Below are 286,858 nucleotides of genomic sequence, written 5' to 3'. Positions count from 1 at the left end.
GAACAAACTGATAGTGGGGGGGGTTGTTAGGATGGGTGAAATAGGTAAAGGGGATTAAGAGTACACTTATCTCAATGAGCACTGAGTAATGTATAGAATTGTTGAACCACTACATTGTACACCTGAAACTAATATAACACTGTATGTTAACTATACTAGAATTAAAATTTTTTAATAAAATAATTTTTAAAAGACGATAAATAAATAAATAAATAAATAAATAAATAAATACTTTGTATAAAACTTAACCTTACAGTAGGCCATAAAACAAGTCAAAACAAATATCAAAACCCCTCTGCTGATAAAGTTCTCTCACCAAAAGATAGTTATTCTACACAGCCATAACCAAATGTTCTACAGACCTAACAACCAAGTGGTTGTTAGAAAATCCTCATGAGTTTGAATACACAGTAATGACAATGAACAGACTACTTCCACGTACAACACGACAAGCAAATCTGGTAAGCATAATGCTGATCAAGAGAAGCAAGATATATAAGAATCGAGATAGGTAAAACAAAACCGTATTTTTTAGGAATATAATCACAGGTAGCTCTTTAATATCTCACTTGTGTGTGGAATCTTAAAAACAAAAACAAACACAAAAACTGAGCTCATAGAGAGAGAACAGATTGGCGTTTCAGGAGTGGGAGTTGGGGGGAAGAAGGGAGTGGGATTCCTAGGGAAATGGGTGAAGGGAGTCAAAAGGTAGAAACTTAGTTATAAAATGAATAAGTCCTAGGGATGTAATGTACATCATGGTGACTATAGTTAATCATACTGTATTGCATATTTGAAAGTTGCTAAGAGAGATCATAAAAGTTTTCATCACAAGAAAAAAATTGTGTAATTATATATGGTGATGGATGTTAACCAGACTTATTGTGGTGATTATTTCACAATATATACAAATATCAAATATGTTGTACACCTAAAACTAGTATAATGTTATATGTCAATTATCTCTCTCTCTCTCTTTTTTTTTTTTTTTTAGAGAGAGAAAGAGAGAAAGAGGGAGGGGGAGGAACAGAGAGAGAGAGAGAGAGAGAGAGAGTGAGAGAATCTCAAGCAGGCTCCACACTCAGTACAGAGCCAACTCCGGGCTCATGACCTGGGATCATGACCTGAGCTGAAATTAAGAGTCAGGTGCTCAACTGACTGAGCCACCTTGGTCCCCCAATTATATCTTAACTTTTAAAAAGGAAAGAAAATTGTAAGTAGTTAAACTAAAAAGAAAACCATGGAAATTATTATAACAAAAGTCTGGATAGTGTTTACCTCTAGATGGTCAAAAGAGGATAGTATACATTGGGGTGGCAAGGTTTCATATGTTGACCAGAGTGAGAGTTGCAAGGGTATTCACTTTATGGTTACTTATTAATATATATACATACATATATATATGTGTGTGTGTGTGTGTGTGTGTGTGTGTACATATATATGCATTTCTTTGTATGTACATTATATTTCACAGTAAAAAAAATTTAAATTAAAGGAAATAAAGAAATAAATACTTTGAATGGGCATGGGGTTTCCTTTTAGGGTGATGAAAATGTTCTGAAATACTAAGCACCACTAAATTGTACATTTTAAATGAGTGAATTTTACAGTATATGAATTGTATCTCAATAAAATGATTAAAAAAACACTTCAGCATGGCGGGACACCCTTCTTGTCTTTACTGCCTGTCATTAATTAGATTTTAGAAATATGAGAGACTTTGAATCTTGTAAATCTACCTGTGCCTTATATTTGTAGCTTTTTGTAAATGAGTCTTCTAAATCTTTATTGCATTTTCTTCAAAATCAGTTAGAAATGTGGATTCAATATTCAACAAATGAAACACCATTGCTGAAACTTTTAGCAAATTGCAATTATTAAAAACAATGTAAATAGCAAGATATTTAAATTCATCTCCTGCAAAAGCAACAGAGGAATAGAACAAGTTAATAATGAGAACTCAACTGTGTATGTCTGATTTTGAAATTCTGTATTCCATAATTACATTTTGGACTATATGGGTTTATGACAAGAACTTAATGGAACTTCTATTTTTAATGGGTAAACTTATATTCTATATTGGAATGGAGTAAAATTGAGAAGCTCTCTGACTTTGCATATCTAGATTTAGTGAAACCGTGGAAGCAAGTTTTTTTTGTCAAAAATTTATTTTTTGAATGTAGATACATATGCTTTTCAATACAAAAGAAAAAGAAAATAGGCTCCATTTTGTAGAATTTCCTCTGAAGTTACTAGGTACTCAGCACTTGTAGCAAAAGTATTTTCTCATTTAAAAATATTATGGATGGGGTACCTGGATGGCTCAGTCGGTTGATAGCTGACTTTGGCTCAGGTCATGAACTCACAGGTCATAATTCAAGCCCCGAATGGGGCTCTCTCAGCTGTCAGTGCAGAGCCCACTTCCGATCCTCTGTCCCACTCTCTCTCTGCCCCTCCCCCGTTCATTCTCTCTCTCTCTCTCTCTCTCTCTCTCTCTCTGTCTCAAAACTATATAAACATTAAAAATATATATATTATGGACTACAGGTGCGCCTGGTTGGCTCAGTCAGAAGAGGGTGCAATGCTTGATCTCAAGGTCGTGAGTTCAAGCCCCACGTTGGGTGTAAAGGTTACTAAAATAAATAAATAAACAAACTTTTTAAAGTAAATAAATAAATTATGGAGTACAGAAAAGAGTAAGTTGATGTTTGTCAATAATTTCAAACGTATTAATCAATTTATGTAATTTTGGGGTGCCTGGGTGGCTCAGTCGGTTGAGCATCTGATCGGCTCAGGTCTTGATTATGGTTCTTGATTTCGAGCCTCATGTTGGGCTCTGTGCTGACACCTCAGAGCCTGGAGACTGCTTTTGATTCTGTGTCTCCCTCTTTCTCTTCCCCTCCCCTGCTCATACTCTGTCTCTCTCTCAAAAATAAATAAACATAAAAAATTATATGTAATTTTATGAAAAGGTAAAAATAAGACCACATTGAAAAAAATACATTGTTCAAAAAAAAGAAATCCTAGTAACTCGGTAGAGTCAGATACAGCTAGTATACTGATTAAAAGACATAAATAAGTACCAACAATAAGAATTATGGTTAGGCTAGTTAGATGTTTGAATAATCAATATAAAGAAGATTTTATGTTTTAATATTCACAGATCTATGTTACAATTTTTAGAATTTTATTTTTGAAAATAGATTTGAGTAGATCTATTTATGATATGTATTCTAATAAATTAAAAACTAATTTATCTTTTAATTAGCAATAATCGCGCCTCGGATAAACCTCATTGGCTATGATACTGCCACTGCGCAAAGCTTAATTTATCTTTTAATAAATATTTCAAAATGTTAGGGAGCATCATTGAAAAGATGTGACCACCAGTTGACCTGAGAGCTGGCCCTGGGTGATCAGAGGATCCTTACCCCCTGCCCTGTGTTTGGTATGTGGGTTCCACTTGCCTTTCCCACTCCCAGATCCTGCTCCAAGGACATAGCCTTGAGATAGTGATGTGGTGCTGAGAACACCTGAACGGTATATGTGACTAAACCCAATTAGGCCATCTTTATAAACTCTTAAGGTGCACTGGGTGGGTGCAGGGATCCATTCACCTTGCTGCCTCCCTAGTGTATAAGTTCCCTTTGCTTATTAAAACTGCCACCTCCCAACCTGGAGTGGCTGCCTCTTTCTTCCTCTCTCCCTGCCCTCTGAGTATGGAGCCTTTTTTCAGATTTCACACGGGAAGCTCCTGAGAGGGTTTCAAACCAACGAAAAATATATATAATTTTAAGTATTTCAGCACCAACTTTCATTCCCCGGAACGTCCCAGTTTCAACAATAAATTATTTGGTCACCCTATATTTGGAATCATATACATTTTGCATGTGTTTTCTTTTTCCAACTGACATTTTATGTTTAACATTTTCCCATGTTACAAATCTTCAAAACATCCCATGGAGTTTTCCATTTAAGATGGGCCTGTCCATCACTCTGCACTTGTCCCTGTCCTTCCTTAACAAGACTTTAAATAAACAACTCATCTTGAAAGTCAAAGACAAAGATCTAATATGCTTTACCATGTTAACATTTGTTCTTTTCCATTGATGTATTGGCGCTAGAAAATTGTTTCTATCCACCCCTTCCATGAATATTTTTTAAATGTTTATTTCTTTGGGGGAGAGGGGCAGAAAGAGAGAGGGACAGAGGATCTGAAGCGGGCTCTGTGCTGACAGCAGACAGCCCAATGTGGGGCTTGAACCGCAAGATCATGACCTGAGCTGAAGTCAGTCGCTTAACCGACTGAGCCACCCAGGTGCTCCCTTTACTTGATAATATATTTTAGACAGTTTACTATGTAGATAAAAATTTGGTGATTTAGAGATTTTGCTTAAGCAATCCATTAACAGGAAGAGCAATGTTTTGTTTATCCTATCCAGCACATCTATATGAATGTTTAGAGCCTTCCAGTTGTACAAAATAGTGTAGTCCATGGGGAAAATTCTTAAACACACAGAGAGAGCTCTCACTCTTCTGAGTGTGAGTCAGCAATTTAAATTGATTTTTTTTCCCCAAAGTTGCTAACTTCTCAGGAAAATCTTTCCCTCAAAGTTTCAGAAAAACAGGCTTTGCACTTCACATAATTTTATATATCCTGTATTTGCTTCATTCAACAAATATTTATTTAATGACTACTAGATGCAGGGTCCTAGAGATTAAAATCTTACTGACACATTTATTGTTTGATTTCCTCCTCGAGGACTAAGTTATTTTGTAATGCTGGTACCTGCTAAACATTCTACATTTCACTAAATCAGATGACAGGATAAATAGGACTTCCAGTTAATGATCTATTTGAACACATTTTTTAAAACACATTTTAAAACACATTTTATTGGTCGCCATAAAATTTCCAATAATATCTACTAAAATGAGAACATAGAAAAGTAGACGCCAATTATTACTCCCTATTGGAAAAATGTGGTTTGTTTTTTACACTCAACAAATGCTTTTTGACTGTTTACTATATACGAGGTATAGTAATAGGTGTTTAAAGATGTAGTTCTTTTAGGTTAAGATTATACAGATTATGACTTTTTAAATTTTTATTTTTTGTTATGAAATATTTGTGTCCTACAAGACAGAATGAAGAACATTAATTAACACCTACACTTACATATCTAACACCTAGCTTTAAAAATATAACATCACTTGAATTGACATCTCCAATATACCTTTCCTCAATCCCCAAAGGTAACTACCATCAGCAATTTGGTGTTTATCATTCTCACAAACATGTTAGTATTTCTACTATACACATTTATATCCATAAATAATATATATCCCTTTCTGCAAGTTTTAACACTTTATTTTTTTTAATATAATGTATTGTCAAGTTGGCTAACATACAGTGTATACAGTGTGCTCTTGGCTTCAGGAGTAGATTCCCATGATTCATCTCTTACATACAACACACAGTGCTCATCCCAGCAAGTGCCCCCCTCAATGCCCATCACCCACTTTCCCCTCCCCTACACTCCCCCCATCAACCCTCAGTTTGTTTTCTGTATTCAAGAGTCTCTTATGGTTTGCCTCCATCTCTGTTTGAAACTATTTTTCCCCTTCCCTTCCCCTATGGTCTTCTGTTAAGTTTCTCAAATTCCACATATGAGTGAAAACATATGGTATCTGTCTTTCTCTGACTGACTTATTTCACTTAGCATAATACCCTCCAGTTCCATCCATGTTGTTGCAAATGACAAGATTTCATTCTTTCTCATTGCCCTCTAGTATTCCATTGAACATATAAACCACATCTTGTTTATCCAATCATCAGTTGATGAACATTTGGGCTCTTACCATAATTTGGCTATTGTTGATAGCACTGCTATAAACATTGGGGTACATCTGCTTCTATGAATCAGCAATCCTGTATCCTTTGCATAAATTCCTAGTAATGCTATTGCTGGGTCGTAGGATAATTCTATTTTTAATTTTTTGAGGAACCTTCACACTGTTTTCCAGAGTGGCTGCACTAGTTTGCATTCCCACTAATAGTGCAAGAGGGTTCCCATTTCTCCACATCCTTGCCAACATCTGTTGTTTCCCAAGTTACTAATTTTAGCCACTCTGACCAGTGTGAGGTGGTATCTCAGTGTGTTTTTGATTTGTATTTCCCTGATGATGAGCAATGTTGAGCATCTTTTCATGTGTCTGTTAGCCATCTGGATGTCTTCTTTGGGAAGGTGTCTATTCATGTCTTCTGCCAATTTCTTCACTAGATTGTTTGTTTTTTTGGGTGTCGAGTTTGGTAAGTTCTTTGTAGATTTTGTATACTAACCCTTTATCTGATATGTCGTTTGCAAATGTCTTCTCCCATTCCATCGGTTGCCTTTTAGTTTTTTTGATTGTTTCCTTTGAACACTTTTTTTTTAGTGTTTATTTATTCTGAGAGAGAGAGAGAGAGAGAGAGAGCAGGGAAGGGGCCAAGAGAGAGGGAGAGATAGAATCCCAAGCAGGTTCCATGCTATCAGCACAGAGTCCCATGCAGGGCTCGATCTCACAAACTGAGATCATGACTTAAGCTGAAATCAGGAGTCAGTTGTGAAAGAAAGAAAGAAAGAAAGAAAGAAAGAAAGAAGAAAGAAAGAAAGAAAAATGGACAGAGGAAATTAAAATCTGAATGGCTAATAACTATACAAAATATACTCATTTTCACCAGTAATCAGAAAAATGCAAAGTAAAACCACAGAGAGGTACAATTCCACATCCGTAATACTGCCAAAGAGCAACTGACTGAGCCACCCAGGCGCCCCAAGTTTTAACACTTTAAACAAAAGATATCATACTGCTGCTCATATCTTCTGCAATGTATTTTTCTCACTCATTATGTTCTTAAATTGTACTCACATTGATATATATTGATATATATAACTTAATCCTCATGAGGATCCATGTTAACCATCAGGTGGATGGATGGGTAGATAGATGATAGAGAGATTAAATCAACCATTATATGAACATACTACAATTTGTCCATTATCCTCTGAATTGACAGATAACTTGTTTCCAATTTATCATGATTCAAACACTAGAATAATGAAGATTCTTGTAGAGGTCTTCTTGTGTACATGTATGATATTTATGATCTGTATCTGGGAGTGAAATTGTTGAGTTACAGGGCAAATGCACTTCAAGTTTATCAGATATTTCCCAAATTGCTCACCAAAATGGCTCTACAAATTTAATCTTGCACAGAAGTGTAGGGTCTGCTACTGATCTACTGATTCCCTCTTGGTATTGGCTGACTTTTAATTTTTGGCAGTATTGTGGATGAGGAATTGTACCCTCTCTGTGGCCTTACATTTCACTGATTACTAGTGAAAATTAGCACATATTGTATTTTTATTAGCCATTCAGATTTTCATTTCCTCTGTCCATTTTTATTTTCTTTTTTTTTAGAGAGAGAATTAACAATTATATTGAGTATATATACTATAAACACAGTGTATCTCTCTATTTATATTTAGGCCTTCTTTATTTTTTTTAATTCCAGTATAATTAACAGTGATATATTAGTTTCAGGCATGTAAGATACTGATTCAACAATTCTATATATTACTCAGTGCTTATCAAGATAAATGTACTCTTAATCCCCTTCACCTATTTCACCCATCCACCAACCCACCTCCCCTCTGGTAACCAACCACCTGTTTGTTCTCTACAGTTAAGAGTCTGTTTTTTGGTTTTTCTCTCTTTTTTTCCTTTATCCTCTGTCCATTTTTTTTTTCAGATTTATTTATTTTTGAGAGAGAGAGAACACAAGTGGGGAAAGGGCAGAGAGAGAGGGAGACAGAAGATCCAAAGTGGACTCTGTGCTGACAGCAGCAAGCCTGATGCAGGGCTCGAACTAACAAACCGTGAGATCATGACCTGAGCTGAAGTTGGTCACTCAACTGACTGAGCCATCCCTGTTCCCCATGTCCATTTTTCTATCATTGCTTCCTTTCTTTTTTTCTTTTTTTAAAGTAATCTCTACACCCAATGTGGGGTTCAAGCTCATGACCCTGAGATCAGGAGTTGAATGCTCTACTGACTGAGCCAGCCAGACGCCCCTGTCATTGTTTCTTTTGCTTATAAATTTTGAGTTCTATTTAACAATAAAACTTTGTGATATTTATGGAACCACAGAAGACCCCAAATAGCCAAAGAAACCTTGAGGAAAAGAAGGGAGGCATCACGTTTCCTGATTTTGAGCTATACTATAAAACTATAGTGACTAAAATAGTATGGTACTGACATAAAACTAGTCAACTAGACCAATGGCAAAGAATTGAGAGCCCAGAGACAAACCTAAGCATATACAGTCAACTTATATTTGACAAGGGAGCCAAGAATAAATCAACGGAGAAAAGACAGTCTCTTCAATAAATGGTGCTAGGAAAATAGGATATTCATACATAAAAGAATGAAGCTTTACCTTTATCTAACACCACCCACAAAAACTAACTTGAAATGGATTAGACTTAAATGTAAGACCTGAAACTATGAAACTCCTAGAACAAAATACAGGAAAAAGCTCCTTGAAATGGGTCTTAGAAATTATTTTTGTGGGGGTGCCTGGGTGGCTCATTCGGTGAAATGTCTGATTCTTGATTTTGGCTCAGTTCATGATCTCACAGTTCGTGGGTTTGAGTTCCACATCAGGCTCTTCACTGACAGCATGGAGCCAGCTTGGCTCCTCTCCCTCGTGCAAGCACACAAGCACATGTGCTCTCTTTCTCTCTCAAAAATAAACAGTTTTTTAAAAAAGAAATAATTTTTTTTGGAAATCACACCTATAGCACAAGCAACAGAATAAAAAATAAATAAGTGGGATTACATCAAACTAAAAAGCTTCTGCACAGAAAAAAAAAATCAACTAAGTGAAAAGACAACCTATGAATGGGGAAAAAAAACCCACATTGGCAAACTATGTATCTGATAAGGGGTTAATATCCAAAATCTATAAAGAACTCATTCAATTCAATAGCAAATAAATAAATAAATAAATAAACCAAATAATCCAATTTTAAATATGGGCAAAGGACCTGAACAGCCATTTTTCCAAAGAAGATACATGAAGGGCCAACAGGTACATGAAAAGATACTCAACATCACTAGTCACTAGGGAAATGCAAATTAAAACCACAATGAGATATCACCTCACACCTATTAGAATGTTCATCATCAAAAAGACAAGACATAAATGCTAGCGTGGATATGTTCAATATCACTAGTCATTAGGGAAATGCAAATTAAAACCACACTGAGATATCACCTCACACCTATTAGAATGGCCATCATCAAAAAGACAAGAGATAAATGCTAGCGTGGATGTAGAGAAAAGAGAATCCTTGTGACCTCTTGGTAAGAATGTAAGTTGGTACAGACACCATGAAAAACAGCATGAAACAACCAAGACATGGAAACAACCTAAGTGTCCATCAGTGGATGAATAGATACAGTTGTAGTACATAGATACAATGGAATATTACCCAGCAATTATGAAAACAAAACAAAGCAAGGAAATCCTCGTTTTGACAAAATGGATGAATCTTGAAGGCAATATTCTAAATGAAATAAGTCAGAGAAAGAAAGGCAAATACTGTATGATCTTACTTATATGTGGAACTGGGAAAAAAGAATCCACGAAACTCATAGAAAACTGATCAGATTTATGGTTATCAGAGGCAGGGATGGAGGGTGGGGGAATTGGAGGAAGGTTGTCAAAAGGTACAAACTTCCATCACCCCTATGTTTATTGCAGCATTATTTACAACAACCAAATTTTGGAAACAGCCCAAGTATCCACTGATAGATGAATGGATAAAGAAGGTGTGGCCTATATACAATGGAATATTATTCACTCATAAAAAAGAACAAAATCCTGCCATTTGCAGCAACATGGATGGAGCTAGAGAGTATAACAATAAGTGAAATAAGTCAGATAACGACAAGTACTATATGATTTCACTCATGTGGAATTTAAGGAAAAAATGAACAAAGGGAAAAAAACAGACAAACCAAAAAATGGACTTTCAGCTATAGAGAACAAACTGAAGGTTATCAGAGGAGAGGTAGGTGGGGTATGGGTGAAATAGGTGAAGGGGATTAAGAGTATATTTATCCTGATGAGCACTAAGTAATATATAGAATTGTTGAATCATTATATTGTACACCTAAAACTAATTTAATGCTGAATGTTAACTATAATGGAATTAAAATAATTAAAATTTTAAAAATCTCTCTTGGATGAAAAAAAGGTACAAACTTTCAGTTATAAGATAACTAAGTACTAGGAATATAATGTACAACATGATTGCTATATATTATACATTGCTAACATTGCTAACATAGCTGTGTATTATACGGTAGTTATTAAGAGAGAAGATCCTAAGAGATTTAACCACAAGGAAACTTTTTTTGTTCTTTTTATTTTACCTACATGAGACGATGTAACTAAACCTATTGTGGTTAATTATTTCACACTACATGTAAATTAAACCTTCATGCTATATACCTTAAACTTATCCAGTCACATTTGTGAACTATTTCTCAAAAAAACTGGAAAAAAAATAATTTTAAATAACTTGTGGTTATCTATGATGCAAATATACCTCCCAATTGATAGCTCATCTTCTGGCTTATGTAAGGTGTATCTGATATAGAGAAGCCCTCCTTAATTTTATTGTAGTCAGACTTAATACTCTTCCTGTATGATTGTGTTTTTGTGTTTCTTGTTTAAAGTCTTCCCTATCCTAAAGACATAAATACGCTCTCAATGTTTTATTTTGGTAGATTGAAAGTTGTGCTTTTTACATTTAGGTATTTATTCCTCTGGAACTTATTTTTGTGTGTGGTATGGGATAAGTATATAATTTTATTATCTTTCCATAGATAATAATATTAATTCTCCAAGAAAAAACTGTTGTCCTATGTCTGCTATTGGATTGTTTCCCCACTACCTTGTTATGATACTGTCATGTCAAGTTTCCACATCTCAACTCTCACTCTGCTCTTTAAATCTATTTGTCTATCTTTGATTTGCCTCTAACTGCTCATGTTATTAATATTATAGTAAGTAATGCTCAGGGGAGGCAAGTTTCATTCACTTTGTACTTCAAAATTCTCTGGGTTGTACTGCTCCCTTGCTCTTACAATTAAATTTGAAAAACAGCTCCTCAGTTTGAATAAAATGCTATTGGGATTTTAATTGGATCAAAATCACATTGAATTTATAAATTATTTGAGGGAAATTGATATGTCTTTTTCTGATATTAAGAATCCCTATTGGGGCGCCTGGGTGGCGCAGTTAAGCGTCCGACTTCAGCCAGGTCACGATCTCGCGGTCCGGGAGTTCGAGCCCCGCGTCAGGCTCTGGGCTGATGGCTCAGAGCCTGGAGCCTGTTTCTGATTCTGTGTCTCCCTCTCTCTCTGCCCCTCCCCCGTTCATGCTCTGTCTCTCTCTGTCCCAAAAATAAATAAACGTTGAAAAAAAAATTAAAAAAAAAAAGAATCCCTATTAATAATAAATATTGTATGCTTTTACATTTACTTAGGCTTTCTTTAATGTCTTGCAATAAAATTTTACAATTTCCTATATGAAGGTATTGCACATCTTTTGTTAAGATTACTAGGTACCAGGAGAGGGGCCAAGATGGCAGAGCAGCATGGAAGCTTTTTTGCTTCTCTTATCCCTGAAATGCATCTAGATCAACACCAAACCATCTTGCACACCTAGAAAATCGATCTTAGGATTAACACAACAATCTGCACAACTTAAACCACAGAACTCAACAGGTATGCAGTGCAGAAAGGTGAACTGGGGGAGAGAGAAGCTGCAGAGGATAGGGAGCCATTTTTGCTTGCAGAGAGAGGACAGAGACAGGGGGGAGAGTACAGGAAAAGCACTCCCCCCCTAAAAGCAGGTGGAGAGAAAGAGAAAGAGTGGAAACACCCATAAGGGACTTAACAAGAAAGAAAGGAAAGAGATGGTCTAAATACCGTTAAGACTCTATAAACGGGAGTGCAGAGTCTGAAACTCCACAGCTCAATACCTGGTGGTGCTCCGGTGGGAAGGGTGGGTCCTCAGGAACAGACAGCGAGATCCAAGAGGCCCTTGGGCCACCCGGGGAGAGGCAATTCCCCTGCAGAGAGGACATTTGGTAGCGGCTGTGTGGCCTCCCCACAGGCAAAGGTCCCAGTGGACTCCAGAGAACAGCCACATTTGTTGGTGTTGGAAAAAAGGATGTTAAGGGGAGGTGAAGCCTAGCACCAGATGTGTGTTGTAATTTACCATAATCCCTGAAACGCTGCTGCTACACGATCACATGAACTTTTTCTGGGGCAGGCTGGCATCAGCTGTAGTCTCTGGGCATTGGCAGCAGTGCTGTCCCACAAATGTTCCTGAGGGTGGGCTGGCACCCAGTCATTGCTCGGGCAAGACCCTCCCCCAGAGGGTCTGAGCAGGTCAAAGCCACAGGGCCCTCAGAAGTAAGGAGTTTGGAAACACAACCAATTCTGAGATAAAACTTGGGAGGGAGATGCCACCTGGCAGGTTGACAGCTTGATTGCCAACAGTGTAGAAGGGGGAAGTGGATGGTAGCTGGAGACAAAGGAGAGGTGCTTGACTGCCAGTTGGCAAAAGCAGAGTTCTGATACCAGAGACTGAGTAGCTAGGTGACATCATATTCACCTCTCCCGCACATGCACATATACACATACACGTGCCACAGTGATCCACCCCAGTAAGCTAAGCAGCACCATCTAGTGGAGAACAGAGCCATTACACTCAGCCCCACCCAACTGCACCAACCAAGCGCTAGAGGAACACAAGTCTCTCTGTCTGCTTAGTTTATGGATTGTAAAGTGCTTCATAATTTGACTTCTAGAGGAAACTTGATATAATTTCAATCATTTTTCATTCTGCTCTCTGGTCCATCTACTCAATTCTTTTTCTTCTTCTTTTCTTATTCTTGAATATAGAAAGAGAAAGTTTTATTTTTATTTTCCATTTTAATAAAAAATATTTTTCCTTAAATTTTTCTACTATGTTTTACATTTTTGTAATTTTCTTCCATTCTATTTTACTTTCATCATTTCATTTTATTCTGTTTTATTGTATTCATTTTTTAAATTTTTAAATGTTTTCCTTTTTTTTCTATTCTCTTCTTTCCCTTTTCTCTCTATGCTATCTAGATTCTTTCAACAACCAAACAAAAACACACCTAAGATATAGCATTCTTTATTTTATTTGTGTTGTTTTTAATTTTTTAATTTTTATTTTATTAATTCTTTTTCTTCCTCCAAAATGATAAAACAAAGGAATTCACCCCAAAAGAAAGAACAGGAAGAAATGACAGCCAGGGACTTAATCAACACAGTTACAGTCAAGATGTCTGAACCAAAATTTAGAATCATGATAATACTAGCTGGGGTTGAAAAAAGCATAGAATCCCTTTCTGCGAAGATAAAATAAGTAAAATCTAGTCAGGATGAAATTAAAAATGTTGTAACTTAGATGCAATCCAAATGGATGCCACGGTGGCAAGGATCGATGAAGTAGAGCAGCGAATCAGTGATACAGAGGACAAACTTATGGAGAATAAGGAAGCAGAAAAAAAAAGAGGGAGACTAGGTAAAAGAGCACAATATAAGAATTAGAGAACTCAGTGACTCATTAAAAAGGAATAACATCAGAATCATAGGGGTCCCAGAAAATGAAGAGAGAGGAAAAGGGGCAGAAGGCTTATGTGAGCAAATCATAGCAGAAAACTTTCCTAACCTGGGGGAAGACACAGACATCAAAATTCAGGAAGCACAGAGAACTCCCAGTAGATTTAACAAAAATCGAACATCAATAAGGAATACCATAGTCAAATTCACAAAATACACAGAAAAGAAAAGAATCATGAAACAAGCAAGGGAAAAAAAGTCCTTAACCTACAAGGGAAGACAGATCAGGTTCACAGCAGACCTATCCACAGAAACTTGGCAGGCCAGAAACGAGTGGCAGGATATATTCAATGTGCTGAAATTAGAAAAATATGCAACCAAGAATTCTTTATCCAGCAAGGCTGTCATTCAAACTAGAAGGAGGGATAAAAAAGTTTCCCAGACAAACAAAAACTAAAGGAGTTCATGACCACTAAACCAGCCCTGCAAGAAATTTTAAGGGGGACTCTCTGAGGGGAGAAAAGACAAAATAAAACAAAAAAGACCAAAAGCAACAAAGACTAGAAAGGACCAGAGAACACTACCAGAAACTCCAACTCTGCAGGCAACACAATGGCAATAAATTCATAACTTTCAGTACTCACTCTAAATGTCAATAGACTAAACACTCCAATCAAAAGACATAAGGTAGGGGCGCCTGGGTGGCGCAGTCGGTTGAGCGTCCGACTTCAGCCAGGTCACGATCTCGCGGTCCGTGAGTTCGAGCCCCGCGTCAGGCTCTGGGCTGAGGGCTCGGAGCCTGGAGCCTGTTTCTGATTCTGTGTCTCCCTCTCTCTCTGCCCCTCCCCCGTTCATGCTGTGTCTCTCTCTGTCCCAAAAATAAATAAACGTTGAAAAAAAAAAAATTAAAAAAAAAAAAAAAAAGACATAAGGTAACAGAATGGATAAGAAAACAAGATCCATCTATATGTTGTTTACAAGAGACCCATTTTAGACCTAAAGACACCTTCAGATTGAAAGTAAAGGGATGGAAAAGCATCTATCATGCTAATGGTCACCAAAAGAAAGCCAGAGTAGCCATACTTATACCAGACAATCTAGATTTTAAAATAAAGACTGTAACAAGAGATGAAGAAGGGCATTATATCATAATTAAGGGGTCTATCCACCAAGAAGGTCTAACAATTGTAAACATATATGCCCCAAACATGTGAGCAACCAAATATTTAATCAATTAATCACAAACATACAGAAACTCATTGATAAAGTACCATAATAGTAGGGCACTTCAACATCCCACTTACAACAATGGACAGATGATCTAAACAGAAAATCAACAAGGAAACAATGACTTTGAGTGACACACTGGACGGGATGGACTTAACAGATATATTCAGAATATTTCATCCTAAAGCAGCAGAATACACATTCTTCTCAAGTGCACACGGAACATTCTCCAGAACAGATCACATACTGGGACACAAATCAGCCCTCAATAAGTACAAAAAGATCGAGATCATACCATGCATATTTTCAGACCACAATGCTATGAAACTCAAAATCAACCACAAGAAAGAATTTGGAAAGTCAACAAATACCTGGAAACTAAAGAACATCCTACTAAAGAATGAATGGGCTAAACAAGAAGTTAAAGAGGAAATTTAAAAGTACAAGGAGCCAATGAAAATGATAACACCACAGCCCAAAACCTCTGGGATGCAAAGGCGATCATAAAAGGGAAGTATATAGCAATCCAGGCTTTCCTAAAGAAGGAATAAAGGTCTCCTTTCACCTTACACCTTAAAGAGCTGGAAAAAGAACAGCAAATAAAACTCAAAACCAGCAGAAGATGGGATATAATAAAGATTAGAGCAGAATTCAATGCTATCTAAAAAAACAAAACAAAACAATAGAACATATCAATGAAAACAAAAGCTGGTTCTTTGAAAGAATTAAGAAAATTGATAAACTCCTAGCCAGTTTGACCAAAAAGAAAAAGGAAGGGACCCAAATAAATAAAATCAAGAATGAAAGAGGAAAGATCACAACCAACACGGCAGAAAAACAAACAATAAGAGAATATTATGAACAATTATATGCCAATAAATTGGGCAATCTGGAAGAAATGGACAAATTCCTAGAAACAGATGAACTACCAAAACTTAAATAAGAAATAGAAAATTTAAACAGACTCATAAACAGTAAAGAAATTGAATTAGTAATCAAAATTCTTCCAAAATACCAAGAGTCCAGGGCCAGATGGCTTTCCAGGGGAATTCTACCAACCATTTAAAGAAGAGTTAACACATATCCTTTTGAAGCTGTTCCAAAAAATAGAAATGGAAAGAAAACGTCCAAACTCATTCTATGAAGCCAGCCTTACCTTGATTCCCAAACCAAAGATCCCACTAAAAAGGAGAACTACAGACCAATTTCCCTGATGAACATGGATGCAAAAATCTTCAACAAGATACTAGCCAACCAGATCCAACAATACATTAAAAGAATTATTCACCACGACCAAGTGGTATTTATACCTGGGATGCAGGGCTGATTCAATATCTGTGAATCAACAAATGTGATACATCATATCAATAAAAGAAAGGAAAAGAACCACATGATCCTCTCAATAGATGCAAAGAAAGCACTTGACAAAATACAGCATCCTTTCTTGATAAAAGCCCTCAAGAAAGTAGGGATAGAAGGATCACACCTCAAGAACATAAAAACCATATATGAAAGACCCACCGCTAATATCATCCTCAATGGGGAAAAACTCAAGCTTTCCCTCTAAGGTCAGGAACACAACAATGTCCACTCTCACCACTGTTATTCAACATAGGATTGGAAGTCCTAACCTCAGCAATCAGACAACACAAATGAATAAAAGGCATCTAACTTGACAAGGAGGAAGTCAAACTTTCACTATTCATAGACCAAATGATACTCTATGGAAAACCCAAAAGATTCCACGAAAAAACTGCTAGAACTGATCCATAAATTCAGCAAAGTCACAGGATATAAAATCAATGCACAAAAACCAGTTGCATTTCTATACACCAATAATGAAGAAGCAGAAAGAGAAATCAAGTAATCAATCCCATTTATGATTGCACCAAAACCCATAAAATACCTAGGAATAAACCTAACCAAAGAGGTGAAAAATATATACACTGAAAACCACAGAAAACTTATGAAAGAAATTGAAGAAGACACAAAAAAATGGAAAAATATTCCATGCTCATTTGGAAGAATAAATATTGTCAAAATGTCCCCTGCTAGTGCGTGCTCTCTCTCTCTCTTTCAAAAATAAACATTAAAAAAAAAAACTTACCTGAAATAAATAAATAAATAAATAAATAAATAAATAAATAAAGCATTCCTAGGTATTTTATATTTTTGTTGTTGCTATTGCAACACAAATGATAACATTTTTAAAAATTACAGTTCCTATATAATGTCTGAGATTTACCTCACTATAAGGTTTGACTTCAGAATCATGTTAATGTTTTATGTACTCAAAAAATAAAATCAGGGGCGCCTGGGTGGCGCAGTCGGTTAAGCGTCCGACTTCAGCCAGGTCACGATCTCGCGGTCCGTGAGTTCGAGCCCCGCGTCGGGCTCTGGGCTGATGGCTCAGAGCCTGGAGCCTGTTTCCGATTCTGTGTCTCCCTCTCTCTCTGCCCCTCCCCCGTTCATGCTCTTTCTCTGTCCCAAAAATAAAATAAAAAAACGTTGAAAAAAAAATAAAATAAAATCAATGAGCAAGCAAGGGGAGAAAAGATAAATACTAACAAGAAAAAAATACACCAAACTATATTTCAAGTGAATAATAAACACTGAATGGGGGAAAATTAATGTTTGGAAGAAGTACTTTGACTACATATGAAACTACAAAGTATATAGTTTAAAGACAAAACAACACAAGTAAATAATCAAACTCCCAACTGGTAGATATTTGTTATCATTGGATGGGTATAGGAATTCTAAAAATATGAAACAATGACAGAAATGGTTTATAACTAACTGAATAAAATAAGAATCCATGAATCCATTTTTATAATAAAAAATAAAGGAGATGGAAATTTCAACTTGTAAATGCAGATGTAATGAGGGAATTTAAAGTCACCATTCATAATCATCAAAGTAATAACTGATTTTTAAAAGAAACATTAATAATTCTAAAATTAGCAGGTAAAAATTTGATGAGGTATAGGACATTTATATAATCTCAAAACACCCTCACATATTATTTATTAATTACAAAAAAAATTAACTTTATAGTGGAGAAACTTGGCGGGCTCTATTTTAACCAAGGGTTCAAACTTAACTACAGCACCAATGAGATAAACTGACATCTTTGCCCACTGATATGATGCGTTGAGAGGGACACAATATTACTTCTGTGTCATCTTTGCCAAAATGTATAAAATGGATTTGATCATGAGGACAGAATATACAATGCAAATGGGGGGATGCTTTAGAAAATACCTAGTACTCTTCAAAAAGGTCAGTATCATAAAAGATTTAATTAAGAAATTATTATAGATTAAATGAGACTACAAAGACATGATGACTAAATCAAAGGGTGATCCTGTATTGAATCAGTTGAAATGGAATGAATAATTCTATAGTTTAACTATCTAAAAACACTACTGATAGAATTCTGACAACTGAGAGAACCAAAAAATTAAAATAAATTAAAAACCATGTAAGTAAAAAAGCAGGCAATAATTAACTCTAAGAAAAACAAAAAAAAATGGTACTATAAAGGAAAAATACTTGAATAAACAACAAGCAATATTCACTTAACAATGCAAACACTATTAATTTGACTGAAAATGAGATAAAATTATATTTAAAATATGGGGATAGGGGAAATGGCCAAGAAAGTGGCCTTTATATAATCTAATAGGAAAATCAACAGGATTTTCCTCAATAGAAAATCAATTGAGAATGTCTAAAATTAATAAATCAAGAAATAACAGTATAGAAAAACAAAACTGAAGGCATCATGACTCCAGATTTCAAGCTATATTACAAAGTTGTAGTCATCAAGACAGTATGGTACTGGCACAAAAACAGACATATAGATCAATGGAACAGAAAAGAAAACCCAGAAATGGACCCACAACTATATGGTCAACCAATCTTCAACAAAAGCAGGAAAGAATATCCAATGGAAAAAAAGATAGTCTCTTCAACAAATAGTGCTGGGAAAACTGGTCAGCAACATGCAGAAGAATGAAAGTGGGCCACTTTCTTACACCATACACAAAAATGAATTCAAAATGGGTGAAAGACCTAAATGTGAGACAGGAAACCATCAAAATCCTAGAGAACACAGACAGCAACCTCTTTGACCCTGGCCACAGCAACTTCTTACTAGACATATCACCAAAGGCAAGAGAAACAAAAGGAAACATGAACTATTGGGACCTCATCAAGATAAAAAGCTTCTGCACAGCAAAGGAAACAATCAAACTAAAAGGAAGCCTACAGAATGGGACAAGATATTTGCAAATAACATATCTGATAAAGCATCAGTATCCAAAATGTATAAAGAATTTATCAAACTCAACACCCAAAAAACAAACAACCCAGTTAAGAAATGGACAGAAGACATGAATACTTTTCCAAGACATCTGTTCCAAATGACATCCAGATGGCTAACAGACACATGAAAAGATGTTCAACATTACTCCTCATCAGGGAAATACAAATCAAAACCACAACGGTTTTTGACCCAAGCCAAAGATGCTTAACTGACTGAGCCACCTAGGTGCCCCTGATTTTTAACTTTTTAAATCAAAATAATATACACATTCAGTTAATACTCAAAAGCTTAAAAATAAAAAACATCAGTTCTTTACCTGTCACACCTCACACCTGTCAGAATGGCTAAAATTAACAAGAAACAACAGGTGTTGGCGAGGATGTGGAGATAGGGGAACCCTCTTACTGTTGGTGGGAATGCAAACTGGTGCAGCCACTCTAGAGAACTGTATGGAGATTCCTCAAAAAACTAAAAGTAGAACTACCCTATGATCCAGCAGTTGCACTATTAGGTATTTACCCAAAGGATATAAAAATACAGGTTTGAAGGGGTACGTGCACCCCAATGTTTATAGTAACATTATCAATAATAGCCAAACTATGGAGAGAGACAAAATGTCCATCAACCAATGAATGGACAAAGAAGATGTGATTGATATACACACACACACACACACACACACACACACACACACACACACACACTGGAATATTACTCAGCCATCAAGAAGAATGAAATCTTGCCATTTGCAACAACATGGATGGAGCTAGAATGTATTATGACAAGTGAAATAATCAGAGAAAGACAAATACCATATGGTTTCACTCATATGTGGAATTTAAGAAACAAAACAGATGAACATATGGGAAGGGTGGGGGGAAAAGAGAGGGAAACAAACTGCAAGAAACTCTTAATGACAGAATACAAACTAAGGGTTGATGGAGGGAGGTAGGTGGGAGATGGGCTCGATGGGTGATGTGTACTAGGGAGAGCACTTGTGATGAGCACTGGGTGTTGTATGTAAGTGATAAGACATTGAATTCTACTCCTGAAACCAATATTGCACTGTATATTAACTAACTAAAATTTAAATTTAAAAAACGGACACTATATTATTTACAAATATAGAGGTTATAGCAGAAGAAATAGCCAAAAGTTGAAAGCATTTACCTCTGAGGAGCAGCAATGAAGGGTGGGGAACTGATATTTTTTATTTTTAAGCTTTTGAGTATTAACTGAACATTTAAGTATGTATGTGTATATTATTTTGATTTAAAAAATTGAAAATCAGGGGCACCTAGGTGGCTCAGTCAGTTAAACATCTGACTTTGGCTTGGGTCATGATCTCATGGTTTGTGAGTTTGAGCCATGTCAGGCTCTCTGCTGTCAGCACAAAGCTTGCTTCAAATCTTCTGTCTCCCTCTCTCTGTCCCTCCCATCCCTTGCTCTTTTCAAAATAAATAAATAAACTTAAAAAAAAAAAAAAGTACCATAGTACAAATCAATTTCAAGTAAGGATAAACAGGCCCATGTATTTCTCAATAGTCCTTGAGCAATAGTGTACCATGGCATAGAACAAGTATTCATTTACATAAAGAAATAACATCAAGACAAGTTGAATTGTTTTCAGTCTACTCTGTTTAATAAGGTAAAGAAGAATGATGCATTTTGGAAATATCCTCATCAAAAAATGCTTAAAGTAATAAAAATTCATCACCTAAAGGAATAAGCTTTGGATATCTAGACTATAAACATGTTAGTTCCTAATAAGGATTACTGAGACACTAATGATCAATTTCAGACTGTCTTCTTCATTTCAAGAGCCATCAAACCAGTTTTCTTTAGACTGCCTGGGCTGGTTTGGGCCAAGATCTAGTCAATATGTAGTCTGCCAGTGACGTAGGTAAATAAGACAGAGGAATGAAGAAAAACTGAGAATCCCAGCCAGCTGAATATCGAGTACGGGGATGCACAGATATCAGAGCGTGTTCCATGCAGTCAGTGACCAGGTTCAGGTTTGTGCTACATCTCAACAGCCCTTGTTTGACGCCATTGTGATCTGTATCCAAAAAGAGAAATGGTGGTCAACAATCTTATTCTTTGGATTTTAATGTTAAGCTCATTTTATACAGTCACAGAAGTCTAACTACATTTAATTTCTACAAGGATTAGGCTAATCAGACCCACGCTTCCCAGTGGCAGCCAATAGCCAAATGCAGCTGCTGAGCACTTAAAATATAGCTAGTATGACTAAAAACTGAATTTTTAAATTTTCATTTTCATTTTAAACCTCAATTCCATCATTGGAAAACATTTTAGCATTTTTGGAACAACATAGGTATGTGAATCTACTTTTGCAACTGGAAACATTTTAACAACTTATTGAGTTATAATTCATAAACCATAAAATTCAGCCATTTAAAGTGTACAAGTTGGGGTGTGTGGGTGGCTCAGTTGGGTAAGCGTCAGACTCTTGATTTTGGCTCACAGTTCGTGAGTTCGATCCCCACGTCGGATTCTGCGCTGTCAGCTTGAGATTCTCTGTCTCCCTCTCTCTCTGCCCCTCCCCTGCTCTCTCTCGCTCTTAAAATAAATAAGTAAACATTAAATAAATAAAGTGTACAAGCCAATGACTTTTAGTATATTCAGAATTGTGCAACCACCCACCCAATCTAAGTTTAGAACATTCTCATCATCCCTAAAAGAAAACTTGTACCTATTAGCAGTCACTACCATTTTCTGCCAACCCAACCAGTCCTAGGCAACCACCAATCTACCTGTTGTCTCTGGGGATTGCTTTTTCTGGACATTTCATATAAATAGAATTATACATTGTAATCTTTTGGGACTGGCTTCTTTTCACTAAGCAAAATGTTTTCAAACTTCATCCATGCTGTAGCATGGATGAGTATTTCACTCCTTTTTATTGCCAAATAATATTCATTATATATATATATATATAATGAATATTATTTGGCTATATATATATATATATATATGACTATATTCATTATATGACTTTATATTCATTATATGACCTTTTGTTTACCCATTCATTAGTTGGTAGACATTTAAGTTGTTTCCACTTTGGGGATATTATGAATAACGCTGCTGGCAACTATAAATTTTATTAATCTACAGATGAAGTGTTTCCTAGGAAAATTTAGCATCCAAATTGAGATATGCTATAAGTATAAAATACATATTGGGGCACCTGGGTGGCTCAGTTGGTTAAGTGTCCGACTCTTGGTTTTCGCTCAGGTCATGATCTCATGGTTTATGAGTTCAAGCCCCAAGTCAGGCTCTGGGCAGGCAGTGCCAAGCCTGTTTTGGATTCTGTCTCCCTCTCTCTCTGCCCTGCCCCGTCTCTCTCTCTCTCTCTGTCTCTCTCTCTGTCTCTCTAAGTAAATAAACTTAAAAAAAAAATACATACCAAGTTTCAAAGACTAATATGAAAAAGAATATAAAATACTTTATTAACAACCTTTCATTGATGATAAATAAATGAATGCCAAAATCATAGTATCTTGGATAGGCAGGATTAAATAAACTGTGCTACTAAAATTAATTTCACCAGTTTCCTTTTTTTTTTTAATGTGGGAACCAGAAAATTTAAGATTACACTTAAGATTACACAGAAGATTACACTTAAGATTACACAGAATCTGAACCAGGCTCCAGGCTCTGAGCTGTCAGCACAAAGCCCAACGTGGGGCTCGAACTCAAGAACCATGAGACTGTGACCTAAGCCAAAGTCGGACGCTCAACCGACTAAACTACCCGGGCACCTCTCAACTCCTTTTAAATCATGAAATACATATATCCTTTTATATCCATATATACTTTACATAATGTCACTACAATAAATTCTGTTTTCCTCTTCATTTCTATTGTCAAACTATTATATATCTACAAGAGAAAAAAATTCCCTAATACACAGTTGAAAACCTTAGGTGGGGAAAGGTTTACAACAGTAGCTGGCCCTCTGGCATGTTAGGAACTGTGGTGCCCTGGCCTGCTATGAGTTCTGAGAGCCTCAAGCGCTGTTTTGTGCAGCTTTTTCTTGACCCAATTCTCTCCTGTGTTAATGGTCACCCTCTTAGGCCAGAAGACAGTGCTGTGTTAATGGTCACCCTCTTAGGCCAGAAGACAGTGCTGTAGGTTGGGAGTCTTCTGTCTGCCTTCTTTTCTCTGGACTACAATATCACTCAAAGCCAGTGACAGGGCTGCTGCTACCCACCCATCGCAGGATCCTTTCATGAAATGGAAAGGAGAGCTGCTGCTTTGGGCCTTGGCAAGCTGCTGACTTCTTTGAAGAAAAAGCATCGCTTTCCCCAGAAGGTGAAACCCCATATTGATGTGCATGACTTACTTCTACTAAGAAGACTGCCTTGCCTTTACCCCCAAACTGCCTCCTCTTCCAGGTCCTAAGGATGACATTCTTACAAGAAATTGAACCATCTCACTCCCATGATGCTGCTAAGGCCTGCACATGACTTCTAGTCTCTGGACACAGTCAATAGGGCCCTGCAAAGCTGGCTCTCACCCACTGCCCTCTACTCACACACATACACACCCTCCTCCCACAGTAAGAATGGAGTTGTAGCTGAGCCCTTTGTTACCAAAAAGACTGTATTTCAGTTGTGCAGACCTCCCACGCCAGCCTTGCCAAACTACAGAGGGGCACCCCTTTCTCGAGACCCAGAAGTTCCATGTCTCTAACCATGTAATACCTCCCTAGTGCTCAGGTGGCCAGGCCTGTAGGTGACAAGGCAGCACAAGGCAGCTTGCCCCTAAGCTGTCAATATAACCTCTTCCTCATCACCAAGCCAACCATGAGAGCCCTGGGACCTTCTCAAATCCCTCTGGTCCCAGGAAGGCTTTGTTTCCTTAAACAGTTCTTAGTTCTCAGTTCTCAGAGCCTGCCAATCATTCCCCACCAACCCTCTTTCCCCTTTCTCATGCAAGGTTATCAATTATCCTATGAAAAGAAAAGCTCACGGGCATCAAAAAACTTCTGTCCATAGGCCTCCTTAATATGCGCGGGGACTTCTTCCCAGGCTTGCTTTATTTTCCCTAAGGACCACAGCAGATCTGTCATTCCAGTTCTGAAGTAGCCAGGTTCAACGATGCTGATTTTCACCCTAAAATGTTGAAGCTCACGCCTGAAAATAAAAACCCTCAAGTTAACTCTTGATTGAGAGACAGCACATTTCAATGCTCTCAGGGAGGAAACAACACAACACAAAACAAAACAAAATGGGTTATAAAAACATCTCTACTGAATATTTTAAAGGATAAAGAAATGGAAAGGAAAAAACCAAAATTTTAAATATCCCTAGGTCCAAAAATTGGGACATGATTATATAAACTGCCATAACCATTCAATTCTACAGTCCCTCTTTTCACAGAGCTATTAAGTACCTACCACATGTTAGACAGTCAAGCCATGCAGAATACAAGGAATAATAAAGAAAATTAGCATTTTTAGAGCAGCTACTGTGCTAAGTATTTTACATGACAGTCTCAGAAAATTAAGGCTCAGTTGCTTGCCTCAAAAAGCTCACAGTAAGGGAGCCCAACAAGTAAGCAAATAATTATAACACAACTCAAAAGAATTATAAAGCAGAGGTATTCCAGGGGCTACATGAGCAGAGAGCAGGAGGTACACAGATTTTCTGATGGAGTCAGGGAAGGCTTCAATGAGGAAGAATGTTTCAGGTGAGCCTTGAAGGATAAAGAGGAGACTTCCAAGTAAAGAAAGGGGAAGAGAGGAGTAGCAGGTAATAGGAATTGTACTCACAAAAGCATGGGCCTCTGAAAAATGACCATATGTTCTAAGACTCCAAGAGAACATTAACAGAATATGATATGGGCATTAAAATTGCAAGTCATTGGTCATTCCAGAATATTCATGTTAGTTAGTTCAACAAACAGTTGCAAAATATTGATCAGGGGCTGACTATGTAGCAGGCACTGTGCTAAGCACTGCCTTCACCAGAAGTAGGATGGCATTGTGCACCACAGGAGAGGTATACTCTAGGTGTTCAGCAGACAGTGATAAGGGGTGTTCCCTAATCTAGAGGTTCAAGTAGCCTCGCTGGAGCAGATGAAGCTATGTCAAGGAGAAATCTTTGAAATAATGGTCCATAAGAATATAGAACACAAAGCATCATGACCCTCTAAAGCAGAGAGTGGTTCTCAAATTGTGCACCCCAGATAAATGGCAACATCAGCGTCTTGGGAGCCTGTTAGAAACGCAAATTACTGGGCTCCAGTCCAGATTTATTAGGTCAGAAAATCTGGGGGCGAATGTGTTTGAATAAGCCTGCCGGGTGGCTCTGAGGCATCCTAAAGGTTAAAAACCACTATTCTAATGGAAGAGCCTACCTTATCAAAGCAAAATCTAAAACCTTCCATGTGAGAAAGATTCTCCAGGTACCTGTGTGTGCTGGGAAAGAGGGAGGGCTATGCAAGCCACCCTAAAATTTCACTTCCCCTTGTAGCTTCCTCACTGTGATTCCCATCACACCACAACATCTACATTCCCTTTAAAACTCCAACTCATATGTGGGACAAAACTTCCTTTCCCTGTTCAGCCTTAGCACAATTAAGGCATGCTGGAATTTTCTAAAGGAATTCATGATTTGAATATTGGATGGACAGGTCTTTGTTCTTGGTCTGGGAATGAGTCAAGGGGTTTGAGAAACCAGTTGTGAGTGGCGGTATATCAGCAGGCAGCAGCCCCATGGAGATAAACAAAATGTCAGCTAAACTGGAAGCCAGGCAAAGTGCTCATCACATGGTAACAACTCATGTAACTTCCTCAGTTATTTCCCTATTCCCTTCCTAGGCAGATAATACAATATGTATATTATAAGAGATATCTACCAGTCATGGCATGTGGTAGGCTACATAACAGCCCCCAAAAGTATCAGGTCCTAATCCCTGGAATCTATAAATGTTACCCTGTATGGCAAAGACTTTGTGGTTGAGATTAAGTTAAGGATCTTGAGATAGGAGACTATGCTGGATAATCTGGGTGTGCACTAAGTGCAATCACAATTATCCTTATAAGACAGGCAGAGGCAGATTTGAAGGCCAACAGAGAAAGAGAAGGTAACATGACCATGGAGGCAGAGATTGGAGTGATGCAGTCACAAGCCAAGGAATGCAGAGAGCCAGCAGAAGTGCAAGAAGCAAGGAACAGATTCTCCCCTAGAGCCTTCAGAAGGAGGCTGGCCCTGTCAACAACTTGATTTTGGTCCAGTAATACTGATTTCAGATTTTGGCCTCCAGAACTGTGAGGGAATATATATGTGTTGTTTTCAGACACTGTAAATTACAGCAGTCACGGGGTATCTGGCTGCTTCAGTCAATAGAGTGTGAGACTCTTGATCTTGGTGTTGTGAGTTTGAGCCCTAAGTGGGGTGTGGAGAATACTTAAAAAAATAGAATTCTGGGGTGACTGGGTGGCTCAGTCGGTTAAGTGTCTGACTTCGGCTTGAGTCATGATCTTGTGGTCCGTGAGTTCGAGCCCCACATCAGACTCCATGCTGATGGCTCAGAGCCTGGAGCCTGCCTCGGATTCCATGTCTCCCTCTCTCTCTGCCCCTCCCATGCTTGTGCTGTCTCTCTCTGTCTCAAAAATAAACATTAAAAAAAAACAGAATTCTAAACAAAATTCACAGCAGCCATAGAAATCTAATACATGGTGCCTAAAATATTCACAGCTGGGGTGCCTGGGTGGCTCAGTCGGTTGAGCATCTGACTTTGGCCTAGGTCATGATCTTACTGGTCCCAAGTTCAAAGCCTGGAGACTGCTTCAGATTCTGTGTCTCCCTCTCTCTCTTTCTGTTCCTCCCCCACTCACACTCTTTTTCTTTTAAAAATAAATAAACATTAAAAAAAAAAAAATAGGGGCGCCTGGGTGGCTTAGTTAGTTAAGTGTCTGACTTCGGCTCAGGTCATGATCTCGCAGTTAGTGAGTTCCAGTCCTGAGTTGGGCTCTGTGCTGATGGCTCAGAGCCTAGAGCCTGCTTCGGATTCTGTGTCTCCCTCTCTCTCACATGTGCTCATTTCCACGTGTGAAACTGTTCTAAAGTTAGCCCCGACAAAGGGGAATCTGAGCAGCAATATTTTTTTTAATTAATTTATTTTGAAAGATAGAGAGCAGGGGAAGGGCAGAGAGAGAGGGAGAGAGAGAATCCCAAGTCAGGCTCTGCATTGTCAGTGCAGAGACCTATGTGGGGCTCAATCCCATGAGCTGTGAGATCATGACCCGAGCCAAGATCAAAAGCAGGATGCTTAACTGACCAAGCCACCCAGGCGCCCTGTGCAGCAATATTTTGTGCCACATGATTACACCATCATGTCCACAGCTGACTGGACCAGGGAGGGTACTTGATGAGAGGAAAGCCCACTTAGGACTGGAGAGTGGCTCTGCCTATTACTACCTATGTTATGACCACGGGAAATTATTAACCTCTGTGCCTCAGCTTCCTCATACATACAATAAGGATAAAAATAATACCTTCCTTGGGGCACCTGGGTGGCTCAGTTGGTTGAGCGTCCGACTTTGGCTCAGGTCATGATCTCACAGTTTGTGAGTTCGAGCCCCGCATCGGGCTCTCTGCTGACAGCTCAGAGCCTGGAGCCTGCTTCAGATTCTGTGTCTCCCTCTCTCTCTGCCCCTTCCCTGCTCATACTCTGTCTCTCTCTGTCTCTCAAAAATGAATAAACGTTAAAAAAAATTTTTAATAATAATAATAATAATAATAATACCTTCCTCATTGGATTTCAAAGAAGATAAATGACTTATTAGATGTAAAGTACTTACAACAGTGCCTGACACATAATAAGTGCACGAAAATGTCATGTAATAGGTCACCTGGCACACACAGAAAATGAACACAGCTAATAGAGTCCTCTCTCTTAGGAACTAAAATGTACAGGGAATATAAAAAGGAACCAGCTGATAGAGAGGGACTAAGGCTGAAACAATGCATGAAAAAGAGACAGGAGGTAGAGGCAGGGCCATTAGGGGTCGTGGCAAACTGAAGTTCTAAGAGAAGAAGTTCTTAGATAAAGGAAAGATATACAGAGTAAAGCAGATGAGCATCCGGAGAAAAAGAGAGTCACTGTGGAGAAACAATGACAGTTTCACTTTGGGGGGGAAAGAAGACAGTTATCTTCTCTTCAGAAATGAAATTTTATTGAGGTGCCTGGGTGGCTCAGTCGGTTAAGCGTCCAACTTCAGCTCAGGTCATGATCTCACGGTTTGTGGGTTCAGGCCCCACATCGGGCTCTGTGCTGACAGCTTGGAGCCTGGAGCCTGCTTCAGATTCTGTGTCTCCCTCTCTCTCTGCCCCTCCCTGGATCACACTCTGTCTCTCTCTCTCTCAAAAATAAATAAACACAAAATTTTTTTTTTTTTAAGAAATGAAATTTTATTAAAGAAAAATCTCGAGAATTAAACTATGATGTGGTGGCAGGACACAAAGACCTAGGGTCAAAACACAGTTCTGCCAAGTGCTGGTTGCGGCAGGTGAACTTTAGGAAAGAGACTTGAATCTGAGCCTCAGTTTCCTATATAAGCCAGATTAGTAATAGTATCTACAAATCAAGATTTTGGGAGTAATGAAATAAGATAATGTAGGTAAAAGCAATTATCACAATGCCTAAGACATATTTAAGGTGCTCAACAGTTGCTTTTGTTTTAACTTAAGAACATTACCTCAGGAAAAAAAGAAAAAAGAAAGAAAGAAAAAGAGAACATTACCTCAGAACATCCGAAAAGGCTTCTACACCATACTTGGAGCTACAGTAAACTCCTCCAAAGAAAGCAACTCGCCCCAGAATGCTGGAGACATTAACAATCCTCCCCTGTGCTTTCCTCACCAAGGGAAGCATGCTCAAGGTCACCTCCATCAAACCAATGAGGTTCACTTTGAGGACATCCACGTAGGTCTCTATCTTCAGCCACTCAGTGCAGCAAAGTGGGTGAAAAATGCCTGCGTTGTTGACCAGGCCCCAGAGTCCTAAAACGAAGTCAAAGCAGGAATTCAGTTTCAGACAAAATTGACAGAACTATTTACCTTGATCAATCTTCCTGCTGACAACAACAAAAAACGTTAAATAAAATATATTTTTTAATGTTCTGAAATACATCAGTTAACAAGAAAGTAAAATGGGTCAGGCCAAAAGCTAAGAAAAGGCAGGAATCCAGAAAGAGTAAATAGAATATCGATGCCCACTTTTGATTCGAGGGTATTTGCCAACCAGTGTAAATGTGAATTTCAGTATGGTCTCAAAAAACATACACAATAAGATATGAGGTCCAGGACCCACCTAAGGTAGGAATCCTAATAAAAAACACTTTCTTCGTTAAACTGGGACTTTTAATGGTTATGCTATCAGTATCAGAGTGAGACAGAAAGTCCTTCCAGGGACTGAAAGTAAAACTGTCTTGGGGCACCTGGGTGGCTTAGTTGGTTGAGCACCCGACTCTTGGTTTTAGCTCAGGTCATGATCTCATGGTTTGGAAGTTCAAACCCCACATCAAGCTCCATGCTGAAAGTGCAGAGCCTGCCTGGGATTCTCTCTCTCTCTCTCTCTCTCTCTCTCTCTCTCTCTCCCCCGCTCGCTCTCTATCAAAATAAATAAATAAACTTTAAATTAAAAAACCTGTCTGTCTTGAACTTTGGTGTTGTGGAGAGGGGGGCAAGAATCAACACTGAAGAATCGTAACCACAAGCCACCCCTCATGAGAGTTTGCAGCCAAATGCCCACTACCTGGGTAGTCCAAAACATCAAGCCAAGATTCAATTCAAGATGGTCATGGCTTCTGAGCATGCCTGACACCGGATAGAAGGAAACATGGATCCTCTCTGGAGGAATCTTCATGTCAGACTACAGGGAATCACCAGAGAGCTACTAAGAAAAATTGCGGTTCACCGTCACAAATCAAAATACACAAAGAAACAAAGCATTATATGCAAGAGCCAGCAAAATGAATAGACAGCAGAAAAAGACTCACAAAGACATTAGATACCAGAATTATAAGACATATAATACAAAATGTGTATGCTAAATATAAGGGGCACCTGGGGTGCTCAGTCAGTTAAGTGTGTGACTCTTGGTTTCAGCTCAGGTCATGATCTCATGGTTTATGAGACTGAGCCCCATGGTGGGCTCCTCACTCACAGCGTGGAGCTTGCCTGGGATTCTCTCTCCCTCTCTCTGCCCCTCCCCTGCTTGTACTCTCTCTCTCTCTCTCTCTCTCAAAATAAATAAATAAACTTTTAAAATAAATAAATATGTATATTAAATATAATTTTAAAATAAAAGAAAGATTAAAACGATTAATAAAGGTATTATAAAACTGATCAAGCAGATCTGGAAAAGAACCAAAAAGAACTTCCAGAAATAAAAATCTAATAAACTGTAATTTGGTAGACAGATTTAATAGCAGATAGACATGGCAGAAAACAGGAAGTATAAGCTGGAATGTAGAAAAAGGAAACTATGCAGAATGCAGCACAAAGCAAAAAAAAAGAGATGGAAAATGTGAAAGAAAAGAGACATAACAACACAGTAAGAACTTCTTTTTTTTTTTTTTTTTCCAGAGAGAAAACAAGCCAGGAGAGGAGCCCCATGTGGGGCTGGATCCTATGTCTCTGGGATTATGACCCAAGCAGAAATCAAGAGGCTCAACTGAGCCACCCAGGTGCCTCAAAGTAAGAAACTTCTAACACGTATCTATCAGAAAAGAAAAAAGAGGGGAAATGGAACAAGGGCAATATCTGAAGTAATAGTGGCTGAGAATTTTCCAAAATTGTTGAAAGACACTAATCCATAGATTCAAGAAGCCAAACAAGTCCCAAGCAGTATAAATAAAGAAATTCACATCTATATAGCCAAAATAAAGCTTTAGTAAGATCAAAGAAAGAGGGATGCCTGACAGGCTCTGTCAGAAGAGCATGCAACTCTTTTTTTTTTTTTTTAATGTTTATTTATTTTTGAGAGAGAGAGAGAACACAAGTGGGAGACAAAGAGGGAGACACAGAATTCAAAGAAGGCTCCAGGCTCTGAGCTGTTGGCACAGAGCCTGATGAGGGACTTGAACCCACAAACTGTGAGATCATGACCTGAGCCAAAGTTGATGCTTAACTGACTGAGCCACCCACGTGCCCCCAGAGCATGCAATTCCTGATATCAGAGTCTTGAGTTTGAGCCCCAGGTTGGGTGTAGAGATTACTAAAAAAATAACCTTAAAAAAAATTAAAATAAAATGTTTCCAATGTTTAAAAAAAAAATCAAAGAAATAGAATATCCTTAAATCGTCAGAAATAAAAGACAAGATTATTTACAAAAGGTAACAATTAGGCTGACAACTGACAACAGCAACAACAGAAGCCAGAAGACAATGAAACGATATCTTCAATATGCTGTGAGAAAATAACTGTGAACTTAGAAATGCTTATCTAGCAAAAATATCTTTCCAGAATAAGGGCAAAATAAAGACACTTTAAAAAATGTGAAAAAAGAAGGGTGCATGGTTGGCTCAGTCTGTAGAGCATGCAACTCTTGATCTCAGAGTTGTGAGTTCAAGTCCTGCCTTGGGTATAGAGATTACCTAAAATAAATAAATAAATAAATAGATAAATAAATAAATAAATAAATAAATAATATAGAAATGTAAAAAAAGGAAGAAAATAAAAACAGGGACACCTGGCTAGCTCAGTGGGTTAAGCATCCAACTTTGGCTCAGATCATAATCTCACAATTCGTAAGAATGAGCCCCAAGTGTGCTGACAGTGTACAGCCTGCTTGGGATTCTCTCTCCCTCTCTCTCTGCCCCTCCCAACTCATGCTTTCTCTCTCTCTCTCTCTCAAAAAAAATAAATAAACTTAAAAAAAAAAACAGATTTTATCCACAACACTTTCTAAATTCTAAAGAATATATTCAGTCTGGAGGGAAGTAGTTTTATTTTATTTTTTTTAAGATTATATTTTTAAGTAATATCTCTATCCAGTGTGGGGCTTGAACTCAAAACCCCCAGATCAAGAGTCACTCACTCCACTGACTGAGCCAGCCAGGGGCCCCTGGAGGAAAGTAATTTTATATGGAAGATTCTAAAAAGAATGATAAGCAAACAAAATGGTAAACAGGAAATAAATCTAAACAAACATTATATATTGTAGGGCCAAAAAAAAAAATAGAAATAAAATATATAACAGCAATGCCATCATGTGGGGGAGCGGGGCAGGGGATGGAGTTCAAGTGTTCTGAGAGCCTTGGATTGATCAGAAGAAGGCAAAGATGTTAATTTTACACTTGAATGATTAAATATGCAGTTAAAATTCCTAGAGAAACCACTAACGAAACAGAATATATTACTTTTGGGGCACCTGGGTGGCTCAGTCAGTTAAGCGTCCGACTTCGGCTCAGGTCATGATCTCGCGGTTCATGGGTTCGAGCCCCAAGTCGGCTCTGTGCTGACAGTTCGGAGTCTGGAGCCTGCTTTGGATTCTGTGTCCCCCTCTCTCTCCACCCCACCCCTGCTTGTGCTCTCTCTTTCAAAAATGAATAAACATTAAAAAAAATTTAAGAAACAGAATATATTACTTTCAACTTAGTAATGGAAAAGGTGGAATAAAAAGTCAATCAATTCAAAAGTGGGAAAAGAAGCAAGAAAAAAATGGGACAAATAAAAAGCATAAAAAGAATGTCATAGAAATAAATCCAAACATATGAACAATTAAGTAAGTGTAGATGAGTGAAATGTCCTAGGTAAAAAAAAAAAAAAAAACTGCATTATTTTTTTACATGTAGCTATATGCTATTTACAAGAGATTCATTTAGAACATGGGGATATTAAAATGTTTTAAGTATAAGGAAGGAAAAAGGCTCTGAGGGAACAAGTGTGTGTAACTGCAGGAATAGTGACATAGTGCACAGAGAGAAAGACTGAAACAAACAAAACAACAACAACAACAACAACAACCAGATTTGGTGAGGAAAAGATAAGGTAAAGAGTCTTCCTTTAGGTTTGGTGAGTTTGAGGCACCAGCAGAAATTCCAGATGAGCAGTCCAGCAAGTAGTTTGAAATTCAGGTGTAAGGAACAAGTGATGATTTTAATATCAAGGGCACCAAAGCAACAAATAAAACTATGAGTAAATGAGATCTATTCAACATTTGTTGAGTCCTTAACAGGTACCTGGGAATATGTCAGAAACTGGAAATACAATAATGGGTAAGAGGGGCCCTCAAGGAGCTCACACTCTAGCAAAGTGTGAAACAATACCAATAACCATACAACAGAAATAAAGTGCTGTGCAAAGCGCAGAGGCTGTAACTATGTATAATTCCTAGCTCTGCCTGGAGTATACCCTCAAACAGGAAATAATATACTGAAATCAATTTCCAAGTCAATTTTCACATGTAAGGCTGACTGAAGGAATGATTATATTTTAAAGGTAGCCAAGGGGAGAAGACTCAAGTTCTTAAGAATACCTTGAAAATTCTTCAAACACAAAGAATTGTGGTTTTAAATATTCCATTGGCAAGGTGAGATAACAGCTTCAAATCTACTGGGCTCATTTTTCAAGGTAAACGTTGTTAAGGAAATGAAACACCACATAAGATCACGACTGTCCTTCAAATGGAAAAGTCAGCCTTTTAAACCCTGCTTTTGAGATCTTATACAGAGAGAGAAAACTTTTAACATCTTGATGCCTAAGTAAATGAAAGAAGAAAATACTTCTCTATACCTCTGTCTCCCACACGCTCCTTCACCCACTCGGTGGCCGCAGAGATGCTCTCTGTCTTGGTGACATCCAGGATCACTGTCTCTAGCCTGTCTGATGTCTGGTCTCTCAGCTGCTCTGCCCCCTTCTCCGTCAGACACGCGGCCAGCACCCTCAAGCCTCGCAGGTCCAGCTGCCTGGCCAGCAGGTTCCCGAAGCCCGAGTCACAGCCCGTGATGAAGACGTACTTGTCTCGGAGGTCGCTCACCACCTGCCTCTCCCGGTACCAGCGCAGGAGGTAGTACAGGCCCACGAGGGCCGCCAGGTACAGCCACATGGTGAGGGGATCTCCTTCCCCTTCAAAAGAAAGAGAAGAGCTTTTATTTTATTCTGTCCTTTTTCCTTTAACCAGTTATCTATTGAGTATATGCTTTGTGCTAGGCATTGCCCCAGGTGCTGGGGACTCACCTTCAGTAACACTCAAGGAACCACAGTCTAGAGAGGGAACTGGAGGGAACCAAACAAGTGCAATGCATTGTGGGGGGTGCCATACCAATATACACATAGTCTAATGAGGCTGCAAACCACTGCCCACAAAGTTAGAAATGGCTTCAGAGATGCAGTGATGTTGTAACTACTGCCTATAAGATAGCTAAGCATTCAAAAAGTAGACCCAGATGAAAGAACATTCTAGGCAGCAACAGTGTGTACATAAATGAAGTGGTGAGCAGCATAACTTCCTAATACCTATAGCAGTTCAGCACCATGCAGTACAGAACATACAGAGGTAGTGAAGGCTCAGACTATGGGGTTCCTTGTGGGTCACACTAAGGAATCTGGACGTTGTCTTATAGGTATCCAGAGTGTGCTATTATTGGAAGGTATTAAATAGAGGAGTAAGATTAGCAGATTTAGTTTTAAAGAGATCTGTCTCACAATGGGAGTGGAAGGTATATTTAAATGGACTGTGATGAAGTTAAAGAGATCAGTTAAGAGACCCAACTGTGCAGCCAAAGCAGCTTGTAAATAAAGACCAATCAGATGCATTGTTGAAATGATTATGCCTACATTTCTTCATGTAGTTCTAGAAAAACAGCCACCATTTTGGAACAATTTAGTGTTGGGTGAACTAACACATGTTTCATAAAGACATAAAACACCATCAAAGATGGGTGAGTCCATTAGGACATCATAAGGCCTGCACCCCAATGCCTGCATAAGGTTGGGTCGACGTAATTCAGACTCCTTGGCTTGGCATTCAGGCCTTCCCGGTGCTCTGGCCCTTGACCTACTCCTTAGCCTCCTTTTTTACCACATCTCTCTTATACCTTACTCTTTACTCATAACAAGCAGCTTTCAGTACCCCCACACAGTACAGGCCTTTCACACCACAGTACACAATTCTCTCAACAATTGCTTCTTTCCCAGACATCATCCACTTGGCAAATAACACTCATCTGTTAGTACTCAGCTGAATTAACATTTTCATTCAGCAGACATCAAGTTAACATCTCCTATGAGTCAGACACAATGTTAGGCACTGATACACAACAATAGACACAACAAGGTTCTATTATTCATTGAATTCACTGTCCAAGTGTGAAGGCCAACAAGAAAACAAAGCAACGGAATAGAAGTAAGGACAGGATGCTGTTGGAGCACTCTGGGGAGATCTGAGAAGGTTTCTAGAGAGAGTAAAATAGAAGTTGAGATCTAAAGGATAATACAATAATAATAGCTAACAACAATAATAGCATAACACTTGCTGTGTAACAGGTCCTGTTCTAGGCATTTCACATACATTGACTCTGTTCTCCCAACAGCACTGTAAGGCAGGCCCTGTCATATCCCTGTGTTAGGTTCAAATGCCAAAACAGAATTAGACATGCAAGTGATTCCCTGGGGAAAATACCATTACAGGATAAAGGGGAAAGCGTAGGAGTAGGTGATAATGCAGGTCTGATGCCTCCAAAAGAAGAGAGAAGGAAGGAGGAGTTGAGAGTAAGCTCCTTAAACTGCAGGATAGCAGCCAAGCCAATTGGGGATCTTTGAGTAAATACTGACCAGGAGAATCCCACACTGGCCAGTACTGGCTGGGCTCTAGTACTGCCACCATACTCAGTCAACTGGTTGGCAGTGCCCAGAAGTGTGCCTCAGTATACACACCATATCAGATCTAAAGGCAACAGCTGGAGGCTGTGAGCAACGGCACTCCTCAAAGCAGATTCTCTTGAAAAGACATTTGAGGAACACACCTCCATGACTGCCACATTATTTTATAGATGAGCACTGAGAGATTAGGTATAGCTCTGGGCAAGTGGGGGAAGAGTGGTCCAGGCGGAAGACTTTCCTGATCCCTCTTAACCTGACCACTGGCCTAACAAATTAGACCACGCCCTCCCTGGCATCCCACGGCAGCCTGCACTCGAGTGTGTATCCTAATGTCCGCTAACTTGTTAACACTGCTTCTCCCCAGTTGTAAACTATAAAGCCTTTGAGAGCCCGGTCTGTGTATTCATCCGCATCCGGCACAGTGAATGGTACATAACTAGTGCTATGTTGTTAGATAAATGCTGTTAGATAAATAAATTAAATGAAAATATGCGGGGCGGGGGAAACAAAGGAGAAGAAAATAACCGGAATAATGAGTCAGAGAAGTAGGAGAAAGAAAGCCAAAGGAAGCCAAGGGAATAGGGGCTTAATGCAGATCAACTCTGCCACGTGGAGGTCCACTGAATATAGCAGGTTACCGGTGATCTAAATAAGGCTCTTAGGGAGTTAACAGTAAAGAAGTCAGACTGCAGTGGGCTGATGGATGGACTGGAGGGCAGGAAGCGGAGCCAAAGAGAGATTCTTTTCAAAAGAGTCTGAGGAAAGAAGGCAGTAGCTACCAGGGGATTGAAGGGTTGTGATACTGTGATTTATAATAAGAAATATATGTATGGGTGCTAAGCATCCGACTTCAGCTCAGGTCGTAATCTCGCCGTTCATGAGTTTGAGCCCGTGTTGGGCTCTGCGCTGACAGGTCAGAGCCTGGAGCCTGCTTCCGACTCTGTGTCTCCCTCGCTTTCTGCCCCTCCCCGCCTTGTGGTCTTTCTGTCTCTCGCTCAAAATAAGTAAGCATTAAAGGGGCGCCTGGGTGGCTCAGTCGGTTGAGCGTCCGCCTTCAGCTCATGATCTCACAGTTTGTGGGTTTGAGCCCCGCGTCGGGATCTGTGCTGACAGCCTGGAGCCTGTTTCAGATTCTGTGTCTCCCTCGCTCTCTGCTCCTCCCCTGCTTGTGCTCTGTCTCTCTCTCTCAAAAATAAATAAACATTAAAAAAATAAATAAGCATTAAAAAAAAAATTTAATGGGATAGGTATTGAGGAGAGCACCTGTTAGAATGAGCACTGGGTGTTATATGGAAACCAATTTGACAATAAATTTCATATTTAAAAAAAAAATTTTTTTTAAATGCCCATACCAAAAAAAAAAATTTTTTTTTTAAATGGGAATGCAAGCTGGTGCAGCCACTCTGGAAAACAGTATGCAGGTTCCTCAAAAAGCTAAAAATAGAACTACCCCAGACCCAGCAATTGCACTACTAGGCATTTATCCGCGAGATACAGGTGTGCTGTTTTGAAAGGGCACATGCACCCCAATGTTTATAGTAGCACAATCAACAATAGCCAAAGTACGGAAAGAGCCCAAATGTCCATCGATGGATGAATGGATAAGGAAGATGTGGTATATACATACAATGGAGTATTACTCGGCAATCAAAAAGAATGAAATCTTGCCATTTGCAATTACGTGGATGGAACTGGAGGGTATTATGCTAAGTGAAATTAGCCAGTCAGAGAAAGACAAAAATCATATGACTTCACTCATATGAGGACTCTAAGAGACAAAAGAGACGAACATAAGGGAAGGGAAACAAAAATAATATAAAAACAGGGAGGGGGACAAAACATAAGAGACTCATAAATATGGAGAACAAACAGAGGGTTACTGGAGGGTTTGTGGGAGGGGGGATGGGCTAAATGGGCAAGGGGCATTAAGGAATCTACTCCTGAAATCACTGTTGCACTATATGCTAACTAATTTGGATGTAAATTTTAAAAAAATAAAATTAAGTTAAAAAGAATTAAATAAATAAATAAATAAATAAATAAAATTCTATAATTGTAAAAAAATTTTTTTTAAAGGAAATATATATATACAGTCTTTGTCCATTTCTGGCACAGTGTTCCTAAAACACTTGGAATTTCCTAAGTGATGTCTTGTTATGTTAATGAGGTTACTTTGGGATCACACCTAAGGATGAGGGAACCAACAATGTGGAGGGTTAGAACGAGTTCCACCCACGCCTCCGCCTCTGGGAAGGGGAGAAGGGCTGGAGATTGAGTTCAACCACCAATGGTCGATGATTTAAATCAGTCATGCCTATGTAATGAAGCTTCTATTAAAAAACAGAATAAGGTTCAGAAAACTTCTCATGGACGTTAGGGGAGAGTCACATGCTGGGAGAGGGCATGAAAACTGCATCCTTTCCCTATTACTTGCCCTATGCATCTCTTCCGTCTAGCTGTTCCCGAGTAATATCCTTTTATAATAAACCAGTAACCTAGTACGTAAGATATTGTTGTGAGTTTTTTTTTAATTCCAGTAAACATACAACGTTATATTCATTTCAGGTGTACAATATAGTGATTTGACAATTCTCTACGTTGCTCAGTGCTCATCACTGTAAGTGTGATTTTTAAAAATTTTTTTAGGGGCGCCTGGGTGGCGCAGTCGGTTAAGCGTCCGACTTCAGCCAGGTCACGATCTTGCGGTCTGTGAGTTCGAGCCCCGCGTCAGGCTCCGGGCTGATGGCTCAGAGCCTGGAGCCTGTTTCCGATTCTGTGTGTGTCTCTCTCTCTCTCTGCCCCTCCCCCGTTCATGCTCTGTCTCTCTCTGTCCCAAAAAATAAATAAACGTTGAAAAAAAAAATAATAAAAATTTTTTTAATGTTTGTTTATTTTTGAAGGAGACAGAGTGAGAGTGGGGGAGGGGCAAAGAGAGAGGGAGACACAGAACCCGAAGCAGGCTCCAGGCTCTGAGCTGTCAGTGTAGAGCCCAGTGGTGGGGCTTGCATTCACGGACTTCAAGATAATGACCACTGACTGAGCCACTGAGGCACCCCAGTGTGCTCTTAATCCCCTTCACCTACTTCACTCATCCCCCCCACCCATCTCCCCTCTGGTAATCAGCAGTTTGTTCTTACAGTTAAGTGTTTCTGTGAGTTCTATGAGGTGCTCTAGCAAATTAATACAACCCAGAAAGGGGGCCATTGGAACTTCGAATGTGTAGCCAGTCAGTTGGAAGCACTGGTGATAATCTGGGCTGGCAACTGGCACCTGAAGTGGGGGTTGGGTAGCAGTCTTGCAGGACTGAATTTTTTTTTTTTTTTTAAGATTATTTTTCGGGGCACCTGGGTGGCTCAGTCGGTTGAGCATCCGACTTTGGCTCAGGTCATGATCTCACAGTTTGTGAGTTCGAGCTCCGCGTCGGGCTCTGTGCTGACAGCTCAGAGCCTGGAGCCTGCTTCAGATGCTGTGTCTCCCTCTCTCTGCCCCATCCCTGCTCATGCTTTTTCTCTATCTCTCAAAAATGAATAAACGTTAAAAAAAATTTTTTTTAAAGGTTAGTTTTCTATTTTTTTTTTTAATGCTTATTTTTGAGAGAGAGAGAGAACAAGGGAGGGGCAGAGAGAAAGGGACAGAGGATCTGAAGCGGGCTGTGCGCTGACAACAGAGAGACCACAATGCAGGGCTCCAACCCACGAACCATGAAATCATGACCTGAGCTGAAGTTAGACGCTTAACCACTTAACCGACTGAGCCACACAGGCGTCCCCAGGACTGAACTTTTAACCTGTGGAATCTGTGGAATCTGATGCTATCTCCTGGTAGAGAGTGTCAGAACGGAGTTGATTTGGAGGACATCCAGCTGGTGTCACAGAGAATTGCTTGTGGGTAGGGAGAAACCTTCCCCCACTCCCCCACCAACACATTTGTAATTGGGTCCAGAACCACCAAGGGTATAAGGGAGTAAACCTGAAGGAGCTAGTGAGGGAGAGAAAATAGTTGACAGAGATATTTAATGCTCCCTCTCTTCCCACGTCTTTTCCCCCTCTCCCGCCACCTCCCCATTCTCTCTCCCACCCCAAGCTTTCAGTCTTTCTCCAATCGGAGAGCCTTGTGTTCTGTAGTCAACTGCTTCTGTTCTGCCCAACCGGCATTCTCTGGTGCACTGTAGTAACAGGGCTTCCTCCTGCCTGTTAGTTGACTAAAAGAGTAATTTTCTGATGCTAATCAAAGATGAAAACCCATTTCCCCAATTAGAGGGAAGTTTAGGCCGCACAGCCTCCCTGGGTATTACTATTCAACCATGGCATACTTAGCAGCAAGAAGACTGCACTGGGAGAAGAGATTGGCCAGACCAGACAGAATCTCTAAACATGGGCCAAACCAGAACACCAATCAAATATCTAAAATATCTAAAGATGCCTTGACTACTTCAAATATGGAACCCAAAGTAGCCTGCTTGTTTCTACAACCATTCATCTACAAAAGCTGTGCAATCATTTATGTTTCCGCCTTTGACCCAGGAGATGTATATGTTTTTACTGCTCTTTCTTGATTTATCAATGCTAGACGTTTTCAAGTGACTTCCTGTTACGGTAATAAGAACTTAGCTTTCTGACAATATTGTCAGTCTCTTTCCTTCTCATCCACGTGCTGCTGCCTGGTTAATTTTCTTTAAGGAGTTTTGAAGTTGAACTCAGAAATACCTTTATAATCACAATGCATAAATTAATATCTACTATTTACTTCATGCCTGACCACCTCCCCCACCCCCCCCCCCCACCAACTTCATCTTCATTGTTTGAAGATGCTCCCCCACGAAGATCCTGAAAGTTGAAAGAGCTCTGACTACAGCCCCCTCATCTTTAGGGCTTTTCCCCTCCTTCCCTCACTCCTCCCTGTCTCTTTCCTCCCACTGTGCCCTCTCTTTCTTCAGTCTATTATTACAGTCCTCTTATGGCTTCATTTACCACCTTACACAATCTAGGTCCCATGGCCAGCCACTTGAGGGGTGTTTTCCTGGCACCCGCAAAGCCTTTACCATCCACATTCCCTAGTGCCAAGCAGAACTAGAGAAAGGCCAGAAAACAAACTGGTTATTTCTACAACAAATCAATGATACCCCATCTTGGTTGGACTTTCATTTATACAAGATAAAATCCTCTATCTGCCTCTATCTGACCCCTGTCCTATGTTTTCCCAATAACACCTGTTCCAAGTCTTTCCCAACCTTCTCAATTTCCCAACCTCATGATCATCGGGCTCTCCTTCCACAGATGAGCTCACATCTTGCCTCCCTGCCAAAATCCAGATCAGCTCACCTTCATCCTCCTCACTTCCAAACCAATGGCCTGCACAATCTAATTCATACCCACATTTTGCCTCACATTTCAGGGTATGCAACGTCCACTGCGGACATCTCTGTTCTAAATGTCTCTATACTGTCTGTCTTCTGGGCTGCTTCTTTGGTCCTTCCTCCTCCATGCTACCCTCCCACCTCCTAAATAACCATCCTCTTACCCCATATGGTCAAAATATTCAAAGAGTGTAAGTATGGGGTCTCTATTGTCTCACGGCCCATGCATTCCCCAAACCCTTGTATTCCATCATCCATTCCCATCACTCCCTGGAAACTCAGAGCTCACCAAGGACCTAGCAGCCAATTCCCAAGGCCTTTTATCTTTCTTCCTTCTCAGATATCACTGCAATAGTTAGCACTTTCTTTTTTCTAGTGATTTTATCTGATTCTCAGATTCCAACTGGGTCTTGGGTGAAGGAAGTGATTGCTTTCAGATCATGCCATGCGTTTGTTGGGGCCTGTCCATGACCCCCATCACCCACAGAGAAAGTCAAAACTCCTCAGCTTGGCACATAGTAATAACAGTGAACAGTCATTTAGAACTTAACTTGTGCCAGGCACTGTTCAAAGCAACACACACACATACAGATCCTCACATAAAAACCTCATGAGGTCTGTGCAATCATTGTGCCCATTTTTCAGATGTGGAAACTGAGGCACGGATTTAGGCAAAAATTAAGTCAATTGTCCGAAGCCAAACAGACGATGAGTAGTAGAGACAGGATCAAATCACTACACCCTACTATCTCTCCCCTGAACACTTTCCATGGTCTGGCTCTGGCCTTCTTTTCACACCTAAGCTCCCTCCTCTCACAGTCAGAAGCCATCACCTGCTCCATCTTGACTACCCAATTCTGGGAACACGTTCCATCCTCGACTTCCAAGATACTCCGCTTGCCTGGTTCTCCTGCTTCCATCACGGCATCCCTTTCCTTCCTCCCCCTCGGCTCCTCCTCTCCTTCCTTACACCCTAAATGCAAAGATTCCCCAATGTTCTGTCCCAGAATCCTTCCCTGCCTGCTCCTCACTCCCTCCTTGGCAATCTCATTCCCTCTTAAGGCTTCAACTCTCCCCTCCACACAGCTATCCAGATCTATAAGCCCGACCTGACCATTTTCTGAGGCTCTGTCCTGCATTTCTAATTTCCTTAAATACCCTCCAGCCAGACGTTTAGCCAGATACTCAATATATCCAAGGCAGAACTCATCATCTTCTCTCCTAAAAATGCTTCTCCTCTAGAATTCCCAATTTCTATCTGTATTACATTTTAGTCTCAAGGCTCTGACAGTTCCTCTTCCTTGCCAAATGCATCCCTTGAGGAGATGAGGCTGTCAAGGAGCATCTGTCCCCTCCTCTTCATTCCTATGGCCACATCCATTGTTCAAGCCTTCAACACTCAGTGCCTCTTGCTTGGCCTATCATAGAAGCCTTCTCACTACCCCCACTGCGTCAGTCCCTTCCCCTCTCATCCACACAGTGCTCTCTGGTTAAGTTTCCCAAAGCACAGCTCTGCTGATCTTACTGCCTGAAAAGCACTGAACCTACTAAAAATCATCTAAATCTACGTAAAACCTTTTTTGGGTGTACAAGGCCCACTCACACTGCCTATGTTCCATCCAAACCAAAAAGCTTGTTGTTCTCCATTTTTTTGTGCTCTGCTCGTCCCACTCCTTTTCCATAAATGCCCTTGTTGCTCACCTCTGCTTGTCAAATAGTATCTTGTCCTGGAAGATTCAGCAGTTCACACTTCCTCCATACAAAGCTTTCTCAACCAGCAGATAGATCTCGTCAACCAGCAGATAGATCTGCTCTCCCATAACAATCTATTCATACCTCTCCCATGTAACTCAGCTTTCCACCTGGACTGGTATGCCTGGCGCGGTTCTGTGAATGATTCATCTTTATAACGGACACAGCACCTACACCAAGGCTTCAGTCCAGGATGTAACTGAACTGAATAAACAATTATCCACTTCTGGAAGTGGAAGACCCTGTTTGTTTTTTTGTTTTGTTTTGTTTTTTTTAATTTTTTTTTCAACGTTTATTTATTTTTGGGACAGAGAGAGACAGAGCATGAACGGGGGAGGAGCAGAGAGAGAGGGAGACACAGAATCGGAAACAGGCTCCAGGCTCTGAGCCATCAGCCCAGAGCCCGACGCGGGGCTCGAACTCACGGACCGCGAGATCGTGACCTGGCTGAAGTCGGATGCTTAACCGACTGCGCCACCCAGGCGCCCCGACCCTGTTTGTTTTTAACAAAACCAAAAAGCAATGCCACTGCACCCAACTGATTGACTACGATTATATGTCACTGTTGTATTCCCTGCATAATTTGTCTTTTTCTTGAAAGTAGTAATTATAATACAATACACAGTACGTGTCCCTGCAGGCCTTTTCCTTCTCCGTAGATACTTTTTTTAATTTTAAAATGTTTTTTCTATTTATCTTTGAGAAAGAGAGAGTGGGGGAGGGGCTGAGAGAGAGAGGGAGACACAGAATCTGAATGAAGCAGGCTCCATGCTCTGAGCGGTCAGCACAGAGCCCAACGTGGGGCTGGAACTCATGAACCTCAAGATCATGACCTGAGCGGAAGTCAGATGCTTAACCAACTGAGCCACCCAGATGCCCCGCTCTGTAGATATTTAGAAAGTATCTAATTCCACAAACACACATAGAAGCAAGTGTAAGCCAAGACAGCACTACTCAACCTGACCTGCCTAGCACCTGGCTGCAAAGCCTTGCCCAGTCTTTGGCTCCTCCATCTTCCTCACGTTTCACATTCAGTCACTTTCCAAACCCTACAGATTTCTCTTTTTTTTGGCAATTTTATACCTTTATTTGACCATCAGTGACCAGTTCTCATACACATTAACTATAGATTTTTGAAAGTGGTGACAGGTACACAGGTAACCAACATATAGAGCTTGTTTGGTGAATCTTCATCCTCATTATGTTTTCTGGACAACCACGCATAGATATGGTATGGAACATTCTGTAAGGGTTAAATTGTGGTGTAGAGCTAACCTGTAGCCTTGGGAAATAACAGCTTTGTTTTGACACTGTAGGTTAAGAGATAACAGCCTTGTCCTATCAATCAAGGGAACAAAAGTTCAAGGGAAATCAACTGGATTGGTGTTTGATTGGATCGGGGCAAGGGCATGTTGAGAACTTTGAGAAGGTGGGCCAGAGGCAGGGTCAAGGAGGTCAACTGGCTGCGGCTTAACCGCAGAAGGTCTGAACTGTTTCCACCCCCATCTGGGGACTATTTCTTTGTTCTGTTCCCAGGTGATGATAAGATGATGTGGTCGGCTATAAAAACTCTGTACCCTGGCTGTTCGAGGCCGCACTCTGGTCAAGAGTGTTGGTCCCGATCGGGTTGGCCTTGCCTCTCATTGCAATAAACTTTGTTGTGACTGTCACTGGTGCCCGAAGCATTCTGTTTCAGGAGTCGTGTGGATGCAACAATTCCTTATTCCTTTAGCCCACATTCCTTAGTCCTTTAGCCCAGAGAGCTTTGTTAAGCCTGGTTGTCAACATGCACATCTGGAGCTCCTATCTCCTCATGGCAAATTTCCAGATCTCTTTGAGCGCCTGAGGGGCACACTTCGTGCAATCCATTCCGTGGATGCACTTGTGAACGTGAATGGTGTGTTCTCTGGTCACTACCTCCTTGATGACAGAACAACCCTCCTTCTTCTCACCACCCTTCTTTGTGGGAACTATTCTGCTGGACCTTGGTTGGAAAGGAAACCAAACCTTACAGATTCTTTAATACTATTTCTCACTCCTCTGCCCTTTCTTACACTCTACCTGGGATTTTACTTTCACTCTTCTCATCTGGCCTAAAGCCTCCTCTTAAATTTTTTTTTAATCTTTATTTTTGAGAGAGACAGAGCATGAGTGGGGGAGGGGCAGAGAGAGAGGGAGACACAGAATCCAAAGCAGGCTCCAGGCTCCAAGCTGTCAGCACAGAGCCTGACGCGGGGCTCGAACTCACGAACTGTGAGATCATGACCTGAGCTGAAGTCGGACACTTAACCGACTGAGCCACCCAGGCACCCCTAAACCCTCCTCTTAATTTGTCTCCTACTTTCCAGTTCATTCTACACACCACTGCTGGGTTAACTTTTCTCAGGCCCAGTCTTAGCCATGTCATTCCCCTTCAGCATTCCCCAGGGGCCCACCAGAGAAAGTATAATCCCTTCACCAGATGATTTTAGGCCCTGCATCTATAATCCAACTCACAAAGGCCAGTTTGCAGTTGTTAAATAGAAAATCACAAGCCCAAAATGGAGTCACTTACATTAATGCCCCAAATCTGTAAACCAAGACTTAATACATCACCTGCAGTTTGAACTCCCCCCACTCCTGCCGGAATGTAATCTTTAACCAGCCAAACTGGATTTCTTGGAAGTAATCCTCAGATAGACGCATTCCTCCTCAGAAGGGCAACCTTGCCTAGACAATACTTTCCTTTTTATAATACATTTCTCTTCACGCAATGCCCTCTCTCTGCCTTGTAAAACCTTTCCTTTACTGAAGCTCAGTGAAGCTCCCCTCTGCTTGCTAGATGGGATGCTGGTTATTTAAGGGCAGAAAACTTAGGACAAAATCTGAATGTAAAAGAAAAGAAAACGTCCTAGAACTTTTTTTTTTTTAATTGTGTAAAAAAGGAAGTGAGAAGGAAAGCTGGTAAAAGCAAGATAAAAGGGGCCAGCCAGATGTCCAAGGCCGGATATGCCCCTTACTTGTTTTTGGCTTCTGTAATCTTGCTTTCTTCCTGCATCCACCAACTGCCCTCACAGCACAACTGGTAAATGGCTCCTCCCTTTTTTCTTTTTTTTTTTTCCTCTTGAGCCCCTGCAATCCCACCCACAAAGAGGCTGACACCAAGGCTCAGGGCTCAGCCTTTGGAGGCGACTCTGCTAGGCTGGCACCTGTGTGAAATAATCAGTCTTCCCTGATTCCCCAAGTGCATGTCGCTTGTCTCTTCCTGGGCATCGAGTATTTGCTACAACAGAAGTTGTAAAAGGTTTGTGGAAAAGGAATCATTGACAAGGAAGTTTAATGTGTGGTCAAGCTAGCTAAGATTAAAAGAATTTGTTTAAGGGGCACCTGGGTGGCGCAGTCGGTTAAGCATCCGACTTCAGCCAGGTCACGATCTTGCGGTCTGGGAGTTCGAGCCCCGCGGCGGGCTCTGGGCTGATGGCTCAGAGCCTGGAGCCTGTTTCCGATTCTGTGTCTCCCTCTCTCTCTGCCCCTCCCCCGTTCATGCTCTGTCTCTCTCTGTCCCAAAAATAAATAAACATTGAAAAAAAAAAATTTAAAAAAAAATAAAAAATAAAAAAAAAAAGAATTTGTTTAAGACTGAGTTTTAATGTCAAGAGTATACTGGTGCAAAATTCGGATTTTGGTTTTCCTCTGTTAAAAGGATGGTTTTCTTAGATTATTGGTCTGTCCTTAATAAAACACTGTAAAAAAGGTTTATCTTTACCTTTAATGTAATTTGCCTAGAGAAACAAAGGTTCTATGTTTTATCTTTACCAGATCTTTCATTACTCAGAAGAAAAAAAACTGAGTTTTTTTAATGTTAAAAGAGTCAAGGCTTTTTACAACTATTTAACTTTCTGCATTTGTCCACAAAGTCCTAATGTCACTTTGGTTAAATGGATAACTGAGTATTGTTTCACAATGACCTATGATCCTATTTGACCAAGCGTTTTAAAGTCTCTCTGATATCTTTTGACAAACTTTCCAAAATCAAATTCTAAAGAAGTCTTTTGACCGCAAACATTTAAGTTTTCCTAAAGGTCCCTAGAACATTTTAAAAGATTTGTTCTCCTCATAAAAGAGAAATATGAAACCAATTAGGTTTATTTGGTATGTTAGACTTCACGGGAAGTGTTGTAAAATAAGTGATGCTAAACCTTCCTTGATTATATTTATGTAGATACATGTTATGTAAATAAGTGTTCTACAAATTGTATGAAACCTAGAAATTTGATATGTCCTAGAATATGCTATCACTTGTAATTCTAGTTATTATCTTGAAGTGTTGTGTAACAGAAATAACCAAATTTCATTGTCAGTCACATTGTAATGAACTCTAATCAGACCTTTAACCATGACCTTTTTAAGACATTTACACATAGTTACTGTTTTACTCAGTTGTTTTTACAAACGCTTCCTGCAAATGTGTTTTACCTTCAGAGAAGTTCATGAAAAGGAATCTAACAAGTACTCCAGAATATAGATTTCTGATAACTTTTAGATCATACAACTGAACTGGGTAAGAATTTCCAAAACTAGCGGAAAAACTGTATTCAAACAGAATAGGAATTAATAACACAGGACTAAATGAACTGAGAAAGAGGATTATAATTTTTATGACTCTTGTTTAAAACGGGGGCACCTGGGTGGCCAGTCAGATGAGCATCCTACTTTGGCTCAGGTCATGATCTTATAGTTCACCAGTTCGAGCCCTGCATCTGGCTCTGTGCTGACAGCTCAGAACCTGAAGCCTGTTTTAGATTCTGTGTCTCCCTCTCTCTCTGCCCCTTTCCTGCTCTCATTTTCTCTCTCTCTCAAAAATAAATAAAATAAAATAAAGTGAAATGAAATGAAAATACAATACAATACAATAAATAAAACATCACTGGTTCTCTAAAATTTTGCTTTTTAAGGGGCGCCTGGTCACCTGGATGGCTCTGTCAGTTAAGCATCCGACTTCAGCTCAAGTCATGATCTCACGATTCATGGGTTTGAGCCCTGCATCGGGCTCTGTGCTGACAGCTCAGAGCCTGGAGCCTGCTTCGGATTCTGTGTCTCCTTCTCTCTCTGCGTGCCCTCCCCCCCGCCCCCACTCTCTCTCTCTCTCTCAAAAATAAATAAACATTAAAAAAAATTTTTTTTTAAGGGGCACCTGGGTGGCTTAGTCAGTTGAGTGTCCAACTCTTGATTTCAGCTCGGGTCATGACCTCAAGCTGTGACTTCGAGCCCTCCATCAGACTCTGCACTGGCAACATGGAGCTAGCTTGGGATTCTCTCTCTCTCTCTCTCTCTCTCTGCCCCTCCCCTGCTCGTGCTCCTCTCTCTCTCTCTCTCAAAATAAATAAATAAACATTTAAAAATTTGTTTAAAATTTTTCTTTTTCATATTTCATTTTTAAACTATCAACAATTTGGTAATATATAACTTTGTGAACAAAGATTAAACATTTACTTTCTCTCCCTACCCAATCCCTCCAAAAACTCTTGAGTATTCTTTTCATGACAAAATAACTAGCTATTTACATAAATTCAGTGAGAATCTGTTCTCCTTTTAACAGGACATAGTTAGAAACATTGGTTATATTACCAAAGCTTTAACTGGAATGTCATATTTTTTTAACATTTTTTTAATTTTATTTTTTAAGAGACAGAGTGCAAGTAGGGAAAGGGCAGAGAGAGAGGAAGACGCAGAATCCAAAGCAGGCTCCAGGCTCTGAGCTGTCAGCACAGAGCCCCATATAGGGCTCAAAACCACGAATGCGAGATCAGGACCTGAGCCGAAGTCAGACGCTCAACAGACTGAGCCACTCAGGTGCTCCTGGAATGTCGTATTTTAAAGAGATGGGCATGGACTCCAAAATGACTAGACAGTTTGAAGGAACAAAGGGTAACTTTACAGAGTCAATAAAGACCCTTAAACAAAATCAACGTGGCACCTTGCTTACAAGTTTCCAGCAAAGCAATTTTACAAAGAGCCTATATAGTCACTCACTATTCATTCTTGCTGCACTTACATAAATAATCAGGCAAAGTTTAATGCAAACAAATTAATTTTACTATTTAAAAAATGAGGGTAGTTTTGGAGAGAGGAAATTATGCTTACATCTTTGTAACCAGATTCTAATCTGGTTGTCTTTGAGGTTCTGTTATATACCTGTAAATTGGACCGGATCCTAAATTCTTCTAGTCTCCTCAAAAATCTGGCTACAACTCTCCAAATTAATGTTTCCAATTTTCTCCCACCCTTCTGGTTTGGAACAGGTAAGAGAAAAGAGAAAAACAGGTAAAAGAAAAAGAAAAGAGAAAAGTTCAAACTGCCTTTGAACCTCCTTAGAAGTGACTACATCACGTCCTCTTCGCTACCCAGATGGCAGCCAAACTTCAGGGAATTAAACGTTGGACATGTATCTCATAGCTGAATAAGGTCCCACCTGACATCTGGTCCTACCCAGGCACTGGAGACTTCCAAATCAAAGTGACTAGGAAGAGAAGTAGCTGACATTGAGGTAGACTGCTTCCTCCCAAGATGCCAGATCAAGACTTCATACTTTAAATACAAAACCCTTTCTTCTTCCCTTTCTTTCCTTTACTCTGGCACTCACCTGGAAAGACAACACTATCATCCACATCTCCTGGGCCATGGCTAGGAGTGAAAACCTTTGCCTTTCAGACTACTGGATTTGTCATCAAAATCTCCTACCTGTCCATTTACAGTGCCACCTTAGTGGAATTGGTTTGTGCCTTGTCAGGGTTTGCCTTTGTCCGTGGTAGTTATCATTATCCATGGGGCTACAATGCCTAGATAGCTGGCACACAGCTGGGCAATGCCTCTTAGGTTATCTGTGTCCCTAAATTTTCACAAGTGAAACAAGACATCTCATTGGTCAGTTTCCTTGGACTGTCATTACCAAATTAGAAAAAACCTACCCGGAGGCATTCATGTCTTAGGACTCACTTTTTTTGGAGGGCCTTACTTTCCTGTTTAGGAGTAAATATAAATGAGAATATGATCAGAAACTTCTCCCTAACTCTTGAAGATATTGCAGAATTTTGCTAAAACAATAGCTGCCCAACAAGGATCCTTAGACTCTCTAGTCAAAGTTGTTCTTCATAATAGGATAGCCCTTGATATCTGTTAGCTGAACAAGGTGTCTCTGCTGTGGCCAACACCACGTGCTATACCTGGATTAACACTTCTGGGAAGGTTAAAACTCAGTTACATAAGATCACTGAATAAGCCACTTGGCTCAAAAAGGTGACTCCTTCCATTGGGTCTTTGTTTGATTTATTTGATTTTGATTGGTTTGGATCTTGGGGACCATGGCTTCAAAGTACACTTCAAACACTGGGAATTATAATAATCCTAATAATCTCCCTGGTGTGTTGTATTCCCTCAAAAGTTTTAAATGCGGGGCACCTGGGTGGCTCAGTCAGTTAAGCACCGACTTCTGCTCAGGTCATGATCTCACAGTTTGTGAGTTTGAGCCCCACGTTGGGCTCTGTGCTGACAGCTCAGAGCCTGGAGCCTGCTTCGAATTCTGTGTCTCCCTCTCTCTCCGCTCTTCCCCTGCTCATGCTCTGCCTTGCTCTCCTTCAAAAATAAACAAACATTAAAAAAAAAAAAGTTTTAAATGTATGTTCACAGCCACTGACCACCAACCAAATAATCTCCTTAAGACTAGAACATCAGAAAAAGAACAAAGAGGATAACTGACCCAAAAATTGTGAACCTGAAGTTGTAACTTGTGGATATCTCAGATTAGGCAAAAACATGTCATGACCTTTGAATAACAAAAGATCAACAAAAGCTGTTTTAAAAAGAAAACGGGGGCACCTGGGTGGCTCAGTTGGTTAGGTGTCCAGCTCTTGATTTCAGCTTAGGTCATGATCTCATGGTTCGTGAGTTTGAGCCCATAGGGCTACGCGAGGACAGCTTGGAACTTGCTTGGGAATCTCTCCTCTTTCTCTCTGCCCCTCCCCTACTCATGCATGTGCACACGGCTCTCTTTCTCTCTCAAAACAAAATAAACATTAACAAAAAAAAAAAAAAAGAAAGAAGAAGAAAAAGAAAAGACAAAACCACAAGGACACCTGGGGTGGCTCAGGGGGGCAACCGACTCTTTTTTTTTTTTTTTTTAATGTTTATTTATTTTTGAGGCAGAGAGAGACAGAGCATGAATGGGGGAGGGGCAGAGAGAGAGGGAGACACAGAATCGGAAGCAGGCTCCAGGCTCTGAGCCATCAGCCCAGAGCCTGATGCGGGGCTCAAACTCACGAACCGTGAGATCGTGACCTGAGCTGAAGTCAGACGCCCAACTGACTGAGCCACCCAGGCGCCCCGGGGGCAACCGACTCTTGATCTCAGCTCAGGTCTTGATCACAGGGTCATGAGTTCAAGCTCCACTTTGTTCCTGAGTTCAAGTACCATGCCCAGCATGGAGCCTAATAAATAGACAGACAGACAGACAGACAGAGAAAGAAAGAAAGAAAGAAAGAAAGAAAGAAAGAAAGAAAGAAAGAAAACCACAGGCCCAAAATGGTGTCACGTAGGTCAAGTCCCCAAACCAGGGCTTAATACTTAATTTAATTGTAATTTCATCCTCCCCGAGAAATATAGGCTCAACCAGTGAGTCAGGAATTTTGCAATCAGCACCTATGAGCCTGCCACTTGGGCCTTTTCCATCCCCCAAAGGAAAATGGGGTAATTTGCATGGTAAGATCCCTTATTCTTCCCCCTAAGGGAAAGCAACCTTGCCTAGAACAATCCTTTTCTTTTACTAATAACTTTCTTGCTTCACTCTCCTTCCTATAAGAACCTCCCATTTTGTATAACTCCTCAGAGCTCCCCTCTACTTGCTAAATGGGATGATGCCTGATTCATGAATCATTTAATAAAGTCAATTAGATCTTCAAATTTACTGGGTTGAATTTTGTTTTTTAATAGCTATGAAAACTACAGAATGGTAGCTGAGAGTGGTGCTAATGCTTTAAATTTTTATCATATCTCAAAAAAAATTTTTTTTTATCATGTCTCACTTAAACTAAGAGTCTGATCAAGAGGGGGTAATTTTAAAAAGAAAACCACAGGCCCCAAATGGAGTCACTTATGTTAAGGCCCCATGTCTGTATACCAAGATTTAATACCTAAGCTAACTACAGTTTCAACCTCCCCGGGAATGTAACTTTAACCAGCCAAAATTGAATTTCCTGGTCAACATTAGGAGATAATCCCCCATAGACCCTTTCCCCTTAGGAGGGCAATCCTGCCTAAATAATACATTCCTTACTAATATTTTTTTTTTTTTAAATGCACTCTCACTGCCTTTAGAAATCTTTCTTTTTCCAAGGAAACAGCTCAGTACAGCTCCCCTCTACTTGCTAAATGGGACACTACCCAATTCATGAATCATTTAATAAAATCAATTAAATCCTCAAATTTACTCAGTTGAATTTTGTTTAACAAATCAAGTTAGAAAACTTATTGTTTCTCAAACTTACCAGTGTATTTCTGCCTCTGGGGTATTGCTCTTGCTATTTCCTCTACTTGTTCATTGAAACAGACATTTATTAAATGTGTGCCATGCCCTGGGTAAGCACTGAGGATACACAGATGAGTAGAAGAGTGCCAGAGTGCCAATCCTTAAGAAGCTCACAGAACTAGTAGGGGATGTAGAAATAGAAACAAATTATTATTTTTTAAATAAACATGAGGTTGTCTTCAAGATGACATGCTTTTTTTTTAATGTTTATTCATTTTTGTGAGAGAGAGCGTGCACACACAACAAAAGAGAGAGCATGAGTGGGGGAGGGGCAGAGACAGGGGAACAGAGAATCAGAAGCAGGCTCTGCTTTGACAGCAGCAAGCACAATGTAGGGCTCGAATTCACTAACCATGAGATCATGACCTGAGCGAAAGTCAAATGCTCAACCAACTGAGCCACCCAGGTACCCCAAAATAGAAACAAATTATTAAGAAAATGTGGAGAAGACAACAAGAGAAAGCACCTATTTTTGCCAAAGGATTAAGGGAAGACATATTGTTAGAGGTGAACAGAAGCTCAGCACACAAAGCAGAAGGACAAGAAGGATACCCCAGGCAGCAGGAACAGGATGTAAGAAGGCAAAGAGGTTTATAAGGCTAGAGGCCATGGAATAGCAACAGACAATGCTGGAAAAAAATAGGTAGAGACCTGATCAGGAAAGCTGTTGGATGGCATGCTAAAAAATGTAGATTGTGTCCTACATTTTCTTATCCATACATCCAATAAACATTTATTGAGCACCCACTATGTGCCAGGCACTGCATTAAGTGCTCACTCCTCATTCACTGCTGGTGAAAACATAAAATGGTGCAGTTGCTTTGGAACCTTGAAAACATTATGCTCAGTGAAAGAAATCAGCTGCAAAAGACCACATATTGTACAATATGATTCAATTTACATGAAATTTCCAGAAGAGGCAAATCTATAGAGACAAAGAGTAGGTGAGTAGCTGCCTAGGGATGGGTTGAAGAAATTTGGAGGAAATGGAGGGTGAATGCTAGAGTAAGGGAATTCTTTTTAGGATGATAAAAATATTCTAAAATTGATTTTGGTGATGATCACACAACCCTGTGAATATATTAAGAGCAACTGAATTGTATACTTTAAATGTATGAACTATATATGTGAATTATATCTCAATAAAGCTTTTAAATAAGTAAAACAGGGGAGCCTCAGTGGCTCAGCTGGTTAAGTGTCTGACTGTTGATTTTAGCTCAGGTCATGATCTCACGGTGGTGAGATGGGGCCCCATGTTGGGCTCCAGGCTAAGCATGGAGCCAGCTTGGATTCTCTCTCTCCCTCTGCCCCTCCCCTGCTCGTGTGTGTGCACTCACTGTAAGTAAGTAAGTGAGTAAGTAAATAAATAAATAAAATAAACTATAGACATAATAAACATGTTAGAAGAGTGTATGCACTTTGGAAAAAATAGGAAGAGCAGAATAAAGGGCATCAAGAGTACTGGAGGAAGGATAGTTTGTAGCATTAAATACAGTGGTCAGAGTAGGCCTCATTGAGAAAGCAACATCTGAACGAAGACATGCAGATGAAAGAGTTGGCCATGCAGTGGGTTTGAGGAGGAAGGGAGGACTTAGAATATACAAGAGGCAGATGTCCTAGGACCTAGTGATTAGATGGGGGAGTCCTAGGATGACTTCCAGTTTCAAATCCCTGGAATGCAAGGACGGTTCAACATATACAGCAGATCCTAGACTCCACCAAAAAACTGTTGGAATAAACAAATTCAGTAAAATTGCAGGATAAAAAAAATCAACATATAAAAATCAGTTGCATTTCTATGCACTAATAATGAACTACCTGAAAAAGAAATAAAGAAAACAAACTCACTTTACAATATCATCAAAAAACAATAAAATACTTAGGAATAAATTTAAGCAAAGAGGTAAAAGATCTGTACAATGAAAACCATAAGACTTTGATGAAAGAAATAGAATACACAAATAAATGGACAGACATCCCATGTTCACAGATCAGAAGAATTAATATTGTTGGGGCACCTGGCACCTGTCTTAGTGACAGGGCTCAGTCAGAAGAGCATGTAACTCTTGGTCTGGGGGTCATGAGTCTGAGCTCCACATTGGGTGTGGAGATTGCTTAAAGCAATAAATTTAAAAAAAAAAGAATATTGTTGGAATGCCCATACTACCCAAAGCCATCTACAGATTAAAGGCAATCCCTATCAAAAACAAAAACAAAAAAATAAAAAATAAATAAACAAATGCAATCCCTATCAAAATTCTAATGGCATTTTCACAGAAGTAGAAAAAGAATCCTAAAATTCTTAGGGAAGCACAAGAGACCCCTAAATAGCCAATGTAATTCTGAGAAAGAAGAACAAAGTTGGAGGCATCACACGTCCTGATTTCAAACTATCCTACAAAGCTATGGTAATCAAAGATGTATGTTACTGGCATAAAAACAGACATAATAGATCAATGGAACAGAATCAATGCCCCAGAAACAAAGCCACATACATACAGTCTATATATATATATATATATATAGGAGCCAAAAAGACAAGAAATAACAAGCGTTGACAAGGATGGGGAACAATCCGAATGAGGCTGAGAGGAGTAAAGGCAAAGTCTTCTCTGGGAGAAGTCTCAAGGAGATGAGCAATACTGAGGGCTGGGTTCTGCTAAGTAAGTGTTTTCACTGAGCTACCTCCTTGGGCTGGAGATGACTGAGTCCAAACATGACTCTATAGGTGTTTCCCGAGCCTTTTCTTTACCAACGGTGCAGTCATTGACCCATTCTATCCTGGACACTTGGTCCTGAGACTATCTACATGAACTATATAGAGGTCAGAGGTCACTCTGGCCACTTCCCAGCCTGAGATTTCCTTCCTCCTCTCCCCATTTAGAGTGAGCTCTTCTCCAAGGGAAGTTATTTATATTTGTGAATGGGGCAATGTAAGTATGAGGAAAAAGGAGAAGCTAGGGGAAGGGGAAACAAAGGTGTAAGGAGGGTGTGGGGAAGTAGGCCATGTCCAGGGGCTCCAGGAAAGCAGAGATGGTTTAATCTCTGCCTAAGCACCCACTAGGGTGTCCCTCCTTTGTTCCTCCCTCCCAATTATCAGTCTCCAGATTCCATTCCCCAGCCCAGGTCTTAGTGACAGGGCCCCAAGGAGAAAGCAGGAGGGTTTGGAGCCCAAGAATTGACCTTTCTGGTTGCCTGGGGATCTGGGTAAATACAGGGTCCCTAACCACTGGCATGGATACTAGAAATGTAAATATCAACTACTGCCCCTGATTGGTTTCTCTGCAACCCAGAAACCCAAAAGCAACCAGCCATGATACTCTGTCATCTATCCCTCAGTAGAGCAACAATAAAAACCTGATACAGGTGTGAAAAGGAGGGAAGATTAGCAATCCTCAGTGTTAGGCTGTCTGCTAAACTGGGCTTCCCTAACCAGCCATTGTGCTTGTTGTGTGCCAAAGACTCTCACATATAAATCTGGAGATGTTTCAGACTTCCGTGATTTTCCTCTTTAGCAACAGTGCAGAATGTATTTCATTTGTCAGAACACTAGTTGATATCAATGAGACTACCTGGCTAATTCCCTGCCTACTTTTCCTTTTCTTCCTTTCCAAGAATCTCTCTGCATGAGCTCCTCTGCCCCCAACCCTAATTTTGTGGACACCATAAAATCATGAGCATGGATTCTGAGGCCAGATTACCTCGGTTCAAATCCAGACTTTATTATTTACTTGTTGTGTGGCTTGGGGCAAGTGGATTAACCTCTCTGTACCTGGCTGCACATCTTCAAAATGGGAACAGGACAGCTCAGTGATTTGTTGAAAGAGTTAAATGAGTTAACACAAAAAAACACTGTATTATTGTTAGATATTATTAGTATTATTTTGGTTGCTGCTGCTTTATCAGTGCCATTCTAGGCCTTTCTCTATAAGCCCTACCTCTTCCTCCAGAATTCAAAAGAAGATTTCACCATGAGAACTCAAACTGTCTGGTGCATTCAGCCACCACTTTTTCATAGTATGTGAAACTCCATGTATTGCAACGTCCTTAATCATTTCTATCAGCTCTTTATCACCATACTGGACCATGCTAGTTCACCCTGACTTTCTTCAATCTCAAGCAGAGGATCTATCTCTCTGTAATATAGTGCACGGCAAAATAAGAGGCAGCCTTTATTCCCTCCTTTCAAATCTTCAGACCTGGGTTTGTCTATAAACTCCAATCAGTCTAGTCATTGATCCTAAGAGCAAGTCTATAATCAGTACATGGATTCATGGACTGATCCACCACAACATTCTTTCTTCCCCTATTGGGCATACAGACTAGATGTCAGTCAAGCCAATAACTGTTTATCATTATAGATGCCACTATGCACCCACCATAATGTTTTAATTGAAAAAAAGTTGACAATGTCAAGTGTTGGCAAGAATATAGACAAGCAAGCATTCCCAGTGAAAGAGTAAATTGATTCAATCAATTTGAAAAAAAATGGTTTGCCCTTATCTACCCAAGAAAAAGATCCACCTTCTTATACTAAAAGATTCCCCTTTTAGGTACATAATAACGATGGCAACAAAATATGTGCATATGTGCATCATAAGATGTGTTCATAGCAGCATTATGCGTAATAGCCAAAAGCTGAAAACAACCCAAATATGCACCAACAATAGAATGGATAAATAAGTTGAAATATGTTCACACAACAGAATGCTATACAGTGACAAAAATGAACAAACTACAGTTATACACAATTAGATGAATGAATCTCACAAATATAATATTGTGACACAAAAGAACTTCGTGTAGATTCCACCTACCCAAAGTTATAAATAGGCAAAAGTAATCTATGTTGCTACCAATCAGATTCATGGTTACCCTTGGGGAAGAGAGTGGGGTCAGAGATTGAGGGAGGTATTAGGGGGTTGTCTGCAGTGCTGGTTAATGTTCTATTGCTTGACCTGTATAGCTGTAACTTAAGTATTAATTTTGTGAAAATTCACTGAACCATCCACTTTTGATCTGCATGTTGACTCAAATTAGAAAAATAAAAATACTTCTAAAAAAAAAGAACAAAGAAAAAGAAAAATACTTCTTTAATCAAAAGAAAAGAAAAGAAAAGAAAAAGATGGGCGCCTGGGTGGCTCAGTCTGTTGAACACCTGACTTCATCTCAGGTCATAATCTCACAGTTCGTGAGTTCAAGCTCCACATAGGTCTCTCTGCTGTCAGGGAGGAGCCTGCTTGGGATTCTCTGTCTCCCTCTCCCTGCTTGTGCTCTCTCTCTCTCTGTCAAAAATAAATAAACATTAAAAAAAGAAAGAAAGAGGGGCGCCTGGGTGGCGCAGTCGGTTAAGCGTCCGACTTCAGCCAGGTCACGATCTCGTGGTCCGTGAGTTCGAGCCCTGAGTCGGGCTCTGGGCTGATGGCTCGGAGCCTGGAGCCTGTTTCCGATTCTGTGTCTCCCTCTCTCTCTGCCCCTCCCCCGTTCATGCTCTGTCTCTCTCTGTCCCAAAAAAAATAAACAAACGTTGAAAAAAAAAAAAAAAAGAAAGAAAGAAAGAAAAAAGTCTGAGGCAAATCACTTCTGCATTTGCTTGCAAAATTCTTAACAAGAGCAACGTGCATCTGTACAGTGTGCAAGACCCCACATAATAAATCCTGTCATGCATTTAGTACTAGGAGAGACTTTGTCTTTTCTAAGTAAATAGTATGCTACTGATTATTTTTAAATTACCTAGTTCTTGATATTATCTTAGAAGTTCAAAGCCAAGTTTAATGTTCATAGTTAATTCTCTTAGTCTTTTTTAAATTCATTTTTAATTAATTAATTTTTTAGAGACAGACAAAGAGTGCAAGCAGGGGCGGGGAAGCAGGAGGGGGAAGGTTAGGGAGGGAGGGAGAGAGAGAGAGAGAGAGAGAGAGAGAGAGAGAGAGAATTCCAAACAGGCTCCACACCCAGCACGGAGCCCAACAGGGGGCTCAATCCCACCACCTTGGGATCATGACCTGAGCCAAAATCAAGAGTCAGATGCTCAACCGACTGAGCTGATCAGAAGCCCCTCTCTTAGCCTCTGTAGACAGCATTTTTTCTTCTCTCTTCTATCACTTTGATTTTCTATTTCTTTTTGTACTCCTATTTGCATTTTTTTTTTTAAATACGGAACCCTTCACAAATTTGCGTTTCATCCTTGTGCAGGGGCCATGCTAATCCTCTCCGTATCATTCCAATTTTAGTATACGTGCTGCCAAGCGAGCACTCAATTTCCATTTTAATATCCTTAGTGTATATGTGTCTTTTACTTTAGGTTACCTCTAACTCTTTTTGAAGATGTTCCATATGTCCAAGAATAAATTTTAACATTCTCCAATCTCAGCCTCATTCCAAAAAGTGACTTAAGTTCTGCCAAATGGGAAAAAATTAGCAAATACTCCAGCAAAAGGCATTTTTTTTTAATATCACACTTCATTTCATATCATTATATAAGATCCCACAAAGAGAAGGAAAAATGTTACCTGAGGAATTCTTGTTTGGGACTATATGTCAGATTTCAAACACTTCTTGTTTAACAGCCTTTGGAATTTTCCTTCTTCTCTGTTCTCCACAGAACAAGTGGGAAGTAATAATGTAACTATTAAACCCTGTTTACTGGCCAAGCGAGGGAGGGAGGGAGGGAGAGAGAGAGAGAGTGAGAAAGAGAGAGACAGAGGGAGAAAGAGAGAAAGAGAGAAAGAGAGAAAGAGAGAAAGAAAGAAAGAAAGAAAGAAAGAAAAAGAAAGAAAGGGAAAATTTCACCACTCCCCACTGCTAAGAGCTTGCTTGCAATGGGAAATGGGGTTGTTGGGGGTGGGGTTAGGGCAGGACCCAAACTAGACTCCCAAACTTTAGCAACACAATTCTCACGATTTAATTAGAGAAGGCCCCTTTGCTTACCCAGTTTCACAAACTTACCCCACAGCTACCACGTTAACTATGAAAGAGTTGATTTTCACCAGTGTCAAGAAACCCAGTTTAGGAGCATACCCAGAGGTTCCTATTTGCAAGTATAAAACCATCCTCAACTTTTAAACAATATTTTTCCAAACAACAAAGAAATGAAGATTTAAAAGCAGAAACAAAAAGATGAAATTTTCTTCAGGAATCAAAGCTGAAAGATCTTTTAAGAAAATGAGGGGCGCCTGGGTGGCGCAGTCGGTTAAGCGTCCGACTTCAGCCAGGTCACGATCTCGTGGTCCGTGAGTTCGAGCCCTGAGTCGGGCTCTGGGCTGATGGCTCGGAGCCTGGAGCCTGTTTCCGATTCTGTGTCTCCCTCTCTCTCTGCCCCTCCCCCGTTCATGCTCTGTCTCTCTCTGTCCCAAAAAAAATAAACAAACGTTGAAAAAAAAAAAAAAAAGAAAGAAAGAAAGAAAAAAGTCTGAGGCAAATCACTTCTGCATTTGCTTGCAAAATTCTTAACAAGAGCAACGTGCATCTGTACAGTGTGCAAGACCCCACATAATAAATCCTGTCATGCATTTAGTACTAGGAGAGACTTTGTCTTTTCTAAGTAAATAGTATGCTACTGATTATTTTTAAATTACCTAGTTCTTGATATTATCTTAGAAGTTCAAAGCCAAGTTTAATGTTCATAGTTAATTCTCTTAGTCTTTTTTAAATTCATTTTTAATTAATTAATTTTTTAGAGACAGACAAAGAGTGCAAGCAGGGGCGGGGAAGCAGGAGGGGGAAGGTTAGGGAGGGAGGGAGAGAGAGAGAGAGAGAGAGAGAGAGAGAATTCCAAACAGGCTCCACACCCAGCACGGAGCCCAACAGGGGGCTCAATCCCACCACCTTGGGATCATGACCTGAGCCAAAATCAAGAGTCAGATGCTCAACCGACTGAGCTGATCAGAAGCCCCTCTCTTAGCCTCTGTAGACAGCATTTTTTCTTCTCTCTTCTATCACTTTGATTTTCTATTTCTTTTTGTACTCCTATTTGCATTTTTTTTTTTAAATACGGAACCCTTCACAAATTTGCGTTTCATCCTTGTGCAGGGGCCATGCTAATCCTCTCCGTATCATTCCAATTTTAGTATACGTGCTGCCAAGCGAGCACTCAATTTCCATTTTAATATCCTTAGTGTATATGTGTCTTTTACTTTAGGTTACCTCTAACTCTTTTTGAAGATGTTCCATATGTCCAAGAATAAATTTTAACATTCTCCAATCTCAGCCTCATTCCAAAAAGTGACTTAAGTTCTGCCAAATGGGAAAAAATTAGCAAATACTCCAGCAAAAGGCATTTTTTTTTAATATCACACTTCATTTCATATCATTATATAAGATCCCACAAAGAGAAGGAAAAATGTTACCTGAGGAATTCTTGTTTGGGACTATATGTCAGATTTCAAACACTTCTTGTTTAACAGCCTTTGGAATTTTCCTTCTTCTCTGTTCTCCACAGAACAAGTGGGAAGTAATAATGTAACTATTAAACCCTGTTTACTGGCCAAGCGAGGGAGGGAGGGAGGGAGAGAGAGAGAGAGTGAGAAAGAGAGAGACAGAGGGAGAAAGAGAGAAAGAGAGAAAGAGAGAAAGAAAGAAAGAAAGGGAAAATTTCACCACTCCCCACTGCTAAGAGCTTGCTTGCAATGGGAAATGGGGTTGTTGGGGGTGGGGTTAGGGCAGGACCCAAACTAGACTCCCAAACTTTAGCAACACAATTCTCACGATTTAATTAGAGAAGGCCCCTTTGCTTACCCACAGTTTCACAAACTTACCCCACAGCTACCACGTTAACTATGAAAGAGTTGATTTTCACCAGTGTCAAGAAACCCAGTTTAGGAGCATACCCAGAGGTTCCTATTGCAAGTATAAAACCATCCTCAACTTTTAAACAATATTTTTCCAAACAACAAAGAAATGAAGATTTAAAAGCAGAAACAAAAAGATGAAATTTTCTTCAGGAATCAAAGCTGAAAGATCTTTTAAGAAAATGAGGGGCGCCTGGGTGGCGCAGTCGGTTAAGCGTCCGACTTCAGCCAGGTCACGATCTCGCGGTCCGGGAGTTCGAGCCCCGCGTCAGGCTCTGGGCTGATGGCTCAGAGCCTGGAGCCTGCTTCCGATTCTGTGTCTCCCTCTCTCTCTGCCCCTCCCCCGTTCATGCTCTGTCTCTCCCTGTCCCAAAAATAAATAAACGTTGAAAAAAAAATTAAAAAAAGAAAATGAAAAATTGTGGGGCACTTGGGTGGCTCAGGCAGTTAAGCATCCTACTTCTTGATTTGGGTTCGGGTCATGATGTCATGGTTTGTAAAATCTAGCCCCAGGTCAGAATTCTCTTTCTTCCTCTCTCTGTGCTCCTCCCCAGCTCTCATTTTCTCCCTCTCTCAAAAATAAATAAATAAACTTTTTTTTTTTTTTTAAATAAAAGGAGGGGTGCCTGGGTGGCTCAGTCAGTTAGGCGTCCAACTACGACTCAAGTCATGTCCTGCAGTTCATGAGGTCAAGCCCCATATGGGGCTCTGTGCTGACAGCTCAGAATCTGAAGCCCGCTTTGGATTCTATGTCTCCCTCTCTCTCTGCCCCTCCCTCCTTGCACTCTGTCTCTCTCTCTCTCTCTCTCTCAAAAATAAATAAACATCAAAAAAAAATTAAAATAAATAAATAAAAGGATGTAGCAGGATTCTCGCACAGAGTTGTGACACCGAGGCTTTTCTTTCCAGGAAGCAACTTTATTCCTGCCGGCACCACTCAGTCGGGTTCATACCTGAAGAACTGGGCCCCAAAAGTCCTGTGGCATAGTTTTTTTACACATTTTCTGTTTCTTTGTCTCCCATATATGGTAACACACACAAACATGCAGTCTGATTAAGTAGTCTCAGTTTACAAGGTCATGAGGGATGTTGTCACATAGGTGCATAGCCCATGTTACCTTCAAGGTTTTTTTGGGGGGAGGTTCCCCCTCTTTTCTCTTTTGTTTTCTCTCCTTAGGGAGGGAACCCTACCACAAGGAAAGAAAAAATTGGGACACCTGGCTGGCTCTGATGGTAGAGTGCATGACTCTTAATCTTGGGGTTGTGAGTTCCAGCCCCACATTGGGTATAGGGATTACTTAAAATTTTTTAAAAATCTTTAAAAGAAAATTTTCAAAAAATCATTACCAAGACCTCTCCCCACACAGACCCCCTCCCCAACCCAACACACACACATCACTGACTCGGGAGTCTAGTACTGGAGACCTGAAAGGACTTCATGAATCCCACTGGGCAGTGGCCCCTTCCACTCCCCCATGCTGCCCATCCTCCACTTTCTGCCCTGCTTTCAAAACATCTCCCTCTTGTGGTAAGAGCCCAGGGCCACTCTACTCCCTTGGGCCAAGCTGGCAGTTCTCACCAGTGTCATCCTTGCTCAGCTGGAGAATCAGATCTGTTATAACCAAAATGAAAAGCAGAAAGAAAAGAGTTGCCCTGGCCAGCCAGAGAGTTTCCTGATCCCTTCAGCCCCCACCCTCTGATCTAAGTTGGAATACTAAGATGTAAAAGTCTGCTGGAGGGGCGCCTGGGTGGCTCAGTCGGTTAAGCGTCCGAATTCGGCTCAGGTCGTGATCTCGCACTCCGTGAGTTCGAGCCCCGCGTCGGGCTCTGTGCTGACAGATCAGAGCCTGAAGCCTGTTTCAGATTCTGTGTCTCCTTCTCTCTGACCCTCCCCCATTCATGCTCTGTCTCCCTCTGTCTCAAAAATAAATAAAGGTTAAAAAAATTAAAAAAAAAAAAAAAGTCTGCTGGAGTAAGGAAGAGGGGAACCTGACTAATTTAGGCAGAGCCCACTCAGATTGCCCATCTGAGATCAGCTGCTTGAAACCTGGGGTCTCGGCCTTCATACAGTCACACACCCTGCCAAAGAGCTGCAACTGCTTAGTCTTGGGGCCTGCAGCCAGGGTGTGTGTCTGTGTGTGTTAATAACCCCCCCCTTTTTTTTTTTTAATGATTTCTTTTTTCCTTTTTTTTAGAGACAGAGTATGTGTGCAAGTGAGGGCGGCAGAGAGGGAGGGGAAGAGAGAGAGAGAGAGAGAGAGAGAGAGAATCCCAAGCAAGCTCCACGCTCGGCACAGAGCCAGATGCAGGCCTCGACCCCATGACCCTGGGATCATGACCTGATCTGAAATCAAGAATGGGACGCTCAACCGACTGAACCACCCAGATGCCCCTGTTAATAACAGCTTTATTGAGATAAAATTCACATACCATACAATTCACCCTTTCAAAGTGTATGGCTCAGTGAGTTTTGGTATATTCACAGGGTATCTAGCTTCAGAACACTCTTCACCCTAAAAAGAAGCCCTGTACTGTTTAGTAGTCACTCACCATTCTTCCCCTCCCTAGCCCCAGGCAACCATTAATCTAATCTCCAGATCTATAGATTTGCCTATTCTGGATATTTCACATAAATGGAATCACACACTATGTGGCCTTTTGTAACTGGCTCCTTTCATTGAACATAATGTTTTCAAGGTTCATCCATATTGTAACATATATCAGTATGCAATACTGTGATTTATAAGAAATATTTTTCACAGATGTTTGGTCTTCATCATGTTTCTGGCACACAGCTCCCAAAGCCCTTGAGATTTCCTGAGGGATAAAGAGCAATGGGTACATCTTTCCTTATAATGTTTGACCTTTTGTCCTCAGTCTCTGAAATCACTTCAGAGCCCTGAAAGTAAAAGGGGTGACTTATTATTCCTAACAAGCCCCTTTCCACCACAACTGGGTTTATGTTAATGAGATGACTTGGAAAGCACTTCCTTGGTTGCCTCGGAAATCAACCAGGAATAGAAGGTTGGAATTTTTAGGGGCGCCTGGGTGGCTGTACTGACAGCTCAGAACCTAGAGCTTGCTTTGGATTCTGTGTCTCCCTCTCTCTCTGCCCCTCCCTCAATTTCTCTCTCTCTCTCTCTCTCTCTCTCTCTCAAAATAACTAAACATTAAAAAAAAAAAAAAAAGGTTGGGATTTTTAGTCCCACCTTCAGACCTCCAGGGAGGAGCAAGGGGTTAGAGATAGAGTATAATCACCAACAGCCAATGATTTAATCAACTATGCCTACATAATGAAGCCACCATAAAACCCAAAGGGGCAGGGTTCAGAGAGCTTCCAGGTTGGTGAACACGTGTAAACTAGATTCAGGAAGATCTGGAGATGGCATGGAAGTTCCATGCCCCTTCCCACATACCTTGCCCTGTGTATCTCTTCTTCTGGTTGTTGATTCATATCCTTTGCAATAAATTGGTAATCTAGTGAGTAAATGGGTTTCCTGGGGTCTGTGAGCAGCTATAGAAAATTAATCAAACCCAAGGAGGGGTTTGGGGGACCCTCTGATTTATAGCCAGTTGGGCAGAAGCACAGGTGATTACCTGGGCTTACGGTTGGCATCTGAAGTGGGGCAGTCTTATGGGATTGAACCCTTAACCCATGGAATCTGATGCTATCTCCAGGTCAATAGCGTCAGAATCGAGCTGAATTGTAGGACATCCAGCTGGTGTCTGAAGAATTGGTTTGGATATGTGGGAACACCCCCCACCCCCATTGGAATTGGTATTAGCACCCTGTCATAACTCTTCCCTCTTGGTTCTTAAGAAATCATGCTCTCCCAGCTCTCCTACTCATTCACATTGTCTTTTACTGGCTTCTCTTCCTCTACCCACTTTTTTTTTTTTTTTAAGATTTTATTTTGAAATAATCTGTACACCCAACCTGGGGCTTAAATTCACAACCCCCGGATCAAGAGCCACATGCTCTACTGACTGAACCAGCCAAGCACCCCCTCCTCTACCCAGTTTTTAAAGTCAATGTCTTTAAGAGTTCTATCCTGGCCTTTCTTCTCTTCTCACTATACACATCCTCAGTCATCACCAGCTTCAACCCTGATCTGAGTGCTAATGACTTGCAAATCTCTGCCTTCAGTCCAGATCACTCCTGAGATCTAGCTCCTCATATCCAAGTGCCTGCTGAACATCTTCCACCTGGGTTTACCCATTCATTTCATAAACAGAATCCCTACTATGTGCTAGGTCCTACCAAATTACCGGAGATAGTAGAGGTGAGTAAAATAGACTTGATATTTGAAGTTTTAGGGCTTACAGTCTTAGTAGGAAAAATAGACATTAAATATCTATTCCCACAAATAAATATATATAATTACATACTAGTGGGGACTATGAAAGAAAAGTATAAGGTGCTTAGGGGGTATCACAGCGGTAACTCAAATTCAACTTTTCAAAACTGAAATAATGACGCCTCACCGCAATCTGATCCTCCTCGTTTTCATGTTATTTCCTATCCTAAATGTATTCAACAAGCACTCAAAGAATGTAGTAAGTGCCCACTAGGCACCAGACAATCCCCTTCTCTCCAGTTGCCCAAGCCTGAAACCTGAGAAATCAACCTAGACCACTTCCTCATTCCCCACATCCGTTCAATATTAATTCTACCTCCCTAAATCGGTTATGTCCACCCAAATTCCTCCATCTCCACTTTACTGCCTTAGTTCAGGCCATAGGTATTCATCACCTAGATTCTAGCAACAGTTTCTGGGGATTGCTCTGCCTGCGGTTGCTCTCTTCCCTCTGATCTGCCCTCCACAAAAACACAACTTTGATTATGCTTCTCCCTGGCTTAAAAGCCTTCCATGGCTCCCCACTGTCTTCTGACCAATCCAAATTCCTATGGGGGAACAAGGCTTGATGTGTTTTCATTTGAATATGCTATTCTTTACTTTCAGCAGTCTGCAAGGAGAAAGCTAGACCCAAAGAATATGTAGTTTTATGACTAATAAGAAAACCCATATAATACATATATGGGCAGGTTACTTATCAAAAAACTGATGGGTTCACTTACAGTTTAGGTGGAAAAAGTTTAATTTTATCTATGATACCAAATATATAGATTAAAAAACAATTGCAATGTCCCATAACATGTTTTATCAGCTTTGCGGCCATCATTTGCTTTGTGGTTCAAAGAATCACCTCTATAAGATTAAACTAAAACTTTGCCATTAAACAAATATAGTGGTGCTCTTTATTACTTTTCAGTAGTTTATGATAACAAGAGATTGAACCTATCATAATTCAACTTAAATATGACCTTGGCCCCAACTAGATAGTCTCTCTTTACTATGCTCTTGCATCATCAGAACATATTCTCTAATATTCTCTTTCTTACCTTATTAAAGAGGAAGATAACTAGCACAGGAGTGCTTCAAATGTTCAACTTACTTATTTCAACAGGATTATTTACTCCCAAGACTTCTCATCAAATACTGATATGATCAATATTTTATTTTAATTTTAAACAAAGCTGAACGAAAATGGAAGATAAATAATTTTTATTTCCACACTCCCTCACTTGGCATGCAATGCTTTGGCCATGGCTTGCCTCTCAGCCCCATCTCTCACCAGGCCTTCCCTTCAAGTCTGAGCTCTGTCCATATGGAACTACCGGCAGTTTCCTAAAAGTGCCATTCCATTTACAATTTTGTGCCTGTGCTCCCCATACCAATCTTACCCAAGTCTTAAGGAAAATGCTGATGCCAATAGACAGCTGGTTTACAAATGCATCTATAACACTTGATTACACTTTTTGATTTGTGTCTCTGGCCCCTACTAGGCTGTAACTTTCTCAGAAACAGAAACCATGCCATTAATTTTCCCCCCAGAACTAGCTAAGTGCCCAGTACAAATGTTCATTAACTGTGCATCTATCTACCAAATAAATCATCTTTTTTTTACATGCTAAAAACACCCAGAATAACAATAGGAGTTGAACTGGAAGGAAAATCCAGGAGGTAAGTGTCAAAGTCTGCAAATAACTTGGGGAGACCTGGGACTGATGGGTTACCCAAAGAGGAGGACAGTAGATGTAAGTAGTAAAAGTAAACAGGATGGTACCTAGTGTTAAGACTTGAAGGACAAAGGGGTTTTGCACCTCTGTGGATGAAAGCACAAGGGGAAACCAACTGAATGGCAATACTGCCTCCCAGTGGCAACTAGGATAAAAACCTCCATACCAGAGCACTTGCACCGAATAGCTTTCTCACACTGAGTGGTTCTGGCCTATGAAGTGTGCCAGGGACCTCTCACTTTATTTCATTTCATTCTCACGGCAACCCCTTGTAGAGACACAGCATGTAGCTTAGGGGTTAAAAGCACAGACTGTGGGTCCAGGCTATCTGGCTTTCCCACTTACGAGCTAGTGTGAACTTGGACGAAGTATTTAAATTCTCTGGGTATTTCTCAATCTATAAAATAGGGATAATATTAGTATCTACCATATAGGGTTCTTAACGAGGGATAACATTTTTTAAATTTTTTTAATGTTTATTTTTGAGAGAGAGAGAGCACAAGCAGGGGGCGGCGGGCAGAGAGAGACAGGGAGACACAATCCAAAGCAGGTTCCAGGTTTTAAGCTGTCAGCACAGAGCCTGACACGGGGCTCAAACCCACAAACTGTGAGATCATGACCTAAGCCGAAGTTGGATGCTTAACCAACCGAGCCACCCAGGCGCCCCACAAAGGATAAAAGTTTTTGAACAATTCTATACATTACTCAGTGTTTACCACGATAAGTGTAGTTACCATCTGTCACCAACAGTGTTATTACAATCTTATGGACTATATCCCCTATGCTGTGACTATTTCTGTGACTATTTATTTTATAACTGAGAGTTAATACTTCTTAATCCCCTTTATCTATTCCACCCATCCCCTACCCACCTCCTCTCTAGCAACCACCAGTTTGTTCTCTGTGTCTAAGAGTCTGTTTCTTTGTTTGTCTTTTTGTTTCTTAGACTCCACATGAGTGAAATTATAAGGTATTTGTCTGTCTCACTTATTTCACTTAGCGTTATATTCTCTAGGTCCATTCGTGTTGTTGCAAATGGCAAGATCTCATTCTCTTTTATGGCTGATTACTATTCCATTGCATGTGTCTATAAATATATCACATCTTTACCCATTCATCTATCGGTGGATACTTGGGTTGCCTCCATAACTTTGCTACTGTAAATAATGCTGCAATAAATATAGTGGTGCATATATCTTTTCTAATTAGTGCTTTCATTTTCTTTGGGTAGATACCAAGTAGTGGAATTAACGGATCATGGTATTTCTATTTTTAATTTTTTGAGGAAGTTCCATACTGTTTTCCATAGTAGCTGCATCAATTTACATTTCCACCAGCAATTCACAAGGGTTCTTTTTTCTCTACATCCTTGCCAACACCTATTTTTTCTTCTCTTCTTTATTTTAGCCATTCTTTTTTTTTAATACTTTTTTTTTAATATTTATCCATTTTTGAGAGAGAGAGAGAGAGAGAGAGAGCAGGGGAGGGGCAGAGAGAGAGGGAGACAGAATCCCAAGCAGGCTCCGTGCCATCAGCACAGAGCCCAATGCGGGGCCCGGACCTATGACCCATGAGATCATGACCTGAGCCGAAACCAAGAGTCAGATGCCCAACCGACTGAGCCACCCAGGTGCCCCTATTTTAGCCATTCTGACAGGTGTAAAGTAGAGGGGAAATTCTCAAAAGGGTACTTCACAGCACAGCAAATGTTATATAAATATTAGTTAAATAAATTGAGCATACAGTAGGAACTCAATAAATATAACTTCCTTTGCTTTTTTTCCCCTTATATCTTGGCCCCTTCAGGTGTTGCATGCCTTAGTGGTCCTGAAATTCAAATAGGGGACCCTCAAATATCCCAAAGAAGTCAATTCCTAAAAGTTAAGTGTTTAAGTGTTGGACTCCATTTCGGCTCAGGTCATGATCTTACAGTGGTGAGATCGAGCCCCATATCAGGCTCCATGCTGAGCATTGAGCCTGCTTGAGATTCTCTCTCTTCCTCTGCCCCTCTCCCCACCTGCACTGTCTCTCAAAATAAATACACACTAAAAAAAAAAAAAAAAAAAAAAAAAAGTCCAGAGACAAGTGGTTCTGGAAAAGAGCACTTTTCACTCTGGAAAAGAGTGAAGACTTTCCCAATAACAAAATTCACCCAAAACAAAATGCATAGGGATTGTAAAAATCAACTAAGATTTGTGCAGGAAACCAGATTTTAAGGAATATTCAAATAAGTATAGTCTGCCCAGAGCCTGCTTTTGACCACTTTGTCCACAGGAGCTGAGAGACCAGTGATCATTTTCAAGATTAGGCTAATAATAACTTACTAGAGATTCTATTTTCTCCTTTCTCTTCTATCGGTATTGGAAACATAAAATTCATGAAAATAATGGCTTTCAAATGACATATTTTTGTGATTATAGACTGCCCACCCCAGTCCACATTTGCAATGAGGTGTATCTTTACTAGGTACAACTGATTGGCAGATTTGCACATTAGCAGCAAACAGGCTCCTTTCCTACTCGGAAAGCTCTCCATGATATTGCAAGATCCCTGGGGTGTTCTATTTGAGAGACTGAATATACAAAGAGTAGCCAGATAATATATAAAAACAACAGAATTCTGAGGGTACCCGGCTGGCTCAGTCAGTAGAGCATGCAACTCAGGGTCATGAGTTCTAGCCCAATTTTGGGCACAGAGTTTACTTAAAAACCAAAAAACAGAACTCTGACCCACAACCTGAATAAGCCTACCCAGGAAACCAATCCCCTTATCTATAATAAACAGCTCAGGAAGCCAGCCTGCTATAAGTCAGACTTACAGAAGTCAGACTGCTAACTCTAGTGATAGTTTAGGAAGCCAAACCAAAAGCCCTGTAGCAACTGGCCCAAAATGGCCAGGACTTGATTAATAAATGACAGCCTCCCTAGATTTTGTGGCCACTTCCAATTTAGGACCAACCAGAGGAAGCCAAATATGAGCCCCGAATCAATCACATAGAATGCCCCTGCTCCTAGTTAGTCCAACTACAGCTTTTCCATGCAAACAAGCCTGAAACCTTCTCCCCTCCCCCTCCACTATAAAGTGTTTCCACTCTTCTGCCTGCCTTTGACTCTTCCAAAACTCAAGTGTCTGCAGCTGACCTCCTTGCTATATAGCAAGCTCCGAATAGTCTTTGATTTTCTCATTAGGTTGGTCTTCGTTTATTTCCACATATCGTACCTAATAATTCTATGAAGAATTAATTTTCAAACCCTCTTAAAAAAGATATTGGCTTACATTGTTCAAATGCGTTATTTCTAAGACATTCATACAGTTAGCGGAGAACATCATTTTCTCCTTCATCTTAAGAACCTAGGCTCAAGCGCTCACCTTTCTGCACAGCTTCCGGGAAAGGAGGCAGCTTCCTTCTACCCACAGGGGCGGTGGACCTAGTGTCGGTGCTGATAGGCAGAGACTGCGCCACGCCCAGGCCAACCCCAAGAGAGAGAACTACAATTCCCAGCAGCCGGCGCAGACGTCCGGCCAAGGCCACAGCGCGCCTGCGTAGTGACAGAAGCTCCGGCTGTGTGATTCCCGCCAATTCTTGTTGTAGTCCTGCAGAGAGTGAGCCCCGCGCTCCATGGAGACGTTTGACCCCGCCGAGCTGCCGGAGCTTCTTAAACTTTATTACCGGAGGCTTTTTCCCTACGCCCAATACTATCGCTGGCTCAACTATGGTGGAGGTGATGGAAGCCGGGAGCGGAGTGGGTAGTGGCTCGGAAGGGACGGTGAGGACGTTCTGGGAGGGTACCTTAGAATGACAATACGAAGTGCCTCCTATGCACTAGGCTTTGTGCCAGGCGCCTTCGCGCATTATCTCGAGACCTCGCCATCACCTCTGAGGTGTAAATGGGCCAAGAGAGGTTAGGGTAACCAGCTTCCGGCCACAGAGAAAGGCCGAGCCGCTGCTCCTTCCTCTAACTGGTCAGACTGACGTTCGGTGCCCCGTTTACCGGCCGCGGCGCCTGAACCAGGGAGATTACCGGGTCATAGCTTTAACTACAGAGGCCTGTTCTGTATCAGGGACAAGCGGAGCATCTCCCGGGAGAGGAGAGGTACTGACCTCTTCGCAGCTGAATTTATTAGTGCCCACCGAAGAGAGACAGATGGCATTACATATTTAAAACACTTAATGCATCTTTTTCTTCATTTTTACTTTTTCCTATCAGATGCAGGATAGTAAGCCCCTTCAAATTAGGAAGTCTTTTTTTTTAGCATGTAGCACAGTGTTGAGCACACAGGCTTATTCAAAATATCTTCTCATTGGTTGATGTTATAATGCCCTGTGCTAAATAAAATACCAAATTAACTTTAAAATTGTATATTTATTTTGCAGTGACAAAGAATTACTTTCAACACCGTGAATTTTCATTCACATTGAAAGATGATATTTACATTCGCTACCAATCCTTCAACAACCAGAGTGATCTGGAAAAGGAGATGCAGAAAATGAATCCATACAAGATTGATATAGGCGCAGTATACTCCCACAGAGTAAGAAATCAATTTTTTATGTATTATGTTTCATTTTTTAAACCAAGAATGGGTTGGAGCCCCCCATTGTTTTGAGGTTACATTTTTAGAGTTAATTCTAGTTGAAGAGCCACACTTTCTTTATCTTCTTGCAAGTAGATTGTAGTATTTTTGTTGTTGTTGTTCTTGATACTCTACATTACTGGTTGGAAATCATTTGGAAATGAATTGGTTGTATTCTCACTAGGACAAAAAAATTGAGTATCGGGCGAAAAAACTAAATGAGGGGCGCCTGGGTGGCTCAGTAGGTTAAGCATCCGACTTCGGTTCAGGTCATAATCTCATGGTTAGTGGGTTCGAGCCGGCGTCAGCTGCTGTCCTGACAGCTCAGAGCCTGGAGCCTGCTTCGGATTCTATGTCTCCTTCTCTCTCTGCCCCTTTCCTGCTTGTGCTCTGTCTCTGTCTCTCAAAAATAAGTAAATGTTAAAAAAAATAATAATAAAAATTTTTTAACAATTTTTTTTAATGTTTATTATTTTTGAAAGAGAGAGCACAACCAGGGGCCGGGCAGAGACAGAGAGGGAGACACAGTTTGAAACAGACTCCAGGGTCTAAGCCGTCAGCACAGAGCCTGACACGGGGCTCCAACTCGGGAATGGTGAGATCATGACCTGAGCTGAAGTCAAACAGTTAACTGACTGAGCCACCCAGGCGCCTCCCCTGAACTTTATTTTTTAAGAAGACTAAATGAGGATGTCAGCGTGGTTTAAATGAGGGAATTTTAAAAGAATTACATTCTCTTCCAGCTTTGGAGTTTTTTGTTTTTTGTTTTTTGTTTTTTTTTTTTAATTTTTTTCAACGTTTTTTATTTATTTTTGGGACAGAGAGAGACAGAGCATGAACGGGGGAGGGGCAGAGACAGAGGGAGACACAGAATCGGAAACAGGCTCCAGGCTCCGAGCCATCAGCCCAGAGCCTGACGCGGGGCTCGAACTCACGGACTGCGAGATCGTGACCTGGCTGAAGTCGGACGCTTAACCGACTGCGCCACCCAGGCGCCCCTGTTTTTTGTTTTTTTTTTAAATAATGTCTATATTCAACATGACACTGAGATCTGGAGTCACATGCTGTACCCAATGAGCCAGCCAAGCATCCCATGAAGTTATTCTTGATTCCTCTCTTTCTCTCATACTCCTATATCTGTTTCCATTAGGAAATCTCTTTAGGTCTACCAAAATAATATCTGAAATCCAACGACTGGTACCAGTGCCACTACCACTGTCATCATCTCTCATCTGAATTACTGTAAAAACTTCCTAACAATTTGCTCCTACAGACTCTAGAGTCTATTCTCAACACAGCAGCCAATGATCCTTTTAAAACAAGTCAGATTCTGGGGCACCTGGGTAGCTCAGTCGGTTAGGCGTCTGACTTTGGCTCAGGTCATGATCTCGCGGTCTGTGGGTTCAAGCCCCGCGTCGGGCTCTGTGCTGAAAGTCAGAGCCTGGAGCCTGTTTCAGATTCCGTGTCTCCCTCTTTCTCTGACCCTCCCCTGTTTATGCTCTCTCTCTGTCCCAAAAATAAATAAATGTTAAAAAAAAAAAAAACATTAAAAAAAAAACAAGTCAGATTCTGTGATTCCTCTGCTCAAAACCATTCTCTTACGGCTTCTCATTTCACTCAGAGTAAAAGCCCCTCTCTCTGCCTTACTCACTCCACCTCTGCCACACTGGCCTTTGCTCAAGCAGTTTCCACCGCCCGGAACCCATTTACCAGATACCTTCTCGGTTCCTTCCTTCAACTCCTCACATCTTCATTAAGTGAGGCCTACTGCAACTTGCCCCACTCCTCCTACCCATTGTCACTGATACAGTCTAAATGCCTAGAATAGTGGCTGGCAGAGAGAGTACACTGTAAATACTTGTTGAATGAATGAACATACCAAAATTGCCCTTCTTTCTCTCCTTAAAAATACACACATGGGGGTGGGGGGCACTTGGATGGCTCAGTCGATTGAGCTCCCGACTTCGGCTCAGGTCATGGTCTCACGGTTGGTGGGTTCAGGCCCTGCGTCGGGCTCTGCTAACAGCTCAGAGCCTGGAGCATGCTTTAGATTATGTGTGTCTCTCTCTCTGCCTCTTCCCTGCTCATGCTCTCTCTCTCTCTCTCTCTCAAAGAATAAATAAACATTTTTTAAAAATAAATAAAAATAAAAGTACACACATGGGGGGAAGCGCCTGGGTGGCTCAGTTGATTAAGCATCTGACTTCAGCCCAAGTCGTGATTTCACAGTTTGTGAGTTCGAGCCCTGCATCTGGCTGTCTGCTGTCAGCAAAGAGCCTGTTTCAAATCCTCTGTTCCCCTCTTTCTCTCTGCACTCCACTACTTGTGCTCTCTCTCAAAAGTAAATGAAACATTTAAAGAAAAAAAAATACACACATGGGGGGAGAAATACATTCATGTGATAGTAGCTTTTGTATGGAGCTTTTCCATGTCTCGTATAACTTATTTTTCATATCAATCCTCATTATATTTTTACAAGGAGAAACAGGCTGAGAGAACTTAAATAATTTGTCCCAGGAGACACAGTTTCCAAATTGTAGACCTGAGACCTGAACCCAGGTTTTCTGATTTAAATCCCAAGGGAAGGGGAGAAGACATTTAAAAAGGCAGGCAAGAAAAATGTTTTGGAGCAGTTTACTTCTCTTTATTTTTTTTTTAAGCTAGTTTATTTTTTACTTATTTTTTTATTTAGATTTTTTTTTTCTAATTTTAGAGAGAGATAAAGTGCAAGCAGGGGAGGGGGCAGAGAGAGAGAGAGAGAGAGAGAGAAAGAATCTCAAGCAGGCTCCATGCTCAGTGCGGAGGCCTGATGCTGGACTCCATGCCACGACCCTGGGATCATGACCTGAGTCAAAATCAAGAGTTGGACACTCAACCAACTGAGCCATCCAGGCACCCCAATTTTTTTTTTCTTTTTTTTTTTTTTTTTTTTAGTAATCTCTGTGCCCAATATGGGGCTTGAACTCATGAGTCACATGCTCTACCACTAAGCCAGCCAGGCATCCCTACTTCTCTTTAGGGATAGAGATTAAAACGGAAATCTCTAGGGGTCCCTGAGTGGCTCAGTCGGTTGAGCGTCCAACTTGGGCTCAGGTCATGATCTCACGGTTCGTGTGTTTGAGCCCCACGTGGGGCTCTGTGCTGACAGCTTGCTCAGAGCCTGGAGCCTGCTTCGGATTCTGTTTCCTCTCTCTACCCCTGCCCAACTCGTGCACCGTCTCACTCTGTCTCTCAAAAATAAATAAATGTAAAAAAAGAATTTTTTTTTTGAAACAAAAAACTGAAATCTCTATAGAAGGGCCAAAGTGTCGCTCTATTCCTTCTCTTTAAGGAGAATAAATGAAGGAGAATAAATCTCATTTTTTTAAATTTTATTTAAATCCAAGTTAGTTAACATAGTGTAATAATGATTTCAGGAATAGAATTTAGTGATTCATCACTTAAATATAACACTCACTGCTCATCCTAATAAGTGCCCTCCTTAATGCCCATCATCCATTTAGCCCATCTGCCCAACCAGCACCCCTCCAGCAGCCCTCAGTTCTCTGTATTTAAGAGTCTCATGGTTTGCCTCCCTCTCTGTTTTTATTTTTCCTTCCCTTCCCTTATGTTCATCTGTTTTGTCTCTTAAATTCCACATATGAGTCAAATCATATGATATTTGTCATTCTCTGACTTACTTCGCTTAACATAATACATTCTAGTTCCATTCACGCTGTGAATGGCAAGATTTCATTCTTTTTGATCCCCAAGTAATATTCCATTATGTATATATACCACATCTTCATCCATTCATTAGTCGATGGACATTTGGGCTCTTTCCATAATTTGGCTATTATTAATATATTGTGCTATCAACATTGGGGTGCATGTGCCCCTTCAAATCAGCATTTTTGTATCCTTTGGATAAATACCTAGTAGTGCAATTACTGGGTTGTAGGGTAGCTTTATTTTTAATTTTTTGAGGAACCTCCATACTGTTCTCCAGAGTGGCTGCACCAGTTTGCATTCCCACCAGCAGTGCAAGAGGGTTCCCCTTTCTCCACATCCTTACCAACATCTGTTGTTTCCTGAGTTGTTAATTTTAGCCATTCTGACAGCTGGGAGGTGGTATCTCATTGTGATTTTGAAATGTATTTCCCTGATGATGGGTGATGTTGAGCATCTTTTCATGTGTCTGTTAGCCATCTGGATGTCTTCTTTGGAAAAGTCTGTTCATGTGTTCTGCCCATTTCTTAACTGGTTGTTTTTTGGGTGTTGAGTTTGATGCCTTTTATCAGATATGTCATTTGCAAATATTTACCTTTTAGTTTGGTTGATTGTTTCCTTGCTGTGCAGAAGCTTTTTATCTTGATGAGGTCCCAATAGTTCATTTTTGCTTTTGTTTCCCTTGCTTCCGGAAACATGTCTAGTAAGAAGCTGCTGCGGCAAAGGTCAAAGAGGTTGTTGCCTATTTTCTCCTCTAGTATTTTGATGGTTTCCTGTCTTACATTTAGGTCTTTCATCCATTTTGGGTTTATTTTTGTGTATGGTGTAAAAAAGTGGTCCTGGTTCATTCTTCTGCATGTTGCTCTCCAGTCTTCCCAACACCATTTGCTAAAGAGGCTGCCTTTTTTCCATTGGACATTCTTTCTTGCTTTGTCAAAGATTAGTTGGCCATACATTTCTGGGTTCTTTATTCTGTTCCATTGATCCATGTGTCTGCTTTTGTGCCAGTATCATACTGTCTTGATGATTATAGCTTTGTAATACAGCTTGAAGTCTGGAATTGTGATGCCTCCAGCTTTGGTTCTCTTTTTCAACATTACTTTGGCTATTTAGGGTCTTTTCTGGTTCCATACAAATTTTAGAATTGTTTGTTCTAGCTCTGGGAAGAATGCTGGTGTTATTTTGATAGGGATTACATTGAATGTATAGATTGCTTTGGGTAGTATAGACATTTTAATAATATTTCTTCTTCCAATCCATGAGCATGGGTTAATTAGGCCTTTTTTTTTTTTTCAACGTTTATTGATTTTTGGGACAGAGAGAGACAGAGCATGAACGGGGGAGGGGCAGAGAGAGAGGGAGACACAGAATCGGAAACAGGCTCCAGGCTCTGAGCCATCAGCCCAGAGCCCGACGCGGGGCTCGAACTCACGGACCGCGAGATCGTGACCTGGCTGAAGTCGGACGCTTAACCGACTGCGCCACCCAGGCGCCCCAGGCCTTTTTTTTTTTAAGGGTCTCTTTCTCTTTCCATTATTTTCTGCTCCCCAGAGGCAACCATTTTCTTTTAGCTGATTCTTAAGGTATTTGCCGCCTTGTCTGTAAGTAACATTTTTATATTTCTCCCATTTTTCTATTTTAAGCATTATCTACTGACTTTCCAATCTGGCAGATGAGAGTTTAGCTTTCTTTTACCTCACTGCCTACCCTCACCTCACCTTCCCATTTCCACATGCTTCTAATATATTTGTTAGATTAAAAATCATGGGGCGCCTGGGTGGCGCAGTCGGTTAAGCGTCCGACTTCAGCCAGGTCACGATCTCGCAGTCTGTGAGTTCGAGCCCCGCGTCGGGCTCTGGGCTGACAGCTCAGAGCCTGGAGCCTGTTTCCGATTCTGTGTCTCCCTCTGTCTCTGCCCCTCCCCCGTTCATGCTCTGTCTCTCTCTGTCCCAAAAATAAATAAACGTTGAAAAAAAAAAAAAAATCAGGGTCGATCACTAAGTCAACCCCAAACTCCTTGCCAATTGTCTGAATATCCCAATGTGTTCAGACCTAACAGGTAGTTTGTCAATTTCACCCTGAAAAAATTTCCCTGGCAGACTTCTGACCCCCAAGCTGGACTGATTGCCCTCTAAGCCTGTTGGATAAATATGATCTTGTAATCACCCCAATGTCCTTCCACCTCTCTCCTATTTTGGATCCTGTGTTACCCAAATCCTTTGTTCTCTTTTTGGTTTACTTCCTTGTTCTGGTAGAGCACATCCTCCCTGAGCTTCCTGAGAAAAGATGCATGGAAGACAAAACATTTGATACCTTCTGTATCTGGAAAATACCTTCATTCTACATTTACGCTTAACTAATGGTTCAGTTTCTAAATCATTTTCCCTTAGAATTTTGCATTACCTGCTTGTTTCCAGTGTTGCTATTAAGACCCCCATTCTGATTCTTGTCCCACTGTGTTGGATCTGAAAGCTCTTAGGATTTTCTGCTCCCCTCTGTCCCTAATGTTCTAAAATTTCGCTTGACATGCATCTTTTTATACCTATTGTGCTAAATACTTGATGGGCTCATGATCATGAATTCATGTCCTTCAATTCTAGGAAATTTCCCTTTTACTTTTTTTTTTTTTTAGATTTTATTTTTGAGTTAAAAAAAAGATTTTATTTTATTTTTTTATGTTTGTTTATTTTTGAGAGCAAGAGAGACCGACTGTGAGCCAGGGAGGGACAGAGAGAGAGGGAGACACAGAATCCGAAGTAGGCTCCAGGCTCTGAGCTGTCAACAGAAAGCCTGATGCAGGGCTTGCAAACTGTGAGATCTTAACCTGAGCTGAAATCAGATGCTCAACCAACTGAGCCACCCAGGCTCCTCCATGATTTTATTTTTAAGTAATCTCTACACCCAACATGGAGCTCAAACTTACAACCCAGAGGTCAAGAGTCTGATCTTGATCTGAGCCAGCCAGGCGCCCCTACCTTTTTTTTTTTTTTTTAAATACAATTTGTCCTATCTATAATTTTTCTCTGGTCTCTCCAGAAATCCTAAAGTCAGATATTATGTGTCTTAAACTGATTCACTAATTTTTTTTTCCTCCTGTTTTCTATTTTTTTGTCCTTTGGCCCTACTTTCTGGGGAATTTCCTCAGAGGTTTTTACTTCTGCTATTATATTTTAATTTCCAAGAACTTTTTTTTTATTGATATGTCTTATCTGAGGATATCAATGATAGTTGTTTTTTTTTTAATTTTCTTCTGTTGTACAGTCTTGTTTTCTCAAGGTTGCTTTTTTTCCTGTTTTTTCCCCTCTTTCATGTTAGAGGCTTGCCTCATAAGTCTGATAATTTCTTGCATGTTGCTTATATTTAAAAATAGAGTACTCTTATGTGGATCCTGAGAAACTTAACAGAAACCCATGGGGGAGGGGAAGAAAAAAAAAAAAAAGAGGTTAGAGTGGGAGAGAGCCAAAGCATAAGAGACTCTTAAAAACTGAGAACAAACTGAGGGTTGATGGGGGGTGGGAGGGAGGGGAGGGTGGGTGATGGGTATTGAGGAGGGCACCTTTTGGGATGGGCACTGGGTGTTGTATGGAAACCAATTTGACAATAAATTTCATATGTTGAAAAAAATAAAAATAGAGTACTAAAAAAGCTGATTGGAAGTTCTGTATACATGACCAAGATTTCTTTATTACAAGGTGATCTGGCTTGGTCATCTTTTTGGGAAGAAGCTCTGTTGTCAGTTTCTCTAGCTCTTTGCTTGAATGAAAACTCCACTAGCACAGAGATCTGTTTTGATCACTGATCTATATTCCTAGAGCCTTTAACAGTGCCTGACACTCCTGATCAGATTCTTCAGACAGGAATCTTCTGGTCTCCTCCCCGGGTGGCAGCGATAGGGTATAGATGTAGGGGAAGAGGGCAGGGTCTCAACTTTCCACATGTAAATGTCCACTTAATCCCCTGTATATCAGTACAACACATCTTTCTTCAGCTGTACCTGTTGTTCCTGCCCCTCATCCCAGTCCAAAGACCCACTGTTTGAGGTTCTCCAGATAATAATTCAGGTGTCTTTGCACAGTCACCTAGCTCTGCAGAGTAAATGGAAGAATCTGGGGAACTGCTTCATAAAAAGATTTTTAACCAATACTCTTATTTTTAGTCTTAGCTTTACCAACGCCACACACACGCACTCACGCACGCACGTGCGCATTCTTACTCCAGAGATACCAATTGTGACCAGAGTTTTTTAGGGATGCTGAGGTGTAAATTGGGTTGCTTCTTATCTTTCCTTACTGAGAGCTTAAGATTCAGCTCTTATGGGTATCTTATAAAAATCATGGTGGTATCTTCTCCTCTTTGGTTCTTTCTTAAAAGACATGCTTTTTTTTTTTTTTTTTTTTTAATGTTTATTTTTGAGAGAGCGCACAAGTGGGAGAGGAGCAGGGGCCGGGGGATAGAGGATCCAAAGTGGGCTCCGTGCTGACAGCAGCAAGCCCAATGTGGGGCTCAAACTCACAAACTGTGGGATCATGACCTGAGCCAAAGTTGAACATTCAACTAACTAAGCCACCCAGGCTCAGGAATGCCCCAAGACATGCCTTTCTTAAGAAAATCTTTACTATCATTTTTGTGCAAGTTTAGAAGAGCAAGATAAGTATCTGTATTCAGTCTGCCTTCTATGCCTGGTGATCCATAACCTCAAAGGAGGCTACTTACAGCTTAAGCCAAAGGCTCAGTTTGAACTAATTGAGATATTTTGGATTATTGAAATATTTTATTTATTTTTTAAAGATTTTATTTTTAAGTAATCTCTACACCCAGTGAGGGACTTGAACTCACAACCCTGAGATAGAGTCGCATGCTCTACTGACTGAACCAGCCAGGCACCCCTATTGAAAAATTTTAAATACATTTTTGTTACTTATATGTCTAGTAACAGTTAAAGGTCCTTAAAACAGCTTACAATAGGGCATTAATTATTTGTATGTACTTTCTTCCTTATCAGAAACCTAAAAATAACAAATATTTATTACTCAATGTTACATGCCAATTATATCTCAGTAGAACTGAAAAAAATATTTATGGCAATATAGATTTATCAAAACCTGTTTTAAGTAAATGTATACTGTCATCAATTCTGGATGCACAGAATCCAAATTAATGAACTTTAACTGAAATAGAATTGGCATTGTATTATGGTTTCTTCATTTCTCTTTGGCCACTTTTTTTGTGTGGGTGGAAAACAGCATAATTGGCAGCATGACAGCTCTTATAGAAACTGATTGAGGGGCACCTGGGTGGCTCAGTCGGTTAGGCATCCAACTTCGGCTCAGGTCATGATCTCACGGTCCGTGAGTTTGAGCCCTGCGTCGGGCTCTGTGCTGACAGCTCAGAGCCTGGAGCCTGTTTCAGATTCTGTGTCTCCCTCTCTCTCTCTGACCCTCCCCCATTCATGCTCTGTCTCTCTCTGTCTCAAAAATAAATGAACGTTAAAAAATTTTTAAAAATAAATTAAAAAAAAAGAAACTGAATTTTTTGTTTGGGTTTTTTGTTTGTTTTGGGTTATATATATGTGTGTGTGTGTATATATATATATATATATATATATTTAAAATATTTAAATATTTTCCCCCTATCTGTAGCCCAATCAACACAATACAGTGAAGCTGGGAGCTTTCCAGGCTCAGGAAAAAGAATTGGTGTTTGACATTGACATGACAGACTATGACGATGTGAGGAGATGTTGTAGGTAAGTGCTGCATGCCTTGCTGGTAGGGTGGGTGATGTCACTAACAGTGAGTAATGATGCCTCTGCTCCAGTTCTGCAGACATATGTTCTAAGTGCTGGACCCTCATGACGATGGCCATACGCATAATCGACCGAGCACTGAAGGGCAAGTATTGGTAGTGTCTGAGGGGGGTCAAATGCAAGAATCTATTTTCCTCTGAATATTTGTCTGTCTGTACCATTTAAAAATTTTTTTAATGTTTATTTATTTTGGAGACAGAGAGAGAGAGACAGAGTGTGAGTGGGGGAGGGGCAGAGAGAGAAGGAGACAGAATCCAAAGCAGGCTCCAGGCTCTGAGCTATCAGCTCAGAGACCAACATGGGGCTCGAACTCACGAACTGTGAGATCATGACCTGAGCCAAAGTTGGACGCTCAACCGACTGAGCCACCCAGGCACCCCTATCTATACCATTTTATAGTCAACTCTCATAAATTTTGAACATGTTTCCTAGAAACATATGGCCAGAAAATAAAAGATTAGAATAAAGTTGTAGTTCAAATTCTAATAAAGCTGTTGATCAAACCAGTGAGTTTTTTCCCAATTCAGTCATCTGTCGAGCAGCTCTTTGTGCTACATACTGTCCTAGGTGAGGGAAAGAAATATGAAAGATAATGATTACCTCAAGTATGTTAAGCAGTCTAAGAAGACGAATAAAATTGAAGATTATACTTATGTTGAGTAATATGCCCAGCATTCCCTTGAGATCTAGAACAGCAGGAGTGCATACAGGAATGGGAAAAGACTGGATTAGAAAAGGCTTTCTGGAAAAGATAATGATAAAGATGATAATGATATTAAAAATAGCTAACTCTTGTGATCACTTCAGCAGCACATGTACTAAAAATAGCTAACTCTTATCTAGGGTGCTTATTATGTGCCAAGCACTGTTCTAAACACTTTAAATTTATTAACTTTTTTTAATATCCCTAGACTGGGTCTTTAATGATAAATGGCAATTGGTCAGGGAGAGAAATGGAAATACCGGGGCATGAAGAAATTCTTGGCAGAGAGACCAGAATAGGTATTGACATAAAGGCAAAAGCATGGAGGACACAGAAAACTAAAAATAATTCAGTAGAGTTAACATGAGTACATGTGGATAAGAGGTAAAAACGAAGCTAAGGAAATAAGCAAGAACCAGGAGTTTATAAATTTATTTCTAGATTTTAAAACCTATTATTTCTCCCCTCCTCAGAGGACTTTGGATTTAAGCATCGTCTCTGGGTATATTCTGGAAGGAGAGGTGTTCATTGTTGGGTCTGTGATGAATCAGTTAGAAAATTGTCCTCTGCAGTACGTTCTGGGATAGTTGAGTACTTGAGTCTTGTAAAGGTAAGATCTTAATGATAATTTACATTTCTTTGTTTGCTAGATGTTACCAAGCCTGAAATGTTTAGTGACAAAATTAAACTTTTAGAGCATCCACATTCCAGAGTAGATGATCTTACCAGCAGATCAAATAATCATAGTAGCTACATTTTTTAAGATCTTTGTTTGTGACAAAAGGAAAATTACTTTTCTGGTTCAATTATGTGAAGTAAAGGTAACCCAGAAAGTTACAAGTATTGAGACTATAAAATAGCATCTAAACTTCTATATGTTGACAGTTTTCTTTTAATCAGTATCTTTAGAACACATTAAAGAAATTTTTAAGTTATTTCATTTATTTCATATACATGAAGTTCTTTTTCGATGGTTTATTTTTCAGGGTGGTCAAGACGTTAAAAAGAAAGTCCACCTAAGCGAAAAAATTCACCCTTTTGTCAGGTCTGTTGGAAAAGACTCTATGCAGTTTAAGTTGTGTCTGATTTACCTTTAGAATTGCCTTGTTATCAGTTTTCCCTACTGGGATAGCACTTTACAATGATAATAACGAGAGTTCATTGAATGATTACTTCATGCTGCAGTATTCATGACAGATGTTTTACAAGTGTTCTTATTGGTTTTAACAATAACTTCATAACGGTCATGATGGTATCTCCATTTACAGATGAAGAAAGTGAGATTTGAAAAGATTGTATAAGTTTTGTGGCACCACACAAGTAATTGTTAAATTCAGCATTCATGTCCTGGTCTGCCTAATTTCAAAACCCATACTCTTCCCACTGAACTCACTACTTCTCTGGGTGAAAAGAGCTTTGCATTAAGAGTTAGAATCTCTAGGGGCGCCTGGGTGGCGCAGTCGGTTAAGCGTCCGACTTCAGCCAGGTCACGATCTCGCGGTCCGTGAGTTCGAGCCCCGCGTCGGGCTCTGGGCTGATGGCTCAGAGCCTGGAGCCTGTTTCCCATTCTGTGTCTCCCTCTCTCTCTGGCCCTCCCCCGTTCATGCTCTGTCTCTCTCTCTGTCCCAAAAATAAATAAAAAAACGTTGAAAAAAAAAATTTTTTTTTTAAAAAAAGAGTTAGAATCTCTAAGGGCGCCCGGGTGGCTCAGTCGGTTAAGCATCTGACTTTGGCTCAAGTTATGATCTCGCAGTTCGTGGGTTTGAGTCCCACATCAGGCTCTGTGCTGACAGCTCAGAGCCTGGAGCCTGCTTCAACTTCTATGTCCCCCTCTCTCTCTGCCCCTACCCCGTTTGCTCTCTCTCTCTCTCTCTCTCTCTCTCTCTCTCTCTCTGAAAAATAAGTAAACATAAAGAGTTAGAATCTCTATTCTGCAACTTATTAAGACTTTAATAAAATATTAGAGCCTCTATTTCCTTAACTATATGACGGGAAAAACATCTCCTTCTATCTGAGAGTTGTGGCAAAGATTAAATGAAACAGTAGATGTGAAGTCTGCAAAATGCTAAGCACTATATAATTGTCGAGATGTAAAGTAAGTAATTCATAGTAGAAACTATAGACTCTATCCCACATTCTACTACTGATGTATTATTATGTTGTCCTGGCTTGGTTGCTTTCTTGTTACATATTTATGATGCTATTAACCTTCTAAGTTGTAGAGCTTAAGAAGTAAACATTTCTTGGGGCACTTGGGTGGCTCAGTCGGTTAAGCATCCGATTCTTGATCTCAGTTCAGATATTGATCTCAGGGTCGTAAATTTAAGCCTGTGGAGCCTACTTTAAAAAAAACAAAAAAAGTAAACATTTCTTGAATATCTGTTCTAAGCCAGGTACTAGCTACAGTAGGTTCTTCCCCCTTAGAATGTCTTAGTTAACTCTCATAACCCTGCAAAGGGGTATTATTCCCATTTTACATAGCTAAACTCTATTTGTATTTTTCTTATTAGACTAATACATGCTCATTAAGAAAAATTCAGTAGAAGTAAACACTAGCCACCCAAATAGCAACAAAAGTTATGCAGTGTATATATTACAAATAGTATTAGGACTTTGTTATTGTTATTCCTACAGAAAATCTATAAACATAATAAAAAAATACTTTGAAGACTATGCCTTAGTTGATCAAGATATTCTTGAAAATAAAGAAAGCTGGGATAAGATCTTAGCCCTTGTTCCTGAAAATATCCTTTCCCAAGACCATTTCTATGTGAGCTACATGTATTTATCTATGATATTATAAATGTGTTCTGCCTGCATATTCTCATATACATACTCTTACAAATTTAGTCTTTTTACACAAAACATCTTTTTCTGCATTTTAGTATCTCTAGTTTGGAATATAGTAAGAAATGAAGCCTTTTCAGAAAGAAATTTCCTCATTTTGGAGTTTGATCCTCATAGAATTAATGGATACTTAAAGAATACTGAATCATATAGTCAAAATTTGTACAGACCAGGGAAAGCTTTACATTAAACCAAATATTTATTTTGGCATTTTTTCTGTCATATCAGTATCATATTTTTACAGGAGATTTTTTTAAGGATATGTGTTCAATTAATATTTGTATTTTAGAGGAGCACCTGGGTGGCTCAGTCATTTAAGCGTCCGACTATCAATTTTGGCTCAGGTCATGATCTCATGGTTTTGTGCATTCAAGCCCCACATCAGGCTCTGTGCTCACAGTGCAGAGCCTGCTTGGGATTCTCTCTTTCTACCTCTCCCCTGCTCATGCTGTCTCTGTCTCTCTCAAGGTAAATAAACTTAAAAATATACATATTTGCATTTTAGAAAACAATAATTTCTAGTAAACTTTCAGTTATCCTTGTTGTAACACATACTGGAAATAAGTTGTTCATTAATGTGTCATAAATGAGTGTGTTCCTTAATGACTCGTCACCAATTCATGAGAAACTTCAACAAAACTTCCAAAAGCATCACAATTCACTTCAGCGTTGGGAGTATTTGAAGAAAACCATCAGCTCTCAGGTATATCCCATCAAAATCTCTATTATAAATATAATAATGTAATTCTTAATTAAATTCTGATTGTTTTGCTTATTAGTAAGTTAAAGATTATTGAAAATCATTTTTAACCACTTTTAAAGAAATCCTCAAAAGTTCCTACTGATCCTCATGCTAGACTTGCATCTGTTTTTAGGATAATACCAAAAACGACAAATGTGGACCCTGGCTTGAATGGGAGATCATGCTCCAGTATTGTTTTCCACGGCTGGATATCAATGTTAGCAAAGGAATCAATCATTTACTGAAGAGCCCTTTTAGTGTTCATCCTAAAACAGGTACAATGTAAAGAAAGTAAAGAAAACTAGAAGGAAAATGAAAGTTTTAGTTGTTGATTAGTAGCTACCAGATGAGTTTCCACTACATAAATAATTTTCATCTGGGTTTTTGAGGTTCAGTGTTAGAATTGTAGAGGTACTTAGAACTCACACGATGGTAGTTCTCACTGTACAAATGAGAAAACAGTGGTCCAAGAGGTTAATGGGACTTGTCTACAGTCATAAAACAAATTGCAACAGAGCTAGAAACAGAATTCAGTTCTTAAACCACAGAGTTCTGTGCTGTTCCCACTATGCTTCCTCCCTCAGTTCTTTTTCCATACTTTTAGCTTTCCTCCTTCACATTTTTCTTAGGTGTTTTGAAGGAATGAAACTGACTTTAAAATAGATATAAAGGTGGCTATATTGACCTAAACTTTGCTTCATCCAACCGGGAGACATATGCAGTTGTATATAGTTGTCCTTTTTAGGACAACTAATATCCAATAAGTAGTCAATAATCCAACTCTGCCACTTGCTGTGGGATGTTAGGCAAACTACTCTCTGTACCTTGGTTTTCTCATCTGTGAAATGGAGATAATAATAGTACTTACTTCAGTGGGTTATTGTGAAAATCTAAAATGTAAAGTGCCTAGAAAAGTGTCACACATTCAATCCTCCCAAATTGCCTAGTTTCCTTTAATAATCTATAATGATTCTCTAGTCCATATATTTGGATAGCTCCTTTTCAAACCTGTCAACTGTGTGTTTTCAGCTTCTTTTGGTAATAATCTTAATATTTCTTAATATTTTTTTAACTTAATTCTAAAACTTTAGTGGGTATCCCCTTATTCTAAAATTCAGTTTCAGTAAATAATTATATTCATAGGTGTATACATTTTGATTATATCTTTTCCCCATTAAGTAGCTGCAGTTTTTACTGTCTTCAATCAGCAACTCCCAATTCTCTTGATTATCTTGTTATTTACCTGGCATTCTTGAGACTCATTATCTCATTTTTGAGATGTGATGAATTTTATGTGGTATCCCAGGTGTAGATATTGTAAAAAGGTAGTATAATGCTATTTTATTCCCAAAATGCTTTCTAAAGATTTCCAACATACAGGTGTCTGTTCTGATCTCAGCAAATCAAGATAATGAAATGAACTATTTTTATCTATGTTGTTTCATTTTCAGAACTCACTAAATTTGATATCATTCTGTACTTCTGTATAAAAGCATATTAGGAAGAAGGAGATAGAAATAAAAGTAGAGATAAGAGCACTATGTAATAGCTTAACAGTCTTTCATACTTATTTTTTGTTTGTTTTTTTTTTTTAAGAGAAATAAAAGATGCAGCTAGTGTGGAAGTAATTTCCAACTACTGATTTTAACAGATAAGTCTAACCCTTTTTCTAAGCCTTAGATTAAAATTTAGCCAAAATAACACATACGAGACAGCCCATAATGATCTGTATTTCACAGTCATCAGTTTATAACTTTTGGTCCTTACAGGTCGCATTTCTGTGCCTATTGATGTGCAGAAAGTGGACCAGTTTGATCCATTTACTGTTCCAACCATAAGGTATGTTCCAGATCATTGATCATTCCTTTTTTGTTTGTGATTGGTTCCTGAATTTGAAGTAGATTGGACTAGATCCCTTCCAGAGAAGCAGCTGCTCTGAGGCTATATGATGATGCCCTAGTAGAGCAACATTTCCTAGTGAGTTATGCAGAACACAAGTTGCTGTTCTCTAATAAAAAGATTATAAGTTCTGGGGCACCTGGGTGGCTCAGTTGGTTAGGCATCAAACTCTTGGTTTCAGTTCAGGTCATGATTTCGTGGTTCATGAGTTCAAGCCCTGTGTTGGGCTCTGCTCTGGCAGTGCAGAATCTGCTTGGAATACTCTCTCTCCCTCCCTCTTTCTCTCTGCCTCTCCCCTGCTCACACACTCTCTCTCAAAATAAACATTTAAAAAAAAAAAGATTATAAGTTCAAATAAGTTTGGGAAATAACCACTTTTAAATAAAAAGTTCTCCACTGTAAGATTTCCCAGTTTTTATTATGCTAACATACATGGAAAACTCCATGCATATTAGAAAATTTTCTATCCATATTAGAGATTGTGATTTTTAGAATATTCCAAATTTAGTTGGTCACACAATTTTTTCACCAAAAATCTTGTAGGATTCACGTGCTGTCATACACTAGGTAATGTTGACCAAGAAACAACTTTAAAATTCTCTTATTCTAGGGCAACTGCCTGACTCAGTCAGTAGAGCATATGACTCTTGATCTTGGGCTTATGAGTTCAAGCCTGATATTGAGCATAGAGTTAAATAAAAAGGAGGAAAATTCTTTTATTCTGTTATTTGTAGCTCCATCTGCCGTGAACTGGATACCATTTCCACTAATGAGGGAAAGGAAAGAAATGAAGCTGAATCTGATATCAAACATAGAACCAGAGGTATGTCAATATACTAAAATCTCACTTTAACATAAGTTTTTTATATAGACATCCTTCTGTCAGTCCAGTAATTCATTCTCCTTGGATTCAGCCTAGAATGGATTGTTTATCCTGAAACCAGCTCAGTAACAAATAATGTCATAACAATGTTTTTGTCCTTTTTTAATCAGTTGCTCAAATGGTGATGTTGAATCCAATTTGAGTCCATAGATATTTCTAAGCGTCATCTAAATGCCAGGATCTATACTTACAAGATTAAATTGTCAATTGGTGTGGATCATTGTTTGTCACAGTCTTAGTTTCAACAGCTATTTATTTAACAACCACTATGTATACAGTACTTTTGCTCTTTATTTTTGATGTATCCAGATGAGTGTTATGGTAAATATAGATCTAAACTGTGGTTGAACTGTATATTCAAGAATATGAAGGAACTAGAGAATTTATAAATCCTCCTTCTCATAGAGGTCAAATCTTTATATACCAACACCCAAGAGACATCCTACAGCAACAGAGCCAATAGAACTTTCTGTGATAATAGAAATGTACTGCACTTCCCAGTGTGGTACTCATTATCCACATGTGGCATAATCCACTTGAATTATCAGAAACTGGATTTTCAGTTTCTTTGTTTGCTTGTTTGTTTTTTAAGTAAGCGTCACACCCAGTGGAGAGTTTGAACTCAACAACCATGAGATCAAGACCTGAGCTGAGATCAAAAGCTGAATGCTTAGGGCGCCTGAATGGCTCAGTTGGTTGAGTGTCCGACTTAAGCTCGGTTCATGATCTCACAGTTTGTGAGTTCAAGCCCCACATCAGGCTCTCTGCTGTCAGCACAGAGCCAGCTTCAGATCCTCTGTCCCCCCTCTTTCTCTGCCCTTGCCCCGCTTGCGTGCTCTCTCTCTCTCTCAAAAATAAATATTAAAAAAAAAAAAAAAAAGAGTTGGATGCTTACTGACTGAGCCACCCAGATGCCCCTTAAATTCATTTATTAGCCATTTTTCATTTATATAGCCATATGTGTCTAGTAACTATTATAATGGACAGGGCAGATCTGTGATCTCTGATTGGCCTTTCTTGGTCAAATGTTGCTACACTACTTTCAAAACCCAAGCTCAAGGGGCGCCTGGGTGGCTCAGTCGGTTAAGTTTCTGACTTCGGCTCAGGTCATGATCTAGTGGTTCGTGAGTTCGAGCCCTATGTTGGGCTCTGTGCTGACAGCTCAGAGCCTGGAGCCTGCTTCGGATTCTGTGTCTCCCTCTCTCTGCCCCTCCCCCACTCACACTGTGTCTCTTTCTCTCTCTCAAAAATGAATAAACATTAAAAAAATGCAAAAAAAAAACCCACAAGCTCAAATATCAATTCATTAAAAAAAAAAAAAACTTCATCTATTCCAGCTCTAACATAATACCTAACATTGTACATTCCACTATTAATGTTTGTAGAATGATTACAGACATTTGATTTAAAGTATTTGAGGGGCACCTGGGTGGCTCAGTCGGTTGAGCATCTCACTCTTGATTTCAGCCCAGTGCATGATCTCAGTTCGTGGATTCAAGTCCCACATTGGGCTCCACACTGGCAGTGTAGAGCCTAATTGGGATTCTCTCTTTCTGTCCCTCCGTGCACTCTCACTCAAAAATAAATAAATTTTTTAAAAAATAATAAAAATAAATCAAGTATTTAAAAAACGTCTCCGGGGCGCCTGGGTGGCTCAGTCAGTTAAGTGTCTGACTTCGTCTCAGATCATGATCTCACGGTTTGTGAGTTCGAGCCCCACGTCAGGCTCTGTGCTAACAGCTCAGAGCCTGGAGTCTGCTTCGGATTCTGTGTCTCCCTCTCTCTCTGCTCCTCCCCTGTTCATGCTGTCTCTCTCTCTCCTTCAAAAATAAATAAAAACATTAAAATAATAATAATAATAATAATAAATTAAATTAATAAAAAATAAAACACATCTCCAACATGAAAAATCAGAATAAACCGGAAAAAGGAACTCAGAGAAAACAGACAACGCAAAGAACAAAGAAAACCTACCTTTCTTTCTTTCTTTCTTTCTTTCTTTCTTTCTTTCTTTCCTTCTTTCTTTCTTTCTTTCTTTTTTAAAGTAATCTCTGCACCCAACATGGGGCTCAAACTCACAACCCAGAGATCAAGAATCGCATGCTCTACTAATTGAGCCATCCAGGTGCCCTGAAAACTTTTTTTTAAAAAACTAATATCCTCAGAGAATAAGAAAATAGTGGAACCATGAAGCAAGATTAGATTGCTATGAAAAGAGACACTTAGAGAACAAGAAAGAGGACTTAGAAATCGAAAACATAATCATTAGAATAAAAAATTTAGTGGAAGGGCTGGTAAAAAAAAGTTAAGATTTTCCAGAAAGTACTACAAAAAAGACAAGTTTTTGTTATTGTTGTTTTAAGGAGGAAAAAGATAAGAATGGTTCAGGAAGTCTAATACCTGACTATGGGAGTTTCAGAAAAAGAACAACCAGGGAGGGAAAAAATATCAAAACTGTATAGGAAACCATCCCAGAAATGAGCCCTTTATTGAAAAGGCTCAGAATAATAAGACAGACCTACACCAAGGCACATTATTTTGAAATTTCAGAACACTGAGAATTAAAAGATCTTAAGAGCTTTCTCACCCCTTCCTATTCCTCTCTCCCAAAAAGCCACAGACCTAGGAAGAATAGCCTTGGATTTCTTTTTTCTTTAAATTTTTTTTTTTTTTTTCAACGTTTATTTATTTTTGGGACAGAGAGAGACAGAGCATGAACGGGGGAGGGGCAGAGAGAGAGGGAGACACAGAATCGGAAACAGGCTCCAGGCTCTGAGCCATCAGCCCAGAGCCCGACGCGGGGCTCGAACTCACGGACCGCGAGATCGTGACCTGGCTGAAGTCGGACGCTTAACCGACTGCGCCACCCAGGCGCCCCGAGCCTTGGATTTCTAAACAATGGAAGTGTTCATTTGTTAGAAATAAGTTCTAGAAAAGAAAAGTGGTTGCCATTCAAGAGGATTGAGAGGTCAGAATAAAGGTAGAGAGCTGCTATTTTTTCTAACATGTTAGTAGTATTTTACTCCTTTTAACAACATGTATATATTACTTTAGCACAATTTTTTAAACTTAATATTGTCTCTTGATGACATCTTTTTCTTTTGTTCAGAGATTTTAAAGAGAAATTTTCTAATAACTATAACTTCAAAATTTATACAATATTTACTTTCAAAAGTAAACTAAACTGCCTATCATTTCAAGTATTCATAAATAGCCTAATAGCCATCAGTCAGGGGTGCTTCAGAGATGGTGGGAGGTTGGAACAGGTGAAATGTAAGTTCCTTATTATTTCTTTATTTTCTGCAACTTTAAGCCTTAGTCCTTTTTCACACTAGTACTATTTATTCCTGCCCTTCTTCCCAAATCCTGGAATGATCTCTACTGTCCTCTCTATCTAATTATGTCTTTTTTCTAAGACCCACTTCATAGCCACCTCAGTCAATCTTGATTGATGAATTCTTTGGACTTATACAATTATCCATATGCCTGTTTGGCCTTTAAGTATGTATTGTTTTCTATTACTACATATAGGACCTGTTTTTCCTATTCATTTAAAAACTTCTTGAAACCAAAGAGTTTGGCTTATACTATTTTAGAATTTAGCATAGTACTTGATATATAATGGGCAGTAAATATTTAAGTAATTATTGAGTGCCTGTTATATATTCTACTATGGTGAGATAAGCATATAGACCTATATCCAAGGAGCTTAGAATCCTGAATTAAAGGTTCAAAGTACTATGTGGTTGGGGCGCCTAGGTGGCTCAGTTGGTTAAGCATCTGACTTCAGCTCAGGTCATGATCTCACGGTTCGTGGGTTCAAGCCCTGGGTTGGGCTGTGTGCTGACAGCTTGGAGCCTAGAGCCTGGAGCCTGCTTCTGATTCTGTGTCTCCCTCTCTCTGTGCCCCTCCCCTGCTCATACTCTGTCTCTCTCTCTCTCTCTCTCTCTCTCTCTCTCTCTCTCTCTCTCAAAAATAAATAAGTGTAAAAAAATTTTTTTTCAAAGTGCTATGTGGTTGATCCCAAACTAAACTGTTTCTTTGGTTTACATTTATTGCTATAAGAAAATTCATATATAAACATGTAGGACAAAATATATTTTCATAATTGCCACAGTTTAGATATTCATCCTTAATACCCTCGTCAAGATTTCCTTGTCTAGTTCCAAGTACATCAGACAGGTTTACTAAAAAACTTTTTAAGTATAGTTTCTTTTTTTTACTCTTTTCAGTGAACTATTATGAGGACTATTCCATGCAGACATGGCATGCTACCAAAATCCAAATCTCATCTTGTGCTCAATCAGATTTTCTCCCCTATTGGGTATTATAGATTATATAATTAAATAGATTAAGATTCTATATTCAAAACTTTATTGTGTAAATTCTTTTTAATTTTTATAAATCAAAAAATAAATAAAATTTTAAAATTGTTTTTTATTGTTTATTTTTTTTTTAATTTTTTTTTTCAACGTTTATTTATTTTTGGGACAGAGAGAGACAGAGCATGAACAGGGGAGGGGCAGAGAGAGAGGGAGACACAGAATCGGAAACAGGCTCCAGGCTCTGAGCGATCAGCCCAGAGCCTGACGCGGGGCTCGAACTCACAGACCGCGAGATCGTGACCTGGCTGAAGTCGGACGCTTAACTGACTGCGCCACCCAGGCGCCCCTGTTTATTTATTTTTGAGAGAGAGAGAGACAGAGCATGAGCAGGGGAGGGGCAGAGAGAGAGGGACACACAGAATCTGAAGCAGACTCCAGGCTCTGAGCTGTCAGCACAGAGCCCAACATGGGGCTCGAACCCGCGAACCATGAGATCATGACCTGAGCCAAAGTCTGGTGCTTAACCGACTGAGCCACCCAGGTGTCCCATAAAAAATAAGGTTTTTATAAGTCAAAAAATACTGTACTTAAGGCATATGACTATAAACTTCTGATTGTCTCCAGGTAGAATGACCCTGACTTCACCTTCTTAATGTTTGCTCTGTTAGTAAAACTATTTATTACTGAAGCCACAATTTCTTTTTTTTTTTTTTTTTTTTTTTTAAATATTTGAGAGAGAGAGAGAGTAAGCAGGGGAGGATAGAGAGAGGGGGACAGAAGATCCAAAGTGGGCTCTGTGCTGATAGCAGAGAGGCGGATGCAGGGCTTGAACTCATGAACCATGAGATCATGACCTGAGCCAAAGTCAGAGGCTTAACTGACTGAGCCACCCAGGCGCCCCAGTGAAGCCGTAATTTCTAAAGAAAGGAATGTTGTATGGGACTTAACACAGACTCACTAGATTATGTTGGTCTAATATTAGAAAGCCTGACTACAAAAGTGGATGTGTATGGGTGGTTTGGATATTTTAGAGCAGCACTGTCTTAATACAGTAGCCACGTACGGCTATTAAGCACTTGAAATGTGGCTAGTATAGGGGTGCCTGGGTGGCTCAGCTAGACTTGATATTGACTCCTATCATGATCTCACAGTTCATGAGGCTAGCCCCTCGTCAGTCTACATGCTGACATCTCAGAGTCTGCTTGAGATTCTATCTCTCCACCTCTCTGCCCCCACTTGTGTTCTGTCTCTTAAAATAAATAAATAAATTTAAAGGGATGCCTGGGTGGCTCAGTTGATTAAGTATCCAACTTTGTCTCAGGTCATGATCTCGCTGTTTAAGAGTTGGAGCCCCACATTGGGCTCTGCTGACAGCTCAGAGCCTGGAGCCTGCTTCAGATTCTGTGTCTACCTCTCTCTCTGCCCCTTCCCTGCTCACACCCTGCCTCTCTATCTCTCAAAAATAAATAAACATTAAATTTTTTTAATTTAAAAACAAATAAACTTAAAAAAAGAAATGTGACTAGTATAAACAAGGAACTGATTTTTTAAATTTAACTTTAATTAATTTAAATTTCAAAACTGATAGGGATGCCTGGCTGGCTCAGTTAGTGGAACATGTGACTCTTGATCTCAGGGTTGTGAGTTTGAGCATCACATTGGATGTAGAAATTACTTAAAAATAAAATCTTAAAAAAAAAGTGTTTTAAATAAGTTTTAAAACTGATATTTGATTCAATTATTGGAAAACTTTTAAGTATGTTTGGGAAATTTGGGTATATGAGCCTACTTTTCAACTGTATATTTTATAATTTAAATGTAAATATAGATCAAGTATTTCTCATGATAATACATCATCTACATTGAGATGCATTTTAAATACAAAACACTAGATTTCAAAGACTTAGTATGAAAGAATGTAAAATATTTCAATTTTTATTACGTTAAAATAATATTTTAGATATACTGGATTAAATATTAAAATTATTTTACCTTTTTAATGTGACTACTAGAGTATGTAAACTACACATTTCTTATTATATTGGACAACACTATTTTAAAGAACTCTTGAAAAAAAAACTTAAAGTTATACTTTTGTGTAATTCTCACTTCCAAAATGCTAATTATAATACATGGCCTTCATAATTTAGATTATAAGAAGACCAGTCTAGCTCCTTACATAAAAGTTTTTGAACAGTTTCTTGAAAACCTGGATAAATCCCGAAAAGGAGAACTTCTCAAGAAAAGTGGTAAGACTATACTTTTCCCTTTTAGCTATTTAGATCTTAGTACAGGAAGTTTAAAGTATCCAGCAAGTGATTAATTTTAGAGCTCTAGCCTTTGCCCTCCTAAAACAAGTTATAGATTTAGCTTACTATCCTTAGTGTTTTAAAAATTGGTCACTTAATTCAATAGATATTCTATCAGGTACGATGTATCAGGTATCATGAGGGAAACAAAAATTAGTTATACAAAGATGAATTCCACACCATGCCTCCTGCCCTTAGGAAGTACTAACTGATACAAAACAAAGAAGTATAAAATGCCAAGAGATCTCATCTGATTCTGAGAACCTGAGATTTCATATGAAAAGAGTGATATTTGAACTCTTCAGTGAGTTGCTATACAGATTCTAATCCCCAATGCCTATATACCATGCCTTAAGGTATAAGTATGATTTCCACAAGCAGAGATATGATGGGATAAGGGTACAGGAGTGGAAAAAGGTGACAGGTTGTTCATGCTTAAAGGAACAGCAAGGGCAAAAACATTAGAGATAAAAGCATCAGGTCACTCTGGAGGCCATCTAGTACAGCTAATCTTAAAAAAGATGTGTCAGGAAGTGATTGGATAGAAAACTGGAGAAGCAGACTGAAGCCAGGGTATAGATGGCCTTGAATTCCAGTCTTGAGAGTTTGGACTTAATTCAGTAGAGACAAGGAATCGATTAAAGGTTTTTGAGGAAGGTTTTGCCATGATTTATAGTTTAATCTAGCCAGATAAAACTAGCAACAAAAATCTGGGGGGATATAGGGGATATAATAGAGCCCAAGAGGCCAACTGGGCTATTACCATTTAGGAGAATAGCACTGGAGATCTCTAAAAGGTACAAATACTAGAGCCATCCTTGAGAGGTGGTAATGATTTGGAAGCAGAGAGATGAAAGAGGAAAGTTAAGTGTTACAGAAGCAGCCAGGGGAAAGTTTCAAGGAAATTATAAAGTGTCAAATGCAGTAGACAAGTGATAAAATCCTGTTGGATATTGGAACCCAAAGGAGATACCAAGAGGACAGCAGTGTCAAAGGAAAAGTTATTTGAATAGGAGAGACCCAAGCATATGTGTAAGCCAAAATGAAAAAAATCAGCAGTGAATATTATTCAGGAGATTGATGGATACCATAGAAAACTGTGGCCATGTTACAGAAATACAAACTCCCTTTCCACTTCATTTCTTAATAAAATTCATGATGGTTAAAAAGTAGTGCCCAAGATAATGCTGAACTCATAGTAGCCACTCAAATATGTGCTTGTTGAATGAACAATGATGACACTGAACTTGGAAAGCCTCAGTGAACCTGCCATTCCAACTGGCCATATTAAGTCCTTTGTACTCTTGTTCTGTACTAGCTCAGCCTGTAATGTGGGCTTCAGCAAGTGTGAAAGCAAATCTTTATGCATGATGTGAATTTAATGGAAGCATTAACCAAATCAGAGTGTGAAAATAAATGGGATTTGTTTTGTTTTACTTTACTGTCCTTTGATAAGAATCTATTCTATTTCAGATTTACAGAAAGACTTCTGAAGATAACAACTCTCCTCAAACCATTGTAGATATCGTCTACCTTCAACCAATAACCAAATACTTCAACAGCATTTAATTAATATGGTGGAACCATATATGTGTTTTAGCGCTCAAAGCAAAATGTCCTTTTCTTGAAAAATAATTATGTTGAAAAGATTCCTGAAACCACCAAAGGAGAGTGTCCAGGTTTCTCGAAGAAGCAGTAATGAGAGGAGCAAGTGGATTGCAAATATTTGTAAAAGTTAGTATCATACAAAGATAATTCTAAGATTTTTGATATGCCTTTTACCAGTTGCCATATGTATTTTGATCTACTTCTACCAGCTGCCGTATATAGAGGCAAGTGAGCAGTAATATGCCGAAGACTTTAATCTCAGCTCAGATACAGCCTCCGTATTTCTGGACTGAATATTCTAGGTACATGAGAGCTTTGTCCTTAAGTCGTAGACCTTAAGTTAAATTAATTATACTTAGAGTATGTATTAGGTCACTTCTAATTTTGCTTACTGGTATTTTTATTACCCAGGCCACACCCCACTGCTCATCTTTTAAAAATCATTTTAAATTGGGCATCTAAACATATGAGTTACTAGATTACAATATTAGGGCATAGTAGAGTGTTTGTTTGTTTGTTTTTTTACAACTGTTGCATTTGTAGCTCCTAACTTCTTTCCTCAGAAAATAACTGGATTAGTCAACACCATAGAGCAGCAGCTTAGAATAACCAATTTCACCAACATAAAGCTTATTTTACTTGTCGAGACACTTCCCTTTCTACATATCCAAATACTTAATTTTAAAGGTTTTGTTTCTTCCATATTTGAATTTTTGCAATAGATTCTGAAAGTCAGATTTCTTTTGCCCAGTTTTACAACCAAGCTAAACAAAACAGTCATTCTGGTTTACAGTCCATCTTCTGAGAAACACTGAGAAGTCAAGCTATCAGGCTGGTGCTTTCTATGATTTATGAAAAATTTCCTTTCTTTATATTTCCTTTAACGTTGTTTTCTCTGTAGCCACACATTCTTTTTTTTATCTTTTGGTGTATATGTATAAAACAGACTTTGCAGTCAGTACACCGAAATGCCTTGCATTTCCTTCTCTTTTCTAATCTTTTAAGAAAAAACATTAAATACCACTGTGCAAAATTCCTTGTTATTTGAGCTATTTACTATGTATTGTTCAGTTTTTAGGTTTGGAAACCAGTGGGTCGGTTAATAATTCCTGAATACAAAATTACTAAAGACTCATCAGTCCATCTTAACTCAGGATGGGAGTGTAAAGGCTGGTGTTATGCTTTCAACAAGAGATATTTCAAGCTTCCAGTATGTCTACCATTATTTTAGTGCTTTAATATTAAAGCCCTTGGATAAAGCTGCTGTACTAGCCCATAAAAGTAGTTTCAGAACATATTGTACTCATTAAAAAGAATAAATGTTTTTACACTGTATGTTAATTAACTGGAATTTATTTTTTAATTTTTTTAAACATTTATTCATTTTTGAGAGACAGAGCGTGAGTGGGAGAGGGGCAGAGAGAGAGGGAGACACAGAATCCGAAGCAGGCTCCCGGCTCTGAGCTGTCAGCACAGAGCCTGACATGGGGCTCGAAGTCACAGATCGCGAGATCATGACCTGAGCCGAAGTCAGACACTTAACCAACTGAGCCACCCAGCCGCCCCTAACTAACTGGAATTTAAATGAAAACTTAAAAAACAAATTTTTTTTTAAATAATAAAGTCCTTTTTTTTTTTCAAAATAAATAAATAAATGTTTGGTTCATTAAAGATAGCAGAAACATGCTCAAAGACTATTGACTTCTCTATTCTCTGATTTTGCCAACTCATCCATATATAAGAATTGCAGAAACAAAGGGCACAGAACTGGTTTCCATCTCCATACTTGCCCAATTCATAAAGAAACCCAAAGAAAGAAAATACATCTTTCCTTAGCTAGTCATTAACAACAGAGAGAAAAGTCAGTGAGCTGGATGGGAAAGAAAGGGGAGTGGTCAAAATAGCTTTACTTATCATCTAAGGAGATGATTGGCTATTACCCTTTCTTCTGAAGGTAAATGGACTGCTAACAAATCTTCCAGGTCACATATTTATTTAGAAAAAGTAACAGCACTTTTTAAGTAATGTACATATCTTCCTAATAATTCTGTGAAGTAGCTATTTTCCCCATTTTATAGGTGAGGAAACTGAGGCACAAGCAGACTAATTAAATCACCCAAGGTTACTACAAGGTGTCCAAGCTGTGATTCAGACAGAGTATGGCTACAGAGTCCATGTTCTTTATATAAGTAATCTCTACACCCAACATGGGGCTTGAACTCATGAACCTGAGAATAAGAGTCCCATGCTCTTCCAACTGATCTATCCAGGCACCCCTACAGAGTTCATGTTCTTAATTAATCACTCCACAATATTGCTTCCCCTATCTGAAAAGAATCTCAGAATTTCTCAATTCTGGTAAACCCCACTATCTCATTTAATCCTAATTTATTAATGCTCACTTCACAAGTAGTTTTCAGAGCATAATGTCACTGCTTCCCTTAAAAGACAGCCACAATTGTCTTAAAGCCATTAGCTCAAATAGTGTTAGCTGGTTTTAAAGTAATATATTTGTAGGGCTGAGAGAGATGGTATGAAGGGTCAGGGCCCATGGCCTTTTTGTGATCAAAACGCTGAATTACATTCTTTTTTCAGGAGTCATTTTGTTTTCATTTTTTTAATGTTTATTTTTGAAAAAGGGCGGGGGGGGGGGGACATAATCCAAAGCAGACTCCAGGCTCTAAGCTGTGAGCTCTGAGGGGAGGGGCTTGAACTCAGGAACAGTGCGATCATGACATGAGCTGAAACCCACTGAGCCACCCAGGTGCCCCATCGACTTTCCAGAAATCTTACCATATAAAGCATGAGTTCTTAACGTGGGGTCTTGGGACTACTAGAATGGATGAGTTTCAGGATATCTATTTGCCCAAAATACAGGAAAAAGAATCGCCTATGTGCCTACGTTTTTTCTGAGGAGGGTAATTATATATAATAGTTTCAACATCTGTCAAAATTGTGTATTCCAAAAATAAAATAGGGTTAACCTACGTCACTGCTACCTTACAATGATGTGAATACAATCCGTGGCATTCAGTATTATTTAGTATCTCCTATGTCCCCTCATTAGTTGAAAAGGGGAAATTAAAAAGTCACTGCAATACCGCTGTGGCTAAGTTACTGACCAGAGGGCAGAGGGTGCCTGTTTCATGACAATTTCCCTTTGGGTATCAAAATGCCTCGACTTAGGGGATGGGAAGAGGTCGGCTATCTAAGGACTGCCCAGCTATCTAAGGACTGCACAGAGCTGAAGTTCCTGCCAGGCCAGGGCGTTCTGTTCTGAATTCTTACCCTTATTTAGACCTCGTCACCACCCCCGTCAGGGAACAACCGGAGGGGTCACTTGTTAAAGGAAGTGACTGGCGGCCGCTCCTGACCCGGAATCGGATCCTGGTCCCGCCCCCTCCACCAGGCTTCCTTCTGCAACAGGCGTGGGTCACGCTCTCGCTCGCTCTCTTTCTGCCGCCATCTTGGTTCCGCGTTCCCCGCACAGTAAGTCCTGTCTTCGTCGCTAATCTGTATCCGCAGCCATCCGCCTTTTTGCGGACTGAGCCGCCCTGGGGACTGAGAGCTAAGGAGAGTTGGAGGCTTTGTGGGACCACCGGGTTCCTCCTCGCCTCTGGGAAGTGTGGCCTTGGGGCCTCCGGACAAAATGGGGTCTGTGGTTGATATCCTAGCAAAAGCAGGGCAGAAGGGCCGCGGGCCGGGCATGGAGGCCAGTGCTGGGGAGATGAGAGCCGTTGCGGTGTTGGGGGCCGAAGCGGAGTGCGTCTGCTGTTAGGAAAGGTTTCATAAGAACCCGGAGGAGGTTAAGGGGGTCACAGCCTTGGAAACCCCCCCGCCCCCCGACACACACACAGGCCGTTCTTAATTGTGACAAGCGAGTGTTGGGACTTAAGGCGCTTTCTTTCCCCCTCCTGGTTCCCGAAAGTCGACAAACGGGAGTCCTGGAGGTCCCAGCCCAGGCAGAGTGAGTGTAGGAGGGGAGGTTGTGCAGCGTAGCGTCTGAAGTCTCCCGTGGTCGGGAGCCAGACCAGGATGCTCTCCCTCGGGTCGAGAACGCAGTGATGATTGTTGCCCTTGTGGGCTTCGGCGTGTGGAGTAAAAAGAACCCGTGGGCACTAGAAGTCCGTTCTCTGCGGAGTAAAGAGAGGTAGAAGGTGATTTGCTTGATCAGAGATCGGAGGGTCACGTCTTATTTCTTACCTATTCCCAGCAGCTTTGGGGAGGGTTGTCCCGACACCTTCATGATTTTTTGCTTAACAGCCCTTCGCAGAGTTTTTAAGAATATTTGACTCTGGGTTGGGCAGCAGAACGGATCCCAGTCAATTCAGGCCTCCTTTTTATTCCCTTCAGAGATGCCTGGTGAAGCCACAGAAACCGTCCCTGCTACAGAGCAGGAGTTGCCACAGCCCCAGGCTGAGACAGGTAGGTTCCCCTAGCCCCTTGCTGTTCATTCAAACTGTAAGAATGACCCTAAGACCATTTGGTGGGTAAAATGACAAAGGGAATACACTTCTGTTTTTCAGAATTAAGTCATTAAAGATGGGCTGTAGCTTTACCAGGGAGGAGAGTCGCTGATACTAACTGCTGTCCTGGAGGGACTTCATTAGGGAATGGAATGTAAACAGTATGTTTAAGTATTAAAATCTCCCTGGCCCACTTTGTGGGTTATGGTAACTGCCTCAAAGGGCATTCTGTGGAACCCTCACCTCACATAGAACTGAGCTGGGAAGGGGCTCGGTGATCCTTACCTATTGGAACTGGATGACACACTTGCAGGCCAAGGAGACCTGAGCTTTTGTGAAGTTCTAGCCAGCAAGTTGCACCAAGGTTTTAGGTGGCAGAGCTTGGCATTGTGCCTTCATCACATGTCTGGATGAGATGTGTCCTACTGGTAGATGTGTCCTACTGGGCCCCAGGGCACTCATATGTGGGTTAACTTATTTTATGAGTTGGTGTTGAGATTTCTGGTGTGCTGAAATAATGCCTGCATCAGTAGCTTGCCAGAACCCAGTATTGAAATAAACGTTTCTTTGACTACTTCTTCATCTTTGAAATTAATGGATGTAAAGGCAAGTTTTGAATAGTGGTTAAAATGTATCTCTAGAAAACTTAAGGGATAGTGAAAAAATATTTAATGATATTCTTGCTGCGTCAGTTGTGCTGAAATAAAGAAAGGGAATCTTCGGGCTGCAACTTACATTCTCACTGTCTTTTATTGTAATTATTATTATTTTTTTTTTTTAACTTCACCTGTCACTTAAGGGCAGTTTCTTTCTCTTTCTGGAATTAAAATAGAGTTGTTTATAGTTAAAAGCATTGAGGTTCTCTCCCCCCACCTGTCTGATTTTAGCAGCTGAAGGGATTAATACAGCTGCTAGAAAAGAAAAAGGAGGGGGCCTCTGAGCTAGTGAACAAGCTGTATGAAATCCTTGAAGTACAAGGAATTTAATGGAGGGAGAAAATAAAGGACTGGTCTCAAACAATCCTGTAATTCAATGCTAACCAAAACCTTATTCAACAATTTGATTTTACAAATGTAGAGACTGAAATTTAGATGAATTTCGAATAATCTGTTTCAAGCCTCAAAACTAATGCCATTTGCTTCTGAAGCAATCCTTAATGCTGGTAAGCTTATTTCTGAATGGTTTGAGCTTGTACAGTTGGTTTAATAATAAGAGAGTGCCAGTGATAAAACACTCTGAATTTTTTTCTGTAACTATAATTAAGTGATTACTATAATGAAAAAACTAGCCCAAAGAATTGGTTATAGTGTCTAAAGCAGGTAACTTGGGCCTTACCCCATCTTGAAATCCAGTCAGAGGAAAACATTCTAAGTTTCAAATTCTGAGTAATGTGTTAGGAAGCATTTACACTGTAATCATAAGACTTTGAATTACCAACTCTCCAGGAAAAACTGGTTGAGCCGCCTGTCTTTTCTGTAGTTGGATACTGGTTGAATAAATTGTGAGTTTGGATGCTGTGGGTTGTTTTGTTTTCATTTTTTAATTTCCTTCTAGGTACTGAGCATTTGTTGGTCTAATCCTATGCTCCAAATAGTAAGCATGGTAGTTTTTCATCATTCAGAAAATCTTTTGCTGAGCTTTACTCTAGTAAAGCTAGAACATTGGTCTATTTTGGCAGAATGACATACTTATCCAAATTAAGGGGTAGAAAACCAGTGTATTCCCCACTCCAATTCCCTTCTTCCAAAATAGAACCACAGTCTGGTTTAACAAGTTGGTCTACAGTTTCATAATACAATCCCTACCCTTGTGACTAAGCTCTCTCCCTGGCAGTCTGGTTCATCTTAGATTGATGTCTGAAGGGCTAACATTACCTAGGAAGGTCTGTAGAAACTATGAAGTACAACCCATTTGTGGTTGGTTTTTTGTTTGTTTTGGGTGAGTGGGTAAACGGAGGCATAGAGAGGCAGAGTGACTTAGTTCTTAATACTTCATATTGAATTGTGTGCCAGATACCACCTTCCTAAAACTTTATTCTAAGAGTCAGATTTTTTTCTTACCTTAGTGGAAGCCTGAGCATATAAAGACTTGTTTTTTTTCTCATTTAGCTCCGACTCCTGGTCGTTATCACCACTCACTGCCTTCCTTGTTCTGATTCTCAGTGTCTGTTTCACTGAAACAGACTGATCCTTGGGGGACAGAGTAGAACAGCTATTCTTCTAGTGGTATTCTATGGCCTATAAGAAAAACTTAGGGTTTGTTTGAGGAAGGAAGGGAGGAGGGCACATCTGGGAAAGGATGGAAAGCATGCTATTCCCAACCCCACTCTTAGGCCTGTGCTCCCCATTTAGAGACTAATAGGCTGCTTAGACTGTTCTTTTCACCTTAAAATTGTTTTTTGTAGGTTTTGTTGGTTTGGTTTGGTTTGATTTTGGTAGGACATGGGAGATGATGGGGAGAGGGATGTGTTCTTACTGGACCACTGAAATATGTTTGGGGAAGGTTGCTGTTGCCTGTCACCTTTGTCTAATCCTGTGTGGTGACTTTCATTCTCAGATTAAAAAATTCTGTGTTTCCTGTGAGGCATGTTGTACCAAGTTGGGCTGCATAACTCACCTTTGTTTTTTTCCTTCCCTCTCCTTCTTTATTCCCCTTTTTTGCTTTTCTCCTCCAGCTATGCTTCCTGTGTCTTCAGCCTTGAATGTCACTGCTGCCTTAGGGCAGCCTGAATCTACCCTTCCCCCTTCTTGTTCCCTGGCTCCCCAACAATGCCCTCTGGCAACCCCTAACCAGCCTTCCCCATTTCTTTCTCCCTCTAGTGTTGCTTCAACCCCTTTTGAAGCTCCTTTTCCCCAGTCATCCTCTGGGACAGCCCTGCCTTTGGGAGTTGTCCCTTCCCCCACTGACACCCCAGCTTTCCTGCCAAACCTACTAGGGCCTCCCATCTCCCCAGCTGCCTTAGCTCTGGCCTCTCCCATGATAACTCCAACTCTGAAAGGCGCCCATTCTTCTTCAGCTCCCTTGGCTCTGGTGGCCTTGGCTCCCCACTCAGTTCAGAAGAACTCTGCTCATCCACTTAACCCTCTTAGTTCACCTCCTTCGATTGCTGTGACTAAGTCAGGGTCAGTGACCTCCCTGTCATCTCCCATTGCTTCCTCAGAACCAAAGTCCTCTCCTATTCAAGACTCCTTACAAGTAGACCCTCGAAAAATTACCCCCGTCCCTCCAAGTATAGTCAGTGCTGTTCCTGCCCATGTTGGAACTCCCTTGGCCTCTGTTCAGTCTGGAGTAGCCTCATGTCCTCAGATGCCACCCACCACTCCCCTAGCCATCACTCCCCCTCAGTTCAGAGACATCCCTGTTTCCTCAGCTCTGACTTCTCAACAAAACAAGGAAAGCCTCAGCCTAAAGGGACCCCATAGTTCACCTGCTGCCTTATCTGTTTCAACCCAGTCTATTTCTGTGTCTCCCAACATCTCTCCAGTTTTTCTCCCTTCTCTAGGCTCTCACCCTGCACCTTTACATCAGAGTTCTCTTGGTTCTCCTATTCAGCCCTTAGGTCAAACAGGCCATAATGTTCTGTCAGATGCTATACTGGATGCCACTTCTGCAGATCATTCTTCCACAGGGACCTCTTACCCTTCTCAGAGATCTGTAATTCCTCCCCCTCCTTCCAAAAATGAGGTGACTTCTGCTGCTGTGGCTGCTTTTCCAGCAGGGACTCGAGATTCCCCTTTGACTCTTTCTGTTGACAAAGATCCCTCTGCTGTCACTGGCATAGCCTCCTACAACCCCTCTGGTTCATTAAATGTAGCTACCTCTTCTCCATTATCTCCTACAGCCTCTCTCATTCTCAAAGGTTCTCCTGATGCCACTCATCATCAGCCTTTGGTGGCCCAAATTCCTGCTTCTCCAGAGAGTCCAAGCTTGAAAGAAGCTCCTGTTTGTTCTGTTGGAACCACCCCATTTGTTATGACTAACCCCTCTACAGTTTCTGCAGCACCTACTACCTTTGAGATAGCTACTTGTGTCTCTCCTCCAGTTTCATCAGGTCCCATAAGTAGTAAGGACTCCACTTCCCATACTGCCCTTGTTATGACTCCTGTGGCTCCCAAAGAGCTTCCTGCTCCTCAAGTAACAACCCCTCTGGGAATACCAGTCTCTCCTCCTCTGCCAGCCCCTGAGAACTCCAAAAGTCTCCCTGCATCAGTATTGGTAAAGTTACCAACACAGAAAGATCTCCAGACTTCACCTGCCTCTGTTGCTGGAGCCCCTGTTTCACCAGTCCAGGCAGGACTCCCTATCAAGAAAGACCCTACTCTAATACCATTGGCCCTGGCAGCCCCTGAAAATCCCCCCTCTTCCCAGAGTACATCATCATCATTGGAGATCCCTCTTTCCCCTGAAACCACCTTAGCAAAGAAAAGCCTTGTAGAGCCTCTCCCTCTAGTTATGCCAGTCAATACTACTCCCTCTCCTCTGGGTGTTAACTCTCCAACCTCTGTAATCAAGACAGATCCTTATGCAAGCCCAGACCCCACGAGTCTGCTTCCCAGAAGTTCTCTCCCTACCCCAACCATGGCTACATTTTCTGCTGCCACTGCTGGGGTGGCTCCTACCACTATAGCCAGCCCTTTCCTAGGAGCTGTCTCTTTGGCTCATAAAAGCCACCCAGATAAGGAGGTTAGTTCCACTCTTACTATTTTACCTTTGGTTCCACCAGCCTCCGAAAGTTGCCCTGTGGCTCCAACTGTGACTTTACCCCCCCAGAATGTTTCTGCTTTTCCAGCTGCCATGGCACTGGCCCCCGAAATTCCCAAGTCTGAGCCCTTTCCCTCTCTTCCTCCTCAAGGTGCAAAGAAAGTTCATGGTATTTCTCATACCTCGGCATTGGAACCTGTGGCTTCCTCTCCTGAAGGGCACCCAACCAAGGACTCTGGTTCTTCTGTTAATACATCTTCTCAAGGAACTTCCCTAGCTGACTCCACATCTCGTTTAGGGACTAGTGTGTCTCCCCAAACTAAAAGACGTCCAACCAAGAAGGGTTCAACTACTTCTACCTTAACTCTTTCTAAAAGTGTACCTGCTATCCCTGATACTCCTCCTGGAAATCACTCATCCCCTATTTCTCCAGTTGAAGCTTCCTTTCTTCCAGAGGCCAATCTTTCTTTTCAAGTCCCTAAAGGGTCACTGGCCAAGAAGCATTCCCCTACTCCATCCCCCAAAGAGGCCCCAGATACCCCATCTCCCAAAGAGGCCTCCACTCCCCCAGCTGTGGCTCCTCTCTCCCCCAAAAAGTCCCAAGCAGCTCCATCCCCCAAGAGAGCCCCAGCTACTCCATCTCCCAAAGGAACCCCCACTGCCCCAGCTGTGGCTCCCCCTGCCCCCAAAGGGGGCCCAACAACTCTATCCCCTAAAGAGACATCCACTCCAGCAGTGAATCCTTCCTGCCCCAAAGGGGCTCCCACCCCCCAGGCCATAGCTCCTCCCTCCCCCAAAGGGGACCCAGCAACCCCATCCCCTAAAGAGCCTTCCACTCCTCCATCTATGACTCCTTCCTCCCCCAAACAGTCCCCAGCTACCCAACTTCCCAGAGGGGCCCCTACCCCAGAAGCTGTGGCTCCTGCCTCTCCCAGAGAGTCCCAAGCAACTCCAGCCCCCAAAAGAGCCCCAGCTGTGGCTCCTCCAGCCCCCAAAAAGTCCCAAGCAACTCCAGCCCCCAAAAGAACCCCAGCTACTCCATCTCCCAAAGGGGCCTCCACTGCCCCAGCTGTGGCTCCCGCCTCCCCGAAAGGGGGCCCAGCAATTCCATCCCCTAAAGAAACCTCCACTCCCCCAGCTATGACTCCTTCCTCCCCCAGAGAATCCCCAGCTACCCAACCTCCCAACGGAGCTCCCACTACCCCAGCTGTGGCTCCTGCCTCTCCCCAAGAGTCCCAAGCAACTCCAGCCCCCAAAGGGGGCCCAGCAACCCCATCCTCTAAAGAGACCTCCACTCCACCACCTAGGACTCCTCCCTCCCCCAAAGGGGGCCCAGCAACCCCATCCTCTAAAGAGACCTCCACTCCACCAGCTAGGACTCCTTCCTCCCCCAAAGCTGCGCAACCTCCCAGAGAGGCCCCCACCCCTCAAGCTGTGGCTCCTGTCTCTTCCAAAGAGTCCCAAGCAACTCCAGCCCCCAAAAGAGCCCCAGCTTCCCCACTTCCTAAAGGGACCCCCTTTGTCCCAGCTGTGGCTCCTCCCTCCCCCAAAAAGTCCCAAGCAACTCCAGCCCCCAAAAAAGCCCCAGCAACTTCGTCTCCCAAAGGGTCCCCTAATGCCCCAGCTGTAGCTCTTCCCTCCCCCAAAGAGTCCTCAGCTACCCAACCTCCCAAAGGAGCCCCCACTCCCCCAACTGTGGCTCCTCCCTCCCCGAAAGGAGGACCAGCAATTGTATCCCCTAAAGAGACCCCCACTTCCCCAATAATGACTCCTCCCTCCCCCAAAGAGGCCTCAGCTGCCTCATCTCTCAAAGGGACCCTTACTCCCTCAGCTGTGACTCCTTCCTCCCACAAAGAGTCTCCAGAAACTCCAGCCCCCAAGGGGGCCCCAACAACCCCACCTCCCAAGCGGGCCTCCACTCCCCCAGCTGTGACTCCTTCCTCCCCCAAAGAGTCTCTAGCTACCCCATCCTCCAGAGGGACCTCAGCAACTCCATCTCCCAAAAGAGCCCCAGGGACTCCATCCTCCAAAGGAACCTCAGCAGCTTCATCCCCCAAAAGAGCACCAGCTACCCCATCCTCCACAGGTGCCCCCACTCCCTCATCTGAGATTTCTCCCTCACCCAAAGAGGCCCCTATATCTCCAGTTTCAGTTACTTGTCCCTTGGGGTCCACTGCCCCTCAGGCATCTAAAGGCCTACCAATAATGAAAGGTCCCACAGCTCTCAAACCAGTACTTGTTGCCCCAGCTCCAGAAAGTGCACCAGTTGTCACAGTTCCCTCTGAGAAAGATCCACTGGCCAAGAAGAGTTCTGCTACTCCTGTGTGCCCCGATCCCTCAGCCAAGAATGGTACTAAAGTACCCCTTTCTACAATGGCTCCAGCCTCTCTACTGACAGTCTCTGCTCAGAAAGCCTCTTCTCCAAAGACTCCCAAAACCCTTCCTGTTTCTCCGTTAAAAGGCAAAGATTCTTTTCATTCCCCAAAGAGCCCCTTGGCTCTTGCTCCTGAGTCTGTGACATCTACCCCTCTAGCAACAGCTTCCTCTGAGAAGGTCCTTCCTAATGCTGGATCAGCATCTGTCTCTCCAGCACCCACCCCACCAGTCTCTCTGCCTCTCCCTCCCTCCCCAGTTCCCCCTCTGCTTCCTAAACAGCAATTTCTGCCGTCCTCACCTGGGCTGGTGCTGGAATCACCCTGTAAGCCCTCAGCCCCTGCTGATGAGGATGAGCTGCCGCCTCTGATTCCCCCGGAACCAATCTCGGGGGGAGTGCCTTTCCAGTCGGTCCTCGTCAACATGCCCACCCCTAAACCTGCTGGGATCCCTGCCCCAACCCCCTCTGCCAAGCAGCCTGTTCTGAAGAACAACAAGGGTATTTGCCTTGGTTTGCTGTGTGCATGGTGTGTCGCCCACACCCCTCCTGGGGCTACCCACCGATACTAACCCTAGGATGCGCCGCTTTCTCCAGTATATCTGCTTGTGTTTGGACATAGAACATAGAATTATACCATTTTAAATGTAAAAGCTCTAGGAAATGAAACAATCTTGGTTTTCATCACCTCAGATAGTGTGTTTTGTATTATCTTGTGTAATGTGGTCCAGGCTAACCCTGGATCTGCCATTGTTCTTACCTGAATGATCTGACATTGAAAACCAAGACCTATTAGACCCTTTAATTTGCTCTAATCTCTGCCACATGACTAACTTTGTCCCTGGGCCTGGGATTTGCTAAAATGCTGGGAAATACGGAACTATTTGAGTTTCTTTTCACTTCTTAGATTTAGTAATGACCAGTGCCCAAGGGACTCCCTTTCCAAGACCTTTTCCTAGCCTGAGAATGGTGCAGGTGTATGCTTTTTTTCCTCTCAGTAGTCTTTATTGATGCTTGGCCTTTTGATTGAGGTAAATTTAAAATGCGTGAATTATATTTGGAAGATGGGAGAGAGAGGTCACAGGACAGAATCTAACAGAGGTGAGTGTTAGAACTACAGGTGGGCAATCATTGAGAATCTTCAAGCTAAGTTCATTAGACCAAATTGCTAGAGTAAGTGGTTTGAAAACAAGGCTAAATGTGTGTACACAACTGTTTCTGGCCTTCCCCAACCCAATATAAAGGATAAGGGGAAAATGTCCTCTCTGGCCTGCCTCCACAATGTGAACTTACTGCCTTTTCACCTAAATAAAACTGGAGATGCCTTGTCTGCCAGAACCTCTTTGGGATGGTTGAGCAATTGGGTAGAATTTGGAGTTAGGTAGGTCATTGGTATTTGCTGGTGCCAGTGAGTAAACACCTTGAGAGAAAGGAAGCAGTTACAGTTTATAAACTGCTTTGCCTGTAACTAGTAATTACCTCATTTCTGGGGCCGGGTCTTTAATGGATGTGTACACACTAGTTTGTGACTAAGTTGGAGGCTGTCAAGCTGGCTTCACACAAGTCAGTTGGTTTACACTTAACTTTGTGAGGTCTAGCATAAGCCAGTGACCTCTAGTCCAGGCAGGCTATGGTGAGGTGCCTCTTCCTCATAATGTACTTTAAAATAGTAAAAGTTATTTGTCATCTCAGGGTCTGGAACAGAATCGGACAGTGATGAATCAGTACCAGAGCTTGAGGAACAGGATTCCACACAGGCAACCACCCAACAAGCCCAGGTCGGTATTCTCTTATTCGCTGGTCAAAATACTTGTGCCAAGGAAGCATTGGAGAACGAGAATTGATCAGAGGAGCTGACTTAAGTATTTGGAGAAGTGTAGCTTCATAAAGGGAAAACCTCGGGATTTTGGTATCTGGGCTTTATTTACATTCCAGTTTACTCATAGCTGTTTTATCTTCTTAGCTGGCAGCAGCAGCTGAAATCGATGAAGAACCAGTCAGTAAAGCAAAACAGAGCCGGAGTGAAAAGAAGGCACGGAAGGTGAGATTTTAAGTCCTAAACCAAGAATTAAAGCTTCTGATGAAGCAGCTTTAGAGAGGGGAAACTGTAGTGTAGTATCATATTTATATATTTATTTTTTTGTTAGTATCATATTTAAAGTGACAGAAATTACTATGGTAGAAAACCCAGGAGCCCGGGAAGCCAATTCTGTATTATATAAACTTAGCCTAGGAAAAGGCTTTGTTGTGGTTGTAGTTACTACTGTGTTCTTTACTTCCTGAAGCTGCTTCTAAAGAAATTAAAAACCTGATGTTTTCTATTTCTTAGGCTATGTCCAAACTAGGTCTTCGACAGGTTACAGGGGTTACAAGAGTCACTATCCGGAAATCTAAGAATATTCTCTTTGTCATCACAAAACCAGATGTCTACAAGAGCCCAGCTTCAGATACCTACATAGTTTTTGGGGAAGCCAAGGTAAAGAAAGTTTTCCTGTGTGTTACAGATGTTTAGTAGCATCATACTCAGGTGTAGTAAAAAAATCTCCAGACATTTGACAGATGTTCCTGGGTCAAAATCCCCCCCCCAGTTGAGAACCACTGTTCTAGAGCTAAGCTACTACTCTTTCAACGGTGATGTATAATCTTAGTGAGGGCAAGCAATTTAAAGCTACCTAGTAAGTTAACCTGAAGTGGTTTTAGATTGAGAATTTGGAAAAGATATAAATGATTTATTTCATTTACTGCAGACTGATCTATTCACATAAGTCTGTATTTTCTGCCCTTTAGATCGAGGATTTATCTCAGCAGGCACAACTAGCAGCTGCTGAGAAATTCAAAGTTCAAGGTGAAGCTGTCTCAAACATTCAAGAAAACACACAGACTCCAACTGTACAAGAAGAGAGTGAAGAGGAAGAGGTACATAGGAAAATATTTTATACTTTTAATTCTCTCCGGTTTATATTGGTGGAAGGATTCTGTATTGCTTTAAGCTCTCGAACTGCATTGAGTTAAATAGTTTCTGAGTTATATTAAGAACTAGATTCGGTGCGGGGCTCCTGGGTGGCTCAGTCACTTAGCATCCGAATTTGGCTCAGGTTGTGATCTCCTGGTTTGTGAGTTTGAGCCCTGCGTCAGGCTCTGTACTGATAGCTCAGAGCCTAGAGCCTGCTTCGGATTCTATGTCTCCCTCTCTCTGCCCCTCCCCTGTTTGTGCACTCTCCATCTCTCTCAAAGAATAAATAAACGTTTAAAAAAAAAAAACAAGGGGCGCCTGGGTGGCGCAGTCGGTTAAGCGTCCGACTTCAGCCAGGTCACGATCTCGCGGTCCGTGAGTTCGAGCCCCGCGTCGGGCTCTGGGCTGATGGCTCAGAGCCTGGAGCCTGTTTCCGATGCTGTGTCTCCCTCTCTCTCTGCCCCTCCCCCGTTCATGCTCTGTATCTCTCTGTCCCAGAAATAAATAAACGTTGAAAAAAAAAATTTAAAAAAAAAAAAAAAACAGATTCGGCACACTTGGGTGGCTCAGTCAGTTAAGTGTCTGACTTTTGATTTTGGCTTAGGTCATTATCTCACGGTTCATGGGATGGAGCCCCATGTCAGGCTCTGTGCTGATAACCAATTCTCTCTCTCCCTCTCTTTCTGCCCCTCCATGTCTCATGTGTTCTCTCTGTCTCTCTCAAAATAAACATTAAAAAAAAATAAAAAATAGATTCAAGAGACCCCTCTAACTCGCAAAGAACTGCTAGAGTTGTTCTTGCCTTTAGTTTATTGTTTTTGTTTTCTCTCTCTGTCTCTCTCTCTCTCTCAGGTTGATGAAACAGGTGTAGAGGTTAAGGACATAGAACTGGTCATGTCGCAAGCAAATGTATCAAGAGCAAAGGCAGTTCGAGCCCTGAAGAACAACAGTAATGATATTGTAAATGCTATTATGGTAAGTGTCCAAGCCTTTATCCTTTATTCCTTAACTCTCTCTTCCCTGACCAATTATGGATGACTTTATTTTCTGTGGCTTAATATCAATCAGCCAGTTAGGAAGCTTCAGAACAAAATCTATTCTGTATTATCTCATATTTTAGTGGCCTGAATTCTTAATCTGCCTATAACTACTTCTAATGATTTTTTTCTTTTACAGGAATTAACAATGTAACCGTCTGAAAACAAGGACCCTTTTTTGGTGTTTCAAAAGAATAACTGCAGCTTGGTTTGAAATTTGTACTGTTTCTATCATTAATAAAGTTATGGCTTCTTGTTGGATGAACTCAGTAGGTGCTTAGTCTCTTCCCCCTCCCTTCCCCCCTGCCCCCAAAAATGAAGGCTCTAGAAATGAAAACACATTAATTACTCTTAAGACTTCAACTTCAGTTGAAAAGATTTAGTACAAGGTTGGAGAGGGTACATACATAATGGATGTGGATAAAAAGATTGCACTTTGTAGAAAATGAAGAAGTAACTCACGAAGGGAGTTTTTGACTTCTATACAGAGCACAAGCACTGCTCCTAAACAACACTACAGACATTTTAGTGTACAAAATAATGATTAGGGTAGACATGCTTATGCTAGGAAAATAAGTAAAAACTAGGCAAATTGATACATAATGATTAGCCAGTGCGTGATAAATATATATAACTCCAGGGGCACCTGGGTGGCTCAGTTGGTTAGATGTCCAGTTCTTGATTTTGACTCAGGTCATGACCTCATCACAGTCGTGAGTTTGAGCCCGTGTCAGATTCTGCAATGTGGAGCCTGCTTGGGATTCTGTCTCCCTGTCTCTGCCCTCTCCTGCGCGCTCTCACTCGCTCTCTCGCTCTCTCTCAAAAATAAATATTTAAAAAAATATATATACATACACGTAACTCCATATAAGTCCTATGAAGAGTAAAGTTTCTGAGTTTTGGTTGTTAGGAAATGGTTTGGGGGAAAAGCAGAGAACTAAAATTTGGAAATAGGAAGACTACAAGTTAATAGGCAAGAATCCTAAAACAAAGAAGTGATAATACACCTAGAAGGAATGTTACAATGGGAATATATCAGATGAACTTGGAGGGCTTTGGAGACTAAAGTTTAGACACTACTTTGTTTTCTTTCTTTTTCTTTTAATGTTTATTTTTGAGAGAGTGCAAGTAGCGGAGGAAGCAGAGAAAGAGGATGACAAAATCTCAGGCAGGCTTTGCACTGTCAGTGCAGAGTCCAATGCAGGGCTTAAACTCCCAAACCATTAGATCATGACCTGAGCCTAAGTCAGGAGTCGATGCTTAACTGACTAAGCCACCCAGATGCCCCTAGACATTTCTGTTATTGAATTCAGTTTCTCTTAGTAATCTCTATACCCAATGTGGGGCTTGAACCCACAACCCTGAGATCGAGTGTAATATGCTCCTCTCAACTGAGCTAGCCAGGTATCCCTTGAATTTGGTCTCCTTGATTCCTATGAGAGTAGGTATTATTTTAACACGTGAGTGGAAGCTGAGGACCAAAGAGATGAAATGACTTACCCAAGAACAGCTACGGAAGAGCAGGGCCTTTTCATTATGGTAGGCTCCATTGATAGAAAGTGGTAGACTCCTGGAGAAGCACAAATTACCATTGGGCTGAGAATGATGACTCGTTTCCATTTTACTGGGGTATAATCATTTGCTGAACAAAAGTCTCATGAAAATGATAGGTGCCTTGGCTGCCAAATCTGAGCCTAATTCTTTTTTTAATTTTTTTGATGTTTATTTTTGAGAGCGAGACCGCACAAGCAGGGGAGGGGCCGAGAGAGAGACGGAGACAGAATCTGAAGCAGGCTCCAGGCTCTGAGCTTTCAGCACAGAACCCTATGCGGGGCTCGAATTCACGAACCATGAGATCATGACCTGAGCTGAAGTCAGACACTTAACTGACTGAGCCATGCAGGGGCCCCATAAGCCCAGTAATTCTTATTTAGGGATGTTAACTACTACTAACCTTACCCTTCACTCCTGCAGAGTTAAACTGCCAATTCTTGGTTACTTTTTTTATTTTTTTATTTATTTTTTTTTTTTGTATTTATTTTTGAGAGTGAGGGAGACAGAATCCCAAGCAGGCTGCATGCCGTCAGCACAGAGCCTGATGCTGGACTCAGAACTTAGGAATGAACCCGTGAGGTCATGACCTGAGCCCAAATTGAGTTGATGTTTAACCAATTGAGACACCCAGACACCCTCTTGGTTACTTTTTTGGGGAGGTATCTTGTTCAAGGCTATTACTGCTACCAATGCCATAGTTCTAGTTCTTCCCACCTCAAGGACTCTTTTCTTCAGCCATTAATCCCCCAAAAGCATTTCTTTTCACCACACTTGAAATGTGCAACTAACTTTCTCTGTCACAGAATGATCTCAAATAATTTTGGCTCTCAAATTAAGGAATGTATATAATTGGAGCAAAAACAAAGATTTTGAAGAATTACTCTCCTGGTTCTTAAAATGATTAAGTCTCTATTCAAATACTCAATAGACCATTTAACAATGATATTTTAAGTAACCTCTGACTTCATCTTTTAAAAAACAAGAAGCACCTAGATGGCTCAGTCTGTTGAGCATCCAACTCTTGATTTAGGTGAGGTAATGATCCAGGGGTCTTAGAATTGAGCCCTACATACAAGCTCCATGCTCAGCGTGGAGTCTACATGAGATTCTCTGTCTGCCTCTACCCCCTCTCCCATGCTTTCCTTCTCTCTTTTTCTCTCTCCCTCTGCCTCAAATCAAACAAAAAACCAGGCGCCAGGATTGCTCAGTTAAGCATGTGACTTAAGGTCATGATCTTAAGGTTTGTGAGTTTGGCCCCACATCAGGCTCTTTGCTGTCAGTGCAGAGCCTACTTTGGATCCTCTTTCTCCCTCGCTCCCTGCCCCTGCCCCACTAGCTCTTGCTCACACACACACTCTCTCCTCTCTCAAAAATAAACATTAAAAATTTTAAATTGAAAAAAAACCCTGATACTCCAAAACATGTATAGGATTGAAGAATCTGTGAAATTCACAGGTTATTTACTGAATGACCCTTCTGATTTCTAAAGGAAAAAAAAAAAGGCCAGTTTAGTTAGCTATGCTCTCACCATGTTTCTCCATCAGATTTTCCTTTTATTTGGGAAATACTTCAAACATGCAGATAAAGGACTGTATGAACTTGTTACCCAGCTGTTTTGTTTTTTAGAAATTAAGTCCTACAGATACATATGGAGACCCTAGTATACCCTTCCTCATTCCTATTTTCCCTCCCTCAGAGATCCAGCTATCATGAATTAGTGTTTTAGAACTAATTCCTATAAGTGAGTTGGTACTCTCTCAATCCATATTTATGTACCCAAAGAAGTTAGTGATCTGCAGGTTTTATTTTTTCTTCTGCAAGTTTTGAAACTTTAAACAAAATTGTACATTACATATCTTGCAATTTTTTCTTTTTTTTAACATTTATTTATTTTCAAGAGAACACGAGGAAGAGAGGGAGACACAGAATCCGAAGCAGCCTCCAGCTCCGAGCTGTCAGCACAGAGCGCGACGCGGGGCTTGAACTCACAAATTGAGAGATCATGACCTGAGTGAGCCAAAGTCAGTCGCTTAACCGACTAAGCCACCTGGGTGCCCCACATATCTTGCAAATTTCTTTTCACTTCAACTTTGTTTCCATGATTTCTCTGTGGTAATTGATGTAGTTCTATTCATTCCCTTTCTAGTCCACTGTAGTCTGGCTTTTATCTGTACCTTTACCTGAATGGCTCTCAAGTTCATCTAGTTCCTAATTCCAATGGACACTCTTCATACATGGCTACATGTGTATTTTCCTCAAATTAGTCTCCTTGACATCTCAGTTTCTCTTAAATCTGTTTATCTTCAGTTTCAAGATACCCAAAATTTGTTACATTACCTATCTACCTTGTCAAAATATTGCTACATGTATTCCCAAAGAAACTTGGTTTTTGCAACAAGTGGTGGTGGGAAAATCAGATACCCACATGGAAAAGAAGGAAGTTGGATTCTTACACCATATACAAAAACTAACTACAAATGGATCAAAGACTGAAATGTTAAGACTCGAAACCATAAAACTAAGAAGAAAACATAGGAAAGGCTTCATGCCATTGATTTGGCAACGATTTATAGGATACCAAAAGCACAAGCAACAATAAGGAAAAAAGGTAGGGGCACCTGGCTGGCTCAGTCAGTAGAGCATATGACTCCATCTCAGGGTCGTGAGTTCAAGCCCCATGTTGGGCATAGAGATTACTTTTAAAAAAAAGTAAATTGGATTTCACCAAAATTTAAAATTTCTCTGCAACAAAGGACATAAATCAACAACAGAAAAGGCAAACCACAAGATCATGAGAAGATATTTGTAAATGACCTATCTAATAAGGGGTTACTATCCAGAATATATAAAGAACTACAAGATTAAGAAAATGGGCAAAGGGCTTGAACAGATATTTTCCCAAAGATGGTACAAATGGGCGATAAGTGCATGAACAGATACTCAATATCACTAATCATTAGGGAAATGCAAGTCAAAACTACAGTGAGACAGCACCTCACACACACGTTAGTGTTGACAAGGATGTGACAAAATCAACCCCTGTGCACTCTTAATGGGAAAGTAAAATGGTATAGCTGCTATGGAAGACAGTATGGTAGTTCTCAAAAGATTAAAGATAGAATTACCATTCCACTTCCAGGTATATACTCTATACTCCAATTGAAATCAGGGCCTTTGGAGATATTTGTGTATCTATACAGCATTCACAATAGCCAAAAGGTGGAAGCAACCTAAGTGACCCTCACAGATAAGCAAAATGCAGTACATACATACAATAGAACAGTATTCAGCCTTAAAAGGGAGGAAATTCTGGCACATGCTACAACATGCTACAACTTTGAAGGCGTTAACTCTGAAATGAGCCAGTCACAAAAAGGCAGACTTGTATGATTACATTTATATAAGGTAACTAGATTAGTCAAATCATAAAGACAGAAAATAGAAGGGTGTTTGCAAGGTGAGAGGAAGAATTATTTTGTTTACATTTTATTTTTGAGAGAGAGAAAGAGCACGAGCAGGGGAGGGGCAGAGAGAGAGGGAGACACAGAATCTGAAGCAGGCTCCAGGCTCTGAGCTTCAGCACAGAGCCCCATGCAGGGCTCAAACTCACAAACCGTGAGATCATGACCTGAGCTGAAGTCAGATGCTCAACCAACTGAGTCACCCAGGCGCCCCAAGAATTACTGTTTAATGGGTACAGAATTTCAGTTAGGGAAGATGAAAAAATCCTGGTGATGGGTGGTGAGGTTGTACAACAATGCAAATATACTTAATCCCACTGAACTATACACTTAAAAAAGTGGTTATGATGGTAACCATTTATGTGGTTTTTTTTTAAGATCTTTTATTCTTAAGTAATCTCTACACCCAACATGGGGCTAGAACTCACAACCCTGAGATCAAGAGTCACGTACTCTACTGACTGAGCCAGCCATGTTATGTAAGTGTATTTTTTTTAATTATTTTAAGGAGGGGTGCCTTGCTGGCACAGTCAGTTAAGCTTCCAACTTTTGATTTCAGCAAAGATCATGAACTCACAGTTCATGAGAAGTTCACAGTTCATGAGATGATCAGGCTCTGCACTAACAGCACAGAACCTGCTTGAGATTCTCTCCCTCTCACTGTACCTCCCCCACTTGATCTGTCTCTCACACTCTCTGTCAAAATAAACATTTTTAAAAATTATTTTAAGGAAAGAAAAGAAACCTCAGTGTCAACCTAATCCTGTCACAGACTTCTTCATAGCCATTCCCTACTATATTTACTTTCTAAATATTTTCTGTTTATCCCCCCATTGCTTCATTCCTAATGCCACTGCCTTAACTGAGAACCACCTGAACAGGCTATTGCTATCATTTCCTAATAGTTCTTCTACCCTCGGCTAAGAATCCCTCTACACTTGCCTCCATACGGTGGGTAGATTTCTAAAATCCTCTTCCACTTGGGGTGCCTGGGTGGCTCAGTCGGTTGAGGGATCAACTTCGGCTCAGGTCACGATCTCATGGTTTGTGAGTCTGAGCCCTGCATCGGGGTCCGCGCTGACAGCTCAGAGCCTGGAGCCTGCTTCAGATTCTATGTCTCCCTCCCTCTCTCGGCCCCTCCCCTACTCATGCTCTGTCTCTCTCTGCCTCAGAAATAAACATTAAAAAAAAAAAAATTAAATCCTCTTCCACTTAAAGCCCTGTTGAATAAAGCAGCAACTTTCAAACTTTAGTCATGAAATCCTTTGTTCAGAATAAGTCTCTTTTGGGGCACCTGGGTGGCTTAGTTGGCTAAGTGCCGACTTCAGCTCAGGTCATGATCTCACAGTTCGTGAGTTCAAGGCCCGCTGTGCTGACAGCTCAGAGCCTGAAGCCTGCTTCAGATCCTGCGTGTCCCCCTCTCTCTCTGCCCCTACCATGCTCATGCTCTGTCTCTCTTGCTCTCTCTCAAAAATAAAAAATAAACATAAAAAAAATTTTTTTAATAAGTCTCTTTTTTAAAAAGTTTATTTATTTACTTTGAGAGAAAGAAGGAGAGAGAGAGAATCCCAAGCAGGCTCCACACTGTCAGTGCAGAGCCCAATGTGGGACTCAAACTCATAAACCATGAGATCATGACCTGAGCCAAATCCAGAGTCGGACACTTAACCTAATGAGCCATCCGTGCATCCCTGTTCAATATAAGTCTTAATTAAAATTCTAACAGACTCTGACTGAAGAATCTAGGTCCAGAGACTTGCCCACTCAGCCTTACGTATCCCTCTTATTATAGAATAGAGTTCAAAGGGGTGCCTCAGTGGCTCAGTCACTTAAGCAGTCAACTTTTGATTTCAGTTCGGGTCATGATCTGGTTCATGAGTTCGAGCCCCACACTGAGCTCTGCACTGACAGTGTGGAGACTGCTTGGGATTCTCTCTCTCTCTCTCTCTCTCTCTCTCTCTCTCTCTGCCCTCCCCCACTCATGCTCTCTCTATCTCTACAAGTAAATGAATAAACTTAAAAAAAAAAAAAGAGTAGAGGGGCGCCTGGGTGGCGCAGTCAGTTAAGCCTCCGACTTCAGCCAGGTCACGATCTCGCGGTCCGTGGGTTCGAGCCCCGCGTCGGGCTCTGGGCTGATGGCTCAGAACCTGGAGCCTGTTTCCGATTCTGTGTCTCCCTCTCTCTCTGCCCCTCCCCCGTTCATGCTCTGTCTCTCTCTGTCCCAAAAAAATAAATAAACGTTGAAAAAAAAATTTAAAAAAAAAGAGTAGAGTTTGAAAACAATGGGAATCAGTATTCATTCAATAAATTCCTCAATTTCTACTATTTGCTAAGCAGTGAGAATCCAACAGAATAAGATAACAATATCTGCCCTTGTGGAAATTACAGGCTAATGGAAAAGGCAAATAAGACATTTTAAATTTCTTAGCTTAGTCTCCATATATGTCTCTACACAACTCTGAACCTATTCATTTAAGGAATATTTATTCAGCATTGGAATAGGCTGTAATTATTGTTTTATTATTGTTGGGGTAGTGAAAGAGACTAATAGCTTTTCACTCATTTTTTTCTCTCAAGGGGTAGGATATTTCAACATTTTTGTTGATTTCATTTTGGGATTTCATGGATAGGTGTGTTTTGAGAACTTTAGTTGAAATATAATGAATAATACTGTAATTATTGATATGGTTATAAATCAAATTTTTTTTCAACGTTTATTTATTTATTTTTGGGACAGAGAGAGACAGAGCATGAACGGGGGAGGGGCAGAGAGAGAGGGAGACACAGAATCGGAAACAGGCTCCAGGCTCTGAGCCATCAGCCCAGAGCCTGACGCGGGGCTCGAACTCCCGGACCGCGAGATCGTGACCTGGCTAAAGTCGGACGCTCAAACGACTGCACCACCCAGGTGCCCCGATATGGTAATAAATCAAGTTGCCGTATCTGGTGTAGCTTATCATTAAGGAGGGGTTTAGACTCTTAATCTTTAACTTAAAAGATTAATGCTTTATAGGTTCTCAATGATATTACATATGGATGGAGACCATTTTTCTTTTTTTTTTTTTTTTTTTTTTTTTTTTTAATTTTTTTTCAAGGTTTTTTATTTATTTTTGGGACAGAGAGAGACAGAGCATGAACGGGGGAGGGGCAGAGAGAGAGGGAGACACAGAATCGGAAACAGGCTCCAGGCTCTGAGCCGTCAGCCCAGAGCCCGACGCGGGGCTCGAACTCACGGACCGCGAGATCGTGACCTGGCTGAAGTCGGACGCTTAACCGACTGCGCCACCCAGGCGCCCCTGGAGACCATTTTTCAAAATATTTTAGTGAAACTAATTCAAAAACAATTGACAACAATGGTATAAAACTGATACGACACAGATTTCTGAGCATTGTCCATAGTATAGTCCTGGTCATGTAGATATCAGGGTTGTTTGATTTAATCATCCAAGAATGGCATCTGTTTTCAGACCTAGGGAAGGAATGGTTCATAAGTGTAAGATGTCTTCAGGTGAAGTTAGTATTCAGAATGCTATTTGTTTTTTGTTTGTTTGTTTCAATTTTGAGAGAGTGCAAGCAGGGGAGGGCCACAGAAAGGGAGAGAGAGAATCTCATATAAATAAAACTTGAACATTACCAACCAACTTAACCTAATTTACATTTATAGAACCCTCCACATAACTGCACCAGAGAATACACACTCTTTTTAGATACACACAGAACTTTTACCAAGATAGATCAATTCTGAACTATAATACAAGTCTTAGTAAATTCATAAAGATTCTAGTCATACAACTATGTCCTAGGGCCACAATGGAATTAAATTAGAAACCAATAGCAGAGGGGCACCTGGGTGGCTCAGTCAGTTAAGCATCTGACACTTGATTTCAGATCAGATCATGATCTCTTGGTTCCTGAGTTCAAGCCCTGTGTCAAGCTCTTCACTGACAGCATGGGCCTGCCTGGGATTCTCTGTCTCCCTCTCTCTCTACCCCTTCCCCACTCACTTGCTCTCTCAAAAGTAAATAAATAAACTTAAAAAAAAAAAAGAAAGAAACCAATAGCAGAAAGATATCTTAAAAATCCCCCAGTATTTTATTTAGAAAATTGTTTTAATGTTTATTTTTGAGAGAGAGACAGAGTGCAAGCAGGGGAGAGGCAGAGAGAGAGGGAGATACAGAATCTGAAGCAGGCTCCAGGCTCTGAGCTGTCAGAGCCTGACACTGGACTCAAACCCATGAAATAAAACAATTCTGAATAACCCACAAGTCAAAGAAGAAATTGAAGGGAAATTTAAAAATATTTGAACTCAATGAAAATATCATAATTTATGGAATTCAGTAAAGCAGTACTTTTGGGAATATTTGTTCTAAACCTACTAATTACGCAGCATTTAAAAGAAACAAGCTATTGATTTATACAGCAACACAAATGAATCTCAATTACTAGCAGTGAAAGGAGCCAGTAAAAAAAAAAAGTATATTTTGTGGGGCACCTGGGTGGCTCAGTTGGTTAAGCGTCCAACTTCCACTCAGGTCATGATCTCACGGTTCGTGGGTTTGAGCCCCGAACTCTCTTTTTTGAGAGAGCGTTGAGCTCTGTGCTGACAGCTCAGAGCCTGGAGCCTACTTTGATTCTGTGTGTTCCTCTCATTCTGCCAATCTCCTGCTCATGATCTGTTCACCTCTCAAAAAATAAATGTTAAAAAAATTTTTTTTAATTAAAAAAAAAGTATATCTTGTATCATTACAGTTCCAATTTTTATTTTTTTATTTTTTTTAACGTTTATTTATTTTTTTTTTAAATTTTTTTTTTCAACGTTTATTTATTTTTGGGACAGAGAGAGACAGAGCATGAACGGGGGAGGGGCAGAGAGAGAGGGAGACACAGAATCGGAAACAGGCTCCAGGCTCCGAGCCATCAGCCCAGAGCCCGACGCGGGGCTCGAACTCACGGACCGCGAGATCGTGACCTGGCTGAAGTCGGACGCTTAACCGACTGCGCCACCCAGGCGCCCCAACGTTTATTTATTTTTGAGAGAGAGACAGAGCATGAACGGGGGAGGGTCAGAGAGAGGGAGACACAGAATCTGAAACAGGCTCCAGGCTCTGAGCTGTCAGCACAGAGCCCGACGCGGGGCTCGAACTCACGGACCGCGAGATCATGACCTGAGCCGAAGTCGGCCGCTCAACCGACTGAGCCACCCAGGCGCCCCTACAGTTCCAATTTTTAAACATTCTGGAAAATGCAAACATATCTCTAGTGACAAAATGATCAGTGGTTATCTGTGCCAAAGTTTGGGGTGGGGAAAGAGGAGGGATTATAAAGGTGCATTAAGGAAGTTTTCTGGGGTGATTGATACATTTAATTTTATTTTGGTGATGGTGTATGGGTGTATAAATATGCAAAAACCTCAAATTGTCCACTTTAAATATGGGCCTTTTATTGTTAATCAATTATACCTCAATAAAGTATTTAAGAATTTTTTAATTTTAATTTTTATTTTTTGAGAGAGAGAGCGTTAGCAGGGGAGAGGAACAGAGGGAGAGAGAGAGACTCCCAAGCAGGCTCTGTGCAAAGCCCAAGGTGGGACTCAATCCCATGATGCTTAACCGACTGTGCCACCCAGGTGCCCCTGTTTTGTTGGGTTTTTTTAAACATTGCTCTCTTATGATGGAAAATTTTCCACTGGGAAATTAGTCACAGAAAGCAATAAACTTGGCCAAGCTTTTTTTTTTTTTTATCCTAGTCATGTTAAAATAGTTCTTTATGTTCTATATATATATGTAATTTTATGTACTTGGAAAAATATCATTATACAAGTCTTTGGTTGCTGCTTTCCAGTGCACACAGATTTCTTGAATAACAGCCTTGTAAAAATACTCTTAAACATTTTTCTGCATGTTTTATTATTCATAGAAATTCATGTTTTCTATTTCATAGAAATCTATTCAAAGCAACCAGTATAACTCTTTTTATTAGGTGCATAATAATTGTGGGAATGTCACATAATTTATTCATCTATTACTACTGGTGACATTCACATTGTTTCCAGGTTTTTGCCATCATGAACAATGCTATGATAAACGTATTTATTTGGTTTCTGTAATCTTTCTTGTTAACTTCTAAGTATTTTATGTGTTTGGTACTATTGGGAGTAGAATCTATTCGGTTTGCCACATGCCTATTGTTAAAATAGAGAAAAGGTATTGATTTCTATATGGTTCCCTTTATGAAGGGTTGACTCTGAGAAAGGAGAAATGGGGAGTAAGGGGGCTGGGCATGATTATTTTTTCATAACATGTATTATAGAATTAAGAGACCTTTTAAAACATGTGCATGTGTAATTTTTATAAAAATTAAATACAAAATAATAAATGGTAATGGGGCATCCCTATTAGTTTCTGATTTTATCTGAAATGCTGTAGTGTTTTACCAGTTAGGATAATACTGGCTATTTGTTTAGATATATAGCCTTGACTATTTAAGTTGTTTCCTGGAATTCTTACTTAAACGTATTGTTATTATTTATCATTTTATCATTTATATTATGATGTATAAATGCTGACTTATCAAAGGTTTTTCAGTACTTAATAACAATGTCACGATCCTAATATGATCACAATAAATTATAGTGATTTATTTTCTCAATATTAAGCCACCCCTGCATTCCAAAAATAGTCTTTACTAAGTTGTAGAATATTATTCTTTTGTACATTGATGAATTCTCTTTGCTAATATGTTATTTAGAAGAACTCCCTCTCCGAGGAGGAATTCTTTCTCTCTCTTTTTAGTGGTTAAATAATGAATAAGATTACCAACAGTGTTGATTACAAAGAAGAGAAAGGTGCTAGAGGTAGTGAATTTTTCTAAATGGGAAGCCAGAATCTGGGCCCAGGAGTTCAGCTGCTAGGGAGGGGCAGCTGTGTAGTAAGTAATGGAGTTGGGGGCAAGGGGTCAGGGCTGCTCCTCCTTCTTCTTGACAAAATTAGCTTCTTCCTTGCCACCAGCATCTCACAGAAGGGGGTCTGTGCTCCCAGCTGCCTGGATGGACTTGATCCACTTGTCCTTCTCTGCCTGCATGGGGGCCAAGACCAGGTATACCCCCCTGCCACCTGCCTCCGTTTTGCAGAATTCAGTGAGCTGCCCCATGTTGTTGGAGATGCAAAACTCAAAGCAGTTTGGTTTCTGAGGCTCGTATGCTTCTTGAATGTTCAGATTCTCCACAGGGATGATTCCTGCCAGCTCCTTGTCTGTCATATTCTCAAAATAGTAGAGGCAGTTGTGGTGACAAACCAGCACCAACTCTGCGTCTTCACCTGACTCCTCCCAGCTTAAGGAGCTGGCCCTTCTGGTCCAGGTTGAAGAAGGTATGGGTTAGACCATTCCCATCATCGTCAGGAATACTAAAGGGCTCATTTCAGATGCTGTCATAGAGGTTCCTGAGCAGCAACTCAGACAGGTCCCACTCTTGTCGATGCCTTGGTTCATGGCCCCAGAGTGCTCGAGGCCGGACTTCTTCTAGACATTGGGATTGTGGAGACTGGTGTTCAGCATGATGAGGTGAAGAACGGCACCTCACACATATCTGTAGATTAAAAAACACTGGGATTGCACAGGCAGATTCACTGGGCGAAGGCTTCTATCATCTGGTCAATCATCTGGGCCTAGCCCAGGAGGCAGAAAGCTCCATAGAAATTGCCTGAGGGCCTGCACCAGATCAAGGTCTGGGAACTCATACAGATCCACAAAGGCATGGAGCAGTGGCAAGTTCAGCCCTTCTGTCTGCCAGAGGTAGACCCCATGACTATCTCATTCAGGCCCTTGCCCTTGTACAGGATACCGGCATGTTCCGGAGAAGTTCCTTCTCCACCAAGAACTAGATCGCCTCCTGGAGTCCATGCTGAAGTTCCTCCTGACCACTGCTGTCTTTTGGTTCTGTTGCAAGGTTTTAGCTACCTTCTTTGGCCTCCAGACCCTCCACCTTTCCAGTGGCTTCACTGAGCTCCTATGGGCGCTGGATCTCTACCAACAGCTCGGGCCTCTGCCACTAGAAGTTCTCCAGCTGCATCCGCTCCTCCAGAGTTGGGTCTTGAGGGCTCACCAGCACCAGGCGCTGTCCTCCATAGTGACTAGGAGGGTCTGTGGGCCTGGCCAGGATCCACTTAGGCCGGCAGCCTCGGGTGAGCCCACTCAAACTCCCAGGAGCCAACGCCTCCTTCTGTGTACCAGTCTTCCACACTGAAATCTCTTCCTTAGCCTCTCAACCGCCCTGACTATGGGGAGTTTTGCACCTATAAGTAAGATCAGTCACTAGTTTTCTCTTAAGAAAAAAACAAAAACAAAAACAAAACAAACAAAAAACAAAAAACAAAAAAATGGGCACTTGGGTGTCTCAGTTGGTTAAGCATCCAACGTCAGCTCAGGTCATGATCTCACAGTTCATGAGTTTGAGCCCCGCATGGGACTCTGTGCTGACAGCTCAGAGCCTGGAGCCTGCTTCGGATTCTGTGTCTCCCTCTCTCTCTGTCCCTAACCCACTTGCATTCTGTCTCTGTCTCTCTCAAACATAAATAAACATTTAAAAAAAATTTTTTTAAATTATTGTCATTGTAAATTTCTACCTTCTTTTTTTTTTTTTAATGTTTATTTATTTTTGAGAGAGAGAGAGAGCAAGCAGGGAAGGTACAGAGAGGGGGACAGAGGATTCAAAGCAGGCGCTGCACTTACAGCAGAGTAGACTGTAGGTCATTGATTTTAACTGAAATGCTTTTGTGTTTTATCATTTTGTGTACAACTACCAAGTCATATAAGCATGAAAAGCATTTTAATTATTTTAGCTAATCCACAGTACTACTATTTTCACAATGAGAGCCCATCCCTAAGATCCATTATTCGAATTAATAATCCATTAATGTCTTCAATAGAAATTAATTCCTGTCATTCATTGGTTTAATAAGCAACATACCTAATGTTGATTAGAGTTAAGACAACTGAAGTGCTTCTAGCAATCCCTTTGGAGTATGATTTCCTAATTAGAATGCTAGCTGCACCTAGAGTATCATTTTAACCTAATATATCCATAATATTTTACTCTCTGTACTCAAATATTTTAAATTGTTTTAACATTTATTTTTGAGAGAGAGAGAGAGAGAGAGAAACAGAGTGCGAGTGGGGGAAGGGGCAGAGAGAGAGGGAGACACAGAATCTGAAGCAGACTCCAGGCTCTGGGCTGTCAGCACAGAGCCTGATGCAGGGCTCAAACTCACAAACCGTGAGATCATGACCTGAGCCGAAAGTGGATGCTTAACCGACTGAGCCACCCAAGCATCCCTGTACTCAAATATTTTAAACTAAATTATAGATATTGTAACACTGGATTCACATACCAATTCTGCCACTTAATAGCTATGTAATATTGCATATGAATATAATTTGATCCCTCGAGACTCAGTTTCCTAATTGAGGATAATACCCAGCAGAATGGTGAGAATTGTATAGTGGGTAGGAAAAAGCATTATAAACTCTAAAATAGTCTAGAAATTTTAGGCATTGTTATTGGATAATAATATCTCAAATAGAGGTTAGGTTCTTTTGAAGTCCTTTGAGGATTTATTCATGACAAGGAAGATTCGATGAGGTCTAATGTTCACCTATTATAAATATTACAGTTTTGATATTCTCTTTGTTTGTCTACAAAGACAGGGAAAAAAGCAAAATAAGTAATTATGAGGTCCCTTACCAGAAGATCAAAATAATTACCCTAGACTGGCCCTGGGGCCATAATCCTCACTAATACTATTACAGTGGAGGATTCTCATATGAGAGCAGACTTAATAGATCTAATAAGAATAACTAATATTTGGGGCGCTTGGGTGGCTCAGTAGGTTAAGCATCCTACTCTTGATTTTGGCTCAGGTCATGATCTCACAGTTAATGGGATCAAGCCCCACATCAGGCTCCACACTCAGATTCTCTCTCTCCCTCTGCCCCTCTCCCCCATTCACACACTCTCTCTATATAAAATTAAAAAAAAAAAACAACTAATATTTATCCAGTGTTTACTATCTTCTAGGCAATGTGCTAAATATATTATCTTATTTAATCCCCATAATAACCAATAAAGTGGTTATTGTTTTAAAATAAGGAGGGGTGGGTGCGCCTGGGTGGCTCAGTTGGTTAAGCACCTGACTTCGTCTCAGGTCATGATCTCACCGCTCATGAGTTCGAGCCCTGTGTTGGACTCTGTGCTGAAAGCTCAGAGCCTGAGCCTGCTTCCAGTTCTGTCTCCCTCTCTCTTTGCCCCTCTCCCACTCATGCTCTGTCTCTTTCTCTCAAAAATAAATAAACGTTAAAAAAATTTTTTTTAATAAAATAAGGAGGGGTGCCTGGGTGACTCAGTCAGTTAAGCATCCAACTCTTGGTTTTCAGCTCAGGTCATGATCTCAAGGTTTGTGAGTTCAGGCCCTACACTGGGCTCTGTGCTGATGGTGCAGGACCTACTAGTATGATCTCTATCTCTCTCTCTCTCTCTCTGCTCCCCCTGCTCCCTCACTCAAAAATAAACAAACTTCAAAATGAAGAAACTAAGTCTGGCTCAATCAGAAGAGCATGTGACTTCTTTTCTTCTTTCTTTCTTTCTTTCTTTCTCTTTTTCTTTCTCTCTTTCTTTTGGGGAGAGAGAGAGAGAGGAGAGAGAGAGAGAGAGAGAGAGAGAGAGAGAGAGAGAGAGAGAATCCCAAACAGGCTCCACACTATTAGCACGGAGCCCGATGAAGGGCTCAAACCCACGAACCATAAGATCATGACTTGAGCCAAAGTCAAGTCAGACACTTAACTGACTGAGCCACCCAGGTGTTTCTCTTTTCTTTTTTTTAAGTTTTTAAATTTATTTTGAGAGAGATAGAGACAGAGAGAGAGACAGAGAGAGAGTGCAAACAGGGCAGGGACAAAGGGAAAGAGAGAATCCTAAGCAGGCTCCATGTTCATCATGGAGCCAGACTCAGGGCCAGACTCAGGGCTCACCAACCCCGAGATCACGACCTGAACCAAAATCAAGAGTCAGATGCACTTAACCAACTGAGCCACCCAGTCACCCTAGAGCATGTGACTCTTGATTTCAGGGTCCTTGAGTTAGAGCCCCATGTTGGGTATAGAGATCAATTTAAAAAAAATAATAATAAAGAAAAAAAAATAAAGAAAATGAGGAAACTAATGGAGCATCTGGCTAGCTCAGTTGGTAGAGCATGTGACTCTTGGTCATAAGTTCAAGCTCCATGTTGGGTGTGGAGCATCCTTTAAAAAAAAAAACAAAGTTGGGGGGGGGGTGCCTGGGTGACTCAGCCAGTGAAGTGTCTCATTTAGGCTCAGGTCATGATCTCGAGGTTTGTGGGTTTGAGCCCACATCAAGCTATCAGCTCAGAGCCTGGAACCTGCCTCAGATCCCATATCTCCCTCTCTCTCTGTCCCTCTGCCACTCACACACTGTCTCTTTCTGTCTCTCAAAAATGAATAAGTGTTAATAAATAAATAAATAAATAAATAAATAAATAAATAAATATTTTTTCAAATGAAGAAACTAAGGCTTAGAGAAATTAGGCAACTGACCAAGTGGTGATTCAAGGATTTGAGCTCAGGCAGTTGTTGTTGTTGTTGTTGTTCTTTTTTTTAATGTTTATTTATTTTTGAGAGAGAGAGACAGAAAGAGTGCAAGCAGGGAAGGACAGAGAGAGAGGGAGACACAGAATCCGAAGCAGGCTCCAGGCTCTGAGCTGTCGGCACAGAGCCTGACATGGGGCTCAAACTCAGGAACCGAACTTAACAGACTGAGCCACCCAAGCAAGCAGTTGTTCTTAACCTATATTCTAAATACAACAGTTAATATGTAAATTTTATATCTATATTTAGATGTTTTGTATGACCATATATATAAATTTTCCCTGACATCCTGGACTTAAGAACAAGGAGGCAAACAAAATGCATGATGTTGCCTTCTTTTACTAAAAACAAACATATATTCATTCATTTATACATTCAGCTAGTTTTCCTGGGGAAATTCAAGAATATTAACTGTGCACTCTCTCTCTCTCTCTCTCTCAAAATAAATAAACTTTAAAAAATAACATTAGGGAATTCTGAACATAGATTTTGTATTCAATCATTACTGAATTATTAATTTTGTTAGGTGCAATAGTGGTAGTATAGTTTTGTAAAAGAAAACTTTTTTTTTAGAGATGCATGCTAATGAAGGTGGAAATGCCATTGATGAGATCTGGGGGTGATGGGGGGCTTCATGGGGTTCAGAGCTGGCGGCCAAGAAAGAATTCTTTTTTATTTTTTTTTTTAATTTTTTTTTTCAACGTTTATTTCTTTTGGGGACAGAGAGAGACAGAGCATGAACGGGGGAGGGGCAGAGAGAGGGAGACACAGAATCGGAAACAGGCTCCGGGCTCCGAGCCATCAGCCCAGAGCCTGACGCGGGGCTCGAACTCACGGACTGCGAGATCGTGACCTGGCTGAAGTCGGACGCTCAACCGACTGCGCCACCCAGGCGCCCCATATTTTTTTTAACGTTTATTCATTTTTGAGACAGAGAGAGACAGAGCATGAATGGGGGAAGGTCAGAGAGAGAGGGAGACACAGAATCTGAAACAGGCTCCAGGCTCTGAGCTGTCCGCACAGAGCCCGACGCAGGGCTCCAACTCACGGACCGTGAGATCATGACCTGAGCCGAAGTCGGACGCCCAACTGACTGAGCCACCCAGGCGCCCCAAGAAAGAGTTCTTGAAGATGTCTTTGGTGTAAAAAGGTGATTTTTAAAAGAAATTTTTCCTCTTCAATGTTTATTTTTGAGAGAGACAAATAGAGTGCAAGGAAGGCAGGCAGAAAGAGACAGAGACACAGAATCCGAAGCAGCCTCCAGGTTGGGAGTTATCAACACAGAGCCCGATTCGGGGATCAAACCCACAAACCATGAGATCATGACATGAACCGAAGTTGGACACTCAACTGACTGAGCCACCCAGGCACCCCTCTCCGAGGTTACTTTTATTCATTCCTTTAGGATTTTTGGTCCTGAATATCTCTCCAGGGACAACTATCGAAATTTTTGGTGATTTCAATACCTTCATTTTAAGTTCCTTGACCTCTTCTCCTCCAATGATATTGTTCTTCATCATATCTGAGCCACTCATTTCAAAGGCCATACTTTTGACCTTGTCATCACCAATAAATACAACTTGTCCATAATTTCATTTTATTGCAAACTTTTTTGGCCACATACTTTAAGATATGTAATTTTATTAATTTAGTAGTCTCCACATCCAACATGGGGCTCAAACTCCTGACCCTGCAATCAAGAGTCACATGCTCTAATATCTGAGCCAGGCAAATGCTCCAAAGATGTGTAACTTTAATATACATTAAATAATTTGGAGATGATTATTACTTACATCTGTCTTAAAGATTTTATTCTTTAAAAAAAGTTTTGTTTAATGTTTATGTATTCTTGAGAGAGAGAGAGACATGCAACAGAGCATGAACGCAGAATCCAAAGCAGGCTTCAGGCTCTGAGCTGTCAGCACGGAGCCTGACATGGGGCTCAAACTCACAAATGGTGAGATCATGACCCGAGCTGAAGTTGGACACCCGACCGACTAAGCCAGCCAGGCACTCTTCTTTTCTTTTCTTTTTAAAAATTTTTCTTTATTTTTGAGAGACAGAACACAAGAAGGGGAGGTGCAGAGAGAGAGAGGGAGACAGAATCCGAAGCAGGTTCCAGGCTCTGAGCTGTCAGCACAGAGTCCGACGCGGGGCTTGAACCCACAAACCATGAAATCATGACTTAAGCCGAAGTCGGACACTTAACTGACTGAGCCACCCAGGGGCCCCAAAAAGGTTATTTTATTGAAGCACTGGGACAGGACCTATGGGCAGAAAAAGTTGCACTGGGGTTTTGAGGGGCAACTGGTTATACACCATGGACTTGGGGGAGGTAAAGTCCAAAGGGAAGTTTCCAAGGAGACTTTCATATGCTAAAGACACAGACTACTGGAGGCCTAGCTATTTGTCAAGCTAAGGTTGTTTTTCCCTCTAGCAAAGCATTAACATTAAGACAGTAGGGAGTTCCTAGAGAAATATTTTACTCTGCCTGCCTCAAGTATCTGTCAATGGACTGCAGGTTATAAGAAAATTTAATTTTACCTGCCATTTCCTTCTTGCTTTTGTTCCCCATATCACTATGGAGGGGTGATGTTGGGGCCCCAGGAAACTGAGTCTACAGGTTTCCGGAGATTAGGTTATTGATAAGGTTGCCTTTTTCTTGTAATTTACTAAAATATTTGTAAACTGATGGAGACTCATGTCCTGTATGACTGTGATCTCTATTGGTTAACCATTTGTCTTCTTTTCTTTGCTTTGTTTTTGAGCAGCTAGAAGTGCCTGAGGAATATCACATACATCCCACTTTGGGTCGGGGGTGGTGGAGGTAGGGGGCAGCAGTATGTGCTAGCTTGTACTTTGTCCTCAGCCTTCGTTATGCTACCTTGTCAACATGACATCTGTAATTTTCATTAAAGTTGTTCAGCAAATAGGGACGCCTGGGTGGTGCAGTCGGTTAAGCGTCCGACTTCAGCCAGGTCACGATCTCGCGGTCCGCGAGTTCGAGCCCCGCGTCAGGCTCTGGGCTGATGGCTCAGAGCCTGGAGCTTGTTTCCGATTCTGTGTCTCCCTCTCTCTCTGCCCCTCCCCCGTTCATGCTCTGTCTCTCTCTGTCCCAAAAATAAATAAAAACGTTGAAAAAAAAATTAAAAAAAAAAAAAGTTGTTCAGCAAATAAACAAATATGGCCAAATATTAATTGTTGACTCTGGAAAGGAATATAGGTATTCATTGTACTAATATTTCTACCTTATGTGTGAAAATTTTCGTATTAAGGATAAATATATAACAATTCTTACACATGAAAAAATCAAGAAAGTAATCTCACACATTTTCCTATGCCTACTTTTTTTTTAAATTTTTTTTTAATGTTTATTTATTTTTGAGACAGAGAGAGACAGAGCATGAACGGGGGAGGGTCACAGAGAGAGACAGACACAGAATCTGAAACAGGCTCCAGGCTCTGAGCTGTCAGCACAGAGCCCGACGCGAGGCTCGAACCCACGGACCGCGAGATCATGACCTGAGCCGAAGTCGGACGCCTAACCGACCAAGCCACCCAGGTGCCCCTCCTATGCCTACTTTAACTCCCTCACAGAAGTGAGAATCCATTTCTCAAAAAGAACCTTTTAAATCTACCTACTTCAATCACCATTTCTCCCCTTCACCCTCTGTCTTTGGAAACAAAGTTGATGGCCCTCCTGTTTTGTTTTGTTTATTTATTTTGAGAAAGAGAGAGGGAGCATAAGGAGGGGAGAGGCAGAGAGAGAGGGAAAGAGAGAGAATCCCACGCTGACAGCGTGGAGCCTAATGCAGGGTTGGAACCCATGAACCATGAGATCATGACCTGAGCCAAAACTAAGAGTTGGTCAGACATTTAACCGACTGAGCCACCCTGGCACCCCTATTTTTTTAATTTAAAAAAATGGGGGGGTGGCACTCGGGTGTCTCATCGATTAAGTGTCCAACTTTGGCTCAGGTCATGATGTCACAGCTCCTGAGTTCAAGCCCCATATCAGGCTATCTACTGTCAGCACGGAGCCATGCTTTGGATCCTCTGTCTGCACCCCCCGCCCCCAGCCCCTCCCGTGCTCGCTTGCTCCCTCTAAAACAAAATAAAATAAATAAAAATTATTTTTCAAAAATTTTTTAATGTTTATGAGAGAGGGAGACAAAGAATCAGAAGCAGTCAAAAAAAAGCACTGTCAGCAGGAGCTCAACCTTTAACCATGAGATCATTACCTGAGTTGAAGTCCAATGCTCAACTGATTGAGCCACCCAAGCACCCTGATGTTTCTCCTTTGTATTTAAAGATCACCTTTAGGCTTTTCTTTCAGCCTCCTTTCCTCTATTTCATAAGAAGCAACTCTCAATTTCTCTTTCTCCCTGTAGTAATTGTGGGTAGGGAGGGGAGGAAGAGAGGGATTTTGTGCCTTGATTTTGTCAAGTTGGCACTGTCTACTCAATGCTTAAAATTTTTTTAAAGTTTATCTATTTATGTTGAGAGAGGGAGAGCAAGCAAGAGCAGGTGAGGGGCAGAGAGAAAGGGAGAGAAAATCCCAAGCAGGCTCCACACTCAGCACAGAGCCAGAGGACAGGCTTGATCTTATTGATGAGGGACCATAAGGCAGCCTGAGGGCAAAGTATGAGCTAACAACCTCCCCACTGCACCCCAGGTGGGATAAGTGTGATATTACTTGGAGACTTCTGGCTACCCAAAAACAGGAAAGGACAAAAAAAAAAAAGGTTAAACTGGTAAGAGTCTCCACCAGTTTACAAGAAAAAAGCAATCCCATCAATGGTCTAAAGTCCAGGAACTTCCAACTGTCTTAATGTTAAGGCTTTGCTAGAGGGAAAAATAACCTTAGCTTGACAATAGCTAGGCTTCCAGTAATCTGTGAGCCTTTAGAATGTGAAAATCCCTTTAGGAACTCTTTGAAGTTATCTCCCCTTACTCCATAAAATGGTCACCCCCCCACACACACACACACACATACACTTATAATGCAGCTCTTTCTGCTCATGGGTCCTGTCCCTGTACTTTAATAAAATCACCTTTTTTGCACCAAAGGCGTCTTCAAGAATTCTTTCTTGGCCATCAGCTCTGAACCCCACAAACCCCTCCATCACCACAAAATCTCATCACCATGACCCTGGTATCATGACCTGAGCTGAAGTCGAGAGTCTGCTCATCACCCAGGCACACCTATGCTAGTTGTGGATGTAGAGTTGGATAATAAAAACCCAAATCAGACACATACATTACTTTACTGTTTCAAGCTCTTTTGTAGATATCACAAAAACAGTCATCTCTTTAACAGAAGACATCTCCCAAGGATGTGACTGGCCATTCTATCTAAATGTTTCTGGCCCATCATATTGCAGTTAAGTAGCCTTTGTTGCATAACAAAGCACCAGAAAGTAGCTTTAAACAACAATTTATTCTTACTATTTTGTGTGTTGGCTGGCCACAGCTGTGTGGTTTTTGTGCTTCATGTGATATCATCTGGGTTCACTCATGGGACAGTCATCTAGAGGTTCCACTAAGTCTGAGTGTCCCAAGGTAGCCTCACACATTGGTCAGTAGATGCCTGCTGTACAGTAGAATAGCTGGACTTCTCTACAAGGCTCCAAGAAAGTGAAAAGTAAAAGCTACCAAGTCTCTTGATCCTGATTCTCAAACTATCACAGCTTTATTTGCACCACATTCTCATGGTTAAAGCAAGTAGCAAGGCCAGTCCAGATTCAAGGGGTGGTGAAATAAATGCCACCTCTTGATAGAAAGACCAGCATGCATATACAGGAATGAAAGGAACTATATTGGTCATCATCTTTGCAGACCATCTATCACATACTAAAAACAGCTGAGGAGGGGCAGAAAGAGCAGGGGAGAATCTCAAGCAGGCTCTGTGCTGTAAGTGTGGAGCCCTACGCAGCACTCTGATCTCAGGAACCTTGAGATCATAACCTGAGCCAAAATCAAGAGTTGGGCGCTTAACTGACTGAACTACCCAGGAACCCCCTGCCATGTCATTTTTTAAAAGTTTATTTATTTATTTTGAGAAAGAGAGAGAGGGAGAGAGAGAATCCCAAGCAGGTTCTGCTCTGTCAGCACAGAAGCTAACGCAGGGCTCTTTTTCACGAACCTGAGATCATGACCTGAGTCGAGATCAAGAGTCTGACACTCATCCATATTTCAGGCATGATTTCAGGTGCCCCAAACATGAAAATTTTGATCCACAGGTTTTTGATTTCTGAATTGAGCACAATGATTCCTGACCTCTGTCCTGAGAGATGCCTGTGCAGTCCCACCAATTAATTGATCCAGTTCTTAGAAATCAACATGTCAGATTTTTTCCACTTTTCCATTTTGGTATAATTTTGGTTTAAAGAGGAAGCCACTGCCTAGATCCAGTTGGCAGCCTTGAGTGTGAAAGTGGAAGCTCCCAGGGGACACAAATTAAGGATGAACGTTGCTAGCTGCGCTTGGCCAACGGTATGATGGATAGTTGTGTCAGGGAACAAAGAAACTTCATCTTTTGTTATTTTAAATAAAGACAGGGACAATGGTTAGCAATTCACAATAGTTTGTGTCTCCAGCAATAACAGTCACTTGGGACCTAATAATAAAAACTCTTGACTTCCCCACTGAGCATTTCTGGTTATTTTTATATTGCTCAAGTAGTTCAGGAAAGCCTCCACCAAAATTGCAAGGAGAAACCACAATGCTGGGAAATGATCCATTAAAATGGGGATTTACTTTAATTGGGTACAACTCCTGTTTCTCTACCCAGGAGATACCCTAGCCAGACCGGGCAATCATTTTTACCCTTCATTAAAAAAAAAAAAAAAAAAAAATCTTTCTTTGATCCCACTCTCATCCCAAAGAGTGAGAAGAATATCGAATACTGAATACCTAGGCACACCCATGCTGTCACAGGTATCTGCAGGATAGGGGACCTTTAGAAAGCCATAAAAGGGGGCGCCTGGGTGGCGCAGTCGGTTAAGCGTCCGACTTCAGCCAGGTCACGATCTCGCGGTCCGTGAGTTCGAGCCCCGTGTCAGGCTCTGGGCTGATGGCTCGGAGCCTGGAGCCTGTTTCCGATTCTGTGTCTCCCTCTCTCTCTGCCCCTCCCCCGTTCATGCTCTGTCTCTCTCTGTCCCAAAAATAAATAAACATTGAAAAAAAAAATTAAAAAAAAAAAAAAAAGCCATAAAAGTAGGACCTAGAAATGAAGTAGCTGGGATTCATGCAAGCCTCTGCCCCTAATTATCTCCAAAGCTCTTCTTTCTGCTATGCCTTCTCTTCTCTCTTGAAAACAAAAATATAATCAAATATTGAAGTTATAAAGTAATTCTTCCAACCTCCACCTCTGGGAGGGGCCATGAATACCACCCAGGAATTACAATATAGTCTGTATTAAAGCTACCACAGAGGGGCGCCTGGGTGGCGCAGTCGGTTAAGCGTCCGACTTCAGCCAGGTCACGATCTCGCGGTCCGGGAGTTCGAGCCCCGTGTCAGGCTCTGGGCTGATGGCTCCGAGCCTGGAGCCTGTTTCCGATTCTGTGTCTCCCTCTCTCTCTGCCCCTCCCCCGTTCATGCTCTGTCTCTCTCTGTCCCAAAAAAATAAAAAAAATAAAAAAAAAATAAAAAAAACGTTGAAAAAAAATTAAAAAAAAAAAAAAAGCTACCACAGAAATGCAGGAAATTATTGATAGGATGTAATTTACAATGAATTTACATTCAACAGCTTAAAACAATACTTCCTGTCCTCTGCCGCTCCCATACACACCCATATTCTCTTACCTAGGCAAACAGAGATTAATTTTACCTTTAAGAAACTATGAGGAGGGGCACCTGGGTGGCTCAGTAAGTTGAGCATCAGACTCTTGATTTCCTCTCAGATCATGATCTCGTGGTTTGTGAGATTGAGCTCTGCATGGGGCTCTGTGCTGACAGCCCGGAGCCTGCTTGAGATTCTCTCTCCCTCCCTCTCTCTGCTCCTCACCCACTCACACACACTGTCTCTCAAAATAAGTAAAAACTTAAAAGACACTACGGGGAGATAAGATTGCTAGAGTAGGAAAAACACAGGAGCTTTGGATCTTCACGTTTCTTGGAGGCTTCTGGGCTACTACAGAGAACCTTGGATAGGGCCCAGAGAAGAGGGACTAGGGACCTGAGTCCTTAGGATTTTCTCTAGAATTTAAGAAATGAGGTAAAGGTAGTTGAAGTTTTCTATATAGTCAACCCAGTTCATTGGGGTAGGAAAGGAAATCAGGATTTATTCTTTCAAAAATATTGTGCATTTATTTGACTTGTAGGTCCCTGCTGTTACATCTTTTCAGGAACCTTTGGATTATATACAACAGGCATGGGTGAGAGCACCCTCAAAACCTCAATAGTGTGCTGCTGGCATAGAGATATAAAGACAAATTTGTATCCCTGCCTCAAAGAATTCAAGGGTTTGTTGTTGTTGTTGTTGGAGAAAGGCAGGTACATAAGACAAGTACATTAATAACAATAACTGGTAGTGTAAATTTTTAATTTGTAAATATACATATACATATATAGTTGATCCTTGTTATGCATAGATTCCACATCTGTGAATTTGTGATCATCCACAGACATGCAGCGAGCAGCAAAAAACCTGAGTTGCCTGATGTGCACATCCCGGTTGCTGAACATTTATCTTCTTGTTTCAACTCTCATGCTATAAACATGTTTTTGTGGTGTAGTGACACACTTTTTGCATTTTAAAAATATCACTGTATTTTTTATTTTTTTATTAAAAAAATTTTTTTTTTCAACGTTTATTTATTTTTGGGACAGAGAGAGACAGAGCATGAACGGGGGAGGGGCAGAGAGAGAGGGAGACACAGAATCGGAAACAGGCTCCAGTTTCTGAGCCATCAGCCCAGAGCCTGTCGCGGGACTCGAACTCACAGACCGCGAGATCGTGACCTGGCTGAAGTCGGACACTTAACCGACTGCGCCACCCAGGCGCCCCTATCACTGTATTTTTTAAATGTTTATTTATTAAGAGAGAGAAAGAGTCAACAGGGGAGGGGCAGAGAGGGAGGAGGAGAGAGAAAATCCCAAGCAGACTTCGTGCTGTCAGCCTAGAGCCCGAGGTGGGGCTCAATCTCACGAACCTGACGCTTAACCAGCTGAGTCACCCACGCGTCCCTGTTGTCTTGTTTTTTAAGATGGAAAGACCTAGGGGCACCTAGGTGGCTCAGTTCTTTCAGTGTCCGACTTCAGCTCGGGTCATGATCTCACACTTCATGGGTTCAGGCCCTGTGTGGGGCTCTGTGCTGACAGCTCAGAGCTTAGAGCCTGCTTCAGATTCTGTGTCTCCCTCTCTCTCTGCTCCTTCCCTACTCACGGTCTCTGTCTCTCTCAAAAATAAACATCAAAAAATAAAAAATAAAAATAGCATCAGAATTGCTAACCCACAGTCCCATGAAAAACATGTTTCCTAACTATATCATAGTATTTATGTACAGTTATTTTTGTCTTTAACCTTGCAGTATCCAGACAAGATGCTGCTTTCCAAAGTTACTTAGGGTAGTTCTTTTCATCTTCACTATTTCAGTGTGCTTAATATAGTTAGGTTCACGTGTTACTGTATGCATCCCATTTTCAGTTCCCTCCGCTTTCTTATTGGTTTGAATCTTTTGTGAATGTAAAGCATGTGGAGCACTACTATGGTTCTATATAAAAAGTTATTCTTGAAGTATTAACCCTACTGTCATCCTCACCAGCTATTCTCATTCTCTTTTTACCCCTTTTCCAACCATCCTTGCAACCAATTTGGTAAGTTTCTGAGAATTGCACTTTTCCCCCACCTTCTCAAAAATGGTATAATATGTGAACCTGTCTGAAGTAGAGACTGTTAGCCACCTATCTCAACATTTCTTCATCTTCCTAAGTCACTCCCATTCTCCAAATCTCCTTTGCAGATGGATATGGTCACATGAGTTGTCAATGAGGTGAAAGTAGAAATATTGTAACACTTTCGGCAGACTGATTTAAGAGTGCAAAAGCTAGGAAAATGTCTTGTTTTTTTCTCTTTTCCTTCAATCCTCCATCCTGCTGACTGGAACAGGAATGTGATGGCTGGAACTCCAACAGCTATCCTAGTGCATAAAGGAAGGGTCCTAGGGATAGAGGAGTGGGAAACTTTGGGGTGCCTGGGTGGCTCAGTTGGTTAAGTGTTCGACTTTGGCTCAGGTCATGATCTCATTGTTCATGAGTTCAAGCCCCCCATGGGTTCTGTGCTGACAGCTCAGAGCCTGGAGCCTGCTTCTGATTTTTTTTTTTTTAATGTTTATTTATTTTTGACAGAGAGAAAGACAGAGCATGAGTGGGGGAGGGGCAGAGAGAGAGAGAGAGAGAGGGAGACACAGAATCCAAAACAGGCTCCAGGCTCTGAGCTGTCAGCACAGAGCCTGATGCGGGGCTGGAACTCACAGACTGTGAAATCATGACCTGAGCGGAAGTCGGATGCTCAACCGACTGAGCCACCCAGGCGCCCCTGGGATTAATTTTTCTTAACAAGGCCCGTCCTAATACTTCCAGTAAATATCGACCTCTCCTCCTTCTATGCTCCCATTACTTTTTGTACTTCCATTATAGCACTCAATAATCTTGACTTGTGTATTTTGCTTTCCCCAACAGGCAGTAGACTTCTTAAGAATCACAGTACTTGAGAGCTGGGATTTAACAACCCTCTTAAACGAGGTTTGAGATTTGAGCAGTGTCCAATGTCTATAGTTCCCCAACCCTGCCATGCACAGCATAGACCACCAAGTCCTTAATGCTACGAAGCCAGTATTTTCCAAAATGTCTTGACACTTAAACTTCCTTTGTATTCCAACTAGCAGTGCACTGATGTATTTGTCCCTTACTCCACTGTTAAGTGGCCTTCTAGAATAGGCAGTAAGTACTGTTTTCATTCTCTTGGTTACTATCCCTCATTACAGCCCAACCACGTTCAAGGGACAAAGCGGCAGTTCAAGAGATAATGGTTGAAAACAGATGGGTAACCTTCTCCCCCTAATGATGTGCCTGAAGACAAGGAGTGTCCTCATCTCATCTCCCCATTCCCACAAACTTCGACTCTCCACTGACAAAACCCCCGTCTCACCTATAGGCCTAATTATCTCAAAACAAGGGCAAATGCCCTCCCCAAACGACAAACGTTTCTCCTCAACCAAGACCTCAGATTTCCGCTGCCCCTGGATAAGAGTCTCCAACCCCTGGGGAAGCAGAGAAAAACGGCCAGGTGCACCCAGCTCTCGATTCTGAAGTTAGCCTTTTCCCGCAAATATCACGAGCACAGGCTTTTCATATCTTTTTTGCGACAGAATGTTTCCTCAGTGGACTGGCTTACTCCCTCAAGAGTAACCAATCTGTTTCACTTTTCAAGTCTCCCGACTTGGCCTCCCTTCGCTTCGGCCTTCCTCCTGCTGTCAACACAGCCGTTTCTCCCGGAGATCGCCCAACGCGCACGGCCAGGCGGTTAGGGCGGCCAACGGTTTTCTAACGCGAGGGGGGAGCGCGGGAGGAGAGGCGGGAACCCGCCGGACCGAAGGGAACAGACGCAGGGCGGGGCCAGAGCTAGGAAGGATCGCGAAGGAGCTGGGAGGCCCCGCCCTTTCCGTAGATATCTCTAGAAAACCGCGCAGGAGCCCGAAAACAAAGAGTGCGCACGCGCGGCGGCAGGGCCCGGGCATTTTGCTGCGTCACCAGCCGCCGCCCGGCCTCACCACCCCTCGCTCGCACGCACGCACGTTCATTTTCCGTCCTCGCGCCCCTTTTCCTACACTTTCCTCTTCTCCCCGATCGGAGGAGCCGCTCTCTCCGCGCGGTGCATTCTGGGGACCCAGGTCGAGCCCGCCGCCACCGTCGCCTGAGGGAAGCGAGAAGAGGCCGCGACCGGGAAGAAAACGCCGGAGTCGCCACCGGAGTAGAGTCGATTGCCCAGCAGCTGCCGCCGGAGAGGCCCGCCCACCCGTTCGCCCGTCCCCCCTGCCCCGTTCACGATGTGAGTGCGACACCCCGCCGAAGGAAGGTCGCCCCGGAGGGAGGCCGAGGCCGCGCAGGGGGCTGCCGGGAAGCCCCCCCCTCCCCAACCCCCCGCTTTCGACCCCCTCGGCTTTCTCCCTTCTGTGGCGGCAGTCGTTCTTTCTTGTGGTGGGAGGTCCAGTATCCTTGTTCCGGTTACCGTTGGCGGGTGGAGGACATTTTTCCTCCAAATGTCCGCTTTTCCCACCTCGGAACGGTTCCTCGCCTTCCCCGCGCCGGAAATCCCACTTTTCCTCCTTTGCCAGTCCCGGTTACTCTAACTCCGTAACTTAGCCTTAGGCCTTACTCTTCTGTGAGTTTTCTGCCGTGCGGGCTTTCTGAAGGCGCGGGGCCTCTTGGATAGCCACTTCGCTTTTGGGGCAGTCTGGTTCTGCCCCTCGGTGATGTTGGGACCAGGCCCTGGGCCAAGTGCACCTGTGGTGGGTGCTACCAGAAGGCTGGCGATGCTCCCCGTAGAGCACCACGCGGCCTTCCGCCGTGAGCGACAGTACTGCTAGGCAACTGCGGGGAGGTCACACCGTCCCCACAACTTACTTTCCTTTCCGGGGTCGTGATTTCTTGGGTATGGACGTTTCCAGGCCTCCTAACTCCCAATCCCTTGAAAGGGGGGAAGCTTGCCAAAACTCACCCTTGTCCATGGCGCGAGGAGTTAGCATTGAGCAGGTCGTTCCGCACGTGTCGAGTGGAAAGATACTTGTGGACGTTTTCAGTGTTCTACATTAAACTTGAGGCGAGGTTGCATTATCCTATTTTAATTAAGATTGAAATAGGTATGTAGTTGCCTTTTTGTTGCCTTTAAGAGCTTACATTTATTTACGTTGAGGTGACAAGGATTTTTTTTTTTTTAAGAATTTTAGTTTGATGATGGTAAAGAAAAACCTTAGTGATTTTTTTTTTTAAAACCTAATAAAATTTTTGGCACTCCCATTTTCAGGGCTTACATTCTTTTCAGGAAAAACTCTGTCTCTCCAGATGTGAGAACTATCGGTTTTATAGGATTTTATTTTATTTTATTTTATTTTTGGTACTAACTGCTCCCTGAAAGATACGTACAGAGAGTGATTGAAAGGTAACAAGTTTAATTCCTGTGAAAAGTAACGCACTTTCAAAGGGTTACTTAATGATACTGATGATGATTCTATTGGGTTAAAGGATACACTGCTGTTGGTTAATGATGGAGAGCAAGCCTCTGGAACACAGTATTACTATGTAAAGGGGACATCTAGAATTTTGGAAGGGTTGCCCCTCCCCATTGATATTCAATATAATATCTTAATCTATGTAAAGTAGCTTTCACTTTTCTCTGGAAAGGCTTTATTCCAAAAAATGTAGCAGGATTGTTAGTCTTAAGGTGCCTTTTATATTTTGAAACTCCCTGAGGAAATAAATGCTTAGGTAAGCTGCCAACTGTTAATAGACTAATGTAGCCAAACAAAATACCTTTTCACTAAGAAATATGTTTAAAATTATTTGAAATATACTTTTGGGAGGTCACATGAAATAGTTAAATAGAGACGTTAAGTAAATAAATTGAAACCTCAGATGGAAAGTGTAACAGTCAGTATTCCAAAAAACAGTCTAAGTTACAAGAATGCTTTCAACCTGAGTGTTTTGAAGAGACCACATAAATCTCCTTTTTAAAATAAATGCCATCTTGCAAATTTAGGAGATCTTGTTGAACTAATTGTATTCAACAAACTTACTGTTTTCAAGAGGAGTATTATGAATCTGTTATTTGAGTTAGAAAAACCCTTCAATGGGTCTTCCAGTCCTGGGAAGAACCTGGCTAATTGATAAGGATCCATTTGTTGATGTTTGATATAAACATTTAAAAATTTTTTTTTAAGTTTATGTATTTGTTGAAGTAATTTCTACCCCCCAGCTTGGGGCCTGAACTCAACACCCTGAGATCAAGACTCATTCATTCGCATGTTCTGAACATGATATAAACATTATTTTAGATGTGGAGAGAGACTTTTACGTCTGGATATTTTAAGAGTTTTAAGGTCTGTTTTTTTTTTTTTTTTCCTCATTTGAATACTCTTTAGTAGTGATTGTCTAGGTACATTTTTTCGATCAGGTTTTTAAGGTTTAGTCTAATAGTTTACATAAAAACTCAACCTGATTTTCGAGAAGGCTGAGATTTTAAGACCTCTCTCCTTCAAACTAGGGTGGGGGAGAAGGGAGGTGTGCTAGTTAATTGTTACTGCTTTTTTTTTTTTTTAAGCTATTGCAGTTCTAATTCTAATTTGAACTCAGTAACCATAGATAGAAAGTAAAATGCTTTTTAAAGGAAAGGTTTTTGTTTCTATTTAAGTTTTTTGTTCTTCTTTTTTAGTAATCTCTAACACCCAACGTGGGGCTCGAACTCAGGACTCGGATATCAAAGAGTCCCATGCTCCTCCAACAGAGCCAGCCAGGAGTCCCTGTTTTATTCAGTTTTGATCTATTTGAAGTCGTTCTTTCAGTGGTCTTATACTTGAATTAATAAATTGTCCAGAAACATATTGTGACTGTCTCTAACATTGGTTGAAATCTTGAATACTTTGCCATCATTCAACTTTATAGAATTGAGTCCTAAAAACAAAATCATTAGTCTTTCTTTAGCTTCCAACATAAATGGTAATAGTGAGCATATGCTGTATGGTTAATTTCTGTAGTTAAGGAAGAGTAACTGATGATGGTTTTTGTTCAGTGTTGATTTCTTAACCACTGTAACCTAGCAACTGGATTTTCTTTTTCTTTTTCTTTTTATTTTTTTTTTTCTGTGCTTAGTTAGACTTTAACTAGAAAGCAGTAGAAACTGGAAGGGATAAATCAGTGCAGACCAGTATGTACTGTTAATTAAGATTCCCATGTTTAATTGTATTTTCTGTTTTAAAATCTTGAAGCTATTATCATTTTGAGGTCTTAGGTGGTAGTGATTGTCACTTTTCAGGAAAAAATACTTTTGTGATATGAACTATTCAGAATTAGTCTCTAGCCCTTAAATTTTTACAATACTTTATCAGAGTTCTTAAATTGAAGATTGTTGCACCTAGTGTATTTTATTACAGAAATGCAATGTGTGTTGTAGTAAACTTTGTATTATTTACTCTGTAGATTGGCACTGATAGATTTTAAATTGAGGTGACTTCTCTGCTTCACCAGGACACCTTTGAACTTCTGGTTTTTCAGGAAAATGCCAATTACTTTAATTTTTTTTTTTTAACATTTATTTATTTTTGAGACAGAGAGAGCATGAACGGGGGAGGGTCAGAGAGAGAGGGAGACACAGAATCTGAAACAGGCTCCAGGCTCTGAGTGGTCAGCACAGAGCCCGACGCGGGGATCGAACTCAACGGACCGCAAGATCATGACCTGAGCCCAAGTCGGACGCTTAACCGACTGAGCCACCCAGGCGCCCCACCAATTACTTTAAAGATTACCTTGAGCAGTAGTATGAACTCCTTCATATTGTAGTCCAAAGTCAAAATATGCTATTAGGGATTTTCTGTGCAGTAGTTAATCTTCACATGTTGTCATACTTTATTGCTATAAAGTGTTTTCTTTGGGCCCTTTCTAACTCAGCATTTTAATCATCTTTGTGTACTGAAAGGATCTAAGTCACAGACAGGTGTTCTTAAAATTTTTAATATGTATTAAGTTCCAGGATCTAGTTTTTCAAATACTAATTCACACAGTGCTAATTAGTATGAGGAACTGTCCCAAATAGGATTGGAACTCAGGATTTCTGACAGAAGCCTTATTTTTTCCACTTTACAAAAAGGGAGAATAATTTTCCAGGTGAAACTTTTAATTTCCAAAGAAATAACTATATCTCTGTAGTTTTGTTAATATCATCTAAATTGTTTGTTAAACCTGTGTCACTTCTTGACATATGGTTGTGGAGCCCCAAGGCTCTGAAATTTGTGACGGAGGCAGTGAGACATTGACCTTGTTTGAATTTTATTTGTATGAAGAAAAATTGTGTTTGCTTTGAGGATGTTTAAAGTGATGTGTGCACAGAAGTAGGAATGTACGAAGGTTGGAGTTGGATGGAAGAAAGGCACTAAGTTTATCAGGGGAAATCCTGTCTTTAAGAACAGCTTTCTTTCATTTTTTTGTTTTAATTTTTTAAGTTATATATTTATTTTTATTTAAAAAAATTTTTTTAATGTTCATTTTTTGAGAGAGGGAGACAGAGCATGAGCCTGGGAGGGGCAGAGAGAGAGAGAGAGAGGGAGGGAGGGAGACACAGAATCTGAAGCAGGCTCCAGAGAGAGAGAGAGAGAGAGAGAGAGAGAGAAAGAGAAAGAGAGAATATGAATCTGAAGCAGGCTCCAGGCTCTGAGCTGTCCACACAGAGCCCACGTGGGGCTCGAACTCAACCATGAGATCATGATCTGAGCCGAAGTCACTTAACTGACTGAGCCACCCAGGTACCCCAAGTTTATTTTTTATTTTGAGAGAGAGAATGCCCAGCGGGCTCCACACTGTTAGCACAGAGCACAACATGGGGTTCAAACTCCAGAACTGTGACATCATGATCTGAGCCAATGTCAATAGTTGGACTGAACCCACTGAGCCACCCCTCACTTTTTTGTTTTAGAGTAGGAATTACCAAATAAAGGAACTAGTATAGAGGTTTCACAAGTGTTCTTGGTTTGCCCCTTTTTTTGTCTTAGTAGGGTGTGTGTGTGTGTTTATGGTGTTGCTGGCCAAAAGGAATAACAGTTCTGTTTATTAGGTAGCTAGGTCCAAACAACTTAAGTAATTTGCCTAACAGCCTAGTTAGTAGTCTTTCAAAAACTAATCCACGAAAGTTGAAATAAGTAGCTTCTTTTATAATCACCATTTAGTAATGGAATATGTATGTGTTTTGGGCATGTGTACCTTTTTTCCCCCCCAATGTCTATTTTTGAGACAGCATGAGTGAGCAGGGCAGGGGCAGAAGGAGAGAGGGACAGAGGATTCAAAGCAGGCTTCATGCATTGACAGCAGCGAGCCTGATGTGGGGCTCGAACTTCCAGACCTTGAGATTATGCCTTGAGCTGAAGTCAGATGCTCAACTGATTGAGCCACTCATGTGCCCCGGCACTGCATAACTTATACCTTGAAGTGAGATTGGATACTTCCATTTCAATTTCAATTTCTGTTTCCCACTGCTTTTTTTTTTGTAGCCCCCCCCCCCTTTATTAAATTATAGCAACCACCAGAAATACAACTGTGCAAAGATGAAGGTTAATGGAGAGGGATGTAGTGCAGTCTACCTTGAAACTGAACCACTTGGTGTCTTGAATGAGATTGAGTATCACTAAATTTTTCTCAAACTTAAAAGATCTTTCAGCAGCCCTCTTAAGTTTCTCATGGTGCCCTGATGCACCTTGGCACATAATTTGGAAGCCACAGGAGTAGCATGTGTATTCAGATCACCTTTCCAGAAAGTTTTACGTGGTGGTACAACTGATGTACAGATGATCTGAAAGTATGAGAAGCAGATCTTGGGGTTTCTTTGAGGAAAGGATATGTGTGTAAGAGACTGGTTTTAGACATTTGTAGACAGGGCTTTTGAGGGAGGAAAAACTGCTCCGTCTATGAACCTGGAACTACTTTTTTCCCTTTGTATAACAGAATTTCATGTTTCCATATCATTCCTCACTTACTACAAAGTGAAAAAGATTTACCACTGTCTTGATTCCCTTTTGCAAATGATAGACTAGTTTAAGCTAAGTTTAAAACTTAAGTTTTAGAAAATCAGTAATTCTGAATTTTATAACATCTTTTTATTGCTGACTTTTTTCTTGATTTTAATGTTTTCATCTGTAATCTTTCTTGATATTTAAAGATACTTAGAGATGTATTAAAAAAATGAGTGAATCTAGTCTTTAAGAAACTTCTTATTTAATAGAAATATGTTTACTCCTAAACCTAGAAGATATTTACTTGATTATTAAGCTCTAGTAAAAAGCTAGTTATTTGATTTCTGTTGTTTTATCTTAGAATTCAAAGTGATCTTTTTTATTTTTTTATTTTTTTTATTTTTTTATTTTAAAAAAAAATTTTTTTTTTCAACGTTTATTTATTTTTGGGACAGAGAGAGACAGAGCATGAACGGGGGAGGGGCAGAGAGAGAGAGGGAGACACAGAACCGGAAACAGGCTCCAGGCTCCGAGCCATCAGCCCAGAGCCCGACGCGGGGCTCGAACTCACGGGCCGCGAGATCGTGACCTGGCTGAAGTCGGACGCTTAACCGACTGCGCCACCCAGGCGCCCCCAAAGTGATCTTTTAATTCAGACAAATAATCATGCTCCATTAACAAATTTATAAGGGGAAAAAAAGAATAAACTTGTAAGGAAACTGTCATTAATTAGTTAAGTACAGTTGATCCTTGAATAACACTGGTTTGAACTCTGTGGGTCCACTTAGGTAGATTTTTTTTTACAATAAGTACAGTACTGTAAATGTATTTTTTTTTTAAGTTTATTTAGTTTGAGAGAGCACATGCAAGGGAGGGGCAGAGAGAGAATCCTAAGCAGGCTCTATGCTGACAGTGCAGGGCTCAATCCCATGAACTGTGAGATCATGACCTGAGCTGAAATCAAGAGTCAGACACTTAACCCATTGAGCCACCCAGAAACCCCATAAATATAGATTTTATATATATATATATATATACACATATATATACACAGACACACACATATATGTATATATATATACACACACACATATATATTAATGTTTATTTTTGAGAGAGACAGAGTGTGAGCAGGGCAGGGGCAGAGAGAGAGAGGGAGACACAGAATCTGAAGCAGGCTCCAGGCTCTGAGCTGTCAGCACAGAGCCCGACGTGGGGCTCGAACTCACAGTCAATGAGATCATGACCTGAGCTGAAGTTGGCCACTTAACCAACTGAGCCACCCAGGCGCCCCGTTTTTTTAAAAAAGTTTTTTTAATGTTTATTATTTTTTTTTAATGTTTATTTTGAGAGAGAGAGAGAGAGAGAGAGACAAGAGCATGAGTGGGGGAGGGGCAGAAAGAGAGGGAGACAGAGAATCTGAAGCAAGCTTCAGGCTCTGAGCTGTCAGCACAGAGCCTGACAGGGCTCAAACCCACGACTGTGAGATCATGACCTGAGTCGAAGTTGGACACTTAACTGAGCCACCCAGGTGCCCCTAATGTTTATTATTTTTGAGAGACAGAGCAAGCAGGGGAGGAGCAGATAGAGATCTTGTGATTTTTCTTAACATTGTTTTTTCTCTAGCTTCTTTGTAAGAATACAGTGTATAATATATATAACATGCAAAGTAAATGTTACTTGTGAGGGTCTGATCAACAGTAGCTAAGTTTTAGGGGTCATAAGTTCTTGGATTTTCAACTGTGTAGAGGGTCCCTACTCCTGTGTTGTTTTTTAAAGCTCAGCTGTACTGATAAACAGAAAATGTTATCTTTTTTTGTTTGTTTGCTTGGTTTTTGAGAACCTTGTCTTAATGATATATTGCCTGTTTACACATTAATAAAGGCCACTAGTAACGGATCCGATCCCTTTACCCCCATATTTCTTAGGAGATTTTTGGACTAAATTTCATCTAACTCGAATGTAAGCTTTGTCTATTTTGCTCATTGCTCTGTCTCCAGAACAATTCCTAGCCCCATGATTAATACATATTTATTTATTGAATAACATTCAAACTCTAAATGTATTTTAGCTGTTAGACTTGTCTACATGAGGCCATTTTTTTAAGTTTCAAGGAAGCAGCTCATCTCCTGCACAAGTGGAGGAGGGGCAGAGGAGAGAATCCCAGGCAGCCTCTTTCTCTCAGACCCAGCCTTCACCATCAAACTCTTCATGTAGCACCCCTACAGGAGGTGCTTGATGGTGAGAGTTGAGCATAAAAGGGGTCTTTTACTAGTAGTCCTGTATTCTGCTCTGTCACATTTGAACCAAATTCAACTGTATCTGCTATAGATTAGAAAGTAGATCAGTGGTCAGTAGTTGAAAGATAAAGCTGATGAGAGCTACTTATAAATCAACTATCTGATTTTATATTCTGTTAATTGAGGCTTTGCTGTATTTGCTGTATTATGGGAAACCTGGAAAAGAAGTACTACTAAATCAGTATATATTCTCCAAGTACATTTGACTTGTGAGTCCTTTATTTTGGGAATATTTATTTTGGGAATCGTTTATTGGTTATGTTTTGGATACACTATCTTTCTTAATTGTGGGTAATTGCCATTAGGTTCCCCTTTAACTGATTCTGTCCTACCTCCTCTCCAACAGTTTTTTAAAATAAGTTTATTTATTTTGAGGGGCAGGGAGAGAATCCGAAGCAGGCTCTGGGCTGACAGGCACCCACTGTTTGATTGATTTCTTAATGAGACCATTAATTAAAGATAAAACAGATTAAAAATATTTTTGCCTATTGGGGCTCCTGGGTGGCTCAGTTGGTTAAAGGGTACAACTTTGGCTCCAGTCATGATCTCATAGTTCATAAGTTTGAGCCCCACATTGGACTCTCTGCTTTTAGCACAGAGCCAACTTCAGATCCTCTGTCCCCTTCTCTTTGTGTCTTTCCCCTGTGCACACGCCCGTGCGCGTTTTCTCCCAAAAAATAATATATATTTGCCTATTTTATCTTAAAGTTTATTGTTAATTAGCATCTTTGTATCACATTTTTCAGTTCCTTAAATACTTTTACAGAAGTAGAACTTTTTAAAAAAAATTGTCGTTATTGCTATTTTCTCCAGTACGTTTGTCTATATGTTTTAACCAATTTTTTTTTTAATGTTTATTTTTTAGAGAGTGCAAGTAGGGTAGGGGCAGAGAGGAAGAGGATTCCAAGTGGGTTCAACACTGACAGCAGAGAGCCAGATGTGGGGCTGAAACTGGAACCTTGAGGAATGTCCCATATGTTGGGGAGGGGGTTGGTTTTGTTTTGTTTTAAGTAGGGGATTATTTACATAGCATATGCAGAAGTGAAAAAAGTTTTTACATCCATAGGTATTTACTATTAAGGTGAACTGACAGACTTGGACAGTGGTTACAAGTTTTGTCAATGTTAGTATAAGGCTAGAGATAAACCCAATATAATTAGTTTATGAGCTAGTGTTCAAGCTAAACCTGCTCCTCTTTTGGTTACTAGAAAAAAAGGGATGTGAGTTTCACAGAAGACGAGCAGGATTTCAAAATCAAGCTCTCTTCCAGTTGAGTGAATATATGTGTTTTTTACTGGTTTTAGGTTACGTGTAGGGTCCCCTCTTGTATTTTTGATAGTTGAAATCAGGATTACCTAGTAAATGCTAAGCTTTGCAGACCACAAATATCTCTGTCCTACATGCTTGTTTTTATAACTCTTTAAAAATATAAAAACCATTTTTGGCTTCTGTGCCAACCCCTGGTTTAAATGATCATTTAATTTTGTTATTTGGAAAATGATTGTATTAGCTTGCTAGAGCTGCCATAACAAAGTACCAGAAATGGGATGACTGGGCCTCTTCTCCTGCGTCTTCACAAGCTCTTTATTCTGTGTCCTAATCTTTTGTAAGGACACCAGTCATGTTAAATTTATGGCCCACCTTAAGATTTCATTTTAGTGGCGCCTGGGTGGCGCAGTCGGTTAAGCGTCCGACTTCAGCCAGGTCACGATCTCGCGGTCCGTGAGTTCGAGCCCCGCGTCAGGCTCTGGGCTGATGGCTCAGAGCCTGGAGCCTGTTTCCGATTCTGTGTCTCCCTCTCTCTCTGCCCCTCCCCCGTTCATGCTCTGTCTCTCTCTGTCCCAAAAATAAAAAAATAAAAAAAAAAAAACGTTGAAAGAAAAAAAAAAGAAAAAAAAGATTTCATTTTAAAGATTCTCTTTCCAAACATATTACTCACATTCTGAATTCTTAATGTGAATTTGAGGAAAAGAAAAAGATCTCTGGTTCCAGTGTCTTCAGTATGAACAAATTAAAGAGTAGTGTACTACTTGGTTTTTTATACAGCCATTGTAATAACCATGTCACCATTAGTGTGCTTGTCTAGAGTTTATTGAAATACTATTTGTAAAATGTTTTGGGAAAAGAATCCTCCCGTTAACTAAGTATAACCCAATTTCAAAGTTAGACTGGGTTACACTTAAAAAGAAACTAGTCCCTGCTAGAATCATTTAATAACTTTTTTTTCTATGAAATTTATTGTCATTGGTTTCCATACAACACCCAGTGCTCATCCCAAAAGGTGCCCTCCTCAGTACCCATCACCCACCCTCCCCTCCCTCCCACCCTCCATCAACCCTCAGTTCTCAGTTTTTTGAGTCTTTTAGGCTTTGGCTCTCTCCCTCTCTAACCTCTTTTTTTTTTTCTTCCACTCCCCCATGGACTTCTGTTAAGTTTCTCAGGATCCACATATGAGTGAAAACATATGGTATCTGTCTTTCTCTGTATGACTTATTTCACTTCCAGTTCCATCCATGTTGCTACAAAAGGCCATATTTCATTCTTTCTCATTGCCACATAGTATTCCATTGTGTATGTAAACCACAGTTTCTTTATCCATTCATCAGTTGATGGACATTTAGGCTCTTTCCATAATTTGGCTATTGTTGAGAGTGCTGCTATAAACATTGGGGTACAAGTGCCCCTATGCATCAGTACTCCTGTATCCCTTGGGTAAATTCCTAGCAGTGCTACTGCTGGGTCATAGGGAAGGTCTAACTTTTTTTTTTTTTTTTAAGTATAATGAAGAGGGGTGTCTGGGTGGCTCAGTTGGTTAAGTGTCTGACTTTGGCTCAGGTCATGATCTCATGTTTCGTGAGTTCGAGCCCCACATTGGACTCTGTGCTGACAGCTCATAGCCTGGAGCCTGCTTCAGATTCTGTGGGTCCTTCTGTCTGCCTCTCCCCCAATCATGTTTTGTCTCTCTGTCTCAAAAAATTAATAAACCTTTAAAAAAAAAAAAGCATAATGAATATAATCCCCATCTACCTGTCATCCAGATTAAGTGCTTAGTAGGCCTTTGCCACATTGCTTTATTTATCCTCTTTTCCTTTTCCTGGAGTCTTTTTTTTTCTTCTTTTCAAGTTTATTTTTGAGACAGCACCAGAGACAGTGTGAGCAGGGGAGGGGCAAAAAGAGGAGGAGACTGAGAATCCCAGGCAGCCTCCACACTGCCAGTATGGAGCCAGACACAGATCCCATGACAGCGTGAGATCATTACCTGAGATCATGACACTTAATCGACTGAGCCATTGAGGCGTCCCTCCTGAAGTCTTTTAAAGCAAACCCCATATACTTAAGTTTTCATCTTGAATGGACTCTCCCCCCCAGCCCCCCGTAAAAACAATGCCTTTCATGCCTAAAAAAACTAACAATGATTTTCATATTCTCTAATATCTAATACCCTGTCTGTATTTAGGTGGTCACAGTTTCAGTAATCTCTTTTTATGTTTAGGTCGGGCCGGGGGTGGGGGGGTTGCAGACCAGGTGCATAAATTGGATATGTTTTGTTTAATGTTTGTTTATTTTTGAGAGAGTGAGTGCAACTTGGGGAGGGGCAGAGAGAGAATCCCAAGTAAGCCCCTCGCTGTCCGCGCAGAGCCCGATTTGGGGCTCCATCTCATGAACTGTGAGATCATGCATGACCTGAGCTGAAATCAAGAGTCATGCTTAACTGACTGAACAACTACTCAGGTGTCCCTCTACGTGTTTGATAACTCTTCGGTTTCTTTTAATCTAGAGCAGTCCCTTCTCTTCTTTATAGCATTGATTTAACAGTATTCTGGATTTCTCCCTTCCTCATTGTATCATTAAAAAAAAAATTTTTTTTTCTCTTCTTATAGATTGGAATTAAGTTTTCTATGGAGTATATCATGTTGCATCAGATTAGGAGGTTGTAGGTCTGGTTGTCCCACTTTTAGTGATGCTGAATTCTTTATTAACTATTAATTGTAAATTCTTTATTAACTATTAATCTAATCTTTAAAAAAATTTTTTAATGTTTTTACTTTTTGAGACAGAGCATGTGTGGGGGAGGGCAGAGAGAAGGAGACACAGAATCTAAAGCAGGCTCCAGGCTCTGAGCTGTCAGCACAGAGCCTGACGTGAGGCTTGAACTCAACGTGAGATCATGACCTGAACTGAAGTCAGACGCTCAACCATCTGAGCCACCCAAGTGCCCCTAATCTAATCATTTTAATGGTTTCATCCGTTGATCATTGCCAAATCAGTTTAAAGGTTGCAAAATGGTGACACATGCCCCCCCCCCCCCCCCGCAACTGTATTCCATTCCAAAGCTGAAATTTTATAAAGAAGTTTACTTCTATGAACAGATCTATCTATCCAGTTACCATGAATAAAGTTTCATAAACAGAAAGAAGGAAAAATGCCTAATTCTTTTTCTGTTAACAGCCAATTTGTAGAGAGTTGGATCTGTAGCATCTTCTGGTAACCTAGAATTCTCATTGGCCAATGCAGGGAGACCCTTATTATTGCCTCTGGTTCTGACCTCATAGTTTTGTTTTGCTCTCCCCCACCCCCCAAGAGCCCGCAAGCGAGTTGGGGAGGGGCAGAGAGAGAAACCTAAACACGCTCCGTGCTGTCAGCGTGGAGCCCAATTCAGGGCTCAATCCCATGAACTATGAGGTCATGACCTGAGCCAAAATCAAGAGTTGGATGCTCCGCTAACTGAACCACCCAGGTGCCCCATAACTGACCTCATAGTTTTTAATAGCTTCGTTTGCCCAAGATGTCCCAACCTCATCCCATCTTATGCCTGAGGTCAGTCATTTCTGTATAGGAAATCTGTTTCCTTTAGTTGGAAATAGTAGTTTGGCACTGTGGTGTTCATTGCTCTGGATGATTTTCATTAGTGCTTTTTAAACATACTGTATGGTCACTTCAGTTTGAAAATCTGAACTTAGGGATCCTTGGCTGGCTCAGTTGGTAGAGTGTGCGTGCAACTCTTGATCTTGGGTTGTAAGTTTGAGTCTCATGTTGGATGTAGAGATTATTTAATAAAATCTGTGAACCTAGTCATTTAAAATTTTATTAAGTTAGCAAATATTTTCAGTTAAAGACAGCATGTTGGGGCACCTGGGTGGCTCAGTTGGTTGAGTGTCTGACTTCAGCTCATGTCATGATCTCATGGTTCATGAGTTCGAGCCCCACATCGGGCTCTCTGCTGTCCTTGCAGAGCCTGTTTCAGAACTCTGTCCCTCTCTCTCTCTGCCCCTTTCCTGCTCACGCTCAAATGTGGTTAGCCCTATTGAGCATTGATTCATTTTTTAATTCCTTCATATTGTGAAATCAGTTATAGTTGTGTTTTAACTTGGAATGCAGTTGTTAAGAGTAAAGATGTAGGTGTTTTTTAAGTTTATTTATTTATTTTGAGAAAGAGCATGATCCCCTGTGAAAGTGGGAGAGGGGCAAGAGAGGGAGAAAGAATCCCCAGGCAGCTCCACACTGTCAGTGCAGAGCCTGATGTGGGACTCCGACTTAGGTACCGTGAGATCATGACCTGAACTGAAGTCAGATGTTTAATCTACTGAGCCACTCACTTGCCCCTAAGGATGTAGTTTCTGTTTGAAATTATAATAAGCTGTTTCCAAATAATCCATCTTCTAATGGGAAAGAGAAATGTTACTTATATACCAAAATTTTGGAGGTTATGTAAATACTCAGTTAATGAATTCCAGCTTAACTTTGTCTAATTTTATCTCTTTGTAGGCAGCCTGCTTCTGCAAAATGGTACGATCGAAGGGACTACGTCTTCATTGAATTTTGTGTTGAAGACAGTAAAGATGTTAATGTAAATTTTGAAAAATCCAAACTTACATTCAGGTAAATTACCATTTTACATCATTGGGTAAGAAGCTTATTTCAGACAACCAAGTAACTTTGGCTTGCTTGTTTTGTTTTCACTGAAGTTATTACTAATCTTTATCTCTTTGAAGAGGTTCATTTTTTTTTTTTTTTTTTTACACAGTTGTCTTGGAGGAAGCGATAATTTTAAACATTTAAATGAAATTGATCTTTTTCACTGTATTGATCCAAATGTAAGTAGTCTTAAGGCTTTAATTCCAGTTTAAATCATGAAGAAATGGACATACATCAAGTACTCTTTTTAGCAGTAACCAGTAATTGTTTTTCTTAACAGTTCAGAGGCTATCTAGAGATTTATATTTTCGCAATATTTCCCCTTTGAACTACTTTTCTGCAGCCCCCTTTTGTTCTTGCTGTCACTGTTCTTTAGGCTTGTCTTAGTCTAGTCTTTTAGAATTTTTAAACTATTCTGTGAATGTACCATATTTAGTCAAAAAAATTTTTTTACTTGATTTTTTTTAAGGCTTTATTTTATTCATTGTGTGCAGGGAGGGAAAATTTTTTTGCAATTTGGATAGCTAATGAAATGTTTAGTAAGCTAGGGGATGTTTCTTTGCCTTTAGAGAAAATGTAGAGAAAAAAATTAGAGTTGAGGAATGACAAGCTACTTTTCTATTCTGTAGCGATACTGGAGAGATAAGTGATGTGATAGTGCTTTTGTTTTTGTTTTTAGGATTCCAAGCATAAAAGAACGGACAGATCAATTTTATGTTGTTTACGAAAAGGCGAATCTGGCCAGTCATGGCCAAGGTTAACAAAAGAAAGGGCAAAGGTATGTTTCTTTTCTTGGGGGAGTTTAACATTTTTAAGTAATAAAAGACACACTTGTTTTCCATGAGGAATATTATGTTTTTATTTCATAGTTAAGTGTTATTAAAGTCTTGTATTCTTACAGGTTTTTTTCCTTGGTGTTTTTTAGTTTTAACTTAAAACCAAGTATGGTCAGAAGAAGGTCAGTCCCTAGATGCAGAACTTTTGCTGAATTCAAGAGGCAGATTTTGCCTAGAATCTAAAAGTTACATATCACAGAGGAGCATACTTGGTGCTACAAAAAAAAGTCCATTGTGCCTGAGAATAGTTCCTACCAATGAGTTTTGTTTTTGTTTCTAACGGTTAGGATTGTTTAACAATTGTGAAAGAAGCTTCGTGAAACTATCTTTGCTAGTACTGCATTTGACTTTTGATTTTGCTAGTCTGTTCTTTTGTGTGTGTGTGTGTTAGTTCCATGCCTCACTAATACGAACCCACAGTTCAAGCAATGAAGTCTTAAGGTACATACCAATAAGTGTAAGTTAAGCTAATCATAGGGTGATGTTTGTATTGATCTGTAGCTTAACTGGCTTAGTGTGGACTTCAATAATTGGAAAGACTGGGAGGATGATTCAGATGAAGACATGTCTAATTTTGATCGTTTCTCTGAGGTAAGTTCTTGTAAATGGCATTTTCCACCTCCCTCTCTGTACATTTCTGTGTGAATTTAATTTGGTTTTAAAGCCCCTAGTGGTATTTTAAGACCTGCATTATTTTACTTTCAAGGTCATTCTGCAGCAAAACCAAGTAAGATCTTAAAAATGGTCATTTAATCCTGAAGTTTAATATCGTATAATTTTTTAAAAAATTAGTGGTAAGTTCTAAAGTTGATGTATAAAGACAAAAAATAAACTGTACAATCCATGCAATATAGCTAGTTTCTATTCTAAACTGATTTTTTTTAGGAGCGTGGATTGGTTTGCATTTTGGAGCCATGTAATATGAATATAAACCTTTAAACACAAAAATGGTAGTGAGATGTGCATGATAAGTGGTGTGTAAAGATGTTTTAGTTAGCACAATCAAGGAAAGAATTTAAATACATATTGCCAAAGGCTAAAGGGGCAAAATCATTGATTTCCCTTTGGATAGAATAAACCTTGTGAAGTCAGGTTTTAATTGACTAGATTTTGTTATGTTTCTTTGAAAACTAAGAGCTAAAATAGGAGTAAATATCTAGTGTCATGTTTGCAACTACTTAACATCTTACATGGTTCTGGCACCTTGATTTCAAATTAAAGAGGAAAAAGAAGATGGGGCAATTCTTTTCAGCTGTGCTATTCCCATTTCTTACCTGTAGTAATTGGTGCCGCCATTTCGCCCAGCTGTGCATGTCACAGCTAACACTATTCTTTTACTGCCTGTTTCCAGTATAACATTAGTGGCCGTCTTTTTTTTTTTTTTTTTTTTAACCTCCTGAATAGCTCTTGAATGTATTTATTAGTTCGTCCTATTTCTGTTGCCATTGTATCTTCAACACCTAATACTGTATTTGGCACATTTTGAGCATTTTTCTTGCTCAAAGAAACTTAACCAAAGTGTTCAACAGTGCTATCAGACGTAGGGAGACTCTTTAATAGTTACTCATATTATTTAAGACTAGATTGCCCAGAACTTTTACACTGAGCAATTTGGTGATTAGGGATCTTTTAAAGGCACCTTTTAACTGTAAAGTGCAGGTAAGCATAGATTTTAGAAGCTTTAAATTTTGTGTATAAAGTTGTATATGGTTATTGAATTTTTTAATTTTAGGAGATTTATAGAAAAGTTGTAGCTTGGGAAGATAAGTCCCTCCCCATCTGTTAATAGTTTAGTTTTGGGTTATATGTACTTTTTTAAATAATACACTGCTTACTTTATGATCAGAAACAACTAAATATGAAATTAGTACTTCATGTAAGTATGTTGTTATTAGTCTCAATGTTTTGTATGTCTACAAGAGTACTTACATATGCAAGTGTATTTTCTCCATAGTATGTATCTTTTATTTCAAGAATCATGTTTCTTTTCTGTTTTTAACTTTTATTGCTGTTTAGTCTTTGGTTCAGTGTTCAGGTCTTTTATACAACCTAATCATCCTGAAGGACTTTATTTTAAATCATTTATTGGTTCTTCACAATATTTAAAACTGTAGTGAGAATACCATAATACACATGCCACTTAGCTTAAGATACAAAGCTTTAGAACTACAAATGAATCCCATTCTTTTCCTTAGGCACCAGAGGTAAGCACTATTTAGGATTTCGGTGTTTAATTTCTATATCATACATAAATAACTTTATGGATAAGTTTTAATAATTTCACTTTTCTTCAGTGAGAACTTAGTCTTAACTTCCCTACAAGTTGTCAGGATTTTATAATTTACTTTTTCCGGAAAGGAAGGTACTTAACATTTGTTTTGCTTTTTTTATTGGTGGAAATCTATGACAGACTTAAGGTTTATTCTGGAGCTTGCAACCTAATAATTAGGGCTTAATTTAACATCATTTTTAAAACTAATTTTTACACTTCAAATAGATGATGAACAACATGGGTGGTGATGAGGATGTAGATTTACCAGAAGTAGATGGAGCAGATGATGTAAGTCTATAAATTCTTTTCTCTGTTTACTTAAATAGTAAGAAACAATGTATTTATAGGTTGTTTTATATAGATTTAGGATTGCTTTTTTGCCACTTCTTGTTGGGTTGGTTTTTTTTTCCCCCCTCTCTCAGAAATACAGGGAAAAGCAGATTTTAAAATGTGCTAATTTTTGAAGGATAGGTACCTACCAGGAAACTGGTGTCCCATGGGCCATTCTTAAGGGACCAGATTTCAAGAGAATAATTGCATCGTATACCTTATTCGATTAAGAATTAATTTAGGGATTATTTTGACAGAGTTAAACAGGTTTTGCAGCAGAATTGGTCAGAAACTAGAGTAAATAGATGGACATTGTGAATCTGTAAGAAAGATAAACTGGATCACTCTTCTCAACATTCCGCTCTGGCATCCTGCTAACATCTTCAAGAAAGTTGTTGAGTATAGTTTGAAAAATGTTTAGACAATTCAGCAGCTAGGTTTGGAGTTCTTTGTCTTCTATCAGTCCAGTGGTCTTCGCAGTGAGCTATTTCCCTGTTACACTGAATGCCAAGAGAGAAGTGAAATCCATTTTATGCTAAAATTCAGTCTACCCGACAGGAAGGGATTTAAAGGGTGAGCACCAATTCCCACCAAAAGGCACACATCTTACAGGAAGATAGATCCTCAGCTGTACATCTGTTCATCTTCAGTGAACCTATTCTTAAGTCTAGTGATTAAATTCATAAGCTTGATATAACCACATATCTTTGCTACTTTAGTAAAAGTACAGTGCTTCAGCTTTTTAAGGCAAACTGTTCAGTTAGCAGAGGAATGTTTGATCAACTTGGTAACTTTCAAAATTCTTCTTCTGCAGGATTCACAAGACAGTGATGATGAAAGTAAGTATCTTTGTAAAAAGTATGTTTTATAGTGATATTTCACATCAAAGACAAAACTCTGAAAATAGAGACATTAACTTCTTTATAATTCTTGAGAGAAAAATTATTTTTTCATGGCCTATAATAGCCAAAGCAGAAATTTGAATGCTTTGAGATTTACATTTAGAAAAGGCAAAAAATAATAAAAAGACAATTCCCTAGGAAAGTATTAACTCTGTTGACTGCTTTTTTTTTTTTTTTAATAAGACTTTGAAGTTGATTGTTCCCTTGTACTTCATACTAATCTTTTTAAAATCTTTCAGAAATGCCAGATCTGGAGTAAGGAATGTTGTCATCACCGGATTTTGAGAAAGAAAAATAACTTCTCTGCAAGATTTCATAATTGAGAGAATTCCTGAGTTGATAGCTCTAAAGGCAGATGCTGTATTTGCCTCCTTTAACCCATTTTTCAACCTGTTTGTTTTTTTAAGGCTTCACTAAGGGTTGATATGTACCATTGTATGGGGCAGTTTTAAGTCAGCTAAGGCAATAACCTTATGCATGAACTTTTCCCAGACTTCCATGATGCTGTTGAGGTCCTAGACAATTGATACAGCAGTTGTGATAAATAAAAACATTTCACCTCAGTCTCTTTACTTCATAACATAGATACTGACATGATAGGAAACTCTTGGCTTAGAAGAAAGAACTAAATTTTAGATTTTAGAACATGGACTCAAAAGTGGCTGATGAAACAAATTGGTTGATATCTTAAACTGGTAACTTGTTGTTCTTCTGGTATATCCTCCAGGATTATTCCACTAAAGTTTTATTTTTCAAAAAATTTACTTCACATTATTGTAAGTGATCACTTGTCAGTGTTCCAGATGTATCTTAGCTAAAACTAGTGAATGCCCTAACTTAGATGGTTTTGAAGCCTGTACATTTGGTATTGTTTGACCCTTAAACTTTTACATCTCTTAGCATGGAGGACGAAGAAAGGCTGTACATTGTTGCTTGAGAGTCTGTACATTTAGACCAAATTGTATTTGCACTGTCAGTATGGCAAATGAGTGAAAAAAATGTTAATACACTATTGGATTTTTTATTTCTTTTTTTGATTCAGCTTGTCCCAGGCTGAAAACCTCAATTTATGTTCATGACAGTGGGGATTTTTTTTTTTAATGTCTACCTACATTCTTTCTAATAAACTGTTGGAAGACTTTTTGGCTGTCCTTTTAAGTGTCTGGTTTACTGTAATTTCATGTATTACCATTTACTGGAATGGAGTTTTTATTTGAGGAAGAATTGGGAATATTCCTCTGTTTGGAAAAAAAGAGGCTTGCTGTAATGTCGCAGGAAACCTTTTAAAAGTGGATCTGTAATAGCAAATTGTAGATGCACTTTGCAGCAGTTGGAAAAGAAAGTGTTGTGATTTGATTGAAATAAAACTAAATGTGTTGTCCTCCTGTAAATCTTTGAGCTTCTGCATTTGGCAGTTTTTATTCCCTCTAACTTCTGTGTATTTGTCATAGCATAGAAATGCTTCCTATATCAGTACTTTATGTCTTACATTAAGGACCTGTGTTACAGACAGTTTTAAGTGCTGGGGATACAAAGACAATCCTTCAGGTACTTGCTGTGCTCAGGGAGTCACAGGCTAGACAAGAGCACAAACAACAAAATCTTGATAAATGGGAAGTGTGCCATAATAGGTTTGCATGGGACATTATGGTGATTTAGAAGGGAAAACATTTTTTCCTTCCCCTGTTGAGTATATGACTTCAGAGTGATATTCACAACCATTTTCTTGAAATGGTACAGCTAGAAAAATCATCTACTTTCCAGGAGGTCTGGGCATAACACTTGAAATTCAACTCTATTTTATTATATTATAGAAGTATAACATGGGTTCTGGTCCTGTTAAGGGAATGCAGTTTTTATTATCTTTAAGTAGGCTCTATGCCCAGTGTGGAGCCCAACATGGGGCTTGAACTTGCAACCCTGAAGTTGAGTCAGATGCTTAACGGACTAAGCCAGGTAGGTACCTCTAGTCCTTTTAAATTATTGTTTTAAACTTGGTCGCATTTGTCTGGAGTATGCCAAAGGTATTAGTGTGATTGATAAGTAGAGTGTAGTTTTTAGCTTCAGGGGGAAATTTTTTTGAAGTTAAACCTTTCTATTTTTAGTGTAGTTCTCTTGCAAAACATTTTGTGTATCAGTTCTAGAAGTTAAAGATTCATTAAGGGTTCTGGTGGTTTTATTGCCAGCCATTGAGCTATAGAAATAAAGTATAGCTTGATGGGTTTCTGTGTCCTGTCTCGTAAGATTTTCTAAATTTAATTAAATTTATTTTGTGTTCAAACACTTGAACCTATTCAAGTGTTTCATTAATCCCTTTTGCTCAGTCAGGTACCAAGCCTTACGGATGGCATCTGATCCCTCTAACTCCAGTATTTCTGGCTGAAAGGTGAATGAGTAGGTCAAAACGTGAGAAATATTATCTCATCTGAATTGTAGTTAGTATTGCTTTAAAGAAAATTATTGGGGAGAGGATCACTTGAGTGAGTTTTTAAGTTTGGCATCTGTTCCCATAGTTTTTGTCCATTTTGACATGTGATAAAGGTGCTTATATTCAACTTTCTAAAAAAAAAAAAAAAAAGAATAATCCATTGATTTTTGAGAGAGCACAAGCAGGGGAGGGGTAGAGAGAGAGAGGGAGACTGAGAATCCAGAATCTGAAGCAGGCTCCAGGCTCTCAGCTGTCAGCACAGAGCCTGATGTGGGGCTCCAATTTGTGAACCGTGAGATCATGACCTGAGCCAAAACCGGATGCTTAACTGAGCCACCTCAACTTTATACTGTGAAGTTGCCTCCAAGGAAGGGAAGGAAGGCAATTAGTTGTTATAATTGCATCAAGGTTTTATCTACCAATTTAGTTTGGGCTAGTTTTAGTTTCTTCTGTTTGATGGGGATTTTTTTTTCTTTTCATTAAAAAATTTTATTTATTTTTGAGAGTGTGTGAGTGGGGGAGGAACAGAGAGAGGGAGACAAAGAATCTGAAAGCAGGCTCCAGGCTCCAAGCTGTCAACAGAGTCTGATGCGGGGCTCGAACCCAAGAACCGTGAGATCATGACCTGAGCCATCCAGGTGACCCCCCCCCACCTTTTAAATATTTTTAGAGAGCACAAGTTGGGGAGAGGGGTAGAGGGAGAGAGAGAATCTTAAGCAGGCTCCACACTCAGCTTGAAGCGCAATGCGGGGCTTGATCATACAGATAATGGGAGAGGCAGAGAAAGGGAGACAATCTGAACCAGCTTCCAGGCTCTTGGCTTCGAGCAATCGCAGAGCCCGACAGGGGGCTTGCATCCGTGAACGGTGTATGAGATCATAATCTGAGCGAAAGCTGAATACTCTACCAACTGAGCCACCACCCAAGCTCTCCTAGCAGTCTTCTAAAGTGGAAAATCATGTCACTTATAAGTTTTATTGTCCTGTCTGAATAATTTGTTAATGTGAAGAACCTATCCATAAGTGTAGCCCAAATATTTCAGCTTGAATCCAGTGACCTTCACTTCCATTGTCCGTCCAGCAACCTATTTCCATGGCTATATGTAGTAATGACCAAAGTTCAGGAGTGAGAGTACTATAAATATAAAGCTGCCTCCGCTACAAGTGTAACAGCTTTGTCCCTTAACCGCTGTTCTTTGTTCTCACAAGTAATAAGCCTCACAACTCTATATAGAGTTGGATCCTTCTATTTCTCTGTGGTCATCTCAAACCCAGTGGTTCTCAACATACCAAAATCATGGGGCTTTGTGATAATGTGGATTCCTAGGTCCCAATGCTAGATAGGCATGTAGGCATGTAGGTCCATGTGGGGGCCAGGAATTTGCACTTTAACTGATACTTGAGGTCAGTGATTCTTTTTTTTTTTTTTAAACGTTTTTTATTTATTTTTGGGACAGAGCGAGACAGAGCATGAACGGGGGAGGGGCAGAGAGAGAGGGAGACACAGAATCGGAAACAGGCTCCAGGCTCTGGGCCATCAGCCCAGAGCCCGACGCGGGGCACGAACCCACGGACCGTGAGATCGTGACCTGGCTGAAGTCGGACGCTTAACCGACTGCGCCACCCAGGCGCCCCGAGGTCAGTGATTCTTGAGGTGTGATCCCTGGACTTAGCAGGAGTCTCCCTAAGAACTTGTTAGAAATATAAACAAATTCTGGGCCCCTAAACAGGTCTACTGAGTCAAACAGGATAGAGGCCAGTGATCTTTTTTATTTAAAAAAAATTTTTTTAACATTTATTCATTTTTCAGGGACAGAGTGTGAGTGGGGAGGGGCAGAGAGGGGGACACAGAATCTGAATCAGGCTCCAGGCTCTGAGCTGTCAGCACAGGGCCCAATGCAGGGCTCAAACTCACAAACCGTGAGATCCTGACCTGAGCTGAAGTCGGGCACTTAACCGACTGAGCCACCCAAGCGCCCCCAGTGATCTTTAAGTCATCTAGGTGATATGTGCCAAAATTTGACAACTACTGTTTTTTGTTTGTTCAGTTTTAAAATATTTTAAAGAGAGTGTGAGCAGGGGAGGACAGAGAGAGGAAGATACAGAATCTGAAGCAGGCTCCAGGCTCCAAGCTGTCAGCACAGAGCCTAACATGGGGCTCAAACTTAAGAACTGTGAGATCATGACCTGAGCCAAAATCTGGCGCTTAACCAACTGAGCGATCCAGGTGCCCCCAGAATCTGCATTTTAGATCTAAAACTGGTTGTTGGGGAGACGGTGGTTCAGCTCAAGTCATGATTTTGCGGTTCGTGAGTTTGAGCCCCACATCGGGCTTACTGCTGTCAGCACAGAGCCCACTTTGAATCCTCTGTCCCCCTCTCTCTGCCCCTCCCCTGCTTGTGCTCTCACAAAAATAAACATTTAAAAAATAAAATACAGATTCTGAATCAGTTTATGCTGCAGGTATATCAGCTCTGTTCAGTGAGACTTACTGATGAAGGAAATATTCTATACGTTTATTGTCTGATAGAGTAGCTACTAGCCACATAGTTATAATCTGAAACGTGGCTAGTGTGACTGACCAACTGATTTTTTATTTAATTTTAGTGAATTTAACCTCACCCCATATGGTTATAGTGGATAGTGTAGTTTTGGTGATTCTGATGCTGGTGATGGCTGGCCCACTTGTTAAAACAATTCATTAATCAAATTCTAACCAAATGCTATGGGGAAATCCTTCCAAGCATGATGTAAAATGTAAAAGCTATAAAAGAAAAGTTAACAAATCTGACATTAAAATTAACACGGGGGGTGCCTGGGTGGCTCAGTCGGTTAAGCGTCCGACTTCAGCTCAGGTCATGATCTCGAGGTCTGTGAGTTCGAGCCCCGCATGCGGCTCTGTGCTGACAGCTCAGAGCCTGGAGCCTGTTTCAGATTCTGTGTCTCCCTCTCGCTGACCCTCCCCTGCTCATGCTCTGTCTCTATCTCAAAAATAAATGAAACGTTAAAAAAAATTAAAAAAAAATAACATAGGTTGGGGCACCTGGCTGGCTCGGTCGGTAGAGCATGTGACTCTTGATCTCAGGTTTGTAAGTTCGATCCCCACATTGGGTGTAGAGATTACTTAAAAATAAAATATTTAAGGGGCGCCTGGGTGGCGCAGTCGGTTAAGCGTCCGACTTCAGCCAGGTCACGATCTCGCGGTCCGGGAGTTCGAGCCCCGCGTCGGCTCTGGGCTGATGGCTCGGAGCCTGGAGCCTGTTTCCGATTCTGTGTCTCCCTCTCTCCTTCAAAAATAAACATTAACAAAACATAAATTTAAGGGGTGCCTGGGTGGCTCAATCGATTGAGCATCCAACTTCTGCCCAGGTCATGATCTTGCGTGAGCTTGAAAGCTTCATTAGCCCCGCATTCGGATCCTGTGTCTCCCTTTCTCTTTGTGCCCCTCCCCTGCTCGTGCTCTGTCTTGGTCTCTCAAAAATGAATAAGTGTTTAAAAAACATTTTTTTAAACATAATTTAAGCCAACATTTCTAGGAATTTATGGAAGAAGTATTAGTGCACACTGTGTACAAGATTTATTTTTCATTCATTATTGCATGTAATAGCCACTTGAAACAATCCAAGTGACCATTAATGGGGTAAAATAAATTATTACATGTTCTTAGGGCATTATGTGCAGTCATAATCAATAAAATAGATGTATTGGGGCTTCTGGCTGGCTCAGTTGGTACAGCAAGTGATTCTTGATCTTGGGGTTGTGAGTTTGAGCCCCAAGTTGGGCATAAAGATTTACTTAAAATCTTTAAAATTTAAAGAAAAGAGTAAATGTACTGACACAAGGTTCTGCAAAACAAAGGTCATAAAACTTAATTTTTCTGGGGGCACCTGGGCTAAGTCAGTAGAGCATGTGACTCTTGCTCTCAGGGTTGTAAGTTTGAGCCCCACGTTGGGTGTAGAGGTTACTGAAAAAGCGGCTCCTGGCTGTCTCAGTCAGAAGAGCTTGTGACTATTTTTTTTTTTTTAATTTTTTTTTTCAACGTTTATTTATTTTTGGGACAGAGAGAGACAGAGCATGAACGGGGGAGGGGCAGAGAGAGAGGGAGACACAGAATCGGGAACAGGCTCCAGGCTCCGAGCCATCAGCCCAGAGCCCGATGCGGGGCTCGAACTCACGGACCGCGAGATCGTGACCTGGCTGAAGTCGGACGCTCAACCGACTGCGCCACCCAGGCGCCCCGAGCTTGTGACTATTGATCTTGGGGTTGTTAGTTCAAGCCCCACATTGTGTATGGAGATTACTTAAAAATGAAATCTTTAAAAAAAAATTACTAAATAAAAATAAAAGTTTTCTGCAGTGTGCTTCCACTAAGGTTTAAAAAGATGCAAGGGTGGGGGGTGGTATATAAAGTTCTATGTGTAAGGAATTGGATCGAAAGTGAATGGGGTATATGCAAAACTTTTAGTAAGAAAGGGGAAGTGTGATTTTGGGGGTAATTGTACTGTTGAAAGGATTTATTTCCTGTGTATCAAGAATATGTTCATGTATTACTTGTGTAAAGAAAAAAACCAAAACTGGTGTTACAAGACAGCATTCAATTTCTGAGGTAGAACTTTTTTTTTTTTTTAATTTTGAGACAGAGACAGGGTGAGTGGGGGAGGGGCAGAGAGAGGGGGAAAGAGCCTGCTTGGGAGCAGGCTCCACACTGTCTGTGCAGAGCTCCATGCGGGGCTTGAAATAATAAACCATGAGATCATGAACTAAGCCGAAATCAAGAGTTGGTCACTTAACCAATGAGCCCCCCAGGCAACCCTCTGAAGTAGAACTTTTAAGGATTACATTTGGGAATGTAGGAGTTAATGAGGAGTTAAGATGCTTAAGTGAAATGTGAGTGTGAAATTAATTGGAATTCAGAGGTTAAAGAACTCCAGAAGCTAGAATATTGCATGGATTGTTTTCATGAATTTGAAATCATCCAAAATGATAATAAAAAATGTAGAGACAAAAACATCCTAGCCATTACAGGGTACTAGAAGAATGTGTAGCATGACCAAGTAAAATTGGTAAGTTTTTCAGTCACACATTATGCAGTCATTTGGAATTAACTTCAGGTAAAAAGCCAGATTAGGTCTACGTGGTTCCTATTGTCTCATTATAAATAGCTTCTGTTTCAAGTAAAATATTACCTTGGGCTATCCGGGAATCAAGAAACATGATAAAGGACCAAAACATACCAGAACTCTAAACTAAATGACAATTTGTTCAGAAAGGTCCATCTCAATTCAAGCTAACCACGTTTACATTTATTTTAGACAGTATTTACAAATTTAGCAGCTTTTCTGATTTCAGAACAGGACCTAAAGTTGCTGAGGGCAAACACTGACAGCAAAAATAAGTTCACAAACTTCAGGGGTCCCTGGGTAGCTCAGTCCGTTAAGCGTCCAACTTTTGGGTTTCGGCTCAGGTCATGATCCCATGGTTCGTGCGCTGACGTCACAGAGCCTGCTTGGGATTCTCTCCCCCACCCTCTCTTTCTGCCCCTCCCCTGCTTGTGTGTAAGTGCTCTTTCTCAAAATAAGTAAACATTAAAAAGTTCACAAGCTTGGGGCTGGGTGGTTCAGTCAGTTAAGCGTCTGACTTCCACTCAGATCAGGATCTCACGGTTCACAACTTCCAGCCCCACAATGGGCTCTGTGCTGACAGCTCAGAGCCTGGAGCCTGCTTCATTCAGATCTTGTGTCTCCCTCTCTCTCTGCCCCTCCCTCGCTTGCATTCTCTCTCTCTCTCTCTCTCTCTCTGTCTCTGTCTCTCTCTCTCAAAAATATATAAACATTAAAAAAAATTTTTTTTAAGTTCACAAACTTAAGCATAATGGAGAAACATCTCTTAGACATCTACCTTAGTAACATTGAAAGTTAGCATTGCAATTTGATTCAAAGATGTTTACTGATAACTCAAATATCCAAGAAAAAGTTAAATTACTTGATTATCTGCTAAGGGAACAAAGAAATATGTGACACATTTGAAAAAGCAATGAGCTTCAGTTATCTGGAAATTTATGAAAATCTAATACCTGAGTTTAGTGAAGTGTCAGGATAAATGTGTTTGATGATTAATAAAATTTTGGCCAAGACCAAAGTTGGTGATACAAAACCAAAGGATCTTAACACTAAGTCAATAGTAAATTGTAATACTAGCTGACATAAATACAGTGTTAATTATGTGCCAGGTATTGTTTTAAATGCTGCTTTCATTAATAATCTTAAATCTCAGAACAAACCCTATGAGATTATTTCCATTTTATTATTGCTTTTAGAGATTAGAAAATTAATGCTCAGAGAATTTAACTTGCCCAATGACATCTATTAAGTCTGGCTTCAGTGACAATACTCTAAGGAATATCCTAGCCTATCTATACAAACTTAAGCTCTAATAGTTGAGGGAGGCTAGTAAAATATATAGGATCTTATTAACTGGGATACTGTGCCCAGCCTAATGGAAAGCACACATGGGTCACAAATCAAAAATGTGGATTATGTCTTATGATGCAGCCCATTGAAATCTTTGACCCCACTTACCCAGGATATAAATCCCCAGTTTTCAAACCTAATTGGTTCTTTTCAGCCCTTATTTTACAGGATGTTTATGTGATTGGTGCTATTGACCACTTTCTCCTTAACATTGTCTTTCCTAATTCTTAACATGGTTTTGGTCCTCTGCTGCTTCCTTCGCTATTTTTCTCTACCTGCTCCATACATGTTGCTGTTTTCTTGGGTTCTTTCCCTTTTACTAGGCAAGATTACCCAAATTTTACATTCTCTTCCTGTTTTCTCCTTCAAATTCTTTAATAGCTCTACCTGCCAAACAGGAAAATTTTTCACTATCATTCAGAAAGATGAGAACTAATGGGAGTTGGTGGGGAAAATTCTGGGGAGGTAGCACCATTATGAACTCTATATAGCCAGGTTCTAATAGATTAAGGTCTCCAATCCCACCCCCAAACACAGAAAAGGATGCCCTGTTTCTGCTTTTCCATACTCCAGGAACACTTCCTCACACCTACCTCTGCCAGTCTCCATTCCATCCAAAGTACTGAGAGCTGACTCCTGTTAATCTCCTTACTATCCCTTCTCTTTTTTCCTTCACCTCTATGTAACCTTCCTCACCTGCAGTTAAAACAAAAGGAGCATACGGTTTCATGCAAACGTGTGCTTGGAATAGTCTTCCTACTTTATCCTAGGAATTTCTACTCGGTTTCACAACAGGTATATCCATCTCCTACTGTTAGAGGCAATTCCCCTACATCTCTAGGTGACCCATATTTATCTCCTCTTTCGTGCACCCACTTAACCCTGTACTAATCAGGACCCATCACATTTTACTGCATTGTTTTCTGTTTTTAAAAGGGAGGTCTTATCTTTTGTTTCCTCAGTGCCTAGCACACATCTGTTAAGTGACTGGGTTCCATTAATTTCTTTCATTGTACGGTTTAAAGTGATTTAGATTGTCCGGATTCGTGACATGCTGAACGGCCTGGAAGCTTCCAAGAGTACTACTGCAAAAGAAAAACCGAGTTCTGAGTCTGGAGAAGTCTCCGGACTTTTCCAAGGTCACCGTCAGTGGTGTTTCCCCAGGCTACTACTTCCCCAACCCCCGCCCCTGAGACTGTCAACCTACTTCAAAGTCCTATCTAAGGTGAGAGCCCAAGGACAGTCAAAAACAGCCCACGTGCTTCACAACAGGAACTCTGCCCCTTTCTTAAACGTAGTTCCGCCAAGTACTCTCTCCAATTGACATCGCTGTTGTCCAATTACATTTCGAGTCTCTGAGGGTTGCCCCTTACCAGACAATATCCAATGAAAAAGAAGGAATTCAGATTGGCACCAATTTTGGCCAATGGTTGAAAAGATCAGAGATTATTAACCTATAGGAGCAGCACTGAGAGTGATATTCAGCAAACTCATCCAATGGACTTGCTTACTGAAGAGTAGGCCTCTCCCCAACGGCGGGGGAGTTGGCGGCCCGGACCGCAGCAGCGCTCAGTCCCCACCCGAGCTCCGCCATGTTGGGTTTCGTGGGCCGTGTGGCCGCTACCTCGGCCTCCGGGGCCTTGCGGGGACTCAGCTCTTCAGCGCCGCTACCCCAAGCCCAGGTCTTACTGCGGGCCACCCCGGCGGTGCTCCAGCCTGGTAAGTGCCTTCCTCTAGGAGCTAGGGTTTTTTCTGCCGCCCCATGACCTTGAGCCGGGGGCAGATTTTCACTTGGGCCTAAAAGCTGTCTCTGGTGTTAGAAGGACGTCAGGGCCAGCGACCTGCCCTCTAATGGCGGGAGAACCAGAATAGGACGCCCACGGGAGCTTTCTTAGACCTAATTCGTCTCATTTTGGAAAAGGAGTTCTCTGTGACGGAAAAGTGCGGGCAGGTGCACTGACCTTCCTATCAATGGGGGCACTGAGCTCTCGAATCATGGGGTTTTGTGCATGGGAAAATTGTGCAGACGCATTCTCGGTTGTTGCGCGGCCTTCCCTCCGGACTCGTCTTACTAGCAAGCGAGACGAGGCCGGTCATGGGCCGAATTTACCAGTTCTTGGGGGTTAAGACGGGGCTTCCGATTACCACTAACAGCCCTGACTCCGATTTCTTCCAATCTTTTTTGTTAGCTAGAGACTATGCCGCCCAAACATCTCCTTCGCCGAAGGCAGGCGCTGCCACCGGGCGCATCGTGGCAGTCATCGGTGCTGTGGTGGATGTCCAGTTTGATGAGGGACTACCACCCATCCTAAATGCCCTAGAAGTGCAAGGCAGGGACACCAGACTGGTTTTGGAGGTGGCTCAGCATTTGGGTAAGTAGAATTTGTTAGAAATAGTAAAGAGCTTGTTTAGTCCAAATATCCCCCACATCAGTCTTCCTTCTATGATGATTTTATCAAAATGACTTTCGTTCTTCTGAGTATGCTGAAGCCACATTTAGGTACTGAGAAGGAGTCTTGGTTGATTTAGGCCTTTCAGCCAGCTGAACTTCATCATATGAAGCCAACTTGTCCTTCTGTATAACCTGCAATGCCTTTAACAGGTGAGAGCACGGTAAGGACTATTGCCATGGATGGTACAGAAGGCTTGGTTAGGGGCCAGAAAGTCCTGGATTCTGGTGCACCAATCAAAATTCCTGTTGGTCCTGAGACCTTGGGCAGAATCATGAATGTCATTGGAGAACCTATTGATGAGAGAGGTCCCATCAAAACCAAGCAGTAAGTATGCCTCCTCCTGTATCTACATGCAAAGGAACTGCTTTTTCTGTAGGTTGTTTTGGGGTTTTTGTTTTGTTTTAAGTAAGCTCTACATCATACCTGGGGCTTGAACTCCAGAGCCACATGCTCAAGTAGACTGAGCCAGTCAGACACCCCTCTTGCAGTTTTGTACATTAAGGCAACACCTACTGCAGCAAAATTTTCCTGCAGAGAATACTTAAAATGCTGATACTGTTATTAAAACCACAAATATAGTTTTTTCTGAGGAAAATTGAGAATGTAGAAGTTCTAATTTTAGAAAACTTGATTCTTAGGACTCAAATTGATTATTTAAGTGACTTTTAATACCAATGGCTTAGGTTGTGGAGTTTCCAGAAGTAGCAAGTCTTTGTATTTCCTAATGATATATGAAGAAGTGCTGTTAGGTTAGGGCTTATTAAAAAGAAAATCTTTATGACGGTTAGGAAATGGGGACAGGGACCTGGGTGGCTCAGTCAGTTAAGGGTCTGATCTAGCCTCAAATCATGATCTCACGGTTCATGGGAATGAGCTCTGTGTCGGGCTCTGCAAGGACAGTGTCGAGCCTGCTTGGGATTCTCACCCTCTTTCTCTGCCCCTTCCCTGCTGGCTCTCTCTCGCTTGCTCGCTCTCAAAAATAAATAAACATAAAATTTTTTAAAAGGTCAGGAAATGGAATCATTGCTTCGTGAGATAATGGAATTCCCTTTATTGCAGAACATTAGGCTAGGTGCCACATGACAACTTGTCTGGAGTGTTATATAAGAAGTGAGAGGGGCACCTGGGTGGCTCAGTCGGTTGAGCGGCTGACTTCCGCTCAGGTCATGATCTCGCAGTCCGTGAGTTTGAGCCCCACATCAGGCTCTGTGCTGACAGCTCGGAGCCTGGAGCCTGTTTCAGATTCTGTGTCTCCTTCTCTCTGACCCTCCCCTATTCATGCTCTGTCTGTCTCTGTCTCAAAAATAAATAAACGTTAAAAAAAAAATAAGAGGTGAGACTATGAGTAAAGGGTTAGAATTGGGAGGAAACTTTCAACAGGATGAATAGACCCTGCTCCTCTTTTCCAACCTTTACAGATTTGCAGCTATTCATGCTGAGGCTCCTGAGTTCATGGAGATGAGTGTTGAGCAGGAAATTCTGGTTACTGGTATCAAGGTTGTGGATCTGCTGGCTCCCTATGCCAAGGGTGGCAAAATTGGTATGTTACTGGTGGTACATATTTTCCAAACCTAACGTGGGAAGAAAAAATCCTGTCATGTAATGAGTGGGTACTGAAATCTATCCCTCACTGATGAGTAGCTTCTGACTTTCGTTCTTCTGAGTTTGCTGAAGCCAGATGCCATTCCTGAGAAGGGAAAAGAGAAAAAAGGGTTTTTTTGTTTTTTGAAGTTTGCTTAATTGGGAACACAGCACTCAAATATTGCTTCTTTTCAACCTCTTCCAGGGCTGTTTGGTGGTGCTGGAGTTGGCAAGACTGTACTGATCATGGAGTTAATCAACAATGTGGCCAAAGCCCATGGTGGTTACTCTGTGTTTGCTGGTGTTGGTGAGAGGACCCGTGAAGGCAATGACTTATACCATGAAATGATTGAGTCTGGTGTTATCAACTTAAAAGATGCTACCTCCAAGGTAAGGAGTAAGCTGATTTGTGTTCACATAGTAGTTGTGCCAGGAAACCATTTTAGTTGACTGCAATGCTAGCTGAAACCCTGTGTTAGAGTTTCATTTTAGTGTCCTAGGACACTTTTTTTTTTTTTAAACTTTTTTGTAATGTTTATTTTTTTCAACGTTTTTATTTATTTTTGGGACAGACAAAGACAGAGCATGAACGGGGGAGGGGCAGAGAGAGAGGGAGACACAGAATCGGAAACAGGCTCCAGGCTCCGAGCCATCAGCCCAGAGCCTGATTCGGGGCTCGAACTCACAGACCGTGAGATCATGACCTGGCTGAAGTCGGACGCTTAACCGACTGCGCCACCCAGGCGCCCCTGTAATGTTTATTTTTGAGAGAGAGACAGTGTGAGCAGGGGAGGGGCAGAGAGAAAGGGAGACACGGAATCTGAAGCAGGCTCCAGGCTCTGAGCTGTCAGCAGAGCCCGACGCGGGGCTCGAACTCACAGACCGTGAGCTCATAACCTGAGCTGAGGTCAGAAACTTAACCCGACTGAGCCAACCCAGGCGACCCACAAAGGAAATTCTTGACAGTGTTTTCCCCCAACAATCTAATACATTAACACACATTTTCTTTTCTCTTTGATATCAGATTACATTTTCAGACTTTGTTTTTAGTAGTCCCATCATTTGAAAGTTAATTTTGGGAAGCTGGAGGTAATTCAGATATCTCAAATAGCCCTATTTTGTGCCCTTCACTTAGTCTTATTTCCTATTTCAGGAATTTTGCTTCAATAACATAAGAAATCTTTGTGGTGTTTGAACCACGTCTCTAAAAGGGAAAAGAAATTTGCAAATCATAATGACACTTGCTGAGAAGGAGGGTTTTTTGGTAGTTTCTCTGGTTTGGGGACCTTGGGCATATGGCTTCCATATTCCTCTCCCAGGTTTTCTGATTGTGTATGATTACTTCAGGTAGCGCTAGTGTATGGTCAAATGAATGAACCACCTGGTGCTCGCGCCCGGGTAGCTCTGACTGGACTGACGGTTGCTGAATACTTCAGAGACCAAGAGGGTCAAGATGTACTGCTCTTTATCGATAACATCTTTCGTTTCACCCAGGCTGGCTCTGAGGTAAGAGAAGAAGGTTTGGGAGGATCTGTTTCATTTGACCTTTTTATGGAATGATGCAGATGAGGCTAAAGATGTAGACACCTAAAACCTGTGTTCTCATTCCCCCTTCTTTTCTTTTTTTTTTCCTATAGGTGTCTGCTCTATTGGGTAGAATCCCTTCTGCGGTGGGCTATCAGCCTACCCTGGCCACTGACATGGGTACCATGCAGGAAAGAATCACCACCACCAAGAAGGGATCTATTACCTCTGTGCAGGTAAGAAAAATGAAATGGATGAAGGTCTAATTTATGTAAAGTTAGATACAGAGAAATATAAAACGTAGTTACTTCTCTCTCGAGGTTTGTTTTTTATTTTTTTTAATGTTTATTTATTTTTGAGAGAGAGACAGCACAAGTGGGGGAGGGGCAGAGAGAAAGGGAAACACAGAATCTGAAGCAGGCTCCAGGCTCTGAGCTGTCAGCACAGATGCAGGGCTGGAACTCACAAACTGTGAGATCATGACCTAAGCCCAAGTCAGACGCTTAGCCAACTGAGCCACCCAGGTGTCCCTCAAGGTTTTTAACAAGGTTAATGAGCTCCCTGAAATAATGTGTAATATTCTATGGATTCATGTTAGAGACTAAAAAGTTAAGAAATGCTCCTTTAAGGTAGTTAAAGGCATGTATGTGAATGTAGATTACAGAGTGTAGTGGTTTCTAGCCTGAGGAGTCTGGAGATGCATGGAAACTGGACATTAATTATGCAGTGTATTTATGCACTGTACTTATGTGCTACGCTATGCATTTTCAGACATATATACGTAGATGGTATAAACAGTAAAATTATCTAAAGGGTCTAAATTGTAGTAACTTTCAGTGAGGCATTGCAATCGTGCAAGGTTTTTTGTTTTTAACTAAAAGTGTGAGTATCACTATAATAGGGTTAAAAAATGTAGGATGAGGGGCGCCTGGGTGGCGCAGTCGGTTAAGCGTCCGACTTCAGCCAGGTCACGATCTCGCGGTCCGTGGGTTCGAGCCCCGCGTCAGGCTCTGGGCTGATGGCTCAGAGCCTGGAGCCTGTTTCCGATTCTGTGTCTCCCTCTCTCTCTGCCCCTCCCCCGTTCATGCTCTGTCTCTCTCTGTCCCAAAAATAAATAAACATTGAAAAAAAAAAATAAAAAAAAAATGTAGGATGAAGAACAAAAGGAATGACAATGAAAATTTTTCATCACAGCTTGGAGGGACCAGATCATCTATAAGCTCACTCAGCAGGTATTAGGGATGGTAAGAAGTCTTTTTGGGGGTGGACTCTTAAATGCTAAAAAGTTGTAATGAAATAATGAGGAGAGGTCAGAAAGGCGGCGTGGCTTTTAAACAGAATTATTTGGCTTCCTGCTGCTCTTCATGGGTTCTTGACTCACTCTAGGCTATCTATGTGCCTGCTGATGACTTGACGGACCCTGCCCCTGCCACTACCTTTGCCCATTTGGATGCTACCACTGTGCTGTCCCGTGCTATTGCTGAGTTGGGCATCTATCCAGCTGTGGATCCTCTGGATTCCACTTCTCGAATTATGGATCCCAACATTGTTGGAAATGAGCATTATGATGTTGCCCGTGGGGTACAAAAGATCCTACAGGTGAGTACTGCAGGTGAGATCAGTGACTAGAAAGTCATATAGTGGGTATATGGGTACTATATTAAGACCAAAGCCTTCCTGGTGACTTGTGTGATTTGCTTTGGAGCAAAGAGGAGACCTGCAGTTTCTATTAAAGAGTATTAATGAGGGTCTCTTGGGTTTCCAGGTACTTAGATTTAGAATCCATTTTTTCCTAATGGCAGTAGACTAGAAGTGGGGAGAATAAGACACTGATCTTAGCTGAGGGCCCTCATGCTTCCAAGCGTGTAATTTCACCACTATTTAACTTGCAAAGTGAGGTAATGTGCTAAAATGCTTTGTACTAAGCTCAGTGTGAATACAAGGTGGTATTAACCCTGAGGTTTTTGTCCAAACTTAAAAGAATCAATATTTATTCAGGCCTGTTTTCTCACAGGACTACAAATCTCTCCAGGACATCATTGCTATCCTGGGTATGGATGAACTTTCTGAGGAAGACAAGTTGACTGTGTCCCGTGCACGGAAAATACAGCGTTTCTTGTCTCAGCCATTCCAGGTTGCTGAGGTTTTCACAGGTCATATGGGGAAGCTGGTACCTCTGAAGGAGACCATCAAAGGTTTCCAGCAGATTTTGGCAGGTGAGACTGCCAGTATAAAGCTGAATATAAAATAGCAGAGAAGCTGAAATCTCTTTAATGTTCACTGTGCTATGTTCCCATGCCAGCCATCATCAAGCAATGTATAAGCATGTTGTGCCTAAAGAATTTTTTTAGTTAAAAACTATTGTCTGTCAGTGTTCTTTGGAAATAGTCTACTTCTGAGAGTGAAACTTGTATCACTTGATTGTTGTCATCCAATACTCAACACTTAGTGCTTTCAGTCCTAGCTACTCTTCTGAGTGAATTACAGATCCTTGTTTTTATAAATTAGGAAAATTGAAGCACAGAAAAGTTTAAAATAACAGGTTCTGATACCATCCAGCCAAGGTAGAGAGCAAGAATTTGAACCCAGATTATGTGGCCAGGACCATTTATTCTTAATCCCTACTATATCGTCTTGTAAATTGGATTTAAGACAGAAGTTTGTTAAAAGATTTCTTGGATGACACAAATTTATCGTATTCTGACTGGTCGCCCCAAGTGGTGAAGTATTTATATACCACAAAAAGTTTATCTTTCCACTTCTCACCATTGAATTTTTTTTCCCATACAGGTGAATATGACCATCTCCCAGAACAGGCATTCTATATGGTGGGACCCATTGAGGAAGCTGTGGCAAAAGCTGATAAGCTGGCTGAAGAGCATTCGTGAGGAAATCCTTTTGGCAAACGAAGCGCTTGTCCTCTGTGCTGTACTTTTCCTTGCCCCTAATCCAAAAATCTGTTTGCTCCTTAGGCCACAATCAGAGCCTTGATTGAAGACATTGTGTTCTGTCTGAAGAGTATTTAAGGTTTCCAATAAAATGTACACCTGTCAGAATTGGTCTGTTTTTCTTGGTCCTGACAACATAACCAACACTGAACATTAGAGTGGCTGTAAGAAACAGCACAAAGTAGACCACATATGTTTGAAATGGGGTCATCAAAAATGAAAAGCCATTGTCTTGATGGACAGCTGTGGGTCTTGTGAGGGGTTCCCTGTAGATGATGTGATCTCAATAGTAGGGCCTCAGCTTTGGCCTTTTTGTTATTTGTCAAAGCAAATTATTTGCTTCTTGAATATTCTATGTAGTTTATTCCTGCTGGTTAAAAAGCACGTATTTTTTATTTTTAGAAGAGTGGAAAAATGGGTCTGGAGGGGACTATTCTAAGACAAAGCAGGGGTTAATGAAGGAATCCAGTTTTTAGGAAATGAGTGTTCTGAAGGATTAATAACAAATATGCAAAGATTGAGTCAAAAGGGCCCCCCTCTTTTACCTAGGCTTTTTTTTTTTTTTTTGGCTTTGCTCCTTCCCCTCCCCCCATCCTCCTTTTTTCAGAAAGTTCCTGACTACTGCCTGCTGATTTATATTTTGGGCAAACATACAGTTGTATGATTGTTTCAGGCAGTGCATGGTGTAAAATAACTATGAGGCCTAATCCTGAGCTCTGCTGAGATCCTTTAGGAAAGTTAGGGAGATTGAATCTTAAAAGGAATGCCAATTTCCAGAGTTTGTGGGGGTGGGGTTGGGCTTCTGAAATACATAATGGAATTAGACAAACTACCCTTCATTTTAGCCACTAATAGTGCAGGGTTAGGAGTACTCAAAAGTATCGTTTCACAGTGAAACAAGTGCAAGGTCAGATTTGGTGCCCCTTAAGTGTTCTTTTCTGAGCCAGGGCCCATCTCCTACTGCCCTCTGGTGGTAGGACTGGAAGCTGCAGGAACTCTGATCTCACCATTTTGAAATCCATAAAGGCCATTTGCTGGGATGTGGTTCTTTGCTAATGACTGTTTACAAACCAGCTGGGGCTTTTGTCCTGAGGAGGAGCCTGCGTCTATAGGCTCCACCCCTGAGGCATTCAAGTTGGGTCGAAGCAGGGCGGGGACAAACTGAGATCCCAATTCAGAGGCCCCTGGGGGCTGAAGGTTGAGGAGGGGCCTTGGGAAAGGTGCCAGGGGTGGAGTAGAGGCCTGTAAGTTTCCTCCCATCTGCCTATGACGTCCTTGGCACTAGTCTCTCTTGTGTCATGATCTGGACAGAAGGTGGAGCCCCTGAGCCGACTGTGCCTGGTCGTTTGCTCCCAGAAAAGCCTGGATTTGGGGAAATGCTGAGTTATAGGGGTGGGGGCATTTTCTCCAGGTTCTGACTCCAATGGGTAAGAAACTGGTGCAGAAAGGCCCCAGGATATGGGTCAGCTCTTTCTGCTTTGTTTTTCCATGTTACCCAGATGCAGACCTGGTAACTGTGATCCTTAAGGTCGTTTGTATCCCTCCATCCCCTCCCCCACACGTTTACGTGCCTCAGCATTCATCGAGAACCTTCTCCCTCTCACTAGCTGCAACTATTTATTTCCTTCCCCCTTTACCACTCTCTTCTACCACGCCTCTGGAGTGTCAACACAGATCTAACCTTCCTCCATATTTCTCCTGGTTCTGCCCTGTCCTCGCCTCCTCCTCCCTCTCCACCCAGAGAAAGCCCCGCCCTTCCCTCCTCCCTCCCCACCCCAGTCTGTCACACAGGGACATCACCCTACAGCAGTTCAGGCTGTGGTTCGCAGGAAGCATACATTGGCTTTTTGATTCGTGCTAGTTCCCAGCTCACAGTTTAGGAGGATCTAACACCAGCTTTCACGTGAAGGGGGAACCAAGGACAGTGAGGAGCTGGGTGGTCCCAGCCTTGGAGCCCTGCCAGCTGGACATGGGTAAGTATGAGGACCAGCCTGGGGGAAGGCCTGAAGGATGCCTACCTCCCTCCCTGGCTGACTCAGCAGGGGTGGGGCCTAACCTTTGCTCTTTTGGTGGGTGAAGGAGGGGAAACGGGACTATAGGGGCACAGGGCTCAGATAGTGAGGCTGCTGACCAAGGGATCATGAACATTGGCAAGCTCAGTTCCCAGGAAGAGCCTGAGACTGTGCACCTCAGGTCGGGGCTCTCCCCACCTCACTGTCTCCCCCACCCCCCCACACAGCCCCTTGCTCCTCCCCATTTAAGCTGCTGAAGATTCAAGTAATATTTTACAGTATTCACTGCTGGTCTCCCCCCCACCGCAAAGTAAAGCTCACTTTTGTTTGCGTTGGAGAATTTTTAAGGTGCCTCTCTTCCCCTTATTTTCTCCCAGGCCTTTTAAGTCCCTGACTTCTCTCCTCCCCCACGGCGACCCACCACCAGGTGGGGGCTGCACTGAGCAGCTGCTTCCTGTTGCCCCAGAGGTTGCTGCAAGGGTGGTGGTGGTTGGGGGAAAACTGAAATAAAGCCGATTCTCACGGTCCCACAGCAGTCCCACTAGGGCTGCTAGTGGCGGCCCCCTAAGCTCCAGTCACTAACACTGAGTGAGAGAGTTGAAAGGCAGGATTGAGGTTGAAAGGCCTAGGAGGTCCTTGCCCTCGTGGCTTCCTGATTCCAGAAGCTTTTAAACGTGGGCAGTGCTGGGGGAAGGAGACTATGCCTTTCCACAGCTGTAGGAAATCGGGCCCTGTGGAGCTGAAACACAGAGAACCTGTTCACCTAGCAGGGCCTCTGTGTGTTACCCCCCAGCAGCCTCGGCCTTCCTTCTCCCGCACCCCCACTCCTCCTTGGCGTCCTTGGGACTCTCACTGCCTTCCCAGCCTTTCTTTCTCCCAGCCTTCTTCCTTTGTGAAGAGATCTTTGCCGGAGTCCCGAGAGCGCGGGCGGAGCTCTCCCAAGTCCTCCAGTTTGGACCCACCACCATCCCCCACTTCACCATAGAAGTTTGTCTCTTCTTCCTGGGATCTCTTCTCTTCCTCCATCTGGGATCCTTCCTGGTTCTGGCCCCTAGGAGACGCCACCCGCTTCCCCCTCCCCCAGCGGATTCTTCGCGACTGCCTTACCCAAGCGGTTGTCCTTACCCCAGTAGTTCCTGCCCCTTTAAGTGCTACCCCCCCCAACCCCCACACACCGCCGGCGGCCCAGGGCTGGGGGAGGAGGCGCCGCCGCCGCCACCCGGCTCGGGCCACCTGCGCCGCCGCCGCCGCCGCCCGCGGCCCGGCCCTGCTCCAGGTGAGGCCCGGCAACCCCATCCGATACCAGAGTCCCCGGGCAGGCCGCTCCTGCGGTCCCCTGCCCCGGGGATCCCCGCTGCCCGGGACTCAGGATCTGACCCTCCCCCTGCGGGAGCTGCCCTTCCTCTCTCCCCCGCACTATCTACTCGCCTATTTCTCCCCTGTCCTCTGCGACCGGAATCCGAAGCCGCCTCACGCTTCTCGGCCAACCTCTCCCGGGTACCCGTCCTGTTCTACACCCAGGATCTCCCCCCTCCCCCGCGCCTTCCTCGCCAGAAAAATCTCCCGCGGTCTGGGTTTCGCCTCCTCCCCTCTGGATCCAGAGCTTTCCCACGCCATCCTAACCTCCAATGGGAGGGGGAATAACCGCCACCCCAATTCCTCTTCCTTGTAGTAAGTGAAGGTTGGAGGGTTAGCCTAGGCTATAGGCACTTTCGGGCCCTGCTCCACTTAGACCTTCAAGTTCAACTAAGCCCCATCTAAAGCTTCTCTGTAGCTCTCACCCCACCCCACCCCTCCTGGAGTTTGGGGGTCCGACTTCAGCACCCACCAACCAGTCTAGGTGGGAAAGGCCTTCTTGAACCTGGGGTGGGCTGATCCAGCTTAGGAACGCTCCTCCAGAGTCAGGGAATGGGGGGAGGGGGGGTGGCAGAGAGGGCACACCCAGAATCTTCTGATTATGGGCTTAAGGGGCTGTTGGAAGATAGTGGGTGAGGGGCTGGAACTGAGCCTCTAAAGGTGTTGGGAGAGGCGTGGGAAGGTTAGCCTTCTCTGCTCAGATGCAAAAGTCCCTCACCCTAAGGAAGTTCAGACTTTCTCCATCCTCTTCTAAGACCACCATGGAGAAGCTCATTGGGGAGTTCCAAACAGGTATGTGGGTGAATCTGAAGGCGTACATACCAACTTGCAGAGAAGAGGAGGAGGGCTTATGGTCCTTTTGATGGGTTATAAGAGAATCTAGCCTCCCCAAAATATAGATGGGGAGGAGACTGTTTTGCACTAACCTGAAGAGGGAGGGGAGCAAGTTGGAATGGTTATTGGGTTGGGGGCTTTCTCTCTACTAGACCATATTAACACTATAAACTATTCAGCCAGGGAGGGCAAGGGAAATCTTTAATAATTACGTCACCTCTATTGGGGAATTCCCCCGCTCCAAGTCCAGCAGTGCCCCTAGCTCTGCCCCTTCTTGTGCTTTCATCCTTCCCCCACTGTTCCCCACTCCAGGATGAGGGGACAGGGTGTCTGGATTTGCTTCAGACTTTGAGTCCTGTTCCATTGGCTGGGAGGTAGCTGGGGGGAGGAAAGGATGGTCAGCAGTGGTGTTGGGCTTGAATTCCAGGGATATCTGGAGGGGGAGAGAAAGAGAGGTGGGTAGAGGGATGCAAACAAATTCCCTTCTTTCTTCCTTTCTTTTTCTTCCTCCTCCCAGCCCCAGCCATCTGGCTCCAGAGTGGAGCCAGGCACTGTGGCAGCTGACCCCAGAGTCAGGGTGGTGCAGCAGGATCACAGGGAGGGTGAGAAAGGGGGAGCAGGTGCTAATTTTTCCCTTCTCATTTTCTTCATTACCCGTCCACTGGCGTGGCTTGAGAGAGGTTCAGAGTATTCCCTAGATATCCTTCTCACAGGTTGCTGAAAAGATGACCATTTGCCCCTTCCCCTTTCTAGTAGCTTCCTAAAGGGAGATGGGGTGGGTGATTGGCCACATCTGATGGGACTGAGGAATGTTTGGGGACATATGGGGTCAGTCTGCCCTCTGTTGTCTGAATGGTGGGGAGAAGCACAGCTGCTGCCTGGGGTGGCTTCTGACTAGAAGTAAATACCCAGCTGTTGGGCATATTGACACCCCACCCTCACCCTTCCTCAAAGAGTAAGGAAGATCTCTGCTTAGATGGGATGAGGAGGGGTCTCATTCAGGGAGGAAGGTAATTGAAGTCCTTCTGCACCAGATGGAAAGAGTGGATCCTGCCTCACTTTCTTTTCTAATCCCAGGTGGCCTTTCTATCCAAACACCCCTCTTTCCTACCGCTCCTGGCTGGGATAGTCCTAGGGGTTGCCCTGGAGACTAGGCCTGGGGCTCGGAAGGGGTGGGGGCAGTCAGTGGGGCACAGGAGTAACCGGCTCTTCCGGAGCATAGTGGAGCCAGCGGGTGGGTGTGTGTGGGTGTGTGGTAGTGGGGGAAGAGGCGTGGCTACACCCGTCTGACTGGAGCAGTCTCCTCCCCTGCCTCCCGACTCTGACTGGCCAGCTCTATGATTGGGGGCGGGAGGTAGGAAGATTCTCCCTCATCTGTCCTGGAAAAGGGAAGAGAAAAAGATATCTAGCTGCCCTTTAGGAAACCATTTACAAGCCCTAGCTCTCTTTTCCATCTGCCTTTATTTTTTTACTTTTTTATTTTGGGGAAGGTGGGGCATTACTTAGCAGAAGTTTGCTGGATCCCTGCTTTCTCCAGAAGGAAGGGCCTCTGTCCCCTGAGTGTGGCTCCTATTTAATTCAGATACTTAAGGTCAGCAGGCTATTGGGGTCCTTATTTTTTTCTTAACGGTGACCTATAAATCTATTATTTAGTCAGGAGAGAAGGGTTTTGATTTCTACCTGTCTGCTCCTTCCCCCTGGTAATCTGCTTTTCTCTGGAGAGGGAGAGAAACCCTTTTAACCCTCTTAAACCTCCTCACTCTGGCCCACACACTTTAAGACTCTGCTGAAGTTCGCTTTTTTATTAGCCTCTGAGCTGTTTGTAGTGCGGAGTAGTGTCTGTTCCCAAAACTGAGGAAGAGTCCACTCCTCTGTGAAGTAAGGAAATCCAATCTAGACTGATGTATTTGGCCCTGCCTTGCCCCCACCCAGTTTTCAGATTTTCTTCCTCGCAGACCCACAGAAGAAAAGGTATTTGTTGACCTCTCAAAACTGCCAGAGTTTCATTATTCACACTCCGTTCCTCTTCCAGAATATTCAGCCTGAGTTTTGCAATTGTTTGTATAACTGCATTGCATTGCACTGAATAGGAATTATCTTGAAGCCTGCAAAGTCTGTTGAGTTACAAGGAAAGGAAACCTGGTTTCTGGTCACAATTTATCCACTCTTTGACCTTGAACAAGTCAGTTAACCTCTCCAGGCCTTAATTCATCTGCCAAACAAGAGCAGATTGAGCTAGAAAATCTGTAAATTCTAACCTTATGTGACACTGTTCTCCATCCTGGGGCCCTGCATTAGACATTGTAGATGAGAACCAAACCCTAGTCCTCTATTTTTTTCTTTCCTGTTCTTGAGTTTCATACAGTCCTCTAATCCTGTCAAAAAAAAAAAAAAAAGTACTGGGATTATAGAATAGGTGGACATTTGGGGCATCTTAATTGCTGTGTCAGTTTTCCGGGTAATCCCCCTGCCCCTCTGACCAGGTTTAGGCTAGATTCAGGTCTTGGCTAGACTCAGGTCTTCCTTGTCTGGTTCCAGAGCCAATGCTTCATTTTCCTACGCACAGGCATCTTCCTGACCCCCAGCGCCCTGCAGATGTCGCTGGGAAAGTGGTGATCCAGGCAGGACCAGGCTGCCCCCACGGGACAGAGGTGAGTGGTCAGCAGATGCTGCCGGCTCTTTCCTTTCTCCACCCCTTTATCAGGACTGAACTTCCCTGACTTCAGCTTCTACACTTCGTCTTTTCCCCTACACAACCTGGGAAATAACTGCCACTGAAATGATCCCCTCCACTTCCATCCCCACCCCTGTTAAGGGACTGGATAGGCCTTGGTCCTAAAATTTTGATCTAGTCTTTTAGGTTAATCTTTGGGACCTTGGCACGCCTTTCTGTTTGCTCATTGTGAAACAGGACCACAAGGAGACTTGGTGCAGAGGGAGCTGCTCGCAGGCTAGGGAGACACCGCGGCGCTAGGACCCAGATCCAGGTCTGGGAGCTAGGATGCCCGGCGCTAGGACCCGGTGGTGGAGGCCGAGGAGGGCGGCTCTCTCCCGGCCGTAGCTTCCCCGCCCCCCTCCGGCTTCGGCTCACTCCTCCCCCGCCGGCCATGTTGGCTCCGCTTGGGCCCCGCGGTTGAGCCGCGTCCCCCTCCCCCCTCCCGGACCCCAGACCCCCTCCCCCCGCGGTCCCCTCCCCTCCTGGCGCCCGGAGCGCGGCCATGTGAACCGCCCGTACCCCGGGGAGAGACAAGCCCCGAGCCAGGCTGGACGCCGCCGCCTCAGGTCTGTTGGGCTACGTCTGGGGGCCTGAGGGGAGGGAGCCCCGCTTTTATCCTAGGCTTCCCTCAGGGAAGAGAGGCTCTAGTGCTGCCTGGAGCCTCGCCTTGGGCGAGAAGCTGACTTGAGCTTATTTCCAGTTAGGACCCAGCCCCGGGCGGGAGTCTCTCTGCCCAAGGGGCTTGGAGGAGAAGGGGGCTGCTGGGGCTGCTGAAGACCCGGGCGGGGGCGGGAGGAGCTATGGAGGCTCCCGGCGACGGCCGCGGCGACGACGAGGAGGCGGAGAAGCCGCCTGGCTGGTGGAGATGACTCCTGTGGGGGACTCGGATGGAATCCCCGGGAGGGGCTCCACCTCCTTGGGTGGGGGTGGGGACTGCACGAGTGCGAAGGGTGGGTGAGGGGGTTCCCTGGGCGGGTTAAACACTCTGTGGGGATTGGGGCGTTTTGGCAGCGGCAAGTGGAGGGTGGAAAGGGGTTCGAGTGGTCTCAGGGTGTCTCCCTCACTGAGCGGCGCAGGTTCTCTTGAGCGTGGCGAGCAGGAGAGGGCCTTGCTGGAGTGGTGCTGTGCTTGGCTTGGGGCCCTCGAGTCCCGGGAGTCTCCCCCTCCGGGGATGGGGGTTCACAGGGCTGATGCTGAGACGTCTGCATTTGAGCTCGGCTTTTAGGGGCTGAAGGGAAGAATAAAGAGGGATCCCCCTTGGAAGGGGATCCCTCACTAAGGGGATCCCCATTTCCGTGACAGAAAAGATGACCCTGTATCATCCCTTTCTTTCCTAATGTTCCCAATTTTCAGAGGAAAGGCAATGCCTATAGCAGACATCCTTTGTAGGATTTATTGGAGTGCGAGATGTGCATCCTTGGGGGGGCGGGGGGGGGGGAGATGAGGGGGGTGGCTTCCACCTCCATCTGTACACAAACAGCCCCTCCCCCAAGCCTCCCGCAGGAAGTGGCCGGGAAATGGCAGCTGTGCGTTTGCTGCTGCGTCTCGTTGTTTTGAAATGTCCATTTTAATCAGATTTGGTTTCATTTTCTGAGGCCTTCTGGGCAAGCTTGGATCCTGCCAACAATGTGGTCTTAGAGTCCTTTCGTTCGACTTTTTCTTTCTTTCTTTTTTTTTTTTTGTAAACTTAATTTGTCAACTGGAAGTGTAGTCACTGCAGTTGACTCACAGAATCCCCATCCGTACCCCCACACCCCCCTCCAGAGCATCTCTGCCTCCCTGTCTGGATTCTTTTTTTCCTTGAGCTAGAGGTCATCGAGAAGCAAACTTAGTCATCCACCAGCCCTGCTGCACTTTCAATACAAGTGATGCAAATTCTCTCAGCATGGAAAGCTGCCAGGAAGATTTGGAATCTTTTGTGGCATGAGAGTGGCTTTTTAGGGTCCTGCTTAATATATTTTTAAGTATAACTTTCTGTATTGCAGAGCACCTTGTCAAGTGAGCTTGTGAGGTGACAAAGGGTAGACTCTGAGCATGGAATTTATTATGTGTTGGGATAGGGACTGATTTGCAGAGTGCAGGTGGTGGACTTGTTTCTCACTGGTGATTCTAGCCTAAGTCCCTATGGGAAGCCTGTTAGTTGATGTAGGGTACTGGAGGGTTTACCTTTTAATAAGCAGAACCAACGAATAAGGAGAGTTAGCTGTCATATGACTTACTCTTTAGTACATAAAAGACACCTTCTGTCTTCTCACTTCTTAGAGAGTGGTAAGCTTCTCCTTTGTTCTGCACAAAATCATGTGTCCAGGTTTTCTCTTTCTCCCCCCAGATAACTGCAGAAGATTTCAACTATAGCATATAGTGATGGACTGTGTGTACTATGTCCTGAGGCACTTTGTTAGACGCTGGGTTTGGTTTGAGAGGAGTTGGTGACAGGATTTTACATTTTGAGAGGTGAGATTTTAAGATCGTTTGGAATATCCTAAAAACTGTTTAAGACTGGCATTTAAATAATTTTTTCAGGGGTGCCTGGGTGGCGTCAGTCTTCGGCCTGGGGTCATGATCTTTCTGTTCCTGAGTTCAAGCCCCACGTTGGGCTCTGTGCTCACAGCTCAGAACCTGCCTGTTTCAATTCTGTCTCCTTCTCTCTCTCTGCCCCTCCCCCACTCACATTCAGTCTCTCTCTCTCAAAAATAAATAAGCATTAAAAAAAAATTTTTTTAAAGAATCTTTTCAGTATTTTCCAGTCACAAACATCCCACCTGAACAGTTAGAGGTCCAGGATAGGAATGGATATATGGTTATGTGACAGCAGCAGCATCACTGTTAAGATAGTATCATTGCTGTGTTCAGTGGAGATTTTGGGGTTGATATTATGGAAATAATAACAAGTCCGGTGTCATTGTCCTTTTTCTTGCCCCTCTCTTTGACTCGTTGGTTCTTTTGAGTTGCTTTTGATAGGGTGGATTTGATGCTGATTTTAAGTTCCCCTTTCTTCAACCTTTTTTTTACCTAAGTTGGGACCTGACAGAATAGTAGTAAATTGATTTTCCCTGTTGGGGGTTAAAAAAGTGAAGGAAGGGAAAAGACCACCTTTTTTTCAATGGACTCTTTAAAGGAAACAGTAGATTTTAATTCATTTGATACATGATTAATCAGCTGACTGAAGCAGACCTTTCCATGTCCTTCTTAAAAAATTTTTTTTAAACATTTATTTATTTTTGATACAGAGAGAGACAGAGCATGAACAGGGGAGGGTCAGAGAGAGAGGGAGACACAGAATCTGAAACAGGCTCCAGGCTCCGAGCTGTCAGCACAGAGCCCCACACGGGGCTCGAACTCACGGACCGCGAGATCATGACCTGAGCTGAAGTCGGATGCTTAACTGACTGAGCCACCCAGGTGCCTCTCCATGTCCTTCTTGTAAAATGGATGCATTTTTCTATCAGAGCGGTGGATTTCTTAATATTGACTGCTTCTTGTCTGTATTTCCTTCCTAAAGGAAATTTGAGGAATAGAGAGAACTGTGTGCGTTGACATCAAAGCCAGTCAGAAATCTAGAATGTGTGGAAAGGCTCATCTTGCCCTCTTGGTGGTTCTGGAATCAGGTGTTGCCAAGAGAGAAGCAAAGCTTGTTACGGTTACTGTGTCTTGCTGCTGTTGACCTTTCTTATTACCTTTGAAGAGGTTTGCTATGTTATATTCTTTTTTTTTTTAAGCTTTATTTATTTAGAAAACAAGTGGGGGAGGGGTGGGGGGGAACAGAGGATCTGAAGCAGGCTCTGTGCTCACAGAAGAGAGTTCGATGGGGTGCTGGAACCCACAGACCATGAGATCATGACCTGAGCTGAAATTGGACGCTTAACAGACTAAGCCACCCAGGCACCCCTGCTATATTATAATATTCTCTCACTGTTAAAATAGCATAGGAGTTAGTCCAATAACTAGTATGATGTTTGACCTTGTATCTGATATGTACAGTAAGGCAATAATGCTTAAGTTTTTATGTCTTAGAATGAAGTATAAAACTTAGGAGGTATTTCCTGGGGCAAATAATCTTCCTAATTTGTTCTTGGGATATGGATGTCTTCATATTCCCCATAGGCCAAGATTAATACTTAATCAGCATTGTTGCACATGGGTCAGAAGGACTACTTATGTATGTATGTATTTATTTTTGAGAGCGAGAGAGAGAACGCGCATACACGAGCATGGGAGGGGGCAGAGAGAGAGGGAGACACAGAATCTGAAGCAGGCTCCAGGCCTGGGCTGTCAGCACAGAGCCCAACATGGGGCTCGAAGCCACGAATCTGGAGATCATGACCTGAGCCGAAGTCGGACACTTAACTGACTGAACCACCCAGGCGCTCAGAAGGCGCTCTTTAATCTCTGTGCTCAACATGGGGCTCAAATTCAGGACTTGGAGATCAAGAGTTGCATGCTCTACTGACTGAGCTAGCCAGGTGCCCCCAGAAGGACTTTATTTATTTTTCTTTACCAGCTTGTCAGTCTGAATAATTTTGAAATTATGAAATTCTGCAAAACAGAAAACCTGTCTTTGAAGAACTCCGCAGATGGTTCTTAGATTGGGTCCTGGCAGTAAAAGTAGCATTGTGTTACTGTGTTACTCAGTGCTTTATCCATTTCCTAGTTATCGAGAATAATTAAGACGGCATTTTATGAACTAAAAGGATAATCCAACTTTACCAAAAAATTCATCAAAAAACTAAAACATGAATGTACTTAAGAGAAAGGTGGTCTCACTACTTTTGGTCTCCTGAGATTAGATTCTTCATGACCTATCCCACTAAACAGGATCCTTAACCTGCCTGCTCAGCTCAGGTTTTTTTGGGAAGGGGATGTCTTCTTGAAGGAAAAGGCCAAGTCCTTAACTGTTAGAGCTGAAATTCTGAGAAACGCTTAGGGCTGAAAGAGGGAAATAACCTTGTTACAACCTCTGGAATGTGACTTTTACTGTCCTGCAATTTCAGACACACTTCCATTCCTCTGACAGTGAAGTGACCAGAGAGAACTGTGGCAGAAAACCTATCCAGATCATTATATTGTTCCTTTATTCAGTCAACAAATATTTTAATGTTTATTTATTTTTGAGAGAGAATGTGAGCAGGGGAGGGGCAGAGAGAGGGAGACACAGAATATGAAGCAGGCTCAAGGCTCTGTGCCGTTAGCACAGAGCCCAACACGGGGCTCGAACCCATGAACCATGAGATCATGACCTGAGCCAAAGTCGGACACTTAACTGACTGAGCCACCCAGGTGTCCTGAGTCAACAAATATTTTAAAACCTACTATGTAACTTGAGTGTTCAGTTAAATCAAGCAAAACATTTTACTAATTTAGAGCTCAAATTTATTGCCTCTGTACATTCTCAATACTTTCCTGTTTCCAGGCCTTATTTTCTGTAGGGGATAGCTGTGTAAAATATGTCAAAGTATGGGACCTCTCTTCTAGAAATTGTTACCTCTGTGAAGAATTAATTTTTGGGTTCTCTGAACAAAAACTACAGCCTTTATTAGATGAGTAAGCTGGCAGTGGCAGAAAAGATAGATTTATTCATTCATTTGTGTAATCTGTGCATTCAAATATTTCTTTTGGTTCTTTTATGTACTTAGCTCTAAATTAGGTGCTGGACATACAACGGTAAAACATAATATCCGATTGATGCCGTAAAACCTACATAGTTTGGAAGAAATAAGGACAGAGAACAGTCATCTTTGTGTCCTCCTGAGCAGCCTAGACATGGCAATTGTCTTTGAGTAGCCCCCCTTAGTATATATAGTCTTCTTTCATCATTCTCCTGCCTCACTGCCCTGACTATGAAAGGGGTTAAAGAAACCACATTTTGAGAGAATGAGCCTCAGTCTGTACATGCTGTAGTCTGAGTCAGAGTTCCAAGGGAAGATTGTTACCAGGGCTGTCAGAATGGGCTGTCCTTTACTAGAGAAGAAGGCATGGGTTGGCACTTTGCACTCTGAATTAGTGGAGGAAAACAATTTAGCCAGGGAAGGGATTTTTAGATATAAAAGTAATCCCTCAGGGTGTGGGACAGGAATTGGGGAATGGGGCAGTTTTTGTATTAGAGCAAGATTTTTCACCCTTGGCACAAATTATCTCTTGAACCAGAAGATTCTTTGTTGTGTGGTGGGCTGTCTTGTGTATTGCAGGATCATTAGAAACATCTCTAGCTTCTGCTTACTAGATGCCAGTAGTATATACTTTTCAACAACAATTCTAAATGTCTCCAGAGGCAAAATCACCCCTGGTTAGGAACCACTTATTAGGGTATGGTAGGTGAATCCAGAGATGAGTAGAGTTGACAAATATCCTTTGTAACATTCACAATTATGGAGCCAAAAGATAATGGTATGATTTATTTACTATACAGTAAAATTTGCATTTCCTGTTTAATAAAAAAAAAACATCTGAAATCTCTTCCTACCTCTTCCCTCCTACCTCCCTACTCCCCTGACTGTTCCCCCCCCCCCCCCCAATTTAGGAACCTCTCTGTGGAACTTTGGTATACTATATAGGAAGAATGAACCAAAAAGCTTCAGCTACTGCCAAAGTGTCAGGCTGGATGCTTAATGTGTGTTGTCTTTCTGGGGGTAGCCTCAGAAGTCTGGGTGTTAGAATTGGTCAGGGCACCTGCAACAGTGTTGATTGAAATCTATAATCTGTATTTCAACACTTTGTGCATTGTCAGCCTTTTTGTGTTAAAATCATGTCACAGATCCACAGGGTAAGTAGCTTTTCAATTGGGACTGAGGAAAACAGTTGAAAAGGAGCCTTATTTGGCCGTGTGGCAAGGGCTTTACTGCTTCAAGCATAAGGAGCAATGTCCCTTAATTCTTAAAAATGAAGCATAGAGTCTCTTAAGAGATCCATTTACATACTCCTGGGACTGGGCTGGGTGCTGGCCTGATTGTACTTCCTGGTCATGAGAGCTGTCTGCTATTCTGGGGGTTGGGTGCTGATTTCTTTTTTCATTTGGCCAAAATCCTATTAGTTCAAAGGGAGACACTCTCCTTTGCTTTACCTGTTCTCCTTAGTAGGAGGGAGAGTATAGATGGGAGGGCATAATTTACCTTCAGGCATTATTGTGAAAAGCATCTTGGGTAGGAAGGTTGAAATGAAATAACCCTGGCTTTATTGCTGTCCACATTTTTGCATTCCCATAGTATGATCCCATAGGTAAGTGACATCTGAAATCAAGAGTCAAGGGTAAAGAAGTCTGACTGGAAGGATTACCCCTAGTTTTATAGTACTGGTAATGGTTTCAAATTATATTTATATTTTGATCTTTGGGGCTGGTTATCTTTTTATCCTCACAAGCCATGGAGGTGAGTACTAAAATTTTTAGTAATCCTGAAACTAAGGCTCAGCAACATTAAGTAACTTGCCCAGGGTCACACAGCTAATAGTAGTAGAGTTGGGATTTGAATGTAGAGCCCACTATGTTGTGCTATTTTCACTGCACAGCACAAAGAGTATTTTATATTTCTAGGAATCTTCCTGTAAATGAAGCGATTGTGGTCCTGATGACCCTTCAGTGGAGGCTAGTGGGGAAACAGACCTCAGGCACTAGATAACTTCCCATTCCTTTTACTTATCTGATTTCTGTGAGCCATCCATTTATTCTTATTAGTATGTAATTTATGAGACCGGAAATGCTGTGCTCTCCCAGAGTAGCCGAGAGGAGAAGGTCACTAGTTTCCTCACAGATTCAAATAGAAATTGGAAAAATGAACTGTGGCCCATCATTGAGTGGAAGGATATCCTTTGGTGCACATAGGAGAGAAGGTGTGTATATGTCACACACACATCATGGGGGGTGGGGCTATGCATAAAACTGGGGGAGGAAAGAAGTGGGGATCCAATGAGATTGGCTCTCCAGGAATAGCATTTCTAGGACTTCCGAAATGAATTACTGCATGTCCTCTTTGCTCTGGATGTAAGCTTTGGAAGGAACCTAACCTAACCTAGAAGATTAGGGAATGAACTTTCCTCCTTTCATTTCAGAAGGATCACTAATCTCATGATGCTTATTTTTCAGATCCCTTATTACTGAGGAGTGGCCCTTTTTAAATGTAGGGAAATCCTGGAGGATCCTGAGGTCTTTTCTCTGTAAGACCGGTTTCTTTGACGCACAGCAGGTTTAGGTCTGCTGCTTATTTTAGAGTGAAGATGGGAAGCAGATCAATCCTAAAAACTTTTTCCTCTTATATCAACAAAATACAGATTGCTTTTATTTTATTTTTTTTTTTAATTTCAGTTAAAATTGATAAAGGTAGGGACAATTAGGGTATTTAGCCCGGAAAATCTTCTAGCTATCATGTCATAAATACAGTTCATGCTTAGAACACCTAATGGTGTCTAATTTGCGTTATCTAGCGTATTTAAAAACATGACTTTTCCAAACCTTGGGCAGTGGTCATATGGTCATATATGTTTTTAATTCTTTAAAAAGTTTTACTTCTGATTCTTTTTAAAAAGAGGTTATTTAAAATGTCATCTAGATTTGCTTATTGCCTCATCTCGGGAGCTTGATAAAGAAATCTTTCTACCTTGCACCTGGTGGTTCAGTGGGTTAAGTGTCCCACTCTTACTTTTGGCTCTGGTCATGATCTTGGTGGTTCATGGGTTCCAGCTCGGAGCCTGCTTGGGATTCTCTGTCTCCCTCTCTCTCTGCCCCTTCCCCATTCACGTGTGCGCCTGTGTTCTCTCTCCCTCTGGAAATAAATAAACTTTAAAAAACATTATTACAAATATAAATAAATAAATAGATTTTTCTGCCTGAATTCTTCTGCCCTTTTTAAAAACATAGTAACCCAAGGAGTTGCTTTTTCTGTATTAAGACAGATCATGTTTCTTTTTTTTCTTTTTATTTTTTATTATTATTATTTTTAACGTTTATTTATTTTTGAGACAGAGAGAGACAGAGCATGAACGGTGGAGGGTCAGAGAGAGAGAGGGAGACACAGAATCTGAAACAGGCTCCAGGTTCTGAGCTGTCAGCACAGAGCCCGACGCGGGGCTTGAACTCACGAACCGTGAGATCATGACCTGAGCTGAAGTCGGACGCTTAACCGACTGAGCCACCCAGGTGCCCCGATCATGTTTCTTACATATCAAATTAATATGCACTACTACATCATAGGTATCTGATTGATGTATCAGACTTTTACAATAATTCTGGCTTCTGCATCTTTTCTTTCCTCTTATCTTTGCTCTGTCAAAGTTAAATATATTCTGACCAAGGGCTTTACTTCTTCTTATTCCTAGTAGTATATCACCTCATATTCAGGACAAGGTGAAGAGCTTTTTAACCATACTGCCCCCCAAATGAGCCACCACCCTTTATAAATGTAAGATGTCCAGCTATTCTCTCTGTGACCCTTTACATTTAAGCCACAAAACTAAAACATTAGGAAGTAACCATATAGGTATAACAGACCAATATTCCTTTGGACACCCTCTTTAATCAGTTTTCCACCTCTGACATTTTTCTGAGCTATGTTCTTAGAAAACCATGAAAAAGGAGTAGAAGTGTTGCTGGATGATTTGAGTTTTGCTATTATGGTCCCCTTTCCTAAAATATATTATTTCCATATTCCTTTGCTAAGGTACTGTACTATCTTCTTCAGATGTCTAGGGCTGTGGATAGGGTTACATGGAAATTATTTAACTCAAGTATAATAATAAAGCAGCAAATGTATCAAATGCTTTTTCTGCCAACAACCCCCATCTCCATGGCTTCCTATCAAAAAGATGGCTTTGAGAACCTTCTGTGGTCCCTGGGAATGGGACTCTGGCCTTACCTTAAGGGGAAAAGAAAAAAAAAAAAAGGATGGAGAAGGTTAAAATGTTATAATAGAGAGTTAATATCTAACATAGAGGGATAACCTAAACTGGAAGTTTAAGAAGTATGATTCACACAAGGGGAAGATTCCTTCAGGCTTATAGCTTGGTTTTTCTCACTAACTCTGTATCTCTATGAGTCTGACTTTAAAAGACTATTTCTGTATGGTCATTGTCCAGTTAGGGGTATATTTCCTCCACCTCATCTTTCAACCTGTACCCTTACACACTCCCCAGTACTTAGGTAGGAGAAGGGTAAGTAGATGGAGGGGAGGGGGCATTCCCTCTAGAAGATTCCAGGTGACATAACCTTGTTTAACCGCCAGTATTTTTTTTCCCCTCTCTCTCCCCTCCTACAGAAATGGAGGCAAACGACCATTTTAACTTTACTGGCCTTCCCCCTGCACCTGCTGCCTCAGGACTGAAACCCTCTCCCTCCTCAGGGGAGGGCCTCTACACTAACGGGTCTCCCATGAACTTCCCCCAGCAAGGGAAAAGTGAGTGTGAGGGCCACATGGCCTGGGGAGGGAGTGGGCATCATTCCTTTAGAGCAGGTTGATGGGATAAGATTTGGCTCCCCTACCTCACAACAGCTCTTTTTCTTGCCAGGTGGGGAGGGAGGAAGTAAATCTTCAGAACTTCAGCTGCTGGAGAGAAAGCAAGTTTCTAAGAACAAGTTCTAGGGGTTTATGGAAGTGATACTCTTAGTCTTGACTTAAGGTTGGAAGGGGTTAGAAAAACATCCTGGCTTTTTCATCTTAGCCTGCTCTTCTGTCAGCCCTGTTCCCTGGCTACTGCCAGAATGGTGAGGTGGCTACTGCTTCTGATAACTACTTGTGGACCCATGAGAGAGATAAAGGTCCAGCCCTCTGAGAAGCTGTTTTTAAAGCTTGGAGAAGCCAGCCCTAGGATTGGGGGTGGAGGGATTGGGTAAAGATTGGGATGTATTTGCCTTTCAGTTTGTGTAGCAAAGAAGAGGGCAGATGCTTGAAGTGTGCGTGCCACCCCTGTCCTTGAGAGTTGAAGATAGGGACAGGGAAGTTTTAAATGCTTACCTAGTTCCCTAGAGAGAATCGTCTATAATTCCAGACAGAAGTGTTGCTGCCAGGATCAGGTCTTTTCCTGGATTTGGCTTATCAATTGTTCTGTACCATAGCTGTGCCAAGTGTTTCTCTAATCTTGCCTGGGTCTCAGGTACTTTATGCTTGGAAGCAGAGAGAAGCCCAAATGGTTTCCTCCTTCCTTGCAGCAGAAAAATACTGCTGTAGGCTTATACTTAACCACCTCTCCCTTCTGTTCTCCACAAGGGGGTTGCAGATAGAAGCTCCTTTATTACACTGAGGACCCTCCTCCCCCTCAGCTTCTTTAGTATCTGGTTCCTTTTATTTGAATTGTCCTCCAGTCTAGAGGTGGCCATTGGTGTTGAGAACTGAAGTCTGTAGTACTAGTCACGCAGTGATTTTTTTTTCCCCCTGCAATATTATCCTCCAGTTCCAATGGGGAGGGACCGAGCCCAGCCTTCTGAGTTGGGATCTTGCCGCTGTGGTGACTGCAGATTCTATTCTTAGCCCGGCACAAAGTGCTGGATCTGCATGTGCCAGTGAGGTGGAGGCCGTCCCTTCTGGTGCCACTGTGGGGCCAAACAGGCTCTGGGGTAAGGGGGGGGCCTGGAGAATTCAGTCATGCTACTTCCAAGGGAAGAATTCCTCTAGGGAATGAGGGTGGAGAAGAATGCAAGTCACTGTAGGGAGTCTGCAGGCAGCTTCATATAAAAAACCCTGAGCAGCAGCAGCAGCCAGCTCTCTGCTGGTCGCTCCTGTGGTAGGCCAGGAGAGCTCCCCAGCCCCCTACTCAGCAGCCTCAGAAGCAGTTGCTAAGCTTACATCCAGGAGCATCTGGGTTTGGTGTTCCCTGGAGACTGAAAAGCTATAAATATAGTGGAGGGGGAATCCCCCTCCCCTTCACCTTCCCTTTTTCTAGTCAGTGCTGTTCTTTTGGTAGAGGTGGTAGAGTTACTTGCATACATATCTGTAACTGACCCTTTTTCCTCTTTCTCTGCCAGGTTTGAATGGGGATGTGAATGTTAATGGCTTATCTACTGTATCTCACACTACTACTTCAGGGATTTTGAACTCTGCTCCCCACTCCTCCAGCACCTCACACCTCCATCACCCCAGCGTGGCCTACGACTGTCTCTGGAACTACTCACAGTACCCATCTGCCAATCCTGGCAGCAACCTCAAGGACCCACCCCTTCTCTCCCAGTTCTCGGGGGGACAATACCCACTCAACGGCATCCTTGGGGGCAGCCGGCAACCTTCATCCCCAAGTCACAACACTAACCTTCGGGCTGGGAGCCAAGAGTTCTGGGCCAACGGTACCCAGAGTCCCATGGGGCTTAACTTCGACTCACAGGAACTGTATGATTCCTTTCCTGACCAGAATTTTGAGGTGATGCCCAATGGACCCCCTAGTTTTTTCACCTCCCCACAGACTTCTCCTATGTTGGGATCCAGCATCCAGACCTTTGCACCCTCCCAGGAGGTAGGCAGTGGTATCCATCCCAATGAGGCGGCAGAAAAGGAGCTGACTTCAGTTGTGGCAGAGAATGGCACTGGCTTGGTAGGCAGCCTGGAGCTGGAAGAAGAGCAGCCAGGTATAACTATGGCTCTGTGAGTTGGGTTGGGAGAGGAAAAAGGGGTCTATGGGGGGCAGTGGCTTTTTGAGGTGAGGAAAACTTGTCTTTCCAGCTCTCTGCAGTGGAGGCTGATTTGCATGTTGGTGATTAGCAGAGCCAAGTGGCTGGTGTTTTTGTGGCAGCAGCACCAGCTCGAGAGTGGGAGTGCAAATTATTTCAAGCTCATGCAGAGCTGCTGGCCTGGAGAGGGCAGGTGGGCGAGCCTGAAACAGCCCCAACAGACACCCTGCATCAAGAAGGGCTTCTTCCAAAATATAGGAAGGGGTTGGGGCTTTAGCAGGGGGGCATTGAGGCCAATTTTGACTTGGCTGTGGCAAGGCCAGACTGGGCTGCTAAAGTGGGCTGAGCCCTAGTAGTGATTGACACCTGAAGGAGGGAAGAAACAGGCAGAGCATATCATTGCTTGTTTACTCAGTTTCCTGTTGCTTGTTGTTGTTGTTAGCACTGGTACATGTGACAATCCCTCTTATTTTTGTCCTCAAAATAGATAAATGCTTAGTTTGCTATTGATTCCACATATAAGGGTGACCACCCTGTAAAATCACAGGGTATTTTCTCTGTTTACCACCTGTTCCCACTAGATGGGGGAAATAGCTGAGAACATGACAGGGTTCTTGTCTCAGACCCCACTCTCTTCTCCCTTCTCTTTACCTGCAATAGGATTTTACTAGCACTGCTCACTAGAGTATCTTGGTATGATTGGAATCCAACATAAAACTGGTACCCCTAATTACTGAAAGAATGAACATCCCTCTAGCAAAGACTGGCTGTCTACTGTAGCTGAATGAACCAGTTTAAGGCCCTGATTTTGACTTTTGCCCTCTTCTGGGATTTCCTAGAACTGAAGATGTGTGGCTACAATGGCTCTGTCCCTTCTGTGGAATCATTACACCAAGAGGTCTCAGTCTTGGTCCCTGACCCCACAGTGAGCTGCTTAGATGATCCTTCACATCTTCCTGATCAACTGGAAGACACTCCAATCCTCAGTGAAGTCTCTCTGGAGCCCTTCAACCCTCTGGCACCGGGTAGGCTTGGAGGCTGGCTCCATTCAATATGTCCATGTAGAAGGTAGCCAGCTCTGTCACCTAGAAGAGATAGTAAACCAGGGAAAGTATTTAGGAATTTGGGGCATTGGGGCCTCCAGATAATCCTGTGGCCAACCACAGGTTCATGCCACTGTATGACTGGGCCAACTGCACTCTGAGCTGAATTGGTTCATTTCCCAGGTTCTCTCCTAGTGTTCCTTTTGGCCAAGAGCCCTGAGCTGTAATAATTCACTGGATAAGGACTTATTACCACACAGTTGGGCTATTTGAGTTCTCAGTAACTAGAAAGGAAACTGTTGCCAGTGAACAATTACCTTTTACCCCACTAAAATATAAGAAAGGCCTATTTTGTGATGGATGCTAGAATTTTCCGTTGGTCTGTGGGTTAATACAGAGTCAGTGCTTTTCCCTTCATTTCTATTTCAAGCTTTTACAATCCCTAAAGTCTGGTGACTACTGTTTCAGGGAGAGACCTGTGATACGTCCTTAATTTAATATTAGAAAGATGGGAACTAGAATTGGGATATAATACCAGTATTTCTTAAATCTTGTTTTCTGATTTTTCCACATCCTGAAGAGCCAGTGAGTGGAGGACTCTATGGTATAGATGACACGGAGCTGATGGGTACAGAGGACAAGCTGCCTCTTGAGGACAGCCCTGTGATTTCTGCCCTTGATTGCCCTTCCCTCAATAACGCCACTGCCTTCAGTCTCCTGGCAGATGATAGTCAAACTTCAGCCTCTATCTTTGCCAGCCCCACCTCTCCACCTGTCCTTGGGGAGTCTGTCCTGCAAGGTAAGTGAAGAGAGGTAGGACAGAGAGTCTGTGGCCCAGGAAAAGGTGAGAGAACCAGTTCCATAGTTATAGTCTTAGGGGTGGGTGCCTTGCTGGGAGCTGAGGGGGCTATGGGATAGACTAAAGGCATAGGCTGTTACACTCTGACTTCTGCCCTCACCCAGAAGAACTTGTGGGAAAGGAGGAAAAAGGCCAGGGGCCTTACTGGCTCCAGGTAGAAGGTACTTCTTCACACAGTGACAGCAGCATCTTTGCTCTTTGACCTTCATGAATGGTTGGGGAGGATAGCCAGAGGCTACTTCTCATTTTCCAACCCCAGGGGAAAGCACTGGAAGTAATTCTGTTTAGCTTAGTCTAGGTTTGACGGAGTAGATTCTCTTTCTTTGTAGGACACTATTTTTCCTTATCCATCTTATCCCTTTGGATTCCAGATAACACCTTTGACCTGAACAATGGTAGTGATGCAGAACAGGAAGAAATGGAGACTCAGTCTTCAGACTTCCCACCATCTCTGACCCAGCCAGCCCCTGACCAGTCATCCACTATTCAGCTCCATCCAGCAACTTCACCAGCAGCCGCACCAACAGCCTCCCCGGCAATCTCCCTGGCAGTTTCGCCAGCAGCCTCCCTGGAAATCTCTCCAGAAGTCTCCCCAGCAGTTTCGCCAGCAGTCTCCCCAGAAGTTTCTCCAGTCATCTCCCCAGCAGCATTCCCAGCTGTCTCTCCAACTTCCTCAGCAGCCCTTCCACCAGTCTCCTCAGAAGTCTCCTTGACGGCCTCCCCGGTGACCTCCCCAAAAGTGTCCCCTGCAGCTTCCCCAGCAGCTGTCCTCCCAGCAGCCTCCCCGGCAGATAAAGATGTCAGCAGCCTCCCTGAAACCACTGCTGACCTGGAGGAAATCACTGGAGAAGGAGTCACTACTTCTGGTAGTGGTGAGTGTCCAGATTCTGTTTTACTCCTAGCCAGTTCCAAGAAAAGTTTCTGTCCTATGTGACATTTAGCCCTTCCCTGCTGGCCTTCCCTGTTTTGCTTGAATTCTTAACTCAATATTCCTTGTCTTCCTCCCAAGGTGATGTCCTGAGGAGACGTATTGCTACCCCAGAAGAAGTTCGTCTTCCCCTCCAGCATGGGTAAATGCTCTAGTTTGTTCCATATGTTGACCTTGACAAATTTAATGACTGACTCTAGGAAGAAGGAAAGAGAGGTCATCTCTTCTGAGATGGAGAGGAATGGGCTAGACAAGAATGGATTAAAGGACAGTTATCTGCAATGATAATGCCTGACATTCTTAGGCTATTCTTCTCCCAGGATCTGCCTCCCCTCACCTATTCTTCCCTCATCTAGTGGCTACTTTTTTTTTTGCTCCAGGGGCTGCAGCTGTTATCTTTTCCAAAGTTCGCAGGTGACCCTAGAGCTCAGATATCCAAATTAGCTGACTTGTTTTATATGCTTAGAGAAGGGATAGCAGTGAATGAGGAATGGCTGAGTTCTGATAAATTGGGATTGATTGATTATTTATTTATTTATTTATTTATTTATTTATTTATTTATTTTTTAATGCTCTTTGGAGAGGTAAGGGCAGGAATAGTATGTGACCAGAATGAGCAAGCCAGTTGACATCAAGGGACTTATAAGAATAACTGCCTTCCTGGGGCGCCTGGGTGGCGCAGTCGGTTAAGCGTCCGACTTCAGCCAGGTCACGATCTCGCGGTCAGTGGGTTCGAGCCCCGCGTCAGGCTCTGGGCTGATGGCTCAGAGCCTGGAGCCTGTTTCCGATTCTGTGTCTCCCTCTCTCTCTGCCCCTCCCCCGTTCATGCTCTGTCTCTCTCTGTCCCAAAAATAAATAAATGTTGAAGAAAAAAAAAAAAAAAAAAAAAAAGAATAACTGCCTTCCTGATCTTCTCCACTCTCACCCCTCTAGGCTACTTGTGGTCACCAAGTCTGAGTTCTGCTTAAAGGGTTGATTTGTTTTGTTTTTTAATATTTATTTTTGAGAGAGAGAGAGACAGGCACACAGAGTGCGAGCAGGGAAGGGACAGAGAGAGAGGGAGAGACAGAATCTGAAGCAGACTCTAGGTTTTAGCTGTCAGCACAGAGCCAGATGCAGGGCTCGAACTCAAACTGTGAGATCATGACCTGAGCTGAAGTTGGAAGCCCAACTGACTGAGCCACCCAGGAGTCCCAGAATTCTGCTTAATGTTTTGAGAGAAAGATAGGGCTTAGTCTTAGAATAATCTGTTTCTCAGAACAGAGTTCCTCACTAAACCTTGGCCTATGAAGCCATTTCATGGAGTCAGCAGCAAGTTTACTCTTCTGCTTGCCTCCCCACCTATCTTTTCTGCCTTTATTCCCTCAAGTCTTCTTCCTCTTTGCCTGAAACCCAGACATTGCCATGAATGGCATCAGGGAGGGGGTTCCTGGCTGCTCATTATACTGACTTTATCTAAAGGCAGGAGTGGAGGTCTTTCTGGGCACATGTAGTTGGGTGGGTTACTTTTCTCCAAGGCCCTGAGGGATTTGTGGATCTGCTTTCCAGCCAAGTTTGTGTCTCATGCTGTTTGCGTCTACGTGCAGTTCTAGCGAGACAGATGCAGGGAGGGTCATCTCAGTGGGCTTGTCTCCTGGGGTGGCTTGTGTGTGGGTAGGGGTGTGACCTGGCGGCAGGGCACGTGTGCTTCTCTGGCAGGTGGCGGAGAGAGGTGCGCATCAAGAAGGGTAGCCACCGATGGCAGGGGGAGACATGGTATTATGGCCCCTGTGGGAAGAGGATGAAACAGTTCCCAGAAGTGATCAAGGTAATGTAGCTTTCACGGGCTTTTTAAGGGAAGCACAGGCCCCTTTCTTGGGCCCAGTGGCAACAGGCTAGCATTTTCTGCTCTTTGGCTTATCCTTGTGCTATTGCTGGACCAAGGCATGATAGGGCTGTCACTTCATTAATGCCACTTTTCCTTCTCCTTTTAGTACCTGAGCCGCAACGTGGTACACAATGTCCGTCGTGAGCACTTCAGTTTCAGTCCCCGTATGCCTGTTGGAGATTTCTTTGAAGAGAGAGACACGCCAGAGGTGCACATTGCAGGGTTAAATACACTTTTGTCTCTGAGAAAGAGTTGGTGGACAAGCTGTAGCTTCCTCTTGTGGGGTTTGGAGGTTCTGGGCATTGAATGATTCAAGGATCTGGTGGCTTGCACCCTCACATTATAACAGGTTTCTTCGTTACCTTAGGGCTTGCAGTGGGTGCAGCTCTCAGCAGAGGAGATCCCTTCCAGGATTCAGGCAATTACGGGGAAACGGGGCCGACCTCGAAACACTGAGAAGGCCAAGACTAAGGAAGTCCCCAAGGTGAAACGGGGACGAGGTCGGCCACCGAAGGTCAAAATCACTGAGCTGTTGAATAAGACAGATAACCGCCTCCTAAAGAAACTGGAGGCCCAAGGTACAGTGGTGTTTCTTACTTTAGGATTCTGCTTGCTATGTGAAGTATTAGAAATGTTAAGGACTTGCTGATGCCTGGGTTTCTCAGGAGCATGACTGATATTAATTGTCTGGACAGAATGAACCTTCTGAATCATCTTCTCCTCCCTGGAAAGCAGCACCAGGGTCCCAGCGCTTTTGTGGTACTTTTTTAACAACCAGTTTCTTCTTGAATTGCTTATCCTAGTGGAGCCTTGGGCAGTCCCCAGATGTTGATAGGAGAGGAGAGGGCTTCCATGTCTTTTCTTGCCATCTTTTAGCTCCTTGGCTTATTGGTTTGGGTTGTACACTTTTACCTTACTCATTGCCGCCATCATGGAGGTTCAGAATTCACATCTGAATCTAAAGATTATTCATGCTGTTTTAGTGGATAGACAGGTAATATGTGTAATTTTTCAATAAATATTGCATGTACCCTGCTGTAGAGTGAAGAATTTGAAAAAATTTGAAAAAAAGTCTTCTGACTCCTCTTCAGAGTTCCAGCTCTGCCACATTCTGACCACATGACCTGGAGCAAGACACATTTTACTAGAAGTATATACTGGTTTATCTGCAGATAGTATCTATCTAATTTGGAGGGCTGCCGTATAGCTGTGGTGCTGGTAGTGTGTCCATGCCAGAATAGAATATGTATTATGCTATCAAGAACATCAGTTCTAAAATATTCTATTGTTTGCAGCATTCCACTTCAATATGCAGTCTTGCAAAAGCAAAGAAATTTGTATTTTTTAGTAGAGTAAGGCATAAGAGCCGAACATAAGCAATAGTTATGTCACTGTTGATCCAGTTCTACTGCGATGTCCATTATTTGAGCCCTTTCTTTCTGGCACATTTTTTGTTAATTGGTGCCTCCAACTTTGGAGACGACCCTCTTTCCCTGGCAGTTTTCTTTCTCTGCTCTAAAATCAGTGTGTGGGTAGCTGCCCTTGTTGGGTAGCCTGGGAGAGAGATCGGCTACAAAGCTACTCTGTTGGGGCTTCTAGGACCCCTTCTAAAGTAGTCCCACGTGTTTTAGGGGCTGGGACTTCTGGACAGGAGATACCATTTGAGTTTTTTGTGCTACCCCACAGCCAGTGTCTCTTCTACATTTCCTACCCACCCACCCCCCCCCCCCAGCATTTTCTTATGTGTACCAAAAACCAAACTTTTAGATTTTTCAGGGAGCTGCTTGGGAAGCCAGCTTTGTGACAGGCATGTGCTACTCTGAATGCTGGAGATCTATCTGCCGTACCCTTCATTTTTCTTTCTGCCCTCACAGAAACACTGAATGAGGAGGATAAAGCAAAGATGACTAAAATCAAGAAGAAGATGAAGCAGAAGGTACAACGAGGAGAGTGTCAGTCTACTGTCCAAGGGCAGGTGAGGGACATCAGAGAGATTACACAGTGGGTTAGCTTTTCCTACAGTCTGCTTTGTTGTCTCTTCTTCCTTCTCCCTCATTTGCCACCTCCCCACCTCATGTAGCAGCATACCTTCATTACCTGGAATTTTGGGGGGCTTGATTTAGAAAATTGGGCTCGTTCAAGAATCACATGGGTAACTACTCCAGGGTGAGAGAATTGATCCATTGCCAACCCCTCATCCCATCTCTCACCTCTCCTCCCCAGCACCCTTGTCTGTTTTTGAATCCTAGCCCAAGCAGAGATGCTTTCAGAGTTTGAGGAGAAATGACTTCCCTTATGGTTTACAGGCCAGAAACAAGCGGAAACAAGAGACCAAGAGCTTAAAGCAGAAGGAAGCTAAGAAGAAACCCAAGGTAGGTGCATGTACACACAAGTATAACTTTGAAGTCACCAAACTGATTTTGCAAGACATGTGTGAGTTGGTCTTGTTTTATAGCCATGTTTGTGGGCTCTGAGGTGGGGAGGATGGGGACCAGGGAAGGGTGGTGACTGGAATCTTTATGGAACTCTTGGTTCCTCTCTCCCTTGGGTGAGTAGGTGGAGAAGGAGAAGGTAAAGACAAAGCAGGAAAAACTGAAGGAGAAAGTGAAGAGAGAGAAGAAAGAGAAGGTAAAATTGAAGGAAAAGGAGGAAGTGGCCAAAGGCAAGTCAGCCTGTAAAGCAGATAAAACGCTGGCCATGCAGAGGCGCTTGGAGGAGCGGCAGAGGCAGCAGATGATCTTGGAGGAGATGAAGAAGCCCACAGAGGATATGTGTCTGACTGACCATCAGGTAGTGAGGGGACAGTAACAGGTTCTGGGTTTCTGGGTTCTAGAAGGGCCAGTTGTGTGGACATTTCCATTCAAGGAAGAACTTCCTAGATATCCGGACTGTTGCCTTCAGTTATGTTTGACCACCCTACCACTTTTATCCTTACAGCCTCTACCTGACTTCTCACGCATCCCTGGTCTGATCCTGCCCAGTGGGGCCTTCTCAGACTGCTTGACCATCGTGGAATTCCTGCACAGCTTCGGCAAGGTGCTGGGCTTTGACCCTGCCAAAGATGTACCCAGCCTGGGGGTCCTACAGGAGGGACTCCTGTGTCAAGGCGACAGCCTGGGTGAGGTGCAAGATCTGCTGGTGCGGCTCCTGAAGGCTGCGCTCTATGATCCTGGCTTGCCTTCCTACTGTCAGGTGAGGGCCTTTCCCAGATGGGTTGGGGAGCCTGGGATCCAGGGCTTTGTCTCAGTTTTGTTTTCTCTTTTAGTTAAACATATGAAAGCCCCTCCCTAAATGAGGGCAAGTGAAGGGAGATCTGATTTCTTCTTCTTTCTGTTTTCCTTATATTTTCTCTTCTGTTTTTCTTTCTGACTTCCCTCGGCTTATTTTATTTTCCTTTAGTTTTACTCCTTTTGTACCTTTTCTTTGTCTTCTCATCACATCTTAGCAACTTTCATTCTTTACCTCTTCTCACCTCATAGTTCTCTCCTAGTGTATTTTCTTATTCCAGATTCTCTCAACTTGTGTTGTTCCACTTTTTCTCGTAACTCCTATTCTGTTCTCCTCCAAACAGTCCTTAAAGATCTTGGGAGAGAAGGTGTCTGAGATCCCACTGACAAGAGACAATGTGTCTGAGATCCTGCGCTGCTTCCTCATGGCGTATGGAGTGGAGCCAGCCCTCTGTGACAGCCTGCGCACCCAGCCTTTTCAGGCCCAGCCACCCCAGCAGAAGGCTGCTGTCCTGGCCTTCCTTGTACATGAGCTCAACGGTTCCACGCTCATCATCAAGTGAGGGGCTGGGGTGGGGAAGGTTACTGTATGCCTTGGTGGAAACGAGAAGGGGAGGAGTTTAGCCATCCTGAAGTCGTCCTGGGTGGTGTGTATCCACTGTCATGCTCTGGAGATGCTGGAGCAACTTGGGACTGTATCTTCGTACCTTCCCAGGGAGAATCTAAGACTTTTATCCAACCTAGGCTGTAGGATGAAACTCCTTTTTTCTTTTCTTTTCTTTTTTTTTTTTTAACGTTTATTTTTATTTTATTTTTTTAATTTTTTATTTTTTTTAATGTTTATTTATTTTTGAGACAGAGAGAGACAGAGCATGAACAGCGGAGGGTCAGAGAGAGCGAGGGAGACACAGAATCGGAAGCAGGCTGCCAAGCTGTCAGCACAGAGCCCGACGCGGGGCTCGAACTCACAGACCGTGAGATCATGACCTGAGCCGAAGTCGGACGCTTAACTGACTGAGCCACCCAGGCGCCCCGACGTTTATTTTTATTTTTGAGAGAGCCTCCGAACGGGGAGGAGGGGAGGGGCAGAAAGAGAGGGAGGCAGAGGATCAGAAGCAGGCTCTGCGCTGACAGCAAGCTCCATGTTGGGCCCAAACTCAAAAACCGTGAGATCATGACCTGAGCCAAAGGTGGAAGCTTAACTGACTGAGCCACCCAGGTGCCCTTCTAGGATGAAACTCCTGTTCAGCTACAGCCCCTTCACCCTTGAGTCTCCCTTCTTTTCTGTGTTTGTTACCACTTCTACCTCAAAATCTCATTCCCTGTTCTCCTCCAGTGAGATTGACAAGACTCTGGAGAGTATGTCCAGCTACAGAAAAAACAAGTGGATTGTCGAAGGCCGGCTCCGGAGGTAGGCACAGGACAGAGGATGGAGCCCAGAGAGGAGAGAAGGGGAAAAGGGTGAAGCATAGCCAAGACTTCCTTTTGCCTGGAACTCGATGCTGCGCATAGCCTCTCCCCTGGGGCCGGGATCTTACCCCAGGGCTCAGGATGGCTTAGATTCCAGGTGTTCCTTTTGTGGCAGTCTCAAGTTCCTCACCACAGCTTCCTTTAATCTGTTTCAAGACTGAAAACTGCTCTGGCCAAGCGAACTGGGCGACCGGAGGTAGAGATGCAAGGGCCAGAGGAGGGCCTGGGGCGGAGGCGCAGTTCTCGAATCATGGAGGAGACCAGTGGCATGGAGGAAGAGGAAGAGGAAGAGACTGTGGCGACTGTCCATGGCCGTAGGGGTCGAAGAGATGGAGAGGTACTAGCCACACATTGAGGACAGTGGGAGTTAGAAAACCGATTTTTTTTCTCTTTCTTGATTATAATAATTCCCTTTCTCTCGTTGTCCATTTGTTTCTTTTTCAGGTTGATGCCACAGCATCAAGCATCCCAGAGCTAGAGCGCCAAATAGAAAAACTCAGCAAGGTATTGTGCTCCTAACCTCCCAGGAGCTGGAGATGTGGGCTGCGAGAGATTTGATCACCTTATGAGTGGGGTCCCAGATGGTATCAATTTTATAGGGAAGCTGAGAGCCATTGCCCTTTTCCCATGTATCGGACAGAGTTACTCTTTGGAAATGTGTTTTTTATTCATCTTCTTTTTCCGCTGCCTACCCAGCGTCAGCTCTTCTTTCGAAAAAAGCTGCTTCATTCATCCCAGATGCTTCGGGCAGTCTCCTTGGGTCAGGACCGCTACAGACGCCGCTATTGGGTCTTGCCCTATTTGGCTGGTATCTTTGTGGAAGGAACAGAGGAGAGCTTAGGTAGGTGTTTTATGGGAGCCTGAATTGAGTCCTATCTAACCAAAGTTAACCAGTTCCTTTTCTTCTGTCTAGTCTTTTTGGGCTTTTTTCATTTTATGAGAATCAGTGTAGTATAGTGGTTAAAGGAACAGACTCTGGAGTAAGACTTCCTACCTACTTGCTCTGCCATTTACCAGCTAGCTATATGCTTCAGTTTCTTCATTTATAAAGGGGAGATAATAATAGTATGTGTACTTCATAGGGTGATTGAGAGGATTAGAATGAGTTAGTTCTTAGGATAGCGTTTTACATCTATCTGGTTCTTAATGAATGTTAGCTTATGATGCTGCTTCTGATGGTTACTTGAGAATAGTGTTTCTTTCCCAGATACTTTGTTTATTGGCATAACAAGTTGTTCCCAATTGAATCTCAAGCCAAGGAGGGGGCAGGGCAGGGGGATTAAGTCCAAGAGAAAAATAAAATGTATATCCAGTATTATTCACTCTTTCTTCTCCTTATATATCAGTGTATGTCTTAAGCTCTTCACTTTCTCTTTACAGTTCCTGAGGATGTGATAAAGCAGGAAACTGACTCCTTAAAAGTGGCAGCCCATCCAGCCCCCAGTCCAGCCCCCTTCTCTCTGAAGAAGGAGTTAGCTGGCTCCAGCACCTCTGCCAGTACTCCTGTCCGGGCCCGAGGCCGACCTCGGAAAACTAAGCCTGGGTCTATGCAACCTAGGCACCTTAAATCCCCTGTTAGGGGTCAGGGTTCAGAACAGCCTGATGCCCAGCTTCAGCCTGAAATTCAGCCCCATCCTCAGCTTCAGGCTCATGCTCAGCCCCAACCCCAGCTTCAGCTCCATCCCCAATCCCAAAATGGGTTCCTGGAGCCAGAAGGCTCCCCCTTGTCCTTGGGTCAGAGCCAGCATGACCTCAGCCAGTCAGCCTTCCTGTCTTGGCTGAGCCAGACTCAGAGCCATGGCTCCCTACTGAGCAGCTCAGTCCTCACACCTGACAGCAGCCCTGGAAAACTGGACCCAACCCCAACACAGCCCTTGGAGGAGCCAGAGCCTGATGAGGCAGAATCCATCCCCGATTCTCAAGCTCCCTGGTTTAACTTCTCAACCCAGATGCCTTGCAATGCTGCCCCTACACCACCCCCTGCAGTTTCTGAGGACCAGCCTACACTCTCCCCTCAGCAACCTGCCTCCTCCAAGCCAGTAAGTAGCCAGAATTCGTGGTATGCAATTGACTTCATCTTGCTACAGGCTCCATTGCTTGGGTGCAGGCTGTTGCTGAAGCTGGGGCAAGGGGTAGGGCCATTAGGTTCCTCTAAACACTAAAATACCCTCATCTCCTTACATTTCATCTCACAGATGAGTAGACCCAGTGCTGCCAACCCCTGTTCTCCAGTGCAGCTCTCTTCTACCCCTTTACCTGGGATGGCCGCTAAGAGGCGAGCAGGAGACCCTGGGGGAACACCACAGAGTCTCACAGGGCTAGGACAGCCAAAACGGAGAGGGAGACCCCCCAGTAAGTTCTTCAAACAGATAGAGCAGCGTTATCTAACCCAGCTGACTGCCCAGCCCGTCCCCGCAGGTGAGTACCCTTGGGGTGGCATCAGATAGAGGCCATGGAATTCATAGCTAGTTCCCGCTCCCCACCCCCACACGTAAACTCTTCACAGAGATGTGCTCTGGCTGGTGGTGCATCCAAGATCCTGAGACACTGGATGCCACGCTCAAGGCCCTGCACCCCCGAGGCATCCGAGAAAAGGCACTTCACAAACACCTAAACAAGCACAGGGACTTCTTACAGGAAGTCTGCCTACGACCTTCAACTGGTAAGATACTTTGACCCAAAGCTGAAGAGCCAAGAGTAAATGTTGAGCTGCTGCTGTGGACAAGAGCCTGATTGATGGGCCTTTCCCTCTGTCTTCTGTGTTCTCAGACCCCATCTTTGAGCCCAGTCAGCTACCTGCCTCTCAAGAAGGGATTATGAGCTGGTGCCCCAAAGAGAAGACCTATGAGACAGACCTGGCCGTGCTTCAGTGGGTAGAGGAGCTGGAACAACGGGTTATCCTGTCTGATCTGCAGATTCGGGTACACTGGGGCTGGCACCGGCTAGGAAGTTGAGGGGGAGGTGTTCATCTCTTGGACTCTGTTAGGAAAAACCTTGGGTGCTCACTTCACAAGTGACCTCTTATGATGCTAATTTTTTTTCTATGCTTATTTACAATGAGTTTTGTTCCTCTCTCCCACCTGCAGGGCTGGACCTGTCCCAGCCCAGACTCTACTCGTGAAGACTTGTCCTACTGTGAGCATCTACCTGACTCTCAGGAGGATATCACCTGGAGAGGTCGAGGTAGGGAAGGACTGGCACCCCAGCGTAAAACTACCAACCCTCTGGACCTGGCTGTGATGCGGCTGGCTGCCCTGGAGCAGAATGTGGAGCGGCGGTATCTACGGGAGCCCCTCTGGCCAGCTCATGAGGTGGTGCTAGAGAAGGCCTTGCTCAGCACGCCCAGTAGTGCCCCCCAGTGCACCACTACAGAGATGTGAGTGATCCCTCTCGCCCATTCTCAGTCTTGGGGAGAAGGGGTAAGTTTAATGGGTCCTGCTCCTCATCCAAAGATCGCCACCTTCTCCCCCCAGATCATATGAGATCACCCCTCGCATTCGAGCATGGCGACAGACCCTTGAGCGGTGCAGGAGTGCGGCCCAGGTGTGCTTGTGCCTGGGCCAGCTGGAGAGGTCGATTGCCTGGGAGAAGTCCGTCAACAAAGTGGTAAGAAGCTGGGACAGCCAGCCCGGTGGGTGGGGTCACTAGCAGGCAGAGGCTTGAGGGCTCACCTCGCCTCTTCATATCCTGGGTCTAGACCTGTCTCGTCTGCCGGAAGGGTGACAATGATGAGTTTCTTCTGCTTTGTGATGGGTGTGACCGCGGCTGCCACATTTACTGCCATCGGCCCAAGATGGAGGCTGTCCCAGAAGGAGATTGGTTCTGTGCAGTATGTTTGGCCCAGGTAAGGCTTCTGCTTTCTCATTCCCGCTTCTAAGTCAAAGGTTTTCTTTCTCACCCCATTTGTTACTAGTCCTACAGATAACCACTTACCATGCCACAGTCTCTCCTTGGAAAGAGCTCCAGGCTGGGTGCTAGGAGACCTGGGTTCTTTCTGGTCCTTCTTTGGAAAAGTCACTTAAATTCTGTAGCCTCACTTCCTTTCCTCATGATTATACTTTTCCTTTTACCTCCTTTATTGGCTTACGTGAATAGATGCACATGTGTAGAAGTATTTCGAAGTCTCAATCACACTTAGACAAGCAGGGATTGTAATGAACTGGAGGGTAAGCAGAGTACCCATCCAGCTGTTACTCATCTCACCTTTTCCCATCCTCAGCAGGTAGAGGGAGGATTCACTCAGAAGCCTGGTTTCCCAAAACGAGGCCAGAAGCGGAAAAGTAGTTATGAGCTGAACTTCCCAGAGGGGGATGGCCGCCGACGCCGGGTACTGTCAAGGGGTCGAGAAAGCCCAGCGGTGCCCCGCTACTCAGAAGAAGGGCTGTCCCCCTCCAAGCGGCGGCGACTCTCCATGCGGAACCACCACAGTGATCTCACATTTTGCGAGTGAGTTGAATGAATTCTGGGGACTTCTGGCTCTACCTTTGCCTCAGTAAAGGGCTAAGAGGGGTCAGGGTATGTGCTTCCTGTGATGCAGCCTTCTCTGTCCCTTTAACGAAATGACAGGATTATCTTGATGGAGATGGAGTCCCATGATGCAGCTTGGCCTTTCCTGGAGCCCGTGAACCCACGTTTGGTGAGCGGGTACCGGCGCATTATCAAAAACCCTATGGATTTTTCCACCATGCGGGAGCGACTGCTCCGGGGAGGGTAGGTAGACATCACCTCCCCTGGCTGTGTGTCGCTACTGTAACTTCCTCCCCCCCACCCCCCGCCCCTACTCACAGCTCTGCCTCCATCCTGCCCAGGTACACCAGCTCGGAGGAGTTCGCGGCAGACGCACTCCTGGTCTTTGACAACTGCCAGACCTTCAATGAGGATGACTCTGAAGTGGGCAAGGCTGGGCACATCATGCGCCGCTTCTTCGAGAGCCGCTGGGAGGAGTTTTATCAGGGAAAACAGGCCAATCTGTGAGGCACGGGAGGTGGGGAGTCACCTGGTGGCATCTCCCCCTGCCCTCCAAACAAAAAATACCCTGCCATTCTTACCTGCTGATGCTGCCCTGGGTCCAGACTCAAGTCAGAGATCTAATCCTGATTTTTGACCCCACCCTTGGCAGCGCCCTATGTCCTCTTATCCCTACCTACACCCCTTTCTCCCTTTCCTCCTCTTGCTCCTCAAATAAGAGGGGCAGAGATGAGGTCCTTCTGGACTGAAAGCCAAAAAAAGAAAGAAAGAAAGAATTTTTCCTTTCTGTTTTATTTCCTAATTTAAAATGAGGAGGAGGAAAGAAGTCCCTGCTTCCTCTTCCCAGCTTCTTCTCCTTCCCTGTACGTGCCCCAGCATTCTGGGGCTGTTTAACAATAGCAATAGTTCTAGTGAATGTGTGAAACCGAGAAACACTCTGTACTGTGTGTGGACCCGCAGTGACGGCCAGTAAAGTGGACTTAACTCCCAAGTGTGTCGAGCCGGACACCGGGCCCTGAACATGCTGCTTCCATGTTCAGTCCCTCCCCTGCTTCTCACTTTCTCAATTTTTCCTTTTCCCTACTTTCAGATTTTCTCTCATCCAATAATGTAAAACTATCGTGTACGGGTTCCTCTCCCCCTCTCTCTTCCCCCAAATCTTTTTTCCCTTCAGAGGAAAAAGAAGTTCAGAGGTCCCTGTCTTTCTCTCTGTCCTCATCTTCCTGCCAATAGCTATCCCATTTATAATGTTGGATACTCCTCATGTGCTGAGTTTCTAGCCTTTTTTGAAACTCAGTAGCTGGGGAGAGGGCAGGGAGGCACCCTGGACCCTGGGCCTTCCAGCCTCCTTCCCCACCTCTTACCCAAACCTCCCTCTTGGGAACTCCTCAGGGACAACTACTGCTGAGTTTGGGCGCACTCCCAAGATGGAGGCCAGGTAGCAATCAGCTGGCCTCAGAGAGAGGTGTGTGTGTGTGTGTCTGTCTGTGGGTATGTGTGGTGTGTGTGAGGGAGTGGGAGAAGGGGGGAGGGTGGGAGGATGCTGTGATTGTGCCCTGTGTTGTTTGATGGCATCCAGGTTCCCTAAGTATCTGTTTTTATTTCCACCTTCCCTAGTGTTTCAAACCATCACATTTTTGTCCTTGGGAAACCACAGGAGCAGTTTTTCTGGGTATAAGGCTGTGTCTCCTCTCCCAGGCATTTCTGTTCCGGCCTCTTCAAACTGTGCAATCTTTCAGCAGGAACTCCCTCTCCTTTCAGTAGCTTGGAGTCTTAAGCTTCTGTAGGGAGAGGGGTAGAACTGGATCTTTTCCTAATCCCATGAGCTTCTGTGGGTTTAGTTGTGCTTTTCTTCCCTTACCTACTTCATACCCGGGGCCCCTTTCCCAGCAGCAGAGACCCCAGAGCACAAGAGAGTAGGGAAGAGGGCTCTGGGCCCACCGCTGCCCTACATGTGACTATGCCCAGGTTAAGCCCCAGCTTGTGAGAGGAAAGCTGCTAACTCCCAGCCACAGCCATGGGCCCCCACCCCCTGCTCTCCTGCTCAGCAGAGCCCCTCCCATCAGAGATTACGGGTACTTGCACTGGGGAGGCGGCTGCTGGCGGCCCAAGCAGAGAGCCCAGGTGACCAAGAAATGTTCCATTGGTGGGGGAGGGCGTGCCAGGCAAGGTGGAGCATTCCTTGTCCTTCTGGCAGCACTGGACAGCCACTGAAGGGGGTGGGGGGCAGTGTGGGGAGGTCCTGGGGCAGCCCCTTTCTTATTCCTTTATGCCCCCCACCTCCCCCATGGCCTATTTCTAAAGTCGCCTTTTCTGTCAGATAAACCTCAAAACTTTTAATTTTATGTTTTTTTGTTGGTTTTTTTTTTTTTTTTTTGCTTTTAAGAGGTGGATTGAAGAATATTTGAATTGACTTTATATTATGCATAAATATTTATATTTTATCTAAATAACTGCGCTGTAACAAAGTTTGTGTTAGTCAAACGTTTGGAACTGTTATAGTTGGGGGCTCTTCTTTCTCCCCATGGCAGTTTTCCCCTGGTATAAAATGTACTAGATTAATTTCTATTGTTGGAGGCGAGGTGGACGGGGGAGTGAAATCTCCATGTTCCTGTTTTGTATTCCTCTCCCAGCTCCATCTCTTTCCCTAGGGACCAGGCACTCTTAAGGTGGGGTGGAGTCCTAGCCTCAGTTTGAAGAAGTGGGGGCTTTAAGGGGGGTGGGGTAGGGCATGATCAAAGGGGCCATTTCTCATGTTTCTTTCCCTCATCTTCACTGCCCCTTGAGCTAGGTGGATTTTTCTCTTCTTGTCAAATAAGAGTATTCGGTAGGGAAGGCAGGTAGAAAAAAAATAATAAAACCCACCCCCTGCCCCTTTGTTTCCCCTCCCCTCTATCAGTCTGGTAACAGGAAGAAACCACACCATCGACACCAACAAGTTTCCATGTTCCTTTTACAACAAAAGGGACTTGACTTTTTATATAACCAAATGTGGTGTTTTAGTGACTTTTTGATAATGTACAGTTTTTTGTGAATTTAAATTTATTTCTTTCTATATTTTTAGGACCAATCTCATTTTTAATAAGGTTTAAAAAAGAAAAAAAGTCTAGAGAAAAAACTCCTGTTTTTGCCATGTGATGTTCCACAAGTGCAGCTGTAGAAAAGTGCTTGTCAGTTGAAATAAAAACCACATTTGATAGAGATTCAAAAGACTCGTGTATTTATCTTCCCTCCAGCATAGGTTCTCACACTTGCCTAAGGGAAAGACTGGGTGTTAGGGTGAGTATGACTTGTACAGGAGACAGCAGGCAGGGGAGCAATATGCCCCTAAACTTCCAAGGTGTAGCCCCAAACCTCCAAGCTTGGCCTTTGCTGTACAAGAGGCATCGAGAGCAGGATTTCTGCTTATGTGGATGGAACAGATTCTTAATGCTCCTGGCCAAGGTGTTGGAGCAAAGTGGGATTCAGAGTGCCTAGTGCCCACCTTGTGAGATGCCGCCTTGGCTTCCTAAGCTGCCACTTGTGTTCCCACAGTAGCAGATACGGGCCCATCACCAACCTCCCAACTTCCCCCCATGGATAAAACACCAGGAGGTAGACTTTTGTGTTTTATTTCAAAACAAAAGTTGAAAGACAAAATGAAGCTCTACCAAATTGTAGGGAAGGAACATGAAAATACCAAGGGTCAAAAAGGAAGAATAAGCTAAAAGGTAGGTGGCACTGGCATAGACACGAAAAGAGTATAAAACTAGAAGTTTCCGGATAAAGGAAAAAATGTACAAAATGTATTTGAGTATAAATTAAACTTCTGTCCAAGATGACGAGTGCATGCAAGAAAGCACCACTCACAAAAAAATGGGATAGGGACACCATAATGGAGTGAGGACCTTTACTCAGGCTGGGAAATCTTCCCACCCTCCAGTCTGGAAGTTTTATTTTGGTGAACCCTCTAAAGATACAAGGTACAGGAACACCAGCTTCCAGCACCATAAAAATCAAATTCCCTTTTTGATACTTGTTAACCCTTCTTGGCTATACAGCAGCCACACTGGTCAACTCCCTCAATCCTCAAGTTCTGAGATGTGCACCAATGGTGGTGGTTCTGGGAGTGGCTCCCAAGCATTAATTAACATCCTAGGCAGTCATTACATGGCCTGTCCCCGCTCCCCGAGCCTATCACAATGAGATCTAACTGAAGAGTGCACACTATTCCAGGGTGATTAATGAGCTAAAAATCCCAAAGGAGACATTTCAGAAATAGAAATTATTGCATTTGATCATGAACCCTTTCTAGCCTCCAGCTCGTGAAGGGAAGGACAGAGTACAGAGGTAAACCAGGTGCCTATGCCCTTGTTTAACTGTGAAATTGTGAGGTAGATGTGTAACAAGGACAAGGAAGTTCTGGTACATGGAGTGGATGTGGCAGGGAGAAAGAGCAATGGTAATGGGCATGAGGGCACCTGTCATGACTGCAGCCCTGTGGGAAGCACCCCTGGCAAGGTCAGCAAAGATCAGAAGGGTGACACAATTCACAGGCTGGCCTTAGTGGCTGAAGGAAGACCCTCCTTACAAAAGAAAGTGGTTAACAAAAGCTGAGTAAATAGGGCTCTGCTAATGCCTGGAAGGACCTAAAATGTAGCTAAGCACCAAAACGGAATAATTGGTTTAAAGAGGAATCGGTGTGGCCAGGCACAAGTTGAACACCTAGCCCTTACATACGAGCTTCACAACCCCCACCTTCTTCTCTGAAGCTAGTTTAACAGGGCCTGGGGACAAGTTGAGACCTGATCATTGACCCAAGTTTCTTAATACTGGTTAAGAAACTCAGTCGCCCTTCATGAGTGCAGTTCTCCTGCTCTCCCAGAAGGTGGAGCATGTGCACGACAGAGCAGGGAGGAAATTCCACCCTCCACCCTCCACCCTTCCAAAAAAAAGACTAAATCATCCACGATCCCCGCAACATCCCATCCCAGCTGGGCCTCTCAAGCACCTATGTGGTGCAAAGTGGCAACCCATACTTCGGAGGACACTGAAGCAGCAAGGAATGAGCACTGCAGGCATCAAGGGGGTGAATGAACTCACCGACCAGGTTAAGAAAGGAAGAGGAATGGAGCTAGGCTGAGGTGGCCCAACCCAGGAATGGTTGGTAGAGCAGCACGTCTAGTCTTCACCCTCGACGAACGTAATGTCCTCCACCCCTGCCTATCTATTACTGACAATGGCTGTTGCCTCTTCAGAGCCACCAGGCTTCCTAGTCTGGGCAGCTCTCCAAACTCTTTGGTTTAAAACAGTCTTAAAAAATAACATCTCTCCCTATCATCATTCCCACATCTTCCGTACCCTCTACCCACACCCTCCTCCAAAAAGTCTAATCAGCCTAGGGTTTGAATATCACCCCAGAGGGTGAAAGGAACAGTAGGAACACTGATGTGAGATAGGACAGGCAGGCTCTGAGCCTAGTAAAAGGATTATATCATCTGAAGAAGGGACTCTGATGTATTCTATTTGACCAAAAACAGAAAAGCACAAAATATTTTCAGAATGTTACAAGCATCTGTAATGAGTGGGGGTGAGATGTGACATGCAGACAGTATGATCTTGGCTCTTGTGAAGACAATTCGGAAAATACTGGGCACAGTGTTTAAAGACTTTAGCCCGGCCCGAGGCTGTGAGCTTGAAGGCCCTCCTACAAGTCCCCTGCCACTGCTGCCACTAACAGGCTATTTCATGAGAGAAAAAGCATCCCTCATTCTCCCCTTTCTCCGATCACTCACCCATGTTAGCAACTGACTGTCAGAAATGAACTAACAACTAGGGGGAAAACAGGAGCATAACCCAAACACTAAAATTCCACAGTGCCATTAACTACTACAAAAATAACTTCAGGCTCCCACCACTTCCCATGCTCCAACCTGCCCAAACCAGAAACACTCAACAGAACCCATTATGTAGATTCACATGAATCGAATACACAAAAGGTAACCATTATTTAAAACAAGCACAACCCTGGCCCTTTAAACATTAAAAAACAACAACAACACAGAAAATACTATCAAGAGTTCTGGGGAAAAATTTTTTTTTAAGTTAAAAAAAAAATGTCTGGGAGGGCGGAGGAGAGGCAACAGTTGCATGAACAACAGTTTCTATACCTGAAAGGCCCCTGCTGCACTAAAGCTCCTGGGTATAGCAAGGCGCCTCCAAATTATCAATCAAATGAACAGGATTGTGGATTTATTTTCTCCTCTTCAAGTCCACTTATAAGAAATCTATGGCATACTTGGAGACTCAGAAACAAGAGCTACTTGCCCAGTCGGCCAAACCCTTCTAGAAAGTTACTGGGTTTGGGGCTGTTTTACAAGGGATAAGCCCTTCCTGAGGTGGGACTTACTTATGAGAAAATTAATAGTGGCAATTATGTCCTTTACATTTTATACATGACCCAAGCCTTCCACCTCCCCTGCCTGCAGGGCTGTACAAAATGGCAGTCGAGGGGCAGAGAGCACAAAGACTCACTTCTGGGACGGGGGAGGGGTGGGATGGGGAAGCTGGGTCCAAACTCTACGTACAAGAACTGACACCACAGCTTCTTTTCCCTCCGCATCATCCCCTTCCTCTCCCAACAGCCAGCCTACCAAACACCCATCCATCTCTCCATTCTCTATCATTCGGCTTGGCTTTCTGTCTCGTGGACTGGTGAAAAGCACCTGACCTTGCAGTGAAGGGGAGCACAACTCACGGTGCGCAAGGTAGTGGCTGGGAGAGGACAGTCACAGGATCTTACTTCGAGGGGATGCGCGAAGGCCTTCTCCTCTCTGTCTCCATGTCACAGAGTCCGGGCTCGCAAAGGAGATGGAGTTAAAGAGCAAAATATAGATTTTAAAGGATTCCAACCTTGTAAGTAATGAGATGGGATTTATTGCCCTTTTCTGTCCTAGCTCCCCGTTGTCCTTCCACAAGAAGGAAATTTATTGTTGATATTCCGGTTCCCTGGAAAAGGGATCCAAACACACACGAGGGTAGAGCAGGCTGCCCCGGACAGTTACAGAGAGCTTTGTCCTTCCCACCCTGCACAGCGCACAACACAGAGCGGTCCCCATACCTGGATCCCGCTGAACGTGTGTGTGCACGTGCCTCTCGAGGGCAGCTCTCACTGCATACAGAGGTGTCCGAGGTCAAAGCCTGGGGAAAATTCAAGGACCCTAGTTCCGTCCCTCTCAACTAGTTACACTGAGTGTCAAGGGACACTGTGTAGCCAGGGTTAGGGTGGGAACTTACCAAGTCCTCTGTTACAGGAGGCAGTAACAACACTGTCCACAATGAGATTTCTCAACCTTGGCACTACCAACATTTGGAGCCAAATAATTCTTTGCTGGGGGAGCTGGGGCTGTCCTGTGCACTGTAAGATATTTTAGCAGCACCCTTGGTCTCTGGCCACTGGATGCCAAGAGCACACAGCCCCCAGCCCCAGGCAAGAGATTTCCAGAGATTTCCAAGTGGCCTCTAGGGGACAAAACCACCTTCTTGGTTTTTTCATCTAGACCAGAACTACTGGTCTAGATAAAGCAGATGATCTTCCACAGTGGGGAAAAAGCCCAAGTCGATTCAACAAGGTCACAGTTGCAAAGGCTCATCTGAGTACAGCAATGTGTGATAGGAAGACAGGACAGAGACCCCGGGCAAAAAAGATCCTTCAGGAAAACAGGAAAGCTGGTATTCCTGTAAACCTGTCGCTGGAGAAGAGACACTTCCTCACACGGTGTTGATCTCAGTGATCTGAAGAATCAGTCAGAAGTCAGAAAGTCCACCCTTTTGGAACTTTCCAGGAAAGACCTAGTCTTCATCCAAATTTGGCTCAAGGATGGCTTCCAAAGACTGTGGGACTGTCTGTTTAACAAGCCTGCATCACATCTCTCTTTCCTGAAGGCAAAGTCTGGTCTTTCTTCCAAGGTTGTGAGGATGCAGCAAGGCAGAGGGAGGACAAGCTGCTTCCACTGCCTGCTTAGTGTTCTACCTTGTCCCTTGCCCAGGCCTCTAAAAAGTCCACACAAAATTTCATTCAAAAAAGAAATTCACAAAATTAAAAACTGTAAAAAGGCAAAGTGGGCAGGCTCTGCTGTATGAAAAGAGAAAAAGAACAGTCTGGATGAGAGAAAGAAGGCATAAAATGTGTGAAGAAGAGACGGGATGTATGAACTAAGACTTTATAAAATGAAACTTCTGAAGTCTGTATATTCTTCTACACACACCAAAATAAGCCCATAACTAAAATCTGTGTGAGGGTCCACAGTAGGACTTCTGCATCTTTCTTTCTTTCACACCTTTTTTTTCCTTTTTTTAAAAAAAGAAATGACAAAAAATTTTAAAGCCTCCCCAGAGAAGCCCAACACATCAAACACTGTTTTGCGTAAAGATGAGAAGAAGCTCCAGGCACTCTGTCTCTTTGGGATATGGAAAGAGTATATTGCAGTTGAAAACAAAATAGAAAACTTTCTTTGCAAAAAAAAGAAAAAGAGTTCTTTTGATCTCCTTGGCTGAAGCACACACAAAAAATGACGGCTCCCCCAGGCTCCATCAGGAATGGAGGAATAAGCAGGGGGCAGGGAGTGCGTAGATTTCTCTTTCCAGGGCCCCGCCAGTGAAAAACGATGACCGCGTGTTAGTCGTTAGCAGGACCCACAGATGGTCTGTATTCCTGGTTGGCCCTCTGGAGTCTGGGAGCATCAGCATCGCCAAGAATTCGTTTGCACAGGCATGCCTTAGAGAGATTGCAGTTCGGTTCCAGACCACTGCAATAAAGCAAGTATCGCAATAAAGCAAGTTCAAATGAAATTTTTGGTTTCCCAGCGCATACAGAAACTATGTTTACATTATACTGTAGTCTATTAGGTGTGCAATAGCATTATGCCTAAAAAAAATAAGCATACCTAAATTTCAAAGTACTTTATCGCTAAAAATGCTAACCATCACCTGAACTTTCAGAAAGTCATAATTACTGATCACAGATCACCATAACAAAGGTATAAAAAATTTGAAATATTTTGGAATTACCAAAATGTGACACAGAGACATGAAGTGAGTAAATGCTGTTGGAAAAATGGTGCTGACAGACTTGCTCAAAGCAAGGTTGCCATAAAACTTCAATTTGTAAAAAAAAAAAAAAAAAGATGTAATATCTGCAAAGCTCAATAAAGTAAAACACACAAAAAAGAGGTAGGCCTGTACTTACCACAGATGGGGAGGGGGATCCTAAAGGAGGCAGAAGCCAGAGAGGGGAGGGAGGAGGATGACAGACATGAGAACCTATGGTTCTTACCGCTGTTACTTGTTGAACTGGAAAGAGTAGACCCCATGATCTGAGGGAGCATCCACCGTCACCTGATTTTGCTGGCCGCCACTCTCCTGCACCACAGCCAAGGTAGGAGGGTCACCTTACACATTCCTTTGGTGACTTCCCACTAAAGTAGCCTAACTAGAACCCACCCAGACCCACCCCCTTCTGCACACCCGTGAGAGCACACGCACACATGCGCACACAGCATCACCTCCTCAACGATTAGAGCACTCTCTCTTCTTCCCAAGACACTACTCAGTACGAGCAGCATTAACCACTGTCTGTCCAATGTGAGGAAGGGCCTCATTCAAGGACACAGACGAAGTCCTTATTTCCTACATTCACTCACATACCTACCAGCTGACTGGGAACACAGAACCAGCATCACTGTTAGAGGAAGATCTTGATCAGGTGAAAGTCTGCCTGTTTGTTGTCCTATCCTCAATCCAAAGAGACGAGAAAGCTCTTACCTCAGCTGAGACACTGGATGGCGGCACAGGCGTGTACTGGGAGATGTATGCTCCTTGCATAGCAGCAGCCGTCGGCATGTACTAGAGTGAAAACCAGCAACAGGCTCAGAGATGGGCTCTTTGGCTACATTTAAAGTCCCTGGGAAGCTTTAAAAACCACTGATGCCTATGTTCCATCCCCAGAGAGTCTAATCTAATTGTCTTTTTCAAGAGCACTTCAGGTGGTTCTAAAGTGCACTGGCTTAGAGAGACGTCCACCTCCATGCCTTCCTTTCCTGATCTTTCCTGCCTTCTGCTTTTGCTCATCACACAGCCTTGAAGCTCTCCTGTGCAAGCCAGAATGCAGCTGACCTACGAGAAACTTCAAGAGCTTCACGCATTCTTCTATGATTTTCGTAAGAATTTCTAAGGACATGTGTGTGAGCTCCTGGATAAACTGCTATGTAGACAGAAGCACTATTTGTTTAGTTTTCCGAGGAGGAATCAGTTAAAAGGAGTGAACTGGGGAACAGAACGGCCGTATTCTGTTTCTCTCCTCATCTGAGTGTGCCTTCACTGATGCCGAAGTAACCGCCGCCCTCATTCACAAGTATTTATGCTGAAGAGTATGACACAGGGACCCCTTGCTCAGTTAGAGTTGAAAATCATAAATGTCCTGCTTTACCGTGCCTGTACTGCTGAGGGAGAGGTGGCCCAACTGCTGGGTAATAGGTCCCATCATGGAGGCAGGCTGGAGAGAAATGGGGTGATCCATCCCTGGTGTCAGAACTGAACCCTAGAGGCAGCACCAAAGGACAGGGTTAGTGATTCACATCTATCAGGACCACTGAAGGCAGACATTTAAAATTCCTGGGAAACAACACGTGAATAGTAACCCAGCTGTACAACAGAAACAGGAGCTCTGCTCATTGGCGTGGAGGAGTCCTTGTCTCGGAATAACAAACTCTGAGTTTGTTCTAAGTCAGAACTCACACCCACATTGTTTTTCTTTACATTGTTTTTCCCATTGTTTTTCTTTACATCAAATTGCCTCTTTGGCTTCTGCCCACTTCTGAACACTCACTGAAGGCTGCATGAGGTATGACTGGTGGTGCATCCAAGATGGGTTAGGTACTTGTACAGGAGATGTCTGAGTTACTCTCTAATGCAAACAAAATAAACAGACAAACACATTAACTGCCTAGAAACCACTGTTTCTCCCAGTGATCTGATAGTTTGGTTTCAGCAAAACCCCAAAAAAGTTGGAATGCCCCCTCACAACATAGAAACATTAAGAATAAACTCTTTATAAAATATATTAGCAACTCTTACATGTCAACAAATAACCCAATTTAAAAATGGGCAAAGGATAGGAATAGATACTTCTCTAAGAAGATTCACAAATGGCCAATAAGCACATGAAAGAGGTTCAACATCATTCGTCACTAGGGAAATGCAAATCAAAACCACGATGAGATACAACTTCATACGCACTAGGATGGCTGTAATTAAAGGGAGAGGATAACAAGTGTCATATACTGCGGGCAGGAACGTAAAATGGTACAGCAGCTTTGGAAAACAGTTTGGCAACTGCTCAAAAAATTAAACACAGAGTTCCTATGTAACCCAGCAAGTTCACTTGGAGGTATATACCCAAGAGAAACTAAAACATGTGTTGACACAATAATTGTACACAAACGTTCAAAGCAGTATTATTCACAATACCCAAAAGGCAGAAACAACTCAAAGAGACATCAACTGATAAGTGAATAGCAAAATGTGGTATAGTCCCACAAAGGAATGTGACTGATTCAGTCATAAAAAAGAACCAAGTGCCACTATATGCTACAACACGCTAAACCTTGAGAGCATGCTAAGTGAAAGAAGCTTGACACAAAAGACATATACTGTATGCTTCCATTTATTTTTTTAAAATTTTTTAATGTTTTATTTTTGAGAGAAAGAGACAGAGCATGAGTGGAGAGGGGCAGAGAGGGAGACACAGAATCCAAAGCAGGCTCCAGGCTCTGAGCTGTCAACACAGAACCTGACATGGGGCTCGGACCCATGAACTGTGAGATCATGATCCAAGCCAAAGTCGGAGGCTCAACCGATCCAGCCACCCAAGAGCCCTGTATGCTTCCAATTATATGAAGTATCCACAGTCGACAAATCTATACCCATAGAAAGTATATTAGTGGTTGCCAGGGGGTGGGGGTGAGGGAGAATGGGCAGTGACTACTAATGGGTACAGAGTCTCTTTCTGAGGTGATAAAAATATTCTGGAATTAGACAGTGGTGATACTTGCATAACTTTGCAAAATATGCTAGAAATTACAGACTTGTCTACGTTAAGTGGGTGAATTTATTTTTATTTTTTAAAATTTTCTTAAATATGAAATTTATTGTCAAATTGGTTTCCATACAACACCCAGTGCTCATCCCAAAAGGTGCCCTCCTCAATACCCATCACCCACCCTCCCCTCCCTCCCACCCCCCATCAACCCTCAGTTTGTTCTCAGTTTTTAACAGTCTCTTATGCTTTGGCTCTCTCCCTCTCTAACCTCTTTTTTTTTTCTTCCCCTCCCCCATAGACTTCTGTTAAGTTTCTCAGGATCCACATAAGAGTGAAAACATATGGTATCTGTCTTTCTCTGTATGGCTTATTTCACTTAGCATCACACTCTCCAGTTCCATCCACGTTGCTACAAAAGGCCACATTTCATTCTTTCTCACTGCCACGCAGTATTCCATTGTGTATATAAACCACAATTTCTTTATCCATTCGTCAGTTGATGGACATTTAGGCTCTTTCCATAATTTGGCTATTGTTGAGAGTGCTGCTCTAAACATTGGGGTACAAGTGCCCCTATGCATCAGTACTCCTGTATCCCTTGGGTAAATTCCTAGCGGTGCTATTGCTGGGTCATAGGGTAGGTCTATTTTTAATTTTCTGAGGAACCTCCACACTATTTTCCAGAATGGCTGCACCAGTTTGCATTCCCACCAAGAGTGCAAGAGGGTTCCCGTTTCTCCACATCCTCGCCAGCATCTATAGTCTCCTGATTTGTTCATTTTAGCCACTCTGACTGGCGTAAGGTGATATCTGAGTGTGGTTTTGATTTTAGTGGGTGAACTTTATGGCATATGAAGTATATCTCAATTTTAAAATGGAAAAAAATTAGCAATGAGAAACTAGAAATGCATCACAATAAACAAGTAGGTTTACCCCATGAATATAAGGATTGTTCAACATCAGATACTCTATAAACAAAAGTCAAAATTGAAGGAGAAAGCCATAGTATGAGATGCTGAAAAGGCATTTGATAAAATCCAGCAGCAATTTATTAAAAACAAACAAAAAAAACACCAAAAAGTGAAATAGAGACTAGAAACTACATACATATATTGAAAGCTATTACCAAAACCTAGCTGTTAACATTAACCTAAACAAAGAAATATTAAAACCCCTGCATTTATGAAAATAGTAGTTTATAGTAGGGTTAAACAGGTTACAATTAGATAAGAACACAATGGCATAAAATTGGAAAGAAAGAGAAAGCTATGATTTTGCACTGATGATATAACTGTATACCTAGAAAACTTAAAAGACTCAGTAAAAAAAAAAAAAAATGCTAGTAGTAGTATTTAGCATGGTAGCTGCATACAAGATACATGAACATAAACCAACAGCTTTTCTTCAGTGTATCCAGAAGTATCTAGAAATGCTTATAAAAACTATGGAACACTTAGGAATATATTCAACAAGAAAAGTATAAGACCTATGTAAACAACACGAAAACCTTGTTGACGGACATAAAAAGAGATTTAAAAACATGAAATACCAAATCTTGGGTGGAGGGAATACTTTTTAAAAAGTCAATTCTCAAAAAAAAAAGTCAGTTCTCTTAAACTAATCAATTTAATGTAATTCTAATTAAAATTATCAGGGGCGCCTGGGTGGCGCAGTCGGTTAAGCGTCCGACTTCAGCCAGGTCACGATCTCGCGGTCCGTGAGTTCGAGCCCCGCGTCAGGCTCTGGGCTGATGGCTCAGAGCCTGGAGCCTGTTTCCGAGTCTGTGTCTCCTTCTCTCTCTGCCCCTCCCCCGTTCATGCTCTGTCTCTCTCTGTCCCAAAAATAAAAATAAAAAAAAAAACATTGAAAAAAAGAAAAAATAAATAAAATTATCAGTTTTCCAGGGCGCCTGGGTGGCTTGGTCGGTTAAGTGTCCGACTTCGGCTCAGGTCATGATCTCACGGTCCGTGAGTTCGAGCCCCGCGTCAGGCTCTGTGCTGACAGCTCAGAGCCTGGAGCCTGTTTCAGATTCTGTGTCTCCCTCTCTCTCTGCCCCTCCCCTGTTCATGCTCTGTCTCTCTGTGTCTCAAAAATAAATAAACGTTAAAAAAAAATTTTTTTTTAAATTATCAGTTTTCCAAAAATTAGATAAAATGATCAATCATAAACTTTATACAGAAGAGTAAATGCCAAAAATAGCAAAAAGACTGAAAAATTTGGAACAGGTTTGTCTTATATTGGACCATATTATGAAAGCCACTGTGATCGAGTCAACGCATCACTGGAGTAAGAACAGACACAATGAGCACTGAAAGAGGATAAAGGATACAGAAACAAACCCCAATATTTATTATATGACAAAGGTGACAATTTAATTCACCATTTTTAATAAAAAAAATTTTTTTAATGTTTTATTTTTTAGAGAGAGACAGAGTGCAAGTGGGGGAGGGAGAGAGAGGGAGACACAGAATCTGAAGCAGGCTCCAGGCTCCGAGCTGTCAGCACAAAGTCTGATGCAGGGCTTGCAAACTGTGAGATCATGACCTGAGCTGCAGTCAGATGCTTAACTGACTGAGCCACCCAGGGGCCCCACCATTAATTTTTAATTTAATTCACCATGTTAATAATACATTAATTCAAATATGATGATATAATAATCTGGTGCTAGGACAACTCGTTAACATTCTGAAAGAATGCCATAAAATCCCTATCTGGTGGGGTACGCGGCTGGCCCAGTCAGTGGACTGTGTGACTCTTGATCTCAAGGTTGTGAGGTTGAGCCCCTGTGTTGAATGCAGAGATTACTTATGAAATCTTTAGAGGTACCTGGGTGGCTCAGTCAATTAAGCAACAACTCCTGATTTTGGCTCAGGTCATGATCTCATGGTTCATGAGATCAAGCCCCATGAGTCTGAGCTCTGCACTGACAACTCAGAGCCTGCTTAGGATTCTCTCTCTCCTTTGCTCTCTGCCCCTCCCCAGCTCACGTGGGCATACACGCACTCTCTCTCAAAAATAAACATTAAAAAAAAATCCCTATCTGCTACCATATACAAAAATAAATTCCTGGGGGCGCCTGGGTGGCTCAGTTGGTTAAGCGTCCAACTCTCTTGATTTCGGCTCAGGTCATGATCTCACAGTTTATGAATTCAAGCCCTGCACTGTCAGCACAGAGCCTTCTTGGGATTCTCTCTCTCCCTCTCTCTCTGCCCTTCCCCTGCTCACACTCTCTCTCACAAAATAAACTTTAAAATATATATATTAAAAAAATAACTTCCTGATGATTACATATTTAAATGTAAAACAATCAAAATAAATCTTGGAAGGGGCACCTGGGTGGCTCAGTTGGTTAAGCGTCCAACTTCAGCTTAGGTCATAATGGTTCATGAGTTTGAGCCCCGCGTTGAGCTCTGTGCTGACAGCTCGGAGCCTGGAGTCTGCTTTGGATTCTGTGTCTCCCTCTCTCTTTGCCCTTCCCCCACTCATGCTCTCTTTCTCCCAAATATAAACATTTAAAAAAATAATAATTAAAAAAAAATTCTTGCCTCCTACCCTAGATTTATTGAATTGGAAATTCTTTGTGTGGTGCCCAGTAATTTAAGTTTGATAAGCTCTCCAAGTGATTCAGATTTACAGTTCAAGACTGAGGACCACAACACAAAGTCAATGGACAAAAAATAAATTTGGAAAACAATATTTGTAAGAAAGATAACCAGAGGATTAATACTTAAATAATATACAAATAAGTTTTTTATAAGTTGATGGGAAAGGAATAACCAAACAAAAAAAATGGGCCAAGCATATGAAGAGCAATCAGAGAAGAGCAAATCAAAATATGATAAATGCAAAAAAAAAAAAAACGAACAAAAAACGCTTAAACTCAGCTATAGTCAGGGAAGTGCAAATTAAATAACAATGCAGGGGTGCCTGGGTGGCTCAGTTGGTTAAGCATCCCTTCTGACTTCAGCTCAGGTCATGATCTAACAGTTGGTGGGTTCGAACCCCATGTCAGGCTCTGTGCCTGGAGCCTGTTCAGATTCTGTGTCTCCCTCTCTCTCTGCCCCTCCCCCACTCATGCTCCATTTCTGTCTCAAAAATAAACATAAAAAAAAATTTAAAGCAACAATGCACTTTACACCTATCAAAACAGGAAAAACTTAAAAAGAGCAATGTCACTTACGGCTGGAGGGAAATGGGCACTCCCATACATTGTTTCAGTTCACTCCCATAATGTGAACTGAAACATTATGGAAAGCAATTTGGAAAGCCTTTATGGAAAGCAATCTGGCAACAGCTATAAAACTGAAAGTCCAAGGGCGCCTGGGTGGCTCAGTCCGTCAAGCACCAGACCTTTGGTTGCAGTTCAAGGCATGCATGATCCCACTTTTCCTAAGACTGTATCTCCCCCCAACTGTGTTCGGCTCCTGTGCTGACAGTGCAGAGCCTGCTTGGGATTCTCTGTCTCTCCCTTTCTCTGTCCCTCTTCTGCTCACATGCACATGCGCTCTCTTCCTCTCTCTCAAAATAAATAAACTTTAAAAATACATATTAAAAACAAAAAGAACCCTGAAAGTCCATATATTATTCAACCTAGCAATCATGCTCCTTGGACTCTAGTCCCCAGAAATAAAAGTACTCAAACTTAAGGATGTAGCCATAGGGGTCTTTACTTATGAGTGGTTTTATTTCTGGGAGCTAGAGTCCAAGGAATGTGCCTGCTAGGTTGAATAATACATGGATTGGAGTGTTATTTGTACCAGAAAAACTCTGAAATCCAAGTGAATACCCTTCACCAAGATAGAGTTGAAGAATTCTGGTATATCTGCAGCATGAAATATAATGCAACTATTTAAAAAAAGAAATAATTAAAATAAAGAACCTCAACATTAACTACATTAGAATCACATGTAGAGCTTGTTAAAAATTTAGCTTTCCAGGGGGGTGGAGGGGTGGGGTGAAGATGGACGAAATAGGTGGAAGGGATTATGAGCTACAGACTACCAGGTATGAAGTGAGTCACAGATATGAAAAGTACAGCATAGGGAATACAGTCGATAATACTATAATAACTTTGTATGGTGACAGATTGCTGGGACTCATCCCCAGAGTTTCTAATTCAGCAGATATGGGGTGGAACCCAGGAATTTATGTTTTTTTAAATTCTCAGGTGATTCTACTGGTCTAGGGACCACACTTTTTTTTTAACGTTTATTTGTTTTTGAGACAGAGAGAGACAGAGCATGAACGGGGGAGGGTCAGAGAGAGAGGGAGACACAGAATCCGAAGCAGGCTCCAGGCTCTGAGCTGTCAGCATAGAGCCCGATGCAGGGCTCGAACTCACGGACTGCGAGATCATGACCTGAGCCGAAGTCGGCCGCTTAACCGACTGAGCCACCCAGGCGCCCCATAGGGACCACACTTTTGAGAATCACTGGTTTAAGATACTGTTAAGTGAGAGGAGAGAAGTATAAAAATATATTTAATATGGCCAGATTTCTGTAAAATAAACGATGACTTCCAAAACTGTATACATATGTGTATATCACATGAAGAAAAATATGGAATTTTTTGAAATATATGGAAAGGAAATTAATATGGGTTTACTTATGGGGTGGTAGACAGAGAGTAAGAGGATGCTACCATAACAGTCTATATATATGTAATGTGATCACATGTTATGCTTTCAACTAAAATGATTTGTGAGCAATATACATAAAGGAAACACCAAAAAATAAGTAGTTTCCAGCCTTATATTCCTTTACCTAAAGCACAGTGATAACGGAAAACCACCACACCCTTTTTTGGGCATGAACACACCTGATATGAAGACACAGGAGATGGAAGATATGGGGACAGTGCAGACTGAGCAAGCATCCTGCTGGGGGTGATGTTATAAGGAGCTGGGTAAAACCTGGAAGAAGGAACCTCATCAGTAAGGAGTCACAGGAAACCACAAGGGCCCCACTAACAGACACAGCCACTTCCCACTAACTACTGTTTAAAAATCAAGATGAAACATCCCAGTACCAGGACAGGCTGTTGTCATTTTCAGGTAGCCCAATGATAGCAAACACCCTTACCCATTCTGAAGAGCTGTGGTGGGATCATAGGTCAAAGCCATACCACCCTATAAAGGAAGAACACAGTGATCAATCATATTGTGAGCCCTTGGGTGGTAACAGGAGGAAGCCCAGAATGTCAAGACTAGGATGTGTTTGATGCAACAGATTAGAGCAAAGTCTGGACTGGTCCCATTACTGCTGTTCTGGAGTTTTTCTGGTTGTGCAGGCTGCAAAATCCCGCTCAAGACCCACACTGAAGATCATGTTAAGCAGCCAGCCATCTCTCAGTTACATGCTATAGCTCTCAAGCTTGCCACTAAACTCACAGAAATCAGGCCATGGTAATTTCCATTCCACTTTAATAACCTTAGTACTCCTGTCTCCTCAGAGGTCCTCTTACCACATCTCCATTCCTTGGCCAGGCCCGTCCATTTTGCACATATTTTCCTTGGTTCTGTCGTTTCTTTGGACCACCATCAGCAAATTTGCAAAGCAAGGGATCAGAAGGGGCTGCCAAGAAAGCAAGCAAACAGGCAGCTGAGTCCTACCTCACTTAGTCCATTCACACTCATGCAAAATGCCTCCAGAATCTTCCCTGGAAGTAACAATCTGTGGCTCTCTCAGCCTGATTCCCAGATGCCTCACCTGGTACTCCAGCAGGTGTCTTAATATATTTTCCATTAAAGTGGGTGATGATGGCTTCACACTTCTCTGTGGACTCCATCCTAAGGAGCACAAGAGGGGTTAGGCTCTAGCTTCTCCAGGATCTGTGCTCCCCCTACATTCAAAGAGAAAGCTCTAAGTTCCCAGCCCCACAAATGCTCCAAAAATTATGACTCTAGAAACACAGTTTTCTCCACACAAATTCAAGGTATCTTGAAGAGGCAACCGCATTTTTTTTAAATGTTTATTTTTTGAGAGAAAGAAAGAGAGAGCACAAGCAGGGAAGAGGCAGACAGACAGGAGACACAGAATTCAAAGCAGGCTCTAGGCTCTGCACAGAGCCTGACGCAGGGCTCAAACTCAAGAGCTGTGAGATTGTGACCTGAGCCGAAGTCAGGTGCTTAACCAACTGAGCCACCCAGGCACCCTGTGGCAACCCCAGCTTCTAAAAGCTCCCTCAACTGGCTCGTATAGGGCTCCTAAAAGGAAAAATGAAGATCCTCATGCTATGAATATCCCAAAGAAGTTACTGATGGATAGGCCCACTATTAGGTCTGGTTCACAAACAAGAATAGAATAAATAGTGGCTGTCACCATTATTTATTTTATTTTATTACTTATTTATTTCTTAGGAATAACCTTTTTTTTTATGTATATTTTTGAGAGACAGAGAACAAGTGTGAGCAGGGGAGGAGCACAGAGAGGGGGGCAGACAGAGGATCCCAAGCGGTCTCTGTGCTGACAGCAGCGGGCCCAATGTGAGGCTCAAACTCACAAACCATGAGATCATGACCTGAGCCGACGTCTGGACACCTAACCAAATGACCCACCCAGACACCCAGATTTTTTTATTTAAAAATTTTTTTAATATTTATTTGAGAGAGAGAGAGTATACACAATACAACTGAAGGAGGGACAAAGAGAGAGGGAGAGAGGGCATTCCAAGCAGGCTCCACGTTGTCAGAGCCCAACGTGGGGCTCAATCTCACAAACTGTGAGATCATGACCTTATCCAAAATCAAGAGTAGAACACTTAACCAACTGAACCACCCAGGCTCCCCTGCTTTTTTTTTTTTTTTAATAAGCTCTATGCCTAGTGTGGGGCTTGAACCCATGACCCTGAGATCAAGAATCACATGCTCTACCCACTGAGCCAGCCAGGTACCCCATGTCACCATTAGTTTTTATTACAAAATTCCTAACTTCACTCCAATAAAACTGTACAAGCTAAGAACTTGCTAATGTTTATTTTTTGCTTTTGTAGTCTAATTAGCTCCTAATAATATTAAGATTTTATAAAACTGTAAGAGGAAAGGGAAGACAGAGTTCATGGTCTATAGTGACAGAAACAATGTTGGGAACTACTGAGTTAAAGTGTCTTATTGGGGAAAGACGACAAGTAAGAAACTAGAAAATCTAGATTCCAGCACCAGTTTACTACCCAAAGTTCTGTGAGTTAGGACCTGCACAAAAACCCACTGGACCTATTCCTCATTTCTGCTTTAGGGATAATATCCACCCTACCCTATTGCAGATCAAATGAGATCATGTCTTTTAAGTGTGTTCTAAAAATTCTAAGGGTCTATATGACACAAGTTACAGTATCTTCCCCTCCTTCCATATTTAAAGTAAATCTCATTGCATTTTCTATGCCAATAACCACTAAAAATATGAACCATTCCTATGAAGGTGGTCATTTTAAAACGGTCTCAAATGGAACCTTTTAGGGAAAAACCACAACCTAGGTATTCCACAGCAGCAGTCTTTAGTTGGGTTACTTCTACTCCTTAATCTTCCAGAAGGCTACGCAGGCATGGGGTATTTTAAGAGAACTGTTTTCAGACCCTCCACTTCCTCATAAGCTCTTTCCTAAAACTGGTCTGCCTGGGGAGAGCCTGTGGCCACCAAAGGTCAAGTGCCCTCTCACAGCCACCCCTTTCCACAGATTTTGCACCCATCCCCAAACTCCACAAGAGGCAATGATGCCTGACTTTTAAATCATTTTGTAAGTCAGATGTTTCTAATTCTTCTTTCCAACAAGCTGGATAACTCAGTAGGTTGTTAACGGACACATTAAAAAATCAATTTTGACAAATCAATCACATTGGTTATTGGCATATAAATAAGAATTCAAAGAATTCCTATTTTAACAAAACTCTTTCTATTCCCATTTACTTATTTGTGTGAACAGGTTTCTCAGCATGAAAACAAAAAAAACAGTTACAGAGAAGTACGACAGAATGATCCATAAAAAGACTTTCAACTATAAAAATATTTTATACTGGAATACAATTTTGTAAGGAAACGGAATGGAAATACAAGATCAAGAAAAGTGGGGGGGGGGGGGGGGGCGGCGCCCAGGTGGCTCAGTTGGTTAAGTGTGTGTTGATCTCAGCTTAGGTCATGACCTCATAGTTTGTGGAGTTGAGCCCCGCATCTGGCTGTATGCTGATGGCATGGAGCCTGCTTGGGATTCTCCCCCTCTCCCTCTGCCCCGTCCCCCGTCAAAATAAATAAATAAAATTTAAATAGTCCCTAAACACATCAGTCTATTAAAAAAAAAAAAAAAAGAAGGGGCGCCTGGGTGGCTCAGTCAGTTAAGCATCTGACTTAGGCTCAGGTCATGATCTCCCAGTTCATGAATTCGAGCCCTGTTTTGGGCTCTGTGCTGACAGCTCAGAGCCTAGAGCCTGCTTCAGATTCTGTGTCTCCTTCTCTCTTTGCCCCTCCCCTGCTTGTGCTCTCTCTCTCTCAAAAATAAATAAAAAACACTAAAAAAAAGTTTTTTTAAAAGAAAAAGAACATCATAATAAGAATGATCTAAGAGTTATGACTATTGGGGCGCCTGGGTGGCTCAGTCAGTTAAGCGTTTGGCTCTTGACTTGAGCTTAGATCATGATCTCGTAAGTTCAAGACCCACATCGGGCTCTGCCCTGGCAGTGTGGGGCCTACTTGGGATTCTCTCTCAATCTTTCTGCCCCTACCCCATTTGCACGCCTCTCTCTAAAAAAAAAAATTAATAAACTTAAAAAAAAAGTTATAACTATTAAAAAAGAAATGTCCTATATATTTTTAAAAGGATGATTTTGTATATCACATTGCTATGACATTTAGATATATTTGCATACATTTATAAATGACATGACAGTTTTATTTAAAATGTCAATACTTGTAATTTGCTGGAAATTATACTTTGCAAGATCTAAATGTATGAAGAAAATATGTAGATAGTAACATAGAAAGATGCAAAAGATTTCAGTTTTTCAAGTCTTCAAAGCCACAGTTTCCAAACTGGGCTCGGAGGTACCCTGTGCCTCTGCAGTGAGCTCACAGAGGCACACATAGGGAATTTTTGAACTTTCTGAAGAAAATACAGCAACATCTGTTGGATACTGGATGGACTACTAACTCTAAACAGGTCACTATTTCAACATTAGATCACCCTACAATCCTTTGATACTGTATTATTACAAAGCTAGTTTTTCAATGGTGGCTACGACAAAAGCAAAAACCGTAAGAAAACCAGTGTATAACAGGAAATAAGGGTGTAAGTGTCTAATCTGATTCCAAGGCTTGAGAAGTTGTGCAGTGTTCAACAGATGCACATCCCATTTGTAAGTATAATAAGTATAAAGATTGAAATAAAAATATTTTCTCTTTTAATGCATTTTTGAAATAGCTACAATTTTTTTAATTAAAATTTTTTTTTATTTTAGAGAGGGTGCACAAGTGGGGGAGAGAATCCCACAATCCCAGGATCATGACCTGAGCCAAAATCAAGCAAAAACCGACTGAGGCGCCCAGGCACTCCAAAATAGCTACAAAATTTTTAACATAAAAACTTTTTGAGTTGTTTAGACCATTAAATTACTCAATAAACTGAACTGTTACGCATTTCTTTTGCTCAGTTTTTTTGTTTTTTGTTTTGTTTTTAAATAAACTCTACCCCAATGTGGGGCTCGAACATACAACCCAGAATCAAGAGTCGCATGCTCCGGGCGCCTGGGTGGCGCAGTCGGTTAAGCGTCCGACTTCAGCCAGGTCACGATCTCGCGGTCCGTGAGTTCGAGCCCCGCGTCGGGCTCTGGGCTGATGGCTCGGAGCCTGGAGCCTGTTTCCGATTCTGTGTCTCCTTCTCTCTCTGCCCCTCCCCCGTTCATGCTCTGTCTCTCTCTGTCCCAAAAATAAATAAACGTTGAAAAAAAAAATTAGAAAAAAAAAAAGAGTCGCATGCTCTACTGACTGAACCAGCTGGGTGCCCCTTCAAGTATTTCTTTTGGTCTAGAGCAAAAAACAAAGTACTGAGGCAACATAAGGTGCCATGAACTGAAAAAGGTTGAGAACCTCTGCTTTAAGAGTATGGGAGCAAAAAAAAAAAAAGTCTGATGACTTCAAGCCTAGGAACTCTCTTTTAGTTATACTTGGGATTGCCAGCAGGTGGTGCTACCAAGATTGAGTTTCCAAGATCTGAAATACTCCAGAGTAAGGGAGTGTTCCTGGACCAGACAAGATATTTTAACACAAAATGGGAACTTCAGATCACTTATTCCAATAGTTTTCAAACTTTTAGAAAAAGTGACAGAATCTCCGTTTAAACAAAATCTTAAAATAAAGGCAGCACCATTTCTTAAGTGGGCTAGGAGATTATGAAGCCCTACAAATGACACTTAAGCCCAGAAGAGGTAGGCAACCTGGAGAACTCCGCAGCTGTAGGGTATACCTTAAGAAAACCACTCATCTATATCAATCTCCACTTCACAGAGTAAACCAAGTCACATAAAGGTCTGATATCACAGGGGCAGTTAGTGGCAGAGTTGGTCTAGGATCTAAGTCTCTCAACAGAACTGAAAAGGTAGACCAAATCTTCATCCCACTGATTTTAAAGCCAGAAGGATTACCACTCACTGTGGGACCTTGCACAAATCACTTTATATTGGGGACTCCGGTTTCCTTATCTATAAAATGGCTTTTTTTTAGAGTATCCTTTTATTTTTATTTTTTTGAGAGAGAGAGTAAGCACATGAGTGGACAGAAGCACATGAAGGACAGAGGGAAAGACAGAATCCCAAGCAGGCTCCACACCCAGTGCAGAGTGCAACACGGAGTTCAATCCCATGATCCTGGGATCATAACCTGAGTCAACAAGAGTTAGAAGCTCGACTGACTGAGCCACCCAGGTGTCCTGGTTTCCTTAAAACAGAGAATATTTACAGTGAAACCTTGGATTGCAAGTAACTTGTTCTGTGAATGTTCTGCAAAATGAACAAACATTTCTAATAAATTTTAACTTGATAAATGAGCAATGTCTTACAATACAAGTTGTATGTGACGCCAAATGTCACATGATCACAACTGAGCCAATGGTTCTTCCCTCTCTCTCTTTCTGCAGGACTGTGGGTGATCATCTCTATGCTTGAATGCTCAGTCTTAGGCCGCGGTGTTTGGCAGAAATCAGTGATTTTTCAGAACCTTGGAAGATGCCCACAACAGGCACTAGTGCATTTTTTGTCACTTCAAAGCACCTATGGACAGTCCTTTGCTTTTGTATGGACAGTCCACACAAGAGTAAACTTAGGAATGCTTTGCTTCGTTCTAGGTCAGGCTGCCTGCAGGTATACAGACCTTTCCCTCTGCTGCCTTATTGCCAGTTACATTAAATACAGTATATGATGAGAGTTTATTAATATTGCACTGGAGTCAACATCCGTGTGACCATATACTATGGCCGCCATGTAGAAAAAGATTCCACTGAGCCAACAGATAGCAGTGATTCTGTTAGTGAAAGTCGCCCTACACAATAACCCAACTCTCTCTTGTCTCCCTCACACCAGCCATGAAGGTTTTCAAAGATAAGTGCAGGTTAATTTATTTTTCTTTATATTTTTTATTATAGTAATCATTTGTAGTAATAATTTTCATATGAATATTTTTGAGTTGTAGAACGAATCATCTGAGTTTCCATTATTTCTTATGCAGAAATTCACATTGATATTCAAGAGCTTTGGATTACAAGCATGTTTCCGGAATGAATTATACTCGCAAACCAAGGTTTTACTATATTTCGTGGGGTTGTTGTAAAGATTAAATGAGATAATAGAATGAGAAACTATTCAGTAAACTGTAAGAAGATATAGAATTATTGTATTCTTCTTGGGTCTGGATCAAAGGAACAAATGCTACAGTAGCAAGAAATAGTAGAGAAAGGATAAAGATTTGGGAGCAAATGGGTTTTTGAGTATTGTGACCTCTAATTAAATGAATTTCTGATTCACTGTCAAGTACTTTAGGCCAATAATTTGTCCCTTGGGGGAGGGAGTACAGATTTTTTTGGTGATCTTCTAAGTGACATTCTTTATTAACTTCATCATTTACCATTCTTGATATCCCTCACCTTGCAAAGCCAACCCCTCTGCTGGTCCCACTGGTATCTCGAAGGATTCGAGTAGAGATAACCTGGCCAAAGGGCTTCAGCATCCCCTCCAGTTCTTGTTCATCCATTGATAATGGAAGGTTTGATATGTATAAATTTGTGGGGTCCTGCTCCTGTTGCTATGGGGAAAAAAGTGAGAAAATGAAGCTCACATCTCTTATCCCTCTTCCACCCTAAGCCCTCATCACAATACGACATCTCAGAAAAGAGACAGTAGGAAGGGGCCCACATAAACAAAGTGTATCTTAACTATTCATAACACCTAGTCTCACTACCATGGATTGTATGTTGAGTCGAGGGAAAAAAAAAAAAAAGCAGATTCAATATTTCCAGTACTTTACACACCCATAATACAAGTCATCGGTGATGTTTTGGCTGTCTCTTTAAGAACTAGGCAGAGCAGCTACTCCTCCCTCCCCAGCACTGGATTCCCTTGGCCAGCACTGCTTCCCGGCTGGCCTGTTTTAAGCAATCCTCCTCCCTCCTCTTCCGGCCACAGCAGAATCCTCTGAGTAGGAATGCCTGTTCAATCCTCTGAGTAGGAATGCCTGTTCACTCTCGACTGAGGGAGAGCAGGAAGAGGGAGAAGGGGAAAGGAAAGGCAATGTGCTGGGGGCTGTGCTAAGGGGCAGATGTTTAGCTCTCGGGGTCACCATGCAGCCCTCAGAGCTCTAATCTCCTAGGAACTCTGAAGTCTCCTAAACGCCATTATCAGAGGGCTTTTCTCAGAAAAGAGGAAAGAGGTGGAAGAGCCCCCACCAGGGGGCAGAATGTGCAAAATGGCAATAACTTCCCACAGCTGTATTTTTAAGAACTTAAGCAGTCACTGCCCTAGAGAGTAGGGTCTGGTCACCAGCAACTTCAATCCCTCTTCTGCCTTTCCCCTCAGGGCTTTGTTTTTCTTTAACCATACAGGAAAGAGTGACGGTCAGGCCCACCTCATCAGCTCTACAGAGTATTCACAATGACTTCAGAAAGGCAAGGGGGCAATCCCGCCTCAAAACAGAAGGGAGAGAAAAGCCTCAGGTTTTCTAGTAGTCTGGATTAAAACAAAAGCTCCCCAGAGACATGACAAAGAGGGTCAGCTTCCTTCCTTGCTGTGGCTTCCCTCTCCCCAACCCCTAACAATTCCCCTACAGATACCCCACCCCCAGCACAAGCAAAGGGAACAGTGTTGGGAAGTGAAGAGCACTTCTTAACTTCTGAGTTGCACAACTGGCTTCTTCATAGAATGTTGCTAAACTACCACAAGCTGTCTGGTAGGGAAGTGGGGCCAGGGTGTAAATGGAGAAACAGCAGGAGGAAGGGAAGCTTCTTGACCCTCTTACCTGCTTATAATACTTGATGAGAGGAAGAGTTGACAGAGCTACCTACCACAGATTTTGAAGAACACCTTCCTCTGGCAGCCAAGGGATGCTCAATGGGACGCTGGCCCAGCCTTTCTTTGGTCAGATATAGTCAAAAACTACTGCACATGGCCCTTGCCCATCAAATTCATGGTCTTACACCCTCTGGAAGCCTTAGAACTGGACCTCTGGTGCTAGGAGGAGTAGACATGGGGTAGAACCCTTACCTTTGCCATCTGTGCCTGCACACCACTGGCTTTCAGTGCTGTGACAGCTTTCTGTGCTGCCGAAGGACTGTCAAAGTCCACAAAGCCATAGCCTGGAACAGGGAAATAGCATCACTGGGAGGTGGGGGTGTAGGGGATGCAGGAGGCCCAGGCTTGTCAGAAGACAGAGGAAGAGTTATGATCCATGTAACAGAGTAGGAGGGAGAAAGAAATTAAGAGGTTTCAAGCGGTTATCCACGTGCTCTTCAAACCCCATGAGATTTAGTCTATTTTACAGCTATGCATGCCAAGGGCGATGGGGTCCTTGTGATGTTCTTGCCTTTTTCCCTCCCCCTTAAGAAATAGGAGGTTTCAGAAACTAGGCTCTTCTAATAATCCACAGCCCCCACCCCTAACGAACTCTTTCCTGTTTTCTAGCCACATCCCAGGAATGCCAGGCATGTAGGGAATATAGCCTCTCCGTTGCAGACAGCCAGCCACCTGTGAGAAGCCCCACCCCACCCAATAGATAGTCCTTCACCTCCTTCTATTCCTCCATCCACACCCAGCGCTGCTCGAAACCTCAACAAATTCATCCTTACAAAATAATACCCACCAAGTCATTGCACCACTACCACTACTGCAAGGCATTTACAATGCTTTACTAAATAGAAACAATCTTACCTCCCATATCCACCATCCAATCTGGGGAAACAAGAAGTCCAAAACAGGCTGAGGGACTCTGTGCACGCTTCTAGCCTTGGGTCCCCAAAATAGCATTTTCAGCTCTAGCTATCTGGTCACCAAACAATCTAAATATCTGTTAGTCTTTTAAGCCTGAAAACCTTAGAGATGCCTCCCCAGCACTGAGTACTAGGAGCTTTGAGCAGTAAAGATAAGAGACAAGGGATGGCTTCACTCATAGGTGCTCTCCATCACCAAAGATAGCTGTTCTCTCACCTTTGCATTTGTTTGTACTCTTGTCCAGTATGGCCTTAGTGGAGACAATCTTGCCATATCTAAGGGAAAAGAAAATGCAAAGTGATAATGTGGGGGCAGGGATTTAGAACAGGACAGAGATCAAGACATCTGGATGAATCCATGCCCTTTCTTCAAAACTGTTCCTACTCAAACCTTAATAAAAACAAGAAGAAATAAATTTAAAATGTCAAGCTCATCATATAAACCTATTCTCCAAAGATGCCTACAAGAAATAACATAACTGCAGTCCCTACAATACCAACATGTTTCTCTCTTCTTCCCCAATTAAGACTTAGATACTAGGTGGGAAGAGACTATTATCTTCTTGGGAAAAGAAGCCTGGTGATATCCACATAGTGTGTGTAGGGGCAGAGCTCTGGCTGGAATTCCTTGGGGACTAAATATAATCCTTAATAATCAATTACCTTCTTCTGGACAAACACCATTCTTATGAAAAACCTATAGATATTTCTCTTCTCTGCATCCCATTACCCACCTCTGATTGAAGGTTAACCTGAGCCAAACTTTTTCTTTTTACATAATTTTTTTCTTCTATATAATTTTTTTCTATATAACTTTATATTTTTTTCTTCTATATAATTTCTATATATAATTTTCTTCTATATATTTTTTAATTTACATCCAAGTTAGTTAGCATATAGTGCAATAATGATTTCAGGAGGAGAATCCAGTGATTCATCACCTACATATAACATCCAGTGCTCATTCCTTAATGCCCCTTGCCCAATTAGACCATCCCCCACCCAAAACCCCTCCAGCAACAGTTTGTTCTCTATATTTAAGAGTCTCTTATGTGTTGTCCCCCTCCCTGTTTTATTATTTTTTGCTTCCCTTCCCTTATGTTCATCTGTCCTGTACCTCAAATTCCACACAGGAGTGAAGTCATATGATATCTGTCTTTCTCTAATTTCCATTAGCATAATACACTCTAGTTCCATCCACATTGTTGCAAATGGCAAGATTTCATTCTTTTTGATTGCCGAGTATTACTCCATCACATATATATGTATATATACATATATATGTATATATTTACACACACACACACGTACGTATATATATACACGTATACGTGTGTGTGTGTGTGTATATATATATATATATATATATATATACGTGTATACACACACACACACACACACACACACACACACACACATCTTTATCCATGCATCAGTTGATGGACATTTAGGCTCTTTCCATAATTCGGCTATCATTGACAGCACTGCTATAAACATTGGGGTGCATGTGCCCCTTCGAAACAGCACACCAGTATCCTTTGGATAAATATCCTTTGGGTTGTAGGGTAATTCTATTTTTAATTTTTTGAGGAACCTCCATACTACTTTCCAGAGTGGCTGCATCAGTTTGCATTCCTACCAGCAGAGCAAAACGGTTCCTTTTTCTCCACATCCTTGCCAACATTGGTGGTTGTCTGAGTTGTTCATTTTAGCCATTCTGACAGGTGTGAGATGGTATCTCATTATGGTTTTGATTTGTATTTCCCTGATAAAGAGTGATGTTGAGCATTTTTTTATGTGTCTGTTAGCCATCTGGAATAGGGGAATAATTCCAGTAGCCTTCTTTGGAATAGTGTCTATTCATGTCTTTTGCCCATTTCTTCACTGGATTGTTTTTTGGGTGTTGAGTTTGAGAAGTTCTTTATAGATTTTGGATACTAACCCTTTATCTGATATGTCATTTGCAAATATCCTCTCCTAGTCCGTCGGTTGCCTTTTAGTTTGGTTGACTGTTTCCTTCACTGTGCAGAAGCTTTTTATTATGATGAGGTCCCAGTAGCTCATTTTTGCTTTTGTTTCCCTTGCTTCTGGAGACATGTAAAGTAAGAAGTTGCTATGGCCAAGATCAAAGAGGTTGTTGCCTGTTTCATCCTCTAGGATTCTGATGGCTTCCCGTTTTACATTTAGGTCTTTCATCCATTTTGAGTTTATTTTTGTATATAGCGTAAGAAAGTGGTCCAGGTGCAGTCTTCTGCATGTTGTTGTCCGGTTTTCCCAACACCATTTGCTGAAGAGACTGTCTTTATTCCATTGGATATTCTTTCCTGCTTTGTCAAAGATTAGTTGGGTATACATTTGTGGGTCCATTTCTGGGTTCTCTATGCTGTTCCATTGATCTAAGTGTTTTTGTGCCAGTACCATACTATCTGGATGATTACAGCTTTGTAATACATCTTGATGTCTAGAATTGTGATGCCTCCAGCTTTGGTTTTCTTTTTCAGGATTGCTTTGGCTATTCAGGGTCTTTTCTGGTTCCATACAAATTTTAGGATTGTTTGCTCTAGCTCTGTGAAGAATGCTGGTGTTATTTTGACAGAGGTTGCAATGAATATGTAGATTGCTTTGGGTAGTATCAACGTTTTAACAATATTTGTTCTTCCAATCCATGAGCACGGAATGTTTTTCCATTTCTTTGTATCTTCTTCAATTTCTTTCATAAATTTTCTATAGTTTTCAGTGTATAGATTTTTCACCTCTTTGGTTAGATTTATTCCTAGGTATTTTACGGGTTTTGGTGCAACAGTAAATGGGATCGCTTCCTTGATTTCTCTTTCTGCTGCTTCATTATTGGTATATAGAAATGTAGGGGCGCCTGGGTGGCTCAGTCGGTTAAGCGTCCGACTTCGGCTCAGGTCACGATCTCACGGTCTGTGAGTTCGAGCCCTGCGCCAGGCTCTGTGCTGACAGCTCAGAGCCTGGAGCCTGTTTCGGATTCTGTGTCTCCCTCTCTCTCTGACCCTCCCCCATTCATGCCCTGTCTCTGTCTCAAAAATAAATAAATGTTAAGAAAAAGCTAAAAAAAAATGTAACAGATTTCTGTACATTGATTTTATACCTGCAACTTTGCTGAATTCATGGATCAGTTCTGGCAGTTTTTTTGTGAAATCTTTTGGGTTTTCCACATAGACTATCATGTCATCTGCGAAGAATGAAAGTTTGCTTCCGCCTTGCCAATTTGGATGCCTTCTTTTTCTCTGTGTTGTCTGACTGCTGAAGCTAGGACTTCTAACACTATGTTGAACAACAGTGGTGAGAGGGAACATCCCTGTCGTGTTCCTGACCTTAGGGGGGAAGCTCTCAGTTTTTCCCCATTGAGGATGATATTGGTGGTGGATCTTTTGTATATACGGCTTTTATGATCTTGAGGTATGATCCTTCTATCCCTACTTTCTTGAGGGTTTTTATCAAGAAAAGATGCTGTATTTTGTCAAAAGCTTTCTCTGCATCTACTGAGAGGATCATGTGGTTCTTATTCTTTTATTAATGTGATGTGTCACACTGATTGATTTGCAGATATTGAACCAGCCCTGCATCCCAGGGACAAATCCCACTGGATTGTGGTAAATAATTCTTTTAATGTATTGTCGGATCCAGTTGGCTAGTATAAACTGCTCGTTTCAAACCCTAGTTCTGACACTCTATAGCTGTATGTCATTTCGGACAAGTCATTTAACCCCTATGGGCCTCAGTCCCATCATCTGTAAAGCAGAGATAGGATTGTTGGGAATACGAAATGAGTTCATGGATATAAAGCACTAATGTCTACCATATGGTAAATGCTTGAAAGTTCTTTACTATTATCATCGTTACTACAGTCAAGAAACTTCAACTTTAGTGCAAATGGTTCTCTGCCCTGCTTTACTTTATTCTAAGCCTTCTATTTCTCACTGTCAAGATTTGAGCATGTTAGGGAGGTGAGTGGGTACAAAACCAGGTGCAACAGCAGTGTTAAGAAATTACCCAAGGGGCGCCTGGGTGGCGCAGTCGGTTAAGCGTCCGACTTCACCCAGGTCACGATCTCGCGGTCAGTGAGTTCGAGCCCCGCGTCAGGCTCTGGGCTGATGGCTCGGAGCCTGGAGCCTGTTTCCGATTCTGTGTCTCCCTCTCTCTCTGCCCCTCCCCCGTTCATGCTCTGTCTCTCTCTGTCCCAAAAATAAATAAAAAACGTTGAAAAAAAAATTAAAAAAAAAAAAAAAAGAAATTACCCAAAACTTGACGGTAAGGTAAAGTGAAGATTGTGTATCCTTTCAATGTCATTCTGAAACACTGTCTAAAAGGCCTACTTGAAATATATTTAATTATCTAAGGGGATGTTTCTTTTTTTGACTTACTGTTTACTACTGCTTAGGGTCCAGGCCTTGTGAAGACACATATTAACGTATAGATTTTGTCCAGTAAATGCAAATAATTTCTGTCCAGTAGAAAAGAGATCCCAAAAATTCCTGTTTTATATTGTCCTATAGGATATGAACCAGTTTTGTATATAACCCAGCCATCTTTTTTTTTTAACATTTATTTATTTTTGAGAGAGAGAGAGAGAGAGAGAGAGAGAGAGAGAGAAAGAGTGTGTGTGTGTGTGTGTGTGTGTGTGTGTGTGTGTGTGTGTGTAAACCGAGAAGGGGCAGAGACAGAGACACAGAATCCGAAGCAGGATCCAGGCTCTGAGCTGTCAGCACAGAGCCCGACAAGGGGCTCAAACCCACGAACCATGAGATCATGACCTGAGCCAAAGTCCGGCACTTAACTGACTGAGCCATGCAGGTGCCCCCAATCTTTTTTTTGTTTGTTTTTTTAAGTAGGCTTCATACCAAGCATGAGCCCAATGCAGGGCTTGAACTCACAACCCTGAGATCAAGACCTGAACTGAGATAAAGAGTTGAATGCTTAACCAACTGAGCCACCCAGGCACCCCTATAACCTAGGAATCTTATTCCAACATTATTTCTTCAGTATCTATAAATACTCAGTCCCTCAAATGTCTTTGAATCCATTTTACCATTCTGCTGGTTCCCTTATTAATGAATGAAATAAATCTTGGGCATGTGTTTACCTATATTTGTATGAGAATCATGTTTTTCAACTTTTTGAAAATTATACTTTGGCAGCAGTCATGTGGAGTCCCCCAAACTCAGCAGTGGAGTATCCCAGGTCAGGATCATATTAGAAGTGTTCCACTAGAAAGACATCTCTACATCCCACCCTAGGAGGGTGAAAATATTAAAGATACAGAACAGAAATCACTAATAGAATCAGAAGTATAGGATTTACCTGAAAACAGCTGGCAGGGACTGAATTTGAGACCAATACCCCAAACAAGTGTTTTGTTTTTCACTTCCCCTCTCATCCCTAAAGAACATATGATGACTGATATATTTGTTTTGTTCCTGGGCAGGCTCTCACTGACTTTTTTGGTGGGGCTTCTGTCATCCAATGGATTAGACAGAAAAAGCCAAGTAATGCCTTGGAGGCTGGGAAAAGAACACATCAAAATGGGGGTGGGGATGAATATGATGATCCTAGCCCTTCAGGACTACATATTTGGATTCTTTCCCAAACTTAGGCAAGGGAAGAGATGCAGGAGACTGGCCAGAGGGCATACAGGTTGCTATCCCTACCAAGGCCCCAAGGTGGAGCTGGCTGTGGGTCTGAGCAGGTTGAGACCTAGAGCTCAGAGTCTGCACTGCAGTTGGCAACAGACTGTTTGGGTTTGCTTCCTCCTAGGAAGAAGAAGCCCCTCCAAGAGAACAAGGATTCCAGTCCTACACTCCATGCCTTTTCTTCCTGCCCACCAGGGTTTAGGATCCAGGAATATTCACTTCCCCTACAACCCAGAGAGAGATAACTAGGAAGAAAACAGGAAGTCCTTCTATGCATGGGAAACACCCTTCCTAAAAAGGTTTAACTCCCAGCTTGCAGCATCCAGCAGGGCTCCAGCCACCTGTCCTTCTCAGCCTCCTTTTTGTCATAACTCATCTAGCACCTATTCTTTCCCTGCCTCATTTCTACGTCTCTATAGTCTCCTATTGAGCTCCTCGGTTCCAACCTATATGATGACCCTGACTATTCTCATCCCTTCTTCAGACACGGCCAAAGATAAGGCAACTGTTGTCAAGGGCAAAGTGAAAGTCTAAAAGTATTGTGAAGTAGAAGTGAGTTTTGTCTGTCTTGTGAAGTGATAAGATTTTTGTAGCATATTATGTTTCGTGCAAGAAACCCAGCATGCAGAAATCAAGGAACTAGACTGGTATGATAGCCTTTTCCTTCACAAACCAACATTTCTGCCAATTCCCATTCCCCTCAAAAATTACTAGTCCTAGACTAAGTTCCCTCACTCTCATTAAAATACCTTTCGGGGCTCCTGAGTGGCTCAGTCGGTTAAACGCTGGACTTTGGCTCAGGTCATGATCTCACGGATCGTGGGTTCGACCCCGCATCAGACTCTGTGCTGACAGCTCAGAGCCTGGAGCCTGCTTCAGATTCTGTCTCCCTCTCTCTCTCTCTGCCCCTTCTCACCTCACTCTCTCTCTCTCTCTCTCTCTCTCAAAAAAATAAATGTTAAAAAAAATTTTTTTTAAATAAAATACCTTTTAACCAAGGTAATCTGAGGTAAACAAAACAAAACAAAAAAACAGTTTCATACATACATCTAGCCTTTAGAGACTGAATCTATGCAACCTGGTACCAGCAAAAATCCCTATGATTTGCATGGACCAAACCTCAGAAGAGTAAAGGATTTATAAAGCATCTCTGATGCCTCTCACACCTATATTTTGGGGGCAGAATGTTCTGCCTTTCCAGGATTTGGAACAGCTGGAACTTTACACATACTGTTGTGGGATATTGAATTAGTTTAACCACTTCAGAAAATTATTTAGTAGTATCTACAAAAGCTGAACAAATGTATATACTATGACTCAGCAATTTTACTCCTAGCTATAAACCCAACACATACGTACATCAAAACACATGTACAAGTTCATGGCAGCACTATTCATATAGATAATAGTCACAAACTGGAAACAACTCAAATGTCCAGCAACAGTAGAATGGGCAAATAAACTATGGTGTATTCCTATGATGGAATTCTATAAAGCAATAAGAATAAACAAAGTTTTGTTATAATTCATATGAATGAATTTCACAAATAACACTAAACAAAAGAAGCCAGACATAAAAGGGCATGTATGCTGTATCATTGTTTATATGAAGTTCAAACAAACCACACCAATCAATCATTTAGAATACAGACAGTAGAGGGGCACTTGGGTGACTCAGTCGGTTCAGTGTCTGACTCGGCTCAGGTCATGATCTCACGGGTTCGTGGGATTGAGCTCCACATTGGGCTCTGTGTTGACAGCATGGAGCCTGCCTGGGATTCTCTCTCTCCCTCTCTCTACCCCTCCCCCACTTCCCCGTTCTCTCTCTCTCTCTCTCAAAATAAATAAGTTAAAAAAAAAACAGTAGATATTTGTTTGGAGGTGGGGGGATAGAAACTGACAAGTGGGCTTCCAAAGAGTGGGTAATGTTCTTTTCATTTTTTTTTCTAAGTACACTCCATACCCCACGTGGGGCTTGAACTCATGACCCCAAGATCATGAGTCAGATGCTTTACTGACTGAGTCACCCAGGCACCCCAGTAATGTTCTTCTTCTTGATCTGGTTACAAGGGACTGTTGCGAGGATACGTTTACCTTATGAAAAGTCACTGCTGTATATACACTTATGATTTGTGTACTTTATGTGTGTTATATGTCGATAAAAGTTTTTTTTTTGTAATGGTAATTACACAGTCTAAGGTTCCTATTTCTATTTCTTTCTACCATTCCCTACCCAAAATCAATTTTCCTCTTCCCTACCCCCAGACTTCTTCCTATAACCATTCCCCCAAATGTATCATTTGAAACACGTATTTTTCTGCCAAATGGAACAGAGTTCGCATCTTTGGACTCTTGCAAATTTTTCTAGCATTCTTAACTGGGCTAATTCCATGGCAGTTATCTCTACCTCATGACTCAAATCCACTCTGAAGAACCCCAAAGGTCTTTAGGGGGGTATATGCAGAGTGTCAACCTCTTTCTCCACCGTCTCCTTTATCCACTAATTTGAGAGCTCCTCTGGTTCACTGGGATTACTTCTATCAGCAGAAACTCTCCTAAATGTACAATTCAATTGGTTACTTCCACTTTCTTCTATCCCTACTGCACTGCCAACTCTCACTGTCTTCTAATCAGTATCTTTAGAGATACTGAGCATTTCAATTTGAGGTGTAAGGATGGGAATCTTTCCACAAAGACCATCAGTTCTGAGTATACAGTCACCTATTAGGCTTCAAAGGCCAGCCCTATGCTGGCTTTCCTCAGAGAAACGCAAGAAGGTTTCATGTATTAATAACAGGTAGAATTTAAGAGGGGCTGCTAAGAAATCTTGTGACAAATTAATACTGCATTTCAGGACAAGAGTATTTGGCAAGAAGTCAGTATCGCCAAACCTGTACTGTCCCTCGAAGCCTACCCACATGTCTGCCAACTTACGACTGGCACAATTTGACAAGGTCTTGATCAGTAGTGCCTGGTTGCAATCCCCGGATATAGAGGTTGGTTTTGCTCAGCTGGTCATTTCCATTGTTCCCACTGTTGCTGTTAGGGGTACTGCTGCTTGGACTAGGTGGTGCCATTTGCTGAGACAGTGACACATATGGCTGCAGAGAGACATGAGCAACAGAAGATCAGAAGATTATACATTTAAATACTGGAGAGTGAGGAAGATCCTGGCTCCTTGCAAAGAATGATTCCAAACTTTAATAGCAATTAACTCAATAGAGAATTAAAAAACAAAAACAAAACAGAAACTAAAGAAATTCCTCTCTGCCATTCTGCCATAGAATAAGAAAATACATAACTGTCTTACCTATGTTTCAGGAATAATGAGAGGCCAAAATAAGCTTGTTAAAGGTTTTAAAAAAAGGTACTTTGGGAGCGCCTGGGTGGCTCAGTCAGTTAAGCATCTGACTTCAGCCCAGGTCATGATCTAGTGGTTTGTGAGTTCAAGCCTCACATCGGGCTCTGTGCTGACGGCTCAGAGCCTGGATCCTGCTTCGGATTCTGTGTCTCATTCTCTCTTTGCCCCTCCCCCACTTGTGCTCTGTCTCTGTCTCTCAAAAATAAATAAATGTAAAAAAAAAACAACAAAAAAAAGGTACTTTGTTATAGTGGAATGTTTTTATCATACCGATACTGAAGAACACAACGTATGCCTCTTAAGTAACTTATGTAATGAGACAGGGCTAATGAAATCTAGATTCCACTTAAAAATGATAAAGAGAAGGGGTGCCTGGGTGGCTCAGTCGGTTAAGCAGCCGGCTTCAGCTCACGTCATGATCTCACAGTCTGTGAATTCGAGCCCCGCGTCAGGCTCTGTGCTGACAGCTCAGAGCCTGTAGCCTGCTTCCGACACTGTGTCTTCCTCTCTCTCTTCCCTGCTTGCTGTTTCTCTCTCAAAAATAATAAATATTTTAAAAAATGATGAAGAGGAAATAATAAAAATTTATCAAATCATGGAAGTATAAGTAAGTTTAACATAGATTATTCAAAAAACTGTAGAATATGTGAACTGCAAAATACCTGGAACTTGAACATTACTATAAACTTAGACAAATAAAATGAAATACTAATGCCCACGTAAAAATACTAATTACCAGTAAAAACTGAAATTTGTTACCTTAGTAATAAGAATTTAGTCCTAAGTTACTTATAAATGTTTTAAAGTTTAAGTGAATGAACAACAGCTACATTATGGTCAAGGAAACCCAAGATTTGGGATGAAGCATCCCAAATCTTTCACTACTAATACCAGGACAAGCAACCAGACTGGGCTACAGTATTTTTTTTTGGTACTTCTATTAGAGGAAAATACCAGGTTGGCTGGAGCATGGATCCATTCCTTCATGAATATTTTAACTCTTTATGTTCTAATCAGGCTTTTAGTGTTTACATTTATATTTGATTCATAATACTCTAAATTTGCATAGTTACCTATAATATCATGCATTTTACTACCTCACACTCATATTCCAGTTCTCCCTAGGCTCAAAGCACTTCACAGTATAAATCTATTTGGAATTACTTCCCTCTCAAATGCTAGTTTCATCTCCAGGTTTTTCACCCCGTTCTCTTTTTGGTGGTGGTGTTGAGGAAGTAGAGCAATAACAGAAGAAAAAGAGAAACATGAATATCAAAGAGTGAAAATCTTCACCCCAAAGAATCTTTAATATGAAATGTGCCTCTTATATTTATGCCCCTGACCTTTAGCAAACCTCAAAATTAAAATCTTTGCTTGAGCTAAAATATGTTGAAGCAGGTATTTTCCTATCTTTATCACTGTACACAATAAAAAGGTGTACCTGCTTGCACACACACAGTTTATCCCTGCAGCAAAGAAGAAGAGACCCAATATCACATTCTGGGATGGACGAGACTCATGACCTACTACCAACACAACATTTATATTTCCTATCCCTGTCCCCCTCTCTTTGCCAGCGCTTACACTAAGATCTCCCATACAGAACAATCCATGTGACAGTGGTAATGATGATCATCCATATGATGATGGTGACAGTCACATTATACAGTCAATAAGTGCAGGAGGGTGCACGAGGCATGGTGTATTTTTTAGCAACTTTCAGACAAGACAAAAATAGGGCAAAAAAAACCCTAAAGGTCATACATTCAGCTCTAAAAATTGCTGTACTTTTTTGCCAGCGCCTGGGTGGCTCAGTCGGATGAACATCTGACTTCAGCCCAGGTCATGATCTCGCAGTTTGTGAGTTCGAGCCCTGTGTTGGGCTCTGTGCTGACAGCTCAGAGTCTGGAGCCTGCTTCAGATTCTGTGTCTCCCTCTCTCTCTGCCCCCTCCCCCATTTGCTCTCTCTCTCTCAAAAATAAACAAACATTAGGGGCGCCTGGGTGGCGCAGTCGGTTAAGCGTCCGACTTCAGCCAGGTCACGATCTCGCGGTCCGTGAGTTCGAGCCCCGCGTCAGGCTCTGGGCTGATGGCTCAGAGCCTGGAGCCTGTTTCCGATTCTGTGTCTCCCTCTCTCTCTGCCCCTCCCCCGTTCATGCTCTGTCTCTCTCTGTCCCAAAAATAAATAAACGTTGAAAAAAAAAATTAAAAAAAAAATAAACATTAAAAAAAAACCTGAGGGGCGCCTGGGTGGCGCAGTCGGTTAAGCGTCCGACTTCAGCCAGGTCACGATCTCGCGGTCCGTGAGTTCGAGCCCCGCGTCGGGCTCTGGGCTGATGGCTCAGAGCCTGGAGCCTGTTTCCGATTCTGTGTCTCCCTCTCTCTCTGCCCCTCCCCCGTTCATGCTCTGTCTCTCTCTGTTCCAAAAATAAATAAATGTTGAAAAAAAAAATTTAAAAAAAAACCTGAATGACATTGAAATCTCCACTGAATTACTAGATCTGCAATAATAATCAAATACTAGTGGGTCTAGGCCCCCTCTATTATCATTACTATCATAATCGCACCACCCGATTTAAAGTACAGTCAAGGGACACCTGGGTGGCACAGTAGGTTAAGCCTCCGACTTCGGCTCAGGTCATGATCTCACAGTTTGCGAGTTCGAGCCCTGTGTCGGGCTCTGTGCTGACAGCTTGGAGCCTGAAGCCTGCTTCAGATTGTCTTCCTCTCTCTCTGCCCCTCCCCTGCTCATACTCTGTCTCTCTCAAAAATAAACATTAAAAAAAATTAAGTACAGTTAAGAAAACTGTGACCTATATTCTAATCATGGCTGTTCCAGAGTTCAGAGCAAGATCACTACTGGAGATCATTCAATAATATAGGTCTTTCCTCATCTCTAAGGAATTACTATTGTTTATCCTTAGGCTGAGAAAGCCAAAGGATATTCTATGCCTGGGGTGATGATGATGATGATAATGATGACACCAACAAAACAGAAAAAGCAACTCTAGTGTCATAAGACCATGTGCCAAGCACTGGCACAGGAGACCATTTGCCTGAGTTTATCTATCCCCTGTCCCAATATGAGAGAATATGTCTAACAGAAAGTATCAAGGATGCCAGTACTGTCCAGAAAAGAACACAAGGGTTACTAAGTAAAGAAATAAACTTAAATTATTGATTTGCTACATAGCTATAAACCTTGGTTTTAATACTAAGGTCTTAGCTATAATTTAAAAATATGGCTTAGTCAATAATAAACTTGCTGTAGGCCAGAAAAATTCCTAGGAAAAAAGATATGGCTAAGAAAAAAAAAAACAAAAACAAAAACCAAAAACCAGAAAACGAAAAATGAAAAAAAAAAAAAACAAACCACGACTTTTGTCTCTTGATATTTTTATGCAGCTTCTGAAATTGCCACATAGGTTTGGCTCCAAAGAGAAATGGTATATATATTTATTTATTCATTTTGAAAGGTAACACAATCCAAGAGAAGGAAAAAAAACCAAACAAACAAACAGCTGAGAAAGCCCCTAAGAATAGCTTATCTGGCTTCCCAAAACAAAATGATTTGGAGAGACATAATAACTAATGTAAACTAAAAATCCATGTTTACCTATGTAAGAGAGAAAAAGGTAGTATTTAGAAAGGTCCAGAGAACTGAGATATTCTTATCAGTAAGGGAAGGACAGGGCAGTTTTATCTCTCTTGACTCCTACTGAAATAGTTCTCTGAGGTCACTGGTCATCTGTCAGGCCTAAACTACAAAGTGAAGCGCAAGATATTTCTTTCCTTAATCCTGCTGAACTATGGAAGATTTCATAACTCAAAGCAGACCATAAATCTTAAAGCTAATTTGCTTTTTATAGTTATGTCCTAAAACATGTCATTTTCATGTGAGGATAAAATTCAGGGATATTAGAGAAGCTAAAATGGCTGACTTGTTAGTATATCAGGTTCTCTTCAGGAAGGGATATAAATCTACTATAGTATCTATCAATTAACTTCATCCTTTTGAATGACATGTAATTTTGTTTTGCTCCCAGAAGAAAAAGAAAGGTAAGTTTTTACTTATAACCTTGGTTTGTATTCATGTAGGTGAAACTCCTGAAGTCATTTGGATTAGTGGCCATGTAGAACATGATTCAGAACTGTACTATGCCCTATAATTCCAATGTTAATGTGAATTCTTTAAACAAGGTCCCTCACATTTGGCCTAGAATCTTAGATACATGAGATTATTAAATATGCCTTCAGAGGGATTGCCTGGGTGGCTCCATTGATTGAGCGACCAATTCTTGATCTCGGCTCAGGTCATGATCCCAGGGTTGCAGGATCAAGCCCCCTTGGTGGGCTCTGCACTGAGTGTGCAGCCTGCTTGAAATTCTCTCCCTCTGCCACTCCCCCGCTGGTATGCCCATGAACACTCACATGCTCTCTCAAAAAATAAATTTAAAAAAATTATTTCTCTCCTTTTCCCCCACTCACTCTCTCTAAAAAACAAAACAGAACCAAAAAAAGCCTTCAGAAATAAAGGATGCTAGCATATTATGTATCAAAGAAATACATATAGTTACCCAGTAAAAGAGTACCAGTATCAGTCTTCTTAAGAAGGAGATTTAATTCTGGAAGTGAATAGGAAAGATTATGGGTTTACCGCAGAGAAACGGTATCACATATCTCAATTGCATTATCAAAGCTGGTTCGGAGAGGTGGGAGACCAGAGATGATGAGAGTATTTAGACAATATTAGACATGAAGGAAGGTGAGGAAAAAGCCTAATTAAATGATTGGTAAGGTGGTATTTAAAAGGATGTGCAGAGAACGCTGTGATATATCCCATTAAGAATATCTAAGGATAGGGGCGCCTGGGTGGCTCAGTCAGTTAAGCGGCCGACTTCGGCTCAGGTTATGATTTTGCGGTCCGTGAGTTTGAGCCCCGCATCGGGCTCTGTGCTGACAGCTCAGAGCCTGGACCCTGTTTCAGATTCTGTGTCTCCCTCTCTCTGACCCTCCCCTGTTCATGCTCTGTCTTTCTGTCTCAAAAATAAATAAACGTTAAAAAAAATTAAAAAAAAAAAAGAATATCTAGGGATAAATACCTGGGGAAGGGCTGTTAGGATGGGGAAACAGAAATGTATAACTCCTTCAACTTCAACCAGGGGAAAAAAAACAAAAAATCAAACTCCCCTCTTCCTGTAGCATGAATTTTATGTTTCCGGTCTTGCTGAGTTATAGGAAACTGGGAGACAAGACAGTGTTCTTCCTTTGGCTCTCTTTCAAGAGATCATAATGATAGAGATGATACGATGCCTACTTACCAATCACGAAGTTTTGTTGTTTTTTTTTAAGTAGGCTCCATGCCCAACATGGGGCTTGAACTCATGACCTGAGATCAAGAGCAGCCTCCTGTACCAACTGAGCCAGCCAGCTATCCCCCAATCACTAAGTTTTCATCAGATCTTTAAGAGAATGATCCAGTCAGATAAGATACTTGTTAATTAAATTATAATGTAAGTAAAACACTGTCTTTATTCTGAAAATTAGATTCTGATCAATCGTTCATTTTGCATTTCAAAAAATTTGAAAATCCTATATCCATTCATTTGCCATCAAGGTTATCCCCATCCTGGGCCCTTAACATTATTATCATCAAAGCAGGAGAAAACCTCATCCCAGCTAGCTAAGTTCCTAGCACACAGTATACAGGCATGGACATTAACTAAAAGGAGTAAAACAAACTTAGGGGATTTGCTAATTGTGTTACCTTTTTTTTGTTTTTTAATGTTTACTTATTTATTTTTGAGACAGAGAGCGAGCACAAGCAGGGGAGGGGCAGGGAGAGAGAGGGAGACACAGAACACAAAGCAGGCTCCAGGCTCTGAGCTGTTAGCACAGAGCCCCATGTGGGGCTCAAACTCACGAACCATGAGAGATCATGACCTAAGCCAAAGTCAGTTGCTTAACCGACTGAGCCACCCAGGTGCCTCTAATTGTGTATCATTTTAATAAACCCCTAAAGAATCTCAAAGATATACAATCCACTAGCCTGACATCAAAATTCCTATTGCAACTTGAATATGGATAAGACATGTCCCTGGAGCCAATGATCTCTAGGACATATGATATATCTAAACATTTTTTTAAGTTTATTTATCTATTTTGAGACAGAGCAAGTGTGAGTGGGGGAGAGGCAGAGAGAGAGAATCCCAAGCAGGCTCTGCACTGCCAGGGTGGCGCCTGATGCGGGGCTCGAACCCACGAACCGTGAGATTGTGACATAAGCCAAAATCAAGTCAGATGCTTAACTGACTGAGTGCCCTTATATCTGAACATTTTTGTCTAAAATACATTATTTCCTTGATTCCATCATAGTATCTCCTAATAAAAGAAAGTTGACTTTCCCTGAGAAATAACAGACCTCCTGATAATCATTCATGAGACCCTTTGCACTATTTGAGTCAGTCAATAAATATCTGAATACCAACTATGTGCAAGCCCTACGTGATGCAGTGGGGACTCACAAATGCGTAAGAGTAGGAGTGAAATATTTCATAATAAATTTAAACACACACCCACAAGGAGCCATTAAGGAATTCACAAACCAGAGCTTACAATCTAGATAACTAGCAGAATGACATACGTGTGCTAACGGGGATCCAAGCAAAATTGTACAAGAGTATGAAAGAAAAAACAGTTAAATCCTGAGGAAAAAGTTTCTCAAAAAAGATGGTTGTATCTTTACTTTTTAATGTTTATTTAGCTTTGAAAAAGACATTACATGCATGAACTGGGGAGGGACAGAGAGAGAGGGAGACAGAGAATCCCAAGCAGGCTCCAAGCGGTCAGGACAGAGCCTGTTGCAGGGCTTCAACCCACGAACCATGAGATCATGACCTCAGCCAAAACCAAGACCCAGATGCTCAACAAACTGAGCCACCTGGGCACCCCCCCAAAAAGACAGCTGTATCTTGAAGGATGTATAGGATATTACATTCTTAATAAGGAGCTTTATGGCAATGCAAATCATTATCATAATGAGATACCACTTTATATCTACTAGGATGGCTAGAATATAAGGATTATGACTTTAATCAAAAGTTCTAAGTTTGATGTTATAATAAAAAATAACAAGTGTTGGTGAGAATGTAAAGAATTTGGAACCCTTCTACACTGATGGGAACATAAAATGATACAGCTGCTTTGAAAAACAGTTTGACAATTCCTAAAACAGTTAAGCACAGAGTTATCATATGACCCAGCAATTTCACTCCTAGGTATGTACCCAACAGAATTAAAAACATTATGTCCACACAAAACCTGTACACAAATTTCATAGCATTTTTTATAGTAGCCCAAAGTGGTAACAACAAAAATGTCTATCAATTGATGAATGGATAAATAAAATGTAGTATATCCATACATGAAACTATTATTCAGCTATAAGAAAGAATGAAGTACAGATATATGGATGAACCTTGAAAACATGCAAACTGAAGAGTCAGTCACAAAGAACCCCATATTGTATTATTCCATTCATATGAAATGTCTAGAACTGGCAAATCTATTCTAGATTAGCAGATTAGAGATTACCTATGACTGTGAGAGGTGAGTAATGAGAGAATGGCAGCAGGGGGTGGGGGTAGGAGGGGCTGGGGGTTAAGTTAGTGGCGTTCCTTTTGGGGGGTAATAAAAATGTCCTAAAATTGATTATGGTAATGGATGCAAACTCTGTGAAAACACTAAAAGCCACTGAACTGTACACTTTAAATGGGTGATTTGTATGGTATGTGAATTATATATCAACAAAGCTGTTGTAAAAATTTGATGGGGATGGGTGGAAAGAGGAGCACATTCCAACCACTAAAAACATCTTGAGATGTCAGGCAACCACAGGTAACGTGGACTAGCACAGAATTCAGCCTAGGCTGGCATCACCACACTTCATTTCCAGATAAAAAAGTCATGATATTAATGTATTTATTGAAATTCAAGTGGAAATATAGATTAACCATTAAAACATATCAGAACAAGAAAGGGATATTTGCGGGGCGCCTGGCTGGCAGAAGAGCATGTGATTCCTGACCTTGGGGTCATGAGTTTGAGCCCCATGTTTGGTGTAGAGATTAAAAAAAAAAAAACAAAAAAAAAAAGCTTTGGGGCACTTGGGTGGCTCAACTGGTTGAGCATCCAACTCTTGATTTTGGCTCAGGTCACGATCCTAAGGTCGTGGAACTGAGCCCCAAGTTGAGCTCTGTGCTGAGCATGGAGCCTGCTTAAGATTCTCTTCTTCTTCCTCTGACCCTCCTACACTTGTGCTCTAAATTAATTAATTAAGCTTTATGGGGAAAAAAGGGGGATATTATCTTACAGTCCCCCTTTCCTAAAAACAAACACTAACAATATTAAAACTAAAACAAAAAAGGCATCTCTGGAAAATGCAGAGCCTGCGCCAGAGAATACATACCTCATATCTGTCTACCATAGTTGGTTGATTGATTGATTTTAAGGATTTTTTTTTAAATTTTTATTTATTTTTGAGAGAGACAGAGTGCAAGTGGGGGAGAGGCAGAGAGAGGAGGAGATACAGGATCCGAGGCAGGCTCCAGGCTCTGAGCTGTCAGCACAGAGCCCGACGCGGGGCTTGAACTCATGAATCTTGAGATCACGACCTCGGCCGAAATCAGACACTTAACAGCTGAGCCACCCAGGCGCCCCACCATAGCTGATTTTAAAAGCTGACTCGGCACTTTCTACTACTTCCTCTGAACTCAAGTAAACCTGACACCATCTCTAGCTCCTCATCTCCTCCTCCTCTTTCATGGCTCTTACCACTAGAACAGCAATCTGTTTCCCCGCATCTCTTGAATACCAAGATGGGAACAGTAAGGTACACCAACCATATGGCCTCCAGCCAGTTTCTTACATTTATACCAGGTGGTATTCAAACTGGGTCTCAAGTATACAATAGACATTTAAAAGCCCTAAGCCAAAATGACTATAGAATCCTCAGTTAAGCATGTAACCACGGAATGCTACCCAGGAATCTATTTGCCTTTCCAGATCCACTCACCATTCTTGCTCACCTTGCTTTGTGTACCAGGAAGCTGACCATGTAGAGTGCATGCACAGGCTCCCTTGCCCTCTGGCTTCCAGCTGGGTTTGGGTAACCAGATGTATACCAGCAGAAAATCAAAGGGCAGGAGGAGAAGGAGGTCAGAGTATTTATTTCCCTAGCTCCTGCCAAAACACCATGATTTGGCTGCATACTACTGCAGCCCACAGTTCCCTCCATATAGCTACTCTTAGATTCTGGTATTCTCTCTCAATACTTTGCCCTATTAGACCTAGAGGTGATGAAGTAATGTAGGCTCTGGAATTGCTGGCTATAGGGTACTCTGCTCTCTCACTGGTTTCCTTCAACCCATTTGTAAACAGTCTCTTTATTAAATCTTTCTCAAATTACTCAATTTGGATATGCCATCTGTTTCCTTTTAGGACCCTGAATAATGAACCAACCAGTCTACTTTGAAGACTCAGGTGGAAGATTTGATGGAGAAGGTCTTAAGAAAAAGTCTTCTTCAAAATTGGATTAAAAAAAACCTCACTGTGCAAAAATCCTCAAGGCCAAGTTTAACACAGAATTCTGTTCTATATCCATTTGTTTAACCTTTAACAGTGTCTTAAATCCTATCACATTTATGATTTCATTTGATTTTCCTCACAACTCTGTGAGCTGTAACAGGGAATGTGTTATTCTCTTTTAAAACTTAGAAACTGAGGCTCAGTCTTATTTCAACATTTCCTCTGTTGTTATCACCTTGCTTTTTGTTAAGCAGAACCAAATAACAAAAAACCTGAACACTGAAAGTATCCAAACCAGTGCTAACAGCTGAGTAAACACATAAAGCAGCCCTTTACAGGACCCTGTATCTTTTGTTTCTTTCTCTTCTGGAAAGAGAACAGTTCTAAGTTCTTAGACAACGGGTAATGTCCAGTCAGAGTAGAACATGTAAGGAACAAAGGTATCTGAACTATGACTTAAACAAGCTACAGGAATAGCTCTTATGTAATACTGGTGCTTACATAAACCAACCAGAGCAAGAGCCCTCAACTGAAGTATATGGGCAATTTTATGGTGGGCAGAGCCCTTTTAAGCACAGCCTTTCTAGGGAGCACATGCCCATGCCTGCAATCCTCGTAATAACCAACCATGTCACCAGTTTGTGGGTACATGTCAGTGTGGCAATAACTCATACGTACCAGGAAACATACAGCAAAAAGTTTCATAACGTCTTAGGACAGAAGAAGGATCTTTAAAGATTAAGCAGCTGAAGTAGGAACAGGACAGCCGACTGCTTGGGGAGAATATGTGTGGAACACAACTGAGCCCCCACTGAGTGTTATTCTGCATTACCAAATCCCTCCACTATTCAACTTGGCTGACGGATTACCTGTGTTCAGGAGAATATATGGCCCAGGAAGGAACTGCAAAGTGAATAAAAATAGCAGCATCATTAGAACTTCATGGCTTTCAGGGCACCCAGGTGGTTCAGTTGGTTAAGCATCTGACTTCGGCTCAGGTCATGATCTCACAGTTCGTGACTTCGAGCCCTGCTTCAGGTGAACAGGAGCCCCGCTTCTCTCTCTCTCTCTCTCTCTCCCCCCCACTCTGTCCCTTGCCCACTTGCTCTCTCTCTCTCTCTCTCTCAAAAACAACTTCATGGCTTACAGAGAAATGTTATCTGCCTCTTCCACAAGAGAGAAAAGGGAGAGAAAAAAAACCAGGAAAGATAATGCCTGCCTATAGTTTGTTGTACCCTACCCCATCATTTACCATATGTTCATCATTTGACACAATTTCATTTTGGCCAGAAATAGATAAAAAACCCACAAGAAGTCAGGAAACACCAGCACTCCTCTTTTCCACCCTCACTCTACCTGTTCAAAGAATATACAGATTGGTAGACTGAAGATCTGGTCTTATTAAGACTCAAAGTCAGAAAGATTCTGCTCCTTTGGTCATTACAGAATTTTTTTTTCCTTATAGAAAAGACAATAAATACTGGCAATACTACACACCTAAAGGAACTGGCCTAATCCAAGGATATGAAAGGTATGTATGCCTAGTCTATTTCCAGATCAAAATAAAATGTGTATGTGCAACCACCCAGCAATACATCAGGTATATAAAGTCCTATCCTTGTTCTAGTCTGCTTTTACAAGTCACAAAGAACTCACAAAGTTTGATATAATGTGCATACAACTATCTCTAAAAAGATACAAAAGAAACAGTTTATAATCCTGGCTACTAGGTAGAAGGGACTAGGTATACGTAGGATGGGGTGAAAACACAGGCTTTTTCTATGTGTGTTTCATTAATGCCCATTTGAACATTTTGTTTTATCCCAAGGCCATACATCTATTATCTATTAAAAAACAAAAATCAGAGGATGTGGCTGGCTCAGTCATAGAGCATCTGACTCTTGATCTCAGGTTGAGTTCGAGCCCCACACTGGGTGTAGAGATTACTTTAAAGTAAGTAAATAAGGGGCACCTGGGTGGCTCAGTCAGTTGAGTGACCTGACTCTTAATTTTGGCTCAGGTCACAATCCCAGGGTGATGGGATCCAGCCCCATGTCAGGCTCCACACTGACTGAGTGTGGAGCCTACTTAGGATTCTCTCTCTCCCTCTGCCTCTCTCCCCCAGCTTGCGTGTTCTCTAAAAATATAAATGTCTTTTAAAATCTGACATACTATTTTTTTTTTTAACTAGAATAGAGGGCCGCTTGGGTGGCTCAGTTGGTTGAGCATCTAACTCTTGATTTTGGTTCAGGTCATGATCCCAGAGTCGTGGGATCAAGCCCTGTGACAGGCTCAGCACTGAGCGTGGAGTCTGCTTCAGATTCTCTCTCCTAACAAAAACAAAACTAAATTAGTCCTTGGAAAAGTGTTAACCTACTTTATCAAACTCATGATCTAAATCTACAATTGGAATGGGGCAGAGGTTACAGGTAAGAGGTGGAAGTGAGGACTGACTGCCAAACTGAGCACTGAATACCAAAAATGGATTACAGTTCATCCTTAACAACATGGATTTGAACTGTACAGGTCCACTTATACGTGAATTTTTTTCAATACAGTATATTACTGTAAATGTATTTTTTCTTCCTTGTGATTTTAATAAGATTTTTCTCTTCCCTAGGTTATTGTGAGAATACAGTAATATGTAAAACATATGAAATATGTCTTAACCGTTATTGGTAAGGCTTCTGGTCAACAGTAGGCTATTAGTACTTAAGTTTCAGGGGAGTCAAAAGCTACACCTGGATCTATCAACTACACAGGGGTTCAGTGCCCCTAACCCTTGCATTGTTCGAGGGTTAACTGTATAAGCAAATCCAAAAAAGGAAGAGAAAATTCTATCCAGTTCTTGGATAGTAATGTGGAAGATGATGTAAGAATTTCTACAAGGTCCAGTACCCACAGTCTCATAAATATGTACTATTTACATAACAGCTACAATATACTACATCTATAAAGAATATAAGAAAAGGCGTGGTGGGGGGGAGGGGCGCACCTGGGTGGCTCAGTCAGTTAAGCACCCAACTTTGGCTCAGGTAATGATCTCACGATTCACGAGTTTGAGCACTGCATACGGTGAGCTCAAGCCCTGCTTCAGGTAAGCTTGAGCCAATGCTCTGGGCTCCACACTCTCTCTCTCCCCCTTGCGCTCTCTCGCTCTCTCTCTCAAAACTTAATTATTTATTTAGAATGGGGCACTTGTGGCTCAGTCAGTTAAGTTCCAACTCTTGATTTCAGCTCAGGTCATGATCTCAAGGTTGTGAAATCAAGTCCCTCTTCGGGCTCCACTCTAGGCATGGAGTCTGCTTAAGATTCTCTCTCCCTCTCCCCTGTTCTGTCTCTCTCTCTCTCTCTCTCTCTGTTATTCATAAATAAATAAATACATACATAGATACATACATACATATATACATAACACAAAATTCGGGATGCCTGGGTGGCTCAGTAGGTTGAGCGTCCAACTTCGGCTCAGGTTATGATCTCCCAGTTCATGGGTTTGAGCCCCACATTAGGCTCTGTGCTGACAGCTTGGAGCCTGGAGTCTGCTTTGGATTCTGTGTCTCCCTCTCTCTCTGCTGCTCACCTGCTCATGCTCTGTCTCTCTGTCTCTCTCTCTCAAAAATAAACAAACATTAAAAAAACTATAAAAAAAAAAACTACTTTCTCAGCTCACCAATAAGAAGCAACTCCTCATGCACTCAAGTTTTATTATGAGATTGCAGCAATTTAGTCACATATTCAGACTCCACTTCTGATTCCAGTTCTCTTGCTATTTCCACCACATCTACAGTGACTTTCTCCACTGAGGTCTTGAGCCCTTCAATGTCATCCTTGAGGGTTGGAATCAACTTCTTCCAAACTCCTATTCATGTTGGTACTTTGACCTCTTCCCACGTATCATGAATGTGCCTAATAACATCTAGAATGGCGAATTCCAGTAAGGCTTTCAATTTACTTGTTCCAGATCCATCAGAGGAATCACTATCTATGGCAGCTATAACCTTTCAAAACGTAGTTCCCTTTTTTTTTCTTAATTTTTTTTAAGTTTACTTATTTTGAGAGAGAGAGAGACAGAGCACAAGTGGGGTAGGGGCACAGACAGAGGGAGAGAGAACTCCAAGTAGGCTCTGCACTGTCAGTACAGAGCCCAACGTGGGGCTTGAACTCACAAACTGTGAGATCATGACCTCAGCTGAGATCAAGAGTCAGAGGCTTAACAAACTGAGCCACGCAGGTGCCCCCAAAATGTAGTTCTTAAATAATAAGACTTAGAAGTCAAAATTCATCCTTGATCCATGGGTTGCAGAATGGATGTTGTGTTAGCAGGCATGAAAAAAAACATTATTCACATTGGATAGCTCCATCAGAGCTCTTGGATGATCAAGTACATTGTCAATGAGCAGCAATACTTTGAAAGCAATCTTTTTTCTAAGCAATAGGCTCAACAGTGGGCTTAAAATATATGGTAAACCATATTGTAAAACAGATGTGCTATCATCCAGGTACTGCTGTTTCATTCACAGACCACAGGCAGAGTAGACTCAGCACAATTCTTAAGGGCCCTAAGATTTTCAGAATGGTCAATGAGCATTGGCTTCAACTTCAAGTCACTAATTGCATTAGCCCTAACAAGACAGTCTGTCTTTTGAAGCTTCGGCACTGACTTTTCCTCTCTAGCTACGGAAGTGCTAAAGAGCATCTTCTTCTCATAGAAGGCTGTTTCATCTACATTGAAAATCTGTTGTTTAGGGGCGCCTGGGTGGCTCAGTCAGTTAAGCGGCCGACTTTGGCTCAGGTCATGATCTCACGGTCCGTGAGTTCGAGCCCCGCGTCGGGCTCTGTGCTGACCGCTCAGAGCCTGGAGCCTGTTTCAGATTCTGTGTCTCCCTCTCTCTCTGGCCCTCCCCCATTGATGTTCTGTCTCTCTCTGTCTCAAAAATAAATAAACGTTAAAAAAAAATTTTTTTTTTTAAAAAAAGAAAATCCATTGTTTAGTGTAGCCACCTTCATTTAACTCTCTTAGTGACATCTGGATAACTGGTTGCAGCTTCTATATCATCACTTCCTGGTTCACCTTGTACTTTTATGTTATGGAGGTGGCTTCTTTCCTTAAACCCTATGAGCCAACCTCTGCTAGCTTCAGACTTTTCTTCTTCAGCTTCCTCACCTCTCTCAGCCTTCACTGAATTGAAGAGATTTAGGCCCTTGCTCTGGATTAAGCTTTAGATTAAGGGAATGTTGTGGCTGGTTTGATCTTCTGTCCAGACCATTCAAACTTTCTCCATATCAGCAATAAGACTGTTTCACTTTCTTATCGTTTGTGGGTTCATTGAAGTAGTGCTTTTACTTTCTTTCAAAAACTTTTCCTTTGCATTCAAAACTTGGCTGCTTGGTACAAGAGGCCTAGCTTTTAGCTTATTTCAACTTTTAATAGGTCTTCCACACTAAGCTTAATTATTTCTAGGTTTTGATGTAAAGCGAAAGACACTGAACCCTTCCTTTCACTTGAACACTTAGAGGCCACTGTAGGGTTACTAACTGGCCTAATTCAACATTGTGTCTCAAGGTATATGAAGGCCTGAGGAGAGGCAGAGAGATGGAGGAAACAGCCAATGAAGTGGTAAAATCACACACACTTACCACTCAAGTTCACCATCTTATATAAGTTCACAGCACCCCAAAACAATCACAATAGTAACATCAAAAATCACTGATCACACATTACCATAAATATAATAACAATTAAAAAGTCTGAGGGGCGCCTAGGTGGCTCAGTTGGTTAAGCGTCCGACATCAGCTGAGGTCATGATCTCATGGTTCGTGGGTTCCAGCCCCGTGTTGGGCTCTGTGTTGACAGCTTGGAGCCTGGAGACTGTTTCAGATTCTGTGTCTCCCTCTCTCTCTGCCCCTCCCCTGCTCACACTCTGTCTCTCTCTCTCTCAAAAATAAACATTCTGGTTGGGGCGCCTGGGTGGCTCAGTCGGTTGAGGGTCCGGCTTCGGCTCAGGTCATGATCTCACAGTTTGTGGATTCGAGCCCCGCATGGGGCTCTATGCTGACAGCTTAGAGCCTGGAGCCTGCTTTGAATTCTGTGTCTCCCTCTCTCTCTGTTCCTCCCCCGCTCATGTTCTCTCTCTCTTCTTCAAAAATAAAGACATTAAAAAAAATTTTTTTAAGAAAAAATACAAAATAAACATTCTGGGGCGTTTGGGTGGCTCAGTCGGTTGAGTGTCAAACTTCAGCTCAGGTCACGATCTCGAGGCTCGGGAGTTTGAGCCCCACAGTGGGTTCTGTGCTGACAGCTCAGAGCCTGGAGCCTGCTTCAGATTCTGTGTGTCCCTCGCTCTCTTCCCCTCCCCCACTCACACTCTGTCTCTCTCTCTCTCAAAAATAAACATTTAAAATAAATATTTTAAAAAATTTTTAAATAAGCATAAAAAAAATTTTTTTAAGTTTGAAATAGCACAAGGATTACCAAAATGTGACATGAAGTGTGCAAATGCTGTTGGAAAAATGGTGCCAATCAACTTGTTCAACACAGCATTGCCACAAATCTTCAATATGTAAAAAAACACAATACCTGCAGAGCACAATAAAGTGAAGCACCATAAATGAAGTATGGCTATACACATTTAGCTTTGCTATTCCACACTGGTTAAGTTTTAAAGGGGTAAGTCACCAGATGGGGAAGTCTATAGCTTTCTATTTTTGTTTTGTTTCGTTTTGTTTAATCACTGCTGTATCCAGGTAGATAAATCTGTCTAATTCTGGGGTAGTAGTAGAAATCCACTGGCCCATAGATATAAGCTACCTCCTTGAATATTAGTTTTATTAGAAATAAAAGCAATACCTTTATTATTATCTCTCAAACTTTTTCTTATTTCTCACATGGAATGGAGGAAGAGGAATGCTTCAAAGTGAAATCCCTCAAACCGCAACAATCTCTGATAGCAAGGCAAGTACCATCTTTGGTAGTTGAAATGAGAGAGGGGATGGGTAAAGTGTTAGCATGCCTGGCTCTCCCAGTTTGTAAACCCTACAAATGTAAAATAATGATTTAATAATAATTCAACTTGGGTTAACAAAAAAAAAATCATTTCTTTCCTTTTTTTTTCTTTTAACATTTATTTATTATTGAGAGACAGAGAGAAAAAGAATGTGAGCAGGAGAGGTGCAGAGAGGAGGGGGAGACAGAATCCAAAGCAGGCTCCAGGCTCTGAGCTGTCAGCACAGAGCCTGATGTGGGGCTCGAACCCACAAACTGTGAGATCATAACCTGAGCTGAAGTTGGATGCTCAACCGACTGAGCCACACAGGCGCCCCATTTTCTTCCCCAATGTAAAGTTTTTATTTTGTACATAAGGAAAAATTTTTATACACATGTAAAAATTCAGTTTTTATATAGGCACTCAATTATTCACTATTCATTTAAGAATTAAGTAGGCAATGAATCATTGTTTACTAAATGTCTTTTCAAAAGTATCTTTAACTATATGCCCCATTAACTAGCAGGAAGTGGTTAAAACACAGGCTCAAAAATCACAAAGACTTAGGTTTAATTCTTCTAGTGTTGCCATGTATTAGTTGTGTGACTTTGGATGTGCTGCTTAGCCTTACCTATAAAATGGGAACAGTAATAGCACCTATGCAACAGAATTGTTATGGAGATGAAAATAAATACATGTAAAGCTCTTATACTAGTGCCTGAAAAATTAAAAGAGTTCACATCCATTTATTCAACATACACTGAATGCCTGCTTTAGAGTACCAGGCTATGTCAAGTACTAAGGATGAAATGCTGAGCTAAATCAGAGATAGTCTTGGTACTAATGAAATTCAGCGTTTAGCAGGGATAGAGACATTAATCAAATAATCATAATGTAATTGCGTAATTACCCACTGTGATAAATGGGCTAGGAAAATAAAAGAACAGAAAGCTGTGACCTAATTTAGTTAGTGTGGTCAAAAAGGTGGCATTTAAGTGAAATTTCAAGGATGAGAAAAAACTAGCCATACAGAGAATGAAAGAGAGGATCATTTCAAAGAGAGGAAACTTGGGCAAAAGATATAAAGTGGGACATTCCAATGAACCTAAAAGGAACAGAAGGTCAGTAAAGCTAGAGTGTAATAAAGGATGGAGAGGGAGGCAGATCCTTCCAGCCTGTGCTGAAGTATTTGGCTTTCATTCTCAACACATTAGACAGTCAGTGAATAATTTTAAGTAAGAAAGAAGTTACAAGATCTGATGTAGGTTTTGAAAATATTACTGTGGCTAGTCTGGGAAGAACAAACTAAAGTGAGGCAGGAGTTGAAATATCCAAACAAGAAACAATGCAACCTATAACTAGAGAAACAGCAGTAAAGATGAAAAAAAGTGGAAAGATTTGAGATTTAATTTATAAGGCAGATCAACAGGACTTCTTTATACATTGGATGTAAGAAAGGACAGTATCTAGCTTGAGTAACCAAACAGATGGTGGTATCATTTATAACACCATATAGAGATCAGGGGAGTGCAATTTGAGGACTACAAAGCAATCGTTACATTTTAAATATGTTATTTGAGGGGTGCTTGGCTGGCTCAGTCAGTAGAACATTTGACTCGATCTCGGGGTCATGGGTTCGAGCCCCACATTGGATCTACAGTTTACTTTAAAAAAGTAGAGGGGCGGGGCGCCTGGGTGGCTCAGTCAGTTCAGTGTCCCACTTTGGCTCAGGTCATGATCTCACAATGTGAGTTCGAGCCCCGTGTCGGGGTCTGTGCTGACAGCTCAGAGCCTGGAGCCTGCTTTGGATTTTGTGTCTCCCCCACTCTCTGCCCCTCCCCTGCTCGTGCTCTGTCTCTCTTAAAAATAAACAAAGATTAAAGGGAAAAAAAAGAAGTCTTGCTACCTTTAATAAATTAATCAGTCAATAAATAAATAAATATCTCATTCTCTCTCTCCCTCCTCCTGCCCCTCTCCCCAACTCACATACTCTCTAACATAAAAAAGAACTTGAATAACTTATAAAATTTCCAGGAAAAAATATCTATTAGGCAGCTGGATACACAGTGGAGAGATCTGTCTAGCAATTATAATCTGTAAATCTATTAGCATACTAACAACTAAAATCTAGGGAAAAAAGTATATTTAAAGAGAAGGTAAGGTAGGAAGGCCTAAAGAATTCTAAATAATCAGGAATTGAACAGAATAACTGACAAGTAGACCAAAAGAGAAGGGCCAAAAGGGCATGACCCAAAAAGGTTGTGTAATCAGAGGCAAGGAAAGAGAGCGTTTCAAGAAATGGAGAATAGTCAACTCTAGCAAATGCTGCCAAGAAGTTATGTAAGATGTAAACTAAAAAAAAAAAGCTAGTTGGATCTGGCAACTTACAAGTACCTTATAGGCTAGACCAAACAAAGGAATCAGTGAGCCTGAAGAGTGGTCCTTTGAAATTATCCAGTCAGAAGAAAAAAAGGAAAAGGAATGAAGAAAGTTAATGGGACCTAGGGACATGTTAACAGAAACAATTTATACATCCCTAGAATCCCAGAAGGAGAAGAGAAGGGGTAGAAAGCTTATTCAAAGAAACAATGACTAAGAACTTCCCAAACCTGGAGAGATATTTGGCCATCCAATTCATGAAAGTAATAACTTACCACAAAATTTCAATCCTAAACAATCTTCTCCATGATAGATTATAATAAACTGTCTAAAATCAAAGACAAAGAATTTAATTTATTCAAAGTAATCTCTACCCCAATGTGGGGTTTGAACTCATGACCCTGAAATCAATAACTGCGTGCTCAAACTGAACCAGTCAGTTGCCTGACAAAGACAGAATTTTATTTATGCTTGTAAGTATTTATTTACTTATTTAGAGATAGACACACAGAGAGAGAGAGACAGAGAGCGAGCAGGGGAAGGGCAGAGATAGGAGAGCTGTCAGTGCAGAGCCCAATGTGGAGTTTGAACTCACGAACTGTGAGATCATGACCTGAGCCGAAATCAAGAGTCAGATGCTTAACCAACCAAAAGAGAGGTGCCCCAAAGACAGAATTTTAAAATCAACAAGAAAGGATGTCTGGCTGGCTCAGTTGGAAGAGCGTGCAACTCTTGATCTCAAGGTCTTGAGTTCAAGCCCCACATTGGGGGTAGAGATTACTTAAGTAAATAAAACCTTAAAAATAAATAAATAAATAAATAAATAAATAAATAAATAAATAAATAAAATCAACAAGAAAACAAATTCCCTCATACAAGGAAACCTCCAAAGGCTATCAGTGGATGTTTTAGCAGAAACCTTGCAGGCTAGAAGAGAATGGGATAATATAGTCAAAATGATGAAAGAAAAAAGAAAAACGCCAACCAAGAATAGTTTACCCAGAAAAATTGTTGTTCAGAAATGAAGGTCAGGAAGACTTTCCTTAACAAACAAAAACTAAGAAAATTCATCACCATTTGACCTGACTTACAAGAAATGATGAAAGAAGTTGGTGAAGCTGAAATGAAAGACTACTAACTGGCAACATGAAAACATATGAAAATATACAACACACTTGTAAAGGTAAACATATAATCAGAATCAGAATATTCTAATACTGTAACATAATGGTATTAACCACTTAACTCTAATATAAAAGTTAAAGAACAGAAGTACTGAGGCACCTGGCTGGCTCAGTTGGTAGAGCATGCAACTCTTGATCTCGGGGGTCATGACTTCAAGCCACACATTGGGTGTAGAGCCTACTTTAAAAAAAAAAAAGAAAGAAAGTCCTGCAATAGCTATACTTAAAATAATTTGTCAATGGATATACAACATAAAAATATGTAAACTGTGATATGAAAACACAAAATGTCAGGGGGAGGTTAAAAGCATAGATTTTGTATACAAAGACAAGTTACCAGTAATCAGTAATTATCAGAAAATCATCAATTCACAAAAAAAAGTCAGCAAAAGAGGAAGAAAAGAACTACAAGACAGCCAGAAATAGGGGTGCCTGGTCCTTGATCTTGATCCCAGGGTTGTGAGTTCAAGCCCCATTGGAGGGTAGAGTTTACTTAAGAAAAAAAAAAAAAAAAAAAAGGGGGCGCCTGGGTGGCGCAGTCGGTTAAGCGTCCGACTTCAGCCAGGTCACGATCTCGCGGTCCGTGAGTTCGAGCCCCACATGGGGCTCTGAGCCTGGAGCCTGTTTCCGATTCTGTGTCTCCCTCTCTCTCTGCCCTCCCCCGTTCATGCTCTGTCTCTCTCTGTCCCAAAAATAAATAAACGTTGAAAAAAAAATTTTTTTTTAAAAAGAAAAAAAAAAAGCCAGAAACAATTAACAAGATGCCAATAAGTCCTTACCTAGAAATTATCACTTTAAACGTGAATGGATTAAATTCTCCAGCCAAAATGCAGAGTGGCTGAATGGATAAAAGAACAAGACCCAACTTAACATGTTACTTACAAAACACACATAAGAACAAAGTAAATGGTTGGAAAAAGATATTCCATGCAAATGGAAACCAAGAGTGCAAGATAACTATACTTACATCAGAAGAAATAGACTTTAAGTAAAAAACAAGAGACATAGATCATTATATAATGATAAAGCAGTCAATTCATCCAGAGAATATAGAAATTGTAAATACATATGCACCCAACATGAAAGTACTTAAATATATTAAGCAAATAATAACAGATCTGAAGGAAAAAACAGACAACAGTACACTAATAGTAGGGGACTTAAACAACCCACTTTCAAAAATGGATAGATCACCCAGCAGAAAATTAATATAGAAATGCAGGACTCAAAGTATACTTTAAACCAAATGGCCCTAAGAGACACATACAGGACATTCCAACCAACAGGAGAATACACATTCTTTTTGCAAGTGTACATGAACATTCTGCAGATTAGAGCATGTATTAAATCACAAAACAAGTCTTAGTAAATGAAAAATTACTAAGCCCATCAAGTATCTTTTCTGGCCAAAATGGTAAAAAACTAGAATCAATAACAGAAGGAAAATTAGAAAATTCACAAAATGTGGAAATCAAACAATACACTCCTGAACAACCAATGGGTCAAAGAAGAAATTTTTACAATCCTGAAACAAAAAAAAATGGTAACACAACATACCAAAACTCATGATATGTAGCAAAAATATTGCGAAGAGGGAAGTTTATAGCAATAAATACTCACATTAAGAAAAAAATCGGGGCACCTGGGTGGCTCAGTCAGTTAAGCGTCCAACTGGCTCCGGTCATGATCTCGCAGTTTGTGAGTTCGAGCCCTGCATCTGGTTCTGTGCTGGAAGCTCAGAGCCTGGAGCCTGCTTCAGATTCTGTGTCTCCCTCTCTCTCTGCCCCTCCCCTGCTCACACTCTGTCTGTCTGTCTCTCTCTCAAAAATAAACATTAAAAAAAATTTTTTTAAAGAAAAAAAAATCTTGGGGCAGCTGGGTGGCTCAGACAGTTGGGTGTCGGAATCTTAATTTCAGCTCATTATCTCACAGTTCATGAGACTGAGTCCTGTGTCAGGATCCACACGGACAGGATGGAGCCTGCTTGGGATTTTATCTCTCCTCTCTTTCTCTCTCTACCCCTCCTCCTGCTTGTACTCTCTCTCTCAAAAATAAATATTTAAAATTTTTTTCAAACAACCTCAAGGACCTTGAAAAAGAAGACCATATTAAGCCCAAAGTTAATAGAAAAAATGAGAGAACAAAGGTCAGAGAAGAAATAAATCAAACAGAGAATAGAAAAACAATAGAAAAGCTCAGTGAAACTAATCATTGGTTTTTTGAAAAGATAAACAATTGACAACACTTTAGCTAGACTTACAAAGAAAAAGAGAACTCAAAATTGTACAGAAGAGACATTACAACTGATACCACAGAAACATAAAGGATAAGAGATTGCCATGAATAATTATACACCACCAAATTCGATAACCTAGAAGAAATAGATAAATTCATAGAAACTTACGCCTACCAAGTATTAATCATAAAAACAAACAGGGGCGTCTGGGTGGCTCAGTCAGTTAAGCGTCCAACTCTTGATTTTGACTTAGGTCATGACCTCATGGTTCATGAGGTTGAGCCATGCATGTACTGACAGTGAGGACCCTGCTTGGGATACTCTCTCCCCCTCTCTTTCAGCCCTTCCCCTGCTCACGCTCATTCTCTCAAAAATAAATAAAACATTAAACAAACTACACAGAAAATCTGAACAGACGAGTAACAAGTGAGGAGCTTGAATCAGTAATCAAACACCTCCCAAGAAAGAAAAGCCCAGGACCAGACAGCTTCATGGGAGAATTCTACCAAACATTTAAAGAATTAACACCAGTTCTTCTCAAACTCTTCTAAAAACTAAAGAGGAGGAAACATTCCCAAATTCATTTTGTAAGGCCACCATTATCTTGATACCAAAGCCAGATGAGCACACTAAGAGAAAACAACAGACCAAAATTTCTGATGAATATAGATACAAAAATTCTCAACAAAATACTAGCAAAATAGGGCGCCTGGGTGGCTCAGTTGGTTAAGCATCCGACTTCGGCTCAGGTCATGATCTAGTGGTTCGTGAGTTCAAGCCCTATGTCAGGCTCTGTGCTGACAGCTCAGAGCCTGGAGCCTGCTTCAGATTCTGTGTCTCCCTCTCTCTCTGCCCCTCCTCTGTTCACACTGTTTCTCTCTCTCAAAAATAAATAAACATTTTAAAAAATTAAAAAAAAATACTAGCAAAATAAATTCAACAGCACATTAAAAGGATCACATATCATAATGAAGTCAGATTTACCACTGGGATGAAAGGATGTTTTGACATACAGAAATCAATAAATGTGATACACCACAACAGAATGAAAGATAAAAATCATACATCTTAACAGATGCAGAAAAAGCAACTGACAAGATTCAACGTCCTTTTACTATAAAATTGCTCAACAAATTTGGTATAGAAGGAACATAATTCAACATACAAAGGCCATACACAACAAGCCCACAGCTAATATCATACTCAACAGTGAAAGGCTGAAAGCTTTTCCTCTAAAATCAGGAACAAGACAAGGATGCCCATTCTGACCACTCCTATTCAACACAGTACTAGAAGTTCTAGCTGTAGCAAGTAGGCTAGAAGAAATAAAGGCATCCAGGGTGGTAGCAGGTGCACCCTTAACATGCAGAATGACACCAGGGAGTTTCTGGACTTGTATTACCACAGAAATGCTCCGCCAACAACCATATCATCCACCAAGAACCACACATTCAAGGACGAGATGAACACGGCCAAGGTTGACAAGGTTCAACAGTCAGTTTAAAACCTACGCTATCTGTGGGGCCATGTGCAAGATAGGCAAGCCAGATAACAGCATCCTCTGACTGGCCAAGGCCCATGGCCTCATTTCAAAGAACTTCTGCCAGGGGCACCTCAGTGGCTCAGTGAGAGGAGCATGTGACTCTTTATCTCAGGGTCGTGATTCAAGCCCCATGTGGGGTGAAGAAATTACTTTAATAAAAAAATTAAAAAAAAAAAGAGGATCACAGATGTGGAATATTTGTCATAAATAAATAGCAACTTGCCACCCAAAAAAAGAAAATAAAGGTATCCAAATCTGAAAGGAAGAAGTATAATTGCTGATAACATATCCTATATACAAAAAATGATAAACCTCTACCAAGAAAGTGTGAGGCCTAACAAACGAATTCAGTAAAGCTTCAGGATACAAAATCAACATTAATAAACCAGTTGTTTTTCTATATACTATCAATGAAATCAGTTACATCTCCATATAGTATCAGAAAGAAAACAATTCCACTAACAAAAGCATCAAAAACAATAAAATACTTAAAAATAAGAAAGTGAAAGATCTGTATACTGGAAACTACAAAACACTGATGGAAGAAATTGAAAGTGGAGTGCCTGGGTGGCTCAGTGGGTTAAGGGTCTCGCTCTTGATTTCGGCTCAGGTCATGATCTCACGGTGCCTGAATTAGAGTCCGACGTTTAGTCTCTGGGCCATCAGCTTGAGATTCTCTCTCTCCCTCTCTCTCATTGCCCCACCCCCACTTGCATACGCCCACAACCCTCTCTCTGTCTCTCTCAAAAATAAATAAACCCTCAAGAAACTGGGATAGAAGGATCATACCTCATGATCATAAAAGCCATATACGCAAGACCCACCACTAATGTCCTCCTCAATGGGGAAAAACTGAGAGCTTTCTCCCTTAGGTCAAAAACACGACAGGGATGTCCATTCTCACCACTGTTATTCAACATAGTATTGGAAGTCCTAGCCTCAGCAATCAGAGAACACAAAAGAATAAAACACATCCAAATTGGCAAGGAAGAAGTAAAACTTTCACTCTTCGCAGATGACATAATACTCTATACAGAAAACCCAAAAGAGTCCACAAAAAACTGCTAGAACTGATCTATGAATTCAGCAAAGTCGCAGGATACAAAATCAATGTACAGAAATCTGTTGCATTCCTATACACCAATAATGAAGCAACAGAAAGAGAAATCAAGGAATCGATTCCATTTACTATTGCACCAAAACCCATAAAATACCTAGGAATAAATCTAACCAAAGAGGTGAAAAATCTATGCACTGAAAACTATAGAAAGCTTAAGAAAGAAATTGAAGAAGACACAAAGAAATCCATGCTCCTGGATTGGAAGAACAAATATTGTTGAAATGTTGATACTACCCAAAGCAATCTACATATTCAATGCAATCCCTATCAAAATAACACCAGCATTCTTCACAGAGCTAGAACAAACAATCCTAAAATTTGTATGGAACCAGAAAAGACCCTGAAAAGCCAAAGCAATCTTGAAAAAGAAAACCGAAGCTGAAGGCATCACAATCCCGGACTTCAATCTGTATTACAAAGTTGTAATCATCGAGACAGTATGGTACTGACACAAAAACAGACACTCAGATCAATGGAACAGAAGAGAGGACCCAGAAATGGACCCACAAACGTATGGCCAACTAATCTTAGACAAAGCAGGAAAGAATATCCAATGGAATAAAGACGGTCTCTTCGGCAAATGGTGCTGGGAAGACTTGACAGCGACGTGCAGAAAAATGAACCTGGACCACTTTCTTACACCATACACAAAAATAAGCTCAAAATGGATGAAAGACCTAAATGTAAGACAGGAAGCCATCAAAATCCGAGAGGAGAAAACAGGCAACAACCTCTCTGACCTTGGCTGCAGCAACTTCTTAGTCAACACATCTCCGGAGGCAAGGGAAACAAAAGCAAAAATGAACTATTGGAACCTCATCGAAAGAAAAAGCTACCCCCCAAAACACATAAAATAAATAAAAAAAACACAATAAAATAAAAATAAAAATAAAATATAAATAAATAAAAAGTTTCCAGGGGTGCCTGAGTGGCTCAGTCAGTTAAGCGTCCAACTTCGGCTCAGGTCATGATCTTGCAGTTCGTGGGTTTGAGCTCCACATCGAGCTCTGTGCTGACAGCTCAGAGCCTGGAGCCTGCTTCAGATTCTGTGTATCCCTCTCTCTCTGCCCCTCCCCCACTCACACTCTGTCTCTCTCAAAAATAAATATTAAAAAAATAAAAATACATAAATAATAAAAAGCTTCTGCACAGCAAAGGAAACAATCAGCAAAACTGAAAGGCAACCAACAGGGGAATCTGGGTGGCTCAGTCGGTTAAGCATCCGACTTCAGCTCAGGTCATGATCTCGCAGTCCGTGAGTTTGAGCCCCGCATTGGGCTCTGTGCTGACCGCTCAGAGCCTGGAGCCTGTTTCAGATTCTGTGTCTCCCTCTCTCTCTGACCCTCCCCCGTTCATGTTCTGTCTCTCTCTGTCTCAAAAATAAATAAACGTTAAAAAAAATTAAAAAAAAAAAAAAGGCAACCAACAGAATGGGAGAAGATATTTGCAAATGACATATCAGATAAAGGGTTAGTATCCAAAATCTATAAACAACTTATCAAACTCAACACCCAAAAACCAAATAATCCAGTGAAGAAATGGGCAAAAGACATGAATAGACACTTCTTCAAAGAAGACATCCAAATGGCTAACAAACACACGAGAAAATGCTCAACATCACTCATCATCAGGGAAATACAAATCAAAACCACAATGAGACACCACCTCCCACCTGTCAGAATGGCTAAAATGAACAAGTCAGGCAATGATAGACGTTGGTGAAGATGTGGAGAAAGGGGAACCCTTTTGCCCTGCTGGTGGGAATGCAGACTGGTGCAGTCGCTCTGGAAAACCGTATGGAGGTTCCTCAAAAAACTAAAAGTAGAACTACCCTACAACCCAGCAATTGCACTTGTAGGTATTTATCCAAACGATACTGGTGTGCTGTCTCGAAGGGGCACATGCACCCCAATGTTGATAGCAGCACTATCAACAATAGCCAAGGTATGGAAAGAGCCCAAATGTCCATCGACAGATGAATGGATAAAGAAGATGTGGTGTGTGTGTGTATGTGTGTGTGTGTGTGTGTGTATATATATATATGTATACGTATATATATATGTGTGTGTATATATATATATATACACACACACACACACACACATATATATATATATACATACCAGGAATAGTACTCAGCAATAAAAAAGAATGAATCTTGCCATTCGCAACAATGTGAATAGAACTAGAGTGTATTATGCTAAGTGAAATTAGTCAGAGAAAGACAAATATATGACTTCACTCATATGTGGAATTTGAGATACAAGACAGATGAACATAAGGAAGGGAAGCAAAAATAATATAAAAACAAGGAGTGGGGCAAAACATAAGAGACTCTTAAATATAGAGAACAAACTGATGGCTGCTGGAGGGGTTGTGGGTGGGGGGATGGTCTGTCTAAATAGGCAAGGGGCATTAAGGAAGTCACTTAGGAAGGAAGATGAGCACCGGGTGTTATTTGCAGGGGATGAATCACTGAATTCTACTCCTTTTTTTTTTTTTTTTTAAATGTTTATGTATTTTTAAGAGAGACAGACAGAGAGCAAGCAAGGGAGGGACAGAAAGAGAAACAGAGACACAGAATCCAAAGCAGGCTCCAGGCTCTGAGCTGTCAGCACAGGACCCAACTTGGGGCTCCAACTCACAGACCATGAGATCATGACCTGAGCCAAAGTCAGACGCTTAACCAACTGAGCCACCCAGGCACCCCTGATTCTACTCCTGAAATCATTATTGCACTATATGCTAACTTTGATGTAAATTAAAAAAAAAATTTTTTTTAATTAAATTTTAAAAGAGTACCTGGTTGGCTCAGTCAGTAAAGTATGCAACCCTTGATCTCAGGGTTGTAAGTTCAAGCCCCATGATGGCACAGAGCTTACTTAAAAAATAATAATAATAAAATTTTAACTAAAAAATTTAAAAAGCAGACACAGACCAATGGAAACAGAATCAAGAACCTAGAAATAAATCCACATATACACTGGCAACTCAAATTTGATAACAGAACCAAGAACATTCAATGAGGAAAGAACAGTCCCATCAATAAATGGTAACAGTAAAACTGTATATCTACACACAAAAGAATGAAATTGCACCCCTATATTAACAACCACTCACAAAAATTAATTTGAAATGGATTAAAGACTTAAATGTAAGATCCAAAACCATAAAACTCCTAGAAGAAAACAGTGAAAAAGCCCCTTCACATTGATCTAGTTGATGTTGTTTTTTTGGATATGACACCAAAAGTGCAAGCAACAAAAGCAAAAAATCAATATTGGGGCTATACCAAACGAAAAAGTTCTGCACAGCAAAAGAAACAATCAGCAAAATGAAAAGGAAACCTACAGAATTAAAGAAAATTTTGCAAACCATATAGCTAATGAGGGGTCAAAAAACCAGAATATATAAGGAACTAATATAAATGGATAGCAAAAAAAAAAAAAAAAAAATTAAAAAATGAGCAGATGCCTGGGTGGCTCAGTAGGTTGAGCATCCAACTTCAGCTCAGGTCATGATCTTCCGTTGCAGTTTGTGAGTTTGAGCCCCACATCAGGCTCGCTGCTGTCAACACAGAGCCTGCTTCAGATCCTCTGTCCCCTTCTCTCTGCCCCTCTCCCGCTCATGTTCTCTCTCTCTCTCTCTCTCAAAAATAAATAAACATTTTTTAAAAATGGGCAGAAAGCCTGAATAGACATTTTCCCAAAGAATACATACAAGTAGCCAATAGCTAAGTGAAAAAGTGCTCAATGTCACTAATCCTTAGGGAAACACAAATCAAAACCATAATGAGATATCACCTCACATCTGTTTTATTGTCATAAAAACAAGAGATAACAAATGCTGGAAAGGGTGTGGAGAAAAGAGAATCCTAGTGTACCATTAGTAGGAATGTAAATTGGTGCAGCCACTATGGAAAAGAGTATGGAGTATGGAGGTTCCTCAGAAAACTAAAAATAGAACTCCATTAGATCCAGCAATCCCACTTCTGGGTATAGATACATGGGAGATAAAATCACTTTCTCAAAGAGTATCTTGAGTCCCATGTTCACTGCCACATTATTCACAAGCGCCAAGACATGGAACCAATCTAAGTGTCTACTGACGGATGAATAAAGAAAATGTTGTATATACATACAAACAAATATTATTCAGTCATAAAAAGAAGGAAATTTTCCTATTGGTGACAACACGGATGGACATGGAGGGCATTACACTAAGTGAAAGAAGTCAGAGAAAGACAAATACTGTGATCTCATTTACACGTGGGATCAAAAAACATCAAACTCATAGAAACAGAGAATAGAATGGTGGTTGCCAAGGGTTAAGGGGTAAGGAAAATAGGGAGATGTTGGTCAAAGGGTACAAACTTCCAATTATAAGAGGAGTAAGTTCCAGGGATCTAATGTACAGCACTGTGATTAATTATGGTTAATACCACGGTAACGTATACTTTAAAGCTGCTACGACAGTAGAGGTTTAATGTGCTCACCAACAACAAAGAGGTAACTATTTGAGGTGAAGGATATGTTATCTGACCTTAAAGTGGTAAACCTTTTGCAATACAGATGTATATTAAATCATCACATTTTACACATTAAACTTACAGAATGTTATATGCCAATTATATCTCAATAAAGCTGGGGTGGGGAAGTTGGGATGGGGGGGAAATACCTGATGACTATGATGATTTCTCTTAGTGGGCTAGTAGGGGCAGAAGCCAGACTGGAGGGGGATGAAGAATGAATAGAAGATTTTGAACTGAATATATGTAATTACCTCTATAGCTTCCCAAATCCCACTAAAATCATAAAAGTTTTAGAAAGACACAGGAGTGTCTGACTGGCTCAGTCGAAAGAGCATGCGACTCTTGATCTTGGGGTGGTGAGTTCAAGCCCCACACTGCGTTTACACCCAGTAAAAAAATATAAATAAATAAATGAAAACTTTAATTTAAAAAAAAAATAGGAGGGGCACTGGGGTGGCTCAGTCAGTTAAGCGACCGACGCTCTTGGGTTTCGGCTCAGGTCATAATCTCACAGTTTGCAAGTTTGAGCCCAGCATCTATCAGTGAGAAGCCCACTTGGGATTCTCTCTCTCTCCCTCTCTCTCTCTCTCTCTCTCTGCCCATCCCCCCACCTCATTTTCTATCTCTCAAAATAACTTAAAGAAAAAAAAAAAAAAGGAGCACCTGAGTGACTCAGTCCGATAAGTCACTGACTCTTCATTTCAACTTGGGTCATGATCTCACAGTTTTTGAGATGGAGCCCTGTATCAGGCTCTGCACTGACAGCACAGAGCCTGCTCGGGATCCTCTCTCTCTCTCTGCCCTTCCCTTGTTCACATTCTTTCTCTCTCTCAAAAAAAAATTTTTTTTAATTAAAAAAAATAAAAAATAAATTAATAGGAGTGCCTGGGTAGCTCAGTCAGTTAAGCACCCAACTCCTGATTTCAGCTCAGGTCTTGATTTCAGATCTTACAAACTGTAACATCGAGCCCCCACTTAGGATACTCTCTCCCTGTTCCTCTCTGCCCCACCGCCCCCCGCCTCTATGGTTGCAAGCACACTCTCTCTCTCTCAAAATACATACATAAAATAATAAATAAATAAATAAATAAATAAATAAATAAATAAATAAAGCATTAAAAAGGGCTTTTTTGATAAAAGAAGTAATAGTTGGGGTGTCTGGCCGGCTCAGTGAGTGGTAGAACATGTGACTCTTAATCTTAGGGTCATGAGTTCAAGTCCCATGTTGGGCATAGAGTTTACTTAAAAAAAAAAAAAAAAAAAGAAAAGAATAGGCCATTTACATCCTAACATGTGATTATAAATATTACGCATTCTCAAAAGAATCCAATGAAGTATATCAGTACTTTAGATGAAAAATCAAGGTCTTAGAGAGCCTAAGAAACTTGGAACTAATACCCAGCTAGCAAACTGACAAAGTCACAATTAAATTCAGCTCTAACTCCATATTACACAATTTGTATAGAATACAATGCTGCCTTCCTTTGTTTAACCTTAGTTTAATGCCTAACATTAGCTTAATTACATTTATTAGGGTAGATTTTTTTCAGGATCTACGAGTAGGCTTTAGAAGCTATTATCAGGAGGCGCCTGGGTGCCTTAGTCGGTTAAGCGTCCAACTTTGGTTCAGATCATGATCTCACGGTTTGGGGTTCAAGACCCACATCGGGCTCTGTGCTGACAGCTCAGAGCCTAGAGCCTGTTTCAGATTCTGTGTCTCCCTCTCTCTTTCTCTGTCTCTCCCCTGCTTACACTCTATCTCTCTCAAAAATAAATAAGCATTAAAAAAAATTAAAATCAGGTGTTTTGGGGGATAATAAACTGAATGATGGGGCATAATAAACTGAATGACACCCTATCTACCTTTACAGAGTTTACACTCCAGCAATGAAAATAAGACAATCACCTAAAGGATTCCAAAACAACACAAAATTACATAAATTGCCATATATGAAATACAAAATTTTATAGAGGCTCAGAAAAAAAAAAAAGTCCTCTTTGGGGGTGGGAGGTAGAGGGATTAGGAGATGCTTTATAGAAGAGGTAACTTTTCAGCTGAACTTAAAGAGATAGATAGGGTTTTAAAGGACAGTTTTATTTGAGCTACTGAACAGCCTCAGTCATGCTGTAGCCCCAGGGCCTAGCACACTGGAGCAGTTTAATGAATGTGGGTGGAGTGAACAAATGAACAGAAAGGCCATTCCAAAAGGAAGGGACAACAACAAAGGATCAGAGGCTGAATACATGAGGCACAACAAAAATAAAAGGATCACAAAGAAGGAACACAAATAGGCACATACATATTTAGGAAATAAGAATCAAGTACCTCGCCATGATTCTTTTTACATTTTGGCTCCCATATCTCCCATCTTTAAGAAAATTCTCTCAATATCACCCCCATCCTGTTTCTGCCTTTATCTCACTTCTCTATTCCTTATCTTTTTAAAATAATGATTTTATTGACATATAATTTATACACCATGTAATTAGCCCACTTAAAGTATAAATTCAATGGTATTTAGATCACACTTTCACAACCATTATTACCACAATCAATTTTAGAACATTTTCATTACCCCAAAAGGAAACCCAATACCCGTCACTCCCCATTTACCCCCAACCATCACCCTCCCCCCTGGACCTAGGCAACCATTAATCCACCTTCTGTCTTCATAGATTTGCCTGTTCAGGACATTTCATATAAATGGAAGCATAAAATATGTGGGCTTTCGTGAGTGGCATCTTTGACCTAGCAAAATATTTTTCAAGGTTCATCCATTTTGTAGAATGTATCAGTACCCTATTCCTTGTTACTGATGAATAAAATTCCAAAAATTGCACTGTATGGATATATACAACATTTTATTTATTTATCTGTTCATCAGTTGGTAGATATCTGGCTTGCTTCTACCTTCAATGTTGCTATGAACACTGGTGTACAGTTTTTATGTGGACATGTTTTAATTTCTCTTGAGTATATACCTAGGAGTGTGCTTAACCTTTTAAGGAACCACCAAACTCTTTTCCAAAGAAGTTGCACCATTTAACATTCCCACATGCAGTGTATGAAGAGTCCAATACTCCATGTTATTACCTGTCATTTTGATTACAACCATCCTAGTGGGTGCAAAGTGGTATCTCATTGTGGTTTTGATTTACATTTCTTTTTTTTTTTTTTAACGTTTATTTATTTTTGAGACAGAGAGAGACAGAGCATGAACGGGGGAGGGGCAGAGAGAGAGGGAGACACAGAATCCGAAACAGGCTCCAGGCTCTGAGCCATCAGCCCAGAGCCCGACGCGGGGCTGGAACTCACGGACCGCGAGATCGTGACCTGAGCTGAAGTCGGACGCTTAACCGACTGCGCCACCCAGGGGACCCTTGATTTACATTTCTTGATAGCTAATAATGCTGAACACCTTGTTCATGGTTATTTGTAGATCTTCTTTGAAGAAATGCCTATTCATATCTTGCCCATTTCTTAATTGGGTTCTGCTCTCCATCTTAAAGTTCTTAAATTTTTTTTTTAATGTTTATTTTTGACAGAGAGAGAGAGAGACAGAGTATGCGTGGGGGAGGGGCAGAGAGAGAAGGAGACACAGAATCCAAAGCAGGCTCCAGGCTCTGAGCTGTCAGCACAGAGCCCGACGTGGAGTCTGAACTCACAGACCGCGAGATCATGACCTGAGCCAAAGTCGGAAGTTCAACCGACTGAGCCACCCAAGCGCCCTGACTCCATCTTAAAGTTCTTCAACGATTACTCTATACACACCATCTATACTACATTACCTTTTACAATCATCAACCCACTCCAACCTTGCTTTTGCTCCCCACTCTGAAACTGCTCGTCAAAATTATCAACCACCTCTGCAGTGACAAAATCAACGGCTCATCTTCAGTCCTCATTTTCCAGGATAAAACTCTATGGTTTGCACATATGTATTTTAATTCCATCTGACCCCTTATTCTCATCTATATTTTATCATCCTGTTTCTTGTATTTTCTTACTGCATATTTTCTTATGGAATTAAAATGTAAACTAAAGGGTATATCCAGAGAATTGCAAGTAAAACAACTGGGTGGGGCAGAGTGAAGGTAGTGGAATCAAGGCGGGTAGGTGGGGAAGATAAGAAAAGGCTGGATAAATAGTGAGTATTGGGCTACAGATTTGGACTTTGTTTGGCAGGTAATACGTAGCCATTAAAGGTTTTTATACAAGAAATGCTCAGCACTAGACCCTTGGGATGTTGGAAGACTATATCAGCAGCAAGTATAAAATTATTTAGAGGGTGGAGAAACAGGAGGCAAGGAGATCATGTAGGATACGTATTACAGGAGAAAAGATAATCAGTGTAGTAGTGCTCAAAATGTAAAGGAGGAATCAACAGAGAGACATTACCACTAAACTCTAACCGAGTCCACTTTATTACCAGTAACAGAATAGCCGCCCCCAGACAAGAGATGTTAGACCTAAACATTCTTAGTCCTCAGTTCTACTAAGTTTGATTTGATAGAAACTAGATGAATATGTAGTAAACACAATTATCTTTCCCTGTTGTAAATACATAAACAATTATAGTATTGCTTCTCTCCTGAGTAAACAAAAATTTCAAGTAACTCATGCTTCTCAGAGTGAAGATCTGACAATGCCCAGCAGTCAGTTCTACTCTCATCATTACTTCCAGCCCCCCCGTACTGATCTTCAATAAGTTAAGATCAAGAGGAAATAGAAATTTATGCAAAATAGGCTGGGGAAGGCAAGTTATCCCAAGTTAAACACAATCTCCTTTCTTTTTTTTTTTCCACAGGAAATAGTTGTTGATGCTCTGAGGAGTTAAATTATAATAACACATGCCAGGAAGATGATGTCAGGGAAGGCGTGGTTAGGCCCTTTACAAGTCTGAGATTCCTACAGTTCCAAACATTGCCTCTTTCAATCTCACCTACACTCAAAATCTCTCTACTGAGCTACTCTTTCTAACACTGAAGAAAAGAGTTGAGATCCTAGAACTCTGATCTTTTTACCTTAAAACAATTAAAAAAAAAAGTTTTAATGAACCAAAGAGTAAGTGAAGGCCATTAAAACAGCTGTTTTTAAAACATGTACTACATTGTTTTGTAGAATCGGTCTTTGAAATCCACATTCCCCCCTTCTGTGACTATTTTAATTCTAGAGAAAAGAATGAATATTCAACACTACATCTTGAGAAAGAATCTACCTTTATTAGGAGTTATACATTCCTTGACTGTATTCCTTTTTTACCATAACCAAAAAAGAGTAAGAAAACTACTGTCATAGACTCCTCAGGTAACAAAGTCCCTGACAAATGAAGTACATGAATACGTTTCAAAATAAGGCAAACCTACTTGTTAAGGTCAAGTAAATAAAATTAATACACTTTCAAGCAAGTCACAACACTAGGTAAAAATGGCTTTTCTGAGCTCACTGGCAATTATTCTTACTCTACAAACTAGAAGTGATGACTACAGTAAATTATGATGTAAAAATTCCCTTAAAGAAAGCAGATCTCTACAAATCTATTATACTAGATTTTTGTATAATAATGATGGACAATAAAAGCAGATATTTATAATTTGTATTTTTCAAAAGTTTAAATTTTTATTGTTATTTCAGTTTTTTAAACATTTTGGACAAGTCCAAGAACTTTATTATACAGGCTTGATCTACTTGAGAAACAGCTCTTAATAGAAATGGCAAATAAGCCAAAGTCAAAATTAAAACTTTATCTTGTCATAGAAAAGCCTGGTAGGATACACACACCAAATTGCTACCAGTTATTTTCCTTGAAGGGTGGGATTTGGGTAAGGAACTTCCAGACATGAAGGGAAGACTTAACTTTTTATTTTATATGCCTCTTTATGCTTAATTTTTTTTTTTAATGGGCAGGTCTTAAATTTATTACTAAAAACAAAAGTTATTTTAAAAATGTGACCTTGGTTATAAAAATTTACAAATTACATTAACAAATCCATCCAAACATTCTTCCTAAAAGAGAAGTGAACACATGTCAACACAAAGACAAAGAACAACATAGTAATGTTTTAAATATACCCAATATTCACCAACCTACATATTTACACAAGGAGTCATATACATTGCTACAAAGTGATGTCATCATAACACAGACCTATAAAAACCCAAAGAATTCTTTTTTTTTTTTTAATTTGAGAAAATGAGAGAGAGCGCACACATATGTGTAAGCAGGATACAGGGGCAGAGGGAGAGACAGAATCCTAAGCAGGCAATAAGTTCAGCACGGAGCCCGACATGGGGCTCAATCCCACAACCCTGGAATAATGACCTGAGCCAAAATCAAGAGTTGGATGCTCAACTGAGTCACCCAGGTGCCCCATGAGCCAAAAGAATTCTTGACAAATACATTAATAAGTATGTACCTAACCATGTTTTCTCAATGGCTTCTCAAACCTTACAAGTTATCAGAAGAGACATGAGATTTGAATCCAAGTCCATAATTATGCTTGTTTGTCCCTTATGCTACCCTAGATTTAGAAGCTGGTTAAATATTTCCTATACTACAAGGCAGAAAGGGAGTGAAGAGAGCTAGTTTAGACAGCATCAAATACATGAAACCCCTAAGAGGGAAAAAAAACTAACTTCCAGAATTCATTTTACTTTATTTTAATGGGTGTGGGTAACCTGAGAGACTTGGAGAAAAAATATTAAGAAGGAAAGTTTCATATAGTACTATATAAATTTTAAAAGGAACAAAAACAAATGTAATATCCTTCTATCAAAATCCTATACTCATGGGGCACCCGGCTGGCTCAGTTGTAAAAGTGTGCAACTCTTGATCTTGGGGTCATGGGTTCAAGCCCCATGTTGGGTATAGAGTTACTTAAATAAATAAAACTTTTTCCTTTTTTTTTTTTTTTAAGTTTATTTATTTATTTTGAGAGAGAGAGAGAGAGCATGAGCAGGGGACAGGCAGAAAGAGAGGGAGAGAGAGAATCCCAAGCAGGCTCCTTGCTGTCAGTGCTGAGCTCCACACAGGGCTTGAACTCATGAACCATGAGATCATGACCTGAGAGGAAACCAAGAGTCAGACGCTTAACTGATTGAGCCACCCAAGCGCCCCAAAACTTTTTTTAAAAATCGCATATTCATAAGTGTATGTCTATTACTGATAACCAACAAACATATAAGTACCCATATTTCTTAAGGATATAAACCAGAATGAATGCTATTATAAGCTGATTCTAAGTGTTTTGGGTCTAAACATTTACCAACTGCCTTGATCAGACACTTTAAGTTACCTATAGTAGCATCTTTAGGTATATGAGAAAGCAGCAGGAATCTTTCCCACACCCTCTAACACTCCATCAGATGGGCAAAAGATCCCTACACATCTAGGTCATCTTTTTTCTTCAAAGAACAGTTACAATGCCAAGAAAGAGGCTAAAGGGTCTTTCTCCTACAGCAAGAAGTTCCTCCTGATCAGCACTGTGTGCCCTGAAATGCCAAGAAACTGCCAAGGATACTCCCTGGTGAATGTGGGCATAACTGTCCACCTCTCATTAGACTGCCCATGTCCCCAAGCACAACACAATTCTCTGGCAACCCTGGGTTAATCACAAAAACTCTAAGGATCCCTGCTGAGCCTGGCCATCAGCAGAGGTCTAAGCAGCAGCTCAGCAGCAGAAACCAAAGAATCACAGAACTTTCTGCCTTAATCCCAAAGTATGTCTTCTCTTACCACTCCTTCCCTATGGCTAGGTGGGGCAGTCTAGAGTATACCCTGTTCTTGATGAAGCTGTTGTGATTTCCCTGACTATAATTCCCCCACCTGATAATCCTGGTTGAGTGAGTAGAAAGGAAGGTTGCCGGAGAGGGGGAAAAACAGTTATTCAAAAAGATGAAAATAACTTCGGAGAGAGTGAGCACAGGACCAGGGTTTGAGATGACATTATTATCCCAGTGGAGACTGGGTATATCAGCAGGAAGTCAAACTAACTTCATTTCACAAAGATACAAACTTGCAACTTTGATTTGTTTTTAATTCCCCTGCCTTCTCAGGCCTCACACACAGGGACTGTAAATTGCTGGAACTTCAAAACCAGGTGAGAAAAGATGCCGAAAGAAGTGGTGGAAAAGGGAGAGGCGCTGAGCAGAGAGAGGAATTCCGTTCCCCTCTTAAGAAGAATGTTAAAGCCAAGGGCACTCCCGGATCCCCAGGAAAGGAAGTAGCTGGATTCCAAAAAAGCACTTTTCCCTACCTTCTTGTTGTTCTTGTTATAGCCAAAAGTCGAAATCCCAGGCCTGGAAGTCACTGATAGCAGCATTTTCTCTTTAATGTAAGGGAGCTGAGAGAGAGAGGAGGGAGGGAAAAGGAGGGGGAAGGGGGGGGAAGAGAAAATGAGAGGGAAAAGGGAGGGGGAGGAAAAAGGGGGAGAAAAGGAGCAAGAGGGAGAGAGATGGGGGGGCGGGAGAGAAAGAGCTGGGGCTGCTTGTTTACGTCACTGAGAGAAGTTAACCAAGAGTCTGAATAAGGCACTTCCACTGGGTCCTAATGCCCAAGATGTTATTTATTTATTTTTTCCCACAGTCTTAGTAGTTAAAGCAAAAGAAAAGTTCTTAGGTCTACCCCTTTCAACTCCATCCCTTCTCCAATATGAACAAGTTCTGTTTCTCCTGAAAAGACACTGAAGATTTTTTTTTTCCCTTAGAGTTACAAGATTTAGAAAAAGCTTTCAAGTTTGATTTTAAAGGGGCCACTGAGATACACTGCCTTAGAGAACTCATGAAGACAACTCTACTGAGAAAGAATATGTGAGATGAGCTCAGGACTTTTCCCACACTTTATACTTACAGTGATCTTAAGACACGAAGAAAGAACAAACAGAAGAGCTCACCAAACAGCAGAGACAGACTGCGGGAAATAACTAGTTTCAGATCTGTGGATAGTTCTATTCCTCTTGACTCAAGCTGATGGGCTGATGCTTCTCACCCCTTTTCAGATTCCCCCAGGCATCAGAATCCCCCAGGCATGATTTCACACTTAAGAAGGAATTATCAAACTTAACTATGCCATGAAACTTGGTGCCTAGTGATTTCTTTGCTTTCCCCCCAGCTTTATTAAGATAAAATTGCCTACCTAGCACTTTCTTCAACAACTGTAAGCTATCTTGTTTGATTCTTTATCCCACCATTTTCTAGTCTTCAAGGTCCATAAAGCTGAAACAGTTAAGAGTTACTCACCAAATCTGGAATTTATGCCCAAACTGAAGTTCACAGAGTTGGGATGTTTGCTTCAAGTTGTCTCTGAGCTGTAGAGCTGTAGGAAAAAATAACCATAAAAAAACATAAGCTTCACAGAGAAAAAAATACAAAGTTCTCAGGGAAGAAGAACCTAACACAGTTGAGACAACATTCACCTCAAACAGTTTCAAAGTAATGTCCTGTGGAAGTAGCCTTAATAAGAAACTTGTAGGAAACCAAAAATTCCAGAATGACACCTAGTAATTCTTACCAATCCAAATGGAACAGGGATATATATAGAATCAAAGCCTTCAAATCTCTTCTTCAGGTCACCTTGTGCCATCATACATGTTCTCTTAAATTAACCTTGTCAGCTTTGCCACGACAAACGTTAAGCCCAAACCCTTTCTTAAATGAAGTCCCAGTAGTCTCTATTCCAGTTTTCCTGTCACCTTTTTGCTGTGATAATGGGACCCACAGTACTAACATTCTGCAGAAAAAATACACACATATCACATACCACCCCCAAACTCTAACTTTCATTTCCAATAGGACAGGAAGTGCCTGCTCAGCTCAAGGGACACAGGAAGGGTGGGAGCAGCCTCAATGTGGGAACTGCAACTGAGATTGGAAGAACAGCAGTCAAATGCAATAAATAAATTACTAAAAGGTATCTCTCAGCGCTACCATATTTTTTTAAGTCCCTTTTCTGCCCTCATAGATTTTCATTCATTATATGCCAAGTTATCCATGCCATTTAGGCCCTTAGTTGATTTCTTCTCCCTTACCCTAACAATGTGGCACAAAAACCTTAATCTCTAAGGCCTGATTTATAATGCCAGTCAACCTAATTTATTTATTTTTTTTTAATTCTAACATTCTCGGGGGTCCTGGGTTGCTCAGTTAAGTGCCTGGCTTGATTTCAGCTTAGGTCATGATGTCAGAGTTTGTGGGTTTGAGCCCTGCAACAAGCCCTACATCTGGCTCCATGTTGAGAGCCTGCTGCCTGCTTGGGATTCTCTCTCCCTCTCTCTCTGCCCCTCCCCAGCTCACATACATGCACGTGAGCTTTCTCTCAAAATAAATAAACATTAAAAAAAATTCTAACATGCTCAATGTGTTTTGTTTTCCTACTGCATCCTTTAACACTCAATGGTATTTTAGAATTTAAAATAGTTAAAACTATGAGTTTTAGAGAGAG

At 41.7% G+C, this 286,858-nt stretch overlaps 8 protein-coding genes, 5 non-coding genes and 2 pseudogenes across 20 annotated transcripts; 8 read left to right on the top strand and 7 right to left on the bottom strand.

Moving 5' to 3' along the window:
* Positions 1–3,189: 3,189 nt before the first annotated feature.
* LOC124502852 (U4 spliceosomal RNA) lies at positions 3,190–3,325 on the bottom strand. The gene has a single exon (XR_006960080.1). It is a non-coding gene; the product is annotated as a U4 spliceosomal RNA (small nuclear RNA).
* A 17,571-nt stretch (positions 3,326–20,896) lies between these two features.
* HSD17B6 (hydroxysteroid 17-beta dehydrogenase 6) lies at positions 20,897–71,069 on the bottom strand. Of its 2 annotated transcripts, none has more exons than XM_047066749.1 (5): positions 71,049–71,069; positions 34,054–34,386; positions 29,058–29,316; positions 24,278–24,441; positions 20,897–21,335 (listed from the first exon to the last, which is right to left on the bottom strand). In XM_047066749.1, the coding sequence occupies exons 2-5, from the start codon at positions 34,364–34,366 to the stop codon at positions 21,118–21,120; spliced, it is 954 nt and encodes a 317-aa protein (XP_046922705.1). In that variant the 5' UTR covers positions 34,367–34,386; positions 71,049–71,069; the 3' UTR covers positions 20,897–21,117. The 2 variants fall into 2 exon arrangements, with proteins under 2 accessions (XP_046922705.1, XP_046922704.1); XM_047066748.1 differs by lacking the exon at positions 71,049–71,069 and adding an exon at positions 52,768–52,856.
* On the bottom strand, positions 44,349–45,934 carry LOC124501942 (60S ribosomal protein L31-like; annotated as a pseudogene).
* On the bottom strand, positions 58,959–59,064 carry LOC124502737 (U6 spliceosomal RNA). Its single transcript, XR_006960001.1, has one exon. It is a non-coding gene; the product is annotated as a U6 spliceosomal RNA (small nuclear RNA).
* Positions 60,795–60,900, bottom strand: LOC124502736 (U6 spliceosomal RNA). Its single transcript, XR_006960000.1, has one exon. It is a non-coding gene; the product is annotated as a U6 spliceosomal RNA (small nuclear RNA).
* A 168-nt stretch (positions 71,070–71,237) lies between the features above and the next one.
* PRIM1 (DNA primase subunit 1) lies at positions 71,238–98,419 on the top strand. 3 transcript variants are annotated; one of them, XR_006959853.1, is made up of 14 exons: positions 71,238–71,401; positions 72,055–72,212; positions 81,602–81,708; positions 81,780–81,853; positions 82,945–83,081; positions 83,458–83,516; positions 85,106–85,215; positions 85,933–86,021; positions 86,194–86,335; positions 87,830–87,899; positions 88,694–88,782; positions 95,318–95,416; positions 96,950–97,210; positions 98,156–98,419. XR_006959853.1 is itself a non-coding variant. In XM_047066621.1 (13 exons), the coding sequence occupies exons 1-13, from the start codon at positions 71,299–71,301 to the stop codon at positions 96,967–96,969; spliced, it is 1,257 nt and encodes a 418-aa protein (XP_046922577.1). In that variant the 5' UTR covers positions 71,238–71,298; the 3' UTR covers positions 96,970–98,419. The 3 variants fall into 3 exon arrangements, 2 of the variants coding, with proteins under 2 accessions (XP_046922577.1, XP_046922579.1); XM_047066621.1 differs by having other exon boundaries at positions 96,950–98,419; XM_047066623.1 differs by lacking the exons at positions 88,694–88,782; positions 96,950–97,210; positions 98,156–98,419 and having other exon boundaries at positions 95,318–95,394.
* Positions 98,420–100,510: 2,091 nt separating this feature from the next.
* On the top strand, positions 100,511–112,877 carry NACA (nascent polypeptide associated complex subunit alpha). Its single transcript, XM_047066247.1, has 8 exons — positions 100,511–100,573; positions 101,438–101,509; positions 110,315–110,400; positions 110,586–110,663; positions 110,952–111,098; positions 111,410–111,538; positions 112,428–112,550; positions 112,752–112,877. The coding sequence occupies exons 2-8, from the start codon at positions 101,440–101,442 to the stop codon at positions 112,764–112,766; spliced, it is 648 nt and encodes a 215-aa protein (XP_046922203.1). The 5' UTR covers positions 100,511–100,573; positions 101,438–101,439; the 3' UTR covers positions 112,767–112,877.
* LOC124501784 (nascent polypeptide-associated complex subunit alpha, muscle-specific form-like) lies at positions 101,529–110,308 on the top strand. Its single transcript, XM_047066246.1, has one exon. It carries the CDS (start codon positions 103,999–104,001, stop codon positions 109,192–109,194), a length of 5,196 nt encoding a protein of 1,731 aa, XP_046922202.1. The 5' UTR covers positions 101,529–103,998; the 3' UTR covers positions 109,195–110,308.
* An 11,649-nt stretch (positions 112,878–124,526) lies between the features above and the next one.
* LOC124501941 (cytohesin-2-like) lies at positions 124,527–130,829 on the bottom strand (annotated as a pseudogene).
* Positions 130,830–141,044: 10,215 nt separating this feature from the next.
* On the top strand, positions 141,045–160,943 carry PTGES3 (prostaglandin E synthase 3). Of its 2 annotated transcripts, XM_047065666.1 has the most exons (8): positions 141,051–141,334; positions 155,063–155,176; positions 155,322–155,391; positions 155,892–155,990; positions 156,550–156,639; positions 158,546–158,608; positions 159,465–159,489; positions 159,792–160,693. In XM_047065666.1, coding segments are annotated over exons 1-8 (483 nt in total). In that variant the 5' UTR covers positions 141,051–141,332; the 3' UTR covers positions 159,812–160,693. The 2 variants fall into 2 exon arrangements, with proteins under 2 accessions (XP_046921623.1, XP_046921622.1); XM_047065667.1 differs by lacking the exon at positions 158,546–158,608 and having other exon boundaries at positions 141,045–141,334; positions 159,792–160,943.
* A 9,068-nt stretch (positions 160,944–170,011) lies between these two features.
* ATP5F1B (ATP synthase F1 subunit beta) lies at positions 170,012–177,060 on the top strand. Its single transcript, XM_047066076.1, has 10 exons — positions 170,012–170,168; positions 170,639–170,821; positions 171,052–171,226; positions 172,321–172,442; positions 172,689–172,873; positions 173,831–173,989; positions 174,121–174,243; positions 175,394–175,606; positions 176,022–176,223; positions 176,798–177,060. The coding sequence occupies exons 1-10, from the start codon at positions 170,042–170,044 to the stop codon at positions 176,893–176,895; spliced, it is 1,587 nt and encodes a 528-aa protein (XP_046922032.1). The 5' UTR covers positions 170,012–170,041; the 3' UTR covers positions 176,896–177,060.
* Positions 170,887–170,961, top strand: LOC124502800 (small nucleolar RNA SNORD59). The gene has a single exon (XR_006960048.1). It is a non-coding gene; the product is annotated as a small nucleolar RNA SNORD59 (small nucleolar RNA).
* On the top strand, positions 172,528–172,598 carry LOC124502798 (small nucleolar RNA SNORD59). Its single transcript, XR_006960047.1, has one exon. It is a non-coding gene; the product is annotated as a small nucleolar RNA SNORD59 (small nucleolar RNA).
* A 1,691-nt stretch (positions 177,061–178,751) lies between the features above and the next one.
* Positions 178,752–213,514, top strand: BAZ2A (bromodomain adjacent to zinc finger domain 2A). Of its 3 annotated transcripts, none has more exons than XM_047067032.1 (30): positions 178,752–178,928; positions 183,724–183,808; positions 194,112–194,249; positions 195,815–196,408; positions 197,290–197,475; positions 198,074–198,292; positions 198,724–199,224; positions 199,362–199,422; positions 200,979–201,087; positions 201,254–201,355; positions 201,515–201,725; positions 203,022–203,122; positions 203,454–203,519; positions 203,704–203,937; positions 204,085–204,339; positions 204,719–204,933; positions 205,711–205,785; positions 206,001–206,181; positions 206,289–206,348; positions 206,541–206,685; positions 207,225–207,883; positions 208,040–208,262; positions 208,351–208,506; positions 208,614–208,765; positions 208,931–209,220; positions 209,318–209,450; positions 209,542–209,688; positions 210,067–210,290; positions 210,411–210,554; positions 210,653–213,514. In XM_047067032.1, exons 3-30 carry the CDS (start codon positions 194,114–194,116, stop codon positions 210,816–210,818), a joined length of 5,745 nt encoding a protein of 1,914 aa, XP_046922988.1. In that variant the 5' UTR covers positions 178,752–178,928; positions 183,724–183,808; positions 194,112–194,113; the 3' UTR covers positions 210,819–213,514. The 3 variants fall into 3 exon arrangements, with proteins under 3 accessions (XP_046922988.1, XP_046922986.1, XP_046922987.1); XM_047067030.1 differs by having other exon boundaries at positions 210,064–210,290; XM_047067031.1 differs by lacking the exons at positions 178,752–178,928; positions 183,724–183,808 and adding an exon at positions 184,250–184,439 and having other exon boundaries at positions 210,064–210,290.
* Positions 213,218–286,168, bottom strand: RBMS2 (RNA binding motif single stranded interacting protein 2). Of its 2 annotated transcripts, XM_047067035.1 has the most exons (15): positions 285,929–286,168; positions 285,658–285,733; positions 246,429–246,595; positions 238,055–238,113; positions 237,116–237,207; positions 235,504–235,661; positions 229,095–229,174; positions 228,850–228,959; positions 228,468–228,514; positions 228,205–228,298; positions 221,176–221,253; positions 220,777–220,887; positions 220,113–220,193; positions 219,625–219,710; positions 213,218–219,097 (listed from the first exon to the last, which is right to left on the bottom strand). In XM_047067035.1, the coding sequence occupies exons 3-14, from the start codon at positions 246,569–246,571 to the stop codon at positions 219,630–219,632; spliced, it is 1,134 nt and encodes a 377-aa protein (XP_046922991.1). In that variant the 5' UTR covers positions 246,572–246,595; positions 285,658–285,733; positions 285,929–286,168; the 3' UTR covers positions 213,218–219,097; positions 219,625–219,629. The 2 variants fall into 2 exon arrangements, with proteins under 2 accessions (XP_046922991.1, XP_046922990.1); XM_047067034.1 differs by lacking the exons at positions 285,658–285,733; positions 285,929–286,168 and adding an exon at positions 284,676–284,813.
* Between the last annotated feature and the right edge of the window lie 690 nt (positions 286,169–286,858).

This window comes from Lynx rufus, unplaced genomic scaffold (assembly GCF_022079265.1).
Source record: "Lynx rufus isolate CCGP_SWC_20201006 ecotype Redwood Valley unplaced genomic scaffold, mLynRuf1.p SCAF_7, whole genome shotgun sequence".
Taxonomy (NCBI): domain Eukaryota; kingdom Metazoa; phylum Chordata; class Mammalia; order Carnivora; family Felidae; genus Lynx; species Lynx rufus.
This window is presented reverse-complemented; position numbering and strand designations above follow the sequence as displayed.

Bases quoted from the DNA above. Each gene is read 5' to 3' on its own strand.
- HSD17B6 (XM_047066749.1), bottom strand. From the start codon at position 34,366: ATGTGGCTGTACCTGGCGGCCCTCGTGGGCCTGTACTACCTCCTGCGC. The intron at 29,317-34,053 runs GTATAGAGAAGT...ACTTCGTTTTAG, and splicing joins GGAGCGTGTGGGAGACAGAG to GACTCTGGGGCCTGGTCAAC. The intron at 21,336-24,277 runs GTGAGCTTTTCT...TTTTGGATACAG, and splicing joins ACAGAAGTTTTTTGATGCCC to ATCACAATGGCGTCAAACAA.
- PRIM1 (XM_047066621.1), top strand. From the start codon at position 71,299: ATGGAGACGTTTGACCCCGCCGAGCTGCCGGAGCTTCTTAAACTTTAT. The intron at 71,402-72,054 runs GTGATGGAAGCC...TTTATTTTGCAG, and splicing joins CTGGCTCAACTATGGTGGAG to TGACAAAGAATTACTTTCAA. The intron at 87,900-88,693 runs GTATGTTCCAGA...TGTTATTTGTAG, and splicing joins TTTACTGTTCCAACCATAAG to CTCCATCTGCCGTGAACTGG.
- NACA (XM_047066247.1), top strand. From the start codon at position 101,440: ATGCCTGGTGAAGCCACAGAAACCGTCCCTGCTACAGAGCAGGAGTTG. The intron at 110,401-110,585 runs GTCGGTATTCTC...TTATCTTCTTAG, and splicing joins CAACCACCCAACAAGCCCAG to CTGGCAGCAGCAGCTGAAAT. The intron at 110,664-110,951 runs GTGAGATTTTAA...TCTATTTCTTAG, and splicing joins GTGAAAAGAAGGCACGGAAG to GCTATGTCCAAACTAGGTCT.
- LOC124501784 (XM_047066246.1), top strand. From the start codon at position 103,999: ATGATGGGGAGAGGGATGTGTTCTTACTGGACCACTGAAATATGTTTG.
- PTGES3 (XM_047065666.1), top strand. The intron at 155,392-155,891 runs GTAAGTAGTCTT...TTTTGTTTTTAG, and splicing joins TTCACTGTATTGATCCAAAT to GATTCCAAGCATAAAAGAAC. The intron at 159,490-159,791 runs GTAAGTATCTTT...AAAATCTTTCAG, and splicing joins ACAAGACAGTGATGATGAAA to AAATGCCAGATCTGGAGTAA.
- ATP5F1B (XM_047066076.1), top strand. From the start codon at position 170,042: ATGTTGGGTTTCGTGGGCCGTGTGGCCGCTACCTCGGCCTCCGGGGCC. The intron at 170,822-171,051 runs GTAAGTAGAATT...TGCCTTTAACAG, and splicing joins GGAGGTGGCTCAGCATTTGG to GTGAGAGCACGGTAAGGACT. The intron at 171,227-172,320 runs GTAAGTATGCCT...CAACCTTTACAG, and splicing joins GGTCCCATCAAAACCAAGCA to ATTTGCAGCTATTCATGCTG.
- BAZ2A (XM_047067030.1), top strand. From the start codon at position 194,114: ATGGAGGCAAACGACCATTTTAACTTTACTGGCCTTCCCCCTGCACCT. The intron at 203,123-203,453 runs GTGAGGGACATC...TATGGTTTACAG, and splicing joins AGTCTACTGTCCAAGGGCAG to GCCAGAAACAAGCGGAAACA. The intron at 206,182-206,288 runs GTACTAGCCACA...TTTCTTTTTCAG, and splicing joins GGGGTCGAAGAGATGGAGAG to GTTGATGCCACAGCATCAAG.
- RBMS2 (XM_047067034.1), bottom strand. From the start codon at position 284,741: ATGCTGCTATCAGTGACTTCCAGGCCTGGGATTTCGACTTTTGGCTAT. The intron at 238,114-246,428 runs GTAAGTTGGCAG...CTTTTCCCTTAG, and splicing joins CTTGTCAAATTGTGCCAGTC to ATATGGCAAGATTGTCTCCA. The intron at 228,515-228,849 runs GTAAGAGGACCT...CTTCCTTTATAG, and splicing joins GGCCAAGGAATGGAGATGTG to GGTGGTATGGCTTTGACCTA.